Genomic DNA, 214,199 nt, shown 5'->3' with positions numbered 1-214,199 from the left:
ACCTACTTCTTATCTTAATCCAAAAACCAGTAGATAACCCCCAAGATTTGGAGTCTAGGGTCTAAAGCAAGAAAAAAGACAGAAGGACAAGATAGAAGCACAGTTCTGCAGTCATACAGACTTCTTTTTGATCCCAAAGGTTAAAGGTGAAATTTCTCTGTGTTTATATGATCATGGTACGATGTCCTTTGAGGAGCACTTTGCAGGAATTCCTTCTGCAGGTGAAGATTTATGTGCTTCTTCTTTTTCTTCTTTCGGCTGCTTCCTTTAGGGGTTGTCACAGTGGATTATCTCTGAACCTCCTCTGAGGTCTTCCTCTTTTCCTCCTGCGATGCAGCTCCATCTTCAACATCCTTTGTCCCATAAATCTCCAACCCTCCTCTGCACATGTCCAAACCATTTCAGCCTCACCTCTCTAACTTTGTCTCCAGCCTCTCTGCCGGAGCTGTCCCTCTGATGTACTCATTTCTAATCCCGTCCCGCTCACTCCCAATAAAACATTAGCATTTTCAGCTGTGCCATCTGCAGCTCGACCTCCTGTCTTTTTGTCAGTGCCACCATCTCCAAATCACACATCATAGCAGGTCTCATTACCATCTTCTCCTTCACTCTTGTTGCTATCCTTCTGTCACAAATCACCCCTGACACTCGTCTCCACCCACTCCACCCTCTTGATCACCTCTCTTGTGCATTGCTCATTGCTTTGGATGGTTGACTCCAGGTATTTAAACTCATTTAACTTTCTACACTATCTGTGCTCCTTGCATCTCCAACTTTCCACTTGTCTTCCTCTCAGTCACACATGTATTCTGTCCTGCTTCTACCAACTTTCATTCCTCCTCCCCTCAGAGCATACCTCCACCTCCCCAGACTCCCTACTCTCACTAAAATGTGATCATAGTCAGGACTTTTCTAAGAATAAAAATCAATCAATCAATCAATCAATCAATCAATCAATCAATCAATCAATCAATCAATCAATCAATCAATCAGTGTCCAAATTATCTCTTTGAACTTTAAGGCAAAACAGTGTGGAGTTCTTTCTGCAAACCTAAGACTTATTTATACTGAGTACAAGCATACACTTTTAAATTAGTGAAAACTGTTTCTATAAATTTGATTATTGTTTTTAAAAGAACCCCTAAAATTCACATTGTAACATATATAATGTATATCATGTAATAACATGTATTATATAATGTGTATATTATAATATAAATATTCCTGAGGTGTATTGACAGACTGTACAAAAAGAGAATATTAACAAATGATCATTAATCAGTATATTTTAAAAACTGTGAAACTGGGAGGTGTGATTTCTCCCATGTGTGATATGAAAAATATTCAGCCTTCTTTAAATCAGCGTATAAACATTACTGAATAAAATATTTTCCTAAACCTGAAGGTATTCAAAAAAAAAAAAAAGGGAAGAAGAACCCAAACGTGAGAAGCAAAACACAGACTCTCCTTATCTCCTCTTTGGTAGGAAGCCAGCTGTAACGAGTTGTTTCTCTGCCAATCCCCCACACTTCCTCCCACGATACCCTGGACTGTAATCTGGAAGGGATTACAGCCAGTCTGACCTACTGTACAGCCCTGTGGCTGCTCAGACAGTCGGTGCAGCACGGAGCTCATAGCCAGCTGCTAAATGTGCACACTGACGTCATTTACATGGATTTAAAAGGAGGCACCAATGAAACAATGAAAAGCAGCCACCAGGGAACAACGCTGGTCTTTCTCAGTAAATTCACAGAAAGAGCGGTTTTTAACAAGCAGTCAAGATAGGCTGAATGTTCTTGTCTGTGAAATGTAAAAAAACAAAACAAACCCTGATGATGTAGCTAATGAAGCCCGTTTTCTGCTTTCCCAGAGGGTTTAACAGTTCAAATGTGTTGTGTAGTCTTTGTTTGCAATTAAACCTAAAAGTTAGAGATGAAATGCTGGAAACGTATGGAAGAATTAAACAGAAAGGGCACCTCTTCACTCATTTAGGAAAATAACTGAAAATAAAGTTCCCCTCAAAAAGGCGAAAGAGAACAGAAAATGAACTTTGGACCTACTCTGCAACACTGAGGAGAAATGAGTGCCATCCAAGGAGCTCCAAAGATTTATCTGGACTATAATATTAGTTTGTAGCGCCACCTCTTGGCAAAGAGGTGAACATAACAACAACAAAGCCAAACATCTTGAGGATGGTGCAGTTTGCAGCTTTCTTCTAAGTCTCATTGCTCTGTGACGTCCTGCCAGGATAGACAGTAAAAAAAAAATTTAATCTATTCATGAACAGATTAGATTACAGCACAGTTATAGTAAGGCCCAGCAGAGCAACGTGAACGTCGACTTAAATTACTAAATATTGTAATTGTTTGTGGGATACCACGTGAAAATTGCAATATGCTACACACAAATGTATTCATGAACAGTTAAACTGGATCAGTGGGGGGGTTATTAATTAATATGACTTAAGACTAAGAGAAACAGTTTGGAATTTATCTCAGATCTTTTTTGGTTTAATAGAGATGAAACTTAAAAGAAACCACAAAGGTGACATTACTACACGGATCTCACAAATCCTCTGTTAGCGTTAGACAATAATGATCTCTCAGAGATGCCACTTCATTGCTTTGAGGTGTTTATTCATCTTTAAAAAAATCTGATTGAGTTCCAACCCCTTCTGTCTCCTCAACTTCCACATTTCTTCTGAAAATGTGGAAGTTGTTACATGATAATAACATGTCAGTCAGGCTCCACCGTGGTAGCCTGACTGACACATCTTGGGAGCTCAACTTAGAGGAAGATAATCTGGAACACTGATGTATTTAAAAGATTTTTTTTAAATCCCTTCTAAAAATGAAACTTAAAGTCTAACCAGCTCAAAACAACAGAGAACTGGGCTTTAAAATATTACTGGTTTGTGTCTGTAATTTGTGGCAGACTACAGACAAGCTGTGGCAATCATGTCTAAGAGCTCACTCTGTCTCCCCTGTTGTTAGTAAATGGCTCAACTGTAGATTCAACTGCTGATTCTGCTCGGCGTTTTCACAGCTTTCAGCCCACCATGACATCTTTCGTGCCATTTTTGTACCCTGTAATTGCTTTGCTTTTTGTTTATTTTCTTTGCATTTCCGCTCTTGACTTGAAAGTATTCTTGTTCAAAGGCAACAGAAACTTTAAATTGAATACATCTTTCAATAAGGATGTGAAGGCGATGCATGTGTTCCTGTAAAACTGTTTTTCTGATCAAAAAACATATTTTAAGCTCTTTAATCATTAAGAAAGACAAAAAGGAAGCATGTTTACATTTCACTGTTTTATGAATTGAACTCAGTTACAAGGTTGAGATAAATATCCTCTCCACAAGAGAAGTTACAAATAAAGTATTTTCACAAAATAATACTTTCAGTATGTTATGTTCTCAGCACACCGGTTCTTTGTATGCATACAAGGCATTTACGTAGTAACGGTCATCATTTGAGATGATGTTAAAAAAAAAAAAAGAAAAGAAGAAAAAGACAGAAAAGCACTCTTTGAGTTGCACCGTTATAAATATCAGCTGCACAACGAGATCAGACATCCCATTTTTACACATTATACAGCCCAGATGAGGAATATAATGTAACAGCTGCCCACAGATTACCGCTATACCGAGCACAGCATTGTTTCTAACAGGCCACAGAGTCAAACTGACTGCCTTTAGGCTTTCCATGTATATGTGCGGAAGGACGGGAAGACCCCAAACAGAACCACAGCGCCAAATATCAATGACTGCAGATGCAATAGCGATCCTATTTTGACAGAACTATAACTGTGGAAAGTAAAACCGTTCATGCTGCCTCTGAAAGCACGAGCATGTGTTGCTCATGCATAGTGAAACTTGCTTGCTTTCACACGTGTGAAAAGGTGCTGTGGTGGTGCTGCACGTGATGCAATGTAAACACAGCCCATCCTCATCGCGAGCACTATCGGTGAGTTGGTACAAATTCACACAGAAAATACTCACATTTCAATACAAAATGTGTTCGCTAGGTAAGAAAAGCCAAACGTCAGTCTCACTGGCAAAGAGCTTTAAATGTTACACTGAGCTGAAGCATCTGGCCCGTCCATCTGCGAGTGAGTCGCGATAACAAGAAATCATTACCAAAGGGCAAAACCGATCCAAGAGCTGCAAAACGCCTCGTCTTTAATAAGGATCAGCTGTTTCTGTGGCTCGTTAATACCAACTGTGGTGGTAAAAATCTGCTTTTGGCTTTTCAGTTACATCAAGTTGACAAAAGGCAAGAAGCTGAAGATCATTTTGACCCAGGCTTTTCTTAGTTCAGTTATAAATGCACTCACATAAAGAGCTAAAACTCTCTCTGTCCGTTCAGTTTTAACGTTGGAAATGCAATTTATCAGCTATTCTCACAGACAGATGCTGTAACACTCTTCACATTGTTTTTCCACCATTATAAATTCCACACCGTATCTACCTGCATCACTTTCTTGGCAGTGACAGAAGAAATCTGGGAAAGCCAGCTTTACAATCACCAAAATCGCTTTCAGTGTTAACTCAGTCCCAGCTAACCTGACTCTAGCTTACAGGGGCTGACATCACCTCATAGATTAGCTTCAGACATAGAAGCACTTGTGGTCTTTCAGGTTCCTCAGGTAGGAGAAACTCTTGCCGCACTTGTCGCACATGAACTGCTTCTCCCCGGTGTGAATCTGCTGGTGCGCCTTCAGGCTGTTGCCCTGGTTGAAGCTCCGCCCACACGTGTCACAGCTGAACGGCTTCTCCCCCGTGTGGATGCGCTGGTGTCGGTTCAAGTTGCCGGTGTTGCTAAAGCATTTCCCGCAGGTGTCGCAGCTGAAAGGTTTCTCTCCTGTGTGGACCACCTTTGGGAGAGAACATTGAAACAACATGTTTAAATCTTTACTAAATTACCCACAAGGTTACTTCCACTGCAGCAGACGTGTTCAGATACAGCTGCTGCAGACACATCTACATAAAGTGTGCTCATAAACATACACATGAAGTTAATCTCAGACCAGGTTGGTATTGCTTAATTCTAACAATCATCTGTTACTTTACGGGGTTACTCAGGGTGTAACCCTGTAATGCTACGTCCAGATGAACAGATTCAACTTTTGGAGATTTACTTTCCTGGATGATTGAGAATGCATCAAGACGATACTCAGGGTGTAGCATTTCAATCCGTGCCTCTAACCACACCTTGATTACTGGACCACAATGATTTCTTTTTCTACAAAATACTAAGCAAAGAGATATTTTTTATCTCCATCATAAATAATGAATAATGGGCTTCATTATTGTGATGCAGCTGCAGTTCACCCTCTGCTCAAGTATGGGACAAACCATAATCCCAATTATACTTATAACTACTGCAATCTCAATTATTTAACAGCAAATGCACATTTAATGAACTCTGAAAAGCAAAGGGAGAAGGGAAAAATAAGGTTGGCGCGGGTGAAGTTGTCTGGTGGGGACTTAGACCCAGAAGAGTGGTTGTTTTTGACCACAGAACCCATCTTGCAATGGGCAACCACTGGTCCCTGCCAGCCTGCAGGTTCCACTGTGGGAGCCTGAGATAGCACACGATGACAGAAGGAATCCAGGAAGCAGCAAACCTGCACCTCAGGAGACTGGCACGTTAGCTATGACGAGTCATGGAAAGCCATTAGTTAACTAGTGCCTTGGATCTGCTGTGCCGAAAGCAGACCATATCAGAGATGTTTAAAAGCAGCGGTTAATGATCGCTCTGCTTGGAAAGAAACTATTTTAGCAAAAATTAATGCAAAAAAGTAATCGCTATATCCTGATCACAGAGTTTTTATAACAGCGGGAAGCCAAAATCATCAAGCACTACTCTCTATCTGAACACTATTTAGACATTGCAGCTTAAAAGGCTGGAGTCTGGGTTTCAGACACCCCTACAGATTGCTAAGGTGTCCGTCCTAATGTTGAGGACTGATTTGCATAAATGAGTTTCACCTTGTGCAACAAGCAGCGCAAACCCACCTGATGGGACTTAAGGCTGCTTTGCTGTGTAAACATGCGACCGCAGATGTCGCAGGAGAACGGCTTCTCCCCGCTGTGCGTTTTCAGGTGAATCTTCAGGTAACTGGATGACTTGAAACTCTTGCCGCAGAGCCCGCAGCTGTGAGGCCGGTCCACCGTGTGATGCTGCTGGTGCGAGCGCAGTTCGGTGATGGAGCTGAGCCGCTGGCCGCAGAGCACGCAGGTGCACGGAATAGTCGCCGCGTGCGTCTGGAGGTGTTTGCGCAGCGAGTCGACACAGGCCACCGTGGTGCCGCACGCGACGCAGGCGAGCGACTTCTCGTCTACGTGAGAGGTCTTCTGGTGCATCTTCAGCGCGCTCTTCTGGATGAAGCGCTTGCCACAAGTGTCGCAGCTGAAGGGGCGCTCGCCGGTGTGAATCCGCTGGTGGCCTTTCAGAGTGTCGGCCTGGTTGAAGCTTTTGCCGCAAGTCTCGCACCTGAACGGCTTTTCGCCCGTGTGTATGCGCAGGTGGCGCTGCAGGTTTCCTTGTATTGTGAAACGTTTGTTGCAGTACTGGCAGTTATAGGCACGCTCCCCAGTGTGGACCATCTGGTGCATCTTCAGGCCGTGCGCCCGGTAAAAGCTCTTGCCACACTGCTCGCAGCGATATGGCCGCACGTCAGCGTGGAGACGCTGGTGGTTTCTCAGGAGCTGCTTCAGGGTGAAACCTTTCCCACAAACATCACAGGTGTGTGGCCTCTCACCTGTATGTAGAAAAGCAAAAACACGCTCACCAACAAACAACGAGAAGTACGGTACAATTCTGATGTAATTTTAAGCCGATTAACTGAATGAGTCTCATTATTCTCATCAGTGTAAAGAAACAATTTTCCAAAAACAGTCACATGCTTTACGTGAGGCATGACCAAACATTTCTGGGAGTCCACAAAAATCAAAAGACTGATTTAAATTAGCTGTCTAGCCTAGCTAGTCCAGTTAAATGTCGGCTGTTTTGTTGTCTGCCTAAGATTTTCTTGATTTTGTAAACTAGCCAATTTAACTTTACCAATACATAATTTCACCAAGAAATAAGAGTGTGTTAGTGTGAGTGTGTTAGGACGTCAGTCAGCTTGTGGATTCTTTCTGCTCCAAGTTCACCAACAAATCTGCTTTCACAGTGTGCACGGGTAAGTCGTACAGACTGTGCCTGCTTTAGTATGAAGGATAAAGCCGGAGCTCACCTGTGTGCAGTAACATGTGAGCACTGAGGCTTCGCTGGAACGCAAAGCCTCGGCCACACTGAGAACACTGGAAGGGCTTTTCCGCGCTCGCCCCGTGGACGGCCTGGTGGGCTTTGAGCTGCAGCAGCTTGGTGAAGGTTTTCCGGCAGTGTTTGCAGCTCAGAGGCTGCTCCTTCTGACTCTCCTTCTTTGCTTGAGCTTGGTGGGACTTTCCCTTTACAGCACGTTTGGATCTGGTGGCGTATCCTGGGTCAACATCATCTGGATCGTCTGGTTCCGCCTGCCAGAGAAGAAAAAGGATGATTAAATGTTTATTAGTTTAAATGTTTTAATTTTGATTGTCAGGTTTAGCTCATCAAATGTTACCTTAACTCATTCAATTTTATGGGCGATGAATATTGCAGTGAATTAACTAATTGTTTCCAGTGCTTAAAAGGTTTCTGGATATCATAAATTCTTATTTAAATAAAAGGGCGTTAGTATAAGTGAAGAAATATGTCAAAAAAACCAACTCTGTCTAAAATGTTCATCAGCTGACATTAAATTGGACCGATCTCTTAATACAGTACAATAAAATAAAACCTTGTATCTAAAAGCATATATAAAAGTTGAATACTTTTAAAAGCACATGCAATGAAATAATATAGCTGCAAGGTGAAAAAAGAAATAAGTAAGTTAATATAAAAACATATTAATGAAGCCAACCTGGTAGTCAGGGTCGTCCTCATCCTGCCAGAACTCATCTCTGTACTGACCAGAGTCAGAAGACATCCGGTCGGCTAAGCACTCAAACCCTTCTTCTTTTATTATAACAGGCTGGATGCTGTCCTGACCAGAAGAAAGGATAAGGACAAACTTAGGTGGGCAGAAAAAGGATCCCTCCCCATAGGATCTGAAACCTTGTGGAAAGCCTGTGTTCATCCCTGCTTTATTTTTAAGTTGGTCAGATTTTCTGACTAATCTATGCGATTTGGAAACAGTGAATAAACATGTTCAAGTGATGCGAAGATGAGAAACACAAATGGGAAGAAGAGGCGAGACAACGCAAGACTTTACATCATATGTTCTGCCTTTCCACAGATGAATTATGGGCGATCTCTTCACTCCAGCGTCCCCGCTAACCACACCTACACAGAACGAAAGACAAACATCAGAACCAGTTTGTGGTCACTTCTGCTTTGTCAAATACAACAGGGACAGAGTGGAGACGGCAAGAGAAATGACATCAGGGGGAAAAGGTTAAAAAATATTTTCTTTTCCTTTCAGTCATGAAATTTGAGATTTAAAACAACACCACAGCTGATTTTCCAAACATTTTGACTTTATGCAGTTTGATCTAAAATATTTTTCTTTAAAAACTTCTGCTAACTAATGTGTTTAAAAGGAAGAACTCCTCACCTCTGCGACTCTTCCTCCCTGAGCGTTGCTCAAGCTGAACAACCTCAACGTCCACCCTCCCCTCCTTTTGCCCACTGCCTCCCTCCGCCAGCTCCTCCACGTCCTTCTGACCTCCGCTGCCTTCAAGCGCCAGCTTCAACTCCGTCTCCGCGACCTCCAGTCTGCTCTTCAGATCCTCGATCTCTGCCATACCCTGCGTCACCTACAAAACAAGGACTACTTTAGGATTTGTTGCTCGACTGTTAAAGTGGACGGATAAATTAAAGCACAGAAGTCGTGTACTTCTAGCCGCAGCGCAGAGGAACATTCATGGAAGAGCTGGCAGATCTTCTCCACAGCTTCTTGAGCCAGAGACGACATGAAGACGCTCAACTGGATCACCTGATGGGAAGAGCACAGGCCACCATCAATGGACCTGATTTCTAGATTATTATGAGCAGGAATGATTTAAACTCATTCTGGAAGGTCTAAATATTCCAAATTGAAAGATAATCATTAAATATGAGACAGCGTTGTTCAGTAATGCAATGAAGTGAAGAGGACATTGCACTTTGTCACGCTGCAAGATGGGTAAAACTTTTCATTTAAACTCAGAAAAGCGGAATAATTGAAAGGCCCAGGTGTTAACTTCAGACTATGAATAATATATCACTGATGTGATATATTGATCAGCCAATCAAATCCCGGTATCACAAGTATACAAAAAATAAACAAATAAATAACCAAAAAAACACACAACACGGTAACACTATATGGCAGTCATTATGATCACAGAAGAGTGTGTTATTGATCAGATATCAGCTGATAGATCGATCCTGGGCTCTGTGGAAACCTGTGGCTGAGGCGCTTCTAGACATACAGTAGATAGATAAGCCCGGGCCTGCTGCCCAACCCAAAATGGCGCCCAGAGGTGGATTCTCCCAGGCTTCGTGTACCAGCCCCTCATATTTACGCGAAGTTTAGCCTAAACACATGCTCCATACAGCAGGACAGCGCGGCACCCTGCTGCTATTTCGCAGCTAACCAGAGCTAACTGCTAGCTCTTCTATTTCTATGCTCGGCCGGTTGTCGGGACGACAGTTGGAGGAAGCGTCGGCTCGGGAGAAACCGGGACCAATGCGGGGACCAGAACCGGCCCGGATACCTGACGACCGTAAACCACCTTATACCTTATTCTGTACCTTATCCTCCGGGGACCCGTGCGTGTCTTCGGCCACACATGATGTCTCTTGTGGACGCGGAGGATCCGAGGCGCCGATAACTTTGTTCATCTCTGAAACCGCCGCGTTCACCATTATCTCCAAAATGGCGCAAACCTGCGGCTCCAGGTCCGCCATGCTGACCGATTGTGATGTTTATTTCGCATCTACAAATGCGTCATGAAACTTCTGCTCCGCCGCACTGTTGTTGTTATGGTGAAAAAAAAACTCATGCCGATCATTCACAACACGAAACCAGGTACTGTTTCCTAGTTCATACTTTTCAGAATAAAATCCCACACGTTTCTAATTTGTCTTTTCAGTTTAAGTGCTAATCATTTGTCTTATATTGTCAGCTTTAACTGCATTAACTTGCAAGAAACGTGCCACACCAATTGTGTTTGTTTGAATTGTGTTATTTGGATAAAAATATAGTAACAAAAATGTATCCATCCTATTTGTTCAATATACCGTATACCATGTTTGATTTTATTGCGAAAAGCCCTAACGGAAACAATATGGCATCGCCTTTGTATTGAACCTCCCTCCAGTGGCCAAAGTGAGTAACTACAACACTTACAGTTCCACGATCAGCAGAGCCGTTAAAACGTTAAAATTACCCTTTAACAGTCAGGGTATTCATAGTCTGAAGTTAACAGAGCTGTAAAAATGTATATAATTCCATGTTATCAAGCTATATTAGGCAAACACGGGTAAGAGGCAGTGGTCTGTGCTTCTGATCAGACTGTTTTTAATTTCAAAATTGAAAAAAAGTCAATTGAGAGATTTTTGTTGTTTTGACCATTTTATTCAATACTGTAGGAAAACTGAAATTTTAAACCAGGTGAAAATAAATATATAATGTATAAATACAGTTTTCATATTTTAAGTCATGCTGAGAGATCACTAAAAGACTGCCAACTATATTACAATCATTGGAAGGCAAAATGGAAGAAAATACAAATCTGATTAATGACCCAGCCTTGAGCAACGCTCCCAGAATGCATCACTCATCTGGCTCCGTGGACAATGACTGGTTTGCTCGAGTCCTCACCATCAGGACGCTGTGAGTGCGTCCCCCAAAATTTTCTGGAATTTCTCGCTGCAGTTGTGTTTCTTCAGGAGCCTTGAGTCTGAGAATCCAAGTCCACAGCTGCTGCAGGAGTACGGTCTTTCCCCCGTGTGGGTCTGCATGTGAAACTTGACGTGCCCGAGCTGCCTGAACCTCACGCCGCAGACCTCGCACTCGTACGGCTTCTCTCCGGTGTGGATCAGCTGATGTCTCTGGTAGTTCGTGTACATGCGGAAGGCCTTGCCGCATTGCTCGCATTTGTGCGGCTTTTCTCCAGAGTGCTGCAGCTTGTGGATCTTGAGCGCCTGACGGATGATGAACCTCTTCCCGCACACGTCACACCCGAAGGGCTTCTCTCCCGAGTGGACCCGCTGGTGGTAGTCATAGGTGGCTTTGTAGAAGAAGGACTTCCCGCACGTGTCGCAGCGGTACTGCATGTGACCCGTGTGGATGAGCTCGTGCTTCTTCAGGGAACACGCAGTGTCGAAGCCCTTGTGACAGGTGCCGCAGCTGAATGGCGTCACGTCCACTATCGTCCTATCCTGCCGGTAGATTACTCTGCGCCTGCCCCGCTCCCACGACCGTCTCCTCATGACCTGCCCGTGCTTCTCGTCGTGAGTTACGCTCTGGTGTCTCCTCAGGTGGCAGTTGTACAGAAACGTCTTCCCACACAGGTCGCACATGTACGGCTTTGAAGCGCCGTGAAGGAGCATGTGTGCTTTCAGCTTGTTGGCCTGAATGAAACCCTTCCCGCACACCTTACATTTGAACGGCCTCTCGCCTGTGTGGATGTGCATGTGTCTCTTCAGGTTCTGAGGCAGGGTGAAGCCAGCACCGCACGTCTCACAGGTAAACATCTTCCCTCTGTGGACCGCCTGGTGCGTCCTGAGTGATCGTCTCTTTATAAAAACCTTGCCGCACACTGTGCATTTGTACGGGTGCTCTCCAGTGTGGATGCTTCTGTGACACTGAAGGGTGAAGGCGTATTTGAAGCTCTCTCCACACTCAGAGCATTTGTGCGGCTTCTCAACCATGTGAACGAGCTGGTGGGACTTTAGGCTGTATTTGGTCTTGAAGCCCTTCCCGCAGGTGGAGCAAGCGAACGGCCTTTCATCCGTGTGCACCACCTGATGCGTCTTCAGCCCCATTTTTGTTTTGAACTTCTTCTGGCAGAGCTCGCACTCGTAGCTGGCATATTTCTTCTCTTCGTGTCGCAGCAGGTGGTACTCAAAAGTCGCAGCGTTCCTGAACTTTCTCGGGCACTGGTCGCAGGTAAAAGGCCGCTGCTCTTTGTGGATGTTCATGTGCTTCATCAGGTGGAAGAGTCGGTTAAAAGTCTTGTTACAGATGTCACACACAAACACTCTGCCTTTCTTCAAAACCTCTGCTTCCAGACGCTTTTGGCTCTCAGTGTATTCGGGCTCAGCTGAGTCCGCGGAGGTACAATCTGCTGTGGCGTCTAAACAAAAGGAAATATCGAAGTTTACACATATGATGCAGGAGAAGAAGCTCATTTATCATCACTTCTTACACGTGAAATCATCACGGCCAAACATTAGTGATTGATTTGTTAGCCAATGAGCAGACTCTGTATAATCCTCCTGTCTGACGGCAATATGTCTGTGAAGGTTCTCAGTCATCCAGGTCATCGTAGTCTAAGGAGTTTGGAAAGAAAAGCGTCTGGACTTCTTTAAGTTGCTTGAAGAGGTTTCACCTCTCATCCGAGAAGCTTCTTCAGTTCTAGGGTCAAATGGTGGAGAGTCCCAGATTTAAACGGGGTTTAAATCTTTTCTTTCCAAGCTCCTTAGGCCTCCCGTCTGACTTTAATAATGAGAATCATTTATAAAGTTACCTTCATATTCTGACCTGTACAAGTATCACCTGAAGCTCACAAACGAGGACTTCACTAAAGTCATCACTAAAGTCTTTACAGATGTCACAGAGCGGGAAACCCAAGTTTTCCCATTAACCTCCTAAGACCCGAACTCTTTCATGGCATGCATTTTTAATTTTTCTTTGCTATTTGGATTGATTGGGACCAAAAGAATGTAAAAACAAAGAATTACCAGATTTTTTTTTTTACCTAATTTTTGTTTTTGAGAAAAATTAGATCCACTTATGAGGACATTTGTTTCAAATTTTGATAGAACAGTGGCAGTATAATGTCCTCGTAAGTGGATATCAGGCCCTTGTAGAGAAAAATTAAGTATTTTGGTCTAGACGTCCCAAAATGTGATGTCCACATATGTGGACACCAGGTCCTAGGAGGTTAAAACTAAGTTTTAGCAGCTTGCACACTGGCTTTACTTTTAAGACCCAAAGGCTAATTTAATGATGTCTAAGGTTAAGATGCCCAGCCCCACAGCATTACAAGTCATCCATCCAGCCATCTAACCATCTTCTACCACTTATCTGGGTTGTAGATAAGTCCATCTATTTCCTGTCAGTATCTCCTGACATCATCCACATGCTCCTTTGCTCAGGGAGTTGATGTTCCAGGTGCCACAAGGTGATTTTGGAAGCCAGGGATCAGAGAGCCATAACCTCCACCTCCACCACCATCCAATCCACAAATCACCAAACCCTACGACCCTTCCTGTGGGCGGTGGGCCCCATGGGCTAAAACCCGCCCACCCGACCCCTCTACCCCACAAAGGCTCATAGGTAGGACCACAGTAACCAGGTCCCATGCAGGGTACACTGGACCTTTTTACACTCAGCACAGGGGATGTCTGAAGATCTGATCTGAACTGCTCTTTGTGTGAACCCTCACCCACGACCAATTTATCATGTTTCCGGTTATTTTCTAATTTAAAATCTGAAATCACACATTATCAGACTCTTTGTTAGTTTGTTTTACTGTAAATAATTTCTATATTAACCATTTAAATTCTCACCTGGTCCATTGCCTGGTAAAGAAACTGCTTCCATCACCTCCTCCATCGCCTCTCCACCTTCTGAACCTGAAGAATCTATACAGAATGAAAACAAAGACAGATTAATCATGGCTGAAATCAGCTGCAGGTTGAAAATTTGTTTTCCTCTCAAGCTGAATTTGTGCTGGTGTGAAATCGTCTCGTCTTACTAGGTACGTCTTCCACATGTTTTTAACTGTGTGTTTTACTACAGCCGTTCATCAGATATCCAGTGGGAACTTTATTAAGTATAAATTATTTTTGAGGACATTCATGTTTGCTTGCCTCGTTATCTCTTTGCAGGATCACAAGTGAAGGAAATTCTAGCCGGCTGGCAAAGCAGGAAGCCCGTCTAGCTGTCAGTTGACGAGAGTTCTAAGATTTTCAGGGCTCGTATTTACACCTTGAACCAGGATTTGACACAACAGGCGGCCCAATGTATCTCATCAACAAATGTATCCACCGATCTGCTTTCAGAATGTCAACTGTGAAACAAACTGGCTATTAGCAGGCAATTTCTTTCTTGCTTCAGTACCATGTTTTCAAAATAAAATAACAAGGCTTTTCTTGGTGCAGCAGAAAACACAGCAGGAAGTCTACAGCAATGGTGCAGGACTCCACAGTGCAAGCATTTCACAGGGATTTGTGACAAAAATAGATGTGCGTGGACTGTTAAATGCATTCAGGACCATTTAAAGCTGTGATAAGACAGTGACGCCTTTTACTGAAAGGACAACAGCAGCACTTGTTACTGTAATCAACATCAATAAGACTACTTTATCAAAGCACCTGTTCAGCAAGTTAAAGGCAAAGCTCCCATCCACCACTGGCCTGTGTCACACAGTGACAAAGCTACAAAATAAAGAAGAAATATAAAAAAATAAAAGCTATCTGATTGGAGATAATGTCCCAACTTACTTTGCTAGAATATTTAAATTTGGGAGATTTTTTGTGACCCTTGCTGCAGGCTGAAAGCAGCCAACCTCTCTGTGTTTCTAGGAGAGACACCTGCAGCATGCAGGGTTGAGTCTGAAGAGCAATATGGGATGTACCACTAAAAAAGAAACAACCCACATTTTCATCATCTGGGACCTTTCATGGAAATTTACCAGCATCGTGTCCACCATCCACTTCAGCAGCAGGAGCAGGAGATGATGTGGAGACGCTCTGCACAGCAGCATCAGATGTCTGGTTGACTCTTTGCACTCGTGCAGCAGCAGGAAGAGGTGCTGGTCCTGTGAAATCCTGCACCCCTGGAGCAGCTGCAGAAGCAGGAGGACATATTTGACCGACTCTTTGAATTCCAGCAGGAGCTTGTGAAGAGTCGCGGCCTCCCTCTGCTACTTTATCTGCCCTTATTTTTAACTTTCCCAGTGGCTTCAGGGTAAAGACCTGCCCGCTCTGCTTAAACAGGACCGGGCAGCCATTCAGGACGTTCTCTCTCCACACTCTGGCATTTTCAAAGCTTTCAGTCACGGTCTTCAGCTCACTCTCCAGCTGTCCCACTTTGGCCTTCAGAGTCCTGTTTTCAGCGAGCAGCAGCAAAGACACCTGGGAGAAAACGGTGCTGATCTTTCTTGTTGCCTCACATGCTAACATCTCCAGAGTGCTGTCAAAATCCAGCTGTGAGGATTAAAACCCAGAGGAAACAAAGTTTATTTAGGAACTAAACCAAAGCACATGTTATCAGTGTAAACACAACATCAGATACATTTACCGCCATCAGTAGAGCTTGTATGAAGCGTTATGATAAAAATCATAATCACAATTAGTTCACTACTTATCACTGACTGCGTGATAAGTGAATCTTGAAAGAAAAGCGAGAATTATCGCAGCACATCACTGTTTGATCACTACAATCTCGTTTTAAAAACTGCCGGAAGTTAAAGCTAACTGCGCAGCCCTGGAAATATTTGAACAAAGTAAAAGCAAAAATTAAAACCTAGTACTATAATCCGGCTCCTGTAATATTACGATAACATTCACTTTATTTAAACAAAAAAACAAACTTTGAGGGTTTTTTTAAGCTAGCTTCAGCTTGACGAACGTCCGCCATCTTTGTTTTGCTTGGCGTCGTTGCCCTTCATCGTGATTTTACTCCATCCGTCCACTCTCACCCGAGCACAGCGTCTCTGGCGCTATTAACGTATCTGGTGTGCGGTGATAATAAACCGGATCTCATAAAAACAATAACCGCTGACTTACCTTACGGTTCATAGTCTGTTCCTTTGCGTTGTTTTCTACTTTGGAATTTCCAATAACATCGACAGCGACCCGGATAACCGTCTCCATGATACACTTTGTTTCTGAGTAAAACACCAAGTTTTCTGACATTTTCCCTCTGCAGATAAAACTGTTCGCTACAAGCGCAGAGAACTAGCCACTGTGTTAGGGCCATTCATTCAGGAAATGGAAGTAGTCCAACTATAGAAATTTCAAAATAAAACTCATACAAAGCGCTTTGACTGCAAATGTTATTTAATTGCAATTTCAAGCAAGAAAAATAGACATATCTCAGAGAACTGAAATATAAAGTTATTAGAAAGTCACTTTACACTTCGACTTCTATTTTAAAAATGATTACACCTTTCATTGGGATTTTTGGGAATTCACAAAACATAAATGACTACTTTAAGAATTCTTAAAAAAAAAAAAAATCAATCAAAATGCCCAAATTTTCACTTAAATTTCAACTGGCAAAAACTCCTACATTACCTTCAGAACATTTGAAGATGTATCCTACCTTAATATCTTCAATTTTAGGTTTCATACAAGTAACTTTCATGTTTCACCAGATTTTTAAACAGCTGAGGTTAAAGAAACAACATAATAATACAAAACATAAATGCCACAACAATACTGCTAACCTCTACTGATAAAAAAGCTGATATCGTATTGACAGCTATTAAATCACGCTTAACCAGTCCCTTAACTCTAACATCTAAAGGGTGAGAGGTGCCAGTGTTATAGCTGTTTTTCACACCCACTTTTCCCACATCATAAGGACGAATGCACAGATCAGTATCAGCTGATATCAGCAAACACAAGGACATTTATCTACATCAGTGTCTGATGTTACATTATTTTAGGCTGGCATAAACCTTTAGTCGAGTTATTTGTTGATGCCCAGATTAGTTAACATTAGTTAGTTTTAACATGGTTGCTGGTCCAGGATTTCACCAAAACTTTAATACTTCTGCAATCACAGGTAACCCTACCAGCTCTCCCCAGTACATTTTATTTCTGTGTCACACTGGAGCCGTTTTCATGCATGCACTGCAGCTTGCAACTGATTTCCCAGTTGATTAAACTCGAGAATAGAAGACAACTAGTCAACTAATCTGATGGATGAATATAAACATTAATCTTACAAATGTTGTATTTGTATTAAAGAGCCATTTGAACCAATTAACAAATTCTTTAAATGCCACTGAAATGTGTGACACCATACACAGTGTAAAACTCTGCTCAGTTTTTTGCAGACTTGCTGCATAAGGATAAGTCAAAAATTCCTTAACAAAAATTAGTGGGAGGATTTTGCAAAGCCAGAGGTCCAAAGAGCCAATCAACAGCTGTACACCGGCAGCCACGTGTTTACTCATTACTGTAGCAAATATGTAGGTTAGCATACTTGTGAGTTATATCTAGAGTTACTGTTTGCATTTTGAATCAACTCAGAGCTGTCTGGTGGCAGAAAACAGACTCTGGCTTGAACCGTTGAGCAAACACCGAGCTTGTAAAGCTCTTTGTAGCAATTTTTTTTAAACAGATTTGACAGGTGAGTCAATAAATGTACCTTCAAAATAAAAGCCCAGATTCATCCAGAGGTGGCTGTGAAACCTTTTAGAAGCACTTTTTTTTTTTTGCTTCTTTCATGCCTGTGCAGAATGTGCTTATGCATCGCCCCAGGCAAACAGAGTTTGATCTGACACAACATATAACCGTTCCTGTAGTACAAAGTCGTACAGCACTGTGCTGATTAGTGGGGCTGTCATCCATCTTCCAGTCACAGAGAGACAATGAGCAGTGCTGAAATACAGCGCCGTGTGAGACCCAACAGTTAACTGGCATTAAATTAATAAAAGATAACGTCAGTTTAAATGATTAATATTGCCGGCACCATTTAGAAAGTGCAGAAACATTCAGATGTCTACTCTATTAACCAAGGACATGCCAAGATCAGTACCTCTTCTAGGTACTTTTTGTTATACCCATGTGCAAATTGTAACCAACCTCCAGGGGGCACTGTCTCACTATGTTTTCAGATGTGAGCTGCTCTTCTTCTAACTTTTGATATTTCACATTTTCCTCAAGAGGCTTTGCACTTTCAAGGCTGCCTCTGCCTCGTAATGATTTGCCTGGTTTACTCGCTGCATCAGCTCGTGGTACGAATTCGCACTACACAAAAGTACGACCCCAGCTGATCCCTCTTTAACACAGTACTCAGATGTTTCAGACATGAAATCATAACAGCTGGGGTTTTTTTAACATTGTGTTAACTGTTCTAGTTAATGTTCGACAGTTTTAACCAAGAATTTACAGAGGGAGCACTGTTAAAAACCACCAAGGTCACCGCAGAGTTATTTAGCAGTAGGATTAGGGTTAAGCTGCACAAGCATACAGATGTTACGTTTGATATCGAGTCTCTTACATTTTAACACAGCTTTTCTGTGATAAGGTACCAAACTTCAACCCTACCGCTAAACAAAAGCAACGACCAGGTGGTTGAAGAAGAGGTTAACTGATGGAGGTGCTTGATGCAGTCTGTGTAGTATAGAGTCCACATGATGTGTGATGGGGTGCATGTGAGAGAAGAGCAGATAATTGTCCATTCACAGCGAGTGAATGGAGGTCAGGCGTCCGGTCTGTGGGATGCTCTGCCCAGGGGGCACCCTCCACTTCACTAAACTGCAAGTTTCTAGAAAAGCGAGGCAAATAATTTCCTGCTCAGTGCTGCAGTTAAACTACAGATGACACACCGCCAGATTCTCTGGACTTCATGTATGAAAACAGCTTTGTTCAGCTAAGCAAAAAGGCACCAGGCCATGGGTAACTAATGCCTCCATTTCAGTTATTAGTCCGACTTGCTTTCAGGTGATAGCAGCCCCACGTCACCTACGACCCGTCACAGCTGTGCTTCTTGAGCTGCCGTGAATCAGAGAAGCCTCGGCCACACTGCTGGCAGGAGTAGAGCTTCTGCCCTGTGTGGATTTGCAGGTGGGACTTGAGCTGATTGGACTGGTGGAACTTCCTCTGACAGTACACGCACTCGAACGGCTTCTCCCCCGTGTGGATCCGCATGTGTCTGTAGAAGTTTCCGTCCGTTCTGAAGGCCTTGCCACACTGGTCACATTTGTACGGCTTCTCACCCGTGTGAATGCGCTCATGCTGCTTCAGACTCGCGGCGTGGAAAAACCTCTTCCCGCACACGTCGCAAACGAACGGCTTCTCGCCCGTGTGGCTCCGCTGATGATAGCTGAAAGAGTATTTGTTGTGGAAGGACTTCCCACAGATGCCGCAGTTGAACTCCTTGTGCTCGCTGTGGCCTTTTTCATGAAGTTTGAGCGAGCACGCGGCGCTGAAACCTTTCAGGCATATTTTGCAGCTGTACGGTTTAACCAGCGACTTGTTCTGCCGTCGAGTCTGGAAGAAATTCTGCGTGCCGTCCGACTGCTCGCTCCTGTCGGCGTGCACGTACCTCTGATGTATCTGCAGCCTGCAGTTGAAGAGGAAGGTCTTCCCACACAGATCGCACATGAACGGCTTTCTGGCGCCGTGGATGAGCATGTGGGACTTGAGCTTGTTGTTGTCTGAGAAGCTCTTGCCGCACTCCTGGCAGCTGAATGGCTTCTCTCCTGTGTGGATGCGAAGATGCCTTTTTAGGTTGTTATTCAAGCTGAACCTCGCTCCACATATGTGACAGGTGAAGGGCTTCTCTCCCGTGTGGACCACACTGTGTCTTTTCAGAGCCGTGCCGGTCCTGTATGACCTGTTGCACACGGAGCACACGAAGGGACTGTCGCCTGTGTGCTTCCTCTTATGCACAGTCAGCGAGTGGGCATATTTGAAGGTCTCCTCACACATTGTGCATTTATACTTTTTGGTGTTTGTGTGAACCATCTGGTGGAAGCGAAGCGTGTCTTTGCTCTTGAACTCCTTCCCGCATGTCACGCAGCTGAAGGGCCTTTCTTCCGAGTGCACGGCCATGTGACACTTGAGCTGAACCGACGTCTTGCAGGTCTTGTCGCAGAGCTGGCACTTCAGCAGCTGCTTCCATTTTTCGTGGCGTAACAGGTGGTTTTCCAGAGACTGCTTGATTCTGAACGTTTTCCCGCATTGATCGCAGGAGAATGGCTTCGGAGGCTTCGACCGCTGGTGACGCTTGAGATGGTTCTGAAGTGACTCCTCTTTCCTGTACGATCGTTTACACTGAGGGCACGGGAAGGGCAGCGGGGCTTTAGTTGCCTCGTGGCGCAAAACGTGATTTTCCAGAGACGCCTTCTCTAGGAAACTCCTGCCACACTGATCGCAAGGAAAAGGCTTCTTGTGGACCTTCATGTGTTTCTTCAGTTCGCCTTTCCAGTGAAAACCGAGGTCGCAGTGCTCACAGAAGAACCGCCTTGCCGTCTGCGAATCAGTCTTTCTCAGTCGTCTGCCAGGCTCTTCAGCTGACTTGCTTTGTTTCTCCTCGCTGCCATTGTCAACGGAAACTGGAATTTAAGGCGCAAATGTACAGATTGTTATTATCCATTTCCACCCACACAACCCCCTCCTAAATCTCAAATCATGTTTATAGTCACATCTGAAAGCAACACCGGTACCTGTTTCACTATTAGCAGGTGCTCTTCTCGTTCGTCTTGTCCTCCCAGAAGCTCCTCCTCCCAAAGACTTCTGTGACACAACAGAATAAATCTGAGTTTGCATGAAAAGACTTTCTAAGCATCTCAACTAAAAGATCTTAACACGCTGAATCTGTGAATGCAGCTGACAAGCCTTATGATCTACTGTTTTCCAAATGGAGACATGAATGTGTCAAGCAGAAACATCCGACCTTCTCCTGTGTCGAGTCGAGACCGCTGACAGTACTGGAGTCGGGACTGGGGACATTTTGAGGTGTAGAGCCCGGCGAGGCCGCTGGTTTGAGCACGATTGCTGTAGCTCCCATCGTTTCTGAGATGGCCGATGACTGCGCTACGATTTGGCTGGCACCAACCAACAGCACCGTGGGAGCGGAGCTGACTCTGCCCACGAACACCACGGGGGCGACCGCAGGTTTGGGGACGGTCACCGATGCAGCCGTGGAGGTGGGGACGACTTCAGCAGCTCCTGCAGAAATGGGCAGCGGGTCTGAATTTGATTCTTCTGCAGCCGATTCTGGGGCGTCTGGACTGGTGGACACTGACAGCACAGGACCTCCTGCATTTAAAGACAAAGTTACACATTGTTATTTAATGAACTAACTGCCTGAGTGGAGCTGCACTTGACTACTTGGCTTCTTCTTCTATGAAATATATGATAATCGACATTATGTTTAACATGTTTATCATCATCCCAAAAACTCAAGTTTATTTGTTATTTGTTATTTAAACTAACATCAACAGCATGTGGGGTTAAAACTGGCCCTCTGAAAACTTTAATTATATGTACCCATTTTCAGCGATATCAACTTTTGTAGCAGGAAATTATTTAGACATATATTTCATTTCTTTCTTTCTTTTTTGCCATATTCTTAACCTATATTTGACAACAGCAAAATAACTCACAGCAAAAATTTCTGGCACAACTTCACCTACTTCCAAGGTGCATGTAGAGGACGAAAGAATTCACAATGCAGGAACTACAGCAACACTTAAGGGAAGATGAACAACTTTAATAATTGACCAATGCATCTTGATGCATTCTCAATCATCCAGGTAAGTAAATCTCCAAAAGTTGGTTGTTGATCAATGGTCATGAGAATTTGCATAATTATGATTAAGGAACTGACCTCCCAGCCCATTGTTCCTTCAGTGGGCTGGTTTCAGTCATTATGCAAATGTACTGTTTATAAGATTGGGGAAACCTGCAGTCAGCTGAGACTGAAGAAGTCACTTGGATGAGTGACGAAACGTTTCTCCCACAAAACGCTACGTCCAGATGAACAGATTCAACTTTTGGAGAATTGACCAATGCGTTTTGGATAGATCAAGGGTCAAGATGACCCTGATGAAGGCCACAAGCCAAAACGCATTGGTCAATTATTAAAGTTGTTCATCTTCCCTTAAGTGTTGCTGGAGTTCCTGCATTGTGACAACAGCAAAATAAAACTGGAAATTATGTTTCTGGTGTGCCACCCCAATATTTTTAGTGGCCCCCATATGGAAAAACGAAATATGAAAAAGAAAATGAGAATGAGAATGCGTAGCGTGTGTATAGTCATATATCTGGCCCTTGATGTGATCTGAACTTCCCGGGTGAATTTGAGAAAATTAAACCCCCCCCCCCGCTTCAAACATCCCCAGCTCAAAGATGTTCTGAAATCAATCTATCTCGATCAGAATAATTGATCGATTAGTTGATATGTGACTGCTTCTCACCCATCACTGAGCCGTCTTGCAGCAGGACGTGAGTCGGGCCCTCGCTGATGGTCTTCAGCTCCTTCTCCAGCTGCTCCATGTCTCTGCCCAGCTGCCCCACTCTGGCCTCCAGCTCCTGCTCGAGCTGCCCGGCTTTCCTCTGGAGCACGTCCTCCAGCTGCTCCACTTTGGCCCGCAGAGCCTCGTTCTCCTCGAATAGCTCCGAGGAGAACTCCGTAAACACCTTGTGGATCTGCACCACCAGAGACTTCTCTATCTCTTGGATCTCGCCCATCCTCGCCTTTTCCCACTCCGTGTTTGGCGCCTCTTTCGCCAACACATCCCTGAAGACAGACAGAGTCGCCTGGATGGCCACTTCCACAATCGACGCCACTTCGCTGCCGAATCTCGGCTCCATGTTTGTTCACATGAACTCTCCGCCTGCTGTGTCCGAAACTCCGAAGCGCATTTTGAGCCCCAGTGAGGGGTTAAACCGGGTCCAGCTGGACTGAAAACACAATACTCCTTCTTCCGTATCAACCGTCCCGTCCTTTCGTTCCCTGTGCACCTTTGAAAACCTTCCGTGTTGCATTTCCGCCTCCGGGGTCACACATGCTTAGAAAATAAAAGCCCCTTCTATCTACTTCTCGTTTATTCAACTACGATTCTAACTTAAAATAAATACAATAAAAAGTAGCAGCTTTTTTTTTTTAATTAAAAGCTTTCAGTGAATTTCCGAGATAATGATTTTATTAATTCATAATATTCAAGTGAATGTTTTACACTTCTGTGCATAAAAGCCCCAAACACATTCAAATACATTCATTCAAATTGAATGAAAAAACATCATTAATCTTTAAAATTTTAAATAATAACTGTGGGGTTTTTATCAGAATGGTAAAGACCCGAATTCTTAAGTGTATAAAGCATAATCTGTAGTTTCTGATGCCAAAATACGACTTTTATTTGTATTAGGCTGTAGTAGTACTCATATTTGTGCACTTTAGGATCTCTCCACACACATTAAGATATAAAATCATTGTCGAATCACTTACCTCATTTACATATCTTAAAATGATATTTCCTTTTTTAATGTATAAAAAGCACTTTGAAGGCTTAAATTCTGACCACTTCATATTTCCCCACTTTTCCCTCTTCTGCATCAATCTTAGATTTAAAGTGAACTTTACCCATTGATCACTGTGCAGAGAAACAGTAAGAAAACCACGTTTGGGTCTGTTAACAGTTAAACTTGTTGTTGATGCAAATTTCTAACTGGCCGATCACAGGGGTACAACTCAGTGCTTTTAGGTACACTTACATGTAGTCACTGAAATATGCTGAAGTTGAACCTGAACATCAGAATGTGTTCAGGTGATTTAAGTGACTCTGAACATGGCGTGGTTGTTGGTGTTAGCTGGGCTGGACTGAGTATTTCAGAAACTGCTGACCTACTGGGATTTCCCCACACTACCCTCTCTAGAGTTTACAGAGAATGGTCTGAAAAGGAGAAAGTGCAGTTTTCTGGGCAAAAATGCCTTTTTGATGTCAGAGGAGATTGGCCAGACTGCTCCGAGCTGATAGGAAGACAACTATAACTAAAATAACCAATTATACAAGCAAGATATGAAGAAGAGCATCTATGAATGCTTGGAGCAGATAAGCTACAGTAGCAGAAGACCACATTGTGTGCCACTCCTGTCAGCTAAGAACAAGAAACTGATGCTAAAATTCGCACAGGCTCACCAATATTAGACAAGATAAGATTGGAGAATGATGAAGTCTGATGAATCTCAGACCAGTCGATATTTGGATAGTAGGGTCAGAATTTGTCAAGAACATTGTGATGAAAGTGTAGATCCATCCTGCTTTGTATTAATGCTTCATGCTGCTGCTGGTGTAATGGTGTGGGGGATATTTTCTCGGCACACTTTGGGCTTCTTAGTACCAAGCGAGCATTATTTAAACACCACAGCCCACCTGAGTGTTGCTAACCATATCCATCCTTTTATGATGACAGCTTACCCGTCTTCTGATGGCTGCTTCTAGCAGGATAATACGTCAGGATGTAACTCAAATCATCTCAAACTGGTCACTTGAACATGACAATGAGGAACTTTAGAAATGAAATTAGTCAATATGGCTTTTTTGTGTCTATAAAACTGACTGACACAGTAGGTAATGTGAATTATCCTGACCCTCAGTCATAGTGGAAATAAAATAGGAGCCCCCAGACCTGCTTAAATGACTCACAAAAACACACACACTCACACACACACAAAAGATTATCTTTCAATCTGTACTTTTCAATTCAAAGAAACAACTGTACAGAGTCAGTAATTTGCAGTTGGTTCTGATCATTTTGTACATTATTGGTTCATTTGTTCACCTTTTTTCCATGTCGGTAGTTTGTGTCACCCCTGTATGTTACAGTGATCATAGAATGGGACTCAAAGACATGCACAGCAGTACTGTAATAGAGACTATGTCATTCATGCAACCTCTTTGTCCTGATCTGTTTGTGTGCAGGAGGTGTACATCACTTTCATCTAGGCTTGTGGCACAAATAAACAGTCACACTTCAAGACAGACTCAGACTCCAAGATTCAACATAGCAAAAGACAAGGGGCGGTTTTCCCAGTGTCACCATGGATAAATTATTTTCATGTCTGTTTTTACAGAAAATACTTCTGAGCAAATAGATTTGTACATTTCCAGGCTGCAGGTTGCAGACAGGCATACAGAGAGACAGGCAGGCTGAGGGCAGACAGACAGTGGTGCTCAGGGGCTCCTGGGAGGGGACACGCTGTGGCAGCAGATCAGCTAAAACACCAATTTATATTCAGTATTTATTATTTTTTATCTTTGGCTGGTGATAAAAATGTCACCACATTAATGAGGTGGTCAACAGCACCAAACTAAAGCATAATATTATTCATGACGTGATGATAAAAGTGATCATTTCTAATGAGTATCCCTAAAGAACACCAATAAATTCAACCTCTCGTCCCACCTGAACATCCACTGAACTTAGCAGCCCTGATTGTCCCCGTTTGTGTCTGAGAAAATAACATTTCCCTTCGGTGTACGAGCCCTTTTAATGTCTGCGAGTTTTCTTATGACTTTCTATTCAGGCAGTGTGTGTGCACGAGGTGCAATTTTTCACCGCTCTTGACGTGGAAACAGAAACATCAGTGTTTTCCTATCAGAGGCAACATATCAGGATCAACAGTGAAACTAGTGGTGATTTTAACCCTTAAAACAATTAATTGTTTGGTAAGTAAAAGACGAGCAAATACATAATCCTCATCATTGTTACTTTGACAAACTTTCATATATTCAATTAATCCTGTAATAAAAATATTTAAGAAATTTGAGCAAAAGCATGATGGTAGTTTTTTTGGTTGTATAGAGAATTAAGACCTAAAGTTATAACAGGGCAGTGCAGTGAAGCTAAAGAAAGAAAGAAAGGCGTGTCCAGGTTGGGTAACAAACAGACCATATAAAAGATGGACAAAGCTTTAAACCTGCATTCTTGCTGATGGCCAGCAGAGGGCGACTCCTCTGGTTATAAAAACAGGTGGAGTTGTATGTATGGAAAATGTCCCTCAACTCGACAACTCTGTGATCTCACTTTCCCGATTAGATTATGGGCTCAATCACTATTTTTTTTTTTTTTTTATTCAACACAACAAGATGCCTTTTAAATTTTTTGTGAATTATGAATTATTAAAGTCACAAAGGGGGACCAATCCGAGTATGTCCAATGTTGGTTTCACAGCGAGATCCACACCCCTTCTGTGACGTCTGGTTTCAAACAGCTAAAATAGCAAAGGTTGAAAATATCTTCAGGCTTCAAATCAGAACTTCACTCACTAGTGGCCAAGTCCATCTGTTATATACAGTCTATTTAATAAATACTTAGCACAGAGTGTTATGTGTCGCTAAATATTAGCTTCTGAATGAAAACAGGACTTCAGTGCCTTCTTCCAGGTTTAATTTTTGCAGTAATGTCACTGAACTTATGTTTCAATATTAATTACAGTCAGTGCTGTCAAAAGAAAAATGTAGTATAACAAAAGTAGTGTTTGTTTAAAGTTTGTTTATGTTGGTGGTTCGAAAATAGATTTTCTATAAAAGGCCGGCTCTGCTGAGAAGGTTCAAGGACCACTCACCAAAACGACGAACTGATTATTAAGCAGTTCGTTCAGTTAAAGGTTTTAGCTCTTGCATAAATGTCCATAAGCTGTACACGAACTTTGAAGATCAAAGTGAATTTCACGCCCTTCTCAAAGCCAAACTGCATGTGACTGAACCTGAAAAGGTCACTCATAATACTTTAATCTTCTCATTTTGGTAACTTTTAACTTGTCCGGGTCTGACGTCCCTCTGCTGGATCCCCAACACCAGTGAACACCAGCCCTCAGCCCTGCAACAGGCCAGCGTCCCTAGTGCAAAGAAAAGGTTGCATAAAGTTCCATTGCTACCACGGACATCATCCTCACCATCATCGGCAACATTAATCCCTGAACACACCGCTCTACAATCCTCATAGACTTCATATTACTGCATACTACTGAGTGGTTTTGGTGTACAAGATGCAACATGTCAAAGTCTGAAGTGTCTGAATGGCATCAGAGAATCTGCACCAGTGTTTCCCTCCGCTTAAAAAAAACAGTGCGTTTCATTTTTCGGGGCTTTTTTGGCCCCTGATCGCGTAAACAGGAGGAAACACTGATCCAACATGAAACATTTTCAACATCAATGATCTACATTCATTTCCAGGCAGAAAAGAAAACACTTTCAATACATTAACAACAAACCAAAAGGTATTTTTATTCATTACTTCGTGTCTGCTGACAGAATGAGGCTGATGTGAGCACAACAGACAGACGGGCAGGGTATCGGCACACACGCCCAAACCGTCGAGCGTCCATTTGTCCCAACGTTTACCTTTCATATATTATCTAAATGTTTCTGCTCTCCAAAGTGTAAAGTTATTTGACTTTGTTATTGGTTCAGCTGTACCCTGCGCAATCTGTTCTGTGTGTATCAGCAGAAACAAATCATGGAGGTTTATTATGATGCTGGATTCATAATCAGTCAGCCAGCCTGCTCGGTGTCACTTTAAACATGAAACTCTTTTAACTCTTGCTGTGTTTGTTGTGTCTGATATGCATGCAAATGATTGCACTCATGTGGCATTCTCATGAAATAAATTACAAGTTCTAAAGACATATTTTATGAGTAACAGAAACGAGGTCTGTAGGTCAGGAGGGAATTTAAAATCCAGCAATGAAAACCTAAAATAAATAAATAAATAAGACCCAACACAATCAGCTGACCGATAACCATATCTTTAACAAGCCTTAAATATGAACTCTATCCTAGCAAATATAGACACGAGCTGGATTCTTGGGCTTTACAGCCTTCTTACAAATAAATATGTAAATGTTTTCTTGTAAAATATTACTGAAATTATGTGAAATCCTTCATGTTTGAGTTAAAAAATAACCTGGTCTTTAATTTAAAAAATGTAAGTATTGGAGTGATGCGTCTTTGATGAGCTGGCAGACTCTGTGACATGCAGCAGAAAGGTGAGAGAGCAGGTAAAAACCATGGGCAGACGGTGTTTTGTTAGCTGAGGTCTTGAAATCTAAAAACACCAAAAGGCTGCATTAGAAGCTCTGTGAAGCAGCTGTGCACTGACCAAAAAATCAGTGCAACCTGTTAAGCTCATTTTCAGCTCCATAGTTTTACTCTTGGACTCTAACAGCGTAGCTTTGCATGATTTACATTTATACCGAGCCCCGGTGGAGCCCTTTAGTTTATCTTCTGTCTGAAACAAGCTGTTGTAGCTCTCCTCCCTAGAAGGCCACGCTCTCTTTAGTCCTGATTTCTTTTGAATGGCTGCCGCTGGCAAACAGAAGAAGATAAACAAGCATTATCTCAATGGCTGAACACAAATGCTTGTGTTTCCTGTTCTCCAGTGTGGCTTCAGAGATTTTTTTTTAATTTTCTCTTGCATAATTTCCAGTTTAGAAGTCATAGTTTGATTTGTTCTAGGCCACAGGTGTGGGTTAAAATGCACCACATATCCTGAAACTGTGCATACAGCATCAGGGAGCATCAGGATCTAATGCTCCAAGAAACTAACTTGGACGTGTGCCCTACGAATGAGGCCTTTCTATTTTATCTAGCTTTCTGTTTCACATGCAGTACAGGAGCTGCAAATAATTAATTATTAAAAATAAAATAACAATTATGCAAATGCATTTCAGCTGAACTTTAAGAGAGAGCATCAGAAACATGAGAGCTGGAATGAGTTTTCATACAGCAGCGGTGATAATAACGTACTTTAAAAGAAGTTTCAATGCAATCTGGCCCGCATGCATCTAACGGGGCAGGAAATTAATGCCACCATCCACCGCTGGTGCTTCACAAAGCTGCATTTACCAGATAAACCAAACCATAATGATTCTCATTTCCTGCTGTTTATGGCTTCGTGGTGCGTTACCATGTAATGAAACATATACTTGTAACGAGGATGCTAAACTGCAAAGACGAGCTTCTTTAGACAAGTGATTTCTCTCCAAGAAAAGCATGCAATCTCTCACTTATGAAATATTTTGTCAGTGCTGTGTCAGCTCATTCGCTTTTTTATTAATTGATCGCTTCAGTCATTTCCACCTGATGACCTTTAAGACTCGTTTATAACCTCTAACATTTTCAGCCTGATGGGTTTTATGTGTGCGTGCGAAGATGTAAGTCTATCTTTGTGAGTGAGGACATATTTCCAGGTCCTGACTTTGAAAGATGCTCTGAAAGGTTTATTTGAAGGTTCAGAATCAGGGTTAAATTAAGGGGTGAGGGAATGTAGCATCACAAAGATAGAAGTACAAATGTGTGCGTGGGGTGTGTGTAGATGTGTGTTGTGAATGGGACGTATTGTATCCGGAAGACTGAGGCGGCATCTGAGGGGACGAACGTACTGACGAGTGTGAAGCACACACCAACACAAATAACCTGAGAGCTATGGAGACCCTGGGAGCAGAGAGCAGCAGCACGCACGCACACACACACACACACAAAAACAAGATTTTGTTTTAAACTCTGTATAAAAACAAATTTGTATGTATAATAAATCAAACAGAATATCCAGTAGTTTGATGTTGTAAGAGAATAAAAGAGTAGATGAGGCCTGTTTTCATCCCTGAAGGCCTCATTCATTAAAAACATGCAGATTTTGTGCTTATGACCAAACCATGAAAAACTGATCTAGATGGTAAAACAAGCAGATGACAATGAAGGTTTCATTTTTATTAGAAATATCAAAAATAAAGATTTTTTCCTATTTTATTCATTAATTTAAGTGGACCTCTTAAACTTAAACCACCACCTGTTTAAGGCCAATGATCATACTAGGAATACCCACCTGCCCCGTGTTTAATATGAGCATTTATCGACCACTGTAAAAGTCTATATATGACAGAATATAAATAAAACTACAAGAGGTCCACTTTTAAAATCATTTTAATGAATGAGGCCCCTGGGAACAAGACTTTTTTTTATCTCTTCTGACCACTGACTGCTCACTAGAAAATCTATAATGCTAAAATAAAATCCTACCCAAGGGAAGGGAAACTGCTCTGTATGCCCTGGGATCTTGATTTGATACATTTCTTCTTATTTTTTGTGTGCGTAACAAAGTTTTGAAGACCGACGTCTACTCTTCTCTTCTCTTAAACAGAGTCAGCACAAACCTGGAGATCAGTGCTGACTCATCCAGGGCAAGTGCACACATGTGTTTACAGTGCAGTTTGTTATTTAAATAAAACTATTTTAATTTCCACATGTTTCCATGGCCAGACCTCCAGACAGATGGGATACAGTGGAGAAAGTAAAACAAGGTCTGTAAAACATTTTGGCATAATTTCATTCTGTTTGTATTTCCAAGGAGTAATAAGACGTAGTGTAGGATGTCTCGACTTACAGACAGATATATACAGTAAATAGGACACACAGACGAGAAATACATACAGACAGAGCTCTTCTCATAGAAAAAACAAACATGGAACAGCATGAGCTACGTTTTATCGCTCTACCAGCCGTCAGCCTAACAGCCTTCCCGTTGACCGTGATGCGCGTCCCGTCTCTCTCTCGCGGCGACGCTACCCGGGGCTCCGCAGCACAAAACGCCACCCTGCTCTCAGGCAGTTCTCTGAAACAGCCACCAGGGGGCGTCGGTGACTCTGTGCGTTCTCACAGAGACACAGAAGAGAGAGAGAGGGGGAGAGCGAGAGAGGTGTCTCCTGCTCCAAATCAAATCCGTCCCGTCCGTCCTATGAGTGAGCCCGGGTCAATCCTTCGATTTCCATCCAAACACGACTGCTCTGTTGACAGTGTTGGAGGCGAAGAGGAGGAGGGGGGCGTTCGCAACCAGTTTATGGCCCCGCCTCCCAGCCAGAGTTCATACTGTGAGCTTCAATCCCAGCTCCCGTCCAAGCTCATTTTTTCTTACTGGACTTTTCTGATCGTTTTGCGTCCGACTTCCCAGCCCGTTCTGACCTCTCCGACCGTTCGCCCCTCTCCCTCTCCTTCTCTTTATCCCTCTCCTTCTCTCTGTCCCGTTCCTTCTCCTTCTCTTTCTCAGCCCGCTCGATTCGGTCACCCCGGTCCGAACGCTCGCCGCCGCGCTCTGACCTGTTGTCCACCTTGCTCCCGTCGCGGCGCGTGCCCTCGTCGGTGGATGAGGTAGTTGGTTGGGGATGACCCCATTTGGCAATCTCCTCATGCTCTGAAATACTGGCGGTGATATTAGTCACCCACGTTTTGAGGTCCTCCTGTGATAGGAGAGAGGGGTACACAGATGTCAGCTGGCCGGTTCAGTTGTTAACATGAATGTTTTTAAGGTTTTCGATGACGTGCAGATGCACAGTTACAGCTGCTTTCACTATTCTGAGGCGTGCTGGAAACAGAAAAAATGTCTCACCTCATCTTTTGCATGAAACAAAAACTCGCTGCCATCCTTCGTTCTGCAAAGAGAGAAGAAGAGTTAAACTCAGCCTTTAAAGGGAAAGCCTTCGAGCAGTGGTTCCCAAACTGTGGGGTGGGCCCCATCTGTGAGGCACAGAACGACAGTGTGGATGCCCAGGGAAAAGAGGAAAAGTGCGAGTCATTTGCTACTGCTCTGACTTTTACTTAACTAAAATTCAACTTAGATCAATTTGGAAATCCCTGTGTCTGTGTAGCTTAGACTACTTTAAATTCTTCTTTAAGATTTGGAAAGATGTTTCACCCTCACTGTATCATGTGTTCTATTTTTAGATTTCTATTTTAGTAAAATATCTTTCTGTAATTATTATGAGTTGTCAGACACTTTAAGGCAGGGGTAGGCAACCTTTCTGATGGCGAGTGCCATCTAAAATTTCCTCAGAAGTCAGTGTGCTATATGATTGCATTAGCAATAAATTTAATAACGCTCTATATTAACAGTTACACACTATATAGAACCACTTTATAGAATTATATTTGTTCGCAGATGTTGGCAGCTATCAGCGAATAGTTATCAGCTATTTTGAAACAAAAAAAAGACAGCAAATGAACTGTACAACAGAAAATGCAAATGCTATTTATGGTCTCCTCACAACAATGATAAGAAAAATAAACTGAGCCAATATGGCATGTCTGTTAATACACATGTTAATGTGATCTCTGGTCTCCCACTCAGAGACACAGGTCTCCGAGTGTCCAGCATTCAGACGGCTACCTGAGGACACTCTTCATGTGAGAGAAAATCTGCTCACACAGATATGTAGAGCCAAATACTGTCAATAAGGCCTCTGCAATGTTCTGAAGACAGTTAAACTTGTCAGGTGAAAATGCAGCTCCATGAACACGCACATCTATGGATTCCAGCTGCTTCAATGTTGCATTAACTGGCATTAACTCAGCCAGTTAATGTGAGACAAATCCAGCTGCACATTAAAGCTTTGATGCACCTGCTCAGATTAATTCACTGCGTGTCGTGCCCAGGGCTGGACTGGGACAAAAAAATCGGCCCGGGCATTTTGACTAGAGACCGGCCCACCAGGTATTAAAGCCATAAAGCCTTTGAATGAAAACAAATGCTGTTGTGACAGTGATGTACACTGTCTTGTTGGTATATGTATGATTTCTATACATTTTACGTCAGATAAAAACTTTGGTTGTAAGCTTCAGATAATTATTTAATAACAGCCAGACATTTTTAATGAGAATAAGAAAGTATTTCCTTGTCCCCCCCTTTCCCTGTTAATGCCCTACCTGCCCCCCTGGAAAAACTTTGCTAGACCCGCCCCTGCACAGTTACCAGCTGTCAGCTACTTAGAAAAGGATCCTGGTGTTATTTGTCTCTCAGAAACAGTTCATAACTTCAACTCATTCATGTCACCTAAAAGGTAAACCTGTTTCTCCATCACCTGTTCAGCTCTGATGATTCAGTAAGGACATCTCCTGGTTTCATCTTCATGTTTCCCTCTCACCACATATCCAAACCGACATCATGACCAGCAGCTTTACAGCTGTGGCTCCAGCAAACATCAGCTGATACTAGAAATTAATATTAAATAAATTCTAACAACAGCTGATCAAGCTTAAACGTGCTGCTGTTGTTTAGCGCGACATCCGCTGGTTTCCTCTTTCTGGCGCAAAGTGGGCGATAAACAAACAAGAGAGAAAAGCCGATCAGCTGATCATTGATCAGTTTCATGATTGAAGTAGCAACAGGAGAGGGAGGGGAGAGAATGAGAGAAGAAGAGGCAGCTGACAGCGTAATGACAGAATAACTCCAGCTTTGTGTCTTTTTTTTTCATTCTAGCTGAAGTCCGGGACAAACTGTTCCTTTTCAGCTCAATACGAAACGCGTAATATTTTCTCTGAATGCGGGATGATTCCGTCTTTTTACCGGATGGTTGGCAACTCTAATAACTAACCTTATGAATAAAATAAAGTTCACTATCAGTAACATCATAGCACCCACCCAGCTGTATAGAAACTCCGTCAGGCTAGCTAGCACGCAGTACGAGTTATTGTAACTGACTGTAAAAACTCAGCACAACGAAAATAAACTCCACCTAAACTTGGTTTATATCTGACCCAGATAGACTGCAGGTCATAACTTCTTACCTGAAGTTCAGTTCACCTGACACTCGGACTGGCGGCTGCCTCGGGTCTCTCCTCTTGCCTCCCCTTTCCCTCATCCACCTGCTGGCCTCCACCACTTGCTAATGTTACTGAATCTGTGGAAGCTCCACCATAGCCACCACCAAACAACTGAGTTATTTTTACACACCGGCCAGCATCTGGCCAATCCACCACCTTTCATTGTTTATACTGTTACAAAAAATAATAATAATAATAAAAAAAAAATCATCGGCCCATAAAAACGGAAAATCACCATCGGCCCACTGAGCAAATGCCCGGTATGCTCGATGGCCAGTCCAGCTATGGTCGTGCCATCAGTTAACCCTGCATGCCTAGGGTTGCCGACCCCTGCTTTAAGGCATGTGCTGCCTTTTTAATTTCAGGCATGAAGTAAACAGCGTTCTGATTTCAGTCACCTTCAACCAGCTGCTTCTTAAACACGACTCTCAGCTGTGGTTTAACTACGCTTCTAACGTCTAGTTATCGTCTGTAAGCAGGTTCCATCGAGGGAGCTCATCCCATCGTGAATCTTTAGGTGACCAATCAGCATGCATTAGCAGGATGTTAACGATTCATGGCCCAAGAAAATGGAAGAAAGTGTTGTTTCATTTCAGTTTGGAAAGATTATAAGTGTCTCCAAAAAGTTGAATCTGTTCATCTGGACGTAGCGTTTTGTGGGAGAAACGTTTCGTCACTCATCCAAGTGACTTCTTCAGTCTCAGCTGACTGCAGGTTTCCCCAATCTTATAAACAGTACATTTGCACAAAGACTGAAACTAGCACCACTTAAGGAACAATGGGCTGTGAGGTCAGTTCCTTAATCTTAATTATGCAAATTCTCATGACCATTGATCAAAGCCCACTGGTCAAAGACCACTGATCAATGGCCATGAGTACCATTCACAGAGAGTTGGGGAATGGCTGCAATCACAGCATTGTAAGATGGTGACAGATGTACCCTTAGGCCCCCTCCTCAATTTAGAGATGGTCTTTCCCTTTTCACGTAAATGGCCTCCTTGACTCCGCGTTCAAACCAGCGTTCCTCCCTGTCCAGGATGTGTACATCCTCATCAATGAAAGAGTGTCCACTGGCCTGTAGGTGTAAATAGACTGCAGAGTCCTGGCCTGACGAGGTAGCTCTTCTGTGTTGTGCCATCCGCTTCGCCAGAGGTTGTTTGGTTTCCCCGATGTATAAATCCTGGCAATCCTCCTGGCACTTAACAGCGTACACTATGTTACTCTGTTTGTGTCGGGGGACCCGATCCTTGGGGTGGACCAGTTTTTGGCGCGGCGTGTTTTGGGGTTTAAAAGCCACAGAGACCCGGTGTTTAGAAAAAATGCGTCTCAACTGCTCCGATACTCCTGACACATATGGTTTTACAGGTTTTCGCTTGGGCAGCGGTTGTCCTTCTCTCCTGGATCGACTGGAGCTTTCTTTAGGTGCCTTTCCAGCTTTGACAAAAGTCCAGCTGGGATAACCACATTTACTCAGGGCCTTCTTGATGTGCTGTTCTTCTGCCTCCCTGGCCGCTGTGTCAGTGGGGATGGTGTTCGCTCTGTGTTGTAACGTCCTGTGTTGATCAATGGTCATGAGAATTTGCATAATTATGATTAAGGAACTGACCTCCCAGCCCATTGTTCCTTCAGTGGGCTGGTTTCAGTCATTATGCAAATGTACTGTTTATAAGATTGGGGAAACCTGCAGTCAGCTGAGACTGAAGAAGTCACCTGGATGAGTGACGAAACGTTTCTCCCACAAAACGCTACGTCCAGATGAACAGAATCAAATTTTTGGAGATTTACTTTCCTGGATGATTGAGAATGCATCAAGACATTTTAAGTGTCATATTTTTGAAAACTAAAAGAAAATGTGACCTTTGTTGTCTAGAAGCAGGTTTTTAGCTATTAGAATACCAGAATTATGTACAATGGGTTTACTAGATCAAATCTGGGTTTGTTGTTATGACCAAATAAATTACTCACACTATTTATTTTTACAATGTGCCCAGGCCCTAAAGAGTGAAAACACACTAACGACTTTAGTTTTACCCGGGTTAGCATGAAAGTGCCTGTCTGCAGTACATGTGAGTGCGAAAACAGCCGATTACTTGAGCGTGAAGACGTTCTTCTTCTTCTTGTAGCCATTGGTGACGTCGCAGTGGCAGTGGGAGAGGTTGAGCAGCGGCTCGTTGTTGTAGGGCGTCGTGGTGTTCTTGGCGTCCTTGTAGAAACCCAGCTCCCCTTTATTCAGCACGCAGTACAGGTTGACCCATGATCTGCTGTGGTGGGGGGAGGCGGGAGAGGAAGGGAGGGGAAGAAGAGGAGGGAAAGGTGGGAGGAAAAGAGGAGCATGGGGAAGGAGGTTGGGTGGAGGGGTGGGGGAGGACAGGAGGAGTCAGGAAGAGCTGCAGAATCACAGTCGCTACACTAACACCTCACTCACCTGACCAGAGCAGACAGGTAGGTAGGCGGGATGAAGCAGCCCCAAGAAGGGAAGAGGAAACACACTGCTGAACAAACACAGACGGACGGACAGACAGACGGAGGAGGTGGGGGGATGGAGGGATGGGGAGGAAGGCTACGTACAGCTTGTGTGCACCTGTATGCGAGGCTTACATGTGACTTACCTTGGAGGAGACAAGAGGAGCAGCCAGCAGCACCGAGGAAGAGAGGAGAAAAGAGACAGAGGAGTTTGGTTAAAATGCCATTTTGGCAACAACACGGCTTAAAATCCAGACATGCTCGTTTTCCCTCTGTGAGCGTGTTTACATGCACACAGCATTCCAGTTAATAGCTGACATTGGCAGTACTGTGCACAAGTTTCAGGAACTTGTTTATATTTTTATCTTCAGTCGCCCAGACACACAGTCAGAGTCCTTAAGGGCAACTTTCAGCCACAAGAAGAACAAGGAGTTCTGCAGCAGATGGTGTGGCCCTCACATGAAGCCAGTGTGAGATTACATAAAGAGACAGCCAGGCTCCACAGATGATCTGTGGCAAATCTCCACAGAAAGTACCTTAAAAAGAAGTTTAATTTTTGTTTACTTCACTTTGTATTATTTTATTTTAAACATTCTCCTTTTACTTTTAGCAACTAAAACATTTGCACAGTACTGCCAGTATTATTCACAGCAAGTTTCTGTGTGCAGCTTAATATCCTGATTTCAAATTCAACAGTAGATACATGGGTAAAAAAACCCAATGGTGCAAGTGATAAGTGATGTCTGAACTGCTCACAACACCTATTAAAAGTTCATTCTTGAAATGTTTTTCTATTGTTGGCTCTGTGTGATGGCGGGGAGTGCAGATATCCCCGACATGGTTATCTCCAACCACATCCAGAGCTTTGCTTTGCAAGGCAGAAGAAAAATGGCTTAAAGGAGCGGTAAACTAAAGAGAAAATAAGGAAGAGCCAAAACTGTTGGGAAGAGTTGGAAACAGGTTCCCTTTAAAAACACTTGAGCTAAAAAAATGTTTCTTAAATCTCTGTTCCTTGGTGTGGGTTTTTAATGTATTTTTCTAGTTTACAGTAGCAGATATTACTTTTCTCTTCCTGTACATTATGAACAGGAAACCTTGGGAAGAAGTTTAAACTTTTTCAGAAGAAATTTGACATGTGAATGCACTCACAGGTGTAACCTAAATTTAATGCGAAGCATAGATGTGGAACTAGTAAAAGCCAAGTTTGTCGTCCACTTTCATACACCTTTCACAGGCACCATACCCTAACAAGGTACCAGAATATTAATGTGCACATCAACTTACTTCGTGTCTCATCGCGTAGAGATGTAACAGAGACAGGTTGAATCTCAGTCCTTCCCTAAATGCATCCTCGCTTTCTTTCTCGGCATCAACAGCTAACAACGAGGAGCACTTTGGAGATTCACACTTGTCCAGATTTAAGCCATTCGACATTGTGCTTTACCTTGCCATGTACATAACAGGGCATGTACATACGACACACTCATCCATTGCCTTGAGTAGGTGCGTGAGCGGGACTCATCCACAGCTGGGAGGGGATGAGCTTTTAGCTGTGCAAGGTCAGCCCAGCCCTCAGGGGGCAGTGCAGAGAGAGACTTTCTTGCTGGTGTCTCTCTGGAAGAAGCAGGGTGGTCATCAGTGGAGGGCAGGCTGTGTGCATAAGTGTGTGTGTTTGACCAGTAGCTCCATCCCACAGCATTCCTCAGCCAGTCAGTCAGTCTGCTGTGTTTTATTCTGTGGGCTCGCGTTAGATCAGGAGGCATCGTAAGCGTCATGCATGAAGTTTTCACATGCGGTGGGAATCCTGCAGGCCTCAGATCTAATAAAGTGCTCTAATTACATCCTAATAATCAGCACTGACATACATAATATATTCAGAGGCTGACATAAGATTTCCTTATTGTGTCACCAGCATCACTTTTACATTTACATTAGTGAATCCTTTTCCTGCTTCATGTACTCATCACTGATTTTCTTACTCTTCAGTACAAATTAACAACTGGAGGACTGGGCGATATCTCAGTATTTGCTATGAAAGAAGATCTTTGTAGCAGAAAAGTGCAGTAAGCCTTCAGGTCCTTCACTACATGTACAGACTTATCAGTATAAAATGCAGTTCCAAACCATGTCGGACATAGTCAGCAGCAAAATGTAAAAGAGCCAAAGTTAGTTTGTATGGTATGGTATGGTGTTGGGGAGTAACGGAATACATGCACCTGCGTTACGTATTTAAAATACAAAATATGAGTAACTGTATTCCGTTACAGTTACCATTTAAAAAGGTGGTATTCAGAATACAGTTACTTTGTTGAAATAAAGAGATTACACAGCGGTTTTTTCTTGTTTCATATGTTAGGCTATGCCCTCTCCATTTTTGGTAACTCCACGCCGGTGGAAACCCAAACAAAACACGCATTAAGAGGCTCTAATGCCTGTGTCTCAATCCCGCGGCCCATGTCACCTCTACTTGAGGCCCGCATAATGATGTGAAGAAATATTTTTAAAAATTATTGTTCAAAAAATGATTTAATATAAAGGCAATAGGCAGAGTGTTACAGGCATAGCCCTAAAGAATGCAGCCTCATGGGCAGTGTAGCCCAGTTGTAAGTAAGCTATTAAGACTCGACTGTACACTGTGTTCGTGTTTTCCTCCCAAACAATAAGTTCAGTTGGAGCAGCCTTTCAACGTCTCTCTCTGTCTCTCGCTAGCAAAGTTGACCCAGACAACAGAGTAAAGCTAGTTTTCAGCTACAAGCCCGACACGAACCCGATGTATTAGCCAGAAGTCCCTTTACTACGGTTCGGAGCCGCAAACCTGTTTTATATACACGCAGAATAGTTTTAATACGAGATCGCTGCAAAAAGTGCAGCTTTACCTAACGTACACCCTACTGTTACTCATTTAAATTAAGATTGAAACATCTAGTTGGTATTGGTATGGCTAGTAACCTGCAGTAATAGTAATAAATCACACTTGTAAAAAGCATGATAATATATTAAGTAATCCAAAGTATTCAGAATACGTTACTCTCATTGAGTAACGTAACGGAATACGTTACAGAATACATTTTGGGGCATGTATTCTGTAATCTGCAGTGGAATACATTTTAAAAGTAACCTTCCCAACACTGGGTATATTTAATACATTTTCAACACTATACTATATTTCCAACCCCAGGGAGAATAGCTGCTGTGTTGCTGCAGCTAATGGGGATCTTAATCTATTACACTAAGCTATACCTGCCTTCAGACAGATGTTTCCAGCAAGGAAGTGAGATGTTACTCTTTACCCAGCTGCAATGACCAAAACAGTTATTTACCTTGCAAAACACTCGTCTACTGCTACCTAAATGAATTTGTTAGTGTAGCTGTGTGATTATTCTAAAGCTGTAGCTCAGTTTGGCCTTAAACTCAAAAAGGTAAAAACCCTGATTTTGAGGTTCTGAAAAGAGCATTTTATTTGCATGAACTAAGAAGCTTTGATTTTTCTCACATTTTTAACCTTTAGTTAAATAATTCCTTCAGTTTTTATTTTATTTTATTTAGTTATTATTCATTGTTTGGCAACGCTAACATGACTTCTCCCGGCAGGAAAACCTTAGGAGCAAGCAAAGGTTGCATGAGCTTGCTGACAGGTTAAAAAATCGATATATCGCCCAGCCCTAAACAGCTGTAATCTCCCACTGCCAGTCACAGGCAACACCACAAACTGTGACTACCTCCTTCTTTCCACCACATACAAACACAAGACAGTCTACAACTTTTTAGTGTCAGGGAAAAAGGTAAAAATTCAAACTTCATCTCAATAAAAATATAAAAAGGTAAGCTTTTGCTATCCTGAGAAACTCCAAACCTCTTCTGAGTATTTTCATGTTGAACACACGATGGAATCAACCTGTGAGCCTGTGTGTGTCATGCATCTGTTCAACATGTGTGTTAGCTTGTTAGCTCAACATGCTAAAGTCATGCCTCTGTCACCCCTGTTGAATTATTAAATGGAGGGAGCAGCAGTGTCATGAGAAAGTGGTACTTAGAGGGCTGGAAATGCTTTGTTCAAACTAATATTTAAGAATAAGTCGATGAAACAATCATTTTTTCTGCACCTCAATAACCCCTGTGGAACATAAATAGCTTTTAATTGATTAACTGGAATCCCTAAAGTTTGATACTCATGACATCACTGTCCATCCTCCTTCTCTATAACTCCTATCAGGTATCAGGTATCATTATGACCCTGAACACCCACCTATTGGTGCTCTTCTTCAGGCTCTCAATGTCCAGCTTGCGGAAAAGGAAGCCCTCGTGGTGTGCCGTATGTGTCGGCGGTTGGGGGACGATCGGGCTGCTCTGGGCTGGTGCAGATCTGGACCGCCGCGTCGTTTCCCCGGGCTCTTTGGGTCGTGGCCGACGTCGTGGTTTGGGTCTGTCCCGAGCTCGAGGCCGGTCGGGACGGGAAGACTTTTCTGGTAACCCATTAGGCAGTCGGGGCACCTCACCACGGGCCTAAGGGTCGGGAGAGGCGATGAATTTGATTTATGGCTCAAAAGTGAAAAACTTTATTACCTATCAAAGTTTTCTCTTTTTAGGAAGTTTGGTCAAAACTTAGAATTAACCCCTAAATACCCCCAAATATCACACTTTTTATTTATAAAGACTAAACCCAGACCTGCGCTGCTTCTCTTTCTTGTAGCTGCTCTACGATCTCTGCCATGGTGGACCTCTTGTCTCTGTGGAAAAATATCTACTGTTCACATCACAATTGATTCAACTCAAAAAACTGACTACAATAACATTCACTTCTTTTGTGCATAAATATCCACATCCAGATTAAAATGCACTGCAGTACTCTCAAAGTCTCACCCTCCTGCTGAGCGTCTGTCTGATTGCTCCTTCCCTGTGTCATGCTCACTGGATTCCTGCCTCTCCAGCCGGTGTCTGTCCCTCTCTCTCCGCCGGCCCTCGTGGCCCCCGTGACCTTCCTGTTCGCTGGAAGTTTGCCTCTCCAACGTCCGTCTCTCCCGCCTCTCAGCATGTTCCCTCCACACCTCTTGAGGAAGCTCATCCCTGCGCGCCTGGATTAGCTGCTCGCTGGACAGCTGTCGTTCTATCCTGTGGTGATAAGTGTGTGTCTGGCCCTGAGGCTCAGCGTGGCCCAAAGGGTCAGTCCTGGATCCTCGAGGCCCTCTGGTGGGCTCGCTGTGCAGACGCTCCCGGCTCGGCTCCTGAAGCACCACCTCGGCCATCACTGCTACCTCTGCTCTCTCTGTCCCCATCATCATATCTCTCTCCCTCCCCCGCTCTCTTGCCTTCTCCAGCCGGCTGGCCACAATCAGAGGCGTCACAGCATCATCTAAGTGTTTGATTTTGGCTTGCCGGAGATACGGGGAGGATTTTGCCTCAATTTCCCTCGCCGCTTGTGCCGGATGCAGGTGACTTATCGCCTTTGCTGTCTGTTCCCTTGCTGTGCTGGCACTTTCTCGTGCCTGGTTGGCTGACACTAGCATCGCCGCCGTGGCTATAGATGCAATCGAGGATGCAGCCGGGCGGCCTAGACCTGCAGCCACACCCACTACGCCTCCATCCCGGACATCCAGAGTGTTTCGGTAGCTGGAGCCGTTCATCACAGGGGTGTAGTTGGCGACTGTTGATCCCAGGCGCCGAGCCGCAGATGACGGAGAAGGTGTCGGGGTGGCCGGCGAGGGAGATGGAGGAGAGCTGGCTTCGTTCTGTTCATATATAGTCTGCCTCATGACGGGGGAGATTGGGAGGCGGGGGAGAGTGGATGGACTATGTGAGGCATCTTGGGGATCCAGGAAGACTTTACGACCCAGGAGGGGAGTTGGGGGCAGTTTACTTTGCTCTGCTTTTAGCTTTTCTACCTGCAGAAAGAAAACAGAACCAGAGATGAAATTACCAAGTCTTCATCAACAATTTGAGCATGTTTGGAACGTGCTACTGATTTTGTCTAAACTGAGGACATATTTGCACAGTGAGGATGATGATAATACCGTGGTGAGCCGCCGCAGTGAGCTGAATCGCTCTTCCCAGGTGGCAGCTGCTTTGCGGAAGGCTTCATGTCGACGAATCAGCTGTTCCACCTCATCTACGCTCCCTCCAAGCTCGTTGCTGTTGATAAACGGCTCCTGAGCAGTCAGCCATGCCTCTGCCACCACCGCCTCCTGGGCAAACTGGTGAACCTCCAACACTGCAAACAGGACAAATAAGAACATTAAAAAAAGAGAGAAAGCATCTTAATTTACTTCTAAATGCCAAATTCCTGCACATCCCTGTCTTTTTTACTTTTTAAGCCATTGCATCCACTCACATTGCTGCAGGACTTCCCAGTGCTTGTCCCACTTCTCAGACAGCTCACGCTCCTTAGCGATCACTTTGTCCAGCTTCTCTTTGATCTGAGAATAAAGATATCACAATTACATCATGGGTCTGTTTAGCTCTAGGGATGCTCAGAAAAAATCGAAATATTATAGGGAATCGATTCCTTCTCAAACATAAAATATAAAACCTTATGTTTCTTAACATGGATCTCTAAAGTTTTCTGTCATGCATATACTGTCACATCGGTGAACGCTTGTATTAAACATGGCCGTCGCAGTGAGATCAGTGTAATCATTAAGAGGAAAAAGCTCAGGCTTCATTTTGTTTTCCACACTTAGTTTCATTGTATAGCAGGCACATCCTTGCTGGTCAAACCTTCTGTTTGCAAGAGGCAGCCAATTAGAACAATTTTTCCTTAAAGGGGGAGGAGCTATAACAGAGATACAGGATGAATTGTGAAGCTGCACCAAGCCCCAGCACGAAAAACAAGGGTGATTTTAGTGAATCATGTAAAGCCCCTCTAGTAGAGCCTAAAACTAGCAATATGACTCTGCAGAGGAGGCTAACCGACTCATGAGCCCACTCAACCAGAGTCTTCAAAGTTATAAACAAACTGAGGTTTAGATATCCGTGTTTAAATTGGACTTAAAGTGACAGTCTTTATCATGTTTACTCATCTCACCTCTTCAGCTGCAGGGTTTCTAGCCGCCAGCAGGGTTTTTCCCATTTCAATACACTCCAGGATGCTCTGACTGCGAGCCTCTACTTCACTCTTAAGACTCTGGTGATAGTTCATCAGCACCTCTACTGAGGACACGTCCCTGCAGGAACCACACAGAATCTGAACTCACTGAAGACTTTCACTATGCCCACGAATGCTGACTATCACATGTTATTATAATGAACCATAAAAAGCAAAATGATATTTCATATGTACATTTTTTAAAAGAAAATAAATGATCAGAGTTTGATCTTAAACAGTGCATGTGGTGAACAGATATTGAGGCTGCTATGCAGGATGCCATTTGCATATGTAGAAGGTATTGTAGATACCTGGGCTTCTCTCCTGTCCCTATCTGACAGATGATCGAGTCCATCCACATGATCTGATCTCGGACCATGCCGAAGAACCTCAGCTTGTCCGTCTCTGTGGTGATCTGCACCCGACACTCTTCGCAGGATGTTAGCAGCTCTTTCCAGCACTGCATCACTTCGTGCTCACGGCACGCGATGGCTTCGGCCTTCTCGCCAGCGTACACCGTCCTCAGCTGGGCTGCGCTCTCTTGCAGCTGACGCACCTGGCAGAGCGTGAAGGCAAGCTTTAGTAAACAGCTCAACTGAACAGGGAAGAAACAGAATTGAAAAAAGGAAAGAGAGAGTTTGTTTTCCGAGTGACGCACAAAACACAGCTGCCAAGACAGCTGTGTTTCGTCAGGGCCAAGTGGTACAGGCTCTGTCACCTGAGTAGGCACAGAACATCTGTGCTTTTGCATCGTTCTTGAGTAAAATGTAGCACTGTTCCTGTTGCCCAGGTGCACGACAGAGACTAGATCAAGCAAAATTAAATGCAGAGTAAGAAGATGGTGTTGTCATGAAAATGGCAGACACAGACTCACAAAGAACCAAAAACTTTACTATCCAATAAAATAGATTTTATGTGAATTTGATTTAATTTAAACAAATTCACATAATTTAGTTCAGTTCAGTGTTTTTTATTGGTTATAAAAATGTATTAAAGTCTATAATTTCTGGATTCAGTTTCTGATATACTGATATTCTTTACTTTTTAAATCCACATGGGGGGGCACCTCACCAATTAGGATTACTCAGTTAGCCAGGTAACTTCTAAAATAGCATGCAAAAAATGATTTACACTTTGGTAATCAATATTAACATTCAATGCTAATGATTAATTTTTTTTTTTTTTCAAATTCCAGATGTTATTCCTTTCACATTTAAACTGTTTGCAGTCAGTAGCACAAACTGGCTGTTAGCTACTGTCATGGGCTGCTGGGGCAGACCATGTGGAGAGAGTAGAGGACCCAATTGCAGACAGAGGCGAGGAGACAAAAACTGGACATAGCGAAAAGCAAGCCTTTATTTAGGGCTGAAAACTCACGAAAATACAACAAGGCTAAAGTGAGGAAAAACCTGAATATAACCTGGGAAACTATGACTCTCACTGTGACTTTATACTATGACGAGACAAGTCATAGAGACAACTATGACTTGACTGGGAAACTGTGACAACGGGTAGGAAGGTAACACAGACGATGCGACAATGAACAAAGGGAGACAGAGGACTTTAATACACACATGAGGTGATCAGGGGAAGAGGAGACACATGAGGACACAGTTGACTAGAATGAGACATAATGACAAAGGGGAGAGTAAAACTAAACGTAAAGAACCAAGAACACAAGACTCTTTCAAAATAAAACAGGAAACGTGGACATGACATGAGCAACATGAAAACACACAGACAGAAAATACATGACACAGAAAACTGGGACAGACTCATAACTAAGGCGACATAAAAGGACCTAAACTATACTGCAACTCAAGACAATAACAAAGCTAAGACTTAACATAATTTCAGAATTTCATGAACAGAGCACAATGTAAACATAAGAAAACAATACAAAAATAAGACAAAACGTTGGTTCAGAGACCCAGCCCCTGACAGCTACTCCCCATATTGTATCTGTTATGGAATTACAAATAAAAAATCACTAAATAAGTATCTATAAAGATTCCTGCAGACCAAATATAGATAATATCAATCTTGTTCCTTTAATTCTCCTTTAATTTTTCCTTAAATGAAGATTAGAGGAGGTTCTGTTGATCGATGTGCAGCTGTACCTGTGTGACAAGCAGCTGAATGTCCTGCTCGAAGGTGTGCAGGAGTCTCTGCAGGGTGCTGGTGTTGGAAGTGCTGCCCTGCCGAGCCCGCACCTCTGGCAACCTTCGATGTTTGTCATCAATCTGGGCTAAAACCTGAAAAAAGGCAGTGGAGAAATTTTGCCTGTTTGTAGGGAAAAATAGGATAAATATAGAGAATAAATGTGGTGCAGCTTTGGGGAAAGTGTAACCAGAGACTTTATGTACCTACCATGACACCACCAACTGGTTTTAGATTCATCAGAGTCAGAAATCACAACATTTGGATGAGTGTGGCATGCTGAGAAATGCTAAAATTCTGCACACATAACACCTTTTGCAAGGTTGAAACAGTGATTATGCTGCTTAAATAAAAGGGCAGAAATGCTCTATCGGCATCTAATTTACATTTTTCCTATTTTCTTAGATTTTTCAAGCTGTTCTCATCATGAAGGCCACTGTACACTGTGGAGACCCGACATAAAAGAAGATAAAAGTGTGAAATTAAATTAAATGGATCTGCTCTTTATCATATCCTGCATTATATTTGTGTGTATGTGTCTCCTTTCGTTTAATTTGTAGCCCATCTCGGCTTTGCTCCTCTTACCTCTCTGCAGTCGAAGAAGAACTTGTGCAGCTGGTGTGAAGCAGCGAGCATCTGACCGCGGGTCTCCATGAGCTCCAGCAGGTCGGCCCAGGCTTCGTTCACTCCGTCCTTCCATTCGGCGATGGTGGCTGCTTCTGAGTGGCCGTAGTCGATGAGCTCATCCACCATCTGATTGACGGCTGTCACTCGCTCCTGGCCAACGCTGCCCGTCTCTGACGCAAACTCTGTAAACTTCTCCTGTAGGACCTGGAAGTGTGGCAGGTTCTTTGTTGTTATTCACCAAACAGTCGTTATTCTTTGTATGTTTTATTTACTGCTGCTAATAGATCTGCTAATTTTAATGTATTCATTCATTCAGTATTCATTCAAGTCCTATTAAAGAACATAATTTGACATTACAATCAAATGAAACCCCTTTTGAGATTTTACTTGTAATATTTAAATTTCAGGTAATAAAATCTGTTACCTGAATCTATTATTCATGTGCAGACGCCATCTGTCGACACACTTACTGTGACATGCTCATAGTCTTGACCCAGTTCAGGCGAGCTGGCGACCACCTCCCTCTGAGCGATCCACTGCTCCAACTCATCCACCTCCCTGTTGAGCTGGTACAGCCAGTACTGCTGCTCCAGACGGCTCTTCCTCTCCTCCACCAGGTCCTTCAGAGACACGTACAGACGGTCTATCTGTGACTGACGCTTGCTGATCTGTTCGCTGTGGAAGAGAGGAGGAAGAGTGTAAGGTAAGGCACAAAAAAAAAAAGCTGGGAGGAGTGTAGCAGCCGTCTGCAGGTAGAAGTAACTGCTTCTACTTTCAGGATTAGGATTTAAACTTTCTTTTCGGATTATTTATGGATCAGGATCACGCCATCAGTTAGTTCTTCCCCACTCTCCTCTTTTTCTTTCCCCATGTGGTTTTATTCCATTACTGCAAGTCATTAACTTCGTCTACTTTGTGCTGATTGTGCTCTCTCTTTTCTCTGCTTTCCTCTCACACCTCCACACGGTGGCAGCAGACGACTGCCCCCGAGCCCGAGCCTCCTCCTTCCTGTTAAAACAGAGATCTTTCTCCCCGTCATCAGAGATGATCGTTTTAAGGTTGGCTTTCTTTCTTAGGTTTCTTTACCTCATAACACAAAGCTCTTGTTGTGAAATACTGCTATAAAAATACAACTGAAGTGAATGATGAAAAACCTTTTATAATCCAGAGATTCGGTGCTTTTCTATATTTAAGATGTTGTGACAAAAATCTCTGTCAGATTTTGTGCATGTGTTTAACTGCTCACCAGTCTGGATGTCCCATCTCCAGCAGCTGCCGGCACTGCTGTGAAAGCAGGCCGATGGTCTCAGCGTAGTCTTCGATGGTCTGTTCTAGGACCAAATGCTTCTTCAGCAGCTGCAGCGTGCTCTGCTCATCCTGGCGGGAGGAGGAAGCAACACACGAGAAATGACACTTTAATTGCAGTATACACACACAGAATAAAACTGCATGTAAAAAATCCTGCTCACATTAGGGTCCAACAAACACAGTATCACATATTCATATGACAATCGCATATTCTGCAGAGAACTGTGTGTGTAAGACGGCTCCTGTGATTTTAAAGAGGTTGGTTTTTTTTTACTTCAATGATAAATATTTCAGACAAATAATTTCACCTTTCCCTTCTCCTCATTCATCATGTGCAACTCCTGCTCACTCAGCCAGGCCTCGACCTCGGCTGTATCAAAGTAGTACTGCTGGGCCTGGTACATGGCGTCCAGGACCAGCTGCCTCCTCTCAGTCTCGGCCCAAAGCAGAGCCCACAGCTGGGCCAGCTGGTCGTGACCTGCCCTGATGCAGTCTGCCTCAGGGCTGCGTATGGAGCCAATGATCCCCGCCCTCTCCAGAACATCTTCAATTCTGCTCCTGTGGCTCTGCAGCTCCCTCTGAAGACTCTACAGCACAGGCAGAAAGAGCTATTTAGATGTTGAGAGTGTAAACAGATGGATTAGAACTCGGAGGCTGGACATTATCTTTATCACAAGTCACCAGTTATTTAGTGACTTGAGATCTGAGTTTAAAGCTTTAGGGTGCAGGGGGTCTATTTTGAAGAGGAACGGGACCTCTGTTAAGGTTTCAGGCTAGGGCTGCAGTTTAATTAGCAGCTATTCAGGTTTTCTTACCTGGTTCTTCTTCATAAGCTGCTGGACAGCCTGCAGACTAGAGCCGTGCTCCTGAGACATGGCCATCGGGAGGCGTTCCTGGACCCACAACTTCAACCGCAATGGTATGACGAAAAGAAATGAATATTTGTACATGTATGAATATGTGAACATGCATGTCCACACCTCATGTACAGATTAAAGAGAAGCCTGGTATATTTCACCTCAATTACAAATAGATAAAAAAGTAACAATAACAAAATTACAACATGCAATAACACGACTCCTGTGTTTTGTGTAGTGAGTGTGAATCTGGTTGTGTTGTCAGCTCACAATCTCATCCTCCAGGTCTCGCCCAACTTGATGAACTTCCTTGGACGCCAGCAGGATGCGTCGCCTCTCCTTCAGCGGCTCGATCAAACGCACCATCCTGGCCTCCACGGCGGCCTGTCGCTCTGCAACCGTCTCCTTGACCTGCGTCTGCTGCGGGATGGAGGACGCCTGCACCTGAAGCTGCCCTACCTCCTTATACCATTCCTCCATCTGGGTCTCCAGGGTCTGAGGAGGAGGAAGAGGAGAGGGTGAGTGTAGTTACCGGGCAGAAGAATGTAACTGAGGCAGGAGAGAGGAGACAAGAGAAACTGGATGAAAGAAGATAAAAATGACATGAGTGAGATGAAAAGAGTGTGGCAGAAAACAGAAAGTTTACATGATTTTAGTTTTTTTCACTTTAATGTAGTTGTTAAATACCAATTTTATTTAACTTTTTAACTTACCATGTCAAAGTTTATAAAACATCTTTTTAAAAACTGTAATAAATTTAGTAGATTTATATGTATTAAGCAACAGATGGATAAGATGAGACTGAGGATAACCCAAAACAGCACAAGAACAGGTGGTTAACAGACATGAAGTGTAGTGAAGGTTACTGTACCCCTTGCCAGGATGGATGCTGGGTAGTGGAGCTATGATGATGTGGTAAAGCAGTGCTAATGGCGGCCTGTTAAAGGAAGCTGTAAGCGGCATGCTGTGGGAGAGGAGAGTGAGAGATGTCTGGTGAAATGATGAAGCAATGAACGGATGAATCTGTGCGTCAGCCCGGGTCGAACCTGCTGTATAAACGAGTTCCCACCTTGCCCAAACCACCACAGCTGGAGTTACATCCCAAGATCACACATTTACTGGCAGGTGTAATGCAAGTGTGCACAAATCTGGATTCTTTTATTGAGGTGACAGACCAAAAAAAGAAAGAAATGCATATTCATCAAACTAGTAACCCAGCTGTTTAAGAAGCTCAGGCTCCAGACTTTCCTAGAGGCTCAGTTTTCTTTCACTCTTGGTTTTGTATGAGAGGGAATATCTCTAATATGGTTAACAGGTTGCTGCACCCATTTGCAGTTCCTATCCTAAAGGGAGGGGAATGGAGCTACAACAGTTTTTCTTCAGTGAGTAGATGAACAGAGGCACTTCACCCAGGCCCAGTGTAAGATAAAGAAGGACACATGCAAAGCTTTATCCTTGATCTGATGAATGTTCACCAATTTGTTCTTTATGCAAACTGTCATGCATGCAACAGGCATTTTTTTTACTAGATCTATCGACGAGTCCACAAATGCAAATAAAAAATGAGTCCAGTGCTGTAACAGAGACCCGTAAACTGTCTGACTTGCACAAATCTATTTATTTGCAATGCTTTTGCGATGTTCCAAATATCGCCTGGGCCCTGGTTCATTGACCAAGCGTTTTGGGTTCTTGGGTTTCGTTTATTATTAATGATCCTCGTGGTGACTCTTAGGTTGTTTATTTTTTGCGTACAGCTTTACCTTGTGTTCCACAGGTCGGGTTGTCTATGGGTTATCATGCATGTGCTCGACCTGTTTTATTTTGGTAGTCTCATGTCTCTTGTTCCCAGTATTAAGCTCTAATAAACACTGATTATGATAGTGTGTCTCCACTCCACACAGGCATCTCCACTCTGGCCAAATCGCCCTTCAGTGTATTGTATTGTATTCTATGTACTGTATTATGTACTGTGTACTGTTTTAGTCTCCTCTTGTGCTTTGTCGAGTGGTCCCTCATTGCTGGACCTTTGTTCCGTGTTCCTGAAATTCTAATGTTTTCTGGAGATTTATTCCCTGCTATTTATTTTGGATTCTTCTGGACTTTAGCTTTTGCACCATCAGCATTAAAAGCTGATGGTTTGAGGCTAGTTCCTCTGTCCCGCAACTCAGTTCTCACACAGCGACACATGACCAGAGTAATTTCACTTTCTTCATGGTAAACCACGTGTGGACGTCTGCTGCAACACTGGATCTGTTTGCCTTTCTGACTTGCCTTAAGAAAAAGATGTGCTACACTTTTCTTCAAATTAAAAAAAAGGAATATTTAAAAATACCTGGAGCAAACAGCTACAGTGATACTAGTACTAATAAACGTAACAGGGGTCAACTGAACATTGAAACTTACTAAAGTTAGAGTATATTGTGCTTACAAATAAATAAGCACTAGCTGCATCCACTCACAGATGCCATGTTTAAGAATAAGCACAGATTACTATTTTTACTCAATAAAACATCACAGTTTTCCCACTACAGAGGGCTTATCTCTCACTCTGACAGAATTATACATGAACCAGATGTCTAGTGTTTAAAATTAAGATAAATGAAGATTAATTACTAACTTAATGCTAGTGTGTGCCATAAATAAATTATAACAAAATAACCAAATACGTGACAAACACAGATTGAGTCCAATAAGTCACAAACAATCAGCCTTTAACCAGGCAGAACAATCAGCATGATACTGGCAACTATATGTGAAAATATTAGAAACTTGTCACCGTCTGTATTTGTAAAATGATCTTGGGATGAGACTTGTGTTAAAGCTCACCTGGTTTGCACGAACACTGACGGCTTACGTTGTGTCCAAAAACCATCAACGCAAATTAAAAATGTATGCTGGCGCAAACTTATGAGAAGCTGACTTTGCTGAAATGAGATGGAAAGCAAACAGAAAGCTGTGCAGGCGCAGCGAGAAATGTTGCTGTTAGTCATTTTCAAACATGAGGTTTTGTTTGAATATTAATGAGCTGAGGTCGTCTCTGTGTAGCGACAATAACGTAAACAGTGATTCACTCTGAGATGGTTCAACATGCAAGGAAGGAAAGATGCAGAATTACGTTAACAGTTTAGGGCAAAACTGGGCTAAAACTACGGAAAAACTAAGAAAAACAAACAAACTCCCCCAAAAATCCACCCAAAAATACAGTTATATAAGGATAAACCTCAGTTAATTTACCAGATGTGCTTTTCTGTTCATTTACAGTTAAATATTTATTATTATCAGGTTAAAATTCAATAAAAGTCTAAACTCTGGAAACCAAGAACTCACTACCTGACAGATGAAACAGAAAAAGCATCTTTGTACAAAGAAATCATAACTTAAGCCACTTTAGAGGTTAGAGGAACGCATCTGTGGGTGAAATGGCTGCAGCAATGTGCCAAAAACCACTCGAATGTTACGTACCTGCAGTTTTTTGAGCTGCTTGTTGACGGTGGTGAGGTCCTGTCCCTGGTCGACGTGGGCCAGTTGACCCTCGAGCTGGCCCAGTCTCTGGTCGAGGCTTTCGTAACTCTGCACCAGCAGGTCGGCCTTGTTGGCTTCAAAAAGCTGGCGGGCTTTTGCCTGAGTGGTGCTCTCCAGATCCTGCCAGCACTCCCTGATCTCCTCCAGCTTCCTCCGCACCACCGGGCTGAGCTCTGGCTTCTCCTGGATCAGTTGCTGGCCCTCCTGGATGGACAGGAAATAGGGGGAACACAGAGGGAGACGGGGGAAAAAATTAAGACCTTTTATGTCTTAATGCGAAAGGATTATTCATTAACATACCGAAAATGTATAATTAGCCCAGAGTACACGTAGACCGGAGGCAAATGTGCAAATAGAACATTTACTATTTGCCTACAAAAGGCAATTAAGCTACAAAATGACACTTCATAATCACAAAGGCATTAAAAACACACAACCTATTATGATAATAAGGCCATTATGTAGTTTAATTAACACATCAATCAGCGTATCGACATCTCTAAATAGCACCTGGGGAGTACCAACATAAACGTAAAATCTCTGAGAATATATCGCTTTCATGCAGATCACTTTTTCTGCACCGCTATGCAAATTTTATTTAAGCAAAAATCTAAAATGTTTATGGAGATTGCACTCATAAATCTAAATCTAAAATTTAATGTCAAGTGGACATTAAAAAAGCTTTATGAAAGTGGGGTAGATTTCTCTATTTGTTATAAAAATAATTACTTCACAATAAAAGCGTGGTTGAAAATCTGTGCAGTGTAGGATATCAAGGTTGTACATAAATAAATGAAACTATGAACCTAAAACATTGAAAATGAGACACTCATTAGTATACCAATTTAGTATTCAACCACCAGAAAATTCAATAGTAACAATTTTAAATATTTTTAATGGAAATATCACACTTTTTAGCGTCTTAACTCTTAATTTCATACATTTCTAGCTGTTTCTGGGTTTTATAAGTCATTTTTGGAAGCTTTGGACAGACATTCAGAGACTGCACAATAAATTGAGAAAATGCTAGTAAACAACAAAATAATAATCATAATCATTACATGGAGATGTGACGTAATAACATGTAAAAATAATATATAAAATACAAAACATATAAAAAATGAAGCAGGTATAAATTTATAAATGTGTTTCATCGCATTTACAAGTCTTCCTGTGTTTGTATATTGATTCTGTGGAAATGTTGTAGGACGTGTGTGTGTGTGTGTGTGTGTGTGTGTGTGTGTGTGTGTGTGTGTGTGTGTGTGTGTGTGTGTGTATAAAGAGATTAAACCTCCTCCTACTAAAATACCTCATAAATTACCCCACACGTCCCTTCCCCCATCTCTCTCGCCTTTTCATATTTCTGCCCCCTTTTGTACCTCATCCCATTCAGAACCATTACACACACACACACACACACACACACACACACACACTCTGTATGAATATCAAATAGATGGGGGAGGGATTTCACCGAGGAGGAGGCGAAATGAAAAAAGTCTGGGAGCAGGTGAACATAAGGTGCTGGTTTGTGTGTTTATTAGAAAGAAAGGGACCTAAAAACATCCCCCAATATGAACAAAGAACAAAAGATTTCCTATAAACAAACATAGAAAATTATTAAAAATCTAAGCAATTAACTGTGGGCCAAACTTCCAAAGTCCATTTTAGGAACACAGACTCCAAATTATTTGATATACGCTGGAATTAAAATTCCAGCTTAACTTTGAAAAACAACAAACTGCCACGCTCGTAGCTTGCCAACTTGTCTTTATCAAAAAAATAATAATAATACTTGGTAATGTGTAGCACTGTGGATGATGGTGCTTTTCTTTGCATCTCAGTTTCTTGGTCAAAAGTTACGGACTGAAGCCTGCTACAAAAACTCCTCTGACCGCTACAGATAATCTCCCTCTTTATAACAACGTAATAACAAATATACAGGGGATGAATACTTTTATAACTTATTCATTTGGATCCTTTTAGTTACATTAAAGATTACGCTTTATCTGACTAAAACTATGGATTGCTGTGTGACACAGACCATCCACAAAGCTCTTGCTTTAGTCACTAATTAGCTGATATGTGCATCTGTGTGTTGGTCCACTTCAGTGTATGGATGCAGCTTGCTAACATTAGCAGATAACTTTGATGAAGAATATATGGTAAATTCTGTATAAAAAATTAACATGGCAGTGGCTAAATTGCTAATGTTGAAGCTTCAAAATGCACAGTCCAAAACCAAAAGTTGACATCAAAATGTGTCTATCCTCAGATCATATCTCAAGTCCTTTCAGGTTCTTCTGAGGACCACAAACGTGGGTGAAAACTGCACCTGTTGGAGGCGCTAGGCAAAATATGAGACAACCATAGCCTGTAAGGTTCATGTCCAGTTTGAATTAAAAGAATAAGTAAAAAGGGTTAATCGTAAAGATGTGAAAATGTGCAAAACTTTATTTTAGATTTGATTTTACTGTGCAACAGAAACTGAAAGGACGGACATTTTTAAAAAATATTTTTTTGAGTTGTCTGACCTATTTTTCTGAAGAAAAGGCTACATTTTCCACCATTTGGTTCTTGGTGGGTGGTACTTTTCAGACTGCCTCGAATTTTCACCAGGATGCTAAAGTATCCTTGAGCAGTGACTCATCATCCACAGAGGACAACATCCTGTCTCACTCACTCGAGTTATCATAAAATCTGCAGACATACAGAGCTGCATCATGACTGGAAACTGGAGCCCAGTGATGAGATAAGACAGATTCCGGTCCAGACACCGAGATAAGCGGTGCAGTTACGGGAACCTCTAGGCAACACCGAGGTGTAAATGTGAGTGAGAGTCTTAAACTAGTAGGTCATAAAAAGATCACTCACTAAAGGTCAGCCAAAACCAACAATCTACCTAAAAATAAATTTTGATGAGGTACCAGTACAATGCTAGGTTTAATATTTGAAAGTAAAATGTATTGATAAGCCTGGATTTATGAAAAATAATCAGATTTATCTCAATGTTCTACTATTTACTGTTTGTTTGTGCAGCTGTCCATTAAAATAGAATAGTATATTTTAGATCATGCTTAGAAATAACTGCCCAAAGAAGTGCCCAGTGTTTCACAATGGTTGCTGAGTGGTCAGACTTCCTTCTAGAACTAAGGAGGATGGAAGACAGTATACTGTAGTGCATATGGTACTCTATATCTGCCGTATACACACCATATCTGCAACTGCTAATTTAATTGCCACTATCTGGGTTCAAATGGAGAGGTGAGAAGAAAAAGAAGCAAATATCTTCACACAATCCTGCACTGTTTTTACATCAACACACACAAACACAAAGAAGGAGAAGTGGAATTATAAGCAGACAGACCACTTTCCGATCCTTTCCACTGCTAGTGCGTTACGTCAGCGTTCATTCTTGTGTGGTGTCCCTCCGGCTGCTGGTGCGTGCCATCCTCTGCGGTGAGTGGGAGGGTTTGTGTGGGCTCGAGCAGCTTCACCCACTAGCTCAGAGCTGCTACTCCACACTACTCATACTGTGTAAACTGAGTCTGCAGTTCAGAGAGGAGCACAGTATTCCACAGCGCATACAGACAGCATCTGCAGACATCCCACGGCAAGCGGGGAAATCTGTGTGAGCCCCACCCCGTACACTGAGCTTAGAGTACCTTTACCAGATGGGTCAACTCACTGTAGAAATACTCAGCCTGTGAAATCAGTTGTATAATGTCTTGTCATTAGATCAGATTACAGATGCCAACAGGAAATAAAGCATTAACCTTTTTTGGAGATTAGGACTTCACGTTAGGATACTGTTGCACTGATGCTAACTGTTACTTTGGCTTCTCCCTTTAAGTGAACACCCTTGCTATCAAAAATAATAATTTATTTCAGTGATTAAAATCACATAAGTAAATAAAATTATAAAATAGTTTTTTTTTAGGAAATATTCCATTACTGAAGGCCGATTAAAATGCCTCAGTCACAGTTAGAGTTAAATCATCTGTTACACAGCAGCTGCCTTCAGTCTGAGTCAGAACTGTCAGGATATTTTTACTCTGAAAGGACTAAAGTCAGAAATATGTTGCTTATCGTTTTTTTCTTCTTCAGTATTTGCAGTAGTGATTATGGTGTGTCAGTGTTTAGCATAGAGAGTGCAATCTCCATAAACATTATTAACAAATATAACATGCCAGCAGGGAGCGTGACAATGAATTATTTAACGTGGGACATTATTATTGTGCCGTGGGGCTTCAGACTCAAATACACAGTGGTACTGCTCCATGTGGGAGGGCCAGTTCAGCAGTGACCAAAGCTGCCCATGTACTGGAAGCTGACACACAATGTTCATACATAACTCCCCTCCACAGCCCACAGTGTGAACATAAAAAGTGGAGATAATTAGGCACTAATATAAAATACAATGACACTATCGGTTGGTTTTCCTCCTGTACTGTTCAGTTCTTTCAGGTCACCACCTACCTCTGCTCTATCTCTTACAAAAAGGCTGAGAAAGGTGTTTAAATGGACATATTTCACTTCTCTTTCATGTCTACTCATCCATAATCTTAACTGCTTTTAAAGCTTAGGGTTGCAGGGCAGCTGGAGACCAACCCAGCTTACATCATATATAGTATATAACATTACAAATGTTGATACTAATATTATACATACGGTTTCAGATAATGAGGGTAATGTATATACAAGTAATCCAGTCAAAGCCAAAAGCTCACTCTTCAGACTGCTCAAAAGAATTTTTTTCTACTTTTAAAAAGACAGGGGCTCCATAAGTTCCACATATATGATAAAAATAATTATTTTAAACTACAAGTCACTTTAAAAAGGAAAAATATCGCTTTAAATCTCCTCTTCTTTAACCTCCTAGGAACTGGATGTCCACATGTGGACATCACATTTTGGGTTGTCTAGACCAAAATACTAAATTCTGCTCTACAGGGGCCTGATGTCCACTTACGAGGACATTATACTGTCACTATTCTATTGAAATTTGAAGCGAATGTTCTCATATGTGGATCTCATTTTTCTCAGAAACAAAAATCAGGTAAAAAGAAAAAATCACGTAATTCTTTGTTTTTACATTTATCAAAATGCATGCCATGAAAGAGTTCAGGTCTTAGGAGGTTAAAGTACTGATGATGAAAAGCACCATGTTGATGTGATTAAAGATTATTTAAATACTAAGACCCAGAAGGATGTGAGAGAATATGTAAAGTGAAGAAGAACAGGAAGTACAGTCGTGCAGGACAGACAGGGAGAGGACTCCTGATGGAGCACTGATGCTAACAGCAACAGATCGTCCTCATTCTGCTGTCTGGTGTGTGCTTCACAGCAGACATCTGCTCCCGAGCTTCCCCTCTGCCACTCTGTTGGTCAGTGGGTCTGTCACGCTTAGGCCACTGAAGCTACCGTGTCAATATTTACATGTAAAAAAATCCGCTCGTCCAGCCAAACGGAACTGCTCGCTTCAATCCAGGTTAAAGCTTTCAGATTAACACGCAAATAAAATGTGGCCTTTTTTTGGCATTAAAATAATGTGCTGCTTATGGGGGTCAACTCTGACATAAGGTAAGAAACCAAACACAGGGTACAATGAATTCTAAAGACTGAAAACATATTTATAATATTTGCTACGTGTCCACAGTCTTCAAAGAGATACAACTACAAATCGACATTAGTTCTTCAAAAGAAATGTTCAATGGCAGCGACCCGGGGTGATGGAAAGAATCTGATGGCTGGTATATATAATATGAAACTGAGGAACTGGTCATGTGATTTTTTGACACCTTGCACTTAAATGGAGACTGAAAGAATGAACAAATAGAAGAGACCTGCGTGACCGTCGCAGGGTTTCTGTAGGGTTACACACTATGCAGAGGGTAGATTTTTCTCCAAACTGTAATTGCAGACTCATTTATTCATATCAACACATGATTCCACTACTCATGCTGTTGCTCATAAGAAAAGCTGATGATAAAGGCAGCCTGCTCTGGGGTACTACATGTACTCACTCACACACGCACAAATGTCCACATACCATCCAGAAAATGCACAAATACAGAGAAAGAGGACGGCTGTTCTTCCATCTACCTTAAAAATGCCCCCATTTGTTCCTCTGTGCTGCTGTAAAAGCATCACTTTGACTGTAGGAAAAGAAGGACTTCATCCATCTGCTGAGTGACCTGTTGGCTCGAGAGCATTAGAAAGCCAAAAGTGCTCCAGGATTGGGCAGGCACTTAAATTGTATGAACCTAATAAGACTTTACTCAGACTTTACTTGGGTTAGCTACCTGTGTTTCTTACATCCTGTATTTTGGTACAAATGTTAGCATTTTAGGTTTATCTTTGCAAACATCCACTTCATAAACAGGAGACGAGAGGAATTAGTAGAAGGCTGTTTCAAACCGTTTTGCCTGATGAAAGTCTAACACAGAAACATTGAAAATAAATGCATTTTTTCCCATTTCAGTTACACAGCATGCAGGACTGTGTTTGCTATGTTTGCTCTCACTTAAAAATTAGCTAGCTTCAATCCTTCCTGTCTGCTGTTTTGGAGGTCTTGGAAGTCATTCAGCTACCTCTCCACAAGGTCTTTGTCTTGTGGTCGGGTGGACTCCTGCTCCACCATGGAGGTCTACAGCAGCTGACAGGAGCCCTTATTCTGCTCTAGAGATGTGATGTGAGCTGGAGGGCTGCTCCAACCACAGAGAATATGTTCATGTGCTGCTGCAGAGGCTGCAGAGGCTGCAGAGCAGAATGACGACTGTCTCTTGTTACTTATTGCTTATAGTATAAACATAAAGTAAGAGTAAGTCATTCAAGAAAACACCTTTGGCATGCACACAAAGATTCAGAGCCACAATAATAGGATTTTAATCTGAAAATGGAAATAATTCTTATACACTACTGCTTTCAGACATTTCATATTTGAAAACTTAATTGGACGGTTTTGCAGATTTAGGTTTACACCATCTGCTAGCTGACACAGAGCTGTCTTTGAAGGCTAGGAATATCACGGTTGCAGTGCAGACAGTGCAGACAGACAGACCCTATGGCTTAGGAGCTCTGTAATGAGCACATATATAGAAAGACATCTACAACAGCTTCCCTGCAGAAATAAATAAAAAGAAGCTCCACATAGTGATTGTAGGGTCAACATCATCTATCCAGCTGGGCTCTATAATATGAAAACAACTATCTTATGCTATCTTTCAGGTCTAGCACCTTCCTCAGCATTATTCTCTGTCTTCAGTTCAGTTCTGCATGCTTTAATGGGAGCAGCATTGTCTGAACAGTGCATTTAAATATAACTGGAATTGATTGGGCGGAATAAAAATATATACTGTCAGATGTCCATCTCAGCTTAACATCTTGCTCTGAGTGCGAGGGCCTCATTGATGTTTTGCTGCACTTACCTACACACCTGCCTACACACACACAAACCTGCCCATACTCCCTCATTCACGCACACATTCTCTTATATACTGCAGTGCCAGCATAAACCACAGGTCAGCGCTTAATGCAAACTGTATACTGTATGCAACTCTATATAGTATACAGTTTGCACTTGCATACAGTTATAGGGAAAGTAAAAAGGTGCATCAATGGCCAGACAAAGTTGTATTTTTTGCACAGCTGGTAATTTGTTTATAAAAACTTTTATGAAGCTGTACCGTACAAGCCACACTGATTGTTTTATTCTATGAATTTAAAGTATTCAAATCTAACGGGCAATTTTTAATCAATAACATGACTATCGTTACTTCCCCACACCCCCTGGGGAACATAACATAGTATGTCTTTGGACAGTTTGCACAGGCACCAGGAAGGTTCAAACCTAAAAACCTCCTGATATAACTGTCAGGGTTATATAACTGTGTCGAAGGGAAAGACTTGGACCGAAATACGGGACTTTAAGGACTTTCACCTTTAATGCTGAACTCATCCCAGACATACAAAAACACCAATGGTAGCTGAGTGGGAGAATTCAATCCAAGAACTAGGAAACTCCAGTGAAACATGGAAGGAGGAATCACACAGGTCAATCGATATCTATACACACAAGCCAGGTAACGATGGGAGAGGAAACAGGTGGGAAGACTGCTGAAACTAATTGGAAAAATGAGACACAGGAAGTGAAATCTAACGCAAATCACAGAACAGGGGTCAGTCACCCGCATCCAGCCCAGAGAAACTGCAGCCTATTCAGCCCGCCTTAACTAGAGGGCAAAACAATATAAATGGACAACATTTCCATTCTTCTGTTCTTGTATTCTTTTAGTCTTTTAGTGCTCATTCTGAGTGCTTAGACCAGTTCGGTCTAAGCTTTCGATACACTGCGTGTCATTATCCACTTTTCTAAAGAACTTCTAACATCAACACGACAGTGAAAACACAGAAGAAAACATGACTCCAAAAGAGCACGCAAGCGTATCAAAAGTGGTTTCTCAATCCTGTAGCCACAATTAAACTTGACTCATAGAGAGAAGTGCACAACACATAAAACAAATCCTGTTTTGTTTTGTTTTTTCAGACCCTAAATACCACAACCATCATCATTAGGGCTGGGTATCGTCACTGATTTCTAGAATCGATTCAATTCCGATTCACAAGGTCCCGAATCGATTCGATCCACGATTCGATTTAATTCGATTCGATTCAATTCGATTTGAATCTGGGAAATTTTGACAGTCAGAAATATTATAATTCAGATCAGTACATTTACATATTTTTGTATCTATAAAAAGGAAGATGACACACACAAGACTTTATCAAAGGTGTGAGCATCACAGCAGATGCCTTTGTGTCAAAGTAGCTGAAGATAAAACACAGAAAAACATGAAGGTGGTTTTCCTGGCCTGGGATTTTATAAAAATATTCTGCAGTACATCAAAAACGAAAGAAAACCATTAATCAACATATGAACGTTACCTCTGACGTTACAGCGGTTTTATTAGAGACACGGCTAAGCGTTTTGCATTTTGCATAATTTTAAAAAGTTTAAATTGGTTCAGTATTGAACGGCAGAAATTAGGTTTTCTTTTCGGAAGAATGTAAAAGGGAAAAAAAACAGCGTCCGACAGCGCTGTAAACAACGGCAGACTTGAGAGAGAGAGCGAGAGAGAGAGAGAGAGAGAGCTGTGCATGACGTGTGATTTTATCGTGGTGAAAGCAAAACAGTAAAAGTCAGAGTGAATTCATGACGATGTTTATGTGAAGCGTAGTTTGGATCTTCTTTTGCCGCTGGTTCAGTCAATATTGTTTGGAGAGAGATAAAACTAACAGCTTTAGAATCAGCGCAAAAAGGGCGTGAACACAAAGCGCGGACCCGCCGAAACATCAGAATCAGCGAGCTGTCGGCTTTCAGCCCCGACAGTGTCAGTGCCATCAGGTGAGAAAGGCGACATCTCACTGATTCTGATCCGCGGGTCGCGCTGTTTGTTTAAGTCTTTGTGCAGAATCCGTGTTCTGCTCTCATTTACTGTCTTAGCTGTTTGGTGGTTGTTGAAATTTTGTGAGAATTCACCAGAGATTCTGGCATTTCGGGCAAAATAAATTTATATTAAAAAATCGATTCAGGATTTTAATGAATCGATTTTACGTTATCCAAGCCAGAATCGATTTTAATCGATAAATCGATTATAAAAACCCACCCCTAATCATCATATATAAAATGTTTCTCAAGCTTTGGTGGTGAGTAGGCACATTAAGTAAAAAGCCTTTGTTATCATACTTAACAGGAGATTATAGATTTTCCTGATATTTCTGTTTTATGCTTCAAACAGTGGATGCATCATGACCGGCATCACAGTGACTCAGTGGTTATCACTGTGTAGAGCCCTTCTCTGTGGAGTTTGCATATTCTCCCTGTGCTTGTGAAGCTTTGCTCCAGTTTTGGATCATAGTTCTCCCAGATCCCACCCTGTACCCCCCATTTATCATTATTACTATTCATAGTCATTAATTTCTTTATTATTATTACTATTATTATTATCACTACTATCAGTAGTAGTAGCACTAGTGGTGGTAGTATTATAATTACTGATGATATTGGTATTATTATATTGTTGTAATTGTTTGAATTATATGTCTTAAATATCCACATAATGCACATTCACATACATACACATACAACTCAGACAAAATTTTAATTAAATATGCAATTATGTACAAATGTTTTGTTGCTGTTGTTATTAGTTTTGAGATTTTCAGCGTACATTTTGTCCTGTCATCTATTCCACAGTTTAAAAAAAAACTTTATCACTGTACAGTTAAGAATGAGATTCAATATGCAACTTTTCTATACAATGAAATAAAAAGTGATATAAATGAAATGATAGAAGAGAATAAAAATATGCACTCTAAGAGAAAAACTGGGTACAGTGTGCATATAGTGCAAAAACGTTACTAAAATTGTTCAGGTTATGCAATATTACAGCTGTAGAGCAAGTCTGAAGTGTAGTTAAAACCAGACTTAGTTATTTCTCCAACCATATAAAAACAATGCTTTCTGTGTCGAGTTTTGCTTCATGGTCTAACGTATTTTTTTACATTTTGATCTTCCTTCAAAGGCCAAAGCTGAAACTGTGGGTGAGATATAACACAGGCTACTATTTGACTTTTCTTTGTTTTCTGGTATTTGCAATCTATTGCAATGGTGGATGATTAGTGATTTTTTATTTCTATTGTACGCTTGGTACATTCACCACAAACCAATCAGCTCCAGTCAGCCGTAATATAACGTAGAGAGTGTGTGAAACTTGGTTCCAGCAGCAGACGCTGAGATTGCCATTCTTAACGAGTTAATGAGGCCAATTAACTGTCAAGGATAATAAGTGACGAGGACAGGATTCAAAAGCCCAGTGGGTTTTGGGCGAGCAACTGGGTGGGTTAAGAGGGTATTTTCACTGTGCATTCACACATCCCCCCACACGCTCACGCACACACTGATAAGCACAATCTGCTGCAACTGAACCAAATCTCCACTAACAGCGAGCAGCCTCTGTTTTGGATCCATCACAGTGAAGCTACATCACAGACATTACGGAATGACTCGGCAGCTCTTTACAAACAGTACATCCTCTTAAAGCGCGCAGATGGCAGTTACATCGATTCTGACCCTGTAAATAGAAAGTCTCAGGTTTTATTTGCAGTCGGAAAGAAGAAACCCGCACTAGTAGCTCAACAAAACCATATTATTACATCTGTGCTCTTTGTTTCTGTTTAGTACACCCCTTTTGTCTTCAAGCTTTGACTTTTAATTGTCACTCAGGCCATCCATCCACAAACTTCACTACAGAGATTATAAGCCACACATATTTAGATTTGTTTATCCGGCCTGTCATCAGGAAGCCCAGTCATCCTGCAGCTACAGTACGGCTATTGATTAGACACTACATTATACATTCAGAACACTGCAAACCTCAGCTTATTAGATTTGGACCTCTATACTACACTACATTAACATCTATTGCAGAAAGCTAAATGCCAGTACACCAAGACCTTTGTGTCTTACACTGAGACTGAGCGAGAGGGAGCTTTACATATGGCTATAATGGCTCCTCCATCTCAGTCGTCTCAGATTTTCTGACATTGACAGAAAGATGGAGGAAGAGGAGACGCAAGAATGGAGTCAATGTGATTAAGAATTAGGACGTCTTTCTCTCTCCTGAGTCATTTTGAGGAGATGGCACCTGTCAAATGTTTAGAAATGAGAAAAGATGATTGTTTAAATGCAAATGTCTGGCATCTGATTACTGATGCTTCAACACTGATTATGGACATACCGAGGAGTCATGGCAACAAACAATATATTTTGGCAAAAGTATAACCAAAGAAGACAACAAATGCATTTTCTCTTCAGAAGAAGTCATATTTTAAGTTTATATTTGGGCACTCTGGCAAAAGACAGACTCTAACTAATACTTGGAAAGTCAGATTTTGTCCATTTTTGCTAAATAAACTTTAAATCTCACCAGCCAGATTATACCTGTCGGACTGAAAAGCAGCTGTCCAAGAGCACTTCTATCCTCCCTTTGTTTATTATTGAAAGTTAAATCAGAGTATAAATGATATAACCAGAATAAAATCAAATTCACTTGTGACAGATAGTTCGGTGTCATTTTAAGATATCACTACTGTTAAACAGCTAACAATAATAACCACAACTGTAGAAATGTATACAACAGTGAGCTGTGGCATTAAAACTACACACAGGTGGAGTAAATAACACTGATCTGTCAAGTTCCTGATCTATGTTTTTGGTTTTATTATCTTTCTCTCTCATGTTTCTTGTATTCATGTCCTTCTGGTGTGTCTTCCATGTTTCCTCGTCCAGTTTTATTTTGTGATTTTTCCCTCCCTTGCATGACTCGTGTGGCTTGACTTCCTTTCTTTGTCGTCCCGCCTCTTATTCTTGTTCCACCTGTGTCAGGTTTCCCACTTTTAAACCTTTATCAGTTTGTGTGTCTAATCAGCTTCGTGTATATTTGTAGTCCCGTCGTTCTCCCTGTCACATTGTTGCTGTGTGTTACTTGTACTTCTGTTTTCTGGGTTTCTGTTTTGGGATCTCCTAATAACAGCAGAGGTGCAGGTGGGTCCTTTTTACTGTCCGCTCTGATCACATCACTAATCCATAATCTGATTCTTATCAGACGGGTGTTGTGACTTACTTTACACGGGATGAATTTGTTTCCTCACTCTCTGCTCTTCATCTCTTATCAAACGCTTTAAAAGGATTTAAGCATCCTAAATGATGGTGGACCTCAATCGATTTTCCAGGTCACATAGCCGCAAAGGCAGACACGAGGAAGCAGAATTAGCAGAACGTAAAGCACCAAGATTGAGAGAGAAGAGGAGGGATGGAGGGATGACCTTCACACATGAGCTCTACGAGGAGAGGAGGGAAGATGGGGAGAAGTAAGAGGGGACTGGGCAGCTGTTGCTTGGCAACCGTCGCCAGTACAGGAAAGAGGGGACACATTGCTCCAGTTGCTGCTGGCGGCTTGACGTCACAGCAAGCTGACGAGGCACACAAAGTGCTTCGTGATGATCTGCTGGGTTATCCCACGTCACCCAGTCGCACATCCAAACTGAGGGAAGATCGATACTTTAGTCTTCATCGTGCTCTTTTCTCACACACAGTCAAGTCCTGATTTTTACAAATATATAATCGCACGGTTTAGTGGTTAAAAACTCTTCTAAACTGAAATGCATTGTGGGTGTGTTGCTAAAAGACACACAGTTAGAGCTGAGTAAACATAGTTTGACTCATAGAGTTTATTTTTAAAAGTCTTTTCGGAGCCTTTTTAGGCCTAGATTTACTGTCTAAGTGCAGCAAATTAGCAAAAAAGAAAAAAATAGGGAGAGCTACTAACAATAAGTTAATTTATAAACACAGACTCAGCCAGTTCATTTCACTAATGACCAATGCAATCTATCAACAGTACAAATGATCAATTCAGACTTGATGAAGGAGCATCTAATCAGCCAACCAAATGATTACAGTGTGAATCCATGTTTAAACTGCGTGGACACTCAGATCAAGCCAGCTGATGGAAAATCAATATATTTATATTTTAAGGGCAAACGGCTCACTTTCAGGGAGCTGTCTGAGGTCTGAGCACGTCCTGATAACATCTCCCCCTGAAATATCAAATAAATCAAAATTCCGGGTTCTCCCATAAAAGGTCTTGATCAGACTGCATCTTATCTTAAGGACCTCGCAGTACTGTATCACCCCAGCAGAGTAGTTTGCTCTCAGATGCTAGTTTAATTGTGGTTCACGTAATATTTAAAAGTAGAATGGGAGGCAGCGCCTTCACCTTTCACCCTCTCGACTTTTAAGATTAGGCTTCAAACTTTCCTTTTCGATAAAGCATATAGTTACTGCTGGATCGGGTGACCCTGGATCCTGGGGGATTCCCATGATGCACATTTTTTCTCTGGCTCTCTTCCACAGCATGCCCCCCTCCCCTCACCCCTCACTGTCAGGCCCTGCCTGAGCCTGGTCTTGCCGGAGGTTTCTTCCTGTTCAAAGGGAGTTTGTTCTTCCCACTGTCACCAAATGCTTGCTCAGGGGTCATTTGATTGTTAGGATTTTCTCTGTAATATTGTAGTGTCTTCAACTTTAAATAAAATGTTCCTTGAGGTGACTATTGTTGTAATTTGGTGCTATATAAATGTATTTTTTTATTTGTTATTTGTATGTTTATTTTGAACATCCATCCATTTTCTTCCGCTTATCCGGGGCCGGGTCGCGGGGGCAGCAGCCCAAGCAGAGAAGCCCAGACCTCCCTCTCCCCAGCCACCTCCTCCAGCTTATCCGGGGGAACACCAAGGTGTTCCCAGGCCAGCCGAGAGATATAATCTCTCCAGCGTGTCCTGGGTCTGCCCCGGTGGGACATGCCCGGAAGACCTCGCCCATCCTTGTCAGATGCCCGAACCACCTCAACTGGCTCCTTTCGATGTGGAGGAGCTGCGGCTCTACTCTGAACCCCTCCCTATCTCTAAGGGAGAGGCCAGCCACCCTTCAGAGGAAGCCCATTTCCGCCGCTTGTATTCGCGATCTCGTTCTTTCGGTCACTACCCACAGCTCGTGTCCCTGACCTGGAGTGGGCACTCCACCACCATATTTGAACATGTTAAAATATAATAACAACAACAACAACAACTGAGAAAAAAAGAGACCAACAGAGAAAAAATAAATAAACAAATAAACAAAATGAATTCAACTGAATTGAATAGTGCTTCTATTACAAGCACAAATTCATGCAGTACCTAAAAAGGCCAGCCACACTATCAGCTGTGTTCTTTCAGTCAGAAAACTGGCACTGTGCTTCTTTGGTGCATCCCAGCTGAAGCTTTTAAATGCTAAAAGAGGTTCTTGCACCATCACAGAACATGTGTCACGGTATGCTTTGACCCTGATGGTAGCAGTAGGAATAAAAAAGGAAAAAGAGCTGGAAACTTGGCTTTAACCTGCTTTATAGAGGCATGTCAATTTGAAACACGTGATCTAGAACTACCAAAGACTCTCTGCGGCATTTAAGGTGCACAGGTCAGATAACACGTTTTGGGCAGCATTTCAATTCCATGTTAACTGTGCCAACTGAAATACAGACACACACGGCTCCACAGATGGAAGCAACTTAAAAAAAAGACACTGTACTTCAGTTCTCTATGACAAAAAAGGGGTGCATACCCTGTGCAAAAATAAGCTGCAGAGTCTCAGAGGACCCCCACAGAGAGACACAATGAGGACACAACCTACAGACTGTTTGGACAGGAAGTACTACAACGAGCAGGAGCACGAACAGCTTCACGGCATTATGGTTTGTCTTTCCCAAGCTTTCAGCGTATCCTTCTATGCATCTACTTCTTTGTCTGTTTTAAATAGTTTTAAAAATTTCTTGCAAATGTTATTATTCTCTAGACCTTTTTGTACAAAGAGAGAATAAAACCTTTCTGGGGGGCTATTTTGCATTGCTTTGACGGTAACTGAGCTGAGGGTATAAAGTGAAGGTGATGACATACAACAGCAGTAACAAACTGTACCAGTTAGATGGCATGACCGATAAAGATTAGCCCGGGATGACAATATTTCTAACACTGGTCAGGAGTGAGTACAAATCCTTATCAGCACTGCCATAAAAAAAACAAAAAAACAAAGCCAAATACTGAATATTATCTTAAAAAAATGCAAGTTGCTAAGCAACAGCCACAGAGAAGTCTTGTGGGGTGAACATGGCTGCCACATATGACTTCAGAAGCTAAACCCTGTCTATCTGCCAACAGCTAGACATCCTGGTGTGACTACAGTCTGCTCCTGAAGAGCAAGACTTGGGATACTAGTGCTGATCACGTTGGCATTACGCATCACCATCTGACCTAACCTAAAATTTCTGACATGTAAACACCTCTTTGAAGAAGCAAACAAGTGACGATGAGCCAATGAAATGTTTCACATAGCAAAATTTAAGAAGTACAGAAACACAGCAAACCAGCAAATGTCTACACTCTGTTCACTGCAGTGTTTTGCAAGCACTTCTTATATATAGGTCACACATTTCAACAGCGCTGTGTTTCAAAACACTTCAGGTAAACTACTCTTACATGCTAGCACTGGATTAAAGATGGGTTAAAAACAAAAAGCAGGAACACATCCTGGCTGTTAATGGCAAAAATACAGAAAAGAATTCATTTATATTATTATATTATATTTTTTCCAGTATGCTCAAAGTTGAATTCATTATATTTCTATTTCTATTTTACACTCTTAACTGTCCCGCTAATGAGAAACTGCCAGATTAACCATTGGACATGCTGGAAAGGACTGGAGAGGAGAAGAAAGAGGCTCATCCTGCAGTGTGAACAGGCTTCACAGATGTCTCGCCACACTTTTAATTTAGTTGCATGCTGTCCTGTTGGTCCTGTTTTAGCATATATTATCTTTTTTTTAGTATATCTATCATTTGGATAGAGAAAATCTAATTTGTAAAATTCAAAGAGAGGAGATGCTGTGAGATTTTGTAGCTCTTTACGTTGTTTTGTGTCTCCCTGTGTTGTGTATTATTTGTCCTTACATGTCACTTTTGTGCGTATTTTTAAATCTGCAAAAATAAAACCAAACATGTAGGCTGTTATTGTTCATTACTGACAGCCGAACTACATATTTTCCTCTGAAGATGAAAGCAAAGAAATGCACTTAGCATTATTCCGATACTTCAGCTTGTGGGCGTTAAAACTGCAGTGGACGCTTTTATACATCAAAGTGGCAGCATATGTGGTGTGTCTTAACAACAGCAACATAAGCTACTTTTAAATTGTTTTCCAGTGTAATCACAGTGTATTTTTTGTCTAGTCATTATTTACACTGATTATTTATCCCAGATTGCGTTACAAACACTAACAAAAATACGCTCCATTATTTTTTTCTTCGAGGACTTCGCTTTAATATGTGATATGCACTCTAAAAGGTGAGTGACTGGGGCAGAAACATGTCTCAATTCACCACTTTTGCTTATTATCAAACAATTCAGAAACTCTGTTTCTCGTTTGTCTCTTCATCATCTTCTTCTCCATCTGTAAGGATTCTGCAGTAACCTAAATCTATCCTCAGAGCACATGTTCCCTAAATGCATGTGACCCCGAAATGTGCAACGGAAAGAGCTCTGTGGTCAGAACATGCAGTGCTGCACCCTCAACAGTGAACCAGCCCGTGTTATGATATGTTAGGACTCTGCAACCTGGCTCATGTGTATTGGCATATACCAACCTCACAGTGCCCACTGTAGGAGAAGAAAGTGATCAGACATAATGAGCAGCTTAAAGGACAGAAATATGTGCAGCTGCCTACGTTTACAGCCATGATTCGCTATCTTACATCGAGCTGATTGGACGAGGACACAGACATAATGTAAAACATGAAAGTCACACGACAGCAACAGCATTTTGTTTTTGAACGGTGACCTTTATGGTTGTGCAAATAATATTCATCCCTAACACTGCGTAAATGCTTTGAGGCTGCCTATTGGTTGCTTCTGGACATTCCAGGGCCTGGTTGCCTAGGTAACAATATAATGTATTTACAACTAGGTCATATGTCAATCCATGGTATTCTGTCCTTTCATTGGTGGTCGCTTTAAGTGCTCGCCTGAAAATGTATAAAAGTTTATCTCCGGCCCTTCCCACTTCATGTCGCTGGTGTTATTTCACCCGCAATCGGCAACTGTTATTTTTATTTTCAGTAATTTTGACAGTCAGTTACTTTTATTAGAGCCCAAAGTTCCATCCATCCATCTACTTTTGCTTATCCACTTTAGGGTCACAGGGGAGCTGGATCCTATCCCAGCTGTCACAGGATGAGATTTGGGTAGATCCTGAAATCCTACTCACTATTCAGTAAGATAAGGCAGAGCTACAATTTCTCATATTTCATCAGCTGGAAATATCAAATAATTTGCATTTTTGTTGGACAGTTATAAGACTAGTTGCCACTTAACTCTCTTTAAACAGATACTTAATCATTTCTGTTCTCGTCACAACATATCAAGAGTTTATGCTTTACAGTACAGTATGTGCACAAATATGAGTGTTGTGCCTTGATTCAGTTCCCTCTGCTTCCTGCAGGGGCGTTCACGTTTAGCCACTGCAGAGGATTGAGCCACTATGCCATGGTCAGTGGTGCCCCTTCATTGTAATATGCTATGACTGAACCACAATACACTCTGCATAGCCTTTTTCAGGTTTCAGTTATCAGCATAAGAGCTCAGACTGATGATAATAAATGTAGTGTCAATGTTGTCGCTCCACTAGAAATACTGTATCTCTCTGTCTTTCCTCAGAGCAGATGCACTGCCAGGATTTGTTTATACCATACAGTCCATCAGCTATAACTGCAGCCTGCTTACTAAACAGTTGCATGTTTCATTTTCTACAACAGCCCATATGGGTCCATCGATGTCCATGTGTCCTGTCAAATTTCTTTTGGCTGTCATTCTGCAGGGCCATCACATACAATATCTAATTTTCTACTGGCAAGCGCCGAACGCAACCATATACTTGCCCTGATGGTGTTAATAAGCCTCGGTAGATCAGAAGAGTATCAACTTCATGGCAATATCGACCATAAGTGGATTAAAATGATAATTTCCGGGCACAACACCCAGAAATTAGCATTTTGAATGAGTGATTTCTTTGTCTCCAAGTCAGTGTTTTTTTTACATAGTGTTTAAACACAGCGGCTCAGCGGTTAGCACCGCTGCCCGACAGTGAGCAGATCCTTGTTCCAGACCAGGTAGAGCTCTTCTGTGTGGCATTTGCATTTCTTCATTTAATCTTCAAAAGTATGGGGAAAAATATGCGTCAGAGATGGTTTTGCCTTGGCATTTAATAACACACTAGGTTAACGCTGACCAAAGATATTCCTTATTTCAAGGGTTTCACTTTCTGATTAAATAAAGGTTAAAATAAGAAAAAAAGTCTGTGGTCAACATAAGCTGTAAAAACGAAAGTGTCATAACAAAGAAAAGTGTCCACTGCTGGACTATTGTGGCACTTTGCAAACCAACTTTTCAACTATTCAGCACTCATCGTATGCAGAGGGTCATCATCTCTGGGCGACCCTGTTGACTTTTTGAGGGATTGCATGGAGCATGTCCCCGTAGCCTCTGTGTTTATTGAGTTCTCACAAGCCCAATGCAAGCAGGCACCAATGCAGAACCACAAATTCTGCATGAATATCATAAACATATATTTTACACAGAAGATAATCTCTCTGGCTTTTTATCAGAGATGACCAGAGAGATTCTACGTTGGCCGATAAACAAAAAAAGTCATCTCAGTTACTCATATTATTTTTAATTTATCAAGTTTATTGGCAAACATAATAAAAACAAAAAACATAAGAACAACATAGTGCGATTAAACTGAAAGCTTTCTGTGGTATTACAGCATATTACAGCATATTCCAGGATAAACATATGTCTTGAAGTATCACCTTCTTTACTCCTCACAGAAGCACACGAAGGAGCCACAAGGAGCCACTAAACACAGTGATGCAATAGCGACTGCTGAATGATGCATGGACTACAGCTCTACTGACCAGTGCATCCAGATTTATGTCACTGCAGGCAATCAGAGCCCTTAACACAACCGCTCAAAGTCAAACATGTGCAACCTTGACATGCAGCCTGGGAAACACTGGCTAACCCAATTACATCCACAGCTTTAGACGAGAGGCTGATGTGCTGTATAAATCTCCTTAATACGAAACAGATCGTATCAGGACAGCGAGCAGCACAGAGGGCTGCGGCGCTCCCCTGCCTATTTAAAAACCCCTCTGTAATACTTTCTGCCCTTGCCACAGGCTTCGTTATGCTTTGATTAAGTAAGTTTTGTACTTGAGTGTTTAATACAAGGACTAATGCATGAATCAGTTTACAACAAATATGGCATTGGGGGTCATTTTTAATCTTCAAAATGATTCTAATGCATCTGAACCTTCTGCAAAATCCTTTAACAGGTATTTTTAAAACAGAGATATATCACCAGCTAATACAAGACACACACACACACACACACACACACACACACACACACACACACACACACACACACACACACACACACACACACACACACATACACACTCACATATAAAGCCAAAATGATTCAGTGAACAGTAAAACACATCTTTTCTTTTGTTCCCATATGTACAGCAGCCTTCATCTTTTGTTCCTAAAAGCTTTTTAAACCGGAGGCTCATTGGTAAAATTGCAAAGAGGCCTAGTTTTCACTTTCCAGAGCAACAAGCTACGTGACAGCAAACAAAACAAGAGCAATTTCCTGGGAATTAGTTTATTATGTCAACCACATTTCTATTATTTACTCATAATCTGAACCATTCTTTTGTTACGTTGGTATATAATTCTACTAAAAATGCCATTTTTATCAAATGTGCATGTTGTGTCTGTTCCTGTGTTTAACTTAATCTGACCTACACTGTAAGAAAAAGTCCTAATATAAAAGTATTTTACTGTGTATTTTACAGTTTTGTTCTGTTCTTCTAGAATATCATTAAATTTACATAAATAGACTGTGATTTCACATTTCAAATGTAAATTAACGTAAAATCACTGTAATGTGATAAAATATAATTTCCTTGTTTTTTAAATGTATGTGTCTGTACATATGCATATTTAGATTGTTAAAATACATTCACAAATGTATCATGATTTCACAAATATTTGTCCGTTATTTGAAAGATTGAACTGTTAAATTCAAATGTAATGCTATGGAAAAATATATGAAATGATTCTTTTAAACTTTTTTAACATCAAATAGTTATTACTATTATTGCTATTTAGGGCGATTGTGGCTCAAGAGTTGGGTGTTCGCCTTGTAATCAGAAGGTTGCCGGTTCGAGCCCCGGCTCGGACACTCTCGGTCGTTGTGTCCTTGGTCAAGACACTTCACCTACCGCCTGGCCAGAGGGGCCGATGGTGCGATATGGCATCCTCGCCTCTGTCCCAGGGCATGCAATCCGATATTATTTAAACCAACTGTTAACTGTATATTTCTGTACATTTAAGTATTATTATTCATATTGCCACATTCATTGACCTTGTTTATAGGTAATTTCATTGTTTAATCACATTAAAATGCTCCTAATTTAATGTTTAAAAGCACTTGAAAAAGACAAAATCCCATGTAAAATTAGGGCAACAAACTGTATTGTCATTACTGAAAATAACCGTATTTTTATGAGAAAGTTATTTTCTGTTATTTTATGGTATTATTTTGGCGCCCCAGCTGCCGGAATATTACTGTTTTTCTAGGATTTTTTTTTTAACAGTGTATGTACAACAAGCCTGAATTTGGAAACCATCGTTTACATTTCAAAATCAAGATGGAGAGGGAATTTCAGGAGCACTTCATGACAGTTAATTCCTGAATAATTTTCCAAATAAAAATACACACAAAAGATGCCATATTCTATAGTATAAACAACAGGAAACCATTGATGCCTAAAGAAATTTTAGAAACACAACGGTGTTGCACTGAGAGCATTTGTTCTGCTCTGATGACGGCACGCATCGATGAACGAAAAACGATCCAATCTATTCAACTTTCTCACAATTTGCAACTTCCTGTCTCCATTATTGTGTAGGTAAGTCATGCTGACTAGAGATTTGACCGTTCTGTCCACCTGCACAGAGATTAGCTGCTCAAACACTTCCTGAGTAAGGTTTTGCATGTATGGGTAGATGGCTTTCATACACGACACTTGGATAGTATTACGACAATTATGGATACATGTATTGCCATTATTCATATTAAAGTCACACAAATTGTGAGAGAGTCACAAGAGAAACAGCAAAAGTGCCCCAGGAGATGTTGCTAAGATATTAGAGGAACCCAAGAAGGTGTTGTTACATCACTACATCAGTAGGTCAAAGTCCACATGAAATACTCCAAAACGATATCTTTTGTCATTTACTCACTCTGTGTCTATCTTGACATTGGTCAAAGTCAGACTCTATACCATAATATTTGCAGTAAATTTCAGAGTTGCACTATAAAAAAATTTTTGAATGGCCAAAAAAACAAAACAAAAACAGAACGACACTGTAAAAGGAAATGTGCCTGCGAGGCTACATCACTGGGACGGCCAGCTGCACTTACCTTTTCAATCTTGTCCAGCCATTCCTTATTCTGGGCCAACTCGGCCATAAAAGCCTGGTGCTTCAGCCATTTCTTATGAAGCTTCTGGGTCTCGTCTCGACTGCTGTCCCTCGCCATTAGCATCTTCTCACACACCCAATCCCCCAGCTGGGTGAGAGACACAGATACAGAAGGAGGTGTCAGTACTGGACAGTTACAGTAAATAACTGAGGAGCTGATGCTGCACAGAGGAATTCCTCACTTTAAAAGACGTGACCAGACCAACGCATTCATCAGTAGGTACATATATTATTCTAATTCGTGCATATATGATTCCATTAATTTGTTATGCAGAAAAACTGAATTATAAATAAAATGTACTGTAACTAAACAAGGTCAAACACACACACATTAAAATTTAATGATGCACAGCAAGCACATGTAAGCAGACACACGTGTACCAACAAGCATGGCGGCAGGGATCTACATGTGCACAACCCCTCACAGACAGTCTCCTCAGCTTCAACACACCCACGCAGAAATCACCCCCCTACACACGCACACCCCCGCTCTCCATCAAAGAGTAAAATGTGTACATTTTCCACATGGGGACCATCTACGAGAGGCAAACGGTGAAAAAAAGAGCCTCACGCCTGCGCTGAGAGCATCACCAAAATATTCAGGTCAGCATCAGCTCCCTCGTCTCTGCCTCATCAACATTCTCATTCCTGCGTGTCATATTTCCACCTGCACCGCCAGCCCTGCACCTAAACCAGATATGCAAATAGAATAACCCGTTTACCGGCAGTGTTTAAGATGAACAGCCCACGGGGTTGTGGCAGCTGCAGGCAGCCGCTGGTATCCGCATCCTCGCTCGTCTGCTGTCACACACATGCAAAGATGCTCTTCACCGCAGAGCCAGAAAGAAAAAAAAGAAAAGAGAGGACGGAAAGAGAAGAGGGGCGCCTTCTGCAGAGCCAAATACCCTGGGCAGTGATGCAAAGGTGAAGGGAAAACGCCAGGCAGGAGGGTAAATAACAACAATCCTGGAGAGAAGAGACAGACTGGAGACTTCAAACTGAGGCTGCGCTACCCTCTCTTCCCTCTCGCTCTGTCTCTCTCTTGCACTCAAACAGGAGAGAGAGGAGGGGAGGGGGCGGAACAGTGATGAGGGAAAGAGTGAGGATGACTGAGAGAAGAAGAAAAAGAACCCCTCCTTCCCAAAACAATAAAATGGCAGGCAGCCGAGCCAGTACGCGGGCGCCCCTCCCCTTTCCTCACACCTTCAGCGAGCGGGCAGCTGAGTGAGCGAGTGAGCCAATGGGCTGGTTGGCTGGTTGGAGGAGAGATGAAGTGTATAAGGAGAGGAGAGGGAGGAGCTAAAGCCCGGGATTGGAATTTTTTGGGGGGCAGGGGGATGCGAGCAAAGCCTCCGGGCTCACCGGTCACGGCTAATGATGCCGAGCTGGGGAAGGCGGAGGGGCGGGTGTGCACGAAGATGGATGAATGAGAGGGGCTCAAAGGAGAAGAAGAGATTCTTTTTCCTGCTTTAACTGATTGAAGCCTGTCAGTGTGCATTAACAGCTGAGCTCACGACTCTTCTACAGCTGCTTTTGTTTCATCTTCTCCTCCCTCTCCATGTACATCACCTTCTTCTATCATCCCTCTCTTCCTCTCTGCAGCAGTCCCAGGCAGCTGCACTCTCTGTCTCCAGCTTGCCTGACACTGCTGCAGTGGTAAAGCACAGAGAACAGCGAGAGAGAAACAGCAAAGGGACACTAAAAAGAAGGGGGCTGAGGTAGGGAACGACTGAATGCTATATTTATATTTTTGACGGCTCTACTGCTCCCCTTTCCTTAAACAGGCCACGGTCGGATTTCAGTGCACTTTCCCTCAATCTGTCACCTCATCCTTCACCTATCATCCCACAGAACAGACAGGTAACAGGCCTCACATATTTGCACACATACATGAATTTGCAGACAGATGTGTGTGTGCCACTTACTTGCAAAGGTCATGGGTGCACACACACACACAGACAGACACACACACATACTGTAACTATAGCGGTCATGGAGGGTCACAGGCTGATGCCTCTAGAGAGTGTAAATGAAATGAATGAGCAAGGAGGAGGAGACTTTTTAGGTCTGCATTGGGGGAAGGATGAATGAGAACATCTGACGTAAAAAGCAAAGAGAGGGACAGGGTGGGGCGTAATGGAAGAAAGAAGAAGGTCAAAGGAAGACTCAGAGTTAGAGTCATCGTCATGCCATCAGGCTTCGTTACTACTTCATCACTGTCTCCCAATTTTTCATTAATAGACATAAAAAAAAATGTACATCGGGAAAGCCACCCTGGAAAACCCACACTTTGGATGGATGGATGGATGGATGGATGGATGGATGGATGGATGGATGGATAGATAGATAGATAGATAGATAGATAGATAGATAGATAGATAGATAGATAGATAGATAGATAGATAGATAGATAGATAGATAGATAGATGTTCTTAGGTTTTAAAGCAATGGACTTAAGAAGAATGTTTGAATAAAGACTAAAATTACATTTCTATATGTCACACCTTTTCACAAAACACAGGTGTAGCTATGCTGATGTGTGGTAGTGTGAAGAACCAAAGATTTCACCCTAGGCTCGAGGTATCACTGTTTCTTTTTTCACCCGCAGATGCTAAATGAAAGGTTATCAGCAGGATGAGCAAAACCTGAGGCCCTTTGAAACTTTCCCAATCTCGCAGTCGGTCTCTCTAATGTGATGCCAGTGTCAATGCTGAGGACAGATTTAGAACCAGTTCCACAAATTTTCATCAACAAACAACGTATTGTGATGTCAACAAGGTGTCACCACAAATTTACTGGAGCTGATGTTGGAACCATGTGACCATAGAAGTGTTTATAGGAGGGATTAATGCTAGAAGCTCTCTACTGACTGGCCAATGCCGCTCAAAGATTCTGTCTGCCGTGATCTTCTTCCTTCTAAAGTTAATCCAGCTTCTGCTAGTAATCCTATGTATTTCTTAAACTTGTAAAAATATAGTGTTTCTCATTAGACACCAATGCAGATCTGACTGCCCTGTCACTGCGTCAGCATAAACAGTGCTTTTGACACTCAGAGGTGTGATTCCTTTTCTGGGCTTGGCTACAGCTGTTGATGTCTTTTTTTTGCGCTGTCGCACATCCTAATGTGCCGATTCCTACATGTAATTACAAAATGCATTGCTTTGTTCAGGTTTGTTGCAAAATAAATCCCATTTTGTTGACAGAAGTTGTGATGGCAGAAGACAACAGTGTCATTAAATGAAAAGACCCAATGAGTTCAGGGCTAATGCTAGTTCACTGCAGATATTCTATGAAAGAAACCACAAAAGGCTCAAGATATCAGGAATATCAAACTCAGTACTTTTCCTCCTCAGGATGCAAAAAGTCGTCCAATCTAAAAGCCTATCTGACAAAGCAAAAGCACTGGCAGGCTTGAGGGCATTTACAGAGTAACTTAGCATGTGCTACATCTATCTTTATAGATACCCACTATATTTAGCCTGTCAGCCTCTGGGCATACACCTGCTCTTTACTGAGAACAGTTCAGGAAGGGAATCCAGGTGAAAAGCCACTGCATGATCTGTAACTCAGTGTACTTCTTTAGTCCCCTTTTGTCCTGAAGACATTGTTGGACTGTGGAAAAAGTCGAAGAGACAGGCTGATGGGAAACTTTAAAGATGCAAGAGGAGGAAAATCAGTTTCATTCTTTTCAGCTTTTTTTGGGCTGACGTTGACAACATGCAGCCACCATTTCCTGATACAGTGTCACATGTGCAAGTTCACTGAGGGGCCGTGTGACAAGACACAATATGCTGCTAACATTAATTTCAAATGAAGTTCAATATGGGGGGACAGTAAGGAAGATCTGTTCTCTTATGTTCTGTTTCCTCTTGGTGACATGAGCTATTCTTGCTGCTCTTGTCCAGTAATCAGCCACCATCACCACCCTGTAACACTATCTGTCCTGTAGTGCTGAATACAGGGGTGTCCTTCATCTACCCCATAGACCAGACCAAAGCGTTCAGTATAAACTGTATATGTGATGCAATTTTGGATAAAACTATCTGATTTTGTTGTAAATGTGTCAGCCAGTGGATAGAGAGCAGCAGTGAGTAACAGGAAGCACGAGGACGCAGCCTGGCCCGAACAGAAGAACACACCCTGCCAGCAGAGAGCTCAGGTTCCTACAGACTGACGCAGTGTCACTCATCCACTGTACACACACACACACACACTTACGCACACACCGACACACACCCAGCCTCCTTTTGCATGCCGTGTTTCTAGAGATATGCATTCAACACTTCATGTACACACATAAACAAGTCGTTGACACACACGCACACACACATGCACACATACACACTCTCATGTATACAGTGAGATACACTCTTCCTCCTTTGAATTAGTGATGAGAGACTGAGCTGCTGAATTATGCAGGAGACACAAAGAGAAAGTTGCTGAAACTAAACATGGTTTTGGCCCAGAAAGAAGCCGGTGACTCTGCTGGGTGAGAGAGCAAAAACTGCAGGGGCAAGCAGAGGGGAGCCGTGTGCAGCGTAAACACACACACACACACACACACACACACACACACACACACACACACACACACACACACACACACACACACACACACACACACACACACACACAGGCAGGAGGTGTGGACCATATCAATGATACTTTCCAACAATAGCAGTATGATTAAAGCGGGCATGCTCAGACTCCATTTGTATCTCCGCTCACTGTTAGCATGTTTTTGCACAGCATAAAGCTGCACACAAAGGACATTTTGAGGAAGATAACACCTCCTCCAAAAAACAAAAACATTTAAATAATTCTTTTTAACCAGTTTTGCTAACCAAGGCTTCATTTGCTAGAGCATAAAATACATTTTTGGCTATGAAATGGTGTGAAATAGCAGGAGAACACTTCGTTTTCTTTGATAAGCAGCACAAACTCCTTGTCTTTACTGTATGACGGCCATGTGCATAGTCAGCCCCCAAAGGCCCATTCTGAGCCAGCAAAATCTCTGCAGTAACTTGAAGAGATGTCTACTTTTGAATCTAAAGAACAGGGAAGAAACTGATAAACAAACACAGACACTAAACTATATATTAAATGATCTTATGGCAGAAATATTCATATTTATATTCGGGAAATTCTCATATATTTAATTCATTTTTATCCAAAGTCCCAAAGAATTCAAATTCTGTTAGAGAGCCATAGTTATTAATCTCACCACCAGCCTCTGAGAAAGCTGAGATTGTGCAGCGTGTTGGCAGGAGGTTTCTTCCTGTTAAAAGGAGAGTTTTTCCCACTGTGGCCACGTACTCGCTCATACAGGGTGGTGTGATTTTTGGGGTTTTCCTCTCTATTAACGTAGGGCCTTATCTTACAATATTAAGCGCCTTGAGGCGACTGTTGTGATTTGGCGCTATATAAATAAAGCTGAATTAAATTGAACTGAATTTTTAGCCTCTTACCTCATGACAGTCCTGGAGAAACCTCTGAAGTTCCCACTGGTTATTCAGTTTTTCCAGCCACTGCTGGGCCAGCTCTCTGTTCTTGTTTCCCCTGAAAAAGCAAAAGAAAAGGAGACTTCAGTCAAAATAACTCTGATTTCATTTCAGTTGTTTAGATGTGTGTGTACATTAGAAGCATTAGGTATTTACATCAGATTTAGGCTTAGTGTTATGCATTATAGGAGTGGTTAACTGAGTATGTGCCCAACAATCTCTACGGTTGCTGTAGATCAGCGGTCCCCAACCTTTTTTGCGCCACGGACCGGTTTATGCCCGACAATATTTTCACGGACCGGCCTTTAAGGTGTCGCGGATAAATACAACAAAATAAAACTAGTACCGGTACCGAAAAAAAGAAGATTTATTCATAACACGCGTGAAAAGACCCTGGAAAACCGAGTTGACGATAAAAACGATAACAAAATAACGCTGAAAACCGATAAAAACCCTGAAAAACATACATTTCACACCTGAGCCTCAACTCTCGCGGCCCGGTACCAAACGACTCACGGACCGGTACCGGTCCGAGGCCCGGGGGTTGGGGACCGCTGCTGTAGATTATAGAATATTTCACAAGTGTGATCAGTATCAGAGAGACATGGTAATGTTGCTAAAAGAGATCCATGTTTACTGCTGTTAAATGTAGATAAAGTAAAATATAATCACTTTATTTCTAACAAAAGCTAATGCAGTAAAATTAATTATTACGTGAGCTAAATAAAGTCCATAAATTGCACTGTGCTTTGTTCATTTGCCTGTCTCCAGCAGAAAACAACAACAACATATGCTTCTTCTCATTTCTATTGTGAGGATACACATAGAAATCTATAGCCACAAATAACCAGCCCCACCCCCCTCACACAACACGCTGCACAATCTCAGCTTTCACAGAGATTTCACGGACGGGTGTCAGTCCTGGACCAAACACACCACACTCTGCTTTCTGTCTTTTGTCTTGCTCTTGCTTTGATTTAAATCCTTTAGCTGCAATTATTCTTTGTATTACAGCTGTATTATGTTAGCACGGCAGTTTTTGCGCTACGGACCAGTTTATGTCCAACAATATTTTCACAGACCGGCCTTTAAGGTGTAACGGATAAATACAACAAAATAAAACCAGTACCGGTACCAAAAAAAGAAGATTTATTCATAACAAACGGGAAAAGACCCAGGGAAACCGAGTTAATGAGAAAAACAATAAAAAAAACAAACAAAAAAAAAAGATAAAAACCCCGAAAACCATAAATTTCACACCCGAGCCTCAACTCTCGCGGCCCGGTACCGGTCCGTGGCCCGGGGGTTGGGGACCGCTGCTTTATAACATACAGCTGGGACTCCGTGTTTACTACAAGGAGCCTGAGGCCTCTTGACAAATATCGAATATATGTGAAAGAAATTAAATTGCTGAGGTCTTTTTCAAGTTACCAACTGCTTGAAGTGCTTTCCTGTTTATAATTTGAGATTACTGTTATATATACTATGTAAATATATAACCGGTATAGTTCAATACAGTAAAGCTACACACAAAAATCCTCCAACTTTCATTAATTCTAAATGTGTTCATAGACATAACTGCCAATGAGAGAATTTAAATGTTTTTATGTCTTTTTGATTAACATTAAACCTCAATAATGAAACTGAATCACTGATCATCACCGTCCTCTGTTTCAGAGCTTCTAGTTACAAACTGTCATCAAAAATGTACGGGAACAGTCCCATAAAAATCTGAACACCTTCCTGATTTCAGTTTGGCTCTTCTCTTGCTCACGGTCATCGTCCTGTACCTTTCTCTACCATTTTTCAACCTGGCTGCTATTTTTAGGTCACTTCTCCTGGAAGTCCTGCACCAAAGTCGTGTCACGCTTCAGGTGAGTAGCAAGATCAGGATTGTACCCATATTTTTTTCACATTAATGAGATGTTGCAACCAGAATTTGTTCCCCAGGGTCAGACTGACCATGCACAGTTCCGCTGAGCGTGTCAAAACGATCGTGTCATCATGTGCTGGCACACCACGTACAGAAAGTTTTCTTAAGGTCAGTAGTCTAAGCAGGGATTTCCAGATCTCCTTCTACACGGCTCCCTCCTCCAGCTTTTTTGGAGGGATACTGAGGCGTTCCCATGCCATCTGGGTCTGCCCCAGGGCCCCCTACAAGCTGGACATGCCCTAACCACCTCAACTGGATCCTTCTGATGTGGAGAGGCACCAGCTTCCTCTAAGGCTCATCTCCACTGCTTGTATCCATCAACTCTTTAAGTCTCTTCCTATAACTCATGGCCATAGATGATGGTAGGAATGTAGATTGACCAGTAAATCAGCAGCTTCCTACCAGCTGCATCACACTGAATGAGTTGAAGGTTTTTACTCAATGGGAAATTTGGTCAAATTTAAATCAGATCAGGGCTTTGATTTTTTTTTAATAGACACCTTTCTGTCATTTTTTTAAATCACACTTCATACTTCAGGCTATTAGCATTTACATTTCTTTTCTCTATATTGTTTTGCATGTAGAGCACGTGGTACCTGTTGGCAAGAGTGTCGATGCGCTCTTTAATGCGTTCAGAGTAGATGTTGTTCTGGCTGATCAGACTTTCTCCTGCCTCGATCACAGCTTTGATCCTGTGCAGGTTCAGCTCCATGGTGGTGGTGAAGTCCTTGTGTTTCTTTATAGCCGCTTCCACTGTTTCCACTGTGGTGGGCAGCTCCACGTGAGCGAGCGCAGACTCCTAGAAGATAAAGACAGGAGAAGTCACATGATTTATTTTTTTTTCTGGTTCAAGAACTAAAAGTTAAAGTGAAAGAGAAGAATAAATCTGATTGATACGAGTTAATATTGTTATTTTCAAATACTGATGGATGGATTGCTGTCATTTGAATCCACATTCAAGTGTACATCCTTTTAGATAGTCAGCTGATCATACATTATCCATGTTTATCAGAAGGCTACTTTTGAGGATATCTGCGTTAGTGGTATGGTAACATATATATGACCAATCACAGCTCTGATTGGTCAACTGATTTTATAAAGGAAGATAAAACTAAGACTTCATCTCTTTGTAGAATTATGAAGCAATTAACACAAAAATAGGCTGAGAGCAACACAGAAGTTGGGGTGTGTGCAAAAGGAAACACGCAGTAGTTCAGCATTAAAAGTGCCATATGAATGTGTGTGCGCTTGAAGTACTTTAATCAGTAAGACTGCAATGAAAAAAAGAACATGTTGGATTTACTTAATACAGTGGTGGACAGTGGTTGCACACAGATGTTTTGCTTTGGCAGCAACACAAACAACTGAGTTCAATTAACACAAGTTAGTCATATTTAATAAACTCTGTGCAATTTGTGTTGATAAAACGTGATTGAAACATGTTTAGATGAAGTAAGTTGAGCTCTTGGAATATTTTAATCCTTCACAATTTTCTCACTTTATTCCAACACTATTCAATAACTTGAATAGTGTTGGAATAAATACTCGGTCACTTAAATACTACACGTTATCTTCATATTACATAATGTTCAACAAAGTCTAAAGTGGTTAACATAAAATTTTAATAGGTTTACAGCAACTTCCACTTCATCCATCCTATTACCTTTATCAAGGTTGGGCGAGCCTATCATAGATGTGATAGGGTGAGAGGTGGGGTACACCCTGGACAGGTCGCCAGTCTATCATAGGGCTAATACATAGAGCTCAGAGAGTACCCACTGCAAACTAAAAACCCAGGACCTTCTTGCTGTGAGGCAATAATGCTAACCACTGCGCCACAAAGCTGTCAATCTAGATTTAACAAAAGTAGGAAAGCTATGATTGCAAGGCTTGATGCAGAATTTTCCTTATGTTTTTAGCATACACGTGGTGTGTGTTGTCTGCCTTTTATCCAGTGATTTTCCTGTGGTTTGAAATCTCCTGTGATCTTGTGGATTTCATGAGTCCAGGCAACTAACCACTCTTACTAGATTGTATCAAGTGATCTCAACAAGAACAAATTAAGTTGTTGAATTTCATACAGATCCCACATGATTTAATTACGTTCACCATAGAAACAGGAAATTATTTTGTTCAAATTACAAGTTAGACTTTTGTAACTGTAACAACCAATTTCCTTTTTTGGGGGGTGTGGACAACATGACTATAATAATAATGTGTAACCTATTTGAACCCAGGTAGCAAAGGCGTGAAGCAAAGATGGCAACTGTATAAAAAAAGAAGTTCACCTCTTTTCTCAAACATATTCTGCTCCACAGCATGTTAGGTTTGCAGCATAAGACACAATTTCAATTTATCCTAGTAACAAGTGACCATCTTTTGTAACACAGAAAACTCAGGGTCAGCCTAGAAGTTACTTTGTTTACTTTGGTTTAGGGCTCATTAGTTTCACCTGTGTTTGTTTCCACCTGCATCTTCTTCTCATATGTATCTTTCTGTATATACTTTCTATATATAATCATGCCTCTGTTTTGTTTATTTGCATTGGCTAATAAAGGCACATATTTTACTTTACCTTTCTCTGCCTCATTTTCTTTATTTAAATTTTGTTTTTGTTTGTCAGAAACTGAAGCCTTTAAAATTGACTCTGCAGGAAAATGTGTTTGTTTCTTTGCCATTGAGTCAAACAGAATAGAAGAAGAAGAGGCTCATTCACTGATAATGAAATTCTTATTTTAACGACTTAACGAGCCCATATTTAAACTCTACAATTTAAAAATGAACATCCTCTGAAATGGGCTGTACCATAAGCAGGAAGGACTATTCCTAAAAGTCATTAGTTTGTTCTGTCAACAGTTTAAGAGCTGATTGAAACGCAACAATTGCATTTCGTCTGTATCTACAGTAGTCTTCACATTCAGAGAAAATAAATCAAACTGAGGAATTAAACAGGGAGATGAAGACAGAGATCAATGGCCTGGAACATCTTTGATACTTATTGGAAGAAAAAATGCTGCTCTCTCTAAATCAACCCCTCAAGGCTAATAAGAAGAGCTGGTCCCTGGTAAAGATTTGTTAGCAAACTGAAAGAGACGTCCCGGCCAACACACACACGGACGCACACACATACGCGAGCAGACGTACACACACGGTCAGTGTCAGTTTTGCCTGTGACATTTCAGATCGGAAAACTAAACCTTTTTACATGTAATACAGACACAAATGCTGACTGCACAGCCGGGACTGACTGTTGGTCTTCACCACGTGGAAAAACTTCACCCGTAGAGCAGTTGAGGCTTTGAAAAAATATTTATAAAGCAATATGAGTATGGTGTTTAAATACAGCACTTTAATACATTATAAAAACAAAAGCCGGCCATTATTTGGCCATCTGACAATTTCTAAATCTTCTTTTCTAATCACTTTAGAAACACTGATCAGGGTGGGAGGTGGTCATATCTTCTGTTTGAAGAAGGGCAGTCAGTTAGAATCAAGCTGACTTAAAAGGGAAAAAAAAGAAGGCGGTCTTAAAGGGGGAGGAGCTTGTTTCACACAGAGGTTGAACTGAGGGGCTTCAACCAGGACAATAAACCATGCAAAGCTACTCTAGCAGAATTCGAGTATAAAAATATGAAGCTGAAAATCACTTGTCACTTTTATTTTGCTAATGCGCTGAAAAATAAAAGATTGATTTTTGCAAACAAACGCGTACTTTCTATTTGAAGAAAATCTAGCAAAGTAGAACGTGTATAATTTGCACAGTCCTATAAATACCACCGTAACATCATATGGTGGTAACACAAAAACAGACATGAGCATCAGAACACTGCCAATATCTCTTCCTCCTACACTTCATCAAGAAGCTAGAAAATACATATAGAATTACTAGAAGCTGCTCGCTTCCTTAATAGCTGCTGCTCCAACACCCCATAACACAGACACACTGCAAGAAGACACCTGCTGACGCACACGTGCACACACACACACACACCCTCCCTCTCCTCTTTCTTTTGCTGGCCAAGCTTTAGGCCAACGCCCAGTTTAGCTGATGCTCTGCTGCAGTCACCAGGCATCATTAAATCTGTTTACAGAGACTTCAAGTTGTTTTGCTGATGCAATAAAAAGTATAATAACAGAGTTTATTCATTATCATTTAGGCTGACTTAAGGATGAAGTAGCAGTGTTAGACTATTTTCTCATCAGACGCTGACCTCAGTTCCAAGTTTAGTGTATATTAACATATGTCCATTTCAGCCAACTCTTTCTTTTTCTATTCCTGCTCCTTACTTTGGTTCACTGTTATAAACGCAGAGTAAGTAGGATTTATTTCTGCTGCTCAAAATAAGGATAAACAAATGACAGCATTAGCTGGGCCGCATATTCTTTTTCTTTACTGATTTTGTGTGCACTATAGAGCTCACTCTGGTCTTGTCACAGTCCTGGATCGGTGACCCGGTGTTTTGAGTTTTGTACTTTGATTTTTGATGTCATCATGGTTTATGACTGCTAGTGTTTTGGTTTCTGTTTTGTATTTCTAGCACTCTAGTTCTTCTTTGTTCTGTGACTTCTAGTTCTTAGGTTTTGTTCCTGTGGCCCTCATGTTTAGTGTAGGTTTAGTTCTGTCTTCATATTTACTTTCTTGCGCCCCAGTCAGTCGTGTCTCATGTCGCAGTTTGTTACTCCTGTCTCTGTGCTCCGTGTTCCCTCTATTCAGTGTCAAGTCCGTGCCTCTGTGCCTGGCGTGTGTTTCCTGTTTTATTTTGATAGTCCCTGTCCTGTGTGCAGTGTGTCTGGTTTTGCTTCCCCTTGTCTCGTTAGCTCTGATTACTCCCAGCTGTGCTCTCCTTCTGTGTCTCTTTCCCTCGTTATCCCTCGGTGTATTTAAGCCCTGCTCTTTGCTGTGTTGTACCCTTACGGTGCTGTGGTTTTCCTCTGTGTTTATGGTAATATTCAGCGTCTCCTGGTTTTCTAGTTTAGCTTTCTTGTATCACATGTTAAAGTTTTTCTCCAGCAATAAAGCTGCCACCTTTACTTTATCATTCAGTCTCAGAGTCCTGTGTTTGGGTCCTGCATTCTGCCTGCCACCTTCTGAAGGAAAGATATGATGTCAAGGTAAATAAAAGCACAGCGAATATCCCTCTGTAGCAGCAGTTTTGAAAGGTTCACCTAAAAGCTGCAGTGTAGAAGCATCGTTTACCTGTGAAACGTAGCCGAACTTTTCTAATGGTTCAAAAGTTTCTTAGGCTTTCTGTAATCGGAGTACTTAAACTTCATCAAGAACATTCGTCTACTGTACATAAGGTAAATGGTGGAGATTTACTATTACACAGGGTGTCAGTGCCATAAATAGATACCCAAATTTCAGGCCAATCCCACTAAAATTTCATTTTGCGCCACTGACAGATGAAGTGACGCTGCCACACACACCTGGTTGTTGAGGAAGGATTCAGCCTGTTTGACGTCACGTAGGAATAGATGAAAAATGTGAGCCTGGACCAGAACTTCTCTCCTGCTTTCCCACATCTCCAGCAGCTTGTTCCAGCCGACATCGAGTTTCTGGAGCCACTGCTGCAGGGCGGCCTGTGGGAGAGGAGCCTCCTCGGTCTCCAGGAGCTCATTCATGGCTTGCAGGCGCTCGTAGTCCTCTTCGTACCTGCGTGAACAGAGAGCTGCCCAGTTATTCTCTACACAGGCTGAAATAACATCACATAATATATTGTAGAAAACATTTACCTACCGTCCAATCTCTTCCTTGAGAGCAGCGTGCTCGTTGATGAGCTTCTCTGCCTCCTCCAGATTGTTGGGCAGCTGGTCTGAGGCAGCGGCGGTCTGCGTCTGGACCAACCAGGTGAGGAATGAGTCCAGGTCCTGACAGGGTAAGGAGCATGAATCACATTTCATTAATTATACATTAGTTCATACTGTGGAAGTTTGTGTAGACAGAAAAACTTTCTTTATGACCTCTACACGACATCCGCATACTGTTTGTACTTTTTCACTCTTGCAATGTGGAATTAAGGACAGCGTGCTTTCAGATTACCAGCTGCTCTTTTGTTAATCCACTGCCATTAGGTAGCTGAAGCAAATTAATTATTTTTATAGCACCCACTTCTCCCCTGCCACTTTCTCAGTCTTCACAGTACCGGAAAATGGAGTCAGTTATTCCTTAATAATGACAGGTTGGCTGATAATTTAGCTTGAGGTCCTTTGGCCCTATTTAACTTCTATTCTCTTTGAAACTTTTCAAGTTGGTTTCTTTATTGAGCCCTGCAACAACGCCCTCAGTTTTTATGTAGAAATTATTTATCTAAGAGTTTATAAACATGTTTGGGGTTTAATCGTTCATAAACATAATTTCAGATTTGATTAAAGAGTCAGCAACTGAAAGACAGGCTCTATCAATTTATATCTCTGTAGGATGTTGAAGATGGAGGTGCCAGGAGAAAAAGGGAGGATTGGTGTGACAGAAGAGGATGCTAGAGATAGGATGAGATGGAGGCAGGTCATTTGCTGTGACGAACCCTAAAGGGGCAGCTGAAAGAATAAGAAATAAATGTACATGAAGTCTTACCACTGCCTTGGTCTTTGACCGTCTACCCTCCTGCTTGCTCCTTGCTACTGTTCCTGTTCCTTGGAATTGCTCCTGGTGTCTAGTTTTGTTCTTTAAGATTTCTTGTTTACATTTATAGCAACTTTGAATAAAGATCAAGGTCATAGTGAGGAATAAACCTCACTTTTTGCTCGCTGATGAATTTCAGTAGCAAGTGGTGTTCAGAGTTAAACATTTCTTCCTTATTTGTACCTGTATGAAGCTCTGCAGTCTGCTAGCCACCATCAGTGAGTCCTCACATCCCTGCAGGGTCCGTTTGAGCTCCTCCCACTCCACACTGATGCCATCAAACTGCACAAGAACCTCCATTGCCCGAACCGGGTGAGCAGTGGCCAGATGCTCTGCCTCTTCCTGCATCACCAAAGAGAAACACTATTATATGGTGCTTCTAGCCTACTGATACCTCAGAGTACTTAAAATCATATATATACTTTTATACCTGTTGTTTGGTTTCTTAAACTCACTTAGCCACTAAAAGAAAATGATAAAATTAAATCCCTGAAATACAAAAAAATCATCTCTACTTGTCCATTTAGACTCTCCAGTTAAGTGTAAAATATTACTTTGAGGGATAGATTTCAATTCTACAGCTAAAAAATGTCATATAAATGTTTGGGGTTTTTTTTGGGTTTTTTTAAATGTCCTACCTGTAAGTGCAGTAGTTTGGGCTCCAGAACAGACAGGGCTCCCTCCATAGTAGAGAGGCGTCTCTGCAGGGCGAGGACCCCTCCCAAATCACTGCCCACATACTGGGTGGCGTCAATGGCTTTTCTCTTGTCCTGGATCTGGGACTTGATCTCGGCACACTCCAGCAGGTAGTTCTGCAGACGTAACATCGAGTCCAGTTGATCTTTCTTCTGCTCGACCAGCTCCACGATGCTGTTCCACCTGGAGAGGTGTGACAGACAGCGCACAATAAGACTGCAAGTGCACTTCAAGAGAGGCGAGTGTTGGTGTGTGGGGGGAAAAAAAAGTGTGATTCATGCCTACCACTTGCTTCTTTTAAGATTTGTTTTAGTTGTGGTATTTACTAAGTGTGTAACAGTTTTAGAACTGTTACACACTTAGTAAATATCAAAATGTCCACGGTTTGATAAGATGACATCCTTAAATCTGGATTACATTTTTACCTAATAAGTCAATATAATCCAAATAAGCAGCAGACATATCAACCACCAATAACATCGAGGTGAAGCAATTCAGATTCAGTCATCTTCGTGTTGAAGATGTGACGCTGTTTTCTTTGTAAGTCTATTTTTAACATTTCCTTTGTGTTACTCCTGACTTTGAAAGAACTCGTTGTTATTTTGACCTGATATGACCTGCTCTGATTCACGTGAGACACTTGTTTGTGCTCCACTCTGCTTCGGCTCAGCCTCACACATCGTCATCCAATATGTTCACCTGAATCTACTCCAGACCAACAGATCTCAGTACACACCCATTCAGCCAAGATACACGCGCACACACTCACGCACATAAACATATAAACACAAATCCTTGTGACTGTACTGAGGTGATGTCAGACAGAGCGCTCAGCAGGAAAACATCTCAGTGACACTGACCTCAGGGCTGGAAAGCTGTTTTAAAAATGATCAGTGAAAATTTTCATTTAATAAAACTGTTATAGAATTGGAGTAGTTATGTACTGTTTTGATTCTGCCATGGTCTTATTTTTTCATGCATCTTTATATCTTCTTCTCCTCCTCCTTTCAGCTGCTCCTTTTATTGTTCATCCCAGTGGATCATCTGCTATGCTATCCCTTGCATTCTCCTCTCAAACCAAATCACTTCATGTCCTCCTTCACTGCATCCACGAATCTCCTCTGAGATCCTCCTCTATTCCTTCTGTCTGGCAACTCCACCTCCAACATCCTCTCTCCCTCTGATGTACTCATTTCTAATCCCGTCCATCCTGGTCAATCTCAGTGAAAATCCTAATATCTTTAATTCTGCCACGTCTAGCTTAGCCTCCTGTCTTTTTGTCAGTGCTACTATCCCCAAACCATACATCGTAGCAGGTCTGTAAACCTTCCCTTTCCCTCTATCCTTCTGTCACAAATCACCCCTGACACACGTCTCCACCCACTCCACCCTGCCTGCACGCTGTTCGTCACCTGCATTGGCTGTTATGTTGGATAGTTGACCTCAGGTGTTTAAATCTTACTACCTCTACTAAAACTAAATTAAAACAGGTATTGTGATGTGTTTTTTAAATACCATATAATCAGTAGTAGTAGTAAAGGTAGTGGTAGTATTTATAAAATGTTGTTAGTAAGTGTTAAATGTCTGTTATGTTAAATATCAGTACTCTTGCTGACTCTTGTTTGGGTATTTAACAATTTATAGATATATACCAAACTGTAGATATTACATCAGGAATCATTTTGAAAGACAGAGAGTGTAAAACTGAGTGAGCTGTAAGCATGATAAACGTCAGGAGATTAGACAACCGTGTGCTTTAGAGAGAGAAATACGCCTTGAATTTTCCCTCCTGCTATTAGACTGATGTTCTTTGTGCCACTTAAGCTGGGTAGAGTCGCACTGTGTTTAATATCATCAAATTAAGTTAATATATTATGCATTTAGGCTTTTACTACTAGAAAACAATTCTATTAACCAATACAAGAGAAGGCCGTGAATAAAGATGACTGCTTCTATGTTTGTTTTTGAATTTGGGACTCTTGGCCAGCCCCATCTTAAATGAGGAAGCCAACACAGATGGTCACCCTAAGACCGACTCTCCACGTGCCAAGGTCACCGGACTCACGAACACCCGGCTGTCATGGACTCTGCTGCCAGACATAACTGGTCAATGAAGCTGGCTGAGACATTTAAGCAAAAAAACAAAAACGCAATCCTATCTCAGGATCTACGTGGACAGAGATAGGAGGGAGGATGGTTCCAAGTTGCTACGATGTAAGAGCTGCATGTCGCATAATTACGATGAGAAGGCAGGTTCAACTCCCAAAGACAGCCATTTAAAAAGTGATTTCCAAACCCCACAACAATTAACACTCTTGGTGTTTCTCTTCTCTTCCTGTGTGTCAGCTGACTTCCCTCCACCTTCCTCTCCACCCACCTACTACGCCCCTCCTCCTGCCTCTGGAGACAGTCAGTAAAATCAATTCATTTCTCAACAGAGAGCAATCCACAAACATGTTTACGCTATTAGAGCTCATTTTCTGAAGTTTGAACCTTTACTAATAAATATTGTTTGTCACATATGGCAGTGCTACAGTGCTACCATGTATGTTATGTACTACAGTGCTGTACTTTGGCAACTGAGGCTGATTTAAATATAATGTATAATAGCATCACAAAATTCTTCTACTTTGACCTTATTCCACTCAATCACATTTTATCTTATTTTTAAACGTTGTACTCTCAGTGCCTTAGCAATGAAATTGTACACAGAGAAGTCACAGCACTCCAATCCAACCAATCAACAGCCGACACAGGAACTATATTAACTATATTACTAATATAAGGCTCATCTGTGAGTTGGTAGGCACATCTTTCTATTTGTTACCGTGGTAAATGATGCAGCTAAGTGTACTTTCTTTTTACTGAATCTATAATGTGAATTAGCATGGCATTTGTTCATTGCTCTGGTGTTATGAGCAGATATGGTGATGTGTTGGCACTCTGGATTAAGCTGTTAATGAAGCTGTGATGTGATACTGACCGTGCATTTTTAAATAGAACTTTCCAGCACTTTGAACAAAGTACTTTCTTATGTATGAAAAACTGCAAACAGGCCTTGACTCACATTAGCAGTATTAGCATGATGATCAGCAGTGGTCGTGTTCCCAGTTTAGGATTTGAGTATTCAGTTACTAACAGATGGATCTCGTCAGTATTACTCATGGTAGCTGTAGTAATGGTTATAGTACTGAAAACATAACTTGTAATTACTGTTATCACTTCGATTGTTGCTTTTGTTTCAGTACCTGGAGTTGAGGTGGTCCTGACAACCTCTGACCTCTGTAGAAGATGGATGACCTCCATCCAGGAGCTGCTGAACTATCTGATTAACATCCAGGATCCTTCCCATCAGGCTGTTCATCTCCTGGTCCAGGCTCTCAAATCTGCAACATGAGGGTTGTAGTTTTGAACTGCAAAAGTTGGACTCAGCCAATTCTTGGTAACAGTTTAGACAACAAGACAGACACTGACCACTGAGCTAAGCTTTAGTAGGCCTGAGGTGGTAGAACCAACTGCCTTTAGCCATTCTGTCCTCCTTCCCCTCCTCCTCACCTGTGTGCCACGACCTCCACATCCTCCAGTTTTTCTGGGATCTCCATCCTTTCCAGCCACTGCTCCTTCTCGTCAATCCATAGCTCGCAGGCGTTGACCTCGCTGAACATGCGGTACACAGCGAGGGCGTCATGAAGCCACTGCTGTCTGAGCACTGCGATTTCAGCAACCTCTGTGTACAGCTGCTCCACCTCTCCCATACGAACCTGCACCTCCTGCAGAGAGGAGGATGGAAGAGAGAGATGGTCGGAAAAAACTTTATTAAATAATAAAGACATGGGAAGTGAAACATATTTTTTTTGTTTGATTGTTGCGCCCGTACCCACCTCCTGTTCACGGTACCGCAGGGGCAGCGCCACCATGTGTTTGCGCAGTGCCACTACATGCAAACGATGTTTGTCAATGGCTTCACTGACCCCTCTGTGTTTCTTTAGCAGCGATTGAGTGGAGTACTCATCGTGTCCAAAGTCTTCACTGGACACCAGGCGGTAAGCGTCCTGCAGCCAGGCCACGACGTCGTCCATCTCTGTGGAGAACTGGAAAAAGTTGAGCGCCTCCTGCAGGTGGCCGAGATGCTGCGCAGCCTGGTCCTCCAGCCTCTTCCACTCGCCTTTAACCTCCATGATGCGCTCCTGGATTCCCGCTGTGCCAAAGCTCTTCTCACTCAGAATCTGCTTCCCTCGCTTCATGGTGTTCTGGATAGGAGGAAAGATAAATTTGACTCATTTGAAAAATGGCCACTTCTGGCTTGAGAAAATGTGCTTGATTTGCATGTGGCTGAAAAACAAATAAACCCTAAAGACCAAGAGACCCTAGATCTAACATATTCAATTGTTCTCCTTCTTGTTTTCATTAAAAAGGCCACCTGGTGCTTCAAAGTAAAGTTAACAAAACAAGATGAACATGAAATTAATATCAACCAATAGCATATAAAAGCAACAATAACCCTTTTAATGTGGGCCAGCAGATATATCCTCAAAACGTGAACTCCAAATGGTCTGTTAGGGGAAGGTGGATGTTTTTTTTTGTTTGTTTTTTAAGATAAACTAAAAGAAATGTATATATTTTAATGCATACATTTACTGAAGTATGTGAAGTTTGGAGAAAAACTCTTACAGCAGTACGTTTACCAGGTGCAGAATTGAAAACACGCACCTGCAGCAGTGAGCGGTGAGCCAGCAGTTCCCCAGCCAGAGTCTTGTGCTGTTGCAGTAACCTCAGCACACTGCTCAGGTCCTTCCCGTAGCCCTGAGCTCCCAGGATGGAGCTTTTCTCTCTGATCCAGGCCTCCGACTCTTCCAGCTCCTAATAGGACAAAAAAAACCCCAAGCTTTCAAAGACAAGTTTTAAAGCAGGACAATATTTCTAATGGAAAACTGAACAGGTTTAATGATTTGGTGGTGCCTGGCCTGAATCCAGGGTGGGGTCTTTCTGTGTGGAGTTTGCATACTGTCGCCGTGTCTCTGTGGGGACTCCTGGTTGCTCCCATAGACATGCATGGGGCATAAAAAATGTTCAAAGCTTTCTGAAGCATCCAAGCTCCTCAGATACTGGCTCCTAGGAATAATCCCGGCAAGTTAATCCCGCCATTTTCCCCACAACCTGCTGACCCATCTCACCTGAAAGAAGGCCCACAGTTTCCTTGACTCCTCGAGCTCAGCACGTCTTTTAGTTGCCAGGTGTTTCAGCTCCTCCAGACAGGAAGAGACATGGTTGACACGGTTACAGATCACCTGTGGGTCACATGGTTGGTAACCTGTAAAAACGAGACACAGCACTGAATTTATTACAACCATGAGCGAGACATTTATACCCACAGGATATCAACCTACTCACACCAAGCCCTAAACACCAATTTTCCAATCAATGCTAAAGACAAATAAAATAAAACACTTTCACTGCTACACACAATGTGTGTGTACATGTGTGTACCCTCTATTGTGGTGAACTTGAGTGCAGCAGTGTTGAGCGTCTCAACTCTCTCAGCCTGCACAGTAATATCGGCCTCCTGCAGGCTGTGCTTCTGCAGCAGATCGTCCACCTCCAGTAGATGTTTCCCAAAGTCCCTCGAGAGCAGCTGGACCTGAAAGGAATGAAGCAACGGGAGGGAAGAAAGGCGAGAGAAATTAATGGAAGAAGAAATGATGAAACCAGGGGTTTCAATAATAAATATTGATATCTATGTTTATATACACACATGAAAAAACTAAAGTGTATGTAGGACTCTAGTTACAGAGTTTCTTTTGACCCCAGTACTCATATTTTAGGTGTAGTGCCCTTTTCATTTTACGTCTCTCACGCTCTCTAGTACCTGCATGTCCTCCATCCAGTCAATCATGTACACCATGTCCTGGAAGGTCTTCTGCAAGGCCAGGTTCTTCTCCAGCCGGGTCCTTCTCCCAGCCACCAGCTCCTTCAGCAGACTCCACTGGCCCAGGATATTCTCTTTACGTGCCAAGATACGCCGGATATCGTAGTATCCTTCCACCTCCATCTCTGCGGCGAGTTCCACAACCACGCCAATTCTTTCCTCGTATGAGGCTATGTCTGCCTCGATGGCTTCGTGCTTCTTCATCGCTGCCTCGACTGCCGGTAGGTCATAGCCAAAATTGTCCTGAAGTCAAAGGGGTAAACAAAGAAAGTCGTGATCTTAGATTTAATGAAACAAGTAGCAGGAATACATTGAGACATTTGTCCCCCTACCTGCGATACGAGTCTCTGATTCTCATTGAGCCAGGCTTGCCTCATGGTGGTTTTGTGGTCAAAGCGCTGAGCCAACAGCTCAAGCTTCTCCTGACGAATCAGCTCCTTCCGTAAAGCAACACCTCTCTCGTGCTCTGCCTTCTCCAATCTCTCCCAGGCCTAGATGATAAATGACAATAAACTGATTAACAGTGTTGGAGAAAGGATTAAATGTTGTATATAAAATATAAACAACACAGCTTGTGGGTGTATGACCTTGTTAATGTCTGAGATGAGCTTCCCATCATTAGGCACATAGGGTTTCTGGTTATTGGCTCTGAGTTTGCTTTGGATGGTGAAGAGAAGGACCTCGAGATTACCCTTCTCCTGAAACCTGGATGAGAAGCAGGAAGCTTTAGTTGGTGGGTCAGTGTCACAGTATCACCGTCATCTCAGCAAAAAAAAAATCACTCAAACAGCACGAAAGCTTGTTGACAGACGAGTTTCTGTCTGCTGTCCAGGGTTGTGCTCATTAATTACTCACAGAGAGTCTACATTTAGTCTGAGAACTGTCTTCTATTAAAATATCCACTAATATGTATGCACATCTGCTTTCGTGTCAGTTTCACAAGTCAACAGCTGGCTGTGAGCTGCTTAAGCCACCCAGAGCCTAACAAGGCCTATTGTATCATAGCAAGAGTGTGGACGTGTGTGTGTGTATCTGCTCTGTGGGTATCATTGCTGCTGACAGTACACTCTGAGGTGTCATGAGTCTAGTACTCTGTGCTTTTTCACTGTAAAAAACCCCCAAACATTCAAATGTATAATTTTACAGTTAAGGAAGTGAAATCATCCTGTGAGCAAAAAAGGAGCCAACAAATTCATACGCTGTTTAGGAAAGCTACACTTTAGTAGGAGTCACATAAAATTACACTACTTCATCTAAAATACACAATAACTCTCATGACTAATATAAAGTATAAACTGTCTCTAGCTACTGTTTCACATAATTCTGGCTTCAGACGCTTACAGTCCATCAGGGGAGTAATGTTTCTGACTGACACAGCTACACACATACACAGCAATCTTATTTTTCTCTAATAGGGTGAAACATAAAACGTATATGGTATAAGCACAACAGTATATTTTCACAATACTGGCATAAATTAAATGCATTAATTGGTGTTAAAAAATGACAAAATATGTTAATCTGTTATTTTTAAAGAATCATCAAACTTACTTTATGGGCTTCTCTATAGTGCAGTAGGTGGTGAAAGCCTGCAGCTGCTGCTGTACTCCAGTCAGCGAGTTTGCAAACTTCTGGTTGCTGATGACCGCGATGGTCTTCTCTATCCACTCGAGGAGCTCAGATGCCAGAGCGTCATAGCGGTTAACAATCTTCTCTGCCTCAATGCAGTTGTCTAGCACCTGGTTCAGAGAGAAGAAGAAAGTTGCGAGGAGATTCTGAGAGCAAGATTGAGGTATGAGGCTAACAAAAAAAGGCAGGAATAACCAAGAAACCCTTTAAGAATCATAATATTTAAATTCCTCTAAGATCTGCACGTGCTAGTAAAGTGATATTACAGTAATATTATCTGTTTCAGACTGCCTGCCCTTCAGGTTTTAAAGCAATAGTGGCTCATTCATCTCCTCTCCGATGCTGTCGGTATGCAGGTTTTGTAGGCATATTTGGGAGAGCGTGTGCGTTACCTTGCCAACGCGCTTCCCCTCCACAATAAGAGCCTTCATCTTAGAGAAGTAGTGGTAGTAGGAAACCACGTATGTAATGATGGACTTTTCATCTGGGTTCTCGGTGTTCACATCTGCACAGGAGGGAGGTGATAGAAACGGAAAGATAGAAGAGTTAGCATCACCTTTAAGACTGGCACTCCTTCCTCTTAATATACAAGGATCTGATTGTTTCTAGTATAGATCAGCACCACGGTCACTCGTCCATAAAATTTGAGAGTCTGAGTAAGTCTGAGTAATGGCTCAAGTCTTATTAATACATCAGATATGTGCATGTCTCTCCTGCATAATTCTGAGTTCACTGTAAGACGTGACTGTTTTGGAGAAACTAAAACAATGTGTGGGAAAAAACATGCTTTCAGCTGCCATCTCATGGCCTCACCCTTCCACACAACTCACAGAAGAAGAAAAAAAGCTACATACGTTTAAAAAGCTTTTTTATTGCACACTGGACAAAGTCTGAGCACATTTTCAGCACCCACACATTTTAGAAGCGTTAAACATTTTAAACAGTCCTTACATAGCCTTTATCCTTGTCTTTTTAATCCATCATAAAAAGATTATAATGGAATGAGTATATGCATCTGCCTTTCTGGTAAAAATTGAATGTTAGTTCTAGTTTTGTGTACTGTTACATGCTTCATGTTTTAAAATCAGTTAACTTATAATGTTTGAAAGAAGCTGTGAGAACCTTTGAAGAGTGAGTTAATCTCACGTCTCCCATTTCTGTAAAAAAGAAAAATGTTGTCTATCTTACTGAGTGCAGCAGGTTTTGCACTGTTTTGGATGTTGCAGCATGGAGTGTGGTTTGCATGACTCTCACCCTCAGGGTCCAGGAGTTTCGTGAGGCCCAGGTGCTGCTCAGCGATGTTAAAGGCTTGCTGCAGGTTGTGGGTTGCATTGGATCGTGTCAGCTTGTGGAACTCTATTAGATCAGGTCTGGAGGGCACAACATGAAAAAACAAAAATTTGTGTATGGCTGTGATTTTAAAATTTCATGTCAGTCACACCCGCTTCTCCATGTTTGTTTAAATGTGTGTGTGAATATTTTTCGTCTTTTTGTTGGTAATGTGTTCGCATCTAAAAAAAAGGAGTAAAAACACATGCTAACAGTGAAAACATGGTGAACTTCTAGCTGGTTCTATGCTGTGTACGTGTGTCCTACCTGTGTCTGTGTATTAGGGCATTGAAGGCAAGGCCGTCCCTCCAGCAGGTGGTGAAGTTCTGGATGTTGACTTCAGAGTACCTGCGACATGGAGAAATGCTTTCTAATCTTAAAGAGCTCCAAATTACTCTCACTACATTCTGACTAGATATACAGTATAACACCTAAATGATCATGAAATTTGCAGTTTGAGCTTCTAGTTTCTGTGTTTTTATTTCACTGCTCACCCTGCAGTCTTCATCTGGCACCAAAGCAGCAGCGCATCCTTGGCAGAGCGGGTTTCTCTGTTGTCCTCTGTCTCTATTTTGATCACCTGGATCTGAACAAGAAGAAGGCGAACCAAGAGTTTAGTGTTTTCTGTCTGTCCCTGAGACTCATATAAACACGCTGCTGCTTCATTTTTGGAAGTATAGGTTCACCTTAAAGACTCCACGTCCTTAATTTTCTTTTGTATGTGCACAGTTGTAATGGTGCATTCTCATATTAAACATGGCCAAAGTTTTCCTATGATCCCTATGATGTAAACACTCAGGTCTCTGACAAATGCAGTAATCAGGATATCAGAAGCAGAAAAAGCAGGTTCAAAGTGATGACGGCCCTAAAGGAGAAGAGCTACAACAGTTTGCCTCCCTTTGGCCCAGTACAAGAATCATGCAAAGCTACTCTAGCCAAGGCTCACTGAACATTTGTTGCTGTGTTCTGGAGTAGTTCAGTGGGTTGAGCAAGAAATCTATATGCCAAAATACCACTGTGGGGTCCCAGGTTCAATTCTGCTCCCGGCCATTTTATGTGCATTAGCCCTTCTGCACTCTCTTCCTGTCATAGCAAAAAAGTCAAACAAATCAGAATTTAGCAAAATGGATTCACTTTAATAAAAGTAAATCAAGCTGTAAACAATCAAAAATGCTTTTGAGTGGCCACCAGTTAACCTGATTACAAACTCAATGAATGGATGTGCAAAATGTATTGTACTGTATGTGTATTGTAATTATAGAGGATGAAAAAGTTAATAAAGGAGTTAAATCTGCCTTAAATCTGCTGGTTAGCTTATTTCTTGTCCACCTGCAGCTCTACCTCTGATATTTTAAATTAACTTTATGGACACAACTAAGCAGTGAATAAATAAAATGTTCAAGATGTCAGGTGACAAAGCATGTTTGCAAGAAACGAAATGGAGCAAAGGTCTGAGCCCCGACTTTATTCCCGAATCCTGAAAAAGAAACAGCAAAGCAAGAAAAACTACAAGCAAAGGAACAAAGAGAAATATGACATGAGGCAGGGATTTGGGTGTTAAAACACACGGCTCTGTGTGCCTCCTGAGGACAACACGCTGGCCGTTACAACGCCTGATGATAGGAGACAGTGACAGCCATTCAACCAATCACATCACAGTGACATGATCCAAGGTAATTGGGGACATGGCACCCTGGAATCAGCTGCTACCCAAGTCATTAGCCACAACACTGCGCATACGCATACACACACACACACACACACACACACACACACACACACACACACACACACACACACACACACACACACACACTCAACCTTTTTAGTGATTTGTCTGTTGTGATGTAAACTGTGTCTCAATAGTCTGCTTTCTTCTCTAAAAAGGTACTAGAAAGTAAGAAAACACTTATTATCCTTAATATTTCATGCTAAAGATAATATGATTTATAAATTCACATTGAATGTATAAAACATTAGAGCCTATATACCTGCAAACTGTGTCAAATATCATCAGTCAATACCTGAATCTGCATATATGGCCTTTTTATGACAATAAGTTATTATAAAAAGGTAAAAGATGGTCAATAAGTCTTGGATCAGATACAGTGCCAGTGTGTAAGCTAAGCAGAAAAGCACTGCACACAGTACAATGCCACTCAGCCAACCATATACAGCAACACAACTGAAGTGACAGCAAATAATAAGAGTTTGTTATTATTTGCGTATGGCTCTGTAAATACGGTAGCTTTACCTCTTCCTTCGCCTGTCAGTCCTCTCCCTTCTTTACTGCTTTTCCCTCCCTCTCTCTTTCTGCCTGTGTACAGTTACTGCAGTGGTCTGGCTCTACCTGCTGACTGGGCAAAGCAAACTCTCACTTTCACTGCTGGGGAAAAGGCGGAGATGAGAGCAGAAAAAGTGCAAGAGGAAACGATAACTCAAAGCTACCGTGACAACAGAAACCTCAGCTAACCCTGGACCGTTCACAGGCCTGCTGACGTTACTCTTAGCACCTAAATGTTTGATTAAATCACCTTAATCCTCATCATTTTAATATGAAAATGAAAGATTAAGTTTAGCTTGTTTTCCTTTTTTTCCAAGTTTAAGACTCCATGTGTGTCTGTTTTTCTTATCTTAAAGACACTTGAGTTTAGAAAAGCAAACCCTAAAGGTTCATGGCAATATTTATTTCCTGCATCTTATTTTGAGGCCACTGATAACGGATGGCTTTCTTGGCTTTAAGCTAAAAATGAAAATTGAGAAGAGACAGTCAGAAAAGGAACTTAAAATGTGGGTGAACTCTAGGAAAAGTGTTCTTATTTAAACATGACTAAAAGAAGAGCAATTTTAGAGACATAAATACCGCCTGACACTGGTTTACTTATTACTTTGTAAGTACTGTCAAACTGTTTAATAAATTCATTCATTTTTCATTTTTGCTTCCTGTGAACGTTAAACTTTATTGCTGTGGCTCCTCGGAGTTCAGGTTTTTGTCTTTGTTTTGCTTTTTTTTCCCCTATTGACCTTAAGCAGCTTTTTGTCTGGTTGTCCTACAACTTAAACATGAAGAAGAAGTGTGATAAACTTTACATTATCTTGCAATAACCTTTCTGATTTTATTATTCTAACTGTGACCATAACCATGTGTGAGGTCGTCAAGCTCTGAACTTTGATTTCTTCCAAAACGAGATAGTAAAAAATGTCATGAAACAGTGTGCGATGCTCTTGAGAGCTTTTACTTTGAAAAGACTACAGAGGAATTCAACATAGCCTCTGACTGGATTGTTGTTAGTGAGTTAGGTTGACACATAACTTGTGAGGAAGTGAATCAGAAGTACCGTAGCCACTGAGAAAATAACTGTTTCTCTCCTAACATTTTAATTTCAAGTAACATAACAGTTCAATTATTTGCATGTTGTTTTATTTCATTGTTTTATCCATACAGCACTCATCTTCCATATATCTGTATGCACAGCTGCTCCTGGAAAACGAGGAAGATGTACAAAACAAACCTTTAAAGTCTTTACAAGTTATGATTGTGACTGTATCAAAACTCTTGGACCTAGTTTCTTCAGAAGTGTAGCCTTTTCTTCTGGTTATTGGAGCACAGGTGCTACACCTCAAATATGAAACATGAAGAAATATGTATTTCTAAACCCTGGTTCTCGCCCTGATTTTAATGTGTGTTAATTATTAAGTTAAGGGAACAACCAGCGCTTATTTATCGGAACATCTCTGCTCACCGCTTCCCATCAGCCAGCTATTCTTTCCCTATATGAGTACTTGTCTCATAATTAGACACAAACACACACACACACACACACACACACACTGCTGAACAACAGTCTTCTGCACTACTCTCCGTTCTCAGCACATGCAAAATTGAAGAGGTCATCGGCTGGTGGCTCATGGGAGCAGGAGAACGGGACAACAGCCGAGCTCACGGCTAATAGTGGGAAATCTAGCAGACAGCTAACACTATAGTAGCCTAAACTGTACAGATTCAGCTGGTCGGGTATATTCAGAAAGCACAAACAAATACATCAGGAGTAAGGAGTAAGTCTACTGAACAAATTAGCTAATAAATATGAGCTAAATTTTCGTGAAAAATACTTCTCTCTGTGATTTAGCATATGCAACGTTCACGTGACCCTCTCATAACCTTGTTGTGTCTGTGATCTTCACAGCATGGCAAAATAAACAGGACAAGGTAATGAAGCTAGGCAACGTAGAATGGCACCGTACGAGAGTCCTGCATGTCCACATGCTGCAAGACAATTTCTGTTTTTTTTCCTTTTGTATTATTATTGTGATGGTTGAATTCACATAGGAGCTAAAAAACAAAAAATGCATTTACAGCAATATATCTTTAATTCTCAACATCAAAATTTCATTTTTATATGTCATGTTGTAAAATAAACTTATACAACTATATCTGGCTCATGTGAAATGTGACATAATTCACATTTCACATAGACTGATATAAGTGAAATGAGAAATCCTTATAAACAGCCTGATTTGATGGTTAAATTAACAGTTTTGCCAAGAAGCACTCAGACAGCACAAACCTCTGCCAAAGCAGCTCCCTCTCTGCACTGTATTTACTTTTAAGGGAACATTATTATATTTCATATATATTCATTTTGTCTTCTTTGTTCTTTTTAAACATACAAACAACAGTGCAGTAAAATCATTATGCAGTAGTAAGTGTTGGATAATTGGTATGGATTTGTAAAATACAACGTGAATATCTTGAGTTGATTGCAAAAAATTATACTACAGTTTCTAAAAAACTAAGCTGCTCGTTCTCCTTCTCATGACAGTGCTTTTTTTTGAAGATATAATGCATTTTGGGGTCAATTTGAACATACAAGTTCCATTTGTTGTTTTAACCATTTTTAAAGATGAAGGGATTTTATGAAGGTTTGGTTTTATCTGATGTTAAACAAGGTCAGAGGTCCAAAGCGACATTTAGAATCCCCATATATAACTCCCAATATTCCTATATGTTGTCAATACAAAAAAATTGCACTAAGAAACATAGTTTTAATGTTTAGCTCTATGTAGCATTATTATCACTTTAACCTTCAGATCAATTTATTGACCTTCAAGGAGTGGACAGACGTCAAATGTCACATGATATTTTTAATCTTTATATGGTACTGTCGACATGTTGACAGTACACACCACACTTATTAGAAACATAGTTTCGAAGTTATGAGGCTTTTTCGTCAATTTGTAACCAAGAAATCATTAAGTTGACCTTGGAGACCTTGTTGGATGTTAGGCAAATTAGTTAATGGATTGCTAACATGACCCCCTATCTCTACACCCCTACAAATTTTATCAGAATTCTTTCAAAAGGTCATGTTAGCACTTACAGATAGGATGACATGCACGTATGTAAACGCTACCAAAAACACAACCATCACGCGGTAATAATCAGCGTACAACAACACACTTATTGATTTCTGTATTTGCAGATTTCTGTATCAGTGAGCTGTCTTGCACACAGTGAACGTTGATCCTCTCTGTCTCATGAGCATGGCCTGCAGAGGGTTGCACACGCTGCAAGATAATTCTGTTAGCAGTGCTGGCAAATGTGCTTTGTGGTGGGTAGCCAGGTCTAGCATGACAATACTCAGTCCCAGGAGAAAAGCTGATAGGCGACTGTGCACCATGAATGTTACAGAGGCATCAGAATAATGTAATGTAAGCAGTGTGAGCTAATGCCACGCTGTAGCACTGAAGCAATATAAAGAGAAGCCATAGATTTCTGCTGTACTTACAGGGAAGAAGGTGATCCTGTATCACTGCTGCTGAGGCCTGGAACCCTGTGTGTGAGTGTGTGCATGTGTGTGGTATGTACATGCCAGAGGGTGTGCGATGAGACAGATGAAAGCCGGCTCAGGTAAGGTAGATAAAACAGTGTGCCCGTGTGTCCTTGCTGAAGAGCAGACTGGAAGGCGACTGCTACCGGTCAGACACTGAGTGACATTAAGGCTTCATCCACTAAACACGGCTGTCGCTGTCGCACACTGGTGACGCAGCGCATGTGACAGCCTTCCCCAAACCACCAAGAGATAAACGATGCACTGCTGATCACAGCAACTTTGCACAGCAAGTTTCCGCAAAACCAGCATTCAAATATTACATCCGTAAAGAAACACTTCATATCCTGGAGTAGAATAAAAGCCCCTTTTCTCTATACAGTGACAAAGTTGGCTCATCACATGTCCAGGCCGCTGAAATCTGTCATGATGAATCTGTGTTTTAAATTTACCTGAAAGCGAAGGATGATGGTCCAGATAAGGCCCAGGGTGAGGCGATGGTTTCCGTCCACAATGTCATGGGAACCGACGTTTTCCAGGTGAACCCTCTGCTCTTTAAGAAACTGCAGTGCTTTGTCGACGTTCTCCAGGCAGTGGATCCGCATTCGACCTCGTGTGGGCCTCGGCTGTGGCAGGAAAAAGAGTTTGAGTACTTGTAATAAGATAACTGTTATTATTGACATACTACATGCGGGACTATAGCAAACATTGTTCAAATAATAACAAAGACAGTCAAAAGGTTGGATTTAACTTAAATTTTACTTTTAGAAATGACAGAAGTAAAAACCACTGGGGAGAATCTGGGAATATTTTTAGTATAGGGGCAAGTCCTTTCTTACAACTGCCCCCATTGTGAAATAAAGGAAAACTTAAGGAGACATCATATACCAGGCAAAGTGGTAACTGACTGGTAACAAACAGACAGACAAACAAAGACAGAACTGATTACATGCTCCCTCCTTTCAAGTGGAAAATAACCAGAAAAGGGCTTTCTGCAGAGCCAAAGACCCTGGACACTACGGGTCCTATGATTTTTTTTTAAATGTTCTAATCTGTGAAGTTTACAGACCCCCTTCAAATTTCTTTATTCAATTTTGTAAAAGTCCGTCAATGAGGGCAAATATTCAGTCAAAATGAAATCAGTCAGGAAGAAACTGACAGAATGAACAAAAAAGAAGTTTACAAAACTAAAATCATGACGGTTCCTACCAGCAGCTCTCCACTGAGGACCTCCAGCAGTCTGGTGAGCATGTATCCATCCCTCAGGTCATTGTAAAGGTCAGATATGCGACAGGACACCCTGGCTAGATGAGAGTTAACCCACTTTGTAAAAGTCTTCTTTTGCACTGCATCTCGTTCATCTGAGGGAAATTAAGAAAGACATTTTAAGTTAAAGGAACAGATACAATAATATCAGCTTTATATGTGAAATGATTAGATCGGAATCACTTCAAATGGCCCTGAAAGACTCTTTAAAAAGCAACCTTTTGTTGCTTTCAGCTGCACGCACACTCATTCTTGCCCCTTGCCTGACAAAGTCGATCTAATACTTTATGAAATATTTTCTTCAAATACCTAAAATACAAGGTGCACATAATTCACTATTAAACAGTTAAAAGTTGAAAAATCTAAAAATATAAAGCACTTTGAAGCAACTGTTGTTGTGACTGGGTGCTATATAAATTCCATTTAATTAAACTGCATTTGATTAATTGTTTAAAAATGCCCTGAAAGTAGGTATTATTCATTTTGTATATGAACACACAATACGGTAAAATGTCTGCAGTGTCTGTACTTGTGTAAATGTGAGTAAGCATGTGCACTGATCTGCTTGTGACCTCTGACCTGCCAGGGCCTTGATGCGGGAGCACTCGAACAGTTTGGAGCTGGTACACTCTGTCTCCCAGAAGCCAGAGCTGATTGGTCGGTTGTTGTTGTTAAGCTGGCGCTGGGCTTCCGCGTTGTCCAGGTCTGGAGAGGCATTAGCCATCGCGCCCGACGCCCTGCGAAAAATCAAATACTGTCAAAATATCTGATATCAGCCTGTGTGTGAAGTACAGGATGTGATAAAGTCTTCCTGGTAACATATAAAAATTTAATTAAAAAAATCATCTGTACAGTCATGCTTGATGAAATAGGTTTTGAATGAGCCAATATAAATATCAGTGGATTTGCTTTAATGCGCTACTCACATACAAAAATACATATATATGTATGTGAGCACACTGGCACGTGCAGAGGAGAGAAAAAGAAGTGGCAAAGACAAGTGCCATTGCTCCATCCCCACAGGTGAAAAGCCTTTCGCACCTGATAATTAAACTCTCACTGACTTCACACGTCCTTATTAGATATCTCTTAACCCTTATTCAACCGCACAAGTTTAGCCACTGAAGCAAATTCAGACCCAAAATTCACAGTTTAATAAGGAGACTTCTGCAGAAATAAGGAGTCAATAGGTCCTTTCCTGTTCATGAATGATGCAGTACCTGTCCTTGGCATCAAAGCATTTTACAATAGCAAAGCTTAAAATAGACTTAAAATGATTTGGGCATCTCATCTCTTCAGCCCATACCTTTGACAGCTGAAAGCAGAGACATAAAAATAGCTTCTAAACCTCTGCATGAAATCACACTGTGCCGGCTGAGAGTTAAGAAACAGAAACATTCGAAACAAACAACAATGAAAAACCTCCTGTTCAATTTTCTGATATTCATCAGCTTCAGCTGCATTCATTTGAAGAGCTCACAGAGATGTTTGATATCAGTTAGAGGCTTCAATTAAAATTAAAATGAAACCTTAACAGTGAGCGCTGGATAATGTGGTGTAAATAGTGTGCTTCGAGCAATGCACGGTTCGATTCGTGGCACTCATGACAGAATTCAGAGCACACACATAAAAATCAGCAGACTGGGTGAAAACTTAAACGCCTCTCTGCTAGAACAGCTTGGAGGTTCTGAAATAAAAATTTGGGTTTTCCAAATTAAGGCACCAAAAAAATGGTACCGTCTGTTTCAGCCTTCTTCATACACACCCTCTTCAAATTTTTTAAATGTTTTTTTTTTTTTTTACATATAAAGGATGTGTCATGCAAAAATAGATGGTACCTCCTGTCTTTTCCTGAATTTGACAGTTTGTTGTTTTCAGAGTGTGTGTGTGTGTGTGTGTGTGTACACATGTTTAGACATCTTTGTGAGGACACGAAATTGATATGCTACTATACTTGTGGGGACCAAAATGCCCGTCCCCACAGGTTTGAAGGCATTTTTGGAGGCTCAAAACGTGGTTTTAGTGTCAGGATTAAAATTAGGTTATGGTTAGGTTTAGGCTGAAGGTTAAGAGTTTGCATTGATTTTTAATGGTTAGGCTTAGGGTAGGAACTGGTCAGATGGACTGGTCTGACAATTTCAGAAAGTGCTGATCTGCTGAGATCTTCCCACACAAACCATCTCCACAGTTTACGGAAAGCGGTTTAAGAAAGAGAAAATATCTAATGAGTAGATACCATAGGTCAGAGGCAAATTGCCAGACTACTTCAAGCTGTCAGGAAGGCAACAATAGTTTAAATAACCACATGTTACAACCAAGGTATGGAGAAGAGGGACTCTGAACACACAACACACTGACCCTTTAAACTGAACAAGAAACTGAGGCTACAATTTATACTCACCAAACGATATAAAGAATGTTGCCTGGTCTGAGTCTCTGTTTCTGTGACATTCAGATGGTAGGGCCAGTCTTTAGCACAAACAACATGAAAGGATGGATCCATCCTATCTTGTATCAGCGATTCAGGCTGGTGCTGGTGTGTGGGGATATAATCTTGGCAAACTTTGGGCCCCTTGGTACCATCTGAACAGGTTTTGTGATCATAGTGTGCCCATCCTCTGCAGGATAGCACACCATGTCACAAAGCTCAAATCATCTTTCTTGAACATGACAGTGAGTTCACTGTATGGGCTCTACAGTCAGCTGATCTATGCATCACTGTGTGATGCTATTATGCCAACATGGACCTCATTAAGTCTTTCAGGAATGTGTCCAGCACCTTACTGAACCTCCACAGTGAAGAATTAAGGCAGCTCTTAATTCTTCATGTTATTAGCCACATGCCAGGTGTACCCAATAAAGTGACCAGGGATTGTACGTATCACAACAGGCATTAGAAATATAAAAGCTTGTGTTGGTAATGATGTATAGAGCAGTGCACTGGACATTAAATAAATCATAAATATTTTAGATGCACATTGGGAATCTAATAAGAATTCCCAGGTAAATACACCACATTCATCATTAGTTTCTCATGTTCTCACTCTTTGTGTTACACACACACGATGAATGGAAAATACATGCAATGGTTTCTCTTGGTGAGGAGCAGATGTGCCCACGGATATAAAAGATGCCATTTGGTGCTCTTCTCCAAGGCTGCTAACAAAGAGGAGGGAGGGGGAAGAATACATGTTTGTTTCCATGGCCGGCCCCACTGGGAATCAAACCCATAGCCTACTGAGCTTTTACACACGTGGGTTCGAGGGGAAAGACTGATGATAGAAATGTAAGAAATATATTCTCTGTATATTTATCCAGGGTGCTTCTTTTGTCATACACTTATTTCTCTTTAAACTTCTTAAAAAGATAGAAAGTGATGCATTCTTAGTGTTTAAAAAACTGCGGGCTCCTTTTTGTGGCTACATTGTTTCAGTATGGTTGTTTTTTTAGCAGATACAGCAGTATGTTTGGTGGTCATCCTTCAGCATCCTAAAATCATTGGCCTTTCCAGTGTGCACTCATTAAAACCCCTGTCCTTGAAATGCCTCACAAGATAACACAGAATGAAAAATGTTCTCCCCCCTTTCCCCTCCCAGTCCCCTCCCCCATTTCTCCCTATACCCTTCTTTCAACACATAGGAAGAATTCACCCAACAGTTACATGCCCTGAATTTGTATTGTTACTTTTTAGTTAATGTTAGTAACACTGTACTCACCCATTAAGTTCAATTTATGCGACTGAAGATTTCAAGTAAATAAAAAGTCAAATAAGCATTCGATGCTACTGTTAAGGAAGGTTTCTCTGAAATTTTTTGCCTCAGACTTTTTCCCTTTTCTCTGTAATCTCTTTTTCCTCTCCTCATCTGGCCCCTTTTCCTGGCCTCCCCCTCCCTCTGCAACAAAAGCCCAAGCTCACGGTTGTCACTATACCTAAACCACTGGAAAAACAACATAGCCATATCGAGTAAATGTCAGCGTGCCCTGCAAGACAGAAAGAGAAGAAGTAGCTGTGCACATGCACTTAGCTGTCCTCCCTGGAGAGGATAAATATTATAGAGCTTTCTATCTGGTGATGATGCAGAAAGAGGACTGCAGTGAAATCCAACAAAGTGAAGCCTACAGTAAATCAGATACATTTATAGGTAACCCGAGTGAATGAAAAGACAACAATACAAAATGTTCTTTTCAATTAACTTTAACCTTTAAATAACAAAATACTAATAGAATTGTTTTGGAAATGTAAAAAAAAAAGAGATAAAATTAAGCCCAACCTTTCAATAGATACATCTTCTCTACTTTATACAGTGCATTTTATTCCTCAACTCATATTTATCTAAAAAAAAAAAAATACAATTTGTGAGAAAAAAATCATGAAAATGCTGTATTCTTTGAACATTTGGATACTTCTAATGAAGTATTTATTTATTTACTTATAATATATTGCCAGGTTTATTCTGTTTTCAAAGAAGAACAAATGAGTCAAATGCATATGTTTACATTTATACTACAATAATTAAACAGTTGAGTTGCAAAGGTCATTGCTACTACAGTCCTTCCAAGCTCTTGCATGACTGCTGAATATTAGTGCAAATTGATGGCTCGGGAAAAAAGACTTTTCTTTTTTCTCGACACCAAAGCGCGACCTTTCCTCTTAAACATCCCTAAAACACGGGCTCTCCCTTTATGGCCGCACTAAGAACATCACGCAGCAGTCTATTTTGTGATTAGTTTTCAGATGAGTGGCAGCTGATGGTGTGATCTCAGATGTTGTAAATGAGCTAGCCCCTTGTTTAATGTCCCTAAATCCCTGTACAGTTTTCACTCTAATCCCCCGTGTGGACTAAAGTCACTCGCCAGCATTTTCCTTCAGAACGTGTGAGAGCCACCTTTGAGGTTGGCTGCAGAGTCCCACCATGCTCTGTACTGACTGATATTGCAAGCCATGAAGCCAGCAGGCTCATGTGAATGTTTAGACAGAAACACCCCAGAAAGAACTAGGAGTACTAACATGGGAACCTTCACTGAGAAATATGTGTGGCCAGACTGATGTAATGTCTATAAAGCAACAGAAGAGGCCTGCAGGTGAATCCTGCAAAACAAAAACAAATATTAGAGCATGCATCGAGGTTTCTCTTTTCTAAAATGGGCTTTTGGGGGAGGTGACGGTGGAATGACTGGCCCACTTTCTGTTCAAACCACTAAGGGGAAGCGAGAATTTCAAGACGTGTATCTGCACAAAAGAGCTCCAATGTCTAACATGTCAATAGTTTATCTTTTGATTTCAGTTCGGAGCTCCACAAACAACCAGCAGAGTCAGCCAGATTAAGTTCTCCACAACTGTGCTGCCATTGTATCTCATTAAGGCTCAGAAGTAACAACACATAACAGATGTTAGCGAAATCTGCTTACGTTTGTGTATCGGATTTTTAAATCGCCACATATTAGTTTCGGTCTGAAAAAAAAAACTTATTCAGCTAGGCTCTGATTTTAAATCACCTCTATCACCGCATTAGGTACTTTCATGCAATCAAAAAAATAGTGTTGTTGTTTCTGTTTCATATCTAGCTCGTTTATGAAGTAGGCCAAGTTTCTTTCAAAGATGTTTGCTTTCTAAGTGCCTCCTTAGCTTGTGGCACCATGCTAGCATTAGCCAAGTCCTCCTGAGAGACGACCCACTTTGACCGAGGGCTGCCAACATCCACAGTCCAGCTAAAAGCTAAAAGACATGTAACTTAAGATAAATTTTCTTCAGATGGTGGATCATCCAACAAGCTTTCCCCCTTATTAACCTCTTGTTGTGTCTTTCTCTCGTAATTCTTACCATTTGATGATGACTAAATGAAGCTGGTTGTCAAAATTATTCTGTATCATAACTGTGTTAGTTTACCTGCGGTGGAAGTTTAAAACCTCTTTAGTCGATGACGACTGCAGGAAAAACCCTGTAACCAATGTTCCCTCTAAGCTGCGTGCGTGCGCAATTGGTCTCTGCGCACAGAAAAAAAAATCTAACCTGAATTGAAATTAAAATTAATACTTAAACAATTCTGTTTTGCAGTGTTAGTCAGTAAGTGACTGGCTGCTCCCGTATGGGATTAGAACGATTCCACCTTATCCCATAGTCCAGCCAATAATGCGATTCACATTCGTATATCTGCAGCTAATCAACGTGGTTGACAGGCTATGACAGCGTCCTTATGTGCCAACACCGGTGTTTTAGCTGGCAAAGCGGCGTGGCTGATGTGGAGTGAAGCCACGTTAATGACAACGTGTACAACCATTGGAGATGTGAGCAGGACAGACGGAACGACTGACGGAAGTGTGGACTTTATACCAGTTTTTAAATTGTGTTGATAGGCCACGTAAAACCAGAATTATGATAAAAATATGCAATGTTTGGTTTTCTTTCTGAATACTATCGTTGTTTATATTTACTGCGGGAAGAAACAGTAAAAACTGCGTTTTATAAGGAAAACGCTCGAAAGCGCTCTCCACCTGTGAGCAAAAACAAAACCAAAAAACCCCCGCCCTTTCCTATTGGTGGAAAAATGTACCATGTGGACCAATCAAAAAATGATATGGCAACAAGGCATTTAGTTGTTTAGGAAGGGGGAAGTTTTAGGAGTGACGGCGGTGTTTTGAGATGTGAGAGATTTGCGACGTTTAGCGCAAATCTTGTGTAGTTAGTGTGTAGTGTAGTCAATAGTTATGTTGTGTGTGTCAGAACAATGAGCTGCTGAATGTTACAGGTGTTACAGGAGTGATACATCTCCTGTTGTCAGGCCTGCAGGTATCAGGCTGTTGTTCTCCTTTATCTCATAGTGGACAGAAATTATTTTTTGGAGTGGCACAAATAATTTGTGTGGCATCAAATTTGATGCAGAACAGCTGATTGTTCTGTAAATAGTTTGACATGTTTATTTAAAAAACGCCTTGGCTGCATTTTTAGGTAAACAGCTGCAAAACACTTTGTTGTTTGCATAACTCAGTTACTTTTTTTGAAGAAGTAACTATATAATTAATTACCCAACATTGGTCATTATATACTGTATTTTGCAGACAGAGAGTTACAGGACTCTCCCAGACCACAGACTCATACTCATAATACAAGTCAGAGCTTTATATAATAAACAAAAATAAAAAAAGAAAGTTGTGTTTTCAAAATTGGAGTTCAAGTTATTTTTACTTCCAATAGTGTTAACATACTACACAGGTCATGAACAAGATTTTTTTTTTTACATTTTCATTGTAAGTGGGCTAAAGCAGTTAATTAAAAGTAGTCTAACATAAATGTAAATGCTGTAATTTGATTAATTTAATAAACCATGTAACTTGGATGGATTCGATGCTGGTGTGACCACAGTGCACACATCTGATGTTGCTCACAGTGGTCCAAGGGACCGCTCAGGGAGTTTGTGTGTTCACTCAGACACATGAAAAATTAGAGGGAACATCGCCTGTAACTGTATATTTTTGTAAGGTGATAAAACAAACTGAAATACGGATTAAAGCCGGTAATTGGATTACAGAGGAGAAACAAAAGCTGAATCACAACAAAAGTCCGCATCAGTCAAACTGCTGCTGACTGCTGCATCTGCGTGTGTGTGTGCGCGCGCACGCGTGCCCTCTATTCTCCTTGCCTTGTTCCTTGCCGAACCTCAACCACCTGGTGTCCTAAAATCAATCAAATCAAACACAAGGCTGCTCTGATGTGTGTGGTGTGTGTGTGTGTGTTATCACCCTTATTCTAATAATCAGACTCAGCTGTTCAGGAATCAGTCAGCCGTAGGCAGTCTCACACACACACACTGCTGGCTATCTGTTTTATGCTCTGTTTCGACACACTGAACACAGCCTGCAGGAAAGTTTAAAAAAAAAATGTGACCGCAAACTTTCATCTGTATTCATACTTGTGTAACACTAAATTCATTTTGGGGATTTTAACTCCCCAAAAAAGCTGAGGTGCCTACTGTGGAGTGTACATGCAAACATGCACGTGTTACTACTTGTCCTAAGTCCACAGGCAGCAATCCTGTGCTTCACTTGAATGAGAATCAACAGTCATGTATGATAACGTGACCTGATTCTGTGCTGTCTGTAGGTATGAATGTGAGCATGAATGGTTATCTGTCTCTTTATGTTAGCCCTGTGATGGACTGGCGACATGTCCAGGGTGTACCCCGCCTCATATACAGCAACAGCTGGGTTAGGCTCCAGCCACCCCCTGACCATGAATTAGATAAGTGGTTAAGAATGATTTAATAAATGACTGACTGTGTCACAGAAATGGGAAAAATACCACTGTGGGCAGTAAGCTAGAAGGATCACCACCCCCCTTTCTTTGTCTGTATGAAGTATAAAATCAAAAAGCAGAACAAGCTCACAAGCAGGAGAGACAAAGAAAACAGCTTTATTATTACTTCTGACATCTGTTGTTTTTCTGCTGTAATACATTTTAGCGCTCAAGTCAGATGCTGTTTGCAGATCTTCATCAACTATTGATGTAGACTCCATCGACATCTCTCTACATCACTGCATATTAAATATTTTTGTCACCTGTTTTTTTTTAAAGCTGCTTTTTGTGCTTCTTTGACTATGACACAACTCAGAATATGTTATGGTTTAATGGTTTTACTAACCACTATATTAAGAACACTTTAACTACCAGGAGTGTCGTGATAACATCAGATGCTACTGGACAAACAGAAGACACATTTAAACTACTACAGCTTCAAAATAGTTCTGAAAATAATGAAAATCGAATCAGAACAAGTGCCAATGTTGCCTGGTGAAGTTAGCATGTCACAAGTCCATCATAATTACGCACAGTCATGTCCCAGCAGGTGCAGAACAGTCAGATGAACCTGGTGGATCCTGAACAGTTGATACTGATCAGGGCTGGTGAGCTTCAAAATGAAAGTGCTGAGTAATACTGCTGATGATCTTTCATTCAGCCACATAAATACAAAACACCTCCAAATGTTTTATTCTGTGAAGGCGACGACAGAAGCGAGTCCACCACAGTGTTTCACACTGCATTCAGCGCATATGCAGACATCTATTAATCTGACCGCACTGGTAATTCAGCAAATATAATTTCAGTAGTTTAAAAAAACTGTTAAAAACAACAAACTTGGACCAGAAAGTTTTGATTATTAAAATCAAAAACACAGATTCAGAACGGGGATCTTGCTCTGATGTTTATGTTGAACTCTCGGGGTTACAGAGTTCGTAGGGGGCAGCTGTGCCAACACCGAAAGATCAAACCTTTAAACAGCAGCGTCCTCTCTGAACTCTCCATGGTGTTGGAAGAAAGAGCATGAATTGCATCTGTGGCCGTGTGTTCTCTTTGACATCTTCCATATATTGTTAAACCCCAGTAGATGCAGTGGAAAACCGCACAAATAAAACCAAACACTGTCATATTTACATATGGAACCTGATAATATGAAAGAAGTTATACAAAATAAAACATTCATGTTTGGTAAATTTTTACTGCTTAAATAATTTGTTACAGAGTGACATGTCCTATTTTATTTTGTAAATATTTTTATATTAAAATATGATATTATTTCTTTCCAATGTCAAGATCTGCCTGTTTCACAGTAAACTAAATTATCTCAGTAAGTCACCTTGAACTTGGCAACCTGTGATGATAATACTGAAACAAATTAAATTAGCACTGGTAAAGACAGGACAGCAAAAATGGGAACTTTGCCCAGAGATATCTTCTCATCTCTCACTTTTAGGAGAGAATCTAGATCATATGAAGCTTTTCTGTTTTTCTCCAGGTGGACCTGAACCCTATATCACTGTGGTTTATAGGACAGCATCTAAAAGGAAATGTTCTACATCCAGGGTGGCCATCTCTGTTTCTCCCCAGGTGGTTTGAGTGTGTTTGTGTGACTGTGTTTCAGCTCATTCGTGACTCTTTCAGCTGTTCTCTTTACTTTGAGGTTTTATCATCCAGACTCGTATCTGTCAGTCTTATTGACATGGGTATGAGAGATTGTGTCTCAGCTTTTCCTGTACATTTAAACAAGCTTTTGAACATTAACCCTTAATCGGTTATTTTAAGACATGCCTGTCACATTTCAGTTGATTTTTTTTGCTTAATCAATAGCCTAGAATCCACAGCTAATCATTAGGGCTGTTTGAGTAGAGCAGAAATGAAAACCACAATTAATTTGGTCAATATTGAGATTATGATTTTTAATACAACTGCTCGTAGAATTTCAAGACATGTGTATCTGCACAAAAGAGCTCCAATGTCTAAGGTGTCATTAGTTTATCTTTTGATTGCAGTTTTTACTTAATTTTTGCCCATTTGCAGCATTTAGACTGATCATGAAATCTGCAGGGTTTTTTTTTTTTTACTTTATTTCAACCAGATTCAATATCAGCCGATATTAGTTCTTTACAGACTTACTGATGTTAGCAACTGCTCGTAGAGTACATTTTCTTGAACTTTCATCCAAAAATAAAAAAGAAAGATTTTGAATTAAACCCTCCACAGCCTGGTAGTCGGTAAATTTAGAGAGTACCAAAAGCAAAGTTAGAACCAAGCACAATAATCATATAATCTCAGAGATTTTGTTTTGATAATCACTGGAAGCCAAAATTGTAACTGAAGCTTAAAATCTGACTAAATGCACAGGCATATTATCCCATTAAAACAAAAACATAAGCCGAATATCTACACATTTGAAACTGCATTCTTTTTGACAAAAAAAAACTCTAAATGGATTTATTCTGCTCACTTCCAGCTCCATTTTCTTTCTTTCTTTTTTTTGCTTTTAAAGTAGCACTGCGTGGTTCACAGTTTTCCTGCACTAAGCCTCGATGCATCCACCGCTGTCTGAAACATGCAGTTTTAGCTCCCCTCCCTTTAAGATGACTTTCTTCTGACTGGCTTAAAAAGCAGGTGGGAGGGGCTTCTGTGTCCACAGCCAGACTCGTGTGCCTGAGATGACCATATTTGGAATATCTGCGCTCATTGACCACATTTTATTTATTTTTTTAATTTTTACAAATGTCGGAACCTGAGTTTTTGGCTTACAGAAACTACTTGAAAATTTGTTCAACTTTATTATAAACTTCCATTATTGTTACAATATATGGCCATGGTAAAGAGACAGCACAACTCTTTTATGTTCTAGGGTTTTACATATCAAGATACAAATAAAAATAATCTCACAAAGTCGACCATGACTTAGTTTGTCACACACTGTTTCAGGCCGGATATGTAAAACCTTGGAATTTAAATAGGATTCAAAATAGGACTTACTTTCTTTTTACCACAATTTTTATATACACACAAAAAACAAGTTGTTTGAAGTTTACTTTAAACAATGTATTATTGGTCAGAGTTATCATTCATAAGTTTCCTGTTGCTTTGTTATTCAGGGATCATCTAATAGTGTAATTACTACTGCATGTCTACATCCATACGTGTGTGAGAGTGCAGAAATGTCAGTCGTTACATCTTCTCCTCTAAACCACTCAGCGTTATTATGGCCTTCTCTCACTAGCTATGGTGTTGAAGTGAGCCACTACAATAAATCACAGTTTCACCAGCGGTGCAATGTAAACACCCCCACGCCCCTCTCCCCGCCTCCCTGCTCTCTCCTTTTATTATCCTTCACACTTTTGCAACTGTCCTCTATCTATTCCCACCGCTCCCTGCGTCCTAACCTCTCATCCTCTTTGTCTGGCTTCCACAACTTGTGTTTTGGCAATTAGTATCTGACACTGATGCCTCCAAACTAACTAAAGAATGACCATAGTCTAAATGCTAACCATCCGGTGTCCTTGAAACAAACACTTAACCCTGAAATGCTGCATTGAAGCTGTTCCGTCATCAATGGTAATGTACAGCATGCAGTGACCACAGAATGATGGTAACGTGAACGAGTGCTAATATAAACTGTGTGACTGTGGAGCTGAAAGAAGAGCTGATGGATCCCATGAGCTTCTCTGGGTCGAATGTTTATCCCATCATTACTAGTCTGTAAATTATATATAAGTTTAATTAAGTCTACTTCCAGTTTCAGTCACGTATTCCAAAACCAGGACAAGAGTTTAAATGTCATTGTACTTTTTAAACTTTACCACTTAGTTGAGTCTTGAGTGTAATTTTACAGCCATCTGTAAAACTTGGTGGAGGCACTGATCTTTAACATTACTGAAGCAGTGTGAGATCACCTTGACAGAAAACAGAACAAAAGGCAGCCAGCATCCAAAGAAGAACCTAGATTGTCCTTCCAGAAGCCAGGAGAACTATTTCTAAAGACTACATAAAGAACTGACAAGAAAGCTGACAACTTATTTCCCATTTTCCTTGGAAGACATAAAGAAATATGGGATGGCTCTAGCATCTACTGCCCACCACTGTTCTCTTTTATACCATTATACTTTTTTACTGTCTTTTTTCCCATCTTTCCCAATGCATGTGTAACAGGGGCACCAACCAGTCCTATCATATGTACCCACAATGCAGTTTAACAAAGCTAGTTTAACCCAGCTAGCTGCCTGTGACTCCTCTGATCATATAAAATAGGATGATAGCTCATGATGTTCTCCTCCATTCTGATGTTGATAAAAAAAAAAGAAATGTCTATAGTGTTCTTGTTCATCTACTGCAAATATGTGGCTCATTGTGATTTTAACAGTTTTGGAAGGGGGGGGTTAAGTTATATCAGGCACTTGCTGCACACATATATAGTGGAACAAATCAAAACTGCAATATTAATTTACATGGGTACATTTTCCACAGAGCCTGTCGGTACTTTTCTCTTTGCAGTGGATGACAGAAACTTCATAAACTTCATACTAATTCATATTCACGCTACATTTCTACCTCAGATCTTGCGTATGGATCAATATGGCTCCCATGCAATGATGAATTCTCCAGTCAGCAATTTCTTCTCTTCATATTACTCCACCAGTGATCCAAGAATAGCTTAAAGTACCTCACGGATGCAGGACTGTCCATCTCGTTTAGAAGATAGAAGATAGAAGTTAAATTTAGAGATAGAGAGAATGAGGGAGAGACAAATATATAACCAGACGAGGTGAGAAGACAATAAACTAGAAAGATGAAAATAAAGTGTGATATTGTGGAATATAGATGTTAGAGAGATAAAGGAAGGAAAATATGGAAACAGAGAAGTGAAATAGAAAGACATTGGGAAAATAAAGAAACTGATCTGAGACAGATATAGGGGCATATCACCAGAAAGATGAGTCGAGTAAGACAGAGAGACAGCTGCCAGTGTTAATCAGTCAGCGGCAGCAGCTCTGTGTCTCTAAGGCTTAATCTGGACCAGACCCTCAGTGCACCCCCTCCCCCCTTTTCTTTAGTCTTCATCAATATCGTCACATACACATCATTTGGGGACATTAATCACAGCCTCTGCTAGCTCGCTGATATCCCATCTGCCTACTGACAATTGTGAGGAGAATGCTCGGTTACTAAAACGTCTAAAGATTGATTAAGTGATTAAGTGTCAGACTTTGGAGGGTTTGAGAAAAGCTCAAGACGCCACATTATTCTCCATTAAAACATAACTTTGTCAGAAAACGCCAAAGTTAAAGATATTACAAGACGCGACTGTCTCATATCAGTGCATATGTTCTGTTTTTACAGTTTTACAAACATTATTTTATCAGTATGAAAGAACATCCTATCAACCACTGCCAATAAAATCAATTTTCTGTGTGATCACAGCCATCAAATCAACTGGAAGCAAAATGTGAACGTGTTCATGTTGAACGTGAACATGTGAACAGAGTGAACTCATTCTACCAATTGTAGTAGCTAAATCGCACTAATTCAGCCGTCTGTACAGGAGCTTAGGTCATCAATGATGGCTTGTTTAAGCTCAGATTGGATTTAAATGCCTATTGTAAACACTACTGTCTTTTAATACTATTACATTAACCCTGAAATTAAATAATAGCACTCACCTGTGCTTTAAAGATTAAGAATTTCTTGTCCCTTATCCCCATGTTGGTAGAATTGTTGAGTCATTGTCTTATATTTCTGTTTGTATGTTCTTGTTTTTACTATTGATCTAACTCAGTTTACTTGTTTTATGCAAAGACTGTAGTTAAAAGATGATGCCACCCATTCATTAGTGAAGTCGAAAGCTATGACTTGAGGATTTGTTGGTGTTTCTACGTGCGAAGGGTGAATCATGATGCTCCTTTCTGAAACCTAGAATAGCCAAAATTGACAAAATGGACCTCGTCTTTTACTTATTATAACCTGAAATGAGCGACTGAGCCCATAACCCTATGGCAAAAATGTTTACAGAGGTCACGTTTAAGGTAAGATGTTTTTTCGTTTTCCTTTTTCTGTAAACCTGGAAGTTTTTTTGCAGCCACAGGAATCAAGAGGAAGCCAGGAACTTTCACATTTGGCTTCGCTTTTCAGACCCGGAAGCTACGTCCATCTTTTATGCTCTCTGAGTGTTAAAGTGCTGGTGGAAAACTGGGACATGTGAGCTTTCAGAGCATTCATGTGTTATTTCAAATAGGAAAAATGTTTGCTGCCTCGTGACTATAACAGATACATAGCAGTTATAGAGTCAGTGCAATAGCTTGTAAATGTTAATTTAAAGTTTATAGCCACAACTACATTTGGACATTTTTCTGCCAGTGAGTGCACGGTTGCAGATGATAGAATGCTGACACTCAGCCTTATTTCCCTCTGTAATTTCATATTTTCTATACAATTTTCATTCTTTTGCTGCAGTCAGGTTTCTGTTATTGATCTGTGTACAAACTCAAATGTGTAGCAATAATGTTCTACAGCTCTTACATTAACATTTAACAGTGAACCGAACATTGAACATTTAATCCAATCTAACTTTACGTTTGACTGTCATTCTGACCCAAACATGACCTCAGGTTTAATCCCAAACTTTATCCACACTGATATTACCTGACAAAATATATGGAATCTGGATCATTCTTTGAGGGAGTGATGCTGTCTCTCTTTCTCTCCTTCACACTCACTCACACACACGCACACACAAGATCCTTCACTGTGACGTCACACAGTACGCACTTTACACACTGCACTGAGTCACTTTGAGTCACTTCACCTCAGCACAGTGAACCCGCATCTGTAAGCAAGGGCAGCAACCACACCCAAATTCTGAGTCGGCAAGAACACACCTCTTAAAACAGTGACCTTGTGGTCTGATAAACAACAGAGAGCTTCAGTGTCCTAAAGATGCTGTTGATCATCCAGAGAAGACAGGAACAACAAGAAGACTAATTCTATCTAGCTGAGAAACACCATAAATGTATACAATATATATTCACACTGCTGTGCAAAGATTTTAGACATGGTGTTCAAATATGATTCCATCGTACAATACAAACGTGGAAGCAAGCTCGCTCTGCAGCAAACAAAGTCCCCAAAACATTCAGCCGAGCACAAAAAGAACAAGTTGTGCCCCCAGTCACTGATCCCAGCCATGAAGTCTGAAGTCTAGGGTTACGGGGGTTGTTGGGAATAGACACAGGAACCACGATAAGTCCTCTTGGATGATTGGAACAATCCCCCAACAAGTCCCTGAAGAAACCTGAACAACCTGTGCCATTTTAAAGATAAAGTGTTTTTAAATATTTAAAATACATGAAGTAATCTTGCTTACCACCACATGTTTTGTTCACTTTGAAATGGTATCTAGCTGGGTTCAAACTGTTAAACTTTTTTATTACATGAGTGACACAAGACAAACTGAAATACCAATAAATGCAATGGATTCAGGTTATAGAAACCTGCTGAGCACTACATGTGGTATGAAAAGGTTCACAGTACTGTGCGCAACATAAACCCACTGAGAGACACTGGAGTAAGGGGCTCAAATGGGTCCAAAAAAGTCAGAAAACTTACAGTAAGTACCGTTAGCGGTTTGGTATTAATGATTAAATGAATTCAGATAACCGCATACCTCTGTTCACTTCTTCCCTCTTCTTTTATTCATGTTGTTGAGTACAGTCACAAAGTAGAGATAACCAACTAACTCCCACCTGCATGCAAACTTCAGATCAAGACAGAAAGGACAAACAATGGCCCGTGACATGTCTCCGTGCACAACAGGGGTTGTAGTCACTTTTTATTGCAGCAGTGATCAAACAGACATTAGACTGGCTGCACTGCATCTCCTACTTGTGTTGCTGAAGCAGTGCATGCTGCTTCAGGCCTTGTCAAACTAAAGCATGAATTGAGTCAATCTACAACCACCCCTTCCAAGACAGAAAAATCCCTCCAGGATTTGGGAAGAAAGGTGCAGAAAAGCGAGAGTAATGTAAAGTCACATAACGAGACCACAGGCACATTTTAACTTCCTACTAAAATACTGCATAGAGCATTACTGTCGATATTTATTCTTGTGAAGTTCTGCTGCAGTGTGCATACGGGTACAGTGTGCAGTCTGTAGCTATAAACCAAATAAATGATCTCTAATTTAAAGTAAAGGTTACACAGAAGCTAAAACATGCAACCGCGTACCATAGCCCACACAAAAAAAAAAAAAACTAGGCCGCTATTCTGCTTCTCAGCTCATTTCTCCTTTTAAATTAGACAATCAGATCCAGCAGGCATCATAAGCACCTTTCCAGGCGTGCATCACGTACACATGTAAGTGGAAATAAGACACGAAACGGTCCGTCCCTTTGCCGGATCACTGCGGTACCCTGCACCCAAATGCAGGCCGGCATCCCGGCAAAAAAGGAGGAAAAAAATCCCATGCATCTCGACTCCTTGCTCTCACATGGGGAATGAGACGACAACCAAGTGAAAAGGAAACATCTTTTTGCGTTTTTAATCGGCCTTACCTTTAGCCTCAGTGTCAGTTTTTTGGTTTGGTTTCGTCCTCCTCCTCCTCCACCAAGACGTCGCTGGCTCGAATCGATGAGGAGAGCGGTTTATCAATGGAGGAGACTGACGCTCCGCTTTTATTCCAGCAGGGTTTTCCCTCGATTAGTCCCTATTACACGAGGAAGCGGCTGGTTTGGGTAATTACTAAAGCACCGCGGGGGGTGTGCACTGTGCAAAAACTGCGCCTTAGCGCACGTTAAGAGCGCTGCGTGCCTGCAGCGCTGACCGCCGGCCGGGAGATGCTGAGGTTCAGTGCCGGTGGAGGGTGATGGTGATATCCATAGAAGTCCCAGTTTCCACCTGACACAACCTCTCCTTCCTCCTCCTCCTCCTCCTCTCCGCTGGTGATGCTGAGGAGAAATATCAGCATCAATGGCAGAGAGAGAGAGAGAGAAAGGGAGAGAGAGAGAGAGAGAGACGCTGACGGTGACGAATTTTAACAGATAACCACAAGAGGCCGTGTTTCAGCAAATTGATTCAAAGGCTAAAGAAGAACAAAAAAGAAATATCACAAAAGTTAGGAATACCAGCACATAATACATCTATGCGAATTTCTCTTTGAGATCGTCTAAGTTAGCTGTTGATGTTTCCTTTTTTAAAACTCACTTTTAACTTTTAATCTCTTTTTTCAAATAACATTTTTAAGACATTGTCACATGAAATAAGGACGTTATTTCATGGTACTTTTAAGCGTGACGAAGGCTACATATAAAAAATTAAAAGAGTTGCAGTACACCTGCAACATGTTCCTCTTCTTTTTTCATTTGCTCTCTTTAAGTGTCACCACATAATCAGGCTCCATCCTGTTTTAAAGAGCCCATAGTACTATATTAGGGCTTACTTGTGGTTCCTGGGAATTTTAAAAGTAGAATGGGAGGCAGAGCCTTCAGCTTTCAGGTTCGTCGTCTATGGAACCAGCTCCCAGTTTGGATTCAGGAGACAGACACTGTCTCTTCTTTCAAGATTAGGCTTCAAACTTTCCTTTTATATAAAGTTAGTTAGGGCTGGATCAGGTGAACTTGAATCCTCCCTTAGTTATGCTGCAATAGGTCTAGGATGCTGGGTGATTCCCATGATGCACTGAATGCGATTTGGTGCTATATAAATAAAATGTAATTGATTCGAAAAGCATAGCAGATCATCTGCCTCCATCTCATTTAGTGTCTTGCATCCTGATACTCAAACTCTTTGTATGTCCTCCTTTGCTACATCCATACACATTCTCTGAGGTCTTCCTCTTTTCCTCCTACCTGTCCTATCTTATGTCCAGTATATCCACTATTCCTCCTCTGCTCATGTCCTAACTTTGTTTCCAATCTGAACAGTCATTCTGATGTACTCATTTCTAATTGTATTCATTCTGGTAACCTCCAACAGAAATCTTAAACTTTTTAACTCTGCCACCACCAGCTTTAACTTTCATAGTTTCTAAAACTATTAGGAATAAATCAAACTAGGTATATCAACTATAGCTCACACAGATAGCTCACTGCAGAGTAGTCACAGGTGGGAAAAAATGTGAATTATACTTGCACCTATTAGTGATTCTGATTGGCTAATTTATACGTAATGAACTGTCTCACCTTCATTTTAAGATCAAATATATTTTGTAAATCTTTATTTTTTTTTATCTAAAAACATTTTAAAAATGTCTCTTTCATGGTAGTGGTTGCTATTCCTGCCCTGGAGTGACGCACAGGAGCGGAACGGCTCCTTTAACTCTCCATATGGGCGGAGTCTGAGATGCGGAAGTGCCTTCCTGTCAGGCGAAAGAGGCGTTTCGTTAAAGGCCAGATGTATTTTTAAGTGAATGTATCTTCTACTCCGGACACTCTTCAGCTGACCAGGTGTTGTTGTCTCGTGGATCCCGCATATTAAGAACGATGTCGGACTCCATTAAAAACGTCGCGATATTTGGAGCCACGGGAATGACCGGGCTGGCGACCCTGCCGATAGCAGTAGCTGCAGGTGAGGAATAAGAGTAATAAAAATAAGTTACAGACGAAATAGAAGAGATCATGTATTTATGTAACTGTGCGGGAGTCACACTGGGGTCTCTCAGGTGGGTTTCAGTAGGTTTTTCATCATTGTTACTGTTGGAGTTAAAGTTGGAGTTTTCCGCACAGGCAAAACAAACTTTGATGCTTCAGACTGTTTTCTGAGCGTCCTCGTGCACCTGTAACAGGGTAGTTACACGTCCACCTGTGGAGGTCACAATAGGGTGATAAACATGAGGTCACGGGATTCCCTTGCGTAATAACCACATCTTAACTGTAACAGTTTCACAAAAAGCTGGTAGAAATGTTCCTCAGCCTGTTAAAAGCAAAGGTTTCACATGAATATTTATGACATAAATTTAAAAAAAAGTTAGGCGTGCACTCAATTTTATCCACGTTTATATCACGTGTATTTGGTCAAGTTTGGTTAATTTTTTTAAAGGATTGAATGAACTGAATGAACACATTTCAAGGCCTGATTTGTAAACTGTAAATTGTAATCCCTTATGAATGTCACTCTCTGCTGTAACTTTCTAGTGACCCCAACCCCCTGAAGAACTATAGCTGCAATAACCCACTGCTCCTCACACAAAATCCCTTACACAAACACACTGTGTCATATGATTCATTCGATTTAGCAACATTTCCTTTCCTTTTGCTCACCCATGGCAAAAAAAAGTCGACTCATGTTTAACGGCACAGGCAGCGTTTTGCTGAGTCACAGCAGTTTGTGACACAGAGAGCTGATAGTAAAAAGCTGTTCGCTATCTTGCCCCCACAGTAAAGGGTGGGATCTCTCCTGAAGCTGTCACAGAGTCACCAGTCAACCTGCATTTGTATAGCACTAATTAAACAAATTAAATTAAAAGTACAGGGAAGACTAGAATACTGCTAAAAACTACAAAATTACATAGGAACACATTAAAAAACAGTACAAGCAATAAAAGCTTCTGAAGCAGTTTGTTCCTAGCAGTTTCTGCACAATAACCCAACAGGAGAAAGTGACAGCTTGAGCGTGCTGGTTGGCACCCAGGTGAGATGATCTGTTGTCATTGTGTCACCAAGGCAAGTCCCTGCTCCTTTATTGCAGCCACTAGATAAAACCAACACTTTTCCTTTCACATTTCCATGACTGTAAGATCCTGCAACATGCACAGAAACCAATGACTTCAATACAAAACAAAAAGCACAGTATGCTATAAGTGAAAGTGTTTCATAATTAGGTGGTTATGGTCGAAGTTTAGTTTAATTTCCATGTTTTTTTTTTCTCTTTCTTTTTAGGATACAATGTGACGGTGCTGGTGCGTGACCCCGCCAAGCTGCCTGATGACCACAAGGCATCCAGAGTGGTGGTGGGAGATGTTCTCAAGAAAGAGGACGTAAAGAAGACGTTGGAGGGCCAGGATGCTGTTATTATCATCTTAGGCACCAGGAATGACCTCAGTAAGGCTGAAGAATCACACATACAAGCAAATATAATAAGACATTAAATCAAAATGCGCTCTTGCAATCATATTGCCAGCCTACCTGAACTCAAGAGGACTTATTTCAATGCTTAAACTAATACCAATGGAACTGCATGGATTTAAGTTTATGTGGTTTCATGTATTCATAGTAATTGTAATTGCATGCAGTCACTGAATCTTAAAATTCAGTTTCCTTACTTACATGTTCACCTTTCAGCAGAAAGACTATATATTTCAGTGATGTAATAATGTAAAACACTCACTAGAGGTCACCAAAGCATTCTCATTACATGTAAAACGTGACATTGGGTCTGTTTGACATAATCTAAAAGACACAGTATAGAGATGAATGAGAATTATAGCATAAAACTAAATAACATATGCATATCTTATTGAATAATTTAATAAATTAAGGACTGTATATAAACTACTAACTCTATAAAAACTGGAGAAGTCTCTCCCTTCCAGGGCTGAACATTTCCTCCACAACATGCATGAACTGAGTCCTTGGATCCAGGGGGATGTTTGGCTCTGGATTACTTTTTAATATTTTCTTCAGAACATCAAGACAGTGTTTCCCAATTTTTTCCTATTTCCTATTTCACAATGGTAAAGAAGTCTTTCAAAAATCCCTGGATGCAGATGTGCATTAAGCCAAAATATTGTATCACTTCAAATTTGGGCCAAAGCCCACCTCTGGGAACAATTTTCATGCAAATCTATCTACGACCTTTGAGTAATCCTGCTAACAGACAGACAAGCCGAACAATCACATAAACAACATTTAATTGACTTAAAAATAAAAACCGGAGCCAAATTTCCCACCAAAAACAAGACATTTCCTTTAAATTTTAAATTAATATTAACTTATAAGATCAATTAACTCACGTTATTGATCTTTTAAATCATCAGTTAAGTCACTAAAGCACATAATAGAGGTTTGAGTTTATATTTATGGTGCTCTCTGAAACATTGGATTTACTTTTACCCAGTGGAGCTTCTGTAGGAATGAAGCAAAACAACAATCAAGTGCTGTTCTGCAGTTTTGTGTGTGTAATATCTCTAATCTAATTTGTATTCATTAGGCCCAACTACCATGATGTCTGAGGGCACAAAGAACATCGTGGAAGCTATGAAGGCGCGTGGAATCCGCAAAGTGATCGGCTGCATGTCAGGTATGCCTCGCTGCTTTAAAAAAAGGAAGTAGAAGAGCTCATCGAAGTCTGTACAATCAATCATTTTTCTCATCTCTTTTCTTCCCAGCCTTCCTTCTGTGGGATCGCTCCAAAGTGCCGCCACGTCTGGTTCCTGTGACGGAGGACCACGACAGGATGTACACCGTGCTGAAGACATCAGGGCTGGACTATGTGGCTGTCATGCCTCCTCACATCGGAGGTCAGTAATAAGAGAAAGCCAAGAGTTTTTGTTGCAAAGGTCCATTTTTCAGCTTTATTCAATCTGGAAAACAATTAAAACCAGCTAAAAAGAAAGTCCAGAAAAACAGTTTCTGGTATAGTTCAATATAATTTTAACCTTTATGTTAAAACTTATAACTCATCTGTCTGTGCATAAAAATATAATACTAGGTTGGCAGCACAATTATACCAAAACTTTCTTGTTAAATGCTGCCCTCTTGTGGTGAATTCTTGTACTAAATTTTGCAGACGGGTTTTACAAAAGGTGTCTTTAATCGTGGCCTTCCCTACTACAACGAAGTGAGACGATTAAGGAAAGGAGTTAATTTTCTACACACATCTCAGACTGCTCATAATCTCTTTTCTAAATCAATGGTTAAAAGTAAATATCTTCACAATGGACTTGTACTCATTTACACTCAATGAAAGGAAGATTTTCGAGTTTGTTCATCCGACTGTTACTTAGTGGTTTTGCTCTTCAAGCCCATTTGAGATAGAATGGGACAGTATGTGGGTCGTGGTCTAAAATGAGTGCAACGTCTCTGCTGCAAATCAGGAGAGCATTCATATATTCTCTTGTGTTCATTAAATGTTTTGTTCTGCCTTCGTCTCCAGGTGACCTTCCTCTGACAGAGAATTACGTGGTGACAGAGAACATGCTAAAGGGAAGAGCCATCTCTAAACACGATCTGGGACATTTCTTCGTCAAGTGTCTCTCCACGTCGGAGTGGGACAGCAAGACTGTTGGAGTGTGCGGAGAGTACAAATAGTCCTGTAGTGCACACTGCTTATGCCCCGTTTAAAATCACTTCCTGTTATTGATGTTGAGCGATGAATGAAGGGAAGAGTTTTGTGTTGAACTGCTAGTGTGTGGGGTTTTTTTTCCTTGCTTCGGTCTTTTCTATTCCCTTTCATAATTATGATTTAACAGCTTTTGCTTGGTGTTCCTTTCTTATATTTTCTTACATTGTTATCTTCATATATGATCATCTTTTTTCAAAAAAACAAGTGCCAAATCTGTAGTGTTACTTCAGCTTTTTAATTGCTTCTGTCTTCTTACTTCTGCATTTCAGTCATTACATCATGAGATGCGTCTTACTGTTCTCGCCATTGTCCTAAAAATAAAAGACTTTACTGTACTAAAAGTTGTGTTGAACCACATTTTCACATTTAAAAGAGAACTAAATCTGTTTTCCACTCCTCGACTCATGTTCGAGCGGGTGAAGTGGTTAGTTGTATTTTAAGCCGAAATGGTTACAGTCTCCCTTGTGTGTCCTGCAGATAAGACAACCAAGCATATGTAGCTTTTGCACAGTTCTCTGACCAAACTGTACCAAGTTCACCGTGAAGAGGCTGCACAAATAAGGAAATCTTTTCACTTCAAAAATAAACTGGGTGTTAAAAAAAAAAAAAAAAAAAGTGAGGCGTGAATACGCCCTTTTACACCGTTTCTAGTTTCACACATTTTACAGCGCACAGCAGGTCCACTCATTGACATTTATAATGCAAAGGTTATATTCAGGCACATTATATTATAAAAAGAAGGGACTTGGGATTCAAAGAATCCCACTTTAATACTCCTGGATTATAACCTGTGAATTACAAACAATACTTAAAAAGTAACTGCCTGCAAGGATTCAAGGATGGCTGCCAAGTGGGAAGACATTTCTAGGCAAGGCAAGGCAAGGCAAGGCAAGTTTATTTATATAGCACAATTCAACAACAAGGTGATTCAAAGTGCTTTACAGAGACATTAAAAACAAAAACAAATAAAAAGCACGATTTAAAATTGATTAAGACAAGCAAACAAACAAACAAACAAACAAACAAAACAGTATTTAAAATCAAAACAGTAGATAAAATCAGAACAGTAGATAAAATCAGAACAGTAGATAAAGTCAGTAGTTAAAATGTAAGTTTTGAAATTTAAGCTTAAAAGTGTGGATTTGGTGCTTTATTCAAAAGCAGCTGAGAATAGGTGAGTCTTCAACCTGGATTTAAATAAACTGAGTGTTTCAGCTGATCTGAGGCTTTCTGGGAGTTTGTTCCAGATATATGGAGCATAAAAGCTGAATGCAGCTTCTCCGTGTCTGGTTCTGACTCTGGGAACTGATAAAAAACCGGATCCAGATGACCTGAGGGATCTGGAAGGTTCATACTGGGTCAGGAGGTCACTGATGTATTTTGGTCCTAAACCATTCAGAGCTTTATAAACCAGCATCAGAACTTTAAAGTCTATCCTCTGACGGACAGGCAGCCAGTGTAAAGACCTCAGAGCTGGACTGATGTGGTCCACTTTTTTGGTCTAGCAGGACTTTAATATGATTTGATTTCTTATTAACTGAAAACTGTAAGTGATCACTTTGAAACTTGATATATACTATCTATTGATTTTTTTTAACACCATGAGGTCTTAAGTAATCTCTGCTGATGACCCCAGCCATTCCCCCACCCTGACCCTTTATTTTGGAGAGAATCAAATACATACATAGATTTTTTTTAAATCCCCAAGCTTAACCCGAGACTAGGGAGAACAAATAACAGAACTGCATATTTTCAGTGTGTAGAGTTATGATTAGGCTTGACAGGGGGAGGACTTTGGTTTTATTTTGAAAGACACAACCGGAACTTACTTTATATTTTGAGCACGTCATGCTTCTCAGTGCAGAAGCAGAGGAGCAGCTACAGCTGTCCTTTTAAAGTTGACTGTCCGGTTCTTCATGTGACTGAAAGTCGGGTGTTACAATTAAAATCGAAACCATAAAAACATAAACGCTGGTGATCTGGGGCAGTAGAGTGGGGCCTTCACTGACGGTCGCTTTCAGGTAAATAACTCTCTCATCTGCTTTGAAGAAGACTGATTCAAACTAATTAATTTTACTGGGCTTAAAATGACCTTTGCTGTGTATGACAGGTACATGTGGGATCCATACGTATTTTCCTTTTGTTTCTTTTCGTTTATTCTTTCTTGGTTTGATTTTTCAGTGCTATGCTCAGAAATGTGTAGACATTTATGTGTATACATTTTAAAATTCTGAATTGGATATAAAATCAAATCTACTGGAATCATTTCAATCTTAAAAGTCTAGCATTTAACTTAAAACACAGATGAATTAGGACTCGCTGAATTTTAAGTTCATTCAGCAAGTTTTATTCGAGTTATCTTCTTCTTTTAATAAAAGAGTCTGTACTAAAGCCAGTATAAGGACTGGAATCCAACTTCACTTGGTGATGTAATCATTTAGGAATTAGTGCAAAGGATATTATATAATAAGAATTTAAACAAGCTGGTAATTGCAGCAGGGGTTAATTTACACTATTTCCAAGTTTAATAAATGTAAACTTCAGAATATATTAGCCGTACAGCTCGTTTAGTGTGTATTTAATGCGTTTCGTAGATGGAAACTACTCTGGTGGAATGTAACGTATAAAAACTCCATTACCCACAATGCCTTCCTATAGCCAACCCCCAACTCCGAACCTCTTGGTATGAAACTCAAATCACGGGCGGGAGAAGACGAAGGCAGACGTGAAGCTAACGACGTAAGAGCGTTTGGGGATTTTTAAATTAGAACAAGAGTTTTAAATCGATGTTTAATCGTTAACTTATTTATGAATGAACCGAGTAAAACTTAAGGGTAAATTTGCCAGTTAAGGTCGAAGCGAAGGCAGCAAAAGCATTGACGACTAAACTCAGACGAGACGGGAAGTGATTCAACAGGTTGGTTTGCTTAAAACAACTCTTACTTTCCACATGTGTTTGATCGCTAATTAAGATCGGTTTTAACTCGGTTTTAACTCCGTTCAGTCGATTATTTCGACTGTAAGTCGAATTAATTTGTATTTTTACCCGATGGCCTCGGGCGAGACTGTTTCCCTCCTACACGGTGAAACCAGCGTTACAACCCCCACTCTCCATTTAAAGTACCCACATTGTTATGCTCATTTACAGGCTCACCATTTTAGTCTGAGCTCTACAAGGGCAGGCCCTGAGATTGTTTTAACTGTTATTTTAAAATCCACGTGTGTTCCAAACTTTATCCAGGGGTGTAGTGTGACGGATCGTCTCATTAATTTGCAGTCTTTTAGTAAAAATGCTATTTGGTGGTGTGGTGATTGCCACACAAGACTGAGACCTGGTCTGAAAAGCTATTTTACACCTAGATAAGTTGTTTGGATTATAAAAATGAATTGTGTAGTTTAATGCAGCAGTTTTTTCCACTGGCCTAGAATTTTTACAGGAGTCAAATGTAAAGGCGAAAGGCTGAGATTCTTCGAAAATTGCCCCACTTTTTGCATCTTAACAGGCATCACCTGGTTTGTAAAATCAGTTGTGGGGTAAACAAAAAGTAAGTTTAAAAAAAGGAAACCAGTCAGAATTTTTAGACTCCTGTATTGTTTTACCTGACAATAAAAATGTATTTTATGTACTAGTAATTTAATCTGTAGTAATTAAATATAGATTATTTGCATTTTTTTTGTATTGAGATCGAACTTTGTAATTAATTAGTAGTTAAAGCTTTAAAATACATTTACTGGAGTAAGTGCTTTCTTTAGGCTTGCCCCTGTGCCGTTATCCTTCAGCAAAGGGTACAGAAAAATCAGTCAAATTTATAGGATTTATTTTAGGATCTTATAACAACTATATTATAAACTAAAGAGTTTATCTGCCTACAGATAACTTTAATTTTTGCTTCTTCTTGATTTGCACAGTAAACTATCTCAGCAGATATTTTGATAAAGGATATGGTTAATTTAGTCGGTTTGCTTCCGAGGTGATTTGAACAGCCAACACACTTTTTACTGGGGACAGCAAGACGGGGACAGTCGTTATGTTGAACCCTGCTAGTTACAGAAACTCTGTATGTTCATATGTAAAGGTGAAAGGCTGAGATACTGCACTCTGTTTTGCATCTTAACATCGTTCGGGCATCATCTGGTTTGTAATATCATTTTTGTGGTAAACAAGAAATGGCACCTTTTGTTGTCTGGTACATTTTTAAAAAGTGGGGTGAATTTAAGCAGATCTTTCACAGGCTTGTGGTTTGAGTTTGTTTGTTTTTTTTTTCATACATAAGGCCCGAAGGCCAGAATCGACCTGGCCAGGACTCCAATCTGACCTATGTCCGGTTTTGGAAAATGTGAGGGTGGGGATAGATTGTGTAAATTTATTTTCATAAATTTTAGAGCTTCTCCTACTGATAAAGATTGGCATATGGTGTAGTATTACTCAAAAAAATGTTTGTTTTTTTTCCCCCACTATCTACTTTTGAAATTATTATTAGTTGTTTTTCTCAGTGGGTTCATGGGGAGAGAAAATAGAAAAAGTCTGTGAATAAATGTGAATGAGCAGTGAGCTACTGGAAAATGTTCTGTAATTTGACACATTTATTTATTTGTGTTGACAGATTGTTTTTCATTTGCTACAGCAGCATTTCTTTGTCATGTAGAAAAACTGAGGGGAGGTGTGCTGGTTGAAATGTCACTTCTTTTTCTTACATTAAACGTCTAGTTAAATATCTTCACATCTACAGAAGGAAGAGTTTCGCTGGCTCAACGTGGCTCACAACCATAATGAACTTGGCACCCCTGGTCTAAATAATCTCTGTTACTGAAATTCAATCTTCACAAAAATCCTTTTGAAGTTCACTAAATATTTACTGTCTTAGACCATATATCTGGTCCTCAATTGTACCTTTTTTATTTAAAATACATTATAATAAATAAATGCTTACCACAGCCCCCAAACTAAAACAAAATCCTGTAGTTGTTTTTTCATTGATGAATGCTGATCGACTGCTTTGTTGGTCCTTGCAGCATTTTGATATTATTCTTCCGGAGCTTCAGTTTTTGAATTCAAGTGATTCTAAATGTAAAAACCACAAAATATGACCTGTAATAAATTTATTACAGCCCAGTAACATTTGTGCCTTATTTTGCAGCTTAATGACGATGATGATGCCGAGGGGGCAGAAGCGCAAACTATCAATAGAGGTGGAGGCTTCAGACTATAGAGCTCCCACCTGGGAGAGCCAGCAGCAGTTTCTGCTCACAGTTTCCCTCAACAAGTATCAGTGGTCCCAGCAGCTACGCGAGCCCAGCCTGCGACGGTCCGTTCTGATAGCCAACACCCTGCGGCAGATCAGCCTGCAGATGTCTATGGTGCCATCAGTCAACGTGGAGGTGTCACAACCTCCAGGTATTGCTTCATCTGCACTGACAGCAAGTATTGCCGCTGCAGCAAAACGTCATTCTGCTGTAACGGTTGACAGCCGCTCAGCTCCGGCCACCTGCCCCATGGTTTCCTTAAATTACTCACCAAATTCTACTGAAAAGACAAACTACTCGAGTGAATCAAATTTCCATATCAGTATAGAGGATGATGAGGACTGGGGATCGATGTCCACTGATACTGATTCATCTCTTTCAGCTGTCATTTCCTCTATTCTTGCCGCACTGGACTCTACTATAGACGGGAATCCTCAGCCAGCTCCACGGATACCCCTCAGGCCCTTGGAGAACATGTCCAAGCCCTATGAGGGAAGCGTGGCCTTGGTAAATCACGGACTCAGAGATCCCGGTGACTGCAGGGAGCAGCAGGAGGACGGCAGCATGGAGGTAATGAGGTCCAGCTACCTTGGTGATTTCACTGTGGAGGACTTGTTCCAGGATATAGACACATCCCTGGTGGACATAGACATGGGAGTGATTGGGCACAGAAGCACTGAAGGTGGACACACAGCTGGGGATGACCTGTTTATGTACCTGCCACCTTTCTCCCCCCACTCCCCTTTCTCACCACACTCTTTAACACCCACCTCCCAAAATGCCCAGCCTGCTCTGATTGGCCAGTTGGCATGATGAATACGAGGCAACACTGATTATGTATACTGACTGTTGTAAGAGCTGTCAACCGCCTTTAAAACAGTATCTTTGGGCACGGTTAACTGTGGAGCGACTACTTGTTTAAAAAAACATTTTGTCAAATGTTGTGGCCCTCATTTATGAATTTTGTTATTTTTGTGTATGAATTTTTAAATTCAGCTATCCTTTACACAAAACTACAGCGCTCCCAAAGTCCTGTAAAGGTTTTCTTTCTTTCTTTTTTAAATCCTGTGTGCACAACCTTTTTTAAAAATGTGCAAACAGGACGAATAAGTCGCTGTACTAAGGTTAAAAAAAAAAGAAAAAGAAATCGCCTCACTGGACTTAAAGGTCTCTGTACAACACTGAGAAAAATAACGATGATGGATTTGATCCATTTTAAGTACAAATTAATGGTTTGTACATTACTTCGCAGTCTAATGATGATCCCGAGGAGGCAGAAGCAGAAACTCGCATCCTCCTCTTCCCCTCAATCCAAGTCTGATGTACCTATCTTCACTCTCCACCAGCATCTGCTTCAGTCTCTTATCAAAATCATGTGAGGGGAAGGAATTAGCACGATCATCTTTATCATAAACTCTGGTAGAGCTTACAAAAACGGGTTGCGTGCATGAACACCCTTCACTTGCCGTCTGCTCTGTCCTCTGTCGAACATTACACAGCCTTTAACCGCGGGGACAGGTAAAGGTCTGTGCAGTGTCTGGTATTTGCGGTCTCAGCACAGCTCTGCCAGTTAATGTTGAGGACATTCAGGCCTGCAGTGCATGTGTGAGCTACTGTGTTTTCAGTAAAGCTCTGGGTACATCCACATTAATATAATTTAGTTTTAAACTGTAACCTTAACTGTGTTTGGACCTAACAATCACACCGCTATAGAAGACACCTAACAATCACACCGCTATAGAAGACACCTAACAGTGAGAGTTTTTAAAAATGCAGTCTGAGCTTGGATTATTTTTTTAATGGTCGGCGTTGATGGAGCAGGCAGACATGCTTGTTTTCTAATGTGTCAGAAACGCATGTCTGCACGGAGATCTTTTTCCTTTTAAAGGACCATTTTAAGATTTGCATTAGCCCTCGGTGTAATCTTTCTAGAGCCCTCTTTCTCTTTACACCGACGCAGGCTTGCTCAGTGTACCTGAACAGTCAGCATGCTAGTTAAGACGAGTGGTTCTCAAACTGCGTGGCATTGACAACAGGGTGAAAAATTCAAATGAAACTGATGTTTTTTTCCCTTTGTTGGGTGGAGGAATACGTTTGATGCTATTGCACTGATGATATGCACCTTGTATAAGTAAAATCCAACTTTTTTCCTTTTTTTCTTTGTTGGTGATTGGGGTGTTTTTTGGCTTCTGAAGTAGGGCATGCCACAAAAAGTTTGAGAACCACTGGTTTGGAGAGATTATCTATAAAAACTGCTAAAACAATCAGAACGGAGATCATTTTGATTTAAAAAGTGTTAGTGTGGATGTAAGAAAAGGCAGCTTTCAGTCATGCACTGGTGTTCATCCATGCAGCGATTTGACTGTCAGAGCAGCACATGAGACAACTCCTTGTTACCGCAAATGTAAAGTGTGAGCTCTGAGATTTGATTTGACTAATATTGGATGGAGAGGATGGCTGAAACACTAATGTTATAGGTCAAATTTTCAGTAAAGAAATCACTTAGCATCTGACAATAATAATAAAAAAAAAAAAGATGTTAAGTGATCAGGTCAGGATTTCAAACAGTAGAAATGGGCAGGAATCAAAGATTATCATCAAAAGTATTGATCAGGTGGATTGGCCAAAAGATGTTCACAGAAACAGCATTTAGTTCATTAACAAAATAGTTACCGCGTTTGGTGGATTTTGGCGTTTCATGCAGAGACTGAAAAGCATGAAAGCAGAATTAGTCTCGTCTGAAGAGTTTCCTCTGAGTGCAGCTGTGGCTCAGGAAATGATGTGACAGATGGTGGTTGTGAACCGCTCTGTGCACTGTTGTATTTTAGTTTTTTTTCCTTTATTTTTTTTTTAAAGATGTTTTAGAGCCTTTACAGTACTGTGATGATATACAAAACATCCTCACCCACTCAAGCGTGACAGTCCGAAGCCACTGGTCACGTCACCTCGGGTATCTGCAGCCGTTATGCAACAGCACTTTGTTGTTCAGATGTATTATTGATCAGGTGATTGAGTCCAGATGGTGCTGACTTCCACGCTGTGAGCAGTTCATGAATCAGTAGGCCAGTTTCTGCCGGGTTTTAGCAGGCTTCACTTTCTCAGTGGTTTCTTTGAAATTGTGGCAGTTTTGTCATAATATGGATTCATAAGTTTGTTCAACTAACAGTATTTATTTTGAGAAAAGGTGACATTGCAGGGAACAAGTTCATTTTCAGTTCTGTTAGATGTTACTGTAGGAACATGTAGGAATTTATACCAACTTTGCTAAAATACCTGACGGGATGAAATGTTTGAGGAAGCACCCGCAGTGCTGGTTTTTGTATTTTTATATCCAGGTTATCTATTGAAGTTGCTTTCTATGCATACGTCCTTTCTGAGTAGCTGGCTTGCAGCTCCAAAATATTTATGAATGACACATTTTGTCAACAGTGAGTAATTTATTATCGTACCATACTGACATATTACTAATGGTATATTAAAATACCATCATGGCAGTTATTTTATTTACTTTTTTTCCTCTACACTTGAGATTTGTAAGAGATGTTTTAAAGTGTAGGGCAGAATGCCCAGATACTGTGTATTTTTGACAACCTGTTTACCTGTACTGATGTTTCGTAATAAAATATGCAACTGTGTAAAGAAAAAAAAAAAAAAAAAGACTCATTATTTCTTTGTGCATCACATACCAGAGTGGTTTTTTTTGTTAACCTTGTGTAAGAGTGCAGGGAACTTGTCATAAAGAAACCAGTTTGATATGATATTAGTTTTGTGAAATGGTGCATTATCCTGCTGCAGGCAGCAATCAGAAGATGAGTGAATTGTGGTTATAAAGGGATGGACATGATAAGGGACAATACTCAGGCTGTGGTGTTTAAATGCCCTCAGTTGATACTAGCAGGCAAATGTCTGACACCAACAACCACACAACATTCAAAGTCTCTTGAATATCTTTTGTTCCATATTCTCATGCTTGAACTTCAGCAGGTCACTATAACCTCGTCTACATGCCTTGATGCAGGGGTATCGAACTCCAGCCCTTGAGGGCCAGTGTCCTGAAACTTAAATGTGTCCCTGCTGCAACACATCTGAATAAATTAGGTTATTAGCAAGACTATAGACCTTGACTGCATGCTGAGGTGGCAACCCCTAACTACTCAAGTACATTTAAAAAAAAAAAATAAAAATAATCTAAGTGTTTGGAAAAATGTACTTTCACTCATGAGCTGCTGTAATGTGAATCAAATGCCCGAATTGCCACCTCAGCATGCAGTCAAGAATCTATACAGTCTTGCTAAAGACCTAATTTTATTCAGGTGTGTTGCAGCAGGGACACATTTAAAAGTTTCAGGACACCCGTGCTTTAATGCATCGAGCTGCTGCCGTGCGATTGGCTGATATTTGCATGAACAAGCAGATGATCAGGTTTACGGTACAAAGTGGCCCCATGAATGTACATGTAAATAAGATTATGTAAGCTGGCCAACTACCAGAGTTCAGCATACCAGTAACTGAACTTAAAATGGATTTTAATGTATTCACACACTTCAGTAAAACACACACTATACCCAAAATGAAACTGGCACAAATCCAGTGTTTGGCTTTGCTCTCACTTTTTAACTGTGAGTGAAACAGTGAAATAAAACTATTTGGGCATTAAAGCAGACCTGTTATTTTCATTTCCAGCATCATATTTTCCACTTTGACCTTTACTAAAATAGCTTTGCATGACTCTCAGGTCAAAAATAAACTTACCTACTTATTCCAGGCTTCGGTGCAAACCCTCAGTTGCTTTAACACAAGGGTGGCGGAACTCCAGATCTCAAGGGCCGGTGTCCTGCAGGTTTTAGATCTCATCCTGGGTCAACACACCTGAATCAAATGATTAGCTCATTACCAGGCCTCTGGAGAACTTCAAGACATGTTGAGGAGGTAATTTAGCCATTTAAATCAGCTGTGATGGATCAAGGACACATCTAACACCTGCAGGCCACCGTCCCTTAGGGCCTGGAGTTCCCCACTCCTGCTTTAACACATCTATCTTAAGTTAGATGATTTGGTTGTTGATTGGCTGCCCCTTAAAAAACAGGATTGAACAGTAGACAACACAAAACAGCTTTTAGCTCATTATTTGAAAATATTAATTTTGCACCGTTACACACAAAGCTTTTAAACATCACCCTCATTTAGTAGCATCCAACCTTGTAATAGTAAGGCAAAAATAAAAATCAGTTGTTATCCTTTAAATAATGACTTCAGTTTTTTTTTGTAACTTTTACAGTTCTTATATGTAACATTTAAAGATTCCGAAAAGGTACAAATGCTGTGAATTGAAGAATAAAAAGACAAACATGGCAACATATTACAAAGTTCCTTTAATTTACAACTTTTCATAGTGAATATAAGCTACATTTTACTACACTACAACACACACACACACACACACACTTATTTTACAGTATTGGATAAATTCACTACTTTTAACTAACTTTACTGTTCACATCAGTTTTACCATTAAAGTGCATTTCAAGTGTTTCTCTGATGGACACCATTCCAGATGTTTGAAGTCACAGATGTGGACAGGTTTCTGTTTGAAATTTGGTTCTCTCTTAAAATTATTCACCACAATTAAACGCTCAGTTTTATTTATCTGGTGTCATTTTCTTTTCTTCATCCTTTGTTCACTCCCTCCATTCTTATGTTGAACATTTAAAGACATAATTATCAATATGTTGCATTACATACAGACAGACGCTAGGGGGCAGCAGCATAAAGCAGGAGGTAAACTGCTCATCTGTGGCTTCTTTGCCCTTCATGACCTACCCACATAAAAACGACTACTTAAACAATGTCTAATTAAATAAGATTCCCCTTAACGCTCCTGCTGCTTCAAATACTCAATCTGAGGTAATGATCTCAAGCTTTAATAAGTTTAATTTATTGCAGTTGTGATCATTTGTGGTATAAAGATGGAAAGGTTCAAACTAGCTCAAGTCTGATCAGTGCTATGAACATAGATGGATGGATAGGTGGGAGGTGTTTTGACCAGGAAGAAGAATAAGGAGATAAACAATGAATGCACCCACATAAAAAAGTAAAATATTCAGCTTCAGCACAAATACATTAAAGACAATATTTGTTTGTCAGCGAGACAAACCTGTCGCAGAAAAGCAAGAAGACCAAAGAGGAAACAAAAAAAACAACTAAACTGCATCAGAAGTTTTAGGCCGAAGCCCATCATGTGCAATCCTGACTGTAAACAGCACAGTTACACTGGTGTGTAAGAGGGACATGTTTTCCTTTTAGCCCTGGTTGGGAGAATCTGTCCCTGTGTGCAACACGAGGTGCGATACCCACTCCTAAACTCTTTGGTGGCCCTCTATTTCTCAAATACTCAATCCTGAAACCCATCTTAATCCTCTTTAATATTTCCTCCAATGGATTTTTTTTAAATGAGTTAAAAAAGGAAGAAAATGAACAAGAAGAAGGAAAAAAAAAAGAAAACTGAGACAAGAATTCAGAATCAGCCCACCAAGTCCTCATGTTCCATCAGTGGTTCAAGACGTAGGGATTTGTGAGAGATGGAGCTTCTTTCCCTTTTCTCTCCGTCCTCACAGCTCAGCCCCTGTTGATGGTGTTGTAGGACACCTGTGATCCCGGCTCAAGGTGATTGCTGGCACCCTTTTCTGTCTGCCTCTGGGGACTCTCGCCGTGATCCACGATGGGCTCTCTGTCCTCATCCGGGTCAGAATCTTCACAGCGTGGCAGCTGCAGCATGGTAGTCAGGCCATGCACGTCAGACATCTTGTGGAAGGTGCGTAGCACGAGGTACATCATCATCAGACCCAAGAACAGGTACACTGGAGACAGAGAGAGAGAGAAGCCAGGAGGGAAAAGATGGATTTTTTAAATGTAAGGATATTTAACAGAATTTGACCGGTGATTAATTTCGATAAATGTTTCAGCCTTTCTTCAGCTGTGGCTCCAAATACCACATAAAACCACATGTAGGTATTCTCTCTTTGACTGTGCTGGTGAGCCACTTATTATGCAACACTGAGGTTGGAAAAAGCAATACTGCAGCAGGTGTGATACTAAATCTATCAGCTTATGAGAACCAGCAGGTTATGAAAATGTTACAGCTCTTTACAGCTTTTAGGCATTGGTAGACTACCAGTACATGCAACCACAAATAGCTGTGTGATGCATTATGTGCAGAATTTCAAGTATATTATTTGTTGGTATTAATTAAAAAGAAAATACTACAAAGATGCATGGTTACTTTATGATCTTAGACAAGCAAGAAACTCAAAAACTCACGTAGTTGGTAAAGAGAAAATAAGTCAGAATACACTTGACTAAAAACCAATTTTTAAACATTCATTTAACCAAAAGAAGAACAAAAGTGCCCTCAAGGTGGCAAAGGTGAAAATAAAATCTCAACCTTTGTTACTTCTGCTCTGATTCTTGCGAGTGCCTTAAAGAAATCCATGTGGTTTTACTGTGTAATGTGTGCATTAAGTGGTTCACAGAGTTCAGGCCATGAGCAGCAGTCTCTCACAGCACAAGCAGGCCAGCTCTAAGAAAACAGTGAAGGATTAAAGATTCCCAAGCTTCAGAAAAGTACGGCTACTGTCACAAGTGGTGTAGAAGAAATAAAGATGCACATTAGATGTTACAAATGTAACACGTTTTATATGAATTAGTCTGACTAGGAGTTTGAATCTTTTTCTCACAGACTATAAAACTCATCATGGTTAAAAACAGCAGCTGGTGATAAGTTCAAGATTGGTTTAAACTCCAAACTTCCATCCCAGAAGATTTACTTCTCACTGTATCTGTGTAGGTTGCCAGTCATTCAGGTTATGGTAGTTTTAAGCGCATTATTTAAAGGCAAGCAAGACTTGTTTTTTAGGTTCGGGGATTCCCGGGTATTTATTTGCAGTAAAGTGGAAGAGCCCTGCAGCAGTTGGCGAATTGTTTTGACTTGTTCTTACTTAGGCAGCGATCAGTCTGTTCAGTTTGCAAGTTAATAGGGTCAAGCTGGCAGCTACGATCAGTTTGTGATTATAGATATGATTGGTATAAGTTGCCAAAAGGTTGTGCTTATCGGTGCAAACTAACTCAGACTGATTGCCAGAGTGGTTGAAGGTGTTGCACAAGGTTAACAAGGTTGTTCTTGAACTAGCCAAGGTGCACATTTATCCAGCATGTCCTGGGTCTGTCCCAGGATTTCCTCCTACTTGGACATGCCTGACACCCAAGTATGAGGGTATTAGGCCAAACTAAGGTTTCGTTTACTCTAGAACATCGTTTCTACAACTTGACTGCAGTCGACCAGTCGATTCAGTTGATTGGACATGATTTGGAAAGGCACGCACGCACACAGAATAAGTTAACAAAAACTGATGTATTCAACTGTACAAAATACGTTTCAACATGTCTGAAGCCTTTAAATAGCATAACTTTATAGTAAACTTCATTGTACGTATTGCATTCAACCTTAATTTCACATAATCCTGCAAAGAATGACTTAAATACCACCAGCAGGAGCGATGGAAAACTCAGAATTCTCATAATGCTTAAAATGGCACGACGACTGAAAATGATAGAAACGTCTTTGCTAACAGAAAACTGCTTAAGCACACTTTCCAGAAGATTACCTACTTTCATTTACCACATCCACATTATGTTCTGAGTTATACATAAATATATATAGTTGTATACAAACAGCATATGTAAAGTGACAGAACACAGTCCTATAGCATGCAAACGTAGGTCTGCAAAGGTCTTCAAAGCACCTACACTGCTACCAATACATAACCATGACAGCATATTTAGAAGGAAGAGGAGCTAAAGTAGTTTTTCAGTTTTCAAAATAGGTTCCTTTTCAATTTTACCACACAGCACTTCAGCTGAGGAACAATGCATCGGGCTGCAGTCTGTCACTAATCCTCTCCAGAACCACCAGGGGCTGTTTGGGTTAATCTGACTTGACCTACACTGTTATATAAAGCAGCCTGAGGGACAAGAGAGCAACATCGCCGGTCCCTGTGAGCTCCTCCACTCGGCCTCCTTCCAACCTGAAGTCAAGGGATTAGCTGTGGGCAACACGAAGGAAAACGCAGCTTTCAGCAGTGCTCCTGAGCTCCTCATCAAAATGAAACACGTTAACAGGTGAGATCAAAGGAGTTTAAAGTACTACAGGGTGAATTTTCCCTCCTAGCTAAATTGTTGGAGGGCTCTAAAGGAAATTAAAGAAACTGTGTGAAATGCTGCATTCTCTCCACCTGTAAACAGCAGACCTCATTCATCCCAGTGTGTGTTTGTCAGATATTCACTGTAGATATTCACTCTGACTGAGCCCACAGATACAAAACAGCAAGCCTGCTTTTAGACACAAAGGTCATTCCAGCTCTGACTCGATTACCAAAAGGAAGCCCACAAAGAAGCTGAACAACAACAGCCGACTATGGAAATAACCTCCATCATGTGATAACAGAGTTTTTTGATTGCCAGAAAAAACAGACGGGCATCTATGTAAGGTTTTAAACACGATGCACACATGCACAGTTGACTCATATGGGAATACCCTCCTACACAGCGGTGGGCAACTGAGAAACGGGGACTGTCGTGACAGAACTCAATTCTGCTCATAATTATCTCTTTAGAAGCTTATTAGTGCGCCTCTCTCACAAATACCCCCTCCATAATATCATATACTAATAAACATGTTATGGAAATGCACTCTATAAAGAGCACATTCTTCATTTACTAATAAAACAAACAGTTTAGAAGCTCAACTTTAACTGATAACTGTTAACATCAGCCTGTTAAAATGCTCAGAGAGCCTTAACATGCAGATGTTAAGTGTGTATTGATCATCACGGTCACCTCCTTATTTTAGCTGCACTGTAAAGTATGGCGAGTGTTGGTGCAGAATGAAAAGGATTTGAATGCATGCACCAGAGTTCATAATTATCCCAATAATTCCAGCGATTTTCAGACAAAATTGGGAGATGTTGGTCAAAGTCAGAGAAATGAAAGCCCTCCAGAAGGTGAGGCAGTCTTAATGCTCATAAGTAACCTTCAAACACCTGTGATCATTTATCTGTCATTTTTGTAGCATTACCTAAATGAACTTTTATTTCATTGGGTCACAAGAAGAAAAAATGCACGCATAGAATAATAGATTTCAATTCAACTCCATCCTGAAGACAAGAGTTCTTTGTTTCCTATGCTTGGCATGGACGTCTATATACCACTAAACAAAAAGGTCTTCCGGGGTTATGTGGGCTATAATTACAGCAGATGTTTGATCTAAGCACTTAAGCCCGACTTCACAGTCTGAGTGCTGTTGCACTTACCGAGGAACAAACGTCAAAGTCAGATATCACTTTATTTTGTTTTTGTGCGATTCTCCTCAAAGTCAGCTCAACTTCAAACGAGCTACACAGAAAAGTGAACTTCAATTTACAGAAAGCTAACAGATAAAGTCAAACAGGAGATTCAATTTATGAGGAACCGCCAACCTGTCAACCCTGACTTGGTAGCGAGAAAAAGGCAGCGAGAGGTGCTGCTTCTCACATCAGAGGTGAGAATGAAGACAAAGCCACAAAAGGTCAACTTCTGTCAGAGCAGCAGGACAAAAAAAGATTCAAGATTCAAGAGATTTTAATTGTCTGTGAGTGTAGAACATATTGCCAATATGTTCTACACTCACAGATCTCAATGCATCTCATGCAATTCCTTTCATTGCATTGAATCCAGTTCTCTTATAAAAAAAAAATACTATCAACTTTTCGGCCCCCAGTTCTTCTCTCTTTAATGATTTTTGGAAAGACCGCCCCCCTCTCACTCTGTGCCTCTGCAGCTGTTTCAGATATTGTGGTGGACCTGCTCCCCTTTACAGCTCTGCAGGCATGTAGTAGCTACGTGTGACCCTCACAAGACAAACCACAGCAACCTCGGTGTGTGCCATGTACCCAGGTTATCAACCATTGCTACCACACCCACAGGTGCAGTGGAGTTTCAGCTATATTCTTAGCCATCATCAACATCAAAGCACAAACACCATGAAACAACCGGCTTTCTATCATGCTGGAATAAATTTCTAATGTTTTATTTTAATTTATGTTAGAGGTAAATAAATGATACCTTTTCTTTTTAGTGTAAGTCACAGGTCACACACAGTGTGTTTAGTGGTTAGTTACAGGAGCTGTCCAGGTTAAAAACCTGGTTGCTCCCATGCATTTGCTCATCTTTAGTCACCACAGTTCAAGCAATGCGTGGAAATTTTCAGTAAAAAAAGGTTCACATTCAAAGCACACTGTACTGGATGTATTATTCTACTCATGTTTACCTTCTTCCCCACCTCTCTTTGTGCATTTCATTTCACCCTATTCTTAGCATGCTACTGTGTAAAATTTTAAAGCAGAGTTAAAATTTTGGCTGGACTGTGTGCGGCGTCACAGGCACGCATATCCTCGTGCACATGCACAAGGGAAACAGAACAGGCACCCACTCATACAAAAAAAAAAAAAAAAAGCTTTCAAAGGTCAGACACAGCGGGACAGCTCGTTTACAGATTTAGTAAAATGCAAATGATACACACCATGCTCTACTACACACACACACACACACACACACACACACACACAGTGGCTGACATGCAAAACACATGTGTACAAGTTTTTATACAGAAATTTCAGACATGAATATAGTCACCTAAGCACTGAACCCCAACTCAGGTTGCTTTTACTTATTTATGATACGTTTACTGTGAGATTAGGACTAAGATTAAAAATGGTGGTAGCAATTTTAAAGCATGTTTGTAAGACCCGACTCTGAGCTTAAACATGCACTGATATGAGCTCTGCTGTGCTCTGGGCCATGATGAGACAACACCTTCTTCTCAAACATACAGATAAGCAGTCTTAAAGGAGAGGTGTGTTATCCTGGGACTGTGACTTTAGGGCCATGTTGTTATTAATGACTTCCACATAAGTGAAGTGGATCAGCGAGCGACTTTGGATAAAATAAATGAACTTATCCACCTAAAACATAGTTGAACAGCTTGCACTTCATCTGTGTTAGCATAAAATCCAAACCAAATAAAAGGTTCACTTTCAGACCATAAATGAAAGATGGAAGCAGTTGCCATATCACCAAATATTAGTTTTGAATTCAGCATCTTAAAACCTCGCTCCTCACAGCCAGATGTGACCGTATTTAGATGAAAAAGTGGAGTAATACGTTACAGACTAGAGCTAAACTGTAGTAGCGTCTGCTAATCAGTGCCAAGTAATAGGGGTGCACAGCTGATAGAAATATAGTCTTGATCAAGATAATCATCTTGATATCATCTGCTGTTAGGAATCATCTTCTTGTGGCCACTAGACGAGCTGCAGTTTTCAGCTCTTTGTTTGATTTTTCAGAATCAGATTATGTTTATCTGTACACAAAGAATTTGTCTGTGTCATTACAAAATTAGCTTTCTTTATGCTTTCTATTAGCTTAACTACCAGCTGGCTGCGTAACCTTAGTGTGCTTCCTCCTAAATGTGGTTATCAGCAGTATACTAAGTGGATTCACATCAGTTTTTTTTTTTTTCCCATTTTTATTTTATGTTAGAATCTGGCCGATCTGATGATATTACAGATTCATTTCTCTTTTTCTAAGCCAACTTTCCTAACTCTGTGTCCTAACTCAAATTTGAAAATTTGACCTGAGCCCCTTACACAGAAATTATACATGAATTGTTAAGCGTTAATGCTTTATGTTTTAATCACAGGCAAGTCTGACATGATCAACCAGAAAATCTGTGTTCTGTGAAAGTAATGTAACATCGGTTTGATTAGAAGCAAGTCCCCCGCCTGTAAGAAAAAGAGCCAAAAATTACTTTAACAATGTGGTTTATCTGAGCTGTAACCTGGTTCAGCCCGTGGCTGCACTTGAATTGAGTGCACTGGACGAATGCATTTCTAGTCTACAAACAAACGGACTCACCCATGACAGCACCAAGATACAGTGTCCTATACTTCTGCTCTGGCTGCATCCCTGGCACAAAATCCCCCAGTCCAATGGTGCACAGAGAGATGAAACAGAAGTAGATGCCATCCAAAAAGCTCCAGGACTCCTCCAACTTGGTGAAGATGGCTGCTGGCACCACAAAAAAGCACAGCACCACAAGAAACAGCAGCAACACAAAGTGGACGACAGTGGCGGGCCGAGGCTCCAGGCCTGACCGCTGAAGCAGGCTCACCGGAGCGAGGACCAGAGGGTACAGGAGCCTCTGGACACAGGCGGTGAGCACCAGCATGGTAAAGGGAACGCCTAACAAGGCGTAGAAGATGGAGAAAGCTTTCCCAGTGTCAGACAGAGGAGTGGAGTGACCATAACCTGGAGGAACAGCAACATGACAAGTTTTAGGGGAAGTGGGAAATTAGATGAGACGATAGAAAAGACATGACAGAAATTGTTGTGCTTATTATTTACATTTTTTAGATCAAAAGTCACATATGTTACAAGAGTAATTCAATAAATCTAAATGTAATTTAATTAAAAACATTAATGTAACACTTTAAAATATTTGAGCTGTATTGTGATTTGCAAGCTGCTATTTCTGGTGCTGTTGAACTGTATTGGATTACAAAAAAGGGATCTTATGTATTTTGTCCTTACTGATATAACTCAGATGCGCAAAAACAATATAAACAGTATAATGCAGTCAAATTAGCAGCCTCCACATTGATCATCAGCACTCAAGTCAATATAGCTCCAAACGTTTCTAGCAAAAATGGAGCATTATAACATTAATGAGTTACTGGACAGCTGTAGAGCATAAAAATAGATTAATGTGCTAATGAGCACACTGATGTTACAGAGTCAGGTAGGGTTATTGGCTGCAACAGCAGCACGTAATTTGCCCCAGACTTTTTAACTTGAAGCTACAGAAAAACAGCAGCTTTAGTCAATGTTAGGGTACCAGTGCTGGTAGGAAGACAATAAAACTCAGACTCCAGCATAAGCAACTCACTGAGGATCTGTCACAACTGCCTACAGGGATTATCTACCAGCAGAAGTGAAACTACTGCAAATGAATCTTCTGCTGGAGCTTTAACCTGGTGGCGTGATATAAAAGCTTTACACACACAAAGGAAAGGAACGAAAACAACAGCTGAGTGCAGTTAAAAGTACCTCAGACTGAAAACACTGACGCACAGAGTACTGACCAGACAAAGATAAGACCAGAAAGGACTGTATCCTGTAAAACTGTTTAAACAGTGTAAATATATATGTAAATAATCAGCCGGGGTGGGGGTTAGGAGGTTCCTTTATATTTGGTTTGTGCAAACAGCACACCATCTGCTGTATGTGATCACAAAACATTAGGTTACTACACAAACGCCAGAAAACAGCTTTCATTTTAAAATGGAGCTATAAAACAACCATCCAGCCCTCCGCCTGTGCAGAACATCTGTAGCCCTTTAAGTTACAGCTGTTTGAGAAAAAGTCTGAAATCTGCCTACATTAATTTAAATGGTATTTTTAGCCTGTAAAAGAATGACACAAACATTCCTGAGTAATAAAGCAAACATTATTATCCAGTCCTGCCATAATAACGTTATCCAAATCACTGGCCACATTTGGATAATGTGTTTAAAAAGGTGCTGCCAGGTGTTCCTTTGAGCCAGACCTGGAGAAGCACAGAGCTGTCTTTGTCAAAATCATCATCATCATTTCCAGAGGACACGGGCAACAAAAACCAAAACAAACAAAAAACAGCAATGCTAAGATGGGTGTAGTGCTGAAATCAGCTGTGTGTAAAGTGCATGACTACAAAAACCTGGGCAAATGTTTCTATTGCCACAGACTGGTCCGCTGTCTGCAGCGTGAACGTGGTCACAATGTTGATAAGACAATGTTGATGTGCACGCTAAGAATGAGCACAGCCTTTGTTTTCTAGGGGTCGTGAACTCATGCTTCAAAAACATGATGTGTTTCTCAAACTAAAGATTTGATGTCACTTTGACTACAGAGCAGCTGAGATGATGACACAATCTCCTGTCGGTTAAACTGAAGCCTTCGGGCGTTTAACAGAGTTCAGCGTGAGCTCTCTTTCAAAGCAAGCACAGGTTCAAGGCAGATGTAGCTAAAGTTACCGTGACGTTACACACACACACATATGCAGTGGACTATACTCATCTAGACAGCAGCAAATACCATAGAAAGTACCATTTCCCACTTTTAGTGTAAACTGGAGGGCTTGTTAACAGACACATGGAACCGTTTATCTCTGCTGATGAATTCTGCATCACTCTGACCGAAGCAGACCACTCCACACGATGAAGCCCAGTGCTGATATTGCCCGTTGGTTTGATGTATTTGGCTTTGATCTGACTTTGCAGTTGTCACTTCAGTAGTTGTCACAAATAGATTACATTGAATTAACAATAATTAACACCCTTTACCCTGTTTTGCCTCTGACACTACCAAAGCTCCACTTAGAGCCTCAGTGAGATTATCTGAATTAAAGTTTCTATCCAGGGGCTTATTCAGTGAAAAGGTACACAAAATTAGATAAGACAAATACATTTATTTAAAGCCATGGCAGGGTCGGAGATAATGTTTCTCATATTTTTTAAAACCAGCAAAACACAGGAGCTTACAGGCCTGTCTTAGTGTGGCGCTTTTGTTCTTTGAGCTGACTGCTGTGTTGTTTGTATTGCATATATACACAAAAATTAGAAGACTGAATCAAGAATGTGAACAAATCAGGGTAAAAAGAATCACCCTGTAAAATGGATTTGGGAAATTGAAAATTTTGCTTCTCTTTGTGATCGTTTTCCATGTTTTATGATCATTGCACAGTTATTAGCACCTCGCTCCTTTTTTTGGTAGCTTCTTGATAGCGCTGCAGTTTTGTTTTAGATCTGTGGCCATCTTTCTGTCACACCTTAGTAGTTTTTGTTCCTGTGTACAACACGGTCACTTTGTCCTCGTCTGTCATTTCTGCTCTTATCTTCAATGCTTTTGTGTCCCTGTAGTAAGTGTTGCGTCTCTGGGTGTGTGCGCAGAGTGTTTGATCAATGATGTCAGCCTCTGACTAGAAGGCATTTAAGATCACATGGAAGCTGTTGTTTGGCGTTTAACATCTGACAATATGCCATTTATCCAATGTGCAGTGTAAGTTTCATCCACTCGGTCCCAGCTATACCAGCTCATCAGCTGTTAGCTGCCTGCAGATTTTTAGTAAGTCCCCCTCCCACCTTTGCTCTGTCCAAAAGTTCAACAGTGACACTGACAAACATTACAAAGAACATGAGCTGGATGTTTTCTCCCTGCTGTTAGGGAAACATGTCAGTCACTAAAGCTTAAATCTAGACGTGGTGAGTGGTAAAGCAGGTTGAAATTTTTTTTAATTACTCCCCAAAATGTCCACTGATCGTAAAAAAACAAAACAACTATTGTTCCTTCTACTCAACATACTTGTTGTAGTGAGAGACTATAAATTTCACTATCTAAGTGCATCTGCTGCTTCCTCTTTTTGCCTTGAATTGAGTACCGGCATGTTAAAAAAAACTCAGTGAGATCATAACGCAGCTAAACACGTTACACCATTTAAGGAAGTGTCACCCAGCCTCTGCTGAACACAAAGGGCCATTCTGTTCTGCTTCATGCATGAATTTGCATTTCTTCAGCGATCATGCGCGAGTGTCATTTATAACAGCAAGCCTGTGAATGTGACCGCCTTCGCAGCAGTTTGCCAACACAGCGGAGCGGTGCAATAAGAGCGGCACGAAGACAGCTGCTGCAGATGTTTGGTTGTGACATTCGTCAAAAACTGTCAAGCTCAAGTCGCCAACTTGACAGCTAATTTCTGACAGTTTTATCTTAAACAGTTAGTTTACTCTTTAGGTTGGTTATACACACAGAGACACTGGGAAGACTCAAACATGAGGGGGTAGCAGACACATTGTTTGCTCTGTAGTTTGACCTTCGCCCATTATTTTCTAATCATTGATACATGCATACTCTTTCTGTAACTTTAAAGCTAGAATTAAAATATAGGTGTACAGGTTTGTATCTAGTATGTCTTTAACATTAATTCAGATTTGCCACCACATCACAAGCTAGTGTGAGACAAAGTACTTCAGTGGCAATATACTGCAATACTTTTGAAGTATAGCACAAAGGGAGGCAATATTGACATGTTAATATTGAATAATAATGATAATTCGCACAAAGATACAGCAACGATGATAGATAATTCCACTTTTTTGGGGTATTTTTTATTTTTCAGTTACAAAGATATCATGATATACTGTGCATGATTGTTTTGCAATGTATCACAGAGTCACTGGATTGTCTGATCATACCGTGATAATAACATGTCATGAGTTAATCTGATTCCTACCCCTAGTCTCATCAGAAATACCCTGAGTATTCAATTCAATTTCATTTATAAAATGGTAAATCACAACAACAGTTGCCCCGAGGTGCTTTATATTGTAAAATAGAGCCTCTACAATAATAGAGAGAAATCCCAACAAGCAAACAAGCCCCTTTGAGCAAGTATCAGTTAACAGTGGGAAGGAAAAGCTCCTTTTTAACAGAACCGGGCTCAGGGAGGGGCAGTTATCTGGACTGAAAATCTGTCACAGTTCCTACACTGTACAGAGGTACAACAGTGAGTGTTTAAAACCTATCTGTAAAACACAGTGGAGACTCTGTCATGGTTTAGATCTGCATTTCAGCCACAGATGTTGGAGATCTTGTCACAATTGATGGAATTACGAATGCAGAAAAGTACCGTCAGACTTTTATCCACCATGCAGTACCATCTGGAAACAGTCATTACAAGGATTCCAAACAAAGCACACAAAGCTAGTTTTCCATTGTGTTTTTCTCCATCAGTCATAGGTTGGCTCCACCAGCGCCTGGACCTTAACATAATGCATTTCAATTCTACTGTGTATCACATATGGTGATTCAAAGGCTTCACATGCATAAAAAAAAAATAGTCCACATATAAAAATTCAAAAACTGCAACAGCTGGATCCCCAATTTTTCTGTCAGGAGTACTGAACAGATTACAGTTTGGCAGTGGAGGAGCTAAAAGGGCGTGTTGGACTATGAGGAGACAAACTGTCAGATATGCAACATTGTCCAAGTTCAAGTAAGATTTTATATATGAGCATTTTAACTTTAGTCCTGTAGGATACCAGAAGCCAGTGTAGCTGAGACTGGACCAATACACTGTGTTTTATAACACAGAGAGATTTGCAAAACAGTTGCTAAAGAAACTGTAAGTACCAAAGTCCATCATTTTACATAAGTTGGTCTGAGTGGAGAATAACAATTCTTTCTTCCCAAACTGATAACTGCAATACCATGAGGATAGAGTGGCAGTTAGTGGAGCAGCGTGACAGAATAGAGCAAATAAGCACTAAATATCCAAACAAGAGCTTTTAATGTCCTCCAAGAAACCTGAAGAACTGATCCTGGAGACTAATTAAAGAAATTACAAGAAAGCTTGGCTAAGAGAGTTCAGGCTGTGCTGGCGATGAAAGGCGATCAGACCGAATGTTGACTCTCAGGTTCATCAGAATTGTACAAACTCCGCTTTTGCTTTATGCACCGAATTTACATTTATGTTTGCACATGTTTCAATAAAACATTGCATTCCCATTTTCCTGGCAAAATTAAGAAATAAGGACAGGCTTGAGACTTTTGCACAGCACTGTACATCACAGCAATTAAAAATCAAAACAAAAAGTAAGACCTGAATGCCATCTCATTTACAAACCGCCCATCTGGCTTGGCTTGTTTTTCTAGATATTTTTTTTTCTTTCAGCTGAGGTTAATTATGTGGCTGAAACTGCAGCTTTAATCACAGACACAAGACGTTGTGACAAACATTTTTCCTTCCTGTTACTTAACATCTCAGAACACGCCTTGCTGGCAGGCCCACCATGCACTGCTTTTGCATTTTGCCTCAACATCCTGTTTAAACAGGAAATACATAAAATTAAGTGCATATTGTACCATTTCACTGGGACTTGAAAAATTGTAGGTAAATGTGCATTTTTAATGGCAATAACTAAACCGGCTGAGAAGCTCTGGAAGCAGAGCATGAATTTGTACCTCTGAACGACAGACAGCTCTGTGGCTCGGCTGAGAGCGTCCCACAGAGGAGTCCCAGTGTGTCTAATTAAATGTCGAGGGTGTTGTTTTATGACACTGTGTATCCACAGCAAACCATCACTGGATATTTTCAACAACACGAGGAGCTATTTGGTAAAAATGCATGAAAAATAAAATGAAATGTGTAGAATGAAGGGCTTTTTTTAAATGTAGGTTTTTGTTAATCCATGTTAGTTGCATGTTTAGCTGCCCAGACAAGGATCAAACCATCTTTGCTCAAACTTTTTTTCAGCGGAAGTCTTCACTGAATTTTATTTTTCCAGCCTGGGACCAGAAAACCTACTGATAATGTACAGTCATGTGAAAAAGGAAGTTTTCACTGGTCTCTGCACAATCTGGTCAGAGCATTTGAGCATTTGTGTCAACAATTCCACCAGATTCCCAGGAAGCATGTGGAATTGTTAACATCCCCGCAAACTCACCCTAAGGTCAGACTGTGCAATGCCCAACAACTACATCTGAGACTCCACAGGCCCCAGAGTGGGTGGCTTCACAAAGATGTGAGAGACTGCTAATTATACAGAAAACTTTTAAGTTACTGCTGCTAAAGTTTCTGAATCACTTAGTTTTTGTTTTTTTTAAGAATCCTTTGAATACTCTTTTTCACATGATTGTATATTTAACTCCGTGATTGCAATGACACCATAGAACAATTTGCCAAATGCCAAAGATCAAATTTTAAGGTTATTTCTAATGAAATTCTTGCATTGTCACTTAACTTCTCTCATAAAGTTGCAGGACTTAAGAGGAAGCCACAAAGTGTGCTGAAGATATTTCAGCTTCTCCCAAACCCTCTGTTTTAATGTGAAATGATCTGATCCTACATTTCCCATCATGCAGCAGTATCTACTCCTCTGGTTCTGTCATAAGCTCTCCAGTTATGACTTTAAAGTCTCCAAGCCCATTTTTAACACACTGACACCGCTGATATGAATTTTGCGTGTACAGAATACCATTTTCCCTCCAGCCTAAAGCCTGAAAAACAAAATAAATATATAAACAACTAAACTAATGTATCATCAAACACTTAAGTAACAAGCATTTGGTGCAATGTGCTTTATATTTGGGCCTGCAGGTAAGTGAGTCGTTCAAGGCCAGCAGAACACCACAAAGAACCCAGTGTGGACAACCTGGCTGGTCCCACAAAAACCTCTGTGATGTATTCTGCTCTCACACAGCTGAACCTTCACTTCCTCTAACATCCAGGTCAGGCTGCTACATACTGAACACAGAACAGGTGCTCAGATCACACAAGACCCACGAATATTTTGGTAAACTCACCGATGTATGATAATCAATTTATGATAATCAATTCCCCCTTTACTTAAATACCTGCTTCATACTTTCAAAGTAAGACCAGAAATAAATCACATGATGAGGGAATTTCCCTCATCTACACGCAGATTTGGGAATTTTACAGATTAACAGATTAAAAGGAAACAACGTATAGTGGAAACTTTTTTTCTCCCCTGAGCTCGATACATCGGTTTGCGTTTAGGTCTTAAATAGCTCAAGCTTTGAGTCACAGCTACAACATCCATAACACGTGGCAACATAACTCCAGAAAACTGCCACCTGCACTTAACCCAGCATTGTTTTTGTGTTTCCCTCCTCATACTAAAACCACGGACATCCCCTCAGTGGACTCCAGACGTTCTTTGGTTCAGCCTGTTTGCAGTTTACGGTAATGCGTAACATTGCCGAGGCTCCACTGTGCGCAAAAACGCCCTCAGGTGTTTTCTCGCCAAACTTTCTTCACACTTTTGTTTGCACTCACCGACAGTGGTGACCAGAGTGTTAGCGAAGAACATGGACGATGCCAGGTCCCAGTTTGAGGTAGCGGAGGCGTTTCTGAGGACGAAGACGCCGTACTTGTTGGCCGCCAGCACTTTGAGCAGAAAGTTTTCGAGGGACGCGGCGCTGACGCAGCTCTGGTTCAGAAACTCCTTCTTCAGAACTTCCATATCATGTCGCAGCTTGTCCTCCATCGGCCGCTCGATGGTGGAGAAAATCAGGGCTCCGAAAAGCAGGTAGATGACATAAAACAATATAAAGCCTGTGAGCAACAGCCACGACCTGCCTACTAAAGCCATGTCTTAGGTTTAGTTCTGGAGCTACTCTCTCTGTTCCTCTCTTTTCCTCTTTGTGTGAAAACTATTCGGGGGCCGTCCTAATTGAACTTGAACCCCTCCTTGTCACTGCATCCTCCTCCCACAGCAGGAACAGGGGGTGTGTTCAGCTCAGAGTCCGTTGTGCATCCTGGGTCCTGCACGAATCCAGGTGCGTTTATTCGTTTATTAGACTTAAATGATCACATCTTTCCCATGATACACCCGTCCCTAATTTCAAGAAAAGCCTGAAAAATATTACCACTGTTCTTAAGAATCACCAGAAAAAAATAATCTCTGTGCTTGTCATTAAAAACGCATGAAAAGAAAGAAAGAAAAAAGACAAACTAGAATAATAGCGTCTTTTGGCTTTTTGTGTGTTCAGGTAAAACCAGAGGGAGACACGGGCTCCAGCGTGTCTCGAAGGCTTTTTCTTTTTTAATCAACAGCTCGATGTTTCACTTATTCTCACTAATGCGAATAAGTTCATTATGAAAATATTCTGATATATTAAAACGGCTCAAAAGTGCAGTTTATATGCACTATATGTCCCAGTGTTTCCACAGAAACACACCACCGGGTTCTGGGTTGTGCGTTACGGCATATTGTGGGTAATGTTTCTGTCGGTGAGATGGGTGTGAAACCGAAACTGATTCAAACTGGTATTAAATTAACACTTGAGACACCTGTTGTCATGATGTGATGTGTAAATGAAACATATATTTGGAAAGTTTATGTCCTAGTTAAATTTCACAATTTTCCAAAGCTTTCCAGAGTCCTGGACTGACTGTAGGAGTTCTTCGACTGATGTACAGCAAACATTTTGGTATTGTTTCATATTACCACAGATTTATGAATCATTTTCTTCAACTTCCCAAATGGCTTTAATTTGAGTAGATAGCCATTCAGTATGTAAGATTATGCTTCTATTCGTGTACTTACGGAACAGTAATACCGTATTTGTCTTGTGTTTTATGGCCCAAAGTGTTTTTGCTTTTATTTTGCATGTTTTGGGCTCAGAGGAAGTCCACACCCTTCCACACATTTAGCCCTCCTGTGTCCTCCTCTGAATGTGCCATTCAATATTTTGATAAGCAGAAGAAAAGTCATTCTGGATCCTGATGATGATAAGAAGAAAACACCCTGTGAAATCCGCTAAATTCTTTCATTGTTCATAACTTTGTTAAGTAGTTCTTCATGTAAACTGAGTCTATTCTGCCACGGAGTTTAAAGTAATCTTAAGGAATTCTGGTCAGGCAGTTTCCATGATATCCATGATCATCTCACTGCCTTTCCACAGCATTTTTAATGCTCACATGGACAAAAGATATATGATGATTTATTCTTGGACTATATTAGAACTGTTTATCCTGATTTAAAATTCAAAATAATCTTTATTTGTCTTACACTGGGCATTTGTGTGGCACCTCAGTTCATCCTCTATCTGAAAGGTTATTTTACTACCTTTACCATTCCCTTTAAGAAAGTTTTTTGTTTTGCTGCTGATCAACTGCTCCTCACTGAACAACACCTGAACAACAGGTGGGTGGAGCTGTTGTGCCTGAGCTGACCAGGTACCAATGTCATCATAGAGAGCCAGGAAGAGAAAAACCCCCAAAGCTGTTTGAAGCATGAGCTTTTGGCTCAAAGGAATTGCTTGTACATTTATTGGTCTTATTTTTCTAAACTTCATGTCCATCCATCCATTCGCTTCCGCTTATCCTTTTCAGGGTCGCGGGGGGCGCTGGAGCCTATCCCAGCTGTCATAGGGCGAGAGGCGGGGTACGCCCTGGACAGGTCGCCAGTCTGTCACAGGGCCAACACACAGGGACAGACAACCATTCACACTCACATTCACACCTAGTGGCAATTTGGGTTATCCAATTAACCTATCCCCACAAGCTGCATGTCTTTGGACGGTGGGAGGAAGCCGGAGTACCCGGAGGGAACCCACGCAAAAACATGGGGAGAACATGCAAACTCCACACAGAAAGACCCCGGCCTGATGTTGGAATTGAACTCAGGACCTTCTTGCTGTGCGGCACTTCATGTCTCATTCACCAATAAAATATTTGGCAGAAAATAAGGAAAATCTTATCAGACCCACATTAACTTGGCGATAACCTCCATCAGATGAAGATGGCAAGAAGCCCGTCCACCTGAGCGAGGGATGTCAACAGCCCTCTACCAAAGACTGTTCTTCATTGCTAGAATTTGTAGCTCCATCCATCCATCCATCCATCCATCCATCCCGTGGTTTTTTGTTTTACTAGATCTGACTGCTGCCTTTGACACGGTCGACCACAACATTCTCATTTCAAGACTGGAACATGTTGTTGGTCTTAAAGGCATAGCTTTATCTTGGTTCAAATCCTATCTCTCAGAGAGGTTGTTTTCCGTAGCCATGGGGCAACACTCCTGGGTCTCTGCCCCCATTCACTGTGTTGTGCCTCAAGGATCTGTGCTCGGCCCAGTTCTTTTTTCCTTGTACATGCTGCCGTTGGGATTAATATTTAAAAAAATATTACATTTCCTTTCACTGCTACGCTGACGACATACAAATTTATTTCCCTTTGACATCGGATGTCTCTACTTTCCTGCAACCCCTATTTGACTGTCTAAATGAGGTCAAAACTTGGTTATCACGTAACTCTCTCACACTGAATGAGGATAAGACAGAAGTTATAGTTTTTGATAGTCACACCCTGCTGGAACAACTAACTGATGCCTTAGGGCCCCTTGGTAGCCATCTCTCACCCACTGTTAGAAACCATGGCGTTTTCCTGGACAGCTCTTTTAAACTCAAGAAAGAGATCTCCTCTGTGGTAAAAAACAGTTTCTACCAGCTGCATCAGATATCTAAAGCAAAGCCATACCTGCCTTTGAAGGACCTTGAAAAGCTTATTCACGCTCTTATCACTTCCAAATTAGACTACTGTAATTCTCTCTACTCGGGCCTCCCATCTTCCTCTATTCACCGGTTCCAGTTAGTTCAAAACGCAGCTGCGCATCTCTTAACTGGTACTAGAAATTATGCCCACATCACACCAGTTTTAGCCAACCTACATTGGCTCCCTGTTGATTATCGTATCAATTTTAAAATTCTTTTGCTTACCTTTAAAATTTTAAACAATTTGGCTCCCAGCTATCTATGTGAACTCCTTCATTTGTATATCCCTAATAAGGCACTTAGATCTTCCAATCAAATCCTCCTGACGCAACCGAGGTCTCGTCTGAAGTCCAGAGGTGATCGGGCCTTTGCTGTCGTAGCTCCCAGACTCTGGAATAACCTCCCTCCTTATATTCGTTCCTCCGAGTCCATCCAGTCTTTTAAATTGTGTCTTAAAACGTATTATTTTAGTCTGGCTTTTGATTCAAACTAGTATGTTATTTCGTGGCTAGTTTTTGTTTCAAACAATTGTATTATTGTTTCCTGCCCTCCTTTTAACTGTTTATTTTTATTCTGTCTTATGCTATTGCTCTGACCGACTGTGTAGCACTTTCTTCAACTTTGTTGTACAGGGTCACAGGGGGCTGCAGCCTTTCCAAGCTACCATAGTGGGGGACATCCTGGACAGGTTGTGACCATTACAGGTCCCCTTTAAATAAAAGTCCCTTCAGCAGCTACAAGTGTGAGTGTAGTAATTTTGAATTTTATCTCTAAGTACACCATGTCACAAAAACATATAATTTGTTCCATTTGTTTAGTTGAATCTATGGAAACTGCAAAAGATAAAGCATAAAATGGCATTTGTGCACCAACAAGGTGATTCCCAAACAGCTCTTGGCCAAAAACTTGGCATATGTCAGCATACTGTAGTGTGCAGTGTGGCCATAAAAAAATTGAGGAAACTGGACAAGTTAGTCAATGTTTTTGGAAAAACAAAAGTTCAATTATCTGAAATTCATGTCCTTAAAGGGGAAAAAATCCTGCAAAGACCTGACACAGGCCTGAGAGACACATCTGGCCCTTCAGTTGATCCAGCTGTTCATGAAGCCTCAGCAGAAATGGTCACAGTGTAAGGGTGGCTGTCAAGAAGCCCGTCTTAAGGAAGGGAACAGAGAGAAATATGCCAGATTACACTAGAACTGGACTGAAACTGGTCTTATACAGCGATTAAGCCAAATTTAGTCCTAACCCCACCATCATTAAAGCAGCGTGGAATCATCATGACAGAGAACAAGCTGCAAAGAAGCGCTTTGAATGTCCTTCAAGAAGCCTGGACAGTTATGCATGTCATCTGTACTGTATTTCCCACAAATGTTGGACTTCCCCTTTAACTCAAGTTGGCGGAAACTTAACTGATCTGCCGCTTCATGTGAAGGTCAGACGGGAGTTCCTGGGCTGTTCGGCTCTTACCCAGCGGTTACTAGGTACAACAAAACACTCTCACTGTGCTCTGTTTGCTTCTCCTGGAAGTAATCGCTGGCTTGTCTGTGCTGTTTATGCATAAGGCCAGCTGACTCATGCGGTGTAAACGGTGAGGTCAGGGCAGTCTGCTGCTCATCTGCCTGTTTTCTACCCTGCAGTATAAAGCTCTGTTATGATAGCACAGCAGGCAGGCAGCTGCTCTGACTCAGCAAATAAAGTGCTTAACTCTCTCTGCGCCACTGATCTCGGAAAGAGGTGATGGTGACATGCCACACAGGATAATCTCGCTAATACTGGATTATTTATCACATTAAAAAGTGAACCAGTCCATGTCGTCAGCTTCTGATAAAATAAAATAGAATTTATTAGGCGATAGTGCTGCTAAAGCTGAAATAAAATATGATCTTCTATAAATATGAAAAAATTCCTTTACGTTGTATTTACAGGCATCTGACTGCAGTGATTTTGTGAATCACTTCAGTCCCCTCTCACAGTCTGCAACATGAATTATTACATGCAAGAACGCAGCTTGATATTTTACACGCTGTTTTCCTCACACGATGTCCCAGTTGGTTATCACAATGTGCACTATTATATGTCCTTGTATTAATAGTCAGGCTGTGATGGTAAACAGCCAACAGGCCAGAAATCTTTTGCCTTGTGACCAGCAGCTTTTTACCAGTTCAGCAGCTGTTATCAAGTTTGTTTTTTTTGAAGCCACATTTAAAACACAGGCCATCAATTTTAGCAGACGCTTGGCTTGTTTTCTGATGTTCCACACCGTTTTGCTGGGACTGATTCCATCCTCAGCATATTTTACAGAAGCAGCATTAATTGTCATTAATCCTGCAGAAGTTGATGTCTGTTCACATATTCAATACGAGGGATTTTATTCTAAAGTAGACATTTACAGATTTTACTTTTCCTGATGATGTAATATTTTCTAAAAATCAACATAATGCAATGTTTTTGCATAACAGAGTCAAAGTGAGACTAATTTTAATTGCTTTGCAGGTATTCCATCATTAACTGAATTCTGCCCTGTAGACTAATAAAACCTTTGACCTGCTGGAGGGTATGTGACATTAAAAGGCAGATATAACAAAATGCATTAGGCTCTATGTGCCACAAATATTTAATGGAAATCAATTAAATAGATGTCATTAAAAGCCAGAAATGCCAACGTTAAATGGTGCTAGAATAACAGCGGGGACATTATCATGAGTCCTTCAAACATGCCCTGCAGCTCTGAAATTTTCTCAACACCGCCCAACAGTGGTGACCATCACACGGTGTTTAACTCTCCAGTTCCCAAAATACAACAGATTTTGAAACTGTGAGGACAGAGCAGTAAATATTTACAGCTAGTGAGAGGACATGTGTGTTATGCCCCCTGTCGGTGCAGCTCCTTTGCCTTGAACCATGTGGAGTATCTCCAGAGGTGGAGACATGTTTGAAGCTAAATGTGAAACAGGATGATTGAGGAAAATATCGTGACCTTATTCTCCTCAAACTTCCTCAAGTGAAAGTGTGAAAATGACAGTCTATTAAATGTTTGGTCAGTTTTTAACCAAAGCAGAAAAATTTGTTTCTATTTTGGTTTCACAGTTAAAAAAATAGTTTGGGAGTGAATTTTCTTGTTTCAGTTTAGTTTACAGCTTCTGTTTGTCAAGCGCACAACAGTTTCTATTCTCGAGAAACATTCGGATCAAAGCCTCTTCAGGTTAAGTTGTCTTGATAAATTATATCAATGGCTTTCACAAAGACGAGACACATTTTCTGTATCTATATATTTCCTGTATAAGTATAAGAAACATGGACCAAAGTTATGGACTTATGAACAAAGTAGATATATGCTAATATATTAATTAGAATAATGTGCAGCAATTTTGGCAAAGAGTAGACCTAAAACAGGTTATAGGTCATCACCCACTGACAGCTGGTAACCTTGAATCTGATAAGTGGTTAGGAAAAAAGATGGATGGGTTTGAATGTTTTTCATGACAAGCTCAATGAAAAACCCTCATTGACTCCATGAGACGTCAGCTGAATTACGTCAGGTCTGACTTCTTGGTCTGTCTGGGAAATATTTGTTCGTTTCGTAATATTTACAAAGGACGAGTGAGTGGATTTCAAAATGTTCAAACATGGCCCAGAAGAGCAGACCATGTGATGATTTTATCAGAGTTACTAGTCAGCCAGTGGTTCCCTCTTCATGAAATCAACAGGTCACATAATTCTGCATGTCAGGAGGAAGCATTAGCCAACACGCAGTATCATTTTATTACATCAGTCAACAAGGCGACAGCTGGATCCTCCTCATTGTGACAGAAAATATCCATTTTTTTCAAGAATTTGAATGTTGTATAAATGGCACACACACACACACACACACACACACACACACACACACACACACACACACACACACACACACACACACACACACAACTGATTCTGAATTTCATCACAGATGACAGAGTTAACAATTGAAATACACAACAGAGCGACTTAAAGTTTTCTGAGGTGACACATATTAGCATGATCGGCATAATGTGAACAATATTCTCATAAAATATCATTTTGACTGGCAGCTAAATTCAAGTTTTGCCCATGAAGTGGACTCGACTACAGAACGGCGCTGAACTAAAACGAATGTACTGAAACATTCGGCAGACAAGAAGCGAGACAGAAAGAAAGAAAAAGGTGGAACATCACATGCTTTTGTTTGAGTCCACTTCAGTGTGTTTGAGAAACAAGACAAACATTTCCTCCTGAAATCACTTCCCTAACCTCGTAAACATTGGCACTTTCTCTGGTGTTCCTGTTGGCACTAACTGGAAGACAAACTTGTTTCTCTGAGGAACCAGAACAAAGTTGAGACCTGTTCCTGTCACTGGCTTTTCAGTAGCAAATACACAATGAAAGCACATGCATCAAAATGTCAAATGTAAACAAAATTAAAACAAAAACAATCTTGATCTTTCTTTAGTACTCATTATAATATCTGCTCTAGGTTTTTGAAAAAAATAATAATGCTCAACTTTGATCGTCTGTGTGATGACACGACTAGACAAAAGGTTTTTCTGTTACTTCTACTGAACGTGTGCATGAATCCAGGTGATGGTGACATCTGTAGAGGTTTCTGCTACAGACAGGAAAACTGAAGAGGAGTGAAGCTGTTACAAGGGGTCAAGCCACCACATTAATGGAGCTACAGAACAAAAACAAGCATCATGTCATCGAGTCTTCTTCTCTAATTAAACTCAGAGATCTTTTCCAGGAGGAAGACTGAAACTTTATGCTACTTTTATAAAACATGGCTGGAAATATAACTACAAATCTAGTTTTCTGGATAGTTCCCATTTACCTGACTTGGCACTCAATAATACAGACATGTATGCCTCCATCACAATCGCTTATTAGTCCAATTTGAAATAACTGAAAAGCACAGATGCTTGGGTAATTTAAAATGTCATGTTGACACAGTTTGTCTTGTACCTGTTCTGCTCATTCAAAATTCACACTGGTCATCGATGCAGCCGCCCAGCTCATACTCCGTCTGAAAGCTGTATTAGAGCCTCTCCTGATTGGTTTGAACATAGGTAGGTGGGGCTTTAGTGCTCACAGCCACACCTGTGTGACTGAAATGATATGCAGGAAAAAAGTAGAAAAAAAATGTTCTGAAACTGAGTGTTTGGAGTAGTCTGACGCCAGAGCTTTAGGCTCAATATTTGAACCTTTGGCCATGTTTAACATGAGCATCCATCAATGTAAGAGTATATACATGACAGGAAATAAGGAGAAGCCTTAAAGGCCCCTTGCATGAAGTAAAGTTGTGTCTTCATGAGTTATAAATGGCTAGAAACTTAACCAATAACTCCAGATGTTCTTCCCCTTTCAGCCTAACTGACATATTCTATGAATATGCTTACAGTATACAGCATATAGTATATGAAGAATGCCAGTTTTTCAGAACTGGGATTTTCCTACTTAATAAAAAAATCTATTTCAAATTTAAACTGTAGTGTAGTGCAACATTATTTTATTTGTCTGTTAGATCAGCAACACTGGAAGCAATCTTCAAAAGTTGAATCTGTTCATCTGGACGTAGCGTTTTGTGGGAGAAACGTTTCGTCACTCATCCAAGTGACTTCTTCAGTCTCGGCTGACTGCAGGTTTCCCCAATCTTATAAACAGTACATTTGCATAATGACTGAAACCAGCCCACTGAAGGAACAATGGGCTGTGAGGTCAGTTCCTTAATCATAATTATGCAAATTCCCATGACCATTGATCAACAACCACTGACCAAAACCCCCTGATCAACAACCACTGATCAATGACCATGAGTACCATTCACAGAGAGTTGGGGAATGGCTGCAATCACAGCATTGTAAGATGGTGAAAGATGTACCCTTAGGCCCCCTCCTCGATTCAGAGATGGTCTTTCCCTTTTCACTGGAAGCAATAACTTTTTGCCCCAATTACACTCTTCCATTTCTCCACGACAAAAACAAACCACAAACTTTTAAAGAGACTGCAAATGAAAGCTAAACAAGCGGCATGTCAACCTTCCAAAAATCATGACTGACAGGGCCGCCAATGTATGTAAAACGATGTCTTATATACCCCAAAAGGTTGATTCTGTTCATCTGGACGTAGCGATTTCAGTGGGAGAAGCGTTTCGTCACTCATCAAAGTGACTTCTTCTGCCTTAAATATTTATTTTTATTATTTAAGTTCACCCCATGTGAGTTTTATCTCCTTTATATTTATTCTACCCTTGAGACAAAAAGCAGTGCTGCTTCAGATCTATTTCTGTTAAAGGAGAAAAAAATTAGAGGGCCTTTAAGGTGGCGGCATGTACCTTGTAACAGGTCACAATGCTCCAAAGAATCTCAGTAGATAAGGTGGAGACTTAACGGGTGGTAGTGGTGATAGTGAACAAGGTGATGAACACGTGATATAAAAAAAACCACTCCCCCAGTATACATCAGCAGGTGGTGGAGGAGACACCGGCTCTCCTCACTGTCTCAGGCTTAAATAACCAGGAAGTGTGCAAAGAGTCAGCAGGTCGATGAGTGCTTGACTTGCAGTTTAATATGCTGTGAATCCGGAGCCTCGGGAAACATGTTAAAACTTGCAGTCCTTCATTGTGAATGCTGACAGCCAAACCAGAGCTGAGGTCCACAGAGTTACTCCATGATGTTCCTGTTGTAGTCATAGGACAGCCGTCGCTTAGCAGCGGCATGTTGAGCATGCTGATTGGCTGAGGGGAGGCCAGGGGAGAGGCGGCAGTTTGCTGTCGAGGAAGCAGGTCTGCTTTCCTGCAAAGATGAGAACTAAAATCAGCAACACAGCTGACTACAGCGTAGTTTATCAACTAGCCAGAGAGAAGGTTACAACAAATATGAACAAATGATAAAATCAAATCCATTATTATAGAATTATTGACTTGTCGTAGGCTCAAAGCACACAGCGCCGTTAGCTCTGATTAGGATGACACACCAGATGTGAGCGTGGTTTCCCTGCGGATCTTACAATGAAGACCAATTATCAGAACTGTGAGGTGTGAGCTCAGACGAGGAGGGGGAGCACTGACAACCTTGTAGAAAAAACACCTCACACTCCCCTCTCTCTTTCAGGACGCCTGATCTGTAAATAAACTGAGATTTCTAATGTGAGAGTTGAATTGGACTCTGCCTCCTTATAACAAAACTTTGGATCTGCAAACGCACACATAAACACACAAATCTGGAAAAGGAAACGCAACATCACCGGATCGTACCCAGAATTCTGCTGGTACAAGTGTCCTCAGCTATGCTGCCACCTGCTACTTTTCCCTTTGTTATCTTGTATCTATTGTTTGAGTCTGTCCTTGTTCCTTGTCAGATTGTCCCTCATGGCCGTGCATCTCCTTGTTCTGTGTCTCCTTGAAGTTTGCTAGTATTTGAATTCTTTGCCCCTGCTTTAGTTTTAGATTTTGTATTAATATGAATATTCAGTATTAAAACTGTTTGTTTTTTTTAGTTCATTCCTGTTTCCAGTTGTTCTGAGTTTGCATCCACAACCTGCTTGTCACATAGCCATCATATAACACACGAATAGGCAAGGACTGGACTTAAATATGAGACAGTTGTTCCCTTTGACCTACTTTTTAGTGATTCATCCACATATTTATATCTATGGCGGTGAGTTACAGTCAGTGATTACACTGCTATGTTGTCAGTTTAAAATGTAATAATACCTATAATGAGCATGAACCATTAGCAGTAGTTCAGGCAGACCATAAAGTCGAGCTCTGCCACAAGATCAGCTGATATTGATGAAAGCTCCAATCAGCTGATGGTTCAGCTGATCCTCTTACAGGCAAGAAATACATGCTGTGGATCTGCAGCCTGATTTGCAACCCAACCACAGCTTTTTTCAGAGCCATACCACCAAATATAGATTACTCCAGATAAAAACCCATTATTTGACTCTAGCTGTCCTGGCTCCACATCAATCATCCAGTTCTAATAAGTCTGTAGAGATTATATAAAGCATTTCCTCTAAACACAGTTCCTCTAAAGCAAGCTACAAATGTTACTTTAAAAGGCATCAGATCTTTTTGGATCAAACAAAACACAGCTGTTACAGAAAGAGGCCACCTACCAAACCCCTTTCCTGAGTAACGATACGCAAACCCCTCTAAACCAGGTGGGAAAGGCGCGTCCTGAGGAGAGCACAGGTGGAATTTTGGGTCAGCTATATTTACTGCAATATACAACTTACAAAAAGCAATGAATCAAATTAAAATTGAACATATTTGTTCACATTGGCAGCTTTGATTGGTAGTGAGGAGGATTACAAAATTTGTGAGCAAGGGAAGTTATCTGAAAAATATGGAAAAAGACATTCCTGTGCCAAACAGAGCTTCTATCCGGAAAATCTGGGTAATGCTAACAAGGGAGCTGAAGAGACAGCAAACATCCCCTCTGAGAGAAACGTGGCCTACTTCAAAAGAGCACTCGATCTGAACCAGAGGCAGCGAGACTGCTGAAATCGCTGCGTTAGGTCCAGATGCTGCAAAAGTGCCTGCAATCAAAAGACATACTGACAACATTTCAGACGCAGCTATTTTCTGCAGAAATAAACACAAGATCACCTTCAAATTTTGGCTTGCACTAAACAGCCGACAGCTGAAACACCACCCTACTTCACTCTGTCCTCCACTGTTGTCGCCTGCGTAAACAATATCACTTTGACCTTCAGTGAACATTTGATTTGTGCATGCTTTATCATTGCTGCACAGCCAGTACGACACATGTAAACATCTATTTTCCGATAAACTTTAGGCCCCCATGTCAGCGCTGCACGTTTGCACATCTGGATATAACCCAGATTTCAAATATACCACCTAAAGTACCGTCTCTTTTCAGCCGAGGGCATCTTTAACCTTAAACAGCAACACTTTGCTTCTCCTTTTTTGGTCATTCCTTCCAATGACCTTAAATCTCCACACCTCTTTTGTGTGTTTGCTCAAAGTCTCTAACAATATTCCTGTATTGTAGCTCGTCCCGGTGGTAATTTTTTGTAGCTTGTATAAATAACCTTGGCTGTTTTGTTCATCTGCAGAGGTTTTAGCTTTTGTAGTTCATAGCTTAGCATAATTTTATTGTACCAGTCTCAATTAGATTTTTTTTTAATCATAGTTACCCTTCTTTAAAAATTCAAAACATCATAAACGTTATTACATAGAACTATTCTCAGTCTTCTATTTTTATGTCTGAACTGTTAATTAGAAAGGTTACTGAAGACTTTATAATTTAATAATTGCTCAATTACAAAATAACACCCCAGTCAAATGATAATGAAAACCAAAATTTTCACACCATATTCAGTAGCAAATTAATTAAACAGCAATAACTTATATTTGAATTTATGTACAGTGAAAGATGCAGCATTGTGGAAAAATTAACGACGAAAACTATAATTGAGTAAAATAAGACCTTTGTGATGAGATGATTTATCTGCTGCTGATAAAATTGGCCCTCTGCTGTAACCCAGTTTAAAATGTAAAGAAGTAGGGACAAGTGAAAAAAGAAGCATAGATAAAATTTAAATTCACATTTCACGCACTGTGATAATGCTGATTGCTGCTTCTGGCCTGTAGCAAGCAGTCACACAGTGGATGGGTAAACCCCACACTTGCATATTTCGAAGGTGCCTTGTAGCTTTCTGATGTGACTCGGTTCAGCAGCGCGCTCAGGGCTGTTCGTGTACTGAGCGTTCTGCATAAAACAGCAGTCACATCATTTGAATGAGGCTGCAGGTTTCAAGGCTATCAGTCAAACAGCACTATCAGTTCATGTTACATGCCGTTAAGGCTGTGTTGACAAATTCAATTTAACAACCTCGAAGCTTCACAAATTGAAAGTGAACACTAAGTGCTCTGTGCTAATTCCCCTGCAGCAAATTATGAGTAAAGAGACGGAACATTTGCTGTAAAATTTGATTTCTTAAGTGTTTTCTATCAGATTGTGAATACTGAAACATGTCCGCAGCGAGCGATTAAGACGCACTCGTCTCCAAAGCTGCTGGGCTCGCATTTCCATGTGCGTGGTGCCGGTCTTTACTCACAGTGTGCGGCTGCTCCAGGTGTAAAGTCTTCAGCAGCAGGTTACGAGACACGCCGTTGGCTCTCTTGTATCTCTGGCCGATCATTTTGTTCAAGTCGTGGAAACTGTCCAACAGCCTAAAGGTTCAAAGACACAGACACGCGATTTCATGCACAAGAAGAACATTTGTTTTAAATGATTGCTTTTCAAAGATTCAAGATCAGATACAGACTGAGTGCAAAACTTGTTTGCTCCAGGTTTAAGGATCATTTCACATACAGACATCTTTTAAATCTGAAGAACATAAAGTGGGCCTGTTAAGATTCCCCCCCCCCATATAATTCTGTATAGAAGTCAAAAGCTCAGACTGCAGACTGCTCCAAACGCTTGGTTTCAGAAACTGTTTTTCCTACTCTGCTTCAAGTGGTATAGTGGTTAACACATTCATCTTACACACAAAAGATCCCCAGTTCAAGACAGGGAGGAGACGCATTCCCAGCCTGAGGGGTCACAAGCCTGGATAAAGAGGAGGGTATGTGGTGTAAAACTTCGACAAAATCAAATATGGATGCAATCTGCTGTGGCGAACCTTTGGGATAGAAGTACGTTTCTTTCGCTGTCCTATGTGACAGTGTGGTCAGCATGGTCATCTTTGTGACCACAGAAGCCCCGCCCACATAAAAGAAAGCCGGATCAAAGGTGTCCTTTAGCTCCACTCACGTGTATTACACAGTGAATGTACTGAGGCAGTATACCATAAGGGAAAAAGAACTATTAATAGCAATGTTGTTTTACTAGAATCAAAGAAAAATGTATAGTGGTGAAAATGAGAGATATAGGCCTCGTTTAAGAGTTTGTTTTAAAGTGTATTCTTCTAGGAAATAGTTCATTTGATATAAAACTCTCCAGTTTACGAAAACATCTCTATAATTAGAGTATGATATGGGAATCTATGTGTTAAGGAATCTGTGATAGTGAATAATTGTAAATGGCTGCTCTGACATACAACAGTCCATATTAGCTCAACTGCAAGTTGAAGGAGGTTCAAACACATTTTCTCCCATAAAGACGACATCTGACAAGCCCACCCATCTGGTGTGGTTTTACGACCACTAGAATAGTTCCCAGCTTTTTTCAAGGGTAGCTGCACAGGCAGAGGGCACCCTCACCAACCCAGTCATTTTGTTCTGTAAGCATATCTGAAATATGACAGAAACCACACAGTTCAGAAAAGAGCTTCAAGGGTTGCTCCTATTAGGCTGTCCAGGGGTACAAAGTTAAAAACATGTTTGCTCTGATAGGTTATAGTCAATTCTAACAGTTCCTTGAAATATAGTTGCACTTCACCACAGTCACCACTAGGTGGCCACATTTTCTTTCAACTTGTCAACATATAGTGTTTTATCTCGTAAAACCACCAACACCATAAAAGAACATCAAATTATGCATTTTGTATTCATTCCTGTTTGACTTGAGTAAAATGACACAAATGATTTAGAGAAATATTCAGTGTTGGAGGGACAAGGAAGTCATTTTGTGAATAATTCCATTAAAAAAGGACTTGTATGTATAATGATATTTTTTTTTAAATGAACCCATACAGATTGTTTAAAATGAAAGTTTCCCTGGCTGATAGTTTTTGGTAATTGTTACGAGCATTTTCTTTAAAAACAAGTATGAATATTTAAGAAAAAGAGTCAACATTATGTAAGGAAAACACAGTATTTCTGTTAAAATGGTGAATTTATGGAATAGTTTTATGAGGAAGAAAAAGTTCAATATTTATGAGAAAGATCTAAAAAGATTTTGTTGCTCTCTTTTATCAAATCAATTTGGAGAATTGAAGGGTTTGGTGAAGGATGACAATCTGTCAAAATACAATCATAAAAATTTGAAGGAGTAAAACTGAGTCTGACGATTTTTGGGGTCTGATCCATTCAGTACAGAGTACTTTTGCAATAATATAGAAATAAAAACAGTATTTATGACTGGTTTCATTAGCCCTGAATCACAGCCTACTTTATCATCCTTCTAGACACTAGTGGGAAACATCCCATCCAATCTCTTCTGCTTATCCTTGTGGGAAACGGTGGGAAACACACGTTACTAAATTAAACTTTGGTGAAAGCTGAAACTAATGATTGAAACCAGGAAAGTGTTTACTGATGGCATGGATAAAGAGAGCGGAAGAATGTACATTGAAGGTACTTGTGCACTGACTTCACTCAGGTTCTTAGGTTTATTCCCATCCATCTTTTATCTAGAGCCATCGCTACACATGATGGCCTTCGTCAGCACGGTTCACCTACCCCTGGTCTTGGCTTGCTCCGCCTCTGAGGAGCTGGCTCAGTGTGGGAACAGTACTGAGGTCACAGGAGTCACTTGAGGATGAACCAGTAAATGAGGGGAAGGCTTCAGCAAAGACAGCCGCCTGCAGTAAATACAGAGAGAGCTCATCAAATACAGCTTGAGAGCTCAGCACACCGCAAGAAAACAGTCAAAACACAAGCATCAAAAACACTTTAGCAGCATTTAGGAAAAAATACGCATTTATGGTTCATTACATGAAAAGTTAATACTTTATTTTCATAAAGGCCTCCTTGTGGCACCACAGGCACAAAAACACTTTAGCAGCATTTAGGAAAAAATACGCATTTATGGTTCATTACATGAAAAGTTAATACTTTATTTTCATAAAGGCCTCCTTGTGGCACCACAGGCACATGAGCCAACTTATTTAAAAACAGCCAATCTCCTCCTCTCACTCTGCTTCACTGCAGTTTTGGGCAGGGCTCATTTTTCATCTGCATCTTTGCACTGTGCTTAATGTCCACTGGGAGACTCTCCCCGCACTGCTGACTTCTTATTTTTAAATTTTATTTTTAAGGAAAAAAAAAAGCTGGGGTAATGTGAGTTATACCGCTGGAGAAAATACTGATTAATTTTTACTCATAAAACTTAGTCACTCCTCCCGCAGGGTTACATCAGGGTGAGCCGTGTTTCCATGGTAATGGCGCAGCCAACTGAGAAAAAGGGGGAAATTTTAGGTCACAGACATATGCACTTTCAACTGGATAAGAATTAGTGACCCACACAGATAACACTAAAATCACCCCATCTCTCACCAAAAAACAAATCCTGCATAAACAAAGATTTGGACATTAAACTAAACTCCTTCTCTAAGTTATAGTCAAGATACAATACACACACGAAGGTTTTTGCACATTTCACCCAGGGCCAGCTATATCTACCAGACACTAAGAATAGCAGATGGAGCAAATAATGCATAGATTTACACATGAATAATTCTTTTCTACTGCATGATCCACAGGGGACTGAGTAACTACACAAATAACTCCCTGAATCCACCGAGCATCCCTGATCGATGGTACAGGAAGTGCAAACAGAGGTTAGAGTCACAGAGACAAACCACGCAAGACAGAAATTCAATGCTGTGACACAAATGAACCAATCCTGAGGAGTTTGTGGACTCTCAGTGAAGTGGATGTAATGGCCACTTTAGCTCTTACTGAACAAACAGAACCGTTTTTATAGCAGTTACTGAAGGAAAACTGTACCAGGTTCTGATTGGCTGAGAGTCTGTCTCTCCTCTCCTCCACAGCACTGGCTGGCCACCACTGCTCCACAACGTCTCCACCTTCATCTGATGAATCCTGAGGGAAGGCTGTCCAGGTGTCGTCTGACTGGGGGAACGAGCTGTCCGTCTTGCCTGGCGTCCAGAGGGTCGACTCACTGGTGATAGCATGCTTTCCAAGTGCTGTTATCAGGCACACACACAGGCACATGCACATTAAGTCTTAGTACATAGTATGTACTTTCGATGCTCTTAAAGGATAATAATGGGCATTAACCCTGTATTATAATACAGCAACAGCAGCATTGGTGCTAAAGGTGACAACAATTACTAGGATGGCTTCCAAACAGGCCCAGTTTATCCAAATGAATGAAGAATCCTAATAACTGTTTTGTACAAATGTCCACAATCGTTTTTAAATGCTGGAAAATTAAATTAAATTCTACAGAGCCTACAACACATCCAACTAATAATTTAAGAAATCTCTGTCTGATCTTTGCATATCTTCACTAACTGTTTATTCAGTCTACTTAAACCTTGACAAGTTTCTAAGATGCTTTAGATGGTTTCAATTCACGGAGTCTTACTGTTGCAGACTAAACCGTTCCTGTCGTCCTCATGTGCTCTGTGCAGATGGATGCAGCTAACCTATAAAATAGACCTGATGCTTTTTAAAGGGAAGTACAGTATTTTTCATGCAACACCTGGAACAGACTTCAGTCTTCTGTGACCCAGAACTGGAAAAGCAGTTCAGAAGATGGACGGACAGATGATATGTTCATCCAAAATACTGTTGAGCAGTTCTGTCCTGTCCAGTGCTGCCCCTCCCTTCCACTGGAGGGTTCTTCCTGTTAAAAGGGAGTTTTTCCTTCCCACTGTTTCCCAGTGCTTGTTAATAGGAGGTCGTCTGATTGATGGGGAGTTCTCTGTGTTATTATTGGGTCTTTACCTTTCAATATAAAGTGTTGTTTTGATTCGGTGCTATATAAACATATTTAATTGAATTAAACAGAATTAGAAAGTAGTATAACACAGAAATACTTAAAGTCCAAGCCCATTAATGCTAGTCAGGTTGGACCATCAGTTTTATCCATGCTCTCACGCACGGTGTTTGAGCAATGTGAGAATAACAACACTGTAGTCCAATGACATTGGTGGTTAAGCACCGGGGGGGGGGGGGGGGGGTTGCCAGTCATATTTCAGGGGTATGGTGTGGAGACATGCTCCCATTAAAAGGTGTGTAAAAAAAAAAAGAAAAAAAGAGCAGGCTAAGGTCATTTACAAACTGCAATCGCTCTGATGCTCTAAAAGTTAAACTGGTTTCTCACAAAGATAGTGGTTATATTTTTTTATTTACATTTATGTTGTTTGGATGAGTGGTTTGTGAGAAAGCTGCAGCCGTCTTAAACAGCCCAGCGAACTCACAGACACACACACCTTTTTTCACCGAATGTAACATCCAAAGCAGTAACTTTGTTTTTCTTGCATGTGATGCATTTAGGGGACACCTGTAAATCTTGGATACGGAGGCACCATGCTAATATTTGAAATTATTATTAGATGTGTCAGAATTAAAACCCACAGTTTTAGTAGCTCTTCAGCTTTCTATTTGTCAGCAGCACAGCAAGACAACTTGCATTTATTATTCTGTTAATCACCTTGTCGTATCATTGTGTTGTCTATGGCTGTGACTGCTTCCTGCTGTTGCTTAAAAAGTTGCCTGCTGTACCAGACTCTGCGGGACTCTTTGAGTTTGTATGCTGGACTTTAATCTCACCGCGACATCTCACTGCGTGGAAACATTTCAGTGAATATTTGTATCTCTCTTCGATCCCTGCTGCTTTGACACATCTACATGTCGCTCTCCATTGCTCGGTGTATTTATCCAACGATGTATCTATCAGACACTTGTCTGTGAGACTGTTTCCTTTTCACCCGTTGCCCAATAACCTGAGGCTAACAGGAGAGCTCACTGGCCTGTTTGCTGCCTCCCCCTCTCTTAGCTCGACTCTGAATGATTAATACCGTGTAGTGAGACGGGGAGATCGGTTAGGAATCCAGGTCAGGACAAACTACAGTCTTATTTCCACTGTGCTGGTAAGTGATACCAAGGCAAGAAAGAACTCCGCATATTTATCACAAGATTAAAAGCACTACTGGTCAACAACTTATTTACGTCATCTAAGTTACAGCATGTGCTTGAGTGTACAATGGTTAGCTGTATGATTATCAGGCTGCCTTACTTTAACTCTTTACCCCCATTTCAGGCCTGTTTACAGAACAAATTGTTTGCATCACATGTTAGTGAGGGTGGTCGCTGCCTTTGCAGGTACCCTTCAAACTGCATCTCTATTGATATACACTGAGGGATCAAATGTATCATTATGGAGGAATGAGTTAAAACAACCTGTTCTGGAACACACTTCCAATCAAATGTTTTTCCATGTTTTTTTGGCCTCTCACTCCTTTTATTTCAAGCTAATTTTTTTAACCTATTCAGTGTAGATTTATAATATGTATTTTCCCAGATTTCACACAGCCACAGCCTGCCTCTGTTTGCAAATGCTATGAAAGGTGTTTGTTACACTCATTCTTGTCTGTTGAAGTTTCTGTCTCCATCTTAGTGCTGTAGCTATTTATTAAAAGACTTTTGGGTCATGGTGAACTACTTCACTTTATCCACTGTGTGAAACAAGTATATTTATCTCCTCCTCCTTTTAAGCCAACATTTTCCTGATTGGCTGGCCCTCATTGAGATGCTTAAACAGAATGTGGGTGGGGCTTCAGTGCCTGAGATTGCCTTATTAGGGATGCCCATCATAAGTGACATCATACAGAGCCATGGATAGAAAAAAAACAACTTCAGCCATGTTTAATACGAACATTTGCTACTGTAACTCACATGTTTATTGAAAGCCCATTTTAATTACTAATAATTAAAACCAAAATAAACTAAAAGGCCAGATAAGTGTGAAAATATGCATAAGTAATGTGGGTGAAGCAAGCCTTTAGGTTTTATAGCTGGTGCTTTAATTTTTGCCCTTTTACATACTTCAGTCCCTCTGATGATAAATGGTGACTGATAAGCCATCAGCAACATGTTAAAATAAACAGAAATACTTTTCAGTAGAACAGACTGAGACATAATTATACACCAACCTCAGCACAGCCTCATTTAGCCCCCCTGTGGAAACTGGGCTTAACATGATTTAGGTGATTAGCTAAACGGAGCAGAATGAGGGATCATTACGACTGATTAACACCGGCTGTGAGAGAAAAACAACGAGGCGCAAGGAGTAAAAGATCTGACATACCTGCGCGTGTCTGCTTCATGAGTGTAGCAGATAAGAGCCATCATACTGTCAGACTACTAATTAAATTCATTTATTTATGATTCGGTTACTAGCACTGCTTTATTTTGTTCATCATACACTTCTTTAAAAAAATCCAATAAAAAAATATTTTCTTCTCAATTACCTTCTTGCACTGAATGATGGTGTCCAATATTTTTTAATTCCACGTACCCAGGAAGCTTTGAGATGGGTTTAGTTTTTTTCCTCTCTGAGTTTGTTAGCAGGATTAGTCGAAAAGAATCAGGTAGATTTGTAGGAAAAGTTGTACCAAAGATGAGGAAGGGCCCAACTGCCTTTTGGAGTTGATCTCAGTCCAGTATTTTTATTTTATTTTTTTTGAATGGATCTTTTGAGGGCGACAATATTAAAAAACTGCAAAATATCTTGATGTTCTCTATAAAACACTAACTTAGATCCAGATAATTAGATCTCAATTCTTGAGGAGGGAGTTAACAAACAGTAAAAATTAAGTCTGCAGTATTTAAATAGTACATAGTAATGCAGTTTAAGTAAGGACTGAGGTGAATAAACTTCCAGCTGCTTTATCCCCGCAAACACATCTTCATAAAATAGAAACTATAACAGCAACAGGATTTTGGAAAGATAAAAGTAAATACCCACTTGTGCATAACTATTTGTGCGCTTCTTGAAAACAGATTGTGTGCACTTGCATTCCTCAAAGTGTACAAAAGGTTAAAAATGCACTAATTCTCTGAGGGAGTTGTTGCCATTCACTCTTTGTTTCCCCAACACAACACAAAGAGTGTTAAAGAGTCTAAATCTGCACATTTCTGACTTTTTTCTGAAAATCTCTGAACCCTTTCTGTGTCAGCCTTGTTGTCCAGGACCAAAAGATCCAAGTCTACAGCACACAGAAAGGCAAATTTACTAAAGATCCCAAAGGAGTGAAAGAGATACTAAAATGAGAGGAAAGCCTGGCTTGTAAACACAGAAAGGGACAGAGAATGAACAACCACGAGACTCACCAACACTCTCTCTGCTCCCACAAGGCACTGAGGCAGTCATGGTGAACTCCTCGCTCCAGGCTGGCTCTCCCTCTGCCTGCATGAACACTCCAAACTCATCTTCCTCCTCCTCCTTCCTCCCTTCGTCAGTGGCCACAGTGGAGCCACTCTCCACCTCACCCTGCTCCTCCAGCTCTCTTCTCTTCCCTTCTTGGCCTCCTTCTCTGTCTCCTGCTGTTGCACTGACTGCCTCCTCCTCCTCCTGACAGGGCAGGCCGGTTGCCATGGATCCCAGGGTGGGCAGGGAAGGGGCAGGATTAGCCTGGGAGAGCACAGGGGAGGTGGGGAGATTGGTGCAGGCAGTGTTAGTGATGTTAGTCTCTCCACTTGTTTCAACAGGGGCGATGCTTGTTTGTGCACAGGTGTATCCATCCTCCTTCTCCCACTTCCTGTGTTCATCTTCAACCTCCTGTAACTGCCAGTCTTCCTCTGAAGCACGGTTTATCTCTGTCCCTTCATAATTATCTCTGAGTGTGACTTCTCCTTTACATTCATCCGACTTCCAAATTTCCCCAGCTCCGTCTCCATGTTCAGGATTGAGGCTCTCTTCTAAATTTCCTTCTTCTGACTCCAGCTCATCTTTCGTCCCACATTTGCTGCTCTTGTCTGCCACAATCCTCTCGCCTGACTCAGAGATGGAATGATCTCCATCTGTGAGGGGTGAAGGTAACACTTCCTCCTCATTTTTAAACACAGATTGAGGTTTATTATGTAATACCTCATTCACAGTGGTTTTCTCATTGGCCTGTTCTTCTTCACCCGTGACCCCAGAGTTTTCTTCCTCTTGCTGATACCCCTCAACGTGATTCTCCTGCTCCTGCTCAGCCTGAACCCAACAAGTTTCATGGTCAGCACTGCAGACGCTGCCCTCTATGGGTGCGGCTGACTTGTTAAAACTGAGGGCGACTGCAGTGCTGCTGGAGGCAGGCGTAAAGACTGCACACCAGCTGGAGAATTCATCAAGAGCCTCGCTGATGTTCTCCTTTTCATCTTTAACATCTGCACACTCAGCCCTTTTCTCTGATTCTTCACCTGCTTCATCGAGGTCAGAAAATCTGTTTACATTAGCCCCTTCTTCTTCACGGGGACATTCACTTGGTTTTCTCTCAGTAACGCTGTTCTTATGTCTTAAATTATCAGTCAACCCAGAATGTCCATGGGTGACGATATTTCCTTCAGTGTATCTGTCCCCTTGTTCCTCTGAATAGCCATCCTTGCTCTGAGAAGCTTGTGTCTTCTGCCCCTCGCTGCTCTCAGTTTCTCTTGTTTCTCCCACATCGCAGCTGTTGTGGGAGTCACTGTAAGAACGGGTAGATTCTAGGTCAGGGTTTAGTTCAGTCAAAACAGAGCTGGAAGACTCTAACTTGCCGAGGCCTCCCTTATCCTCCTCTTCATTCTTTTGCCTTTCTTTCCTCATTCCCGTCACCTCACTGTTCAGCCTGTTCGGGATGCCTCCCTCGTGCCCATCCTGGCTTTTCCTCCTCTGTGCTCTCCTTCCACATTGGATGCAGGATTTAGGAGAAACGCTGTGGCTGCATCTGGCTCGCTGGCTGTCCTGCTGTGGGGTGGAGTCCAGGCCTCCTTTGTCTTGCTCTTCCTGCCTTTTTTCCACAGCGATTTCACCAGCAGGAACTTCCCTGCTCCTCTGCTGCCTCTCTCTGCTCACGCCTGTTTTCTCCCGGCCCGCTGCATTGCCAGACTTCCTCCATCTCCGCCCCGATCGCACCCTAACCCGGTTTGCTCCAGTCTGTGCCGGTGGAGTTGGCCCAGCTGGAGTGTCTCTGCGTCCTCCTCCTACTCCAGTCTTTCCTCTCAGCCATCCTCCAACCACACTGGATGCTGCACTGGTTGTCACTCCAGAGTTGGGCTTAGCTGCTGAATACAAACAGCTTCCTTTCTCAGTCCGGAGGAACAAACACTGAGTCTGAGTCTTCCCGCTGCCCTCTGAGGTCTTCAGAGTGGCAACTGTTACCAAAGCTCCGATTCCAGCCTGCCTACTGTCCACCCCCAGCGGAAGCCCATATCCCATGCGACCCCACTCGCCACTCAGGCAAACATCTGCAGGCCTGGGGCAGGACGCTGAACTTCCTCGACCTGCAGGAGGAGCTGCGGGTGCTTGTCCTCCTCCCAGCAGATTAGCAGTCTTGTGGCGATTCCTGGAACACAGGGCCCAGGCTCGGAGACCCCGAATGAGCGGCAGATCTGCCAGTCCCAGCTCCAGTCGGCTGGGGAAGGGCAGAGAGGCTCTGGAGCATTTCTGGAGCATCTCCCGGCTAGAGCCTGACATGCTCAGGCACGGGTAGTTGTTGTTATTATTCTGCTGGAGCATAGTGCTTGTTGTGGGCCTCATCTATGTTTTATTGGTTGGTTTTTGCTTATCCTTTATTAAAATGCAGCCTGTCGGCTCAAGTTGAATTCTCATTTGTGAGAGGGAGCGCTGCCACAATCAAGAATGTATTCTTGATTCACAGCCTGACAGCTCAAAGGTAAAAAGATCATCATTTAGAAAAAAAAAACTAAAAAAATCACTGGGCACTATGAAACAGCTAAAACAGATTTCTCACTGATTAATTCTGACAGTGGTACCGAAGACGATGTTTTCCTAACATGGCCGGAGGGAGATGAATCTCCTTGTAATCTCATATCTTAGCAGATCATTCTGACTGCATCTGAAGACAGAATCAGTTGTTTTTCTGACGGGCGACCTGCGGTTGTTTGCATCTATAACTCCTCAACTTAGAGAGTCTCCTGACGAAGAAGAGAAACATGCAGGTGTGATGTCCAGCTGTCAGTGCTGATGAGAGCAAGGGAAATGAGAAGTTTGTTTTCTTCCAGGCTGACGCTCAGTGACGCTGTCTCCAGAGCTTCGCCGCCCTCCCCGTTCACTGGCCTCTCCTCACTGAGGACTGACTCAGCTGTCACAGAGCACCCTGCAGGGGAATGGGTAAAATAAATAAATAAATAAATAAATAAAACATGGAAATTAAAGACTCATAGTGCAGACTTATTATAAGGTAGTGTGATATGATTAAAGAGCAAGGATCCCGCCAAGAGGAGGCCCAATCCAGTAAACCAGGATGAGCTAATGAATAAAAAGCTTAAATATTAAAATAATTTAATGCTGACTTCACTTTGGTTTGGCTCAATGGGTTGCAGCTGTAAGTCAGTGTGGGAGGTGTGAGTCTGTCAGAGGTCATGCATTTGAATCCAAAGTGACTTCTTTTCCCACTACTCCGACCCAAACAGGCTCTTTTATATATATGAAAATGGGAACTGACACCATTTGCATTGTGGTGAGAATTAGATTAGTTGTTGCATCAGCCACACACAATCATCCAGTAGACTAAAAACGAAACACAGGTGGCCATAAACCCATAAATCCACTTCCCCTGCCCACACAGCTTAAAGGATTTACCCGAAGAGCATCAATAACCCGCCACATAAGCGACGAAAATAGGTTTGAGCCACGTATGTCATACTTAGCCTACTCCTATCAGCACCACTGTGATGAAGATGAGCCACGTCAAACCACACAGTGTACCAGCACTACCTGTGTTCCCAGCCAGCATGTCCTGAGAGGGATGCCCACAGCCGAGTGCTCATTGTTTCTTACCTTTTTCGAAGCCCCGGGGTCTCAGGTCCAGGCTCTGGATTAAGTGTCCTTTACTTAATGCCCCTCTGCTTCCTTATTGTTTACAGACGAAGCCTATTCTCCCTCCTCTCGGGCTCTGGAGCATCCTAAAGTGGAATCAGCGCCGCCTCATCTTTCTACTCGGCCTGCACCACAAACGTTACAAATCGCTCGAACATCCATTCAGTCCTGTCCCATCGTTTAAATCAGAGCACAGCCTCTTTTTTTTTCGCTCTCTCCTCCCGACTCGTTCAGCCATTGCGCATCATCTCATCCGCCGCGGCTCGGCATCGTGCGCCGCCGCATCTTACCGCAGTAGCCTCCGGTGTGCACAGCGAGCAGGATGACGAAGAGCTAATTTGACTTACAGCCCACTCACTGATAGGAGGCGTGATTCGTGCCACACAGAGCAGAGAGAGGTGAGGCGAGCGGAAGTGTATGGAGGGTTCGTGATGCCACACTTAGGGAGAAAGAACGCACTGGTCTAAAATACAGAATCTATTTGTTTGCTACTGGGAGCTTCAGACCTAGATCTAAAATTTAACACAAATTTATCATATGTACGTTGATTTCTGACATTTTAAGAGGTCAGTATAACATGTAATAAAAACACAGTGTCTGGAATTTTAACCATTCCACATTAAAATAGTTTTAATGTGTTTATTCTGAAAAAACAAACAAAATGGGACATTTTAGACGAAATGTTTTTTTAAGTACAGGTGAAAGAATCCCAGTAGCAAAATTATTATTGACTGGTGAGTTAATTATAATAACTATTAGAAAAAGTAACAAATCATAGAAAAATATGGCTACTTTTGTTTTTTCTGGGCACACTCACAGTTTCTCTGATGTATTCCTGAGATATGACAAGCAGCTTTCTCTGAAAATACTTAACAATAAAATCAGTTGATTTATTTTCAGTGTGCAGCAGAAAAATATACACAAGAGAAACAGTTACAGAAAGTGAAAATGTCACCCACAGGTCACATATGAAAGTATTTGTATCCTCTCCATATTTCTATAAGCATTTGAAATAAAGGAGTAAATATTCTGAAATTTTAGAGGTCATTTTTTATATTACTTGTTAGCTTAATTTGCCAAAATTACCAGTAGACTAGCCACAGGTGTCTGTGTTTACATAAGTCACTTGGTCTACAGTGCTGCTGTTTATGTAATGGTTGAGTTTCATTGCATTAATAACTGTTTATTTTTCTACTCACTGTATTATCTACATTATCTATATTAGGACAGTGAGTTAGTCACCTATCAGGGAGCCAGTACCTGTGCTTGTTGTAGTAAAAGTGCAGACTAGATGCCACTTTCACCCATAGTTTATGATTGTACCGTTTTTTTGTGTGTGTTTTTGTGACAGCATATTGGACATTAAGGTCAGTGATGGGAATAACGGCGTTACAAGTAACGGCTTTACTTTTTTCAGTAACGAGTAATCTAACTAATTACTATTCCTATCGTTACAACGCCGTCACCGTTACTAACAAGAAAATGTGGTGCGGTCACGTTACTATTTTTCAACAAACAGACGGTTGAAGCTGTCTTCAGCTTATCGCATCTTATATCAGTTGCACGGAAGTAGCTGTCTACGTAAGTAATCTGGACGCTACAGCTTTAAGTAGCTGCGCGCTCCCGCGGACGGCAATCACTTTCTGCCCGATGATCACTGTCTAGCACAACACCTGGAGCTCAGGGGGGCAAAACAATCGCATGAGCGCTGCTGTTTGACTGAGGAAGAATATTGTAGTCGTGGTAAGCCAATCACATGACCACTTCAAGATGACAAAGCAACAAGGTGATATATACCAGTTTTTAAATTGTGTCGATAGGCCACGTAAAACCAGAGTCATGTTTACTGTCTAAGGAGAGCGCTAGCAAGCACTCTCTGCTTATGACAAAAACCCCCAAAACAAAACAAAAAACAGCCCTTTGGTGTTGGTGGAAAAATGCACCATGTCGACCAATCAAAAAATGATATGGCAACATGACATTTAGTTGTTTAGGAAGAGGGGGAAGTTTTAGGAGTGACGGTGAGAGAGAGAGAGAGCAGAAAGAGAGAGAGAGAGCGAGTTTTGAGATGTGAGAGATTTGTGACGTTTAGCGTGTTTGGAGTGTGTAGTTAATGTGTTGTCTTGTGTAGTTAGTGTGTAGTGTTGTGGATAGTTTTGTGTTGTGTGTCAGAACAACAAGGCGACTGCTGTCTCCAGGTAGAAACAGGAGTGATACACCTGCTGCTGTCAGACCTGCAGGTATCAGGCTGTGATGTTCTCCTTTATAGTGGACAGAAATTTTGGAGTGGCACAAATAATTTGTGTGGCATCTTATCAAATGCAGAACAGCTGATTGTTCTGTAAATAGTTTGAAATGATTATTAAAAAGGGGGTAAAAGGTAAATGGATGCAAATAACTTTGTTGTTTGCAAAACTTGTGCAAAGGATTTTAAAATTGACAATTTATATTTGAATTAAATTTATTAAATATGATTCATTAAACATGTTTGTGGTTGTTACAGTAAAAAATATAACTTTTTCTACTCAGATTTTATGTTTTCTGTCTGATTTTAGATCAATTGTGTTAATATAGTATGTCAAAATGAAAAGATAACTGTAAATTCAGACACGTGAGGTTGTGCTGAAAAGGATGATACCAAACAAGACAAAGTAAATAGTTTTTAAAGGTGAAATGTGGAGGGAAAATCAAAAGTAGTGAAAAATGGCCAATTATAGCCTGGACCAACGTTTTTTTTTTTTTTTTTTTTTTTAAAGTAACGCAATAGTTACTTTTCAAGTAAATTAATTACTTTTAGAATCTTGTAACTCAGTTACTAACTCAGTTACCTTTTTGAAGAAGTAACTAGTAACTATAACTAATTACTTTTTCAAAGTAAATTGCCCGACACTGATTAAGGTACAGTGTGGAGTATGTTTAAATTGTTATGACACCATCTAAGAGGTGTTGACTTTAGTTTCAGTGATTAAAATTCTAGTAAATTATGTTTCCATTGCTTTGTACTAATTAGCATTTACCTTGCTAACCCCTTGCTAACGGAACTTGCAAGGATTCATCCAAATATGGTTAATTCTGGCTCCAAACAAATAAAACAACAACAACAACAAAAACACCCTTGTATTAGCCAAAAGAAACTTTATTTTAAAAGGGATGAAATTATGAGATTTTAAAAATGCTGAAATTGTTCAGTGAACTGAAAACAGTAAGTTTGTAGCTGGTGATGCTGTGCTCTCCCCTGTCTCTGCTTCGTGGCATTGTTTACTCCTCATACAGCATTAGTGTAGCCTCACATACTCTCACCAGAGAGCCTACGTTTTCACAGCATCATCACAGCAGCAGATGAGTAGATTGGGAGACATACACACACACACATAGAAGGAAGACGTCATACATCCATGTGCACAATTTACTTTTTCCTCCAAAGTCCTCCTCTCCAGACATTTTCAATAAGCCTCATTCATGTGCTATGGATCTTTTTCATAACTCTAATATAAACAGGCCAGTGAAACCGAGCTTACCCTAATTTGGTATTATATAGTCAAAATATTCAAAAAGAAATACATTAAAGATTATTAAGAGCCTTAATTATTTTTCTGGATTTAAATGGGCTTCCAGACCGCTGCGTTTCTTATATTAGGAATTTAAAATGTACATGTTGTGCTTTGTTCATATATTCTGTCATACTCTTTAAGTGGTGTATGCTTATATTAAATAAAGCTGTTTTCAAATAATGAGGCCAGTATACACACACCATAAATTGCTATATACTGCTTCAAATAGCCTTTTCAGTCATTTTTTTTATACCCTTGGCTAGATATGATGTCATAGATGGAGAATCTCCCTAATATGGTCAATTAAGGCACAAAGTGCTACACACAAGCTCCACCTACCCGCTGCCCCTGTGAGGGGCATCGATTCAGGGGGCAGTTGGTTTATGAAAGGAGGGTGGCCTTAAGGGGAAGATCTAAAAACAGCTTGTTTCAGACATTTAATGAAGTGAGGATCTGCACCAAGGCCCAGCTTATGATGAAGAATAACTCTGAGATGTGAATTATGCAATATAAAAATATGGAGTAGGAAATAATATTGTCTCTTTGAAAATTTCACTGAAATTTATTTAAAATTTGACTACAGGACAGAAGAGTTTTTGTGTGAATATTACTTTATTTAAGTAACATCTTTACAAACATTCTTTCAATGCAGCTCTGACAAAACACTTGCCACTGAAACCCTTAGAATCAAAAAGAAATTCGAAGACCTCGTTAAACCAGAAAGTTAAAAATCTCTATGCATGTACATCCTACCTCAGTGCGCGTTACCTTCACGTCACTACTCGTCTCAGCTTTTTTTTTTTTTAAAGCTCTAGTTCTCAGCTGCAAAAAAAGGCACTGTGCTAAACGTTGTTAATGAGACAACTCTTTTATGGATTCATGCATTTTACCACGCAGCTTCATTCCAGCAGTCAACCAAATAAAGGAAACATAAAGGTGTTTACTCTTAAATGTTTTACATCTACTTGAAAATAGAAAACCGTTCAAAAAGCCTGATTGGTGTATCCTCTAAGGTAGGACGTTTTAACAGAATACCAGAAAAATTACAAAGATGTTTATAAATGGTAAGTTCTTTGTTTATAAATTAAACTTAAATATCAAAATTTAGAGACATAAAAACTGATATTCAAGAAGATTATTCCATTTTAAAACAGTTTATACATTAAATAGTAGATACATTGTTTAAAATGTACTGGGTAAAGGCACTTAAAGTTTCAATCACTCTGACAGTTATTATTGGTGGTTTTAGAAATATTTATAACTCTGTTTTCTGGCCTTTTTTTCTAACACGATTGCTTTGCAACAAGATCAAGACACGCCACCCCCGCTAGTCTCACTCTAGCAGCCTTTTAGCAACTTGGATCAACAGAATAAACTTTACAGTTTCCTCTCTAAAATTTCTGAATTTCTGGTTTAAATCCCCAAATTTCTGCCCAGCTCACTGCTGATGTTTTGAAACGCAACAATACTTAACAGCCGAGCTTCAGAAATATCAGTGTATTTTAAAGCTACAGCCTCATTCACAAAAAATACAGTGGTGCCCTTTTTTGGCATTGTACAGTAAAAACATTAATAAAAAATATATTAGCAGCAGGTCGGGCTAAATATTTGAGAGCAACCTATAACCAGATAGTCACAGGTTTGATCCCCACAGCAGAAAAAGAGTCCAGAGCATCCTGCTTACTCACTGACCGTCTCTGGAAAAAAAAGCACAGGCTAAATGTGCTAATATATAAAACTATGGCAAAAAAAGCCCATAATCTCAGAAAGTTCACACTTTTTCTTCAAGACAAACAAAACAGTGTTTCAGGTCAAAAAATATCATTTATGCTTTGGTAAATATGAAAATACATTATGAACTGAAAAGGAAACAGCTTCAAAAAAGCAATTATATTGTTTTATTTACATAAATATTCCTCTGGCCTACGTTGTGATGGTTCATAATGAAATATTTTTAAATGATCATGAAACTGAATCATGAACCATGAAGTTGATGTGAGTAAAAGACTCTTTCCAGCGCATTTCAAACACAAAACAAAAATAAATAATGAAGCAGTCCGACATGTTTACATTCAGAGTGAAACCTTTAAAAACCAAACAAAATCAGATAAATAATTTGGACTAAACTAACAAACCGTAACAAAAAAGTCGTCACATGTAAGATGAGAGAAGGAAGTATATAGTAATCTTTAGCTATAATAATGACAATAATACTGCTTGATGTAATGTTATTGTAGTTCATCACATTCATACATCATCTATGAAAATATAATATAATTTTTTTTGTTAAGGCACAGATGAACCCCAAATTAATATACATGGTGTTCCTCTGGGCTATGTTACTATTTATCCATCTAAATTGATTTGGTTAGAGTTGCCCAGTTTTGGCGATATTAGCTGGAGAAATGATGCGTGGAGCCCACAAATAATCAGTTCAAAAAAGTTCAGTAGATAAACAGCACTACAGGTCAGAAGAAAAAACAAATGTATCATTAATTTGGGGATGAACTGTCCTTTTATTAGAGGTTTACTTTATATTAACACGGCAACCTCACAAAAAAACAAAACAAAAATAACAAGAAAAGTAAAATACATTAAAGATACCATTCCAGCATCTTCAGTACTTTGACACCTGGTGAGCTGCTGTTGTTGTTTTTGTTGTTGCTGTGGTCGTTGAAGACTCGTCTGTTTGTGTTTCATCCAGGTGCTGGGTGATTCTGGTAGTCTTTGTCACCATGGTGACAGTTCCCTCCTCGGAGGAAGAGATTTGGTGCTCTTCGGTCATTTGCGAGGTGGTAAAGTCGAGCCCTGAGGTGTGGAGGCAGAAAGACCCCGAGACATCTGCCTCACCCCCTACCTCACCTTTCCGCTGGGCCTGAGGAGAACCCTCTGGAGTTATCTGGAGGAAGCCTGCGGTAGGTAGGCCAGGAAATAAGAGAGAAATGAAAGGAAAAGAGGAGGATAGGTGAAGAAATCAAGAGGGAAAAGAAACTTAGTCTTATGTAGAAGAGACAAAACAGAAGAGTATATAGATTAGTGATTTATTTACCAGGAACACAAAAAATATATACAAAAAACATCAAAGGTAGCAGCAAGAATAAAGTATAGATAGTGTAAAGTATATTCTAATAAATCCTGTGGTAATATAGTCAAAAAACCCAGTAAAATCCAGACATAACATATGAAAACCACATGCAAAATTGATTAAACATCATTTTTGAATGTGTAGACTTTTACAGTTTTTCATTTTCTCATTTATATGCTGATCTATAGTCTCGAGTCTTACAGTTCTCATAATGCAACTAAACAGGCAAATTTAATAGACGGGGAAGATACAAATTTTGATTTTTCTAAATTTTCCATGTAGTGCTTTGATAAAAAAAAATCTCTATTTTCTTGTCCTTACTATATTTATTAATATATATAAGAGCTCAGGCTGTGCATTTTTCTTAAAGAAACATGAAACACTGGATGACTAGTCTTTTAGTGTGGCAATGCACAGTGATTCAAATGAACGCAGAAGAATTTAAAGCTGACTGGGTTGGGTTCAAAACCTGCACTAAAACTTTCTGATAAAATGCTGCCATCTTGTGGTGAAGTTTTTAATTAAATATCTCAGAGGGTTTTTACAAAAAGCGGCTTTAATAATAACATTAACAGCAGTATTGACGTAATGCCAGCCCAATAGCATCTCCTTTAGCCTTACCTGTGGCATGTGGCTTCAAGGTGACCTTTGGGACCTTAAACCATGAGGAAGACTCTCTCTCTTCTGACTCCCTGCTTTTGCTCTCCACCTTGCTCCAAGCTTGAAACTTTGTTGAGGTGAACTCCGTGGCAAAACCAGAAGGGGACTCTGAGCTGTCCCTGTCCAGCATTTCTGTTCTGGCACGAGAAGACACCAAATCCTTCAAAGGCTCCTCAGTGAAACCCTCTGGTAACATTGTGCTTGATTGTACTTCTTCTGGTGATGAATGCTTTCCCAGTTCCCCACTTGTTTCCATGTCTGCTCCTCTTGCACCCATCTTCCCATATAGACTGGTGAACTCCACCTTTGGGAGTTTAATTTTACCACTGAATGCCACCTTCTCTTCCTTGGAGCCCTTGTGAGGGCTTTCACCATTGAGACTTGAACTTGAACCTTCTCTTTTGACAGTGTCACCACCAAATGATGCAGATTTGCCAGACGAAAATGATACTTTAGGCATCTTTATTCTTCCCCCCTTTGACTTTTCTTCTTCTGCCCCTTCTTTTTCTGCACTTGCAGCAGCTGACTTTTCTTTGGACTTTCCAAAGCTTGGCTTCTTTTTGATTTTGGGCATCTTCACTTTGACAGTCTCTGTCTCAGCCTCAGCCATTGCTTCTCCTTTTAAGGGACTTGTGCTTGTAGCAGGCTCATTTGTTGGAGGAGTGTCTACCAAGACAAAAACCGCTTTCTTTACTTTAGGCATTTTAGGGCCCTCATACTGAATTTCTGGCCCATGGACATTCACACTTTCCTCTGGTGAGGATAGGGAGGGTAATGGGACGCCAAACTTAGGGATTTTGATTTTCTTGCCTTTTTCTGTTTTGCTGTCATCTCCATCTTGAGATGAGCCAATATCAAACTCTATGTCTGGTATTTTGGGGACTCTGATTCCTGCATGTGGAGATGAGGAGCCACCCTCTCCTTTCACGTCTGTTTTTAGACTTGCACTTGGTAATGTAACTTCTGGTACTGGATGGTTAACACGATTTTTGTCATCTTTATGACCATTCTGGGTTTCAACTTCAAAATACTCAAATCTTTCTCCACCATTTTTCTTTTTTGGCATTCCAATCTTGAATTTTGTTCCTTTGACTTTAGGCCCCTTTACTTTGCTGCTGGTTTCTGTACTGACATCTAAGTCAGGTAGATCAACTTTTTTCCTTTCCTTTTTGCCCTCCCCTTTGTGAAGTCCAGTATCAAGTTCTAAGCCTCCTTTTGGACCTTTGATATCTATTGTTGGGACTTTTAATTTTAGGCCTTTGTGCTCACCCTCAAAATGCAAATCAGCTTCTCCAACAGCCCCAGTGTCCAGATCAGCCTTACCACTTGGTAAGTTAATCTCTGCTTCAGTGGTTTTAGCCATTGGCAGTAGTATTTCTCCCTCTGGAACTTTAATATCAGAACTGGTTACTTTCATCTCTACAACAGGTACATCACTACCTTTACATTTGCCTTTCGGGAGTGAAATATCAACTTTTGGCATCTTGATATCTGGCAGTTTGATGATTCCTCCCTCTGTCTCCATTTTCTCTGCTGGTGTATCAATGTTTACTTTTCCCTTGGGAAGTGATATGGCCACATTTGGCATCTTGAACTCTCCTCTATCTCCCTTGATATCTGCCTCAGGACCTTGCACTGAAGGTTTTCCTTTAGGAAGAGAAATGTCAACTTTTGGCATCCTGAATATCCCTCCCTCACCCTTAATTGCAGCGTTGGCACCTTCAGTCTCTCCCGTTGGAAGTGAAATATTGACTGAAGGCACTGTCATATGTGGCATTTTGCTGCCATCTCCCTCAATTTCCATCTCTCCTTTAATTTTGCTAGATTTTCCTTTGGGTAGAGAGACGTTAAAACCTGGCATTTTGAGCTGAGGCATTCTGATCCCCCCCCGTGCACCTCCTTCCAGCTCGATCTCTGCACCTTCTGTTTTTCCTTTAGGTAGTGAAATATCAACTGAAGGCATATTGATGTGGGGCATCTTGGATTTTCCAGCTTCTCCTTTGATCTCCACATCTCGAACTCCTGGACTTTCAACTTTTCCTTTAGGTAGAGAAATATCAACATTCATTTCGACATCTGCACCTTCAATCTTTCCCTTGGGTGCTGAAATATCAACTGAAGGCATTTTTATTTGTGGTGTTTTGAATTTCTTTCTTTCATTTCCTTCTGTTTCAATCTCTGCATCTCCAGTCTTTCCGCTGGGCAGTGAAATATCAACAGAGGGCATGCTTAGATGTGGCATCTTAAATTTTCCACCTTCCCCCTTTAACTCCACTTCTGGACCTTCAATCTGTCCTTTGGTTAGAGAGATATCAACATCTGGCTTTTTCCAGTGAGGCATCTTAAATTTTCCTTTGGTATGTCCTTCTACTTCAACATCTGGACCTCCAATCTTCCCTTTGGGCAATGAAATATCAACAGAAGGCATGCTTAGATGTGGCAACTTGAGTTTTCCACCTTCTCCTTGAATCTCTATCTCTGGACCTTCAATATGACCTTTAGGCAGAGAGACATCAGCATCGGGCATTTTCAGATAAGGTGTTTTGACTTTTGCTTCTCCTTGTCCATCCACTTCTATTTCTGCCTCAGTGCCTTTGAGTTTTCCTTTAGGAAGCGATATGTCAATGTTGGGCATTTTTATGTGAGGCATTTTTAACTTTCCCTCTGTAGTCTCCTTCATTTCTAAATCTGGTGAATCAGTCTTTGCTTTTGGAAGTGAAATATCAAGTGCAGGGATATTAAAATGAGGCATTTTGAATTTTCCGTCACCCCCTTTTAGCTCCAGATCTGGTCCTTCAATCTTTGGAGACTTTCCTCTGGGCAAGGACACATCAAGGTCTAATTTGGGGAGAGAAACATCAATCGTTGGCATTTTGGGAATTTTAAGGTTTCCCTCATAACCTCTTATATCAGCCTCTGTAACATCAACTTCTGCTTTTGGGAGAAGAACCTCAGTCTCTGGTGTTTTAGCTGCTGGTAGCGAGAGCTCAACAGAAGGCATCTTGACCTTGGTTTTAGCTTCAAGGTCACCACTTGGCTTACCTAGGTCTTTTTCTTTAGAGACAAAGCCTGGCATAGAAAACTTTGGCAGTTTTAAAGAGACGTCAGGTGCATGGAAGCCACCTTTCGCCTCTACATCTGCATCCAGTTTTGCTTCAACTTTTTCCTCTGGGAGTTCACTTTTGGGTGATGATATTTTTAACTTGGGAAATTTCATTTTGTATTTTGACATGTCATCTGAGTTGTCAACATTGATATCTGGTTGATGAATGTCAATTTTTCCCTTTTTCCCTTTAACATCAACATCAGGACAAGATACTGGTACATCTGCAGCCTTCTTGGACATGCCAAATGAGGGCAGTTTGATTTTAGGTTTTTTCACCTTGACTTTTCCACCTCCATCAAACTCCACCGACGGTGCTCTGATCTCTCCTTCTACATGTGGTGAACTGAGTGAAGTGTCTCCCTTAGGTCCTGGTATTTCCAAGTTACAGCTCTTTGTCTTTCCCCCAAACCTAGGAAGAGTGAAACTAGGTACTTTGAGGAAAACAGGTAGATCAAAGCTGCCCCCTGAAGAAGGCCTTCCTCCTTCTGCTTTCAGAAGTTCTACTTCCACATCATCACCTTTGGGTTTTGTAAGGCCAAAATTGAGATCCATCTTTGGAGCTGAGATGTCAACTGTTGGTAGTTTTACTGTGGGAAGTTTTAGGGATGCACCTGGACCTTCTAGACCACCTGTCTCTATATCTTCATTCTTAACTTCCAATTTGGCAGGATTAAGGCCTCCTGTAAGACCAGACATCTCCAAATCTCCAGATGCATCAGAACTTAGAGTATCAACTTTGAAGCCTTTAGGTTTTACACCAGAGGGCAGGCTGAGGTCAAGGTCAAATTTGGGCAGATTTATGTCAAGAGTTGGCATGTGGAATCCACCTCCTTTTTTATCAACTTCAACCTTTGGGATATCAAACCTTCCTTTTTCAGAGAGTCCTTCAATATTGATATCTCCCTCTACTTTACCCTCTGGAACTGTGACCTTTTCTCCCTTCACGTTGGGTCCTTCCACTTTGATATCACCTTCTGGGAAGTTCATCTTTGGAAATGAAATATCAACTTTGGGCATTGTGAATTTGCTTCCTTTATTGCCAGGACCTTCGATGTTGAGGTCAACTTCAGCTTTTCCTTCAGGTAGTAAAATCTCAAACCCTGGATATGCACCTTCTATGTTGAATTGAGGTCCCGTTGCTTTGATTTTAGGAAGAGAGACAGATGGCATATGAAACCTTCCACCCTTTTCAGAATGCCCGTCAATTTCTCCGTGTGCTTTTGCTTTAGGGAGTGAAATATCAATTTCGGGTATCTCAATTGTCCCACCTTTAGTATCAGGGCCCTTTATTTTTACATCACCTTCTGGGAGACTGACTTTAGGCAAAGAAACATCAAATTTTGGCATTTTGAATTTGCCCCCTTTCATCTCATGGCCTTCGATATTTATGTCACCCTCAACCTTTCCTTTAGGAAGGGAAACATCAACAGATGGGATTTTGATCTTCCCTCCCTTGACATCAGGACCCTGAAGAGTGACATCTACATCTGGAGACTTCATTTTGGGTAGTGAGAGATCCAATGATGGCATGTCGACAGTGGGCAATTTAAATTTCCCCCCTTTTATATCTGGACCTTGAAGGCTGATATCTACCTCTGGAGACTTGATTTCTGGCAGTGACATATCACCTTTGACTTCAGGTCCTTGGATATCAACATCAAGTCCCTTTGCTTTGATTTTAGGAAGAGAAATATCAACTGAAGGCATGTGAAACTTGCCACCTTTACCGGTTTTCCCTCCAATGTCAATATCCACATCTACTTTTCCCTTTGGACGTGAAATATCAGCAGTGGGCATTTGAAGTTTCCCGTTGAAATCTGGTTCTTCAACATCGACTCCAGCCTTTGGGAGACTGACTTTAGGCAAAGAAACATCAAATTTCGGCATTTTGAATTTGCCCCCTTTCATCTCAGGGCCTTCAACATCAAGGTTGCCCTCAACCTTTCCTTTAGGAAGGGAAACATCAACAGTTGGAATTTTGATCTTCCCTCCCTTGACATCAGGACCCTGAAGAGTGACATCTACATCTGGAGACTTCATTTTGGGTAGTGAGAGATCCAATGATGGCATGTCGACAGTGGGCAATTTAAATTTCCCCCCTTTAATATCTGGACCTTGAAGGCTGATATCTACCTCTGGAGACTTGATTTTAGGGAGTGACATATCACCTTTGACTTCAGGTCCTTGGATATCAACATCAAGTCCCTTTGCTTTGATTTTAGGAAGAGAAATACCAGCTGAAGGCATGTGAAACTTGCCACCTTTACCGGTTTTCCCTTCAATGTCAATATCCACATCTGCTTTTCCTTTTGGAAGTGAAATATCAGCAGTGGGCATTTGAAGTTTCCTGTTGAAATCTGGTCCTTCAGCATCGACTCCAGCCTTTGGGAGACTGACTTTAGGCAAAGAAACATCAAATTTTGGCATTTTGAATTTGCCCCCTTTCATCTCAGGGCCTTCGATATTTATGTCACCCTCAACCTTTCCTTTAGGAAGGGAAACATCAACAGTTGGAATTTTGATCTTCCCTCCCTTGACATCAGGACCCTGAAGAGTGACATCTACATCTGGAGACTTCATTTTGGGTAGTGAGAGATCCAATGATGGCATGTCGACAGTGGGCAATTTAAATTTCCCCCCTTTAATATCTGGACCTTGAAGGCTGATATCTACCTCTGGAGACTTGATTTTAGGGAGTGACATATCACCTTTGACTTCAGGTCCTTGGATATCAACATCAAGTCCCTTTGCTTTGATTTTAGGAAGAGAAATATCAACTGAAGGCATGTGAAACTTGCCACCTTTACCGGTTTTTCCTTCAATGTCAATATCCACATCTGCTTTTCCTTTTGGAAGTGAAATATCAGCAGTGGGCATTTGAAGTTTCCCGTTGAAATCTGGTCCTTCAACATCGACTCCAGCCTTTGGGAGACTGACTTTAGGCAAAGAAACATCAAATTTTGGCATTTTGAATTTGCCCCCTTTCATCTCAGGGCCTTCGATATTTATGTCACCCTCAACCTTTCCTTTAGGAAGTGAAACATCAACAGTTGGAATTTTGATCTTCCCTCCCTTGACATCAGGACCCTGAAGAGTGACATCTACATCTGGAGACTTCATTTTGGGTAGTGAGAGATCCAATGATGGCATGTCGACAGTGGGCAATTTAAATTTCCCCCCTTTAATATCTGGACCTTGAAGGCTGATATCTACCTCTGGAGACTTGATTTCTGGCAGTGACATATCACCTTTGACTTCAGGTCCTTGGATATCAACATCAAGTCCCTTTGCTTTGATTTTAGGAAGAGAAATATCAACTGAAGGCATGTGAAACTTGCCACCTTTACCAGTTTTTCCTTCAATGTCAATATCCACATCTGCTTTTCCCTTTGGAAGTGAAATATCAGCAGTGGGCATTTGAAGTTTCCCTTTGAAATCTGGTCCTTCAACATCGACTCCAGCCTTTGGGAGACTGACTTTAGGCAAAGAAACATCAAATTTTGGCATTTTGAATTTGCCCCCTTTCATCTCAGGGCCTTCGATATTTATGTCACCCTCAACCTTTCCTTTAGGAAGTGAAACATCAACAGTTGGAATTTTGATCTTCCCTCCCTTGACATCAGGACCCTCAAGAGTGACATCTACATCTGGAGACTTCATTTTGGGTAGCGAAACATCAAGGGATGGCATATTTAGCTTCCCACCTTCAACCTGAGGGCCTTCAACATTAATTTCAGGACCTTTGGCTTTGATTTTAGGAAAAGAGAGGTCAATAGATGGCATGTGGAACTTTCCACCTTTTCCAATATCGCCTTCAATTTTTCCTTTTGCTTTTCCTTTGGGGAGTGAAATATCGATGTCTGGCATCTCAATCTTTCCAGTTTTAATGTCAGGACCTTTTATTTTGACATCACCTTCTGGAAGACTCTCTTTTGGTAAAGAAATATCGAATTTCGGCATTTTAAACTTGTCGCCCTTCACTTCAGGGCCTTCAACATCAAGGTTGCCCTCAATTTTTCCTTTAGGAAGTGAAACATCAACAGATGGAATTTTGATCTTCCCTCCCTTGACATCAGGACCCTGAAGAGTGACATCTACATCTGGAGACTTCATTTTGGGTAGTGAGAGATCCAATGATGGCATGTCGACAGTGGGCAATTTAAATTTCCCCCCTTTAATATCTGGACCTTGAAGGCTGATATCTACCTCTGGAGACTTGATTTCTGGCAGTGACATATCACCTTTGACTTCAGGTCCTTGGATATCAACATCAAGTCCCTTTGCTTTGATTTTAGGAAGAGAAATATCAACTGAAGGCATGTGAAACTTGCCACCTTTACCAGTTTTTCCTTCAATGTCAATATCCACATCTGCTTTTCCCTTTGGAAGAGAAATATCAGCAGTGGGCATCTGAAGTTTCCCTTTGAAATCTGGTCCTTCAACATCGACTCCAGCCTTTGGGAGACTGACTTTAGGCAAAGAAACATCAAATTTTGGCATTTTGAATTTGCCCCCTTTCATCTCAGGGCCTTCGATATTTATGTCACCCTCAACCTTTCCTTTAGGAAGTGAAACATCAACAGTTGGAATTTTGATCTTCCCTCCCTTGACATCAGGACCCTGAAGAGTGACATCTACATCTGGAGACTTCATTTTGGGTAGTGAGAGATCCAATGATGGCATGTCGACAGTGGGCAATTTAAATTTCCCCCCTTTAATATCTGGACCTTGAAGGCTGATATCTACCTCTGGAGACTTGATTTCTGGCAGTGACATATCACCTTTGACTTCAGGTCCTTGGATATCAACATCAAGTCCCTTTGCTTTGATTTTAGGAAGAGAAATATCAACTGAAGGCATGTGAAACTTGCCACCTTTACCGGTTTTTCCTTCAATGTCAATATCCACATCTGCTTTTCCTTTTGGAAGTGAAATATCAGCAGTGGGCATTTGAAGTTTCCTGTTGAAATCTGGTCCTTCAACATCGACTCCAGCCTTTGGGAGACTGACTTTAGGCAAAGAAACATCAAATTTTGGCATTTTGAATTTGCCCCCTTTCATCTCAGGGCCTTCGATATTTATGTCACCCTCAACCTTTCCTTTAGGAAGTGAAACATCAACAGTTGGAATTTTGATCTTCCCTCCCTTGACATCAGGACCCTCAAGAGTGACATCTACATCTGGAGACTTCATTTTGGGTAGCGAAACATCAAGGGATGGCATATTTAGCTTCCCACCTTCAACCTGAGGGCCTTCAACATTAATTTCAGGACCTTTGGCTTTGATTTTAGGAAAAGAGAGGTCAATAGATGGCATGTGGAACTTTCCACCTTTTCCAATATCGCCTTCAATTTTTCCTTTTGCTTTTCCTTTGGGGAGTGAAATATCGATGTCTGGCATCTCAATCTTTCCAGTTTTAATGTCAGGACCTTTTATTTTGACATCACCTTCTGGAAGACTCTCTTTTGGTAAAGAAATATCGAATTTCGGCATTTTAAACTTGTCGCCCTTCACTTCAGGGCCTTCAACATCAAGGTTGCCCTCAATTTTTCCTTTAGGAAGTGAAACATCAACAGATGGAATTTTGATCTTCCCTCCCTTGACATCAGGACCCTCAAGAGTGACATCTACATCTGGAGACTTCATTTTGGGTAGTGAGAGATCCAATGATGGCATGTCGACAGTGGGCAATTTAAATTTCCCCCCTTTTATATCTGGACCTTGAAGGCTGATATCTACCTCTGGAGACTTGATTTCTGGCAGTGACATATCACCTTTGACTTCAGGTCCTTGGATATCAACATCAAGTCCCTTTGCTTTGATTTTAGGAAGAGAAATATCAACTGAAGGCATGTGAAACTTGCCACCTTTACCAGTTTTTCCTTCAATGTCAATATCCACATCTGCTTTTCCCTTTGGAAGAGAAATATCAGCAGTGGGCATCTGAAGTTTCCCTTTGAAATCTGGTCCTTCAACATCGACTCCAGCCTTTGGGAGACTGACTTTAGGCAAAGAAACATCAAATTTTGGCATTTTGAATTTGCCCCCTTTCATCTCAGGGCCTTCGATATTTATGTCACCCTCAACCTTTCCTTTAGGAAGTGAAACATCAACAGTTGGAATTTTGATCTTCCCTCCCTTGACATCAGGACCCTGAAGAGTGACATCTACATCTGGAGACTTCATTTTGGGTAGTGAGAGATCCAATGATGGCATGTCGACAGTGGGCAATTTAAATTTCCCCCCTTTAATATCTGGACCTTGAAGGCTGATATCTACCTCTGGAGACTTGATTTCTGGCAGTGACATATCACCTTTGACTTCAGGTCCTTGGATATCAACATCAAGTCCCTTTGCTTTGATTTTAGGAAGAGAAATATCAACTGAAGGCATGTGAAACTTGCCACCTTTACCAGTTTTTCCTTCAATGTCAATATCCACATCTGCTTTTCCTTTTGGAAGTGAAATATCAGCAGTGGGCATTTGAAGTTTCCCGTTGAAATCTGGTCCTTCAACATCGACTCCAGCCTTTGGGAGACTGACTTTAGGCAAAGAAACATCAAATTTTGGCATTTTGAATTTGCCCCCTTTCATCTCAGGGCCTTCGATATTTATGTCACCCTCAACCTTTCCTTTAGGAAGTGAAACATCAACAGTTGGAATTTTGATCTTCCCTCCCTTGACATCAGGACCCTCAAGAGTGACATCTACATCTGGAGACTTCATTTTGGGTAGCGAAACATCAAGGGATGGCATATTTAGCTTCCCACCTTCAACCTGAGGGCCTTCAACATTAATTTCAGGACCTTTGGCTTTGATTTTAGGAAAAGAGAGGTCAATAGATGGCATGTGGAACTTTCCACCTTTTCCAATATCGCCTTCAATTTTTCCTTTTGCTTTTCCTTTGGGGAGTGAAATATCGATGTCTGGCATCTCAATCTTTCCAGTTTTAATGTCAGGACCTTTTATTTTGACATCACCTTCTGGAAGACTCTCTTTTGGTAAAGAAATATCGAATTTCGGCATTTTAAACTTGTGGCCCTTCACTTCAGGGCCTTCAACATCAAGGTTGCCCTCAATTTTTCCTTTAGGAAGTGAAACATCAACAGATGGAATTTTGATCTTCCCTCCCTTGACATCAGGACCCTCAAGAGTGACATCTACATCTGGAGACTTCATTTTGGGTAGTGAGAGATCCAATGATGGCATGTCGACAGTGGGCAATTTAAATTTCCCCCCTTTAATATCTGGACCTTGAAGGCTGATATCTACCTCTGGAGACTTGATTTTAGGGAGTGACATATCACCTTTGACTTCAGGTCCTTGGATATCAACATCAAGTCCCTTTGCTTTGATTTTAGGAAGAGAAATATCAACTGAAGGCATGTGAAACTTGCCACCTTTACCGGTTTTCCCTTCAATGTCAATATCCACATCTGCTTTTCCTTTTGGAAGTGAAATATCAGCAGTGGGCATTTGAAGTTTCCCGTTGAAATCTGGTCCTTCAACATCGACTCCAGCCTTTGGGAGACTGACTTTAGGCAAAGAAACATCAAATTTTGGCATTTTGAATTTGCCCCCTTTCATCTCAGGGCCTTCGATATTTATGTCACCCTCAACCTTTCCTTTAGGAAGTGAAACATCAACAGTTGGAATTTTGATCTTCCCTCCCTTGACATCAGGACCCTGAAGAGTGACATCTACATCTGGAGACTTCATTTTGGGTAGTGAGAGATCCAATGATGGCATGTCGACAGTGGGCAATTTAAATTTCCCCCCTTTAATATCTGGACCTTGAAGGCTGATATCTACCTCTGGAGACTTGATTTCTGGCAGTGACATATCACCTTTGACTTCAGGTCCTTGGATATCAACATCAAGTCCCTTTGCTTTGATTTTAGGAAGAGAAATATCAGCTGAAGGCATGTGAAACTTGCCACCTTTACCAGTTTTTCCTTCAATGTCAATATCCACATCTGCTTTTCCCTTTGGAAGTGAAATATCAGCAGTGGGCATTTGAAGTTTCCCGTTGAAATCTGGTCCTTCAACATCGACTCCAGCCTTTGGGAGACTGACTTTAGGCAAAGAAACATCAAATTTTGGCATTTTGAATTTGCCCCCTTTCATCTCAGGGCCTTCGATATTTATGTCACCCTCAACCTTTCCTTTAGGAAGTGAAACATCAGCAGTTGGAATTTTGATCTTCCCTCCCTTGACATCAGGACCCTGAAGAGTGACATCTACATCTGGAGACTTCATTTTGGGTAGCGAAACATCAAGGGATGGCATATTTAGCTTCCCACCTTCAACCTGAGGGCCTTCAACATTAATTTCAGGACCTTTGGCTTTGATTTTAGGAAAAGAGAGGTCAATAGATGGCATGTGGAACTTTCCACCTTTTCCAATATCGCCTTCAATTTTTCCTTTTGCTTTTCCTTTGGGGAGTGAAATATCGATGTCTGGCATCTCAATCTTTCCAGTTTTAATGTCAGGACCTTTTATTTTGACATCACCTTCTGGAAGACTCTCTTTTGGTAAAGAAATATCGAATTTCGGCATTTTAAACTTGTCGCCCTTCACTTCAGGGCCTTCAACATCAAGGTTGCCCTCAATTTTTCCTTTAGGAAGTGAAACATCAACAGATGGAATTTTGATCTTCCCTCCCTTGACATCAGGACCCTCAAGAGTGACATCTACATCTGGAGACTTCATTTTGGGTAGTGAGAGATCCAATGATGGCATGTCGACAGTGGGCAATTTAAATTTCCCCCCTTTAATATCTGGACCTTGAAGGCTGATATCTACCTCTGGAGACTTGATTTCTGGCAGTGACATATCACCTTTGACTTCAGGTCCTTGGATATCAACATCAAGTCCCTTTGCTTTGATTTTAGGAAGAGAAATATCAACTGAAGGCATGTGAAACTTGCCACCTTTACCAGTTTTTCCTTCAATGTCAATATCCACATCTGCTTTTCCTTTTGGAAGAGAAATATCAGCAGTGGGCATCTGAAGTTTCCCTTTGAAATCTGGTCCTTCAACATCGACTCCAGCCTTTGGGAGACTGACTTTAGGCAAAGAAACATCAAATTTTGGCATTTTGAATTTGCCCCCTTTCATCTCAGGGCCTTCGATATTTATGTCACCCTCAACCTTTCCTTTAGGAAGTGAAACATCAACAGTTGGAATTTTGATCTTCCCTCCCTTGACATCAGGACCCTGAAGAGTGACATCTACATCTGGAGACTTCATTTTGGGTAGTGAGAGATCCAATGATGGCATGTCGACAGTGGGCAATTTAAATTTCCCCCCTTTAATATCTGGACCTTGAAGGCTGATATCTACCTCTGGAGACTTGATTTCTGGCAGTGACATATCACCTTTGACTTCAGGTCCTTGGATATCAACATCAAGTCCCTTTGCTTTGATTTTAGGAAGAGAAATATCAGCTGAAGGCATGTGAAACTTGCCACCTTTACCAGTTTTTCCTTCAATGTCAATATCCACATCTGCTTTTCCCTTTGGAAGAGAAATATCAGCAGTGGGTATTTCAAGATTTCCTTCCCCATCTGGTCCTTCAACATCGACTCCAGCCTTTGGGAGACTGACTTTAGGCAAAGAAACATCAAATTTTGGCATTTTGAATTTGCCCCCTTTCATCTCAGGGCCTTCGATATTTATGTCACCCTCAACCTTTCCTTTAGGAAGTGAAACATCAGCAGTTGGAATTTTGATCTTCCCTCCCTTGACATCAGGACTCTCAAGAGTGACATCTACATCCTGAGATTTTATTTTAGGTGTAGAAAGATCTATGGATGGCATGTTTGGCTTTCCACCTTTGACTTGAGGACCTTCAGTATTTATATCTGGTCTTTTATATTTTATTTTAGGGAGAGAGATGTTAATAGAGGGCATGTTGAACTTGTTGCCTTTGCCAGTGTGCCCTTCAATTTGTCCCCCTACTTTTCCTTTGGGGAGTGATATGTCAATATCTGGCATTTCAATCTTTCGTCCCTTTGTTTCAGGTCCTTTTAATTTGACATCACCCTCAGGAAAATTTACCTTTGGTAAAGAAATGTCAAATTTTGGCATTGTTATCTTTCCCCCTCTGCCTTCAGGCCCTTCAGTGTTTATGTCAATGCCAGTGTCAACATCTCCCTGTACTTTTCCTTTTGGAAGTGAAATATCAACAGTCGGCATTTCCATTTTCCCTTTAATGCTTGGTCCTTCCACGTTGACATCACCCTCTGGCAGGCTCATTTTTGGAAGAGAAATATCCACTTGAGGCATTTTGAACATACCTTTTTTTCCTTCAGGACTTTTAATATTTATATCACCTTTTATTTTTTCTTCAGGAATTCTGATATTATTTGATGGTATTTCAATTTTCCCATCCTTTCCAGAGTGAATATCAATATTTATGTCTTCTTGTGTTTTTTCCTTAGAAAGGGACAAGTCAATTTTTGGCATTTCAAAATTCCCAGTTTTGACTTTGGGACTTTGGAAATTCACATCTGCTTCTGGGAATTTTACAACAGGAAGATCAATGTCAACAGATGGCAAGTTGAATTTGCCTCCTCCTCCATCACCTTCAAAGGTAATTTCTGGTCCTTCAACATTTATATCACCTTGCTTTGATTTGATTTGAGGTAGAGAAACATCAACTGAAGGGATTTGAAAAGGTTCTCCTTTACTTTTTACTTGTATGTCACCCTCGGCTTTTCCTTTTGCTTTTCCCTTTGGAGGAGAGATGTCAAGAGAAGGTCCTTCTAGGACAAGATTTCCCTCAGGCATCTTCATCTTTGGTAGTGAGACATCCAAAGAAGACATCTGGAATTTTCCTCCTTTGACTTCAGGGCTCTCAATCTTTACTTCTCCCTCTGGTGATTTCATTACAGGAAGAGAGAAGTCAAGTGATGGGACGTTGAACTTTGCTCCTCCTTTGGCTTTAGATTCAATATCAAATTCTCCTTCTTTGGTGGGCACCTTTGGAAGTGAGATATCAAAAGTTGGGAGCTGGAACTTGCCACCCCCACTGCCACCGAGCTCCACATTGGCCTCAATGTTTGGCTCGGATAGTGAAAAGTCAACACCTGGATGTTCTGGTCCTTCAAGTTTGACATCTGGGTCAGGTAGCTTTATCTTTGGAGGAGAAATTTCTACAGTGGGCATGCTGAGTTTGCCTCCTTTTACTTCACTTCCTTCTAAAACAAGCTCTTTTTCAGATGGCTTCAGTTTTGGTAGGGATATATTGCATGAAGGCATTTTAAAATTGCTTTCTTTTCCATCAGTTTCAGCCCCTCCCTTGTCTTTTGACAGAGAAACATCTATTGATGGCACCTCAATTTTCCCTCCTTTGATATCAGAACCATGTAAATTAGCCTCAGTTTCAGATGTTCCTATCTTAGGGAGTCTGACATCAAGTGAAGGCATTTTGAATCGTCCTTTAGCAGAGGGAGCCTCCATTTCAATTTTGCCCTTTGTCCTTCCTTTTTCAAGAGAAATATCAACAGAGGGTATCTGGATTTCACTTCCACCCTCATGTTCAGGCCCCTCTGGATGTTTAAGGTGTGGCAGAGAAACATCTATAGAAGGCATTATGAATTTTCCTTCCTCCTGAGATAGTCCTTCTATTTCAGTGTCTCCTTCCATTTTGCCTTTGGGTAGAGAGATGTCAGGTAAATGCATTTCAAATTTTCTGCCTTTCGCTGCTGGACCTTCAATGGTAACTTCCACTTCACCTGTCCTCATTTTAGGGAGTGAAATGTCAAGTGGTGGTAACTGAACATTTCCTTCCCCTTCAACATCAGTCACTCCTGCTTTGCCTTTGGGAAGGATCAGGTCCACTTTTGGTAACTTGAATTCCCCTTCCACACCTTGTCCCCTTATGTTTACTTCTCCTGGTTGAGAAATGTCAAAATCAGGCATTTTGAATTTTCCATCACCACCAACATAATTGTCCATATGGACATCTCCACTGTCTGATTTGACCTTTGGGAGTGAGAGCTCAACAGAAGGTAGAGAGAATTTTCCTTCCACTTCTGGGCACTCAGTGTCCACCGATGATCCCATCTTAGGTAGTGAGATGTCAACCTTTGGCATAGAGATCTTGGGCCCTTTAAAAGTGCCCTCGACCTCATCAGGAATTCTCCGTCCGCTGTCTAATTCCAAATCAATATCAGCTACAGAGATGTCACTGGCAGGCATGTTGATTGCAGTCTTGCCAATTCCTTCGTGATCTTTGACCAATATGTCAGTCTTTCCCTTCACTTTCGGCAAAGAAATATCAACAGAGGGAAGACCGATCTGCCCGTCTCCTTTGATTTCTACCTCTGGAGGTTTTATGTCAGTGTGAGGCATTTTGATGCCTCCAGCTTTTACCTTGATGTCACCATCAATTTCATCTGAATGGTGTGAGAGTCTAACTTTGGGTAGTTTCAACTTTGGCATTCTGACCTTTGCATCTCCTTTGTCTGCATCTACATTAACTTTTCCTTCAGCTGTTTCAGCTCTTCCTTTGATGTCCATTTCAGGAGCTTTGATTTTGGCTGTTCCCTTCACACTGGGCAAAGATGTCTCAGCTTTTCCTGAAGGGAGAGCAAACTCCACATCAGGTATGCTAACTTTAGATGCTCCCTTCTCCACATTCACATCTTTATTAGCAGACAAACTGAACTCCACAGATGGCGGCTGGATGTTTACCCCCGGAGGCTTCAGCTCTACAGATCCAGTTTTCAAAGTAGAGCCTGACTTTGTGTGTTTGCTTGTAGGAAAGGTGATGCCAAACTTGTGTCCTTTTCCTTTGGTTTTCACTTTAGCTCCAGGCATTTCAGATGGGGAAATATTCACTTGTCCTTCAAACCGTCCTGTCTCCACTTTTGCTCCCTTTTGCGGGAACCTTGGAAAACAGTGTATAGAGAGGAAAAAAAGAAATAGGAAAGAACATTGTAATATTTCCCCAAAAGATTATATCTAATTTAATGCACAACATTAAATTAGATATAATTTAATGTTGGGCATTTAATATACAACAAGCATTGTATTGAAATATTATTTGAAACTACCAAAGAGAAAGAAACAAACAAAAAAGGCCAACCTGATCCTCTTCTTTGCCTTCCTCTCAACTGCTGCTCCTCTGGCTCCCTCTACTTCAACTTTTGGACTTTTCCTTTGTTTGAATTTGGGAAGAGAAAATTCTACATCACTCATCTCCAGCCTGGGAGGTGTTCCCTCTACCACCAGCTCCTCTCTTCGCTTCTCTTTTAGCCTTTTCAGACCAAAACGTCCACCTCGTTTCTTCTGAGTCTTGAATGGTTTGGTCCCCTTCACACTCTGAAAGAAACATGTGTGACAAGAGCATCAGTCAACAACATTTGAAGACCTGTATCTATCTGTACTAATTGATCACTCACAATATATTTTTTCAACACAATGGCTTTCAGGATTAAAAGTGATTACAATAAATTGATAAAGCTACTTTACCATTTTGGCCATCTTGACTTTGGGACCTTTGACCTCCACACTGGGAACCTTTGGGCGCACGCTGACATCTGCTCCAGGGATGGTTCGCTTAAGCTGGAAGCTGACCCTATATGGCTCTGCGCACTGAAGGATTTTTAAAGCGTCTTCATACCTCACATTGTCAAAGTAGACTTTGGCACTTAGCAGCTGGTCACCTTCATACAGAAAAACAGTATGAACAATATATTCATGTACATCAGTTTGTGGTGTATATTTAGTATAGGATGCATTTAGTGTAAAAAGTTGAAAAAGTAAAAGTGATTTATTAAATAACAAATTATTAAAGTTCTGTAATGCTAGATTAATTGGCAAATTTAAATGTACACCTAAATCTGTTAGTAATCCTGAAACCAGTTGAAATATTATAATTCTGATCACTTATCAGTACATATCTATATTTTTATATCTATAAAAAGAAAGCTGACACGAAGTGAAGCAGAGCAAAGTTACAGAGGTTTGATTAGATTTGATTAGAGACACGCATTTTGCAATTTTGCATAATTTTAAAAAGTTTAAATTTGTTCAGAATTGAACAGCAGAAATGAGCCTTTCTTGTCAGAAGTAAGTAAAAAACCCCAAACCAAAACAAAAACAGCGGCCGACACCTAAGACTGGTGGGTAAGTAAGCGACTAATGCAGAAAACAGAGATTTTTAGATGGGAAACTGTTCTTGAAGTACACTGAGAGGTGGGGAGGGGGGAGGGGTGCAGGAAGTGTGATTTTATCGTGGTGGAAGCAAAACAGCAAAAGTAAGAGGAAATTCGTGACGATGTTTATGTGAAGCGAAATGTGAAGCGTAGTTTGGATCATCTTTTGCTGCTGGTTCAGTCAATATTGTTTGGAGAGAGATAAAACCTGCAGCTTCAGAATCTAGCACAAAAAGGACGTAAACACAAAGCGCCCGCCGACGCTTCAAAATCAGTGAGCTGTCGGCTTTCAGCCTCGACGGCGTGTTCGTGTCCGCGTACGTGCCGTCGGGTGAGAAAGGCGCCATCTCACTGATTTGGATGCGTTTGGTTGCGTCTGTATTTATGTCTTTGTGCAGAATCCGTGTACCTGCTCTCATTTACTGTTTCAGCTGTTTGGTGGTTGTAGAAATTTTGTGAGGTTTAACCTGAGATCTGGCGTTTCAGGCAAAATAAATCTATATTTAAAAATCGATTCAGGCTTTTAATGAATCGATATCACGTTATCCAAGCCAGAATCGTTCTTAATCAATAAATCGATAATCAAAACCCACCCCTAATGACAATGTCATCAGAATAAATGCATTAAAAAAAGTGGGTTAGAGTTTGTTAACTCTTTGAAAATTGCAGACTCCCTGGTTAGTTAGGAAGTGTTTAATCAATATTTCAAGATTTTTACAAAAATTCTGCAAAATTCTGCAGCAAAAATAGGCTTCAAATGTTGTTGGAATTTGTAGATTTCCCCCTTCTGGGTCAAGACTTGTCCTATTATCTTCTATTGATATTATGTTACATTAGATTTTTTCTCCTTTTAACTTCAACTTAATTTCACCTTAATTTTATTTGCTTTATTTAGCCCCAACTTTTTGGCTTTTTGTTTCATATTTCATTATATTACTGAAGCAATTCATGAACTCTATTTTTAAAGGTGGGATATAAACAAAGCTGATATGAAATAAAATGAGAACAGATGATGTGGAAAATGTAATATGGGGCTTTTCCCCCAAAAATAAAGTTTTCTGTGCAAACTCCTTAAAAGACGTCTAAATATCTTTTTAATTACCTTTTAAATCTTATATAAATGTTATGTATGCTAGTAGTGCTTTCTAAATGAATCAGGTGTGCTTGCAGGCACCTTGCTGTAGACTGAGGTGTTTAGCAGCTGGAGAGTCTTTGAGGACGTCTTTTACAAAGATCCCTCGCTCTCCTCCACCAGTCACACTGTAGCCGCTGGCTCCAGCCCCGGCCTCTGTCTCCACCACAATTTCCACAGATTTAGAGGCTTCCTCCACACTCTGCGACACACAGACACCAACACAAAACTTCGGTTATCCACTAGATTCTTTTTTTGTTTTCTTATTACCAATTCTAGTTTAGTAATAGGAAAAATATACTTAAACACAAAACTAGTCACTATTTCAGTCTTTTAAAAGAAGTTAGTCAATGCATAAATCCTGTGGTTCTGTCAGCCTGCATCACACTGCTGCATCAGAATTGAATAGCAGGTAAAAAGCTAGTAAAAAATTGCTAAAACCACTTTTCGGTCTTGAATTTTAATTACTTTTGGGCTCCAATGCTGAGTAAAATTTTGCACTTGTTTGAGTAGGTGCATGTTTTACTGTACTGTTCTCAACTTTACTTCAAAGTTCATTTTATCCATGAAGCTGTCGCAGAAGAAAGGTCATTCTATTCTTAGACTACATTCACTTTTCCACAGGCTGAAGACAGGAAGTAAAATGTAGGAAAAAGTTAACAGTTTTCTGTGTTTAACTGTGCATCACCTGTCACATTACAGCTTTAAGCCACTGATACATAGAAAGGTAATATATTTCAGCCTGAAAAGTCTATCAGACTCCTGTCTGCTTACTGTCTGTTCATTTGCTGGCTCAGAGTCCATCTCTGGTTGGGCCAGCTGGCAGGTCGACTCTCTCAGATGACTTCTCTTCTGGCTCAGTACCTGCTTCAGCTCGGCATGGAGCTTCTCCTTCTGCACCTGCAACAACACAGATGACAGGGGTTGAGGTGCCATATCATGATGCAGCAAAAAAAGAAAGAAAGAAAAACACCAAAGTGGATTTGTTATGCTTTTCCTTGTTTTCTCAGTTTGTTATTTATGTTTTTTGTTTTCATGTGCTTTGAACTTCAAATTCTTACTTCCAGGTTCTGTTTGTAAGTTGTCACTTGCATTCCCGTCCTCCCTGCATCCTCCGATGTGTGAAAGTTCAAATCTCTGCATCTCCCGTGTCAGTTATTGTCACTCACTTCCTGATTTATTTTGGTAGATATTTGTGTCTCGCATGTAATGTTTCTTCCTCAATTGTCTCACTGTCTAGATTAAGTTCAACTGTGCTAGGTAGATGGAAGGAGAAGCGTTTCCATCTACCTGACATCTGCCTTCATGTGTAGAAACAGTCTCTCTTTATTCTAGCCTTTGTTGCCTTTTCAGCATAAGTCTCTGTAGTCCTGTTTATAGCTTCATTTTCCTGGATTACACTTTATTTTTTCCCTTCCTGGACTAAAGCTATCAGCTTTGGAATAAAGCTTACCTTTTGTTTGTCAGCCAACAAACAAACATTTGTTTGTCTGTTGCTTAAACTTTGCAGTTCATGACACTCTACTGTATATCCCAAATTTTGCCTTCAGAGTGCCTTAAATCTTCAGTTTTAGACATTTTTCTCATGGCATTTTAGACCCACCACCTTTTCAAACTACTAGTTAACTTCTGGCAGCCATAATAAGAAAGCTGACTCAAAGTGTGAGGGCTTAAAATGACTTATCATGCATAGCTACTTCAGTAATGCCAAGAATAATTGTGTAAATCTTTGACATAAATATAGTTTAACATTATGATGATAAAATAGATATTTTCAGCAGTTTATTGTGTTACTTTCAAGCCTTTGGAAAAAATAAAGGACAAAACTGTAAAATAACTGAAAACTAAAAGATAACTAATATTATTTAGTGTAATACCTGTAAATGGTAATCAAGGAAATTAAACTTAAAATTAATGACATTTTAAATTTAAAAAAACTTAATTAATTGGATACATTTGTTATAAGGCACCCACTTTTGTTTTTGTATAGACTGTCTTGTTAATTGATAATTACATAAGAATGCAAATTTACACTTTTACACATTAAAATGTGAAAAATAAGAACTGAATTTTAATTACATGCATTGTTCAAACTACATATTTAACCATGTAACTAAAAATATCACCTAGCTAATATTCAAATAATTTTGGCTAATTGATTCCCCCCCCCTGTCCTTCCAGCTGTTGATGTTCCCACATGATAACAAGATAAATCCCATTCACCTTGTTAGCAATGCAGACAAATGGGCACAAAATAACTGAAACCAGTATGTGTTACTGTCCGGTCCCATCCAACAGCAACCGCTTTGTTTTGCAAAATCCTCCTAAAAGTCCTCCTAAAGTTGCTAACATTCCAGTTTGTGCGTTGGGGTGTTTACAGAGTCCCAGCACCTGCAGTGTCACTTCAGCTTCATCATATTTAGACATATTTTGTTGTTCATTTTGCGTCCAATGGCTGGCGGTCACCTGCTGCCGCGTGAAAAGACTGTGGAGTGACATTCCTGCTGAGCTGGGAGAAATGAGAGCTTGTTTACGTGTGGGACAATGACCTCAGCATATCTGTCCTGGGCTATTGTATTCCAGTTTGAATGGTCCTGGTTTGTGTCCAGGTCAGGAGGTCAATCACCTCTCTGCTCTGAATATATCCATATACCAACATAGTTTGTTTTTTTTAAATAGACATTTTCTGAATGTGAGTGGAGCTGTGATGGCTTTGATCCAAATCAAGGAAATCATAAATAAATATAAACCTAGCTAATAAAATTAGTGTTACCTAACTGAAATAAAGCAAAAACTAACTAAACTGATACTGTGTATAAGCTAAATAAATAAAGATTTATAGTAAATGTTATCAGTTCAAGTTTTTTGGTTAAATTTATAACACTAGCATTGAGAATCTGATATTTACATGACTGATCAGAACCCTTTACACATACAGAAAGCTCCACAGCTGAAAAACGTTAATACTTAAATGCCTGTCAGTTCCTTCAGCAGCCACTAGAGGCTGGCTCCAAAGGTAAATCAATTCCCCCTAACCAAATTTAATTCAATTTATTTTTATTTATACAGTGCCACATCACAACAGCAATTGCTGCAAGGTACGTTATTTTGTACAGTAAAGACCAATTCTGTAAAATTCATAAAGCTAGTGTAAGATATTGCCTGGTAGGAAGTGGCATTTGTTATTATACTGATCACAAAAGATGGATTACCTAAAAGTCTTTTCAGATACACTTTAAAATGACCCAAGGTTTTTACCTTTTATGAAAAATGGATGAAAAAGATGATTTGTCAGCGCTAAACACTTTTATTCTGACACAAACAGATGGATGCATGGGAGTAAAACTGAGTTTATGTATGAAACCATGTGCATCCTATCACTGCAGGTCACTTTTTGTGTCTCACCACTCTCTCGGGGCTCTCCTGTTCCTCTGTGGAGCCGCTGTGGTGAGGGTTGCGCTGGGGGGCGGAGGGGGATCTGGAAGACGGGGGTGACCGCCTCTTATCTTTTACCTGGCCAGACAACAGAAGGTGAGATGTTTGAGCGCGTGAGGCAGCAGTTTCTGGTGGTTTTACCCTTTAACTCAATTAATAAGATTATTTTGGCCCTGTGAGCAGCTCTGCAGTGGAAGCTGTGGGAAAAATCTTAAGAACAGGGAGACGTATGTTTTAAATTTTAACAAATATTGACATTTCTTTCTCTGCTGCTCCAGTGAAGCTGTTTAACAGAGGAAAACTGTACTGGGAATCTCCCAGATGTGAAAAAATGTAAGCTACAGTGTGCATGTCCAGCTCAGCAAACTTCCTCTGCATGAGTAAAATAAGATTTACAGTACAAGCTGTAGTTACTTTTCTGACTCTGTGTGCTAGTCATGCTTCAGTACCATCCAGTATCAGGATAAAAATCACAGTATTAAAAAGTGATGCAGGTTTTATTGCAAACAGTACTGGCAAAATACAGAAGCACTGTAAAAAATATACGTTTCTTTCTGAAGCAGCTATATTTTTAATGTCCCCCAGATGACTGATGATCCTGTTGTTTGCATTGGCTGGGTTCTCCTATTGAAGCAGGTTTTTCAGAGACAGCTGCAAGAAAAGATGAAGGTATTTTCTTTCAGGTGACTATTAACCACTATAAATTGAATTATGAAATAAACTCTTTGTGATCTACTTTATAATTTCATTTTATCTGATTAAATACATATACGACATATTGTTGTTATTATGCTGCTGCCTCTAATTTGCAAATAATATTTTTCCTTGGACTGAAACAGTGTTTCTCCCCAAGACTAATTTTAGACTAAGTCAAAGTTAAAAAAGGGGGCATTTACCTCTCGCCCCCTTTTCTAGAGGAAGCACGCCATGTCCAACCCTCCTATATCTCCTTCCTCTGCTTGTGTCATGAACTCTTGCCCAGATGATCTTGTCAAAACATTATGTTCCAACACTTTGACAGTGTAACCTCTGACAAACTATAAATTCCCAGCATACAGGGAAAGCTGAATGTCTGTGTAATATTCCTGAAAGCTGTCTTACCATGCAGATGTCTTTAGTGCTCACCCCGCAAGCTGCTTGTTCACAGCTACATAAATACACACATTTCCTCTCACAGAAACACAGCAGTCAGCAGGCATAAAAACTTAAAGCTGTAATGACTTAGTGGTCTGTTTATGAGGTGCTACGCCATCAGAGATAATGTGCATCTCGCTTCATAAAGTGCAATAATGCACTACGTTTAAAGTAGATTTGATTAGAGCAAATGAACAGCCACAGTAAAATACACCGCTGCGCAACATGACAAACAGTCACGTTTGTCGACGCTCGTTTCAGTTAAACAGCAGTCACATAAAAGAATCGCTCCACTGACTGAAAGTGTCCGCTGGGTACTTAGAGCTGAAATGCTGCATGTTTTTTATAGTTACAGAATTATTATTATTATTATTATTATTATTATTATTGATAATAAAATAAACACAACAGTCAAACAGTCAACAGTCAAAATAAACACATCCCATGGAAATTGCTCAACTTTTTTCTTTGTGTATTGGGATAAGCAAACAGTTGATTCTTGGTCAAACACTGCAGTTGCTTAATTAAAATGTAATATACTCAATTGACATCGAAAAATTACCTTTTTGTTTTTTATGTTGTAATTTAAAGGAGAGCTGTTCATCTCATTTCCAGTATCGTATTTTTGTTGTTGGACAAAAAGTAGCATTGCATGATTTTTAGTTCAAAATTACCATTATTTATTTAAGACTGAGCCTTGGTTTCCTTTTTAAGGTCAGCTTTCTTCTGATTTGCTGCTTCTTGTAAACAGAGGGTTTAAATGGCAGGTGGGCGGGACATCTGTGGTGACAGCCACAGCTGTTTGCCTGATATGACCACATGCCTTCACTATGACATCATACAGATCCAAAAGCAGAAAAAAATGCATGAAACTGAGCATTTGGGGAGTCAGATTTTTTATTTTTTATTTAATGTTTGAGTCTCTGGTGGCCATGTTTTATATGAGCATCGGCATTGTGTTCAGAAAGCAAGAAAAGGGTATAAAAAAATAAAACCCAAAACTGTCAAATGGAGAAGTGAATATTCCTCATATTTGTCATGCCTAAAAATCTATAAAACTTTAAAATCACAATAACCTTTATGATTAGGGAATGATCTGTTTAAATCTCTTGCATCTCAGCTCTGTATTTTTAAGAATTCATGAATTTATGCCAAGATCTAAAGAAAGTCTGGCACGGCACAGGTTCTTAAACCTTTTTGAGACCAGGGACCCTTTCGTGCACATAGATATGAATTAGTTGCCATTTCTGTCTCTAAATGAAGGATGCATGTGTAGTTGGTGAATTATAAGCAAAGTCCAGATGTCCACTTGCCATCTGATGATGAAATTTCTGTCACTCACAGACAATCGGATCCTAACAAACTCACGGATACAGAATTATTTTTTGGAATTCTGACACTGATTAAGAATTTGTCTCCTTTGTATTCTTATTTTCTATTCAAGCTGTTCAGACTTTTAAAACCTAAACATGATAGTTTCTGCGTGCACCAAGATAGTTTAGCTTTTGTCTGGTTGTTTATGTGCAGATCTGCACATTTTAAAGTGACAGCTCAGTTTTATAATTTATGGCAAACTATTTTACATACCCCTTGTTTAAAGCAAATTCCAAATTTCATTCATGCAGGTAACTCTTGGTACTGTTCGTATCAAGCATTTTCTCTGTAACACCTGTAACATGACTTATGGGTGTGTTTGCATGAGCAGGAAGCAGGCTGTGTACTTACGGCTGGATCTCTGGTCTGGTTGAAAACATGGCTGTCCTCTTGGTCTCTGTCAGAGTCTAAAACATTAAAAGAAAACAACTCATTGTTAATTTCTTAATTCATTGATTATCAATCAGTGATGAACAGAATGTCTTTGGTATTATATTTAGATTGTACGGAGCATGTTAGTGATTTGTTGAGCGGCATAAAGAATGAGAGTGTAAGGACATTTCCTGAATTTATTCAGCCCATTTTCCTGCATTTGAAAGAAGATAAACAAGGAAGAAAGCAATTGTGCAATTACCTCAAGTTTCTTTAGAAAAAAAATGAAGATGGTTCAGATGTGAGTTCATTTTCATGTATAAATCAAAAGCAATTAAAGGCTTTCATTCAGCAAAAAGAGCAGAATAAAACTAGAACATAAAACGCCTAGTAATTGTTGTTTCAGTGGACATTTAGTGACATAAAGCACTTTCTTTAAGAGAGCAGGACAGCAGTCACTATTCACATGCCATCGAAATATAACAGCATCATGTAACAGTAAATTAGCCCCAGTAGTGCTCTTGAGAAAATGAACATCTGGTATTCATGTCAGGTTTAAGTATATGGAGTTAGAGGCTCTGATATAGTGACACAGCTGTCAGTCTGAAGCTTCTGGCAGGCTTTACATTCTTTCCATAGTCTCAGTTATTGCTCTGCACTGACTGCCCGAGCCCAGCCATCTGCACAAACTGTCCATTCACACCTTTAGGAAACCAGTGGTCCCAACAAGCCTAAACTAGTGTCTTATAAATATTCTGTAGAAATACTAAAATGCCAAAATTGTTTATTTTGGTAACTTTTCATGTCAGCAGCTGCTCAGAGGTGATGCACACCACTATGCTCCCTGAAGGCTGATAAACTTATACTACCGCAGTGGCAATATGCAAAGTTTGGAATGACGGTAGGAAAGAACTGACCTCCTTACAGGTGCACCGCCTGACTCTACTCACTCTTGTTGCAGTTAAAGGCGCCACTAGAGTTAAAATGGATGATAAAGCAGGGCATTTTTTTCATGTGACACTGCAAGCTTCTAGCCTATGAGAGTGCAGTGTTTCTTGGTTTTTGAGTTATATAAACTGTTCACATGGCACAAATGAACTTCATTAAACAAAGGCGATGTCCTAGAGACTGCAGTGCAGATACAAGCATGACAAATCAAGTTGTTTGTAGGTCAAACAGTAAAATACAGGTTTAGGCTTGTGCGTGTTTAAAATGAGGATTGATCATGGCAAAAATACTTCCACTGCTTGTCTAAACTTAACCCTGTGCATGCTGAACCTTTCTGTTTATCCAGTGTAACCTGGCTGACCCTATATGAAAAAGTGCCTAAAGTACCACCCTTGGCGGCAAGAACTGCAATCAGGCATTCACAATATTGGAAGGTTTTTCAGCATGAACAGTCTGTTTAAAGTCAGGCCAAAGCATTTCAATTGGATAAATCCAGACTTTCAAAACGATCTTGGCGTGTTTTGGATCATTGTCCTGCTGTATAATCCAAGTGCTCTTGAGCTTCACGGCACAAACATTTTCCTTCCGGATTTTCTGGTACAGAGCAGATTTTATGGTTCCGTCAATTATGACATATGGTCCAGGTTATGAGCAGCAAACCACTTCCAGAACATCACTGCCGCCCACAAGTTTGACTGTTGGTGTGATGTTCTCTTTTTGAAATGCTTTGTTAGTTTTACACCAGATAAAACAGGAATCAAATCTTCTAAACAGTTCAACTTTTGTCCCATCAGTCTACAGAGTCCTGGGGTTCATTAACATCTTTTTTTTTAACAAACGTGAGATGTGCCTTTGTGTTCTTTTTGGTAGCAATGATCTTCTCCTCTGAACTCTCTCATGGATGCCATTTTTGCCAAGTCTTTCTTATTGCTGAATCATGAACTGTGACCTTAACTGGAGCATGTAAGGCCTGCAGTTCTTTACAAGTTATTCTGGGACTTGTCAATGCACTATTTTTGAAATTTTGGTAGGCCAGCCACTCCTAGGAAAGTTCACCGCTGTTCCAAGTTGTGGATGAAACCTCTCACTATGGTTCGCCTTAGAAATGGTTTTGTAACTCTGAGTTTCTTTAGATCATGGCACGATGTGTTGCTTTTTGAGATCTTTTAGACTCCTTTGGTTTGTCAGACATGTTCTCTTTAAGCGTGGCTAGAGAAATTTGTCTCAGCTTTGCAAAAGCTGTTGTTAATCAGAGTCAATTAATGATTGAAGGAGGTAATTACTTATTCACACAGGGTCAGGTAGGTTTGATTAGTTTTTGTTCCCACACTGAATTCACTCATGTTAAGATTACTTTGATGATCTGAAACATTTAAGTGAGACAAATATGGAAGAAACAAATAAACTAAGAAATCAGGAAGTGGGCAAATATTTTGCCCCTGTGCACAGTGCATCCCCTGGACAAAGTTTGGTTTGTTGGAAATATTTTTAAGAACGTTCTTGAATTTATGGACTTGCCAACAACAGCACAACTCTGCAGGAATCACCTCTGTTTCTCTGCAATCATGTGGTTACTTTTTCGGTGCCTCAGCTCAGCTATGTGCGTGTGTGTGTGAATTTGAGTGCGTGTGTTTGGGCGTGTAGTGTCAGCGTGGATGCCGTGCCTGTTTGGGTGGGTAGGGGGTATCTGGTGTCTAGCGGGTCACAGGAACACATAACATACATTCGCTGCATCCCAGCCGTCAGTGTATCAGTCACGGAGGAGCAGGGGCACGAATTAATGGAACAGAACAACATTTTGAAGAGACTGATGCTTTTAAAAGATCTGCGGAGACATCAGAACCATCCCAGAGTACCTGCTAATTCACTGAATGGTGCTCTAGTAGTGACAGAGACTTCACCCTCACACATGTTTATTCTTCAAGGTTTTAAGACAATTATCTAAAGAATAATGATCTACTTTTAGACACTGAGCTCTGGAATGAGATGTTTTCACTCTCCTGTGTTTTCACGTGCATTTGAATGTAGTTTAAACTTAAAATCAGACACTGACTAAAGACAAAATATGATGTTTAGAAATAGAATATTTTTATTTAGGATATTCTAACCCTTTCTGACTTGTTTTTGTGCTATTGAGAGGGACTATTTATCAAGTGCAGCGGCAGTAGCAGGTGTACCCACTGCACTGCTGTACTAATGGCCCATAAGTGGCGTCAGAGTCTAAATGAGCAGTTGTTACTGAAATGTTTTATTAAACTAAAGTAGGCAAAACGGTGACAGAAATTTCCAGAGAGTGATGTAATTTTTAAATGTATATACAAACTATATATAAATCTGTTCAATTATTGAAACTGTAATAAACAAAATAAAAATAAAAGACACTTAAAACACATTTTTACATTTCCTGATCTGTGAAATTAGAAAAGTGAAGAAACATTTTCAGGTGAGAATATTACAGTGAAAGTGTAAACATGCAGATGACTGGGGATTGTTAAGCTTGTGTAGGTTTTCACCTGACAGCAGCTTCAAACTGCAGCTCTGTGCTGCAGATGGACAGCAACAGGTGGAGGAGGTGGCACTCCCTGGATGGACCTAAGGAATGGAGGCATGGCAGTGGAGGAGGAGGAGGAGGAGGAGGAGAAGATTTGAAATGCCTCACAGAGCGGTCTTATTATAGATCAGACTCACATCTGCAGGCCTCCACACGCCTCACGACTGCCCCACAAACACCCCAGCATGTGTAGGTGTAAAGTAGTGAAGTGGGAGGTATTTTTACTCACAGTTTAAAACTTCCTTCAATGAAAAGAGGATGTTAGAAAAGTATCATTCCTCATACCTTACTACATCACTGCTTGAAAGATTGCCTCTTTGCTGCTGCTCTGATTAGTAAGCAACCAGGCAAAATAGAGACAT

At 40.9% G+C, this 214,199-nt stretch overlaps 9 protein-coding genes across 16 annotated transcripts; 2 read left to right on the top strand and 7 right to left on the bottom strand.

Moving 5' to 3' along the window:
* Nucleotides 1-3,309: 3,309 nt before the first annotated feature.
* LOC134641588 (gastrula zinc finger protein XlCGF26.1-like) lies at nt 3,310-10,171 on the bottom strand. The gene is made up of 8 exons (XM_063494064.1): nt 9,822-10,171; nt 8,923-9,021; nt 8,641-8,842; nt 8,299-8,369; nt 7,948-8,070; nt 7,243-7,522; nt 6,020-6,765; nt 3,310-4,875 (listed from the first exon to the last, which is right to left on the bottom strand). The coding sequence occupies exons 1-8, from the start codon at nt 9,975-9,977 to the stop codon at nt 4,609-4,611; spliced, it is 1,944 nt and encodes a 647-aa protein (XP_063350134.1). The 5' UTR covers nt 9,978-10,171; the 3' UTR covers nt 3,310-4,608.
* A 477-nt stretch (nt 10,172-10,648) lies between these two features.
* si:dkey-182i3.9 (zinc finger protein ZFP2) lies at nt 10,649-16,227 on the bottom strand. 3 transcript variants are annotated; one of them, XM_063493318.1, is made up of 4 exons: nt 16,032-16,227; nt 14,936-15,449; nt 13,809-13,883; nt 10,649-12,370 (listed from the first exon to the last, which is right to left on the bottom strand). In XM_063493318.1, exons 1-4 carry the CDS (start codon nt 16,158-16,160, stop codon nt 10,896-10,898), a joined length of 2,193 nt encoding a protein of 730 aa, XP_063349388.1. In that variant the 5' UTR covers nt 16,161-16,227; the 3' UTR covers nt 10,649-10,895. The 3 variants fall into 3 exon arrangements, with proteins under 3 accessions (XP_063349388.1, XP_063349390.1, XP_063349389.1); XM_063493320.1 differs by lacking the exon at nt 16,032-16,227 and adding an exon at nt 15,836-16,014; XM_063493319.1 differs by lacking the exon at nt 16,032-16,227 and adding an exon at nt 15,544-15,817.
* A 97-nt stretch (nt 16,228-16,324) lies between these two features.
* Nucleotides 16,325-22,940, bottom strand: LOC134641511 (oocyte zinc finger protein XlCOF6-like). The gene is made up of 4 exons (XM_063493967.1): nt 22,403-22,940; nt 20,878-21,242; nt 20,648-20,717; nt 16,325-20,536 (listed from the first exon to the last, which is right to left on the bottom strand). Exons 1-4 carry the CDS (start codon nt 22,797-22,799, stop codon nt 18,942-18,944), a joined length of 2,427 nt encoding a protein of 808 aa, XP_063350037.1. The 5' UTR covers nt 22,800-22,940; the 3' UTR covers nt 16,325-18,941.
* A 331-nt stretch (nt 22,941-23,271) lies between these two features.
* On the bottom strand, nt 23,272-121,793 carry LOC134641320 (spectrin beta chain, non-erythrocytic 4-like). 4 transcript variants are annotated; one of them, XM_063493694.1, is made up of 43 exons: nt 121,439-121,793; nt 105,167-105,324; nt 104,531-104,682; nt 103,774-103,947; nt 97,985-98,076; nt 97,758-97,838; nt 97,416-97,531; nt 96,554-96,666; nt 96,084-96,271; nt 95,120-95,237; nt 94,865-95,023; nt 94,473-94,775; nt 94,094-94,244; nt 93,781-93,917; nt 93,317-93,466; nt 92,488-92,856; nt 92,162-92,376; nt 91,855-91,992; nt 88,549-88,789; nt 88,094-88,252; nt 87,029-87,159; nt 86,719-86,944; nt 81,888-82,090; nt 79,326-79,416; nt 73,799-73,945; nt 51,539-51,802; nt 48,347-48,571; nt 48,035-48,124; nt 47,528-47,806; nt 47,158-47,288; nt 46,382-46,586; nt 45,870-46,115; nt 45,245-45,379; nt 43,436-43,680; nt 43,065-43,203; nt 42,372-42,456; nt 42,055-42,251; nt 40,907-41,925; nt 40,713-40,773; nt 40,293-40,549; nt 35,674-35,844; nt 31,374-31,416; nt 23,272-31,224 (listed from the first exon to the last, which is right to left on the bottom strand). In XM_063493694.1, exons 2-43 carry the CDS (start codon nt 105,309-105,311, stop codon nt 30,889-30,891), a joined length of 8,127 nt encoding a protein of 2,708 aa, XP_063349764.1. In that variant the 5' UTR covers nt 105,312-105,324; nt 121,439-121,793; the 3' UTR covers nt 23,272-30,888. The 4 variants fall into 4 exon arrangements, with proteins under 4 accessions (XP_063349764.1, XP_063349765.1, XP_063349768.1 ...); XM_063493695.1 differs by having other exon boundaries at nt 35,674-35,841; XM_063493696.1 differs by lacking the exons at nt 23,272-31,224; nt 31,374-31,416; nt 35,674-35,844 and adding an exon at nt 35,856-36,192.
* A 1,465-nt stretch (nt 121,794-123,258) lies between these two features.
* Nucleotides 123,259-127,494, top strand: blvrb (biliverdin reductase B). The gene is made up of 5 exons (XM_063493251.1): nt 123,259-123,449; nt 124,760-124,921; nt 126,030-126,119; nt 126,208-126,339; nt 126,975-127,494. The coding sequence occupies exons 1-5, from the start codon at nt 123,365-123,367 to the stop codon at nt 127,127-127,129; spliced, it is 624 nt and encodes a 207-aa protein (XP_063349321.1). The 5' UTR covers nt 123,259-123,364; the 3' UTR covers nt 127,130-127,494.
* A 1,564-nt stretch (nt 127,495-129,058) lies between these two features.
* Nucleotides 129,059-135,995, top strand: sertad3 (SERTA domain containing 3). Of its 3 annotated transcripts, XM_063493609.1 has the most exons (3): nt 129,059-129,184; nt 132,302-132,558; nt 132,790-135,995. In XM_063493609.1, the coding sequence occupies exons 2-3, from the start codon at nt 132,306-132,308 to the stop codon at nt 133,218-133,220; spliced, it is 684 nt and encodes a 227-aa protein (XP_063349679.1). In that variant the 5' UTR covers nt 129,059-129,184; nt 132,302-132,305; the 3' UTR covers nt 133,221-135,995. The 3 variants fall into 3 exon arrangements, with proteins under 3 accessions (XP_063349679.1, XP_063349677.1, XP_063349678.1); XM_063493607.1 differs by having other exon boundaries at nt 132,302-135,995; XM_063493608.1 differs by lacking the exon at nt 129,059-129,184 and adding an exon at nt 129,921-130,080 and having other exon boundaries at nt 132,302-135,995.
* Nucleotides 135,996-137,783: 1,788 nt separating this feature from the next.
* Nucleotides 137,784-153,746, bottom strand: kcnk6 (potassium channel, subfamily K, member 6). Its single transcript, XM_063493418.1, has 3 exons — nt 153,391-153,746; nt 145,413-145,805; nt 137,784-139,264 (listed from the first exon to the last, which is right to left on the bottom strand). Exons 1-3 carry the CDS (start codon nt 153,704-153,706, stop codon nt 139,023-139,025), a joined length of 951 nt encoding a protein of 316 aa, XP_063349488.1. The 5' UTR covers nt 153,707-153,746; the 3' UTR covers nt 137,784-139,022.
* A 6,611-nt stretch (nt 153,747-160,357) lies between these two features.
* On the bottom strand, nt 160,358-178,636 carry si:ch211-14c7.2 (uncharacterized). The gene is made up of 6 exons (XM_063493273.1): nt 178,283-178,636; nt 174,631-177,599; nt 170,275-170,474; nt 169,006-169,127; nt 166,719-166,833; nt 160,358-163,423 (listed from the first exon to the last, which is right to left on the bottom strand). Exons 2-6 carry the CDS (start codon nt 177,017-177,019, stop codon nt 163,292-163,294), a joined length of 2,958 nt encoding a protein of 985 aa, XP_063349343.1. The 5' UTR covers nt 177,020-177,599; nt 178,283-178,636; the 3' UTR covers nt 160,358-163,291.
* A 3,869-nt stretch (nt 178,637-182,505) lies between these two features.
* prx (periaxin) lies at nt 182,506-210,480 on the bottom strand. The gene is made up of 10 exons (XM_063492617.1): nt 210,474-210,480; nt 210,318-210,373; nt 207,429-207,536; nt 204,798-204,923; nt 204,066-204,225; nt 202,206-202,399; nt 201,820-202,055; nt 199,436-201,621; nt 185,579-198,691; nt 182,506-184,782 (listed from the first exon to the last, which is right to left on the bottom strand). The coding sequence occupies exons 1-10, from the start codon at nt 210,478-210,480 to the stop codon at nt 184,490-184,492; spliced, it is 16,479 nt and encodes a 5,492-aa protein (XP_063348687.1). The 3' UTR covers nt 182,506-184,489.
* Between the last annotated feature and the right edge of the window lie 3,719 nt (nt 210,481-214,199).

The sequence above is a fragment of the Pelmatolapia mariae genome, linkage group LG14 (assembly GCF_036321145.2).
Source record: "Pelmatolapia mariae isolate MD_Pm_ZW linkage group LG14, Pm_UMD_F_2, whole genome shotgun sequence".
Lineage (NCBI taxonomy): Eukaryota > Metazoa > Chordata > Actinopteri > Cichliformes > Cichlidae > Pelmatolapia > Pelmatolapia mariae.
This window is presented reverse-complemented; position numbering and strand designations above follow the sequence as displayed.

Excerpts from the sequence above, each read along its gene's own strand:
- LOC134641588 (XM_063494064.1), bottom strand. The coding sequence starts at position 9,977 with ATGGCGGACCTGGAGCCGCAGGTTTGCGCCATTTTGGAGATAATGGTG. Across the intron at positions 8,370-8,640 it reads AGGGAGGAAGAGTCGCAGAG|GTGTGGTTAGCGGGGACGCT; the intron begins GTGAGGAGTTCT and ends CGTTCTGTGTAG. Across the intron at positions 8,071-8,298 it reads GGAAAGGCAGAACATATGAT|GACAGCATCCAGCCTGTTAT; the intron begins GTAAAGTCTTGC and ends TCTTCTGGTCAG.
- si:dkey-182i3.9 (XM_063493318.1), bottom strand. The coding sequence starts at position 16,160 with ATGTCAGAAAACTTGGTGTTTTACTCAGAAACAAAGTGTATCATGGAG. Across the intron at positions 13,884-14,935 it reads GGATGGTGGACACGATGCTG|ATTCTTCAGGTTCAGAAGGT; the intron begins GTAAATTTCCAT and ends CATTCTGTATAG. Across the intron at positions 12,371-13,808 it reads TTTACCAGGCAATGGACCAG|ACGCCACAGCAGATTGTACC; the intron begins GTGAGAATTTAA and ends CCTTTTGTTTAG.
- LOC134641511 (XM_063493967.1), bottom strand. The coding sequence starts at position 22,799 with ATGGAGCCGAGATTCGGCAGCGAAGTGGCGTCGATTGTGGAAGTGGCC. Across the intron at positions 21,243-22,402 it reads GCAAGACGGCTCAGTGATGG|GAGGTCCTGTGCTGTCAGTG; the intron begins GTGAGAAGCAGT and ends CTTTAAATGCAG. Across the intron at positions 20,718-20,877 it reads TCGACTCGACACAGGAGAAG|AAGTCTTTGGGAGGAGGAGC; the intron begins GTCGGATGTTTC and ends GTTGTGTCACAG.
- LOC134641320 (XM_063493694.1), bottom strand. The coding sequence starts at position 105,311 with ATGGCTAATGCCTCTCCAGACCTGGACAACGCGGAAGCCCAGCGCCAG. Across the intron at positions 97,839-97,984 it reads TGCCAGATGAAGACTGCAGG|GTACTCTGAAGTCAACATCC; the intron begins GTGAGCAGTGAA and ends TCCATGTCGCAG. Across the intron at positions 46,587-47,157 it reads GAGATGGGACATCCAGACTG|CGAACAGATCAGCAAGCGTC; the intron begins GTGAGCAGTTAA and ends TCTCTTCCACAG.
- blvrb (XM_063493251.1), top strand. The coding sequence starts at position 123,365 with ATGTCGGACTCCATTAAAAACGTCGCGATATTTGGAGCCACGGGAATG. Across the intron at positions 123,450-124,759 it reads GCCGATAGCAGTAGCTGCAG|GATACAATGTGACGGTGCTG; the intron begins GTGAGGAATAAG and ends CTTTCTTTTTAG. Across the intron at positions 126,120-126,207 it reads AGTGATCGGCTGCATGTCAG|CCTTCCTTCTGTGGGATCGC; the intron begins GTATGCCTCGCT and ends TTTTCTTCCCAG.
- sertad3 (XM_063493607.1), top strand. The coding sequence starts at position 132,306 with ATGACGATGATGATGCCGAGGGGGCAGAAGCGCAAACTATCAATAGAG.
- kcnk6 (XM_063493418.1), bottom strand. The coding sequence starts at position 153,706 with ATGGCTTTAGTAGGCAGGTCGTGGCTGTTGCTCACAGGCTTTATATTG. Across the intron at positions 145,806-153,390 it reads CACTCTGGTCACCACTGTCG|GTTATGGTCACTCCACTCCT; the intron begins GTGAGTGCAAAC and ends CTGTTCCTCCAG. Across the intron at positions 139,265-145,412 it reads GTATCTTGGTGCTGTCATGG|TGTACCTGTTCTTGGGTCTG; the intron begins GTGAGTCCGTTT and ends CTCTGTCTCCAG.
- si:ch211-14c7.2 (XM_063493273.1), bottom strand. The coding sequence starts at position 177,019 with ATGAGGCCCACAACAAGCACTATGCTCCAGCAGAATAATAACAACAAC. Across the intron at positions 169,128-170,274 it reads TCTCAGCCAATCAGAACCTG|GCGGCTGTCTTTGCTGAAGC; the intron begins GTACAGTTTTCC and ends TATTTACTGCAG. Across the intron at positions 163,424-166,718 it reads ACCTGGAGCAGCCGCACACT|GAAAGCAGACCTGCTTCCTC; the intron begins GTGAGTAAAGAC and ends TCATCTTTGCAG.
- prx (XM_063492617.1), bottom strand. Across the intron at positions 204,924-207,428 it reads AGGAGAGCCCCGAGAGAGTG|GTGCAGAAGGAGAAGCTCCA; the intron begins GTGAGACACAAA and ends GTGTTGTTGCAG. Across the intron at positions 201,622-201,819 it reads AAGGCAAAGAAGAGGATCAG|GTTCCCGCAAAAGGGAGCAA; the intron begins GTTGGCCTTTTT and ends CTGTTTTCCAAG.